Source organism: Saccopteryx bilineata, chromosome 2 (genome assembly GCF_036850765.1).
Source record: "Saccopteryx bilineata isolate mSacBil1 chromosome 2, mSacBil1_pri_phased_curated, whole genome shotgun sequence".
NCBI classification, from domain to species: Eukaryota; Metazoa; Chordata; class Mammalia; order Chiroptera; family Emballonuridae; genus Saccopteryx; species Saccopteryx bilineata.
In genome coordinates, this window is record NC_089491.1 from 288,601,403 (window position 1) to 288,836,458 (window position 235,056).

A 235,056-nucleotide genomic window follows, 5' to 3' on the forward strand; every position below is an offset into this window, starting at 1 on the left:
ATAAGCTGGGGGCAGAAACCAAGCGTATCAGTGTATGCCTGGTTATGTTATTTTGTTGTCTATGACTCTACATTTCAAAGAGATATTTTTCGAGTTAAGTTATACCAAACCTGCACCTGAGGGTACAGAGCGCATTCCAGAGGTCATATGAGGTACGCATGCCCGGCTGTGAGCAGGCCCTTGGGGATGCCTGCGAGGCCTGGGCTCTGATCCTTAACTCTGAGACGCCGGTTTGTCTGAGAGCGGCTGCCCGGGCATGTCACAAACCCTTAAGTGCGGCCACATTTGAACCCTTCCAGCTCTGAGGCCTGGACACAGCTGCTATGGGGCTCTCAGGGGATTCTCCACAGGTGAAGGGTCTTCTGGGATACAAATGTGAGCAGTTTTCTCCCCACAAGGCAGAAGACTAGAGGGAAAGACTGTGTCAGCCAACATGGGTTCATATTATATAAATGTAAAAAACAATTTTTTGTTGTTGTGCTAAAAAATATATAACATATGCATGACCCATGGTGGCAGTGGATTGAGTGTCGGCCCAGAACACTGAGGGCCCTGGTTTGAAACCCCAAGATCGCCAACTTGAGCATGGGCTTGCCAGCTTGAGTGCGGGGTCTCTGGCTTGAGCGCAGTATCATTGACTGGATCCCAAGGTTACTGACTTGAGCCCAAAGGTCACTGGCTTGAAGCCCACTCTCTCTGGCTTGAGCCCAAGGTCAGTGGCCTGAGCAAGGAGTCACTGGCTCAGCTGGAGCCCTCCCCCCGCCCCGTCAAGGCATGTATGAGAAAGGAATCAATGAACAACTAAGGTGCTGCAACTACGAGTTGATGCTTCTCATCTCCCCCCCCCAACATACATATATATATATATAAAACATAAAATTTACAATTTTAACCATTTTGAGTTGACATTAGTTTCAGTCACAATGTTGTGTAACCATCACCACTAGCTGTTTCCAAAGCTTTTCCATCACCCCAAACAAACTCTGTAACCATTTATGCTTGGATTATTTTTAACAGCTATGTTTTAATTTTGTATAAAAACATTTTGAGGGAGACTCACCCTGCCAGTGTGCCGTGAGCCAGCAGGAGGGGCTCATGTGCAGGGAGGCTGGGAGCTGGGACCTCTCCCCTTCTCCCATGACGAAATTTCTCAAGCCAAGACTGGCGTCAGGCAAACTCCACAGATAACAGGGTTGGAATGTAGCCTTGCAGCCTGTCCTGAGGGGGAGGGAGAGGGAGGCCTGGGCAGGCACATATTTGAAAACAAAAGGGAGAGGATTTGGACAATAGAATGAACCAACTGGGAGGTACCAGGCTCTCTGGGGCTGCTCCCAGTGGGGGTGAGAGTGGGGGTGGGCAGCATGGAGCCAGGGGTCCTACTTCCCTCGCTGTCAGCACGGTCAGGTCCTGGCTGTGCCAGTCAACAGGATGGATGGCCGAAGCCTGGGCAGACACTCAAGCTTCCCCAGGCAGAAGCCATCCTCTAGGGCAGCCCGGGAGCCGTCTCAGTGGCAGACCTCCCTGCACTGGGCCTGCTCCACTGAGCAGCCACTGTCCCCTCACCATCCCCAGCCTACCACAGTGGGGGAGCACTGGCCACAGAGAGGGAAGAGGGAGGGAGCGGAAGGAGAGCCAGCCAGCTGCACCCCAGAGTCTGCACGAGGACTTCAACCAAACTGATGTTGGAATGCGCACAGGTCTGTGAACCCACAGTGTAAATGCACGTGTATCAGATATCCAGAGTGGGCCCATGCCTCCTCCCTGTCAAAAAAGGAATAAAGTTTAAAAAAAAAATAGGAATTTTCCTGATCCTATTCATCCCACCTGGGATGACTTTTCAATTACAACTCTGACTCCCCCACACCAATCTTCACCAACCCAAACTTAGCATGCTCTTGAAACCTGCTCCCTGATTCACTGTGTAGGGCCTCAGTAGCCACGGCCAAAAGGACAGCCACCTGGCCTGTGCAGGTTTACACTTGATTCGGACAGACGGTAATGAAACAACAGAGCCAAGAACTGCTGGGCCATTACCTTTTTTTTTTTTTTTTTTCATTTTTCTGAAGCTGGAAACAGGGAGAGACAGCCAGACAGACTCCCGCATGCGCCCGACCGGGATCCACCCGGCACGCCCACCAGGGGCGATGCTCTGCCCACCAGGGGGCGATGCTCTGCCCATCCTGGGCGTCGCCATGTTGCGACCAGAGCCACTCTAGCGCCTGAGGCAGAGGCCACAGAGCCATCCCCAGCGCCCGGGCCATCTCTGCTCCAATGGAGCCTTGGCTGCGGGAGGGGAAGAGAGAGACAGAGAGGAAAGCGCGGCGGAGGGGTGGAGAAGCAAATGGGCGCTTCTCCTGTGTGCCCTGGCTGGGAATCGAACCTGGGTCCTCCGCACGCTAGGCCGACGCTCTACCGCTGAGCCAACCGGCCAGGGCTCCATTACCTTTTAATCCTAGCTTGCACCCAGCAGGCAAGAAATACACACAATGAGAAAACACTTCCCTTTCCATTCAGGGCTCCCAAAGCCACTGACTTACCTGAGTTTCCTAGAATCAAAGGTTTGTACCTCACCAGCCTTATTCACCTCTGTTCCCCATCCCCTTCTCTCTGCACAAACTCTGCACAAACTGGCTTCTACTTCAGCACTCCACCATCTTGGCTGCTTCTCCTCTCCTCCATGTGCTCTCCTCTAATGCTAATCTCAGGAACCAAGAGAGAGCAAGCTCCTGGTCTGCCCCACTTTATAGTATAGAAATCAAAACCTTTAATCCAATATACAAACAAGGAAGTCTCTGATACAAAGTCACTTAGGGTGGGAAAGGCTTAATCTTAAAACTAAGCCTTAGGCTATAATGACCCTGCCTGCTTACAGCCTGTCCCCCACACCCAATGCAAACTATAAGCGAGCAAACCTATATATCATATTTACAAACTTATTTGACCAACACACTGATTTGTTCCTTGGCCACCTCTAGAAGTGACCACTCCCCTTTCTGGATAACCAGAGCACCCTCTTCCCACCTGTCTGTGGAGTTCTGGCTTGGGTCCCTGGTGTTTGGCGAGTCCTCCATCCTCGTGGGTAGACAGGCTGTCCGTGGAGGGTGGCTCACCACTGCCCTGCCCAGCCCCAGCACAGGGCCCTGCGGTTTGCCGCCAGCTGACCTGCAAAGGAAGCAGCTGCTGTTGCAAACAAGGTGGCTGCTGGCCGTGAGCATCGGGAAAATCTTGGTTCCTCTTCCTCACGTTCATCTTATCCCTCGGATGTGAGCCTGTCTCACCGAAAGCTCATTCTTTTTAGACATGCAGACTCCCAAGAATTCCCATTTATCTAATCTGCAAAAGACAAATCAGACTTTCAACACTGCATTCAGATGTGGTAGAAAACTGTTCTATGAACTATGTCAGTAGGTGGTTGTTTTTAGCTGAGGATAGCATATAGGAGGCAGAAAGCCAGGAGAAGGGGCTAAGATGGGTGCTTGGGGGCTTCTGCTGCTGAGTCTCATTTGGCAACATTCTGAGGCAGAAATTAACACTGTCTGGACCCTCCCATTTTCACCCCACAACTGAACAATGTCCACACTTAAGAACACATTTCCTATCTGCACACCCCAGAGTAGGAGCAATCCCCAAGGCTCTACTTACAACCCCACTCTCTCCAACCCCAAAGGCCTCGTTAAGTAGGACCAGCACCAGAAGGAGGCTCAATGAGAACAGTAGGTTTATACCCAGAATCTGCACACGTGACTTCACTTACGGCCACCAAGCCACCTGACCCACACAGCGTCCTTTGGCTCTTGAATTTGCCAAGGGAGGGCCGTTTTCTTTCCCACCATTGATGACCACCTGCCCATCTCTATACATTTTTGGGAAATATAATCAAGAATCAGTCAACTGAGAAGAATTAAGGAGATTTATTTTTGGTAAACCCAGACAATGCATTACTATAAGGCACATTCTTCAACACCCATGAGGGACAGATGCAGTCACAGCGGGGAATGAAGGGGAATGCCAAGAACGTTGACACAGGTGCTGGCAGGGCCGTTCATTCTTGTTCAGTAGGAAAAAAAAGCAAAATGCAGTTGTTTGAAAGTCAGTGTGATGCCTCTCTCTCTGACAGGGGTGGCAAATAGATTTGCACATGTGTAATCTGAGGATCTGGGAGCAGCTGCCTGGAGCTGTGTGTCAATGACCATGACGTTGAGGTCCAGTTTGGGCCCAGGGGAAGGAAGGCCGTGATTGCTGGGGCCTGACACCTTGCCAACCCGACCCTACCGCGACGTTACTCAGTCTGCGGCTTCCCAAGTCCAAAATGTTCTTTTTAATTCAGGTAAGTGTTCTTAGCCAAGGGCAGAGTTAGTTTATGAGCCCCAATGCGGAAAAAGTGGGGGATCATTTCCCAGGACAGGAACCAATCTCTGGATTTTTAAAGACATCAGAACAAACTGAAATAGATATCACATGTATTACTGGAAGGGAAGGCATTGAAGACTAAATTATTTATCTTAACAGATTATTTTCAGATTAAGGGGTGCTGGTTACATTCTCAGGCCATTTGGCTAGTGCTCTTTCATAATATATATATATATATATATATATATATATATATATATATATATATATATATATTATTTAAAAAACAGAGAAGCAAGGCCACCGTTTGGGTAGAGCACTTTATTAGTTAGAAATAAGTTTCAACAGCCCAATCTCAGTCTCAGTGAGGCAAATTTAGACCACAACCTAACACCAAACTGTTAATAAGTTGGAATAGGCACATTTTAAAGTTATCTGGAGAAACTGTTTTACATGGAAATCAATATAGTTCTCTCTAGAATTGGTAACATCAATTTGCAAATATATTATTATTCACAAGCATGTGACTCTTAAGGCTCAGTATTTGATCATTTCCTAGAGACCTTTAGAAAAGTTTTAAAATAATCAGTTTGTATTTTCTTGGATTATGAAAGGATTTGTAATCACTAATATTCAAAATATATATAAACACAAATATCAACAGTGATACAGTGTTCAAGGTACTTTAATTTTGAAAAAACAAAACCACTATAACATCTCAACAAATTTTAAAATGAAATATATTATGCTCAGATTGTTAAAGTACTAAAATGAATACCAATATTTAACTACATATTCAATTTGAAAAACAGATTTAAAACAGTTTTTATAAAATGCTATGTTGAGCACTTTACAAAGAAGTACTGGTTTATTTTTCTAATTGTTTTATTTTCAAATGGTAAAATAGTTCTCATGTCGCTATTTGAAAGTACATCTTTACAAATAAGCTGCATGGATATAAATTCTATTCCCATTAGATGAATGATCACCCTAATCATATGATCATTGTATTTTCCATTTAATATTAGTTTTTGAAGTGCTAGAACCTATAGAAGCTGCATAAAAATTTTGGTCAGAGAGCAATCAATACGGTCCTGGTGAAGATCATGTTGCTGAATTATCACTTTCACATGCTGTAGTTGTCATTGTTTTAATGTCAGTGCTCCTTACGCTGCCTGTCTTTAACAGGTAAAAGTATAAACCAGACACGCAAACACTATGAAAGGGTCAAAGCCACCGCAGCAGCTGGCATTGTCACACAGGGCCCTCAGCTAGGGTATGGAGGGCCACTGGCATATGAGCCTTCGCCGTGAGCTTGGAGGCTTTCCAATGAAACATGTTTAAATTATTTTATTGATTGAAAAAATAGAAACAATAACATTACTATCTTTAGTGGTGATATAAATCCCCTGAAATTTCTCTGCCAAGCCTTAGAAACCAACAGGGAAAGCTAAAATTTATCCCACAGGGAAAAAGAAATCTCAAGTCTAGAGACAATTTCTGATTCCACCAGTTGCTTCTAGAACTCTGGTATCAATCAAAAACTGATTTATGTTAATAGATGTGATAAGAGTTGTTCTGTGATAATAATCAAATGGTGATGTTTGGGTATTATGTATGGTGTCACATGCCCACAAATGTCATTGTTCTAAGTCAAATAAGCAAAACATCTATTATAGTAATGGAAGATGAACTATTAGACACACAAAAGAAAGTTTGGAGACTTAAAAAATGTAAAAAATAGAAATAGTTGAGTACACATTAACCTAAGAGACTATTAGATAATAAATTGTTTAAAAACAGATATATTTTTTATGAGAACACCCAGAGCTAATAATCTATTGCTTTTCAAAGTGATTTCTGAGCAGCAGACAGAAAACTGACAATAGTTCCGGTTGATTGCACTTACACATGGAAGAAAAAGTGTTTTTCAACAAAGGCTAAACAGTAAAAAAAAAGAAAAAGTTACTTTTTGAAGTTTCCTTTTCTAAATTATGTCGAAAGAAAATGATGAAAAACTATTATTTTACTGAGGGAAAAACAAGAATCTTTGTTTTAACTGTGACCCGAGTCTCCGACATCAGACACACACTTCACACTGATCCTTTACAGATCTAGGTGTGCAGGTCCGCAGGCCAACTAAGTTCTACAAGGCACATCGGTTTGTGCAACGTAAAGCTAGCAGCTGAGATCTAGAAGTACAGAACAGAATTTGAATATGGTATTAAGATTTTTCTTCAGTTCCCTCTGAGTGTACACTGGATTGATACTACATTCACTATGCTTTAACATGTTACGTGGGTAGATCTCTCCTCAACTCTGTTGGAAGATTGCTTCAGAAAGTCCCAAATGAAAATAGTTTCTTTAGGTATACCTCAACTGAGCACAAATAAGGCCTTGGTTAGAACCTTTTTTTCCTATGACTGATGTTTCCAAATAGATTCTTCCTCCTCTATGATGATTTTTTAGGTATCAATAAAGATATCTGTATCTTCTTACTGGTTTTTTGTTTGTTTGTTTTTTGAGAGAGGAAGGGAAATAGTGAGGCAGACTCCCACATGCACCCGACTGGGTGGCAACCCCAACTAGGGCCAAGGCTCAAGTACCGAGCTATTTTTAGCACCTGAGGCTGTTGAGCTCTGACAAAGCCATCCTTAGTGACTGAGGCCACATTCGAACCAATCAAGCCATTGGCTGTGGGAAGGTAAGAGGAAGAGCAGAGGGAGAGGGAGGTGGAGATAAGCAGATGGTCACGTCTCTTGTGTGCCGACTGGGAATCAAACCTGGGACGTCTACATGCCAGGCTGACACTCTATCCCCTCAGCCACCAGCAGGGCCTTCTTACTATTTCTGAAACTCATTCCATACTTGAATCACGTGACTTCTCTGCTCTCATAGCAGCAGAGAGGCCACAACCTAGTTGATAGACTCGAAGAGTAGCTGAAGTAGTCCAGGAGCATGGTGACAGTTCTAGGACTGCCATGTAATGGGACAGATCCTTCAGGAGGTCAGGGTCATTTACCAGAGTTCTGCTTTCTGAGCTGGGATGCAAACACAAATCACAACTAGTCCCCATAACCACTGTTTCAATCTTTCTTACAAACACAGAACATGGTCCAACAATTAATACTGACCTCTAGAACCTCTTAGAAACTTCCATTTTTGCTTCCTCTCACTAAGTATACACCTCTTGCATTTCTCTAATTGATAACCTAATGGTACTTCTAACTAGCAGATAAAGAAACAAGGTACTTAACAAGTAGAGTATGGTAAAGTTATGCTAATGTACCTACATAAAATCAATTGGTTATTAAAATCTTTTCTTCTTAAGATACTCACACTCTCATCCTAATCAATTATAAAATTCCACTCCAGAGACAGAAATGAACAGAAATTAACAAAAGCATCAGAAATATACTAGTAAACACTACTTTAAGCATTCTGCCATTCACCTATAGATCTTCAACTTTCATAAAAAGCATATGTATACAATAAAATTTATATTTTGTCCTCTTCCTATTCATGAACTTTAATATTCATTTTTTTCTACCCATTTCTGTTTTCTAAGATGTTTTTTCATTTAGTGGTTTTTAAACTTTAGTATCAGCAGAACTCTTCCAATTAAATTTTATGAAAAATCCCAATGAAACAGTCAAAACAGGACTGCTCTAATATTAAGGCAGAGGGCACGCGGTAGACATGCTGTGAAATCACTGCTCTAAATAATTCCAAAAAGCTGAGGTAAAGATACAGCCAATTAGAATGTCTTTATTCCCAATGATTATAAACAATTTTTCCAATGTTCCCAATTTTTAGGAATTTTTTTAGTACAGCTGCTTTTTAAATTTTTAAACTTTATTGATTTGGGGGGGTATTTTTCTGAAGTTAGAATTGGGAAGTCAGACAGACTCCCACATGTGCCCAACCAGGATCCACCTGGCATGCCCAACAGGGGCCGATGTTCTGCCCATCTGGTGCATTGCTCTGCTGCAATCAGAGCCATTCTAGCACCTGAGGCAGAGGCCATGGAACTGTCCTCAACACCCGGGCCAACTTTGCTACAATGGAGTCTTGGCTGTGGGAGGGGAAGAGAGAGATACAGAGAAAGGAGAGGGGGAAGGGTGGAGAAGCAGATGGGCGCTTCTCCTATGTGCCCTGACCGGTAATCAAACCTGGGACTTCCACACACCAGGCCAACAACGCTCTACTGCTGAGCCAACTGGCCAGTGCATTATTTTTATTGATTTTTAAAGCGATAGAGAAACATCAACTTGTTCACTTATCTATGCATTCATTGGTTGATTCTTGTACATACCCTGACTGGGGATCAAACCTGCAACCTTGGCGTATCAGCTCAGTAAAACTGCTTTTACCTCGGCTCATTAACAAAACAAAACAAAAAAAGAGGACAGTGTCTTACATATAGTATTTAGGTATTTGAATACAAACTTCCTTTTTTCCTACTACTGTATTCAGAAGTGCAAGTCAGTATAAAATGTAATCCCATACCAAGGCTATTAAAATGTATTTTAAATATATAATATAGGATAGAAAAAATTTTTTTTAATTATCATTGTTTCATAATTGTAATTGCTTTAGTCCAAATACTTTTAGTGTCTCAAGAAAACAAAAGCCATTCTGTTGTTACTCTGAGAGGATTGTTTCTGTGCAATAATTCTGCTGCTATATACATTTTTTAGATTTTAAAAATATATATTCAGTTATAGACCATCCTCTATTTCAAACTTGATTTGATTGAAAGACAAGGAAAAATAAAGTCGGGTCAGCTTTTAGGTTTATCAAGCTTAGATTACAAAAATTTTACAAAAAGTAAAAAATAAAAGTTGTTTTTTCTTCCAAAAATAAGGTCACTTGTGGTTTTCGGGGACTTTCCTCACATTCATCGCCCTCCTGGCAGAGAAGCGGCGGCCCTGAAACCGACCCTGACAGCCCCACGACGCCTGCGGCCCTCACAGGCGGCAGCCCTGCTCCTCGATGTCCCCCACGGGCTGCACGGGCAGCACCAGGTGCGAGATCCGGCTCCACAGCCCGCTCAGCTTGTCCGAGTCCATGCGGTTGAAGGAGCGGGGCGTGTCCGAGTCGGTGAAGCGGGCCCAGAGCAGATCTCTCACTTTCTCCTCCGTCTCCCGTGGGCCGACACCGGCTTCCAGCGTCTCCTCCTCCAACAGCACGGTCAGGACCAGGGCCACGTCTTTGAAGGCCGCGTTCTCATGGTCACAGTACTTGTAGAAGATCAAGGTGGAGCCCGCGGGCAGCGACTCGAAGCGGTGCACCACGGCGGCCTTCTGGCCGTTCTCAAAGCCGGAGCTCAGGGCCATGTCCACCAACAGCTTGACCGTGTCGCTGTCTTGCAAGGCCCGGCCAGCCCCGTCAATCTGAATGGCGGAGACTTGCTGGTAGGAGGTGTACGCATCCGCCACGCGGAGGCTCAGGCACTTCAGGGTCTCCCTTCCCCGGCGAGCCGCCGTGAATATGATGGTGGCCGGCTCGGTGGGCTTGGAAGCATTGAGGTGCTTCTGGAGGAACTTCCGTCCCCTCTGCCACAGAAAGGGACTCTGCCCTGGAAATGCATCCTTCAACTGGCTGAACTGAGCCAAGAAGGCCTCCAAGGCTGGATTTGGGGACACTTTCTGTGCTGAAGAGGAATAGTACCTATGAGCACAGCCTAGACTAGCAACAGCCACAACCAGCAAGCCAAGGATGAAGCCTGTCAGAGAACGGGAAAGAATAACGACAAAAGGAGAGACGTGAGTCAGAAACACAGCCCGTGGTCACCTGACATGGGGCAGAGATGCTGTCAGACTTCACTGGTGGTGGTAAGTGTCTGTCCAAAATCCCTTCTACTTCCTGCTCTTAAAATCTACCAGAGAGATACCTCTTCTCTGACTTATTAGATTGAATTTTATGAAGGTGCAATTACTTTGTTAAAAGGGCAAAGCTAAGTGTATGTGCTTGTTGCTATAACATGTTGTTACATTATAATAGAAAGATGTGATGTAGGGGGCCCTGGCCGACTGGCTCAGTGGTAGAGCATCGGCCTGGTGTGTGGAAGTATCGGGTTCAATTCCTGGTCAGGGCACAGAGGAGAGGTGCCCTTCTGCTTCTCCACCCTCCCCCTCTTGCTTCTCTGTCTCTCTTCTCCTCCCCTCCTGAAGCCATGGTTTGATTAGAGCGAGTTGGCCCAGGTGCTGAGGATGGCTCCATGGCCTCCACCTCAGGTGCTAAAAAATGGCTCCAGTTGCAATGGAGCAAGGGCCCCAGATGGGCAGAGCATCGCCCCCTAGTGGGCTTTCTGGGTGGATTCCGGTTGGGGTGCATGCAGGAGTCGGTCTCTGCCTCCCATCCTCTCACTAAAAAATAAATAAATAAATAAAATTAAAAAAAAAAAAAAGATGTGATTTAGAAATGAACTATCCAGCTATTCCACTTTCTCCAAATACCTACAGTACAGGTTACAGGCTGGTTTTTTGTTTGTTTTTTTAAGGTCAAAGAGCAAAAACTCTGCCTGCGAGGTTAACACACTCTGACTGAAAAGGTTATTTTAGTGTCTTGATGATGAAATGTCTTTCCTCCTATAGGATTTCCCATTTCGTTAAGGATCACAAAATATCAGCCAGCACCTCTAAAGAAAAATCCCTAAAACTCCTTAAGCTCTATTTTACTGTTACCTGCTTTCAAACATTTTATACAAACATGGTTAAACTATTTAAATCTGAAGGTTTTCTAGGTATTTTCTCTGAGAATTCTGAATATGAATCAACTGTACCAGTTTTGTTCTCACCGTATCTCACAAAATCAATTTTATTGATCTTTCTTCTGGTATCTGGTGCATTCTCTTTGTTTTCTTTCAATGTTTGTGTTTCTTGTTGATGACTTTCAGCTTCTGGGGGAAAAAAAGAACATTCTTTTTTAGACTGGACACTAATGAGAGGATGTACATCTCTTACCAAACCAAAGACTTATTTGAGAGGATTTCTAACTTTGTAAAATTTTGTTTTATACAAGGCTTTTATCCTGTCTTTTCCTGAAGGTTCACTATTATTTTTATTCTACTTAGAAGAATAAAATGTAATGCTACGAAATCATTTAAGGATACTGTTGCTACATTCACAATTCCTCACTGACCTGTACATCAAGGACAAAGAAACAAGTAGCCAGATATTGTAGCCAAACCCAGGTATGTGACTCAACCAGAAATGTACAAAATTATGAAGTGATTTAAGAAATGTCAGCTGAACACATGACTCAACATCACAGGACAGTGATGCTCGAATTCCAGTGTTCAAGTCCCACATGGCTCCTCAGGGCCCCAGGTATATCAGTAACAGACACACTAAGTTTAGAGCCAGCAGAAATCACTGTACCAATCTTAAAACATGTGGGTAAGAAAGAGGGCAGTATTTTGTAGCACTCTAACAGTGAAAGCTGAGAATGCTTACTGGAAAAATAACTCAATCATTCTGTATTAACATAAAGAAGAATCATCTTCACCTGCAAAGGATAGTTTGTTTAGTCATATCACACCAAAAAGAAAAAACGCCTAAGTTTAAAAAATATATCACAGAATTTAAGAACTGAAAGGATCTGTAATGATTACTACGCTCCAGCCCCCAATCTTATGTATCGTGGCACAAGGTGGAAGGACGGTACGGGCTTTGCCCACGGCCACATAAAGAGATGTGGCTGAACTGAGATTAGAATAAGGTTTCTCATCTCCTAGATGAGCTCATTCCATTATATTAAGTTGCTTCCCACAAATGAACTATGTTTTAAAACAAATATTTTCTTCCTTGACTCAGTGAACCTGCATACCGGTGAAATTCTGATGGTACATAATGGTCCATCCAACTCCCATTCATTTCTTCAGTGAACAAATATTCATAAAGTGGCTCCTCTGGGCCAGGTGCCACAGAGACATAATGACTGAGCGAGACATAGTTCCCTGCCTTCACTGAAGTTACAAACTGCGCTAATGATTCATGAATGAAACGTGCATTTGAGATGCCATTGATCTACAGTGAAACCTGAATTTCTAGCCCTCAGTCAAGTCCCTGATGAACAGAGTGGCTTGTATTTTATATAACTTTGCACTGACAAACAGGCATTTCAGACTGAACTCTTCAGAGGGCTATCAAATACAAATGCACACACACAACCACAGAAGCTGAGAGTTGCAAGAGACCGGCTGGATGTCATCTTGACCGGCTTCTTCATTCTGCAAACAGGAAGTACTGGGAGTTAAGAGGCCTGCGCACCACCACCCAAGCGAAAGGGTCACAACTGGAACCCCGGCCCTTGAGTTCCAGTAAGGACTTAGCACACTGTCCCCATCACCTTCATAAGGGAAGACATGATGCTTGTTCTCCTTAATATACAAGCAGGGGGAAATCAGAAAGAGAAATGAACTAATTTGTTCAGACGCCTAGAAAACTGAAATGACTGCATTAATGGGCGCTGTACCTTGATGTTTGTTTTTTAGATTTCCCATTTCTTGATTTCTGTAGCATTCAGTTTCCCAAAAAAGAAAAGATTTTTAAAAGTGTGAGTGAAAATATGCCTGTGAGAAATAAAAAGCCAGAGGTGAATTTTTTAAAAGTCACACCCCCTTTATTTTTTTCATCACACTGCATTAAATACAAACAGTAAATTAATGAAAACACTGTATAAAAATGCAGTTTATTTAATGTAGTAGAATGAGCAAGTTTAAGAGATAAGAAACCTCATTCTAATCTCAGCTCGGCCGTATCTCTTTCTGTGACCTTGGGTAAGGCCCAAGGAGAGCTGTGTCCCTGATGAAGACTCTGACCTCTGCTGTGTTCTCAGTGACAGAGCAAAGCGGACAGGACAGGGGGCGGGGGGCTCTCTCACCTGGCTCCCCCCGCCGCTTCCTCAGCACGCCCTGGCTCTCCAGCCCCTCACCGGGACGACCACGGCTTGGGGCCCCCTCAGGCTCTGCAGCAGGTGGCTCCTGTGAAGCTCTGGGTCTGTCGCTCGCCCCCTCAGGGAGATCCGCGGGGCTGCCCGCTAACTGTGCACCTGCTCCTCCTGCCTGGTCACTGGGATCAGGGCCGGGTTCCGGGTGTGAGGGTTCCTCGCCCAGACTGGCTGAAGAGAGTTGGAGCCCTTGTTCGCCATCCTCAAAACTCTGGTTGGTCTCACGTTCCATCTTATCCTTCGGGTGTTTCCCAAAATTTGTTTCATCTGGACTTTCTAATGGGTCAGCTGTGTCTGCACTTCCTGAACCTACCGTTTCTACTTTTTGGTGGTCTTTGCTGAGACCAGAGGCGGGGCCTAGGGTCTGCGTGGCTTTGGAGATACTTGCTGTAACAGTGGTCTCCTCTGCCTGAGAATTTACTGATGGGTCACTTTCCAAATCCTTTTGAATGGAGATAAAAATGGTCTCACATTCCGTTTTATTCTTCAGGTGTTTCCCAAAATTTGTTTCATCTGGACTTTCTGATTGGTCAGCTATGTCTGCACTTCCTGAATCTACTGTTTCTACTTCTTGGTGGTCTTTGCTGAGACCAGAGGCGGGGCCTATGGTCTGCGTGGCTTCGGCGGTACTTGCTGTGACAGTGGTCTCCTCTGCCTGAGAATTTACTGATGGTTCACTTTCCAAATCCTTTTGAGAGTCTATGGAGATAAAAATTTATCAGTTTATTGAAAAAAAATTTCCCCTTTTTTATATTTTTAACAAGGTCTCTAATTAATAAGTACCTATATAGATTTTTATAGTTTACAAGGCATTCTTTCTAAACATTATTTCTCTTGACAGCCACTGAAGGAGATTAAGACAAAACAAATTTATCATCATGTTAATGAAGTTAATAAATAATATTAATGTAAAACTATTCTGAATGACAGGAGCAACTTTTGGTTGAATTAAACACATCCTCTTCCCTAATGAAATAATTAATGGACCTAGGCAAGCATCATCAATAGCAACTAAAACCACTAAGCAAAGAACTGATGAGGAATTTTCTAATGGATGACCAGACGGACAACTGCTGAACCAGCTGATCAATCACATAAAGACGGAACACCCAACATCCTAACTTCCTGATTCAATGCAATGGGAAGTGCACTGTACCACTGAGGAAGTCTGCCTGCAAAACAGCTAAACATGTATCTGATCATGCTTCTGGAGCTACCTACCAGGTTCCAAGAAATATAGGGACAGAGGAATGTAGTAAATTATGCCTCAGAAATGTAATCAATAAAACCCAGAATGTGGAGCATTCAAGGGACAAAAGACTCTGTTTCTTTAGTAACAGCAAGAAATAAAAATAAATAGCAAGAATAAAAAGAAAAGGAAGGGTGACCTACTGATAAAGGGAGACTTTAGAGACATATCAACCAAATGCACTGTGTGGACCACACTGTTTAGACCCAGTGTCAAAAAAAAATCAACTGTAATGAAGTGTTTATGATACAGTCAGGTAAATCTGAATGCCTGATATTTGATGATACGAAGAAATTTTTGTTCATCTTTTACAACAATAAAAGTATCATGATACTGATGTTTTTAAGAAAGAATCCTTACTTATCTTACAGAGATAAGTCTTCAAGTATTTATGGCTAAAATTATATGTCTAGAATTTGCTTCGATTCAGTGATATGGGGGAAAGGAAAGTGTAGAGGAAACAATATTAGTCATATGTTGACAGCAGATGAAGCTGTTTGATGGGTCCATGGGATTATTTCTTCCCTCTTTCTACTTTTAAATGTTTGAAATTTTCTATAATAAAACTTTAAAGCCTGGCCTGTGGTGGTACATTGGATGGAGTGTTGACCTGGAACGCTAAGGTCGCTGGTTCAAAACCCTGGGCTTGCCCAGACAAGGCACATACGACAAGCAAGCAGTGAACAACTGAAGTGAAGCAACTATGAGCTGATACTTCTTGCTCCCCCATCTGTAAAATCAATAAATAAAATCCTTAAAAAAAAAAAAAGCTTAAAAAAATTAAGCACTCTAAAAGACCTATCAATCAAATGCAGTATGTGACCCCCTGTAAAGAGGAGAAATAAAACCCAACAGGGCTTGAGACAACGGGGTGAATGTGAACACTCACTGGATATATGGTGATATTAAGAAATATCTATTAATTTATATTTTAGGTGTGATAAGGCTATTTGGGTTATTTTTTAATCTATTTTTAAGAGATAAAAGTGATTTATAAATAAAATGTGTAATGCCTTGGATTCACATTTAAATATCCCAACAGGCCACAAATTCAGCATTATGCAGCTAAGAGTTGAAGGTAGATGTTGAGTACATGGGGGTTCATTATACTGTTCTACTTGTATCTTTTTTTTACAAACATCCTTAGTAAAAGATTTAATAAATATGCCTTTCTTCTCTACTAGAAAATCTATTCATATTTTACCTATTTTGTCTTTCCTTTATATACACATAGGAAGGATGAATTTAAATTTCATCTTTCCCTATCACTGAAAGATCCCCTCTAAATATATAGCACAACCCTGCTTTCTTAATTTTTAAAAACATCTTGATCTTTTTAAATTAATAAAGATTTGTCTAGCATCTTTTTTTAAGTTTCATTGCATTTTCCCAATATGATTAGAGTCTCTAAAACATTAATCTTATTTATAATTAAGGTCTGGTATTATGGTAACATTCAGTAAATATGAAAGAATAAGAACCACAACAAACTAATCAATTAAGTTAATATGTTTTTTAACTTGCAAACTTCAGGTTTCAGCCACAAGAGACTTAAGAGATTTGCTCTCAGCACAGCCCCAGCCTCCTGCACGCCAAGCCCAGCGCCGTGCCAGCTTGTCTTACCCTGGGGAGGGTCCCCTAGTCCTCCGTCCGCCATGTTTGCGTCTCTGCAGACTTTGGGATACTTTTTGTTAGTGTCTGGTTTTCCTTGTGAAGATGTCTCGTTTTCTTTTTGTCCCAAGTCCCAGCAGACTCATGCTTCCCATGGACACAGGAAACAAGGCATTTATACGGTCACTAAAATAAAATGGAAGATAATTAAATGATTTTTTATTCATGCCTGGGAGAAATGCCCATTTCAGCTTTACAGATTAAATCTGAGTAATAGTTCCTCTCTGAAATTTTTTCTAGTGAAGAAAAAAATGTTTTCTGCTTTTCTTAAGAATCATATTTCCATATTCTGGACCACAAAGAGAAAAAAGCTTCAGATTATTAACTAAGAATGCCATAACCTCTTAATGCATTCTAGCGCGATTGAAAGGACATAAAAAGTAAGACCATGTGACCAAAATTTTAAAGAGAACATCTATGAAATTGAAATAAAAATTCTTAAATTCTAAGAGTAGAAATTTAAGTTACTGCTGAGCTACTCATTGTAGATTTTCTTTATGTCTCCAATTTCTGTCCCATGTAAACTCAGAATTCACCTGTCAGGAGCTTGCCTTTAACAAGGAACAATGCACAGTGGCTACCAACAAACTAAGATGGCTGCCTTATTTCGAGTAGGAAATATACTTTTGGAGTTTTGTTACTGCCTCCTTAGTGGTATTCTTTTGTAAGATATAGAGAAGTATCTTTAGACAATACCTTTGTAGGCAGTAGTCAAATAAGACTAATAAGTAAATTATTTATTATGAGCTGTAAATAAAAGTAATCAAAAGTAGAGGCAATTTATAAGCAATAAAAAGAATTGTATCATTTTATAAATAAATCTTAGTTTTTGTTAAAAATCAATACTATCCAAAGTTATTTAACCTTCATTATCTATAAAAATGATTAAAGATTACTATGAGGATTGAATACATAAAATGTATATGATCCTCAAAAAATTAATAGAACTACCATGTGATTCAACCATTCCACTTCTGGTTATAGGAAACACTAACTCAAAAGAATTTGGAAGAATAGAAAGAGAATAAGAAAAAACTAACTCAAAAAGATATATGCACCCCTATGTTCATTGTAGCATTATTTACAATAGCTAAGATATGGAAGCAATCTACATGTCCATCAATGGTTGAGTGGATAAAGATGTGATACATATATATAATGCAATACTGTCCAGCCTAAAAAAAAAAAAAAGAATGAAATCTTGCCATTTGTGACAACATGGATGGACCTAAGTGAAATAAGTCAGATGGAGAAAGACAAATACTGTATGATTTCACTTATATGTGGAATCTAAAAAACAAAAAGAAAACCAAAACAAATGAACAAAACAAAACTCACAGATACAGAGAACAAGTTGGTGGTTATCAGAGGGGCATGGGGTCAATTATACAGTGAAGGATGGTAATGAGACTTTTGGTGGTGATCACTTTGTAGTATATATAGATGTCGAATTATAATGTTGTACACCTGGAATTTATGTTTTTATACCAAGTTTAACTAAAAAAGATAACCTATAAATATATGTGAAAGAGCTTTGTAAAGTGTTCCATTTTGAGAGACTAGTGTTTTTGCATCTTTCTCATAGCACAATTTTGTAAAATTCTATTTTAAAAATTATAATTTTAATCCCAAATGCCTAGCATAGTGCCTGGTATAGAGTAAGACCTCCATATTTTAATTGAAAAAAAATATGAATGAATGAGTGAATGAAGAGTGGTGCCAATCATAAACTAGAAGAGAAGGGAGGTGTTAGGTTAGGGAAAGGCCCCCCTTTCTGCGGGTGCGGACCTACAGACTATGTGATAAGATCAGATCAGCGGTTCCTGCGGGAGGAAGCACTCACTGGAAGAGGGCATGAGAAAACATCTAGCGGGTCAAAACAGTGTTTCCTCTATTTAGGTGGTGGTTCCAATTGTCAGCAAATTTTAAATCTGTACGTTTTATTGTATATAGAATATCCTCAATAAACTTTATAATGGAATGCTTTCAAAATGTTATTACTTGGTAACAAAATGTATTACTAGGTTGCAGCCAATAAACAATCTGCAAAGGATTGATGACAAGTATTTCTATAATCTTACAAACGCTCAATAACCACCTTTCTTGTCTCAAGGCCCTCGCCACTCCGGTAGCCCACTGCATCCCGGCCTTTTGTAACGTATCATGTGTTTGTTCTTAACTGAAGTGGTATTCCCTCCTCAAGGCTACAAGCTAGAAGTGGTACAAACATGGAGGTTCCTGGTACATCCTCTCAAGAAGTCACGTGCTGGGGTATCTGGGAGATGTGGTGGCCACTAATCCAGAAGCAGGTCAATCTTTTCAACGTGTCCAATCCAAACCAGGAGGAGGGCGCATTAGGAACCTCTAGACTGCACAATGGAAGGGAGGCTGAGCCTTATCCTGATGGAAATGGGGATGGTGGCCAACCTTCTGCAGCTGCAGAAAAAACCGTTCTGTAATTATGTCCAAAAAAGATGCCTTTGAAGGGATCTTTTGCAAAAATGAACTGATGAAGACTCCATGTGCTTCATATGGCATAAAAACATTTACATTTACTGAAATCTTTTCAAGTTCAATCATGAAATGTTGGTTTTCAGTGCCCTGTGTGTGGAGGTGATGATTCATTCTCCCACTTAAGTAAACTTGGGCTCATCACTGGGAGATATCCCCACTTCCCTGAGACCCTGAAATCTACAGCAAAACTTTTATCATTTTGATTTGTTTCCAGAAGGGCCTGGACAGGTTAAAGCAGTAAGGTCTTATTCTCCATGTACAGAGAATGCACCAGGTGCTAGAATGAGGAATGCCTTCCTACATAGCAGTATCCTGGGACTTCTCTAAAGAGGTCCACAAATTTGCCTCACGGCTTCCTCTGCAGATGTGGCTAGCCTTCGTGTTCCATCTCCGGGTACCACTGGCAATGCTTCGACGACCTGGTAGGTGTTCACCGTCTGATACACCGACTGGCCTTTGCCTGCAGTAACACAAGCAAGTTTAGCAGACTCCAACATACAAAATGAAATGCTGTAAGGTCAACTCTACAAATTGATGCATGTTACATATTTGTATGTAAATGCTGTGAATAAAATTTTGAAAGTAACCAGTTCTTTTTACTGTTCTGTACATTGTTTAAATAGGTATAAAATAAAAAACACATGAATAGAGAGGACAGACATCAACTTCCATTTAGTGTTTGCTTCTATGGAAGGAAGGACAAGAATAGGCGGAGAATAAGCATGGGATTCAACTGTATTTGTAAAGTATCTTTTAAAAGAAAGAACAGAGATAAAAGTGGCAAAATGTTAATACAATCTGGGTACACAGGTGACTTATTTTCTGCACTTTTCTATTTGTTGGCTGTAAGTTAATAATTTTTTAAGTGAATGATAAAATAAATCAGCTTCTGTGGGGAAAAGAATTAAAAGAAAAGACCTGTAATGGTAAGTGAGCTATAAATATTTCTTTTAAAAAGGAGAGGGGGATTAGAAGTTTGCAATTAAGAAGAGTTAAGAGAATCAGTCAATCCAGAATGGCAGTTTAGATATAAACGCCATCATGACAAATGTATGGCAGTCAGGGCCCAATATGTATCTTTTTTTCTATTTTTAAGCGCTTATTTTAGTGAAGGCTGTTGTTTTAGGCTCTAGAGATAAAAAGCCCTCAAACAATTTACAATCCTGCTGTGAAGACAAATAACGTAAAACACACACACACAATAGCTAACATTTATTAAGCGTGTTCTTCGGGCCAGGCAGCCTTCAAAGCACATTGTGTATTAACTCATTTGGTCATCATAACACTCTTATGATGTATGGACTATGATGGTTCCTTCTATTTTCCAGATAAAGAAAGTGGATACAGAGGTTCAGCCGCCCAAGGTCATTCAGTAGCCAGTGTGGAGGCAAACCCAAGTCGGCTTGCCACAAGGACATCCTTTTCCTCTATAACAAGCTGTTTTCAAGTTGTATTCCCAAGATTCCACGGACACTCAAGGGTTGCCGGGGAAACTGAAGACCGGGAAGGGGTATGACTCATGCATTATCTATAACATGCTGATGGCCACATACTATTTGAATGCCACCAAGTTCTTTCTTTGCCTGGGCTTGCCGCTTGCCTGGGGTTACTTCTCCTGTGACTTAGAGATGAATCTTAACACAGTGCACCCAACCACCCGGGACAGCTCTCTCTTGAGGAGACATTCCTTCCTTGTCTACCTCAGTATGTTTCCATTAACCTTCAGTTCCCAGGTCTGCCATAAAATTAACATAACAGGAAGTAGTTAGAAAAGTCATTTTTTAAATGGCCACCATTTTGTGTAAATAATATTATCAAATCCTCTACAGTGTAAAAGCAGATACTGATATGGCTCACATAATCCAAAATAGTGTGGCTGACCTTCCAGATCATGTGTGATGAAAATTAATTTTAGGAATATACTTGCACTTTAAAATTCATTATTCACAAACCTGAAGTAGAGCAATCCAGAATAATTTACACTTCTTCAGGCCAAGTGTAGTCATACTGAAATGACCTAGGCAAAAAAAGCTACGAAGCTTTTTTCTAAATTTTCTCCCTTGCTCAATTTTATGACCTCTCCCACATGATGTCATTTATGAGAGTGACCCGTGTAACAGGTATGTAATAATCATGTCTGAGGGCAAAGTACCCTCTTAATGTAATATTAAAATGAATAGTTTTGATTCTCTTACCCATATTTTCACATGGCTTATAATAGACATCATACAGAACTGTTTGTGAGGAGGGCTACAATAGTGCAATCATTTTAATTAATGAGACAAATGTGACTGAGTTGTAACCTAAAATATCAAGTGACCTTCAGATGGGAAATCTCTATGTTACTAGCAAAACACAATCACTATTACTACCGTGCAGCATTCTGGGTACCCAGTTCTATCCTTTTAAGCCAGATAACTAAACACCATGGATATGGTACTATTTTATGTCTCCAAGTAGGGCCCCTAGAACAGTGGTCCCCAACCCCTGGGCAGCGGACCGGTACCAGTCTGTGGGCCATTTGGTACCAGTCCACAGAGAAAGAATAAATAACTTACATTATTTCCGATTTATTTATATTTGTCTGAACAATGTTTTATTTATTTATTTTTTTCTTTCAGGGACAGAGAGAGTGTCAGAGAGAGGGATAGATAGGGACAGACAGGAATGGAGAGAGATGAGAAGAATCAATCATCAGCCTTTTGTTGCAACACCCTAGTTGTTCATCGATTGCCCTCTCATATGTGCCTTGATCGCGGGCCTTCAGCGGACTGAGCAACCCCCTGCTCGAGCCAGCGACCTTGGGTCCAAGCTGGTGAGCTTTTTGCTTAAGCCAGATGAGCCCATGCTCAAGCTGGCGACCTCGGGGTCTCGAACCTGGGTCCTCTGCATCCCAGACCGATGCTCCATCCACTGTGCCACCGCCTGGTCAGGCGATGTTTTATTTTTTAAAAATGATCATATTCCCTCTTACATCCATTTAAGACTCACTCTTGATGTTTGTCTCGGTCACGTGATACATTTATCCATCCCACCCTAAAGGCAGGTCCGTGAAAATATTTTCTGACATTAAACCAGTCCATGGCCCAAAAAAGGTTGAGGACCACTGCCCTAGAGTACCTGCACAAGTCCTCAAAGCATTATTTATAAAATGCTGATTCCTGGGCCCCGTGAGCAACTTGAGTCAATATTTCTGTAAGCTCAAGAAATCTGCAAATTTTGATAGGTTCATCCAGGCACTGATTTGAAAATCAATGGTATAAATCCATTTAATTTGTCTTTACTACTGAAAGGAGAGATTGGTTAAAACAGAAACAAAAGACCTTTTCTCTATTTTGCTGATAATTAAAATTGCACATATGTAGAGTGTTTCTTAGCATGTACCTGAAAAAATTCAGGGGCCAATAATATTGATCAGAACAGCACTCAAAAGCAATGCCTCATGCTGGCTTCGGCAGCACAGCCCGGCCCCTGCACAAGGACAACATGCAAATTCATGAAGCATTCCATATTCTTAAAAAAGCAATACCTCACAGTAAATGCTCACTCTTTGGGGTGGGCTTTAGGACTGTGAAGGAGTTATTAACCAAGGGTTAATGATAAACTGCTAGTCTTCACTCAGTTTGAGAGTCCATATAGTTTATTCAGCAATATAACAGGAGAGAACTTCCACCATGACAGACATAAGGCAGATACAGGACAGATCTCTGGGGAACATTCTTTATACAGATGAACAAATAACTTGAGCTTTCACAACATGTGGCAGGCATGAGTCCTCACATAAAAACAGCTATTCATTCCTCACTTCTTCCTTCCCAAAAGAGCCCTGGTTGTATTAGGGGAGACAAGGTGCCCACTCAGGCACTGCCAGCCTTACCCCTCTGCCTGGCTTCCCAGGCGCCCTCGGGAACCAGTGCCTTCTAATGAGGTGTAAGAAGAAATTGGTCAGGGCCTTTAGAGAAAGATTTTCTTTCCAAATAAGACAGTTTTGAAAGGAGAAAGCTTTTTGCTCACTACTTCCAACCTTTGGGACGGAAATGTCTGGAGCAGCAACAGGTCACACTGTAATCACTGACACTGTGAGGACAAAGGCCAATGTGATAAGGATCCCAGAGGGGGGAAAACAGAAAGAACCTGGGACCTTGAGAAATTGTTGAGTTGCTACACAAGCACGAGATTATCTAGCATCTTAAGTGGAATTTCAAACTTGTTCAGTAGCCTTTGAGATGTTTTCAACAGTTTTTTCTGAGTTTCTTAACCTGGACTCTGGTTCCATGATTCTCACGAATACATGAAGACCAGAATGTGGCTCATGTCCAGCAAGACCTACAAAGATGCTTCCCTTTGACTGTTCAAAGACATAAGGAGTCAAGCTTGATAATTCCTTTTGTCACCTATTTCATACAGGCACTTTTCCGTCTCCTAGGTAGGACATTCTAAGTTCAGTCACCACACGGACAGGACAGTCTGTTTATGTAGCGCCACGTAAGTGTGGACAGTGGTATCTCTGCATGTTTTCGTGTAACCTAGGCAGGTGTTGCCTGATAGAATATGATTTCTCTGACAGTGACCAGTTACGGATAATGTCAAACCCACACTGAGGCCCAGTAGAGACAATGAGGAATAACTGATTATATACGAATAAATTATATACATATATAAATTCACAGATTAATGATTAAGAGGTGGAATTTAGAGCAATGTAGTGTCTTATTAAAATGTCTAGTTCTTTTACCAAAATAAACAAGATTCCAGCTCCAATGAAGATGCCATCTCACAAAAGTTATCACCAGAAATATCATTGTGGTATACACAGTGTGGGCATCTCCTCCAGGACTACCTTGTCATAGGTCAATTATTAGGCTGTGGAGCTTTTTAGGAGGGGTAACCTAATTCCAAAACACAGGGAACATGAAATAGTTTGGTTCTAGGTAAACAGTCTGGCTGGAATACTGATTAAATTAATACTGAACCTTACAGGTGTTGACCATGGTAGCAGATTCAACAACCTTAAGCAGTTTCCCAAAGTGATGACAATCTGGATCAGATTAAAAAGTGTCATTTTTCCATCTTCCTTGGGTTGCTAGTACAAAACCCCCTAGAGGCTCCATGATTCTGACTGTTTAAGAAGTTATTTGCTTTGGCCAAGTTTTTTGTTTAAGGTTATGTCTGTTCTGGTCAAGATTAACTGTAACGCAGGGTTAAAACCAGCTACTCGAGAGTCATGTATCCTTTTTCTAACCAGTGGAGGACCCAGCAGAAATGGGTGGCAAGCTTTTTCAAAGGTCCACCTGGTAAGATTTTGGGGAGCCCACTCAAGTGGGAAAGACCAAGGAAGAACAAGGCTTCTATTGGCAGGATTATCAGGATAGCACTCGGGACAGTAATCAGCTCTATTAATCCGGTCTAAGAATACTTGGTAACATTCGTTTTCAATAAGTTCAGTCTGGTACAACCAGTGGCCCAGTTCTAAACTAGGGAACCACTGCTGCCCACAGTCAGGGCAATGCGAATTATCTGAGAACATATCGGCCTCCAGGGAGAACTCCTCGGACTCCAGGGGGAACACAGAAAGAAACCTAACAGGAAGAGAAAACAGTGACAAAAGAGAGACAGCCAAATAACCAGTCCTATCACAGGTCTGGCTCAGCAATCTCTCAGTCCGACCAATACTACTTGGACAGAGTTAAATTTGGCTTGCACCTCCGTGCAATTCTTCAAGATTTCGTTGTCTATTTTTCACTCACTTGCAACTCAGTCTCAACTCAGTGACCGACCCAGTCTCTATTGTTATCAGTCACTTGCTAGGAGCACAGGTCTCAGAATAGTTCCTTCAAATCCCAGCTTCTCAAGAAAAGAGAGGGCTCTGGTCTAAATTAGTTATTTTTTTCTTGTGTGTTAATCAGATGATGTTCTCATGCAGAGGCGCTTGGCTTACTCTGCTTTGCTGGTTAGCTAGTATGTCTGCTTGGCCAAAGAGAGGAGCTGACAGGTCCAATGGCTCTTTGTGGGTGCTGGCACTCTTGCCGTTGTGATACACGTACCCAAGTCCTAAGGTCTTGGCACTTTACAGTGGTGTAGGGGGGTCAGGAAGACCTGGGGAGTCCTCTTGAGCGTGGATCCAATGAAGTCTTTCTTGGGAGGACCTTAACCAGGACCCCGTCAGAGAAGGAGCTGATGGTGAGTTGGTTGGAGGGTCTGGGAATGCTTCATATACCTGTAAATGATAATACTTCAGACGACTCATAATGGGTTTTGAGTGGCTCACAATATAATTAGAAACATGCATTAGGAAATCATGTGGATCAGTCAAGGCGATGGAGTATTCCCCATAATAATTTCATCTGGGTTCAAACCAATTTATCTGTTGGGAATTATACATCTGCTTATTTGGGTACTAGGAAGGGTTTTGGATCATTTAAGATTTGTACTACTTAATTTCTTTTAGGACTATGTTTCCTTTTTCTTCTCCTTTTGCTCTTTGGGAATAAGGTCGGTATAACCATGTTTAACCTGCTAGAACTTGGAGACTTCTTGTATTATCTCTTTTGTGAACTGGGTGCCATATATGGTATCCCCATAATGTGTGAGAACATTACCGATGGTGACAGCCTTTCTATAACAGATTTCATTCCACCCAGGAAAAAGTTTACCAAATTATTAAATAATATTCTTAATAACAAACAATAATAAGTTGGGTGAAATCCTTTGAAGGCTGAAAAAGAAACCAAGAGGGGCATGTATCAGTGCCCACCTCAGTGTTCACAGGGTTGTGTGCCCTGTAAATTTAAGAAGGTAAGTAAGGCATGGTCCTGAGCGAAGATCCTGAGCTATTCTTAGGAAATGTATAGTAAACCAGTTGGAATTTGCAGATGCTATCATCTTTGCAATCCTTCATGGCATGACTGTAACAAGTAAACTAGGCAGGGCAGGAGGGTGCATGGAACAACCAGAAAGCCACCGGGATCAGAGTACAATGTACACCCTGACTTTCTCTGGGGTTTTCATGCATTTTGAGGCTTGATGCAGTCAGAGCACTGAGGGACACAGCGAGGGATGAACACTCAAACCATATAAAGAGCTGGCCTATAAAGCAGGGGAGGTTACAGCCTGGGAAGTGGTAGCCAAAGCATCTTCTCTACAGCAGCTGTGATTCTCAGGTTTTAAAATGGCAAATTTAAAAGGCAACTGAAGCGCAGTCACACGGGCCAGTATTTTGACAGAAGCCCAGGTGAGGTACAGAAAGCATCAGTGTAGATACAGGGATGTGTTTTCTGAGGTTAGGTAACAATGTATGGGTGAGAGCTACCAATTCAACTCCTCGGGCAGAGTGAAGAGAGGGGTAGGGTTCCTGGCTCAAGGACCTCTGTGGGACAGCACAGAGCATAATGGATTTCCCTGAGGGTCTACTGACAAGAGCCACCGAGTAGAAAGCTCAGCTGTGTACTGGGAAACGTGGGGTGTAGAGTACCTGCAACACATACATGGTGCCAAACCCACAAATCACGGGGTCAACTTAGAAGTTAGCAGTAAAATTATACAACCACGCCTGACATTGAAAAGAGAGAATTTTGAATTTTTAGAGGGAAAAGGGGAAATGCAATGAATATCACAAGATCCTATTTTACATCCACCAGACTGGCAATAATTAACAAGTTTGACAATGGGGGCTCTACAGACTCTAGACAAAACCACACCCCTTCCCAGGGTATCTCCATTGGCAGGGTCAAGAGCAAGCCCTAAAGCTCCAAATGCTCAGAATAAATCTACCCTTACCCCAACCTGTATTTCCCCAACTTCACAGTCATGCAAGCACCAAGTATTCCTGAGTCAAGAGAACACTAGTGTTCCTGCCTGACCAGGTGGTGGCGCAGTGGATAGAGCATTGGCCTGGGATGCTGAGGACCCAGGTCTGAAACCCTGAGTTCGCTGGCCTGAAGCCCAAGGTAGCTTCCCTGAGCAAGGAATCACTCACTCTGCTGTAGCCCCTCAGTCAAGGCACACATGAGAAAGCAGTCAATAAACAACTAAGGTGCTGGAACGAAGAACTGATGCTTCTCATCTGTCTCCCTACCTGTCTGTCTGTCACTTATCTGTCCCTCTCTCTCTCTCTCACACACACACCAAAAAGAGAGAACACTAGTGTTCCATAAGGTCAGACAAGCCACCCTCCCCTTGTGCTTTAAACTATGAGCAAGAGTCAAAAGTGGGCCCCAAAGCACGTAGTGCTCAGAATCAGATCACCGATCACCAGATCACCAGCCTCCGGGCTCATTCCTTAGCCTTATCACTACTGGCTGAGTCAAGAGGGACTCAGAAAATGCTCCTGGCAAGATCTGCAAACTCCAGTGACCCCACACCCATGACTTCACCACCATTATCTGCTGGAAAGCATCAGGACCAAGCAATCCCATCATCCCTGTATCTTTTAATGTCATCTCTGCACAGAGCCCAGGGCTTCCTGGTCGCAGTTCATCTCCTTCGTCTCTGATCCCCACGATGCCAAGCGCAGCGAGGGAATCATCCTCTCCCCTTGCTTTGTCAATTGTTCCCCATAAAACATGGGCCATTTTGATATATCTTAAATATTTTGGCTATTTAGTCCCTGATAAAAAATATTACCTCCTTGAGATTAGGATTCTTTGTCTTTTTATTTGCTGCTGTACATGCCCAATTAACATTTCTTGAGTGAATAAATAGCAACTTGAATCCTTACACCCTAACACGGGAGCATAAATTAGTGTAACTACTTTTGGAATTAATTGAGCGTTATCTAATAAAGCTGAAGATGTGCATTTCTCACACACATTTCAGTAATTCCACTCATAGCTTTTATACCCTAGAGGGATTTGCACATGTGCACTGAAAAACATGAATAAAAATATTTATTCATGATAGTATTGTGAATAGTACCAAATAACAGCCAACTGTCCATGAACAGTAGAATGAATACGTAAACTGAAGCACTGCCATACCATGGAATACTGTGCATGCAGACAGAGATGAAACTCAAGAATGTGACATTGAGCTGAAAAATAAAACACACACACACAGTTTCCATTTACATAAGGTTGCAATTATATTGTTATTGTTTAGGAAAAGATATATAATGCAATAAAGTTAAAAAAAAAGAGATAAGTACAAGAATATTACTTTTAACGAGAGAGAAGGGGATGCAACGGAGGTTCACCATAAATCCTAACAGTTTACATAATCTCTATTCAAACTTTTTTAATTAAAAAAAAGAAGTGGAAATAGTCATGTGCTAAAAAATGAAATGAACAGACAAAGCCGAACTCTCACACTGTGGGCAGGGTCAGCAGCAGGGGCTCGGCTCGGAGAAGCGGCTGGGTGGTTGAGAGTTCTTAGGGAAAGAGGAGTCCTACAGGAGGGCTTGGATCTTTGCTTTTCTCACAGAATTGTAAGCAACTACGTTCATAGAAATAAGGTAAAACAGGCCTACCTATATAATACCAACAAGGAAAAGACAGTTTATTTTCGCATGCTCCATAAAGGCATGCATCTGTTGGCAGGGAGGATACCAGCACCCAGGGTGTTTTCGTGCAAATCAGAAAAAGGCATCCTCTATTCAGGTAAAAGACAGCCCAGAGAACCTCACCTGGCCAGATATTCAACAGTAATCCTGTCTGTGAGACAATGATACTTAGTAACAATAGCTAACATTTATTGAGTACCACTATCTGCTCTGAGTACTTCACATGTATTAACTCATGTAATCTTTACGATAATCCATTTGAAGAAACATAAAGGTTGAGCAACTTGCCCAAGGTCACACGGGTCAAAGAGTAACTAGTAGTTGAATCCAGGCAGACTGGCTCCAGAGCCTGTACACTCAGCCACTATGAAATATCATCTTTCTGAAGCAATGATAGTTGAGCTCAAAAAGCCTTCATAAACTATTTGCAGTTAAAAGGATACTCTTCAATTGTATGTATACAACTGATTGAGGTAGATGTGGGGGGAAATTATCTTTCATCATTTTCACTTCCACACAAAAAGACTGAGGATAGGTTTCAGGGAATCCTGAACCCTGTGAAATTACATATAAAATTTTATATGCATACATACACATTTTTTTTTCCGGGAAGGTAGAGTACTACATAATTTTAGATCCCAAAGGAATTGAAAGAGAACCATTAGGTGTTGCTTCCTTCATCAATTCTATTAGCTTAAGTCAAAAGAGGTTGACTTGAGGTAAATATATAATTACTATCAGGCTTGTAGAAATACCAACAACACCGAGAGGACCACCATTAGTCTTGTGATTATTAAACACAATGGTTTAAATTATTAAAAAAACCATCATGTACTAGGCCCAATGTCAAGTTCTATGGCTATAGAGAAAAATCTTATAGGACTTCAGGTGACAAGGGAACCCAGATTGGAAGCCATTTTAGGTAAAGGCTCAAGGCTTTTAGATGGATATAAAAAGACTGCCTACAAAGATCCTCAGAAATTCAGAAGGCCCATATGAGAACCTGGAATGCCTTATTTTCCAACAAATCTAACCAACAACAGTGGACAAAAACCAAAGTCTAAAGAACTTACCTACTGCAAAAATACTACACTACACACACAAAAAAAAAACCACCACAAGTCAGGTTTTTGTGTGTGTGAGAACTAAAGTCAATTTCCTGAAACTTTATAGATTAGAAAACAGTACTTTAACACCAAAATAGAAAATGCAGTTTTATTTAATCCACTGAAATTTACATATATACTAATGATGGCATTTTAATACAAATTAAATAATTACCTTCTCTAAATATTCTGGTATTTCACTCTTTGCTATTCCCTGAATGGATGTTAATAAGCAAACTCAAATCTGCCCTTGACAAATACTATTCCTTTGTTCTTTTTGGTGGTCAGTTAATAAAAGTTTCAGAATGAATCAGGATTAGGTGTCTTCGGACAAATATATCCCTTAGACTTTAATCTCAGCCAACTCCTTGCATGCTATATATAAAATCAAAAGACAGGCACATAAAAAGAATGTAAATGCTTCAAACCATCTTGAGTTCCCATTTAAAATATTTTCTTCCACATCAATAATCAAAACTACATTTCTTTTTGTACAAGACAGTTTCTCTAAGTTTCTAAAACTCTAAAGTGAAATCTTTAGTTTCATATTTCACAACCAGTTTGGAATTTAAATGATGGGAGATTAGGGAGTATTGAAAGAAAAGGGCTCAGTCTTCTTTTTACATTCACATAAACTAAATTATTTTTTAAAAATATATTATGAAAATAAATGCTCCTGAAAAAGTCTTCAGCCTAAGTTTTCTGAAGCATTACTTTTAATTTGGCCAAATCTTGAGGTCACCAAGAGAAGGTACACGGATGACAATCTTCAGCACTATTTAGTACGCACACTGTTCCCTCTTCTGAAGAACAGATAAGCCAAAGGAAAAATATGACCCTGACTCAGACAACAGCTGCAGAATGTTCTCCCCTCACCCCTCACCCCAGGAACTGACAAAACAGGTGTGTGTGTGTGTGTGTGTGTGTGTGTCACTGATACACTGCCATCTACCTTGCCCTGATGGGCTCAAAAGTCCAGGGTTCAAATTCTGTCCACAGTTTCGATTTAAAATACCTGCAGCTAAACCTTTTGTTAATATGTAGCTTTCCACAGTGAGCCGTAGTGCCGGGCTTAGACTTGTACCAGCTATTTGTCTGTGTCTACAACTAGTCCCTAAGTCTGGCCCTCTTCCTCTCACCATATCACTGTCATAAGATGCCAGTATTATTATTTTCACAATTTTCCAGATACTTTATATATTTTCTGAGTAAGGAAAGTCTTTCCTTCTTACCCTCTTACTCCCTCCCAACTCCCTTGACTTACATCTCAGGTTTAGGATGACCAGTAGAGGCACAAAGCAATGAACGAAGGATCAAAGAGTTTGCTAAGATTTTCAATAATGGGAGGCATAACTGATTTCCAGTTTTAGCTCAACTCCCCTAATCACCTTTATTATCTACATCACGCCAATACATTTTTATTAAACTTTTTATTTTGAACTACAGCCATGGGCTGCATAACGATATTTAGGTCAACTACGGAAGGCATACAGGACCACATACAGGCCTGTGGTTCCGTAAGGTTATAAACAAGAGTTGAAAAATTCCTTTCACCTAGTGACATCATAGTCCAACACAACGGTCATATGTCTATGGTGAGCTGGTGTAAACAAACCTACTGCACTGCCAACTGTGTAAAAGTACAACACATACACTTATGTACAGTACATAATACTATGTTACTGATTTATGTATTTACTATACTACGCTTTTCATCTTTATTTCATCTTTATTTCATCTTTAGAGTGTAATCTTTCTACTCATAAAAAATGTTTGCTGTAAAACATTCTCGTGTTTACCAAATCTCTTGATTGCATCATTTTCTTGTGCTTGATTTAATCTCAGATTGCTTTGGGTAAGTAACGTACTATCCGGGCTTGTAGCCTAGAAGCAATAGGCTAGACCGTGTAGCCTAGGTGTAGCAGGCTGTGCCATGTAGGTTTGTGTAAGTGCACTCTATGGTATTCGCACAACAAAACGCCTAATGACAAAGTTCTCAGAACATATCTCTGTCCTTAAGTGATGCATGACTGTAATTTGAAAAGTTGTAAAAATAGGGCAGAGTTCCCTTATACCTTTATCCAGTTTCTCCTAAAGTCAACATTTCATTAAATTAAAGTACAATTATAAAAACAAACAAACAAGAAATAAACATTGGTACAAGAGTACAATTAACTACAGACTGTTCAAATTTCACCTGTTTCTCCACTAATGTCCTTTTTTTGTTCCAGGGTCCAATGCGGGATCCCACATTCCAGTTAGCTGTTAATTCTCCTGAGTCTGCAATCTGAGTTTCTGGTTTTTTGGTCTTTTGTGGCTTCCCCTGGTGTCTGTCACCTTGCCATTTTTTAAAGTACTGGTCAATTATTTTGTAGAATATCCTTCAATTTGGGTTTGTATTATGTTTCCTGATTATTACAAAAAGAGGTTATACATTTTTGAAAAGAATAACACCACAGAAATTATGTGTCCTTCTAACTGCATTCTTTCACTGGGTTCCTGAAGTCCACTGGTGATGTTAATCTCCATCAGCTGGTTAACATGGCACCTCCACTGTTAAGTTACATTTTTCCTTTGTAGCTAATAATTAATTGTCTTGGGGGAGACATTTGAGACTAAGCAAATGTCCTGATTTTCCCCCTGGCACCAGAAATGGATTTGTCTGCAGTAATTACAGTATTGTTTGCCTAACGGTGAGTTTCTATTTCCTGCCTTCCACGGTTATTCATTGGAATTCTTTCCTAAGAAAGGGTTGGCTCTTCTCCCCTATTTGTTTAATTATCTATATCAGTATGGACTCATGGACACTTGCTTTACTCTATGCATTAAAATCCAATTACTATCGTTTTCATTTGTTGCTCAAATTGTTTCAACCTTGGCCTTGAGGAGCTCCTTTAGGTTGGCTCCAGAGTCTTTCCAACAAGCCCCCAAATGTTTTTTGAGCATATACTTCATTTCAAGCACCACAGGTGTGCCAGTCTGATTTTAATACTTTCCCTGCTCCAGCCCTGGAATCAACTACTCAAAAAAAAAAAAAAAAAGGAAAGAAAAGAAAAGAAAAAGAAAAAGAAAGAAATCCTGGTTCCCTGTTACTTTTATACAAAGAAGTTATAAGTTAGCCCCAGTCAACTCCTGCCTCTAGGTATGACCTAACAGTCACAGTGAATGTACAAACATAACTCTTGGCAGCACTGTCCTCTAAGGTCGGACTGCCTGGGACCGACTGACTTGCTCCAGCACGTGACCTGCTGACCTCTTCTCTATGCCTTGGTTTTCTTAACCACAAAATGGAATAATACTACCTAGATGAAAGAGGCATTGTGAAAGTTAAGCAGATAATGTACAGCATTTACCACAATGGGGCACAGAAGAAGTCCTCAAAAACTTATTATTATTTGAATTATTAAATAAGAATGCAATGGGAGGTTTTCTTTTTTGGAACAGGGAAAGCAAGGAAATTGTGCCATAAGGAAGTCCTGCTGTATCTTCACCAGTAGATCAGAATAAAGACAGGACCAGAGCTCTTATACCATTAAAACAAAACCCTCAGAAATTAACAAACCAATGTTTTAAATTTGATATTTTGTAAAGAGGTTATGACATTCACATTATGTATACTTATGGTCAAGGCTAAAGGAGAGTATAAAAAATTAAAACAATTTGATCTGTTAAGGTAATAGAATTATGGGTGAACTCTCCTCCTTTCTACTTTATCAGAATCATGTGGCAACAACTCCTTTCATATTAGTAAAGAGGAAAGTAGCCCAATTAGTAACTAAGTTTCCATTTACTGAGTCTAGCTCATTTAATACTAGAAATAACCTGCCACATCTCCACTTCACAGATGAGGAAAGGGACTCTGACTGCTAAAGCCGCCTGCCCAAGCCACACAGAGATAGAACAGGAATCCAACTCAGGTCTGACTCCAAAGTCTAAGCTCAAAATCAATGTTAGAATCATTCTTCTTTACTCAGGAAATGCTGGATTTGCCACGCAAAAGTGAGGATGAAGTATAGTCACTATATTGAATTCTCTCTTGTGGGACACAGTAGTAGTCATAAGATGTAGAATAGTGATAAAGTTTTAACACAACTGAAATTCAAAATGAAAAACCGCATAAAGCAGATGAGGCCCTCTCTGAGCCTACTTGTCTTCAGAAAACTCAGGTGGAAATGGGGATTTCCAAGGAATGCAGTTTAAAATGACCTCATAGGCAAAAATAAATTTTATATATGAGACACAATACATTATTAAAGTACCCTATAATCCTCAAATAATTAACCAAATTTTTAAGTAACTTTATTTGAGAGTTATAGAAGCTCTTAGCCTAGTATTAGCATCTCTACAGTAGAAAGGAAAATTAAGTGAAACGGGGCAAATGAGTCATTTACAGTTCCATGATAAACCAGCAGCAACGCTGGTTATCAAGTTATGGACTCTGTTTTCAGCACCATAAACGTTAGTGAGGAGAGAGGCTCTCAAGGTTTTCACAGCAAATTATCAGTTTTCAAACTGTTCTAACTCCCACAAAGACTGCCCAGAACGTTTTTAGTCCCTCCACCATAAAGTCTCTTTTTAAATTAAATGATTTTCCACTGTCCATTGATATTCATACCGATCATCATACTGCTTAACTGCCACACCCTAATTCTTAAAGAAGGGACAAGGGAAAGATCTCTCATAGATCCAATAAAATGCAAGTAAACTGATTCAGGTTAAGATAACTCATTTCTGTGTTTTTGTATGAAGTCGAGTAATTAAGTACTGCTGATAGAATAGAGGATACTATATACTTTCTCGAAGGATGGAAAAAGGGTAAACTTCCTCATCCGCTAGGGAATACAATTGGGAAAATAGGTATAATATGTAAGCAGAATGGTAACTGTCAGGTCTCACTAAAACTTCAAACTTTGCTCTTTTTTTAGCATCAGTAAGGTTACAAAAAAGAAGAGTGGGGGGTCACTATCTCATAAGGAGGAAGATGACAAATATCGGGACCCCGCCCGTGGAAGGAGAGGGAGTAATCGCCCACCACAGGTAATTTCCCATCTTCCTTTTGAGCCTTACAGAAATCCTGCTTCTCGTCTCCAAGTCCAAAGTAAACATTTATCCCTACCTTTTCCTAGTTAATATTTGTAAGGTTGCTTCTCTTTTTCACTCCAAAACAAAAATACCCCCTACTTGATTCATTTTAAGGTTTTTGTGGTAGGCAGGTGGGGGCGGGGAGGGATCGTTTCTGAAAGAGCTTTCAGAAAGACATCAGATCAAAATTAAAACATGAAAAAGTTGTATACACATTCTATTTACTTACAAATTCCAGAGGCGTTTTAAATCGTCTATGGTCAAGGTCGGGCCTTTTTGCTGTTCTGGTCTGCGAGAACGGGCTGCACCTCTCCAACACACACGGCCGAAGAGAATGTCGCCCGGTCCTGGTCCACGTGATGGTGACCTCGGCCGGGAGGGGAGGGCCCGCGGAATGCTGGGACTGGTAGTCGCCCTGCCCCTCCCCCGCAGTCTGCAGCCCTGCCCCTCCGCCCCCCCCACCCCCCAATCCCCACCTCCTCTCCACCGCCCAGCGAGCCGCCAGCGCCAGGCAGTGGTGACTGCGCGCAACAGAAGCGCAGACATTCCCCGTGTTCTCCCGCTGCTTAGGTGACCGAGAAGGCGGGCTTCTCCGCAAGACGACCCTAACACTCATAATGACCCCCAATTCATAGGCAAGAAGAACCCATTGAGCCAACACAGTGAGAGGCACTACCCCAATGATGAGGGCCAGCACCAGTAAGAGGTGACTTGGAGCCAGTCTTTGTCATTACAAGATGCATCTCTTCAAATTCAGTTTGCTCATGTCCAATGGGGTTGGTTGTGAGTAAAAGAGCGAAGGTAGTAATGGTGTCTGCTAGATGGTCAGAAAGTGATGAATAAAAATAGCTAACCTTGGACCTATTAATTTTATAAATATGAAAATTTTTTCATGGAAAGCAATTAATCCAAGACACACATAATTGGCTAGGGGCAAAGTCGAGCGAAGTTGACTAGAACAACACAAGTTTGAACTGTGCCTGTCCACTGATACCTGGGTTCTTTTCCCACCCCCAATAAATATACAGTCTGACTCTCCCTACAGGAGTTTGGCCTCTGCAGATTCAACCAACCACAAGTGGAAAACAGGACTTCCCATTTGCAGTTGGGAATCCACACACACAGAGGAATGAACTTGCCCATTCCATCCAACGTGTGGATTTTGACATTGGCAGTGGTCCTGCAAACAACTCCCCTTACATATGGAGGAAAGTCTGTAGTTAAATTTTTCCACTGGGCTAGGGTCAGGGTCCCTAATCCCAGTCTTGTTCAAGGGACAACTGTTCCTGACCTACACCACCAATTCAAGATAACAGAAGAAATCGACTCAGGTAAATATCACTTCTCCATGTCTCATTTTCCCCCAAAACTTCCTATTTTAGTTATTTTGATTTTTATCCGACTTCCAAAGAATATACACTCTAAGTAGGCAGGGAGGGTTGCCTTTTTGTCTATTCTTTCACTGTTACATCCCCTCCCACCACCTTGAACAGGATCCAGCTAGTACACAGAGGCTCAAATACTTACTGGCTCAATGATGCTTAGAGGAAGTGATTTTTGTGTCTTCATCTGTCAATCATCCTCTTTTGGCAGAAGTCACAGGATTTAAGAACAGTTTTAGCCCTGCCAGACCAGGTGGTGGCGCAGTGAATAGAGCGTCGGACTAAGATGTGGAGGACCCAGGTTGGAGACCCCGAGGTCACCAGCTTGAGTGTGGCCTCATCTGGTTTGGGCAGGCAAGGCTCACCAGCTTCAGCCCAAGGTTGCTGGCTCCAGTGGGGGTGGGGGGGGGTGTCACTCGGTCTGCTGTAGCCCCCGGTCAAGGCACATATGAGAAATCAATCAATGAACTGAGGAGCCTCAACGAAGAATTGATGTTTCTCATCTCTCTCCCTTCCTGCCTGTCTGTCCCAATCTGTCCCTCTCTCTGACTCTCTCCGTCTCTGCCACAAAAAATTAATGAATTTTTTAAAAAAAGAACTGTCTTAGCCCTGGCTAGATGATTTAGTTGGTTGGAACATTGTCCTGATATGCAGAGGTTGTGGGTTTAATCCCTGCTCAGGGCACATACAGGAAGAACAGGCCAATGTTTCTATCTCTCTCTAAAAAAATCAGTAAATAAAAGAAACACATGTAGATGCTGTTTAGTAATTGACTACAATTTCTAAATCAACAAAGAATAAATGAAAGAATATTCTATTCACTTCACTGGGTTTAAATTTTAATTTCAGTACAGTGGTACCTTGAGATATCAATTTAATTCGTTCTGTACCAGAGCTCATAAGTCAGTCAACTCATATATCAAACTGCTGATACTGGATTAGTGTGCCAACGCGCCAACTAGCAGCAGCTTCCCAAATCACAACTCATATCTCAGAATTTCCCTCGGATCTCAAACAAAAATACGAACCAAGTCACAGCTTATATCTTTAAAAATTCGTATGTTGGTCTGTTCATATCTCAAGGTACCACTGTATAACATTTCCAGCTAGACATTTTCATTTGTATTACAGTCTTTAAAATATTTTGTCTATTGGCCCTGGCCGGTTGGCTCAGCAGTAGAGCGTCGGCCTGGCGTGCGGGGGACCCGGGTTCGATTCCCGGCCAGGGCACATAGGAGAGGCGCCCATTTGCTTCTCCACCCCCCCCCTTCCTCTCTGTCTCTCTCTTCCCCTCCCGCAGCCGAGGCTCCATTGGAGCAAAGATGGCCCGGGAGCTGGGGATGGCTCCTTGGCCTCTGCCCCAGGCGCTAGAGTGGCTCTGGTCGTGACAGAGCGATGCCCTGGAGGGGCAGAGCATCGCCCCCTGGTGGGCAGAGCGTCGCCCCTGGTGGGCGAGCCGGGTGGATCCCGGTGGGGCGCATGCGGTGGGGCGCATGCGGGAGCCTGTCTGACTGTCTCTCCCTGTTTCCAGCTTCAGAAAAACACACACACACACAATATATATATATATATTTTGTCTATTACTTGTGAGAATGGGGAATAAATGGAACCAGCTACTATGTCTTTAATTCCCTTCCTCTTAATATTTTAATCACTATTTCCTTATTAAAAATAACAATGTTGTTTCTTTCTACCAAGATATAACCTTAAAGTTATTTGCCTGAGCACAAATGTGAACATCATGCACAAATGGATAGAGGCTTTCTCAGTACAAAACTAGATTTCTGCTTACCCTATAAAAAACTCATGTACAAAAATTCTAATTTTAAGATAAAATGTTTCATTTAAAACATTTTCTTGACATTGGATTTCTAGACCTAGAACTAACACCTAAGTACATATATTAATGCCAGATATTTTATCTGAATTATAATTTTTTTATATGTCTTCCCTAATACAAGGCAAATTCCCTAAGGATAAAGAATAGATACATTAATTTAATTCATGTATTTATTAAACATCATGTGCCAACATAGACATTTAATAAATATATGAATCAATGAGTAAGGGGTGAGCAAAAGTAGGTTTAGATACAACCACCACAGGAGGTAGTGAGGCTAACCCAAGCAGGTCTTAAAATTCAGGTTTGTTTACCGAATTTCAAAGACTACAAGAATGTGTAAATAATAAAAGCCAGCAATCTGAGCACCCACAAGAGTGTACCTAAGTGTACTGTACCAATGTGACATTCTTTTGGGTTGTTATATAATCATAACCTGAATCTTTTCTCCATATGAACAACTGGAAACTTTTCCCCCCACTTCTGTATGTTCTAATTTTCTATTACCTGTCTTCTCCTTTGGTCCACTGAGTTTCTCCACATATTTCAAATTTCCAAAGTAACTGTCTTAACATCCAGAGTTCACACCTCCTCTTGGTATTGGTGGCCCACCAATTCCCTTTGGACAACTGCAGTTTAGAAAACACCTACAGCAGAGTATCTGGTTTGTCTAGGGTTTAGCTTCACCTCACAGTCATGATCAAAGTTGGTATTTGTCAGGTTGCTAGGTGTAGAGGCAGGTATGGCAGAACTAGGATTATGTACGTATTCATATTACTTAGACAAAATAGGGAAAATCCTAAGCAAATATGTGCTCATGTTAAAGTTACCATGTCTCTAATTTTACTTTAAGAGTCTCATGATTTGTTTCTCTGGGAAGCCATTCCTAAGCCTTTACAAGCATTTTTAATTACAAAATAAAACAGGGACTAATTAGTTAATAATATGCAGAACCTCTTATCCTTTCTTTTTTAATGTTCCCCATACCTAAGTTTTACAAGTCTATATCCAAGTTTCTGTATAGCCACCTGTCCTGGTAAATGTTTCAAAGAGGTTTTTAATATATGCAGTAATTTTCATAATATGAACAATATTATAAAGTTTTATATCCTTTAAAAATTATATTACAGAACTTTATATCTTAGTGAGTAATGTAATAGGTACCTTATAGAAAAAGCATTACTTAAATAAAAGCCAAGTATTAATCAAGTGCCCATAATTTTCAGCATTTTGTTGTTAAAGAAGTCCCACAAATTTTCCAAACATACTATCTAACCCAGGCTGACAAGGGAGAACATGTTTTTAATTTTCCCTTAGAACATTTTTTTAAAAGCATTTCCCTGTGACTATCCCTGCAGTTTCATTGGCTATGTTGTATATAGTAAACAAAGCTAAACTAAAAGGCAAAAACCTACGTGACTAGCATGCGTGTCCTTGTGTCTGTGACCAAATATATATTTAGTGAAAACACAGTGCATGTTAAGATTACATTAAATTGAAATTTGTGCCCAGTTTGAATAAACGAATTGCTCAAAAGCATATTAAGGTGATTTAAAATACATGAAAGAATAAAACATACCTTCAAATTTTTCATTCATTATAAGTCATATTCCAATTCATTTGTTTACATCTATTCACTAAAATCAATTATAAAAAACCCTTCAGCCCTGGCCGGATAGCTCCATTGAGCATCCTGCCAAAGTGCAGAGGTTGCTGATTAGATCCCCGGTCAGGGCACATATGGAACAGATTGATATTCCTGTCTGTCTCTCCCTCCCTCCTGTCCTCGCTCCCTAAAATCAATAAATAATTATTTTTTAATTAAAAAACCCTCCAAGTGCACATTAATCTTTCTGTCAATAAGTAGTCATACTTTACACTAACTTAAAACTGTGCTTTTTATTCTTGCTTTTTATTAAGTAGACTAAACGCAGGAAACCCTAAATCAAATGCTTAATACCAAGTCATACTCTGTATCAAAGTAAAAATAACGGACCACAAATTAAAATTACAGCTATCTTTAATCCATGTATTTGCTCTTTTCTCTTTGTCCATAATACAGCACTAATGACCTTCCTGAACAGTGCTGCTGGAATAGAGCTTTTACACAAAAGCCAGGGGTGACTACGTTTGCTGTGCGTATATTTTGCAAGTGGAAGTCCACCCGACTATGCCTGTAGTTTCGTTGTCGTCCACTTCTCAACAGGTGACTTAAAATCTAAAACTGGTTAACTGCTCTCATAAGGAAAGATGACACCTGCGAAAGTATCTTTATCATCCTCACTCCTGCCGGGGACATTTCCAGGTATGGCTAAGGTAGCAGTCGATCATAAAGGTCCCAGAAAAACTGCGCAACAACCTGGGAATGGGAACCAAAACCTCTCCATCCCCGTCTCACTCCCCGTTTCCACACTCGATGCTGGGAGCCAGCAGTCTGTGTTCGCAAATGGTTGCCAGGAGCAGCTGGGTTTAGGACAGTTGTTTTTCAACTGCCGGTGGCGAAAGAGTTAAGCATCCTGATGTTGTATGAACATTATATAATCTATACTCATTGGGTCTGTAATCTTCATACATCAGGGTGAGTAACTCTTTGGCAGATGGGTGGTGTTTCCCCTGGTTTAGGACATGCAATTTGCCCAGCCAGTTGTCCCTTCTCCGTCGTCCCCTCCCTCCCTGTCCCCCAAGGCCAAGGGCAGCGACGTCCTCCTCCCTCTTCTCCTCCTCTTTGGTGCCTTCAGCCAGGAGGCGGGAGTGACCCGCAGCAGCTGACCCAGCACAGGCACTGCCTCTCTCAAAGCCCTCGGACACACCATGGGCCCAGAGGCGGGTTTGCAGCACAGCAGCGACGACGCAGGCGGCATCCCTGGCGACTCTCAACTGCCTCCCTGACCACCGCGACCACCGCCCAGCACCACCGAAAAGCCATCGCCACCAGCTGGCAAGTGAATCTTGGGTTTCCCAAATCATCTTCGCGATAGACTCAAGCTACGTCAACAACTATGGCGGGAGAGGGGCGAAGGGCGGAGCCGATGATGGAAGGATGGTGGTGGGTAAACGTCACACCCAGGCCCCCCCTGCGTGAAGGACGGCGTCAGCTCGCCCCTCAAAATGGCGGCGGCGGCAGCGACGGAAACCCCTCGCCGTCGCGCCACAACCGGCGGGAAGTGAGGTTTTCGGAAGAGCCGCCGGAAGTGTACGGCGACTTCGATCCCCAGGTGGCCAAAGAAAAGTCTCCGATGGGAAAACGCGTTCAGCTAGAAGAGTTCCGGCCCCATTCTGCGACAGAGGAAGTGAGAGAAAGCGCTTACTACCTTCGGTCTCGGCGGCGGAGGCAGCCGCGGCTCCGGGACGCTGGGGAGATGAAGACGCGAAGTGCTGCGCGAAGCCAGCCGCAGGATTCGCAGCAGCCTCTGCTACGGACGCCGTCACCGGTTCTGCCGCGGGACTCTCATGCGTCCGAGGTTAAGGCGGATGGAGGTAATAGTCCTGCAAGCCCGGGAGCGGGAGGGTGGACGTCCCCACCGGGGCTCAGGTGGCTCCTCCGCCCCTGCCGGGTTGCGTGCGCCCGTCGGGGCCCCCCTGACCGCGGCCGGGAAGACGCACGGTTGGGAGGACCGGGAAGGCAGTCGTGCGGGGCAGCGAGCAGCGCTGGGGAGCCCCGCGCATCACCGGGCGTCGCTTTAGCGGTGCACGCAGCGCCTCTTGCTGCAGGCCCTCGCGGGGGACCGCGAGCTAGGCGACAAGCGGGGCACCGCGTGGCGACAGGCTCGGTTTCATTTCGGCTTCCTCTGCCTTGAGGCTGTTTCTACTGAAGCCACTTCCATTTCCTCCTTTAATTCTTAGAGGCTGCAGTCCTCAGCTGCGAAGGATTGTTCTAATCCAACCTTCCCATTTTCCCATCACTCTCCACGTGGGGAGAGAGGCAGGAAATTTGTGAGTGGGTGTTTTGCGGGTTAGTGTAGTTGGTGAATGGTCTTGAGACCCCAACCAAGTACATACACCGAAATAGCATAAGTCAGTTATCCTGAACTTGAAGTCCCCTGTGTTTGATAGAATAGAGCCCATTGCTCTTTCTCGACTGTGGTGGTGGCCTGTGCAAGAAATTCGCCACGTTGGAAGCCCTCAGTGTAATAATCTCAGTGGTTGAGTAGTAGCCCGACAAAGCAGAACTCTTAGTTTTCATCTAAATGGGCCAAAAGGATGTGGACAAAGGGAGTTTTTATAGTTTTACGTGAGTCACAGGTGAATCAATTCCCTTAATCCATCCTCTCCCACAAGTGGTGTTTCACGTTAGCCCCATGTAAGGTACTTATGGAGGTAAGAACCAGGGGGTTTGAATCAGAGTGGGATTACATAGACCATTGATGGGTATGAAGAGGACGTGGATTTTCAGCTTAGAGCAGAGTAATAGCCTGCACGTTTACCTGTACATACATGAAGAACTGATATATTTGAAGATATATTGATTTTGGAAACTTTATGTTAAAGATATGTAAGTTAGTCCAGGGTGTAGTCACTCAAAACAGTTGTTCTTCTGTAAAATTAAGTACAATAGTTAATGAATAATAATACAAGAATAAACTCACATACTCACAAGTGTAAACCTACTTTTGCCTCACCCTGTATTGATGTTTATATACATAATCTCTACTCAGATCATAAGTTTTTATTTTTGACAATTGTCATATCCATTTAGAAGATGAACCATCTCTGCAAACTGTTTTAAGCCAGTCTCAAAAGAAGACTGTCAGAACACAAGAGACTCCAGGTCTGAAGAGTGATTTTGATTTTTCCTTACCTGCCACTTTTTTTTTTTATGTACAGATTATAGCCTGGTTCATCAAGGGTGCCAAACATTACCTCATTCAGAGTTTCAGTGAATTCTTAATAGGTTGTTATTGAATTAAGCAATGTTAAGAAAAGACAGGGTACATACTTGAGTGCCTACGAAGTACTGGCCACTTCATATATGGTAATTCAGTCAGATAACTATTCACTCACAAAGCCCTTTTATTTTTCCCAAGTATCTGTCACTCTCACATATAATAATTACTTACCCAGAAATTTAAATGGGTAAACTACCTTACTTACCTTTCACTTAAAATGGATTAAATGGTCTGCAGAGTACAATCATGACCCAATACAATCAATCTTAGTTTTAATACAACAGTGTGAGAGTAGGTTTACAGTTGTGAATATGTGAAACAATTTATTCTTGTATCATTATTTATTAACTGAAGGTTTATTAAAGAAGATTATGCTTTATAGTTTGAACTGCTCTAGTCTCAATTTAGAATAAAGTATAGCTGGTTCAAGTTTAGTTCCCTTCATGCTTAATTCCTTGAACAACCTCTGTTACTGTGTTAAGATTATAAACTATCTTAGAAAAATGCTTTGAGTAATCAGTGCTATAATCAGACTTCCCAGACCATTTGGAGAAAGTATATGTTTGAAATTTTACTCACAGTAGATTTAATTGCATGTCCCTTATATCAGAGAAGAAAAAATTTCTCATTTTTAAAATTTAGGGTAAGATTTCCTTTTTTATGGCTGAGTAATAGTCCAGCTTTTTTATCTACTCATCTATTGGTGGACACTTGGGCTGCTTCCAGTAAAATCCAATTTTTAAAAAAATCTCAAAAAAAAATAAAATTTGAGGTAAATTTATAAAAATTATGGAGTTAAGTCAATTGATGTACTGAAGACTGTTGAGTACCAGCCTGTAGACCATTATAAAACTACTATATAACAGAATGTCTTAAACAGACTTTCCAAGTTCACACTAGGCCTTTATTTAAGGATTGATGATGAGACACATGGCTGCATAATGTGGAAACAGCAGAGGATCTTGGTTGAGGTACTTCGCCACCTTGAGCATCAGGCTTTTATCTATATGATTTACCCTGCCTAACTCACAAGGCCACTTTAGGAATGATGTGGTACATGCAAAATCCCTTTGTACACAATAAAACCTATAGATACAAGATTTTTTTTCTCTCCTCATGACAGTTTACAAAAGATATGAAATTCACAAAATTTTACTTAAGCATTTCTTTTTTTAAGGAGCTTATGCTATAATTGGAAATGGAGAAAACGAAACATTTCTCAATATGTATGACAGATTGATGGAACCCATGCATAGATTCCCTGGAATATATTGATAGTACCCTTTGCATACAATGTAACTAGGAATAAGGTTATGTGCATCTTTGGGAGATTTGATATACTAAGCATTCTCTTACTGTAAAAGGTGTTTCTAGAAATCTTTTAATACCTAGTACATGACTTCGGACTTGTACCTCTAATGAAAGGAGAAAGAGTTTAGGGAATTATTAAATAAATGGATGTAAAGTCTGTCCAGCAGAGGCGTTATTAAATAAGAGTCACTCTTTAATGGAGGACTGCTTTAAGTACAAGTTTAAGGATAGGTCCTTTCCTTCCTTGTAGAAGAATAGACTTTCTGTTTAGCTTGGTATTTTGAATATTGTATAACCTATAATTATAAGTAGGGCCACTGATGTAGTCTGGGAGAAATTTATCCAAAGATGTCCTTAAGAATAAAGGCCTAAACCAAGAGGCCACTTTCTAAAACAACTACATCATTGGTCATCTAATATCTCTTCTTGCTACTCTGTCTCCTTCAAGTATCTTACATAGGGCTACATATGTAGTGGAGCACGCAGAAAATGCTTAAATGAAAACATGGAAACTGAAATGGTAATTGATGTCTATAGATTAAGTTGAGTTTTAGCTTTTGATTAAACCTGGAAAAGGTGGGACTACAGAGCAGAAAAAGAGGACAGCACTTGTATTAATAGGAGTATTAATTACTTTTAATGCTAATTATTTAAATTCTCAATACTTGATGTGGGAAATGCTTGCTACTGAGGTGTTTCAGGGAATCTTAGAGCTGAGAGATTTAGGGATGATTGTTAGTGCATATGTCCCTTTGTCAACATCCATTCGTGCATCAATTGATCATCTTCATGATATGGAAATCATTCCCTCACTGTCTGTTCTGTTTTGGAAATAACACTAATAGTTTTATTTTTTAATTTTTTTATTTTAATTTACTGATTTTAGTGAGAGAGGAAGAGACCAGAACATTGATCTGTTCCTGTATGTGCCCTGATCAGGGATCAAACCAGCATCCTCTGTGCTTCAGAATGATGCTCTAATCAACCAAGCTGTCTAATAATCAGGGCTAATAATTTTATTTATATTTATTTATTTTAAAAATTTTTTATTAAGTGAGAGGCAGGGAAGCAGAGAGACAGGCTCCCGCATGCTCCCTGACCAGGATCCATCTGGCAAACCCCTATAGGGCAATGCTCTATCTGGGGCCACTGCCCTGTTGCTCAGCAACTGAGCTATTTCAGCACCTGAGGCAAAGCCATGGAGCCATCCTCAGTGCCTGGGCCAACTTGCTCCAAACTATTCGAGCCATGGCTGTGGAAGTGGTGGAGAGAGAGAGATAAACAGAGGGGTGGAGTGGAGGGGTGGAGAAACAGATGGTTGTTTCTCCTATGTACTCTGACCAGGAATTGAACCCAGTACTTCTACACGCTGAGCTAATGCTCTACCACTAAGCCAACTGGCCAGGGCCTAATTTTATTTTTAGTATTGAACTACAATAAAAGCTACTTTGCTGTAACTTTCTCGTTGATACTCTTATCTTTTTGAGCTACACAAAAATTAATTTGTCTACATCTCTGACTTTAAGAAGTACAAAAACATGCTCAATAAGTATTTTTTTTAAACAAATGAATAACTTCTTTTAATATTTCTCTTCCAGATACTGTAAAAAGAATTTAGGGTTAAATCAGTTATGTAAAAGCAGGCAGTCAGTGTAATGGAGGCGGCCAGTGATAGCCAGTTCAATGTGGTTTTTGCAGTTTCATACAGATCCAAACATAATGTTTTTTTATAGAGACAAATGAAATTAAACATGATCCAAATTTAGAGGTATGTTTGGGTTTAGAGTGTTATACAAGGGTCTTTGACAAAACACAGCTTGGATTTCTAGGCTAACATTAAGATATTATTTAATGAGTGTAACTTCCCCATTAACTCTTTGTCTTTGAACTATCTGAAACACACCCTGGCTAACATCAACATTTTGTTTAAAATTAGAATTTGCATTCTTTTGAGGAAGTATGTATATTAACTTTCAGGAAGTTAACCTTGAAATTAAAGTATGCCATAAATAATCCACAGTGAGGGTATATTACAAATGGAATTTGGTTCTTTTTTTTAATTAAAAATATTTTTTTAGTTAGAGTTGACATTCAATGTTTATTCATTTGAGGAGTACAGTGTCTGATTTTGCTTCTTAATTGAGAAATTTAGGAGAGTGTTAATTAGTATTCCTTTCCTTTTATACAAATATGGTCAGCGGAGGAAAATTACCAATTTTTCCATCATACTTTTTTAAAAATTTTTTTATTCATTTTAGAGAGGAGAGGGAGAGACAGAGAAAGAGAGAGGAGAGACAGAGAGAGAGAGAAGGGGGGGAGGAGCTGGAAGCATCAACTCCCATATGTGCCTTGACCAGGCAAGCCCAGGGTTTCGAACCAGCGACCTCAGCATTTCCAGGTCGACGCTTTATCCACTGTGCCACCACAGGTCAGGCTATACTTTTTTTTTATTGAGTTTTAGAGGGAGAGAGACAGACAGACACTGACCTGCCATTCCACTCATTCATGCCGTCGCTGGTTGCCTCCCTCTATGTGCCCCAACTGGGGATTGAACCATCAACCTTGGCATGTCAGGACAATGCTCTAGTCCACTAAGCCATCGGACCAGGGTCAAGTCTTATATAAACTTTTTTTTATGGCAGGAAACTTGTCTCTAGTTCACTAGTATATCCTTATACTTAATATGGAAAACCTTTGTTGAATTAAAAGATGATTGTATAATAAATCTAGTATGTTGAATATATTTTATGTATTTTTAAATGTTTCTTTTTTCCCCACATTAGGGCTGAGTGATGATCTGTGTAGACCCCCTATACGAGGTTCAAGATCTGGTAAGAGATATTTGTGTTGGTTGGTTTAAAGTTTTTACAAATACAATTTTACTTTTAAATAGGGTAATGTGTGCCTTCATATGGTTCAAAATTCAAAAGTGACTGTACACATACAATGAAAAGTCTCTGTGCCTCCTCTGTCCTTGCCCTCCCAGTCTCCTCAGAGGCAACCAGTGTGGTCAGTTTCTCAGGTGTTCTTCTAGAGAAATTTTATGGAGATACAAGGAAATTCATATATAAATGATCTTTTCCTCCTTTTTATAACACAAATTTTAACCCAGTAAACACTTTTTTTTGCACCTCCATAATGTTTGCTTTTATTTTTAACGTGACACATTTTCATTTAAGTATATAAAGGGTTTGCTTCCCTGTGTTTTTGAGAAGTGTTTTTTATATGTTGCTATGATTCTTTCTGTTAGCACGATGATTTTAAACAAGGGTTGGGGACTTTTTATTCTTCCCAGTATAAGGCTAAATAAAATAGTCAAGACTGAGGCCTTGTGGCTCAGGACTATAAAATTTTCCTATCTCAGTTACATTTCTTTGTAACTAAAACCTTAAAAGTGTGTTAACCTTGAATTGATTTCATGACTATGAAGAAAAACTAGTTGTCATTTTAAGCAGTCTACTTCTGCTTCATTTTCAGAGTTTTTGGCTTACAAGGATGCTTATTATGGGACCTAAAAAGGAAACCTATTTATCTTCACATTTGGTTTCTGCCTATCAGTCATGTTCTGTAAGAAAATATTAGGTTGATTTTTTTTTTTTTAATGATGACTGTCAAGTATTATGAAGATAAAGATCTGTTACGGTTTTGATGATGAACTTGTGGTAAAGGATGCATTTCCTTTGAAACTCTAATCGTTCTCTCTCTCTCTTGCAGAATTGGCATACAGAATTAACGGAAACAATGAAATGAGTGAATTAGGTTTGTTCATTTCTAATTTTTTAGGTTCTCTTTGAGGATTCTGATTATCAGTAGAGTACAGACTGCACACTTTTTTTGGTCACTGGTTGAGAATATTACTTTGCTCATTACTATGCTCCATGGGGCACTGTCCCTATTACCAAGACCTTTCTTAATAGCCTTGGTATTTATTCTCTCTGAAATTATGTAGTTTGTTATATTATTGTTTAAATTCATGTAAGAACAAATATATTTTAGTTTTAATTAGCCTTGGTCAAATTTACACTATTGAAATAAAGATCAACTTACCAATTAAAGTTTTTTCTTGATTTAGAAAGTGAATTTGAGATTTTTAGATGTTTTACATTGTAAGTTGAGTGTCCTTTGCCATGTTGACCTGGTTTAAATTCTTTTCAGTGGTTTTTGTTTTTGTTGTTGTTGTATTTTTTGGGTATAGGACAGGAACATGAAGGTCTATGGCCTTAGGTACATCTGCATTGATTCTGATTGGACTTCGTTTTGTTTGTTTTGTGTTTTTTTTTAATTTATTCATTTTAGAGGGGAGAGGGAGAGACAGAGAGAGAAGGGGGAGGAGCTGGAGGCATCAACTCCCATATGTGCCTTGACCAAGCAAGCCCAGGGTTTCGAACTGGTGACCTCAGCATTTCCAGGTCGACGCTTTATCCACTGTGCCACCACAGGTCAGGCCCTGATTGGACTTAGTTTTAAGTTACAGTTCTTTTCTAATTTTGGAGATGAGTCAAAAGAAATGAAGCTTCATTTTTCTTTATAAATAGTTGCAGCTTCTTTTAAATTTATCTTTCTCTCAAGCTTAGGCTATTTTCTATAGAGACTTGAGGATTTATCATGTCTAGGTCCTGAAAATACTCCTTTCAATATATAGCTATCATGTGAACTTTTACCCACCAGAGTTTCTCAAGTGCTCTATTTTAAAACTTTTTAAAAATCTTTTTAAGTCAGACTCTTTTTTTAAGCTTTTTTTTTTTTTTTTACAAAAAAAATTTTTTTTAATTTTTAAAATTGGGATTTTTTTCCTTTATTGAATTTATTGGGGTGATTAAGTCAGACTCTTAATTGGAAGATGATTTAGAGATAAAATAATTCTGTACTTTCTGTGCTACAATTAGAAATCCTTTTTATAAGTATTTTATAATGAAACTAACTTTAAATCAAGTGCTTTCAAGTTTAAAGGAAATTTCTGTGACATCAATATAGAGTATATCAAACGGCTATTCGTAGAGCTTGACTGTTTGTAGTATTCCCAAACTATTCTTTAATCTCCTCTTCCTGCTGCCCCACTCTAACTGTTGTCAGAAACAAAGCTGGCATTGACTAGTTTTACAAGTACCATTTGTAAAGGGATCCATACCAGGGATCAGTACACGTTAGCTTCTGAGTAAAATCTGACCTGCAATCCTGGTTTTGTGCAGCCTGTGAACTAAAAAGAAATCTTTACATTTTTTTAAAAAATATCTACATATTTCATATATATGTCTATGAATATATGTGTATGTATATATGTATGTACATATGTGTATATATGAATGATCAAGAACTGACATGGCTCACAGAGCCTACAGTATTTGCTGTTTATATGGAAGAAGTTTATGCACCCCAATTTATACCAAGGGCAGGCATAAAGACATTTGTTTGTTCTAAGGGCAGATTCAGAAAGGTACATACTTGCCTGGACATGGATTTATTGTAACACCCCGTGCTAGGCTGTTCTCACAGCACAAGGAGATAAGCGACACAGAAGTCACTGTCACTCCTGTGTTCTATCTTGTTTTCTCTTTGAGAAAGCATGATAGTCTCATTTATGAAACCTTTCTGTCTTTGCCCGCAGATAAAACATGAGGTAAACAAAGTTGATATATGCTTGAGTAACCTCCCCTCTCCTCACACCAACACATTTCACAAAAATCAGGAATACGAAAGTTTATACAGCAGTAGAAATATACCTGGAACTTTGTATTTTCCTTAAAAATTTTGCTCACACAAAAGAAAGTGAACAAATGTTACAATTGGTGGTCTCCACCAAAGGAGGTGGTTGTAAGTGATCAATTCTTGCCACAAAGACCAGGATTTCTGAAAGTACCTTTTCCTAATTGGTTGAAGTTGTTGGAAAAGTGACAGCTTAACAGCACATTTAATTATTGCCATGAATCTGCATATTGGTCAACGCCATAGCTTTTATCATTTCTTAAAGTAATGTTTTAAAATTCAGGGTGGTGTTGCTCCAAATAGGATTTCTTTTTTTTTTTTTTTTTTTTTTTTTTTTTTTTTTTTTTTTTTTTTTTAAATTTTATTTTTTTTTTTAAATTTTATTTTTTTTTTTTAAGATTTTATTTATTCATTATAGAGAGGGGGGGGAGAGAGAGAGAGAGAAGGGGGGAGGAGCAGGAAGCATCAACTCCCATATGTGCCTTGACCAGGCAAGCCCAGGGTTTTGAACCGGCAACCTCAGCGTTTCCAGGTTGACGCTTTGTCTACTGCGCCACCACAGGTCAGGCCAAATAGGATTTCAATTTATCAAAGTTTCTGCATGAGCACACGGAAGAGTAAAACCTTATATTTATAGTGAGTGAGGCAAAAGTAAGTTTACAATTGTGAGTACGTGAAACACAGAATTTATTGCATTTTTATTTATTATTTTCCATACGAACAACTGTAACCACTTTTGTTCCAACCTATATATTTTTTTAATTTAATATTTTAAACTTGTACATGTAGCAGCCAAGAAGTTTAAAATAAAGGAAGTTGAGTAACAAAAGAGAAAAATGAAATTGAAACTTATGTAGTCATAGATGCTGCCAATTCATTATCAGATTATATTTAAATATTTATCTGTAAATATTTTGCAGTTTAGGTTAAAAAGGTGAAAACAAATGGAATGTTTAAAACCTTGCATGAAATCTAATTAGTAAGCATTAATTTCAGATGATTTTTCTTAAGTTGCCAAGTAATGTTTTTTATTATAGTATTAGAAATATAAGCAAAAGTCTTAACTTAAAAGCTTTTATTCTGTAATCCAAAAATCCATTTATTAAACAAACACTTATTTTTAACCACTTCCTATATCAGGGGTTCCCAAACTTTTTATACAGGGGGCCAGTTCACTGTCCCTCAGACTGTTGGAGGGCCGGACTATAAAAAAGACTATGAACAAATTCCTATGCACACTGCACATATCTTATTTTAAAGTAAAAAAACAAAACGGGAACAAATACAATATTTAAAATAAAGAACAAGTAAATTTAAATCAACAAACTGACCAATATTTCAGTGGGAACTATGCTCCTCTCACTGACCACCAATGAAAGAGGTGCCCTTCCAGAAGTGCGGTGGGGGCCGCATGTGGCCCACGGGCCGTAGTTTGGGGACCCCTGTCCTATATGTCAGTGATAGGCCTAAATGCTAGAAACAGAAATACCAAATTCCCAAAAAAGTAAAAAAAAATTATTAAAAATTAATTAATGTAATCTATTACATCAACAAATTAAAGAAAAATTACATGGTCATATCAGTAGATGCAGGAAAAGCGTTTGACAGAGTCTAACGCCCATTCATTATAAAAACTCTCAGTACACTGGAAATAGAGGGTAACTTTCCCAACTTGATTATAGAAAATAAAACTACAGCTAACATACTTAATAGAAACTGAAAGCTTTTGTAATATCAGATACAAAGCAAGAATGCCCTCACTCACCACTCCTTTCAGTATTATACCAGAAGTTCTAGCCAATTCAGTAAGACATGAGAGAATAAAAGGTCTACAAATTGGGAAGGAGAAATAAAACTGTCTTTGTTCACAAGTGACATGGTCATCTATAGAAAATCCAAAAGAATCAACAAAAAACTGCTGAAACTAATAAGCAGTTATAATGAGATTGTAGGATACAAGGTTAATGTGCAGAAGTCACTCGCTTTTCCTATATACCAGCAATGAACAAGAGAAATTTAAAATTATGAGTAGAATTACTATCAGCATTCCTTAACATGAAATACTTACCTGAATCTAATAAAATGTGTCAGAGTTTGAGGGAAACTACAAAACCAATTAATGAAATCAAAGAACTACTAAATGGAGGAGATACTCCATTTTCATGGATAGGAAGACTCAATAATGTCAAGATGTTATTTCTTCCCAGCTGAATCTAAGACTCAATGCAATTCCAGTCAAAATCCCAGCAAGTTATTTTGCGGATATCCACACTCTCATTCTAAAGTTTATATGGAGAGACAAAAGACCTAAACATAGTATTGAATGTGGTGAACAAAGTAGGAGGATAGTACTCAACCTCAAGAATTACTGTTAGCTACAGTAATCAAGATAGTGTGGAATTGGCAAAAGAATGGACAAATATATAGATCAATGGAACAGAATAAGGAATCCATAAATAGACCCACATATAGTCAACTGACTTGACAAAGGAGTAAAGTCAATACAATAGAGCAAAGAGTCCTTTCAACAAATGGTGCTGAAACAACAGGACATCCACATGCCAAAATATGCATCTAGACACTGACCTTATACCCTTCACAAAATTTAAAACAGATCACAGATCTAAATGTCAACATAAAACTATTAGAAGATAACATAGGAAAAATCCTGGAGGGCCTTGGATATGATGACTTTTTGGCTGTATACCAAAGCCACGAGCCATAAAAGAAATAATTGATAAGCTGAACATTGTTAAAAACATTTGGCCTGGCCTGACCAGGCAGTGGCGCAGTGGATAGAGTGTCGGACTGGGATGCGGAAGACCCAGGTTCGAGACCCCAAGGTCGCTAACTTGAGCGAAGGCTTATCTGGTTTGAGCAAAAGCTCACCAGCTTGAGCCCAGGGTCACTGGCTCAAGCAAGGGATTACTCAGTTTGCTGAAGGCCCGCAGTCAAGGCACATATGAGAGAGCAATCAATGAACAACCAAGGAGTTGCAATGCGCAACAAAAAACTAATGATTGATGCTTCTCATCTCTCTTCGTTCCTGTCTATCCTTCTCTCTGACTCTGTCTCTGTAAAAAAAATTAAAAAAAAAGCCCTGGCCGGTTGGCTCAGCGGTAGAGCATCGGCCTAGCGTGCGGAGGACCCGGGTTCGATTCCCGGCCAGGGCACATAGGAGAAGCGCTCATTTGCTTCTCCACCCCTCCACCGCGCCTTCCTCTCTGTCTCTCTCTTCCCCTCCCGCAGCCAAGGCTCCATTGGAGCGAAAATGGCCCGGGCGCTGGGGATGGCTCTGTGGCCTCTGCTTCAGGCGCTAGAGTGGCTCTGGTCGCAACATGGCGACGCCCAAGATGGGCAGAGCGTCGCCCCTGGTGGGCGTGCCGGGTGGATCCCGGTCGGGCGCATGCGGGAGTCTGTCTGTCTCTCCCTGTTTCCAACTTCAGAAAAATGCAAAAAAAAAAAAAATTGGCCTGTAAATGACATCTGATAAAGGGCTGTTATCCAAAATATACAAAGAACTCTTTAAACTCAACAGTAGAAAAACAATTTGATTTAAAAATGGGCCTATCATTATCAGATACCTCAGCAAAGAAGATATGTATACAGATGGCAAAAATCCATGTGAAAAGATGCTTCAGCTTTGGTCCGATAGCTCAGTTGGTTAGAGCATTGTCCTGATGATCATGGTATTATGACAGTTTTTAAATTCTCATAACCAATATATGTTTGAATGGTACAGAACAATTTAGTCCATTTTTAAGTCCACCATAATTTAATAAGTCATCTGCATACTGAAATGTTTGTGTATGGGCATGTATATATATATAACTTTTGCAAACACAAATACAGACATGTATGTGTGCATATACTAATCTTGTCTAAATTTACACATTATTGGAAAATCAATAAGTTAAAATTACTCCACCATTTAATGCTTTTTTTTTTTTTTTTTGCTCTATATTAAAGCCTCAGAATGTAATCTAGATATTACTCTGAATATTTGTATGGAGAATATAGTTATATGATTCAGAGAACATAAGATAAATGAGCTCAGTTTGAGCTTATTTAAAACTTTGTGACTGAAAATAGTAAATGCAATAAAGAGCAATTCTGTGTCTGATAATTAAAAACACTTTAATGTTGAATTGCTTGTTTTTATTTTTTAATCCAGGTCTTTAAAGCATTAGAATAAAGACTACCAGTGTGTCCTGTATTTTTTTTTTTTTTAGGGGACTCTGAAGAAGACTGTCAGGACAGCTCTGACAGTGCGGTTACTACTGCTAATGACAGGTCCGCGGATTCTGTTGACCCTGAAGGTAATACTGCCTTATACCTATATGATACTTAGGAGCTGTATTTTTAGTTAAAATATAGAGGTATTCTGTGAATTTGCTTTTCCATAAATATACTTTAAAATATTTTATTAAAACTTTTAAAGTTGTGTACTTTATAATATTTATTAAAACTTGATTCTGTGTGTATACCTAATTAATAATATAATATCATGTAATATCTAAACAAGTCACTTTTTAGCTTGATTTAATATTTATGGAATACAATATTTTGGGGCTCACAAGAGCTATCTGTAGTTTTTTTTAATTTGATAGGGAAACCAATCACTGTAGAATTAGTACTCACTACACTATCAAGCGTGTTAGTTTTTCAGAAGGTTTTTTTGTTTGTTTTGTTTTCATTCACACCAGATTTGTTGCTTTTAGAGAGAGGGTAAGGGGACAGAGAGAAAGAAAAAGGAACAATGATGTGTTCCTGTATGTGCCCTGACTGAGGATCGAACCAGCAACTTTTGTGCACAGGCCGGCACTCTGTAACAACTCAGTTATCCAGCCAGGGCAGGTGGAAGTTTTAATATACTTAAATAACTACTTTTATCTTTGGGTTGTTCAGATGCACAGCAAGTTAACAATAACAGTTTTTGATTATTCACATAAACTTGTATATAAGTTTATTCAAGGAAAAAATTGACCGATTTTGTGGGAAATGTGAATTTGTGGTTTAAGAGGGTGCTGATCAAATTTGTAAACTCTCAAAATGAGTGATTTTATATTTTAGTCCCTTGGAAGACTGTCTCCACTTTCCCCTCATCACCTTTGAGAACTTCTATAATTTCTAAGTTCTACTTAATCATTCCACTTTAAAAATAAGCTCATAACCTCGTCTATAGGCATTTGGTATTCTATATATTGCTCATCCTTCCTCATTTTTCCCCATTGTTTCTTGATACAGAAATCCCAAAAGACATACAGCACTGTAGTATAGTGGGTAAGAACAGAGTGCTCTGGGGCCAGAGCCTGTGGGTTTCACCCCTCTTCTACTGGATCTGTGCCCACAGGCAGCTGCTTAACTTCTCCTCAGTTTCCTCATCTGGGTTGTGAGGTTAAATTAATTCATGTGTGCAAAGCACTTAGAAAGTACCTGGCACACCGTAAACAGTTAAATTAAGTGCTGTTACCAGTTTTTATATGTATACATAAAGCTCTAAAAATTAGAAACTAATTAAGCATTTATGTAGCCAATAGTTTAATGCTATTGGTACCAACGTATGTAGCTCTTTGAAACTACATAAACCCCAGGCTCTGTGATCCCTTTGGAATTCTAATAAATTCTTACTGAAGCAACATACCCCAAGTGTAAAAGAAAACGAGCTAAAGAACAAAGACATTAAGCATATTAAGAAAATACTGATCTTGGGCCTGACCTGTGGTGGCGCAGTGGATAAAGCGTCGACCTGGAAATGCTGAGGTCGCCGGTTCGAAACCCTGGGCTTGCCTGGTCAAGGCACATATGGGAGTTGATGCTTCCAGCTCCTCCCCCCTTCTCTCTCTCTGTTTCTCCTCTCTCTCTCTCTCTCTCTCTCTTTCTCCGCTCTAAAATGAATAAATAAAAAAATAAATAAAAAAATTAAAAAAAAAAAGAAAATACTGATCTTTCTAGATTATCTTCAAGGTCAGTCATCACCGAAAAGGTACAAGAAAATACATTGGAGTGCAGGAAAAAAATACTAGAATTTCATGCATATATTTTTTTTATTTCATCCATTTAAAATTTATTTTGTTTTATAATATATATAACACATTAGTTAATGTATTATTTTAGTATATATATAATGTTAGGAAGAAATAAGGTTTGGAGATTGATGCTCAAAAATTTTTTAATACTAGAAATAATATCAAATATATTTAGCCTCCATACTTGAATGTGTCAAATGCTTCTGTTTCTAAAATAGCAATCTGATTGCTTTTCAACAGATTTACTTACAAATTCCACTAAAAATGAAAAAAAAATTATTTTTATTGAATTTCTTGGGGTGACATTGATTAATAAAATTATATAGGGTTTCAAGTATACAATTCCATATGAAAATGTCTTTAAGGAGAGTATACTAACATACATAATTATTGACTGCTTAGAAGAGATATTTAAGACAAAAATTGATATTAATGATTTTAAGAAGATTCATTATTATAAACTTTTCCAAATTTCTCCTTACCTATGCCATGTATATGTCTTATATTTTTTTCTTTAATAAGTGGTTAAGACTGGTTAAGAAATTTCAAAACCCTTAATAAAACTACTTGTCTTAACAAACATACAAAAAATAAGCAGTTATGGGAAAGACAGATAATCAATTAATTTTTTAGTTATAACTTGACTCTTTAGAAACTTAAAATTATGCACCCAAGTTCTCTATATGAGTTTGATTACAGAAACTAATAAAGTATTTTCTAAATAAAATTAAATAAATAAATAAATAAAATAAAATAATGCACATAAGTGTTGAATACTCTGGGGTTTATCTGGATAGTTTTGCTTTTTGTATTGTTCCGTTTTTTCTTGCAAAATGTGCATTTAAAAAGTTAAATATGCTCTGTATTGTACTATATTTCTCTTTTATTTTTTTAGGTCAAACCAGCAGATCATCAGTTCAACATCCAGAACCATCTTTGCTGTTACCAACAAGTAAGTAGAGCCATTTTTTCCACTCTTAAAACATCTCCCTGTGGGCTTGCTCAGTGCTCTTCTCATTTTTTTTTTTTTGTGTGTGTTTATTTTAATGATTTTAGAGAGAGAATGAGAGAGAGAGCGTGCAGGAGAGAGACAGAAACATCTGTTCCTATATGTGCCCTGACCAGGGATCGAACCAGAAATCTCTGTATTTTGGGATGATGCTTTAACCAACTGAGCTATCTGGCCAGGGCACTCTCTTCTCATTTTTTTTTTTTTTTAATCTTTTTTTTTTTTTTTTTACAGAGGCAGAGATAGACAGGGACAGACAGACAGGAACGGAGAGAGATGAGAAGCATCAATCATCAGTTTCTCGTTGCGAGTTGCAACTTCTTAGTTGTTCATTGATTGCTTTCTCACATGTGCCTTGACCGTGGGCCTTCAGCAGACGGAGTGACCGCCTGCTGGAGCCAGCAACCTTGGGTCCAAGCTGGTGAGCTCTTTGCTCAAGCCAGATGAGCCCACGCTCAAGCTGGCGACCTCGGGGTCTCAAACCTGGGTCCTCCGCATCCCAGTCTGACGCTCTATCCACTGCGCCACCACCTGGTCAGGCCTCTCTTCTCATTTTTAAAGATCCTCTTTTAAGCCCTGGCCGGTTGGCTCAGTGGTAGAGCATCGGCCTGGCGTGTAGAAGTCCCAGGTTCGATTCTCGGCCAGGGCACACAGGAGAAGCGCCCATCTGCTTCTCCACCCCTCCCCCTCTCCTTCCTCTCTGTCTCTCTCTTCCCTTCCCACAGCCGAGGCTCCATTGGAGCAAAGATGGCCCGGGCGCTGGGGATGGCTCCTTGGCCTCTGCCCCAGGCGCTAAAGTGGCTCTGGTCAGGGCAGAGCATCGCCCCTGGTGGGCGTGCCGGGTAGATCCCGGTCGGGCGCATGCGGGAGTCTGTCTGACTGTCTCTCCCCGTTTCTAGCTTCAGAAAAATACAAAAAAAAAAAATAATAATAATAAAAAAATAAAGATCCTCTTTGGCGCCTGACCTGTGGTGGCGCAGTGGATAAAGCGTTGACCTGGAAATGCTGAGGTTGCTGGTTGAAAACTCTGGGCTTGCCTGGTCAAGGCACATATGGGAGTTGATGCTTCCAGCTTCTCCCCCCTTCTCTCTCTCTGTCCTCTCTCTGTCTCTCTCCCCCTCTCTCTCTCCTCTCTAAAAATAAATAAATTAATTAATTAATTAAAAAAAGATCCTCTTTTGCAAATTTAATGTAAAACTTGAAATGCTTTAAAACCCTCATCCTGCATCTTTGTTTCTTGAGTTAATCATCTCTATTCAACCTTGAACTTGAATTTAAAAAAAACAGCTTTCACTGATTTGTTAAATGTTCTTGCTTGAAATATAAATTTGACTTGATTTGTGTTGGCACAGTGGATAAAACATATACCTGGAATGCTAAGGTCTCTTGTTTGAAACCCCAGACTTGCCCAGTCAGGGCATATATGAGAAGCAACTACTACAAGCTGATGCTTCCCGCTCCCCCTGTCCACCTCTCTCTCTCTCTCTCTCTCTCTCTCTCTCTCTCTCTTCCCCTCTTTCCCTTCTCTCTTTCTCTCTTTCCCTCCCGCAGCCATGGATCCATTGGCTCGAGCAAGTTGGCCTTAGGCTCTAAGGATGTCTCCAACGGCCTCTGCGTCAGGCGCTAAAAAATGGCTCTGGTTGCAATGGAGCAACAGCCCCAGATGGGCAGAGCGTCACCCCTAGTAGGCTTGCCGAGTGGATCCTGGTTAGGGCGCATGCAGCAGTCTTCCTGCCTCTCCTCCTCTCACAAAATTTAAAAAAGAATAAAAAAAAAAATTTACATTGATACTTGTATTAATGGGTAGAAGAAATTCATTTCTTTGAAGCAGAGTTGGAAATTTCTCTTGTTAGAATTGTAGTATCGCCCTGGCCGGTTGGCTCAGCAGTAGAGCGTCGGCCTAGCGTGCGGAGGACCCGGGTTCGATTCCCGGCCAGGGCACACAGGAGAAGCGCCCATTTGCTTCTCCACCCCTCCGCCGCGCTTTCCTCTCTGTCTCTCTCGTCCCCTCCTGCAGCCAAGGCTCCATTGGAGCAAAGATGGCCCGGGCGCTGGGGATGGCTCCTTGGCCTCTGCCCCAGGCGCTAGAGTGGCTCTGGTCGCAACATGGCGACGCCCAGGATGGGCAGAGCATCGCCCCCTGGTGGGCAGAGCGTCGCCCCTGGTGGGCGTGCCGGGTGGATCCCGGTCGGGCGCATGCGGGAGTCTGTCTGACTGTCTCTCCCTGTTTCCAGCTTCAGAAAAATGGGAAAAAAAAAAAAAAAAAAAAAAAGAATTGTAGTATCATTTTCGAGTTCCGTTGTATTATTTTACAGTTGTCCTGAAATACAGCCCCAACACATGCAGTAGCGTCTTTTATTTCATAACTACTCTGCAGTGTCCAGAGATTTGCTTACATAATACATAACATTGTAGATGGACAGTCTGGGTTTACATCTCAGCCCTACTACTTTGAGATACATAACTGGGCAAGTTGTCAATTTCAGTTTCCTTTTTTGTAAAATAGGAATAATATAGTATCCACCACAAAAAGTGTGGAAATTAAGTAAAATTACACTGACACCAGGTAAATATTTAATACAGTTTGTCATTATTTTGATGGTAATATCCAATTTCTGAACATTTTGAAGTTTAGAAAAGGGAAAACAGTTACATATTGTATATGTTTGGGATTGATGAAAGAAAGGTTTTGGTTTTGTTTCTTTGCTTTATAGTATCCATAGTAAACAAGCAAAACATTTATGCAGTATCTTCATTGTTTTATTTCCATGTATTCAGTGACTTTTTCTGTTTTCTGTTTCAGGTCCAGACTTCACGTATCTTAATAAGCAACATTCAGTGCCAAGTAAGTGGCTGGTGGTTGTTACCGGTCAGCCAGCTCTAGCCTGTCTGACTCTGCCAACAAAAAGGGCTTGTAGGATTTTGAGTCATTTTCTCCTCTTTGCCTTTTAGTTCAGCACACATTGGTACTACATGTGGTAGTTTTCTCCGTGAAATGGAAATATGTTTGGGACCATTTTACCAAAAGTAATTTATTTGCAAGAGTAAAGGATTAACTTTTCTTAAATAACATTGAAATCAAGTTCAGTGTTGCTAAACTCAGTCATTCTCAGAGACCAGAGCAAAGGACGTGTACAAAGTTTTGTTTCTTAGGTGATTACAGGAATGGGCAACAGTGTTGTAAGTATGGGAAACAGAGTTTATTGTGTTATTATTTACTTATTGTGTTATTTATTGTTGTTACCCTACTTTTGCCCACCCCTGTATATTTAGTTACTACCTATTTTCCTGGAAGATAGTTTATCTTCACTGATGTGGTCCTTTGACATTATCTCTAACACTGGGGTCTGGTATACATTTTCAGAGTATGTGAAATGATATTTTGATATATGTATTTGCTTCAGGCCCAAGAAGGCAAAAAAAACCTGTTGGGATTGAAACCCCAGGAATAAGGCCGAGGATACGAAGTAAGTTAATAAATCTCTACCTGTTATTGAAATAGTTTTATTTGCTCTTTTTCTTGGTTATTTAACATGCAAAAATATATAGTTATTCAGATAAGCATTTAGGTTGTTTGTGATTTCATTGGTAAAGGACAAAACTATGGTTACTAGTTTAGTTATTCCTGTCTGCTTGGCCTGACAGAGACGGACCAGATACGAAGTGTAGGTAGTGGTGTGAGCACACCAGTGAGTGGGTGATGGGTCTAGACTGGACCAGTTGTCGGTTCTGTCTACCAGCAGCACAGTCTCTATGATAATGAGAATCTGCTGTTTTAACAATACCTGTTTTTTATTTTTAGCAGATTTTGTTTATTTCTATGTAAGTAAACTTGGGACAGCTTTGCATACCCATTATTTTAAGTAATAAAGGCTGAAATCCACAAATTGTATTTTTATGTTTAGGTATAGAATGAATTGAATGTCACAGATTTTAAGAAATACCACAAATACATGTGATGAAACAATTATATTTTGGATTCAGTGTCCATCATAATTTCTCTGGCAATGTGTTTATATTAAATCTTGACTATAAAAAATAAAATTCTATGCCTTAAGTGACCCTTAATCTCTCTCCCTTCTTTACTCATCTAATTACAGTAGGTGTCAAAGTCATCAGGCATCCCCTTTTATTTAGATAATATAAACATTCCCATCATGTGTCTCTTGCTCATGAAATGACTGACTATAATTGGGCAAGGTAAGCTCTATGGTTTTGTTTCCCATGAGTAATAAATGGTCACAATTCATTTTTCCCAGCAATGAAGTTTCACTGCACATAAGAGCTCTTCAGTTGTCTAAACGGGATTAGCTTTTTTGCCCTTGTCTTATTGGCTGTCATTTCTTAACTGTTGTGTGTACCTACTTTTGGAAGACCCTTTCTTCTTACAGTTTGCTCTTCCTGTCCTACCAGAGTTAGGAAGCCAAATATTATTACTCAGTTTATTAGGATTATGTTTATAACCAGTATAAAAAGTTAAAATTTACTTTGAAGACCTGAGCGATGCATGAATTTGAATATATATTCTAAGAAAAGCTCAGAGACTTTATGTTATTTCTTAGTTCTTAACTATATATTCTGGGTAATTAATATCAGATTACTTTTAGATAAATGAAGTTTAGTATACAGTATTATAAAACTGTTTTAATAAAAAAGTAAAAATAAAGCTGGGAGATTTTATGTAATAAAGTGGACTTGTTTAAGACTGAAAGAAAAGTATAGTTTTTATTTTTTCCAATAAGACACTGCAAATGCAGTGTAGAAGGGAAATAATTATATTGAAGACCTGGTTGGAATATAGAAATACAGTAGATCTCTTAGTTGCTGAATTTGTAGCTAATTTTTTGTATTGTATGTGTTTGCCTTCCTACTTTGTCTTAAGTTAGTGTGTTTATTATGGTTTAAATAGTTGTATACTGATTGATAGCCCTATATAGTGTGTGTGTGTGTGTGTGTGTGTGTGTGTGGCTTTGAAGGTTGTATGGAAATTATATACCTTATAAGTTTGCACATTAAAGTTCAGGTAACATTATTTTATACTTTTTTTTTTCTTTTCCAAGTGAGAGGAGGGGAGACAGAGACAGACCCCCACGTGCCCCTGGCCAGGATCCACCCAGCAGCCCCTGTCTGGGGCCAATGCTCTGCTCACAACCGAGCTATTTTTAGTGCCTGAGGCGATAGGCCCCATGGAGCCATCCTCAGCATCTGGGCAGATGTGCTCAAACCAGTTGAGCCACTGGCTGTGGGAAGGGAAGAAAAAAGGGAGAGAAAGGGGTGGAGAAGCAGATGGTCATTTCTTCTGTGTGCCCTGACCAGAAGTCGAACCTGGGACTTCCACACACACTGACCCAACCAGCCAGGGCCAATATTTTAGACCTTTAACCACACAAGGACTTTAAGATAAGAACAGTGAGCAGGAGGAAAGTATTTTCAATGACAGTAGAAGACTGCTGTGATTTATAAACAGCCTTATAGATGTATTTTCCTAGGCTTAACTAGTAATTGTAAAACAATATGCCTTTATTGTTAAGGTTGATGTCATTTGTTTCGTTTGAGGTTTTTTTATCATATGACCAAAAAGACTGTCACTGCACCTTAGCAGTGCTAATCTTGCTTCTCCAGTTTAGTTCAGGATTTCTCAAATGAAAGCTGTTGATAAACACCAGGAAGATACACCAGAAAGATCATTTATATAGATATAACATTTGTAACTTCAGACAAGTGATAGAGGTCAATTTTGGTAAATGTAGATCATACAAATGAGTAACTTAGCTTATTCACCTTCTGAACCTGTCCTTCTCTAACCTCTCTCTTAGAGATTAAAACCTATGGGCAAGTAAAACAAGAAGAAGAGAGGGGAAAAGGGAAGAGTTGGGAAAGTTTTTAATTTGTTTTTTAAAGTAACAAAAGAGGTAGAGATTCAATGAAATTGTGAGAAAACTATTTTTGAAATCTATTGTTTAGCCACAACTCTAAAACAGATTTACTTGTCTATTAACAGAAATGATGTAGTTTTTTTAATGTAATTTTTACATTAAAATTTTTTTAAATTACAGTAGACATTTAGTATTTTATTTTCAGGTTAGATGTTTATATGTATAACTTACAAAGTGATTCCTCATAAGTCTGGTACCCACCTGGCCCCATACAGAGTTAAAAAAATATTATGGACTATATTTCCTATTATACTTTACATTCCTGTGACTCTTGTACTGCCAATTTGTACTTCTTAATCCCTTCACTTTTTTTACTCATTTTTCCAACCAAAATAATTTTTAAAAATCACTTATTTTTGAAGTCATCAGAAGCACCAGAGGAAATTTTTTAATCAGTTTGAGGTAGCAAATAAGGGTAAGATTCAGTGTTGCATTAAAATACCTTATCCAGCCTGACCTGTGGTGGCACATTGGATCAAGCGTTGACCTGGAATGCTGAGGTCACCATTTCAAAACCCTGGGCTTGCCCGGTCAAGGCACATATGGGACTTTTTGCTTCCTGCTCCTCCTCCTCTCTCTCTCTCTCTCTCTTTTCTCTAAAATGAATAAATAAATAAAAATAATTTTAAAAAGTCCTTATCCAGATAGTTCAATAATCCATAATCCATATTTCATTCTTTTTTTCCTCTTTGCAGCATCATCACTAGGCAATAGTTTTAATTTATGTCAATTTTTCAGCCAGCGTATGTTTCCTTTTATTATAGTTGTGCTTAGGTACTTGGTCCTCCTAACTTTGTCCCAGAAGTTTCACAACTCCCATCAAATACTTCCAGGCTTGCTCACACGGTGAATGAGTATGCTCTATCCTAGACCACCACACACCGGCGGTACTGTGGGAGGAGTGAGTTCCTGTCTCAAGGACCTGTCATTCTACTGGGCATTTCTACTTTTTTCTCCTGTTTCTGGCTGGTCTGCACTTCTTTTATCTGGATAGACTTCTTATTTTCTTTCTCTGTTGGTAATAAGTAAGTTATGAGATATAAATTGATAATTTTTATCACTCTTATCATTAGATGACAACATTCAGAAACCACAGTTTGGAAACCAGTCTTCATCAACGTTTAGCCAACGTAAGTTTGTTCAGTTTTTATTGAGTCTCTGAAAGTAATCCATAATTGTTTTTAACTTCTTTTTCTTATAGCAAAATAACTTAATACTATTTGAAGAATTATAGTGTAAGCACTTCAGAGGAAAATGTATGTGTTTTTTTAACAGTGAAATTCTTTGAGGGTAACTATATGAAATGACATCTGGTTTTCCTCTTCACTTTATTGTCCTTAAGACCAAAAGTAAAAATTAGTAACTAAAGCTACTATTAACCGAGTAAACCTTGCTAAGTCAAGAAAAGACTGCGCATAGCATAACATAATGAGATTGCCAGGGGTTTTAGAGTCCACGGGTTCGTATTTGAATACAGTTGGACCACTTATCTTTTCTGTACTCTTGGGGACAAGTTTAGTTTTCTAAGCCTGTCTATTATCCTGACTAAGTACTAAGAACAATAGTAATTCTCGCAGTTTTTTATCTCAATGCCACTTTCTTGAGTAAAATTAATAAGTACTCCAAAGACCTTTATTAAAATATATATACATATGGGTTATACCTGTTTATATTTACCTAGATATTAAAATTGAAAAAGTTTTTCTTATTTATTTTTAAATAATTTAGTAAGAAGAGTGACAAATTGCTTTATATTTTTTCTAATCTTTTTAATGCCTGGCTTAACATTATAGAGCTATATTCTCATATCTGCTTTCTGCATTCAGTGTGTTGCAGTATATTATTTTGGTTGAAGTATCTTCAGAAAATCCAGCTTTATACAGATATGTAGAATTTTAATAGTTTCAGGTAATTGTGGATATTCTTATTTTGATACTCTCCATAATTCAACAAGTGGTAATTTCTAAATGTTATTTGAAATGAGCAGTCTGACACCACAATCATGAACTTTTTGTATTCTATGAAATCTATTGGTCTTTGTTGTACTTTGAGTAGAATATCAAGCACTGGTCAGTTGGAAATACTGGTTCACTAAGTTACGTAGTTCTTCCAAATGTTGAGACATTTGTAATACAATATTTTAAAATTATATTTGTTAAAATCACACCAGCCTCAAGACAAAAAGATATTTAAGAACTGGGAGCTTTCAAACTGATAGTGGCAGATATAATATTTTCACAATCCTAATATTTACTTGAAACCTTGAATTTTATAATAGCAATAAATACTGTCAGTTGTCAGGTTATTTCATTTTCAAGAAAATGGCTATTGGTCCTGGCCAGGTAGCTCAGTTTGTTGGAGTGTTACTCCAATGTGTCAAGGTTTTAGGTTCGATCCCCGGGCAGGGCACATACAAGAATCAACTAATGAATGCATAAATAGGTGGAACAATAAATGGATGTTTCTCTCTCTCTCTCTCTCTCTCTCTCTTTCTCTCTCTCTCTTTCTCTTCTTCTCTGTCTCTCTCTTTCTTTCTCTTTCTCTTCTTCTCTCTCTCTCTCCCTCTCTTCATCCTCTCCCTCTCCCACTGCCTCCTTCTCCCATTCTCTCCCTCTTTCTCCCTTCTTCACTAAAGAAGTAAATAAATAAAATTATAAAATTACAAAAGAAAATTGCTATTAAATATGCAAGTCTGATATTTGTCACTGTTCTTTCAGTAAAAATTTTATTAGAAAATCTCTAGTTCAGCTCAACTCAGTGGCACAAAATCCTTCTCCTGAGAAACCTGTACTGTGCTGTGCATCAGAAGTGCTGTATGTGTGCTTCTCATTTCTTCACACAGAACATTAAGATTTATACACAAGACTTGAGTTTTAGTGAGATAAATAATTTTAACCACATAATGAAGGACAGTCAAGTGAAACTGATAACCTTGAACGCATGGCCATCAAGAATAAAAAGATTAGCCTGACGAGGCAGTGGCGCAGTGGATAGAGCGTCAGACTGGGATGCGGAGGACCCAGGTTTGAGATTCTGAGGTTGCCTGCTTGAGCATGGGCTCATCCGGCTTGAGTGTGGGTTCACTGGCTTGAGCCCAAAGGTCACTGGCTTGAGCAAGGGGTTGCTTGGTCTGCTAGCTCACCCCCCCCTTCAAGGCACATATGAGAAAGCAATCAATGAACAACTAAGAAGACTGAGGAGCCACATCTCTCTCCCTTTCTTACCTGTCTGTCCCTATTTGTCCCTTTCTCTGTCACTCTCTCTTTCTCTGTCACAAAAAAAAAGAATAAAAATAAAATCTTTAAAAAGAAACCTATGAGGCCCTGGCCAGTTAGCTCAGTTGGTTAGAACATCTTCCTGAAGCACAGAGGTTGCCGGTTCAATCCCTGATCAGGACACCTACAGGAACAGACCCATGTTCCTGTCTCTCTCTCTTTCTTCCTCTGTCTCTAAAATCAGTAAAATAAAACAAAAACAAACAAAAGAAACCCATGGGTGTGAGCTTTCATGAAAACAAGTAATTATTTCTCTAAGAAAGTAAATTATCAGCTCCCTCTTTGTATTTGTTCCTTTGTTTAGTGTTTATAATGATTAACATTGGTTTTATAAATGACTTGCCTTTGGGTCTAAGAAAATTATATTTGTATCTGTCATTTTTTTTTCCTGGGCAGACGTGACTGGACAACCCAAAAATGCATCTTTGGTCAAGATGAAGTGGTTGCCGATAGTTCTCCTAATACTTCTTGGGATTTGGGGGTGCTCTTTTTATTTTTCTGAGGTAAAAACCACCGCTGTGCAAGAGTTCCAGAACCAGATGAAACAACTTATGGATAAGTACCAAGGTCAAGACGAGAAGCTGTGGAAGAGGAGCCTGACACTCCTGGAGAAGCATCTCAATAGCTCCCAGCCGCGGCCCCAGCCCGCCATCTTGCTGCTGACCGCTGCCCGCGACGCCGAGGAAGCACTCAAGTGTCTGAGTGAACAGATCGCCGATGCCTACTCGTCCTTCCAGAGTGTCCCCGCCATCCGGATCGACGGGACGGGCAAGGCTGCTCAGGACAGTGATGCTGTGAAACTGGAGGTGGACCGCGAGCTGAGCAACGGGTTCCAAAACGGCCAGAAGGCCGCCGTGGTGCACCGCTTCGAGTCGCTGCCCGCGGGCTCCACCTTGATCTTCTACAAGTACTGTGACCATGAGAACGCGGCCTTCAAAGACGTGGCCCTGGTCCTAACTGTGCTGTTGGAGGAGGAGACACTTGGAACCAGTCTAGGCCTAAAGGAAATTGAAGAAAAAGTGAGGGATTTCCTCAAGGTCAAGTTCATCAGCTCTAACACACCCAGCTCCCACGCACACATGGACCCCGACAAGCTGAGTGGGCTCTGGAGCCGTATTTCCCACCTAGTCCTGCCTGTGCAGCCTGAAAATGCCCTGAAAAGGGGCATCTGCTTATAAAGGTTGACAGAAGAGAAATCATGCCTCAACTTCTGAGAATTTTCCAGACTTTCTAATCAGAGACAGAATTTAGAGCTCTTTTTGAAAGAACTGCTTTATTTTGAAAGGAAGTTTTTATGAAACATGGAACATCTAAATCATTTGTCCAGTCTGTTACCTGTTATTTGAGTGAAACATTTCCCTATTTCCATTGCGATCTGTGTTACTAGTATCTGAGGACTGTAAGTTATATGCAGTTCCATAGAGGGTCAATTCAGATTCTAGGTTGAATCATCACTGCTATGGTATGACCAATGGGAAGCACTAGAAAATCCTTCCTACGAATTCTCCCAGTTTTTAACTTAGACTTTTTACCGAGTTTGTTATTAGTAAGGCAGCTCCTGAAATGCAACTGGGTTTCCCCATTTTGTTTTCTTTTACTTCACTTAGGTTTGAGTTCCTTAGTCAGCTTCTGCGTGCGTGTAGGAACAGAAGTAATGGAAGATTATCCTAGTGTGTGTTTGGGTTTTGTTTTGTTTTTTTCTCTTTGTTTTAGAGAGTACGGAAGAAGGAGGCAAAGGAGAAGAGGGAAATTGGAGCATGGGGAAAATAAGTCTTTAGGATGAAATATTAAGCCCCTTGAGACTTAGACTAGTCAGACATAGTTATCTAAACTCCATTCTCAGTGAATTCTGTTGGGATTTGTTTTCCTGTGTCCTTTTTGTTTTTTTGGGTTGTTTTTTGTTTTTCACCTTTTAAGAAAGTTTTGGTCTCCCAAAGATTTTGAAGCATGTATATCATGAGGTTAAGATGTTTGTTCATCTGACTTTTAAGGGCAGGTAAATTCAGAGCAGTTTATTTTTGATAATATCCGTAAGGTGAGTGAACCATTTGTTAAACAGCTTTTCTGGGCTATTGAAGGATTTAATTTTCTGAGAGTCCACTTGTAGCAGTCTAAAATTTTTTAGTTACACTCTCAGAACAAATAAAAAGATTTACTATGCACATGATTAAGTTTATTGAGTGCCTCAAGCCAAAAAGAAAGTGAACTTTACCGCATATGAAGAATGTTCAAATGTACTACTGTGCATTACTGTACTATAGCATTTTAGTTGTAACTTTGCATCGATAACAGCCTTCTCATCTATCAACTGCTTTGGTTTGCTTAGAATCGTAAAATTCTAGAGCTATCTTTTTTTAATTATCAATAAACCTTTAAATGAAAATACTGTTTTTAGAATCCTAGAGCCAGTCATTGGCTTCACCATTTAACTTTTGAGGATCCCATGACTGGTAGTAGAGGGGTCTAATTTCTTCCCACTAGGACTACCAGTATTCATCAATTTATACCTCTTACTGTAATTTGTTCCTGTCAGAAGTCAGATTATCTGATTTATAGAGGATTCTAAGGCAAGTGTCTTTGAAAAGGCTTATTTTATACCTATATATTGTATGAAGAAACATGCTTTTATTAACATTTCACTGACCAAAATAAAGTAATTAATTTTACTTACCTTTCAGGGAAAATAATTATAGCAGTTGATCTATAAAGGACTTTAAAAGCTATTTTAGTAACTTAAATAAATGTACTTTTCTTGGTTTGTACTCTCTGTATGTGTTGTAAACTTAATGACTCATAAACTTTTTAAAAATTAATCCTAGAGTTTTCTTTACACTTCACAAATTTTAGTGACTTCTGCTAGGAGAAGCAAAGGCCACAGAATTGGATCCATTCACAGATACATTGGTTAGAAGTATAACCACCATGACTTTCTCTTTTATCCAGGGATCTTGAATTATCACTAAAATGGAATTGATTTTGGTATTCTTGACTTGATAAAATAGTCTATAGCTCTGGTTTTCAAATTTTTCATTCTCACCTCCCTAAAGAGCCTTATTAAATGTATTTTTTGTCATTGTCTTCCCCCATGAAATTATAATACCACACATATTCTGTGTACGTGTTTATGAACTATGTATTTTGGGGCTTGATACATATGAGTAAGACTTATGCCCCCATTGAGAATGTGTACTCAAGAACATCTGTGTTTTAGATCCTTGCTCCCTAAAAAATTCTATTTTCTATTTATGTTATTATAATCCTTTTGCAAGGAAAAATTTAATGTCTTTATCTTGAAAATAGGAACTAGGGTCTCTAGAAATTAGTCACATTGTGATTGGGTGACAACACTGGTCCAGGAAAAACCACAGTACAGTACTGGTCATACAGATGGCTAGAAACTTAACTTGCTTCCCTTTTAATGACTTTCTTATTTTTAAGGAAGTTTTCTAAACCTCCAGCCCTCAAAACAAAGGTTGGAAGTGAACTTGATTCCCATTCTGTGGGGAGAAGAACAGAAAGGGTTTGCATAGTTCATGCCTAAACTGAAGGCAGAACTGTTTCCCTGTGCGCTCACGTCTTTGGAAAGGGGCCTTTGTGTTGACAGTGTAAAGAAGCATTTCTCACTGAGTGTGTAAAGATAATGGACTATTCTGCCCTATTGTCCCTATTAAGGGCATAAAGCAAAATCTTATGGTATAACAGCTCGACTGACATTAGCCACCTTGGAATGAAGGTGTGAGTCCTGCATCTGGGAAGCCAAACCCAGCAAGCTGCCATTGACGCAAAAGGAAGCTTCTGTTGAGTTTGAATACATGTCTCTCTGGCCTAGATGCAGAACAGTCCTGGAGTGCCCGTGGGTGCTTCTGTGTGGAGGGAGAAGTATAGCCTGTCACCTGACCATAAACAAGGAGAAACCCCCTCCCAGTCTACACTTTGTACTCTTCCCTTCTGTGCATGCTTGGAACCTTCTGGAATGCAGCTTTTTCTGCCCCCTCCCTTTCCCCAGTCTCATGCTCTGCTCGTTCTTACTTGTTTCTTAAGACCTTACATATTTAGACGTCACTGAACCCTTCCCTAATTCCCTGCCCCCCAGTACTGGCCTAGCTGCCCTGTCTCTGCTCTCCTTCATCCGGGACCACCGCTGACAGCAGTGATAGTCCACTGCCTCACGCCCCTTGAGAGCAGAAGTGTCATCCACCCATACGTGATGATAATCACATCGCGTGCTCAAATATTTGTTGAATAAAATTTGCATGCCCTACCTAGTTAGCTAGATTAGGTAAATTGTATCTTTCACAGTGTTTTTTGTTTTTTTGGGGTTTTTTTGTTTTTTTTTTCATTTTTCTGAAGCTGGAAACAGGGAGAGACAGTCAGACAGACTCCCGCATGCGCCCGACCGGGATCCACCCGGCACGCCCACCAGGGGCGACGCTCTGCCCACCAGGGGGCGATGCTCTGCCCATCCTGGGCGTCGCCATGTTGCGACCAGAGCCACTCTAGCGCCTAAGGCAGAGGCCACAGAGCCATCCCCAGCGCCCGGGCCATCTCTGCTCCAATGGAGCCTTGGCTGCGGGAGGGGAAGAGAGAGACAGAGAGGAAAGCGCGGCGGAGGGGTGGAGAAGCAAATGGGCGCTTCTCCTGTGTGCCCTGGCCGGGAATCGAACCCGGGTCCTCCGCACGCTAGGCCGACGCTCTACCGCTGAGCCAACCGGCCAGGGCCACAGTGTTTTGTTAGCTATTCTTGAGCTTAAATTTTTTTTTTAGTCTGTACCTTTCTTTTTTTAAGATTTTATTTATTGATTTGAGAGAGAGAAGAGTAGGAGAGGAATAGGATGTGTCAACTCATAGTAGTTGCTTCTCGCAACTGGCTTGACCAGGCAAGCCCAGGGCTTTGAACCGGCGACCTCAGCATTCCATGTTGACACTCCATCCACTGTGCTGCCACAGGTCAAGGCTTCCTGAGCCTTCTTAAAAGGCTTTATTTTATATAACTATTTCACCCTGGATTCAGCGTTGCTGTGAGTAGTTTAAGACAAAAGGGACTGGCCCTGGCCGGTTGGCTCAGCGGTAGAGCGTCGGCCTGGCGTGCGGGGGACCCGGGTTCGATTCTCGATTCCCGGCCAGGGCACACAGGAGAAGCGCCCATTTGCTTCTCTACCCCCCTCCTTCCTCTCTCTCTCTTCCCCTCCCGCAGCGGAGGCTCCATTGGAGCAAAGATGGCCCGGGTGCTGGGGATGGCTCCTTGGCCTCTGCCCCAGGCGCTGGAGTGGCTCTGGTCGAGGCAGAGCGACGCCCCGGAGGGGCAGAGCATCGCCCCCTGGTGGGCAGAGCGTCGCCCCTGGTGGGCATGCCGGGTGGATCCCGGTCGGGTGCATGCAGGAGTCTGTCTGACTGTCTCTTCCCGTTTCCAGCTTCAGAAAAATACAAAAAAAAAAAAAAAAAAGACAAAAGGGACCAACCCCAGTGGTGCGAGGAAACTAGCCCTTTTGCAGGGAAGCAGGGATCATAAAAGGAGAGGTCCCCAAGGGGAAATGAATGTTCAAGAGGCAAAACTGAGAGGCCCTGAGGTCTTTACACAGTGAGATTTGGAATTTGAATTTACTTAAAAGCAACTTTTCTTACACTTTCCCATGTTGCTGGAAGAGACTACTATGGTTTAGATAAGAGAAGGTGTGGAAGGAAGACGGAGAAGTGGAATTCACAAGGTTGGTCACTGAACGTGGTGTTACAGAGCAACTGCTTCACAGGAGAGACTTCAAAGTGCTGTAGTACTAAAATAGTATTTTAGCTCGTGTCTCTTCTCTCCCCAAAAGACTAAGCACACGGTGTTGGACTGAATTCTCTCTGCATGTCTATGTTGACTTTAGCAGTTTAAAGTAGAGAGAGTCACATGTTTACTCAGGAATTGTTTGTTTATAAATAAAAACCCTGTCTAACCAGCAAAAGAGAGGAGGAGTGGGTGGCATCTCAGACCCCAAGGCAGGAAAATGTCAGGGCTGGGAAGGCTGTTCTGGACGGACACTCAGCAGCTGCTCTCCCTGCCTCTAGTTCCAGTCCACTGCGCCTTTGTCCACTGTGCCTCTAGTTCCCCTTTGTGCCTTAAACACGCCAACGGGCGAATCTGATTGGGTGATCCCTGAAAAAAAATACAACTGACCAGGCGGTGGCGCAGTGGATAGAGCGTCGGACTGGGATACAGAAGGACCCAGGTTTGAGACCCCGAGGTTGCCAGCTTGAGCTCGGGTTCATCTGGTTTGAGCAAAAGCTCACCAGCTTGGACCCAAGGCCGCTGGCTCGAGCAAGGGGTTACTCGGTTTGCTGAAGGCCAGTGGTCAAGGCACATATGAGAAAGCAATCAATGAACAACTAAGGTGTCGCCACGAAAAACTCATGATTGATGCTTTTCATCTCTCTCTGTTCCTGTCTGTCTGTCCCTATCTATCCCTCTCTCTGACTCTCTCTGTTTCCGTTAAAAAAAATAAAATAATAAAAAAAAATAAAAAATAAATAAAAACAAGAATTCCTTAAAATATTTGTATTTTTAAAAAAATTTGCCTAGGTCACCCCTTTTAACAGGGGTGGGGATGGCGGTCCGCTGAGGTCAGATCAAAGAATAAGCAGAGATGGTTAAGGGATGATTGAATACATTTCCAAATATATAAAGACATATATATATATATATATATATATATATATATATATATAATGCGATACTCAGCTGGTTAATTCATTTTATTTTTTAAAAAATCAATGAAAGGAAATTAAAGGTAATGGAAATAATATTAAAGTTTTAAAAACTGGGTCCTGGTCACAGCTCTGTCTAGATAAATTTGGCCTAAGCAAGTCCTTTTTGTAGCTCTGCTGCAAGTGTTCTGATTTCTTCCCATTGCTTCTGTGCTTTCTATGCTGACAAAGGGAAAGTTCATCAAAACTGATACTGTTTTAATATACAATGGCTACAGTTTTTGTTTCAGATCCCCAGAAGAACACTGAACTTTCTTTACTTTTCAGTCTGTTTCTTGGGCAAGTGAGTGTGGTAGGCACCCATGTACCGCTGATGCAAACCTAACGTCTTGGCGTTCTCCCACTTGAGAGAGCACTGTTCTCAGGCTCACTGGAGGACAGGACCTGCTCCATGCTCTACTGCCCTCTGTGGAGCGCATTCCCCCATACTAGTTAGTTATGTGCATTTCTTCGTGGGCAAAATGTTTTTAATCTCAATTGCTCCTAGTTTAAATGGACTTCCTCCTTTTCATACAACAAAAATGGAAAAGAGCTATACAAAGATCTTTATATTTGAATATGTACTAAGTTGCCTTCGCCCTTTTCTATATCTTGTTAGCTATTTAATGAGCACTTATCCAAGCTGTTCCAAGTGCTTTACATGTATTGATTTGAGTTCTCACAATAACCTTGTGATGGGACTGTTACTTCAATCTGATAGCCAGAAGGCTGAAGCACAGAAAGGTATAAAGTGATGGTCAGGAGTGCCCAAGGAGCAAGTGGTCAAGCAGAGACGTGAACCAGGCAATGTGACTTTAAAACATCTCTTCTGGGCACTGCTTGAATACTCTCTACAACCCCACATAAAGTATCCCCCCCCCCAGTCCCTTTAAGCTTTCTATACACTCTTCCAACCTGTAGATTCTCATTTCTGGCTCTCCTTTAAACCCTTTTTTTTCTTTCCTTCTTGCTCAGCTTTGTGGAATCCAATATTACAGTCTGACGAAGTTCAAGTGGAACAGTCATCACATGGTCGTACCTGTTGACTCATATTTGCTCTCGTTGGCATCATGCTTTTTTGAAAGCCTGCAGTGTTGGCTCCCAGTTCATTTTCAAAATACCTACCTGCAGCCTGAGTGTCTAGCTTTCCCTGCATACCACACAGCCTGTTTTCTGCCCTCTCTCAGCCTTCATGTAGAAGGACACCTCTTTGACTTGCTAAGATAGAGCCCGTTTGCATCAAGTCTAACTGCCTCCCCATTTCCAACTTCAGAAAAATACAAAAAAAAACCCACAAAAAACCACTGTTGACTTCACAGAAATGGAAGGGAGAGGAGGATGAAGAGCACAGGCCCTCCAGTCCTGGTTCTGCCTGCCCAAGCCCCAGTCCCAGACCCACACCTTTCTCACTGCATGACACTGGCAAATTTCTTACTTTCTCTCAGCCTTGGTTTCTGCATCTTTTTTTTTCTTTTTCTTTTCTTTTCCAAGTGAGAGGAGGGAAGAAAGACAGATAGACTTCCACATGTGCCCCAACCAGGATCCCCCTAGCAACTCATATCTGGGGCTGATGCTCTGTGCATCTGAGGCCATGCTCACAACCGAGCTAATTTTAGCACCTGAGGTGGAGGCTCCAAGGAGCCATCTTCAGCACCTGAGTCTGTGGGAGAAGAAAAGAAAGGGAGGGGAGCAGATGTTTGCTTCTGCTGTGTGCCCTGACTGGGAATCGAACCTGGAACATCCACACGCTGGGCTGACACTCTACCACTGAGCCAACTGGCCAGGGCCTATTTCTGCATCTCTAAAATGGAGGAAAATCATGGTAACTACTATCCTAGAGTGTTGTGAGGATTATGTCAGGTAGTACATGCAAAGCACTCAGAAAGGGCCAAGCATGTCAAAGTCTTAACTGTTTTTGTTTCCCCGGTATTCTTAGCAAGGAGTCTCCTCACCCCTTCTGAATAGCATCAGCTGGGGCTGAATTCTATTTTCACCCTCCTGGTGACCCTTATTATGCAGAATACATGGGGTTTCTTCCATGTTATACTGTCATTAGAAACCCTAACCCATCACAATGTTCATTAAACAAAGGGCTCACAGGTACTAGAATCCAACCTCTCCAAAAACCAGGGGGGGTGGGAGGTGCGTTAAAAAGAAGGAGAAAGTTTTCCATCTTATTCAGCTTCCTTGTCCTGCTCTTGTTCTTAAAGACCTCACTTTTAGTCAAGCATCTGTAATCTGTTGATAGTATTTTCCAAATGCTGCACAGACCACCCACAGAACAACAAAGGGACCCTTACAAGGTAGAATTTGTTGTGCCAGCTGCTGGGTAAGCCATCAGGGGACAGCTTTCACTGTCAGTCACTTCATGGATTGCCTCCGCTGCAGAGAGCCACTTTGCCTGGGGTCTTGCCCTGCGAGGGAGAGTGGTGCATGCGCAATGACTGATGGAGGGAGTATGGAGGCTCAGCCTTCTCAGCCCAACACAGTGCAACTTAGAGCTCCCCAAGGGGTCAACCGAGGCTATAGGACCTGTATTACAGCGTGATTTCTCCTCTCCCCTCCTGCCTCCTTTTCCTCCCTTTCACAGGTGTTCATACAAAGGCTACTTACTCCCTAGTAAAGATCCTGCACACTAAATTTTGTCTCATAGTCTGATTTTCAGAGACCTCGACCTGTCTCACACCAAGCTTAGTATAACCTAAGCTAATGTTTATTGAGCACATAATATGTGCCAGGCACGTCATAGGAACTGTACACGTATCTCATTTAATTTCCATAATCTTTTGAAGTAGATTATCTATCTCCCAGTTACAGATGAGGAAACACAGATACTAAGCTATACTGTTAGTAACTGAAGGAGGTAGGATTTGAATTAATGGTCTGACTTCAGAACCTACATTCTTAACCATCATGCTACATCATAATATCTACTTTTAAAGGAGTGACAATGATATTAAACCATACCTTATAAACCATAAACATAATAGACATGAGAAATATTGTAAAGCCCATGATATTTTGTTTGATGTTTCTGATAAAAGTTTATCTCCTATAGTGCATAATCTATCCATTGTTCAACGAGATGACTCAAGCTGTGTTTGTGTTGTATGGTACTTGCCACTTGAAATAGAATGTCTTTATGGGCAGACTCCAGTGAAATCTTCCTTTGATAATAGTCCCAAGAATTAAAGTTTCTGTTGTTATCTGGTAGATTCCAAAGAACAAGTTGGCTTCTCTGAAATATTTTTATTAGCCTTGGATAAGAAGGTTGACAGACATAGGGAATGTAGTGATTTCATGTTCAGGAAATGCAGCCAACTTCCTACCTCTGACTTCACCTCTAAGTTTTCATTGTTACTGAATCAGTAGCTCTACTTTTTGAGTCATTGATTGTTCCTGAAGTAGCCTTTTGACCTTAGCCATTTTTCTGGAGGAAAGCAATGTGTATTAGCTGGTTGCACTAGAGGTTAAGCTCCAGGTTAGTCCTCAGCAAATAATCCTTTGCTTCCTTATGTCATGTTATCTTGTTCCACAAGAAAAGGGGCACAAACACCAAAATTGAGAGCAGGTTCAACATCTACCTTAAATCTTTCACAAACTATACAGAGAGGAATATAAAGGGATATGTGCATGCTCAAAAGTACCTTTTCATATGAATACAAATATAAACAACTCAAACAAGAAGGCTAATAGAACTCTCATAGCTATAATTACAAAGTTGTTTAAGTGCTTATTTGTTTCAAATCTTGAATATAAGCATGTGAGTTTAAACAAAAAGAAAAGAGCAGAAAACATTCAAGCATGATTTTATAGTTTCTTCAAAGCATCAACTCTCCTCGAAATGATGCAAATGGTACAACAAAGTTAGAATGCATGAAGAATACAATCAGAGATGAAGAAAGAAAAGCAAGTCGAACAGGAAAAGTTTGGAACGTAGCTGCTAGGATAATCTGCAAGGCTGATGAAGCCCAACTTTCAGCCAGAATGAAGTCATGCCTCAGATAATAAAATCCTTCTGGCGCCTTTCATTCGAGGTTCTCCAAGGGCTTTGCTGACATTATCTAATAGCAAATATTATTTACCCCCATTTTATTGGTGGAGAAACTAAGATAATAAGAGATTAAATAACTTGGGTGGGTGATGGAACCAGAAAATTATTTCAGGAATCTAATCTGCTTTTCTGTTCATAGCTACTAGGTCAGCTTTCTAGAAACCAAAAGGTATTTATTGGTATAAACTCAAGTAAATGTCCTTTTAAAACTGATATCATCTGTAAACAATTTGATAAAAATGTTTTTGGTATAAATTCTGGTTGCTTTTGGTCGGAGAAATTTAAGAGGTGATTTTTTAAAAGAAATTCAGCCAGGGTCAAAACGGTATTCACATTTAGGTTTAGGTTATTTAATAAAATTCAGAGCCATAGTAAATGATATCAGTTAATACTCAATGTTCTAATGGTCATTTTATTTATGTGGGAGATATTATTTTTAGTAGGGATGGGCCATGAACAGGAGAGGCCAGGAATTATTCTATAATTTCTAGCCCCACTCAGCTCAGAACTGTCCCTGAAAATTCTGAAATCTCTGTGGGAACACATCATGAGACAAGAGGGTTGTTCGTTCATGGTGGTTGTCCTTCAAGAATGTTCCTCTCATTTAGGGGGAGGGGGAGGGGCACAGAGAAAACCAGATAGAGGGTGACAGAGGACAATCTGACTCTGGGCGAGGGGTATGCAACATAATTTAATGACAAGATAACCTAGACATGTTTTCTTTGAATATATGTACCCTGAATTATTAATGTCATCCCATTAACATTAATAAAAATTTATTAAAAAAAAAAAAAAAAAAAGAATGTTCCTCTCTCCCTTTAGCCTGACTCTCCAAGCTCCTATAAATGTTTTATGTTCTGCTTCATGAACACAAACGTTTTGGTGCAAAGTCGGTATCACCACTCCTGACGGAAATCACAAATAGGATTTCTTTATAACTACTAATATCAAATACTTGTGTGACAAGAAAACTAATAATCATGGGACAAAGTTTTATATGAACTGCATGTAAACTAACTACATTTCAAAATGAAGATTAATAAATCTCTCCTTCATTTTGGCCTGAGGTAGGATTAAAGTGACTGACAGAAAATCAGTTAATTTAGGGCAAAAAGCTGCATGTAAATACCCTTAGGTGTGTATATCTGCATATATGTACTACATTCTTCATCACCTGTGTGCTCTGGTCAAAAGGTGGCTAGAGAGTTGGAAGAATGAGAGGAATCAGAAACAGCAAACAGAACTATTTCCACTCAGTCACTCATAACTTTTTTTTTTTTTAAGATTTTATTTATTTATTATAGAGAAGGGAGGGGGGGAGGAGCAGGAAGCATCAACTCCCATATGTGCCTTGACCAGGCAAGCCCAGGGTTTTGAACCGGCAACCTCAGCATTTCCAGGTTGACGCTTTATCCACTGCACCACCACAGGTCAGGCCACTCATAACTTTTGTGTTTTGCCGAACCACAGAAATCTACCCTCCAGCGTTCTTTCTGAAGAACCTCTGATTGCTCTGAGCAGCCAGAAATGTTGTAGGTTCAGACGATGAGGTGCCAGTGTCAGCTCTGCCACACTCTAACCTGTGGCCAAGACCACGTCTCTTCACCCTCCTAAGCATCGGTTTCCTCATCTGTAAAAGAGGGGTGATGGTAGTACTGCACAGGTTTCAATGAGAATTAAAGCAGCGAGTGTGAATAACTAAATTCATTAGAAGTTATACAAGATTTACTTCAATATATGTTATATAATATATATATTAATGACATAAAATGCATATATATGAGTTACAATCACTTAGGTATATAAAATAATTATCAGCATATATTAGAACAGGATCAGCCCTGGCCAGTTGGCTCAGTGGTGGAGCATTGGCCTGGCATGTGGAAGTCCCGGGTTCAAGTCCTGGTCAGGGCACATAGGAGAAGTGACCATCTGCTTCTCCACCCCCCCCATCTCTCTCTTTCCTCTCCTGCAGCCATGGTTCAAATGACTTGAGCAAAGTTGGCCCTGGCCGCTGAAGATGACTCCATGGCCTCACCTCAGGTGCTAAAATAGCTTGGTTGCTAAGCAATGGAGCAGTGGCTCTGATTGCCTGTTAGGGGGCTTGCTGGGTGGATCCCAGTTGGGCGCATGTAGAAGTCTGTCTCTGCCTCCCCACCTCTCACTTAATGAAAAAAAAAAAAGAACAGTATCTGTATCTATGTTTGCTTTGTCAAAATTTTCAAGTCACACTTGAAATGAAATGAAATGCAATCATTTTCATTCCCAAATCACTCTTGTTTCTGCCTGTCAGTTTTTCTGTCACACAGTTCCAGCTGCTTTTACCCCCTTGTCATGTTTTCTGGGCCTTCTGCTAATGCAATAGGATTTGTAACCAAATGCTCACACGTTCTCATTTCTTGTTCAACAGGTGGGGAGCACCCAGTCACGGGATTCCAGGAGTGTTTTAGTGGCTGATAAGCTTCATTAAAACCTGTGTGTCTTCTTCCAGCCTGGGCACCCAGCTGCCTTTTTCTATTTTTGGAATGGCCACAGAAAATCTCCTGTCAAGAGTTTAAAACTTTCCACCGCCTATAAATAAGCCAGTTCACCCTCGGCAAAATATAACCTCATTCTGACTTGTAGTCTTCAGCTTTTTTTTTTTCTTTAATTGCAGCTGTCTTGCTATATTTTATTGCATGTTTCATTTTTATTACTAGTTCATAAATCATCGAAACAGAGAAATGCTCTAAAGAGAAATGCTCTTCTCTTCAAGAGTATCCTAAGAAAAAGAGGTTGCCTACGTATAGTAAGGATCGCCGTACCGTGTCTATCAAGCTAAGCAATTTAAAAGGAATGTCGATAGGGAAAATGCTAAGAAAGAAAGGCGCTCAGCATGAAAACAAACTAATCTTTGAAGGTTCATGGGGATTAAATACAGGAAAATACAATTTTTAAAGTTTAAAAATATTTCAAAATCACTCATTTAAGAAATATTTTTGTTGTTAACACACACAAAACTTAATTTGGGAAAAATAGGAAAGACTTAGTACAATACTTAGATTTAAATATATCGGCTGTCTCATTGACAAGTCTTGTTGGGAAAACCTAACTAGATAGGAAGCAAATCATAGCAACAAAATGATCAAAAGTCAGCCTCACCTTAATCTACGTCTGCTCCCTAATGCCAGTTTATGGTTTTTACATATTGTTATATACTTGTGTATATGCATGTATCCACAGAACATGTACAGAACTACTTTGGTTTTATGTACATAAATATCAGACTGTTTAAGCAAGTTGTTTTTTACACCCAACGATGCTTTTATTAAACAATGCTTTTGAGATGTACCAATTGTTTCCAATGTCTCACAATTGCTATAATGAACAAATCTATGATTCTAAGCCTCTGTTAAAAAATAAATAAAATTAAAATGTCAGCCTCAGGTTTGTGCTAAATCCTGGTTTGCTTTTGACCTTACCAGAAATAGAGGGAGGAAGAAATGTACTAACCCCATTGTTTGGCTTTATTCCAAGAGCACTTCAGTACTCATTTTAAGGGAGGGATTAGCCATCAAAAGTGAGATGGGGATTTGAAGCAATTTTCCAGATAATTCAATCTCCATAAAGCTACTTTGAACTGTACAACTAGCTGTTTGAGAAGTGGGATTTGTTCTGCCTTTAAATTTCCAGCTAGTTCTCTTGGTCTACTTGACTGATGGAATGAACTTCATTCATCCATCCATCCATCCATCCATCCATCCATCCATCCATCTGTTTAATGAGTTTTTATTAACTGTTAGAGCTAAATTCATGGTACTATTAAACAGTTTTACATCTTATATGTGGTTGTAAAGTGTTTTATTTGTTTGTTTGTTTTTGTTTGTTTTGAGAGAGAGGCAGGAAGAAAGAGAGACAGGAACATTAATCTGTTCCTGTATGTGCCCTAACTGGGAAATGAACTGTCAACCTTCATGCTTCCGAATGACACTCTAACCAACCGATCTATCCAGGAGGGCTGAATTTTTATTAATTTTGAGAGAGATAGAGCAAGGAAGGGAGAGAGGGAGGAGGGGGAAGAGAATCATTCATTCATTGTTCCACTCAGTCATGCATTTTTAGTTGCTTCCCATGTGTGCCCTGACTGGGGATCGAATCCGCAACCTCGTCATTTTGGGACAATGCTCTCAACCGATTGAGCTAACCGGCCAGGGTCAATAAGGTAAATTAATTAGAATAACAGCCTCTATTTCAATTTTACTAGACACTGTTTAAATAGAATTTCTTTTCTTCCAAGCTATGTTTTTTTGCAACTAACAGGTAACTTCACATTTAAGAAAGTGAGATTCTGAGCTACAGCTGAGTTCCAATCCCAAGTTCCTCTTTTCCGATGAGATAGACAAACACTGTTATCTTATTGGTGTGTTTTACCTGTGTCCATGGCTGAATTTTCAAAGAACTCTAAGGTACATTCCATGTTCCATATTTCTGACCAGCAATGGGCCTTAGCCTGTGCCCCTCACAGGCCATTCCTCTGCACTAAGTCATGGTCTCAGGACTGAGGGGTGGTGTCATCAGAAAAACTAGAAGAAAAAGAAGACTCCCATCATTTCATATCTTTGCCAATATGTAGTATTAGCAGACCTTTTAATTTTTTGCCAACCTGGTGGGTATGAGATGGTTTCTCATTATTGTATTATTGTTGTATTTTGTCTTTGCCTGATTGCTAGTGGTGTAAGCATTTGACATTTTTTTAAAGATTGGGTTATAGTTGTTTTTTTGTGTGTGTGTTTTTTTAATTACTGAATTTTTCTGGACTGTTGCTGCAAATCTTCAATTTTTTTATTTATTATTTATTCATTTCTTTCTTTTATTCAATGTTCCAAAGATAGACCATGTCTGTTTATTGCTTTTTAAATATTTTCCTCTTTCTCTCTGTTTCCTTATTTTTAACCATTCTGTTCTTGCCTGTGGAATGTTGTTGGTGCTATTATGACTGGCTTTCCGCCTTTTGACTCTGCTGATCTTCCTTGGGTTCCCTTAGGGCAGGGGTCCCCAAACTATGGCCCACGGGCCGCATGCGGCCCCCTGAGGCCATTTATCCGGCCTCCACCGCACTTCCGGAAGGGGCACCTCTTTCATTGGTGGTCAGTGAGAGGAGCACATTGACCATCTCATTAGCCAAAAGCAGGCCATAGTTCCCATTGAAATACTGGTCAGTTTGTTGATTTAAATTTACTTGTTCTTTATTTTAAATATTGTATTTGTTCCTGTTTTGTTTTTTTTACTTTAAAATAAAATATGTGCAGTGTGCATAGGGATTTGTTCATAGTTTTTTTTTTTTGGTTTTTTTTTTTTTTTGCATTTTTCTGAAGCTAGAAACAGGGAGAGACAGTCAGACAGACTCCCGCATGCGCCCGACCGGGATCCACCCGGCACGCCCACCAGGGGCGACGCTCTGTCCACCAGGGGGCGATGCTCTGCCCATCCTGGGCGTCGCCATGTTGCGACCCTCCTGGGTGTCGCCATGTTGCGACCAGAGACACTCTAGCGCCTGGGGCAGAGGCCACAGAGCCATCCCCAGTGCCCGGGCCATCTGTGCTCCAATGGAGCCCTGGCTGCGGGAGGGGAAGAGAGAGACAGAGAGGAAGGCGCGGCGGAGGGGTGGAGAAGCAAATGGGCGCTTCTCCTATGTGCCCTGGCCGGGAATCGAACCCGGGTCCTCCGCACGCTAGGCCGACGCTCTACCGCTGAGCCAACCGGCCAGGGCCCATAGTTTTTTTTTATAGTCTGGCCCTCCAACGGTCTGAGGGACAGTGAACTGGCCCCCTGTGTAAAAAGTTTGGGGACCCTTGCCTTAGGGTCTCCACTTTTGGTACAAGTCACCTAACAGCTTTCTGAATAGCAAGACTCAAGGGTGTAAGTAATATTAAAACCAACTTTATTTTGTTTTCCCACTGTCCTAACTCTGTCATGTAGAGGAAATTCTCTCTTACTCCTGGATATAACTCAGGCTGGTTCCATGACTTGTCTGATCAATTTTAGTTAACAGAAAGTCTTACATCACATGAGCTGACAAACACAGTGTTTCTTGTTGTTAATTTTTTTTTTTTAGCGAGAGAACCAGACAGACAGGGACATATAGGAGACAGATGAGAAGCATCAACTCATAGTTACAGCACCTTAGTTGTTCATTGATTGCTTTCTCATATATGCCTTGACCAGAGGATTCCAGCTGTGCTAGTGACCCCTTCCTCAAGCCATCAACCTTGGGCTTCAAGCCAGTGACCTTTGGGTTCAAGAGAGCAACCATAGTGTCATGTCTATGATCCCACGATCAAGCCAGCGATCCCATGATCAAGCCAGCGATCCCACACTCAAGCTGGTGAGCCTGCGCTCAAGTCGGCAACCTTGGGGTTTCAAACATGGATCCTTAGCATTCCAGACTGATGCTCTATCCTCTGCGCCACCGCCTGGCCAGGCAACCACAGTTTTAATTCAATAATTACAGTATAGAAATCAATATTCAAGTGCTTTCTTCCTGTATGTGTACTTCCTGTTTCTGGGGAGGGGACATGGTCCTCCTTTTCTCTTTTTCTGTCTGGATGGTCTCCCCTTACTCAGGTTTGCTAGTTTCAGCCACTGTCCTGCCCAGGGCAGGCAGGGATTGGGGAGGGAGGGTGGAGGTGGGAGAGATGCAAGAATATTCTCACCTAACTGGTCCTGTTGTAAGGTGGCTTTGCCTTCCCCAGATGTAGTAGATGTTTAAAGCCAATCTTTCTTTTGGAGTATTTCCCTGGGATCTTTAGAGGTTTTACTGCCCAGCCTCCACATCTGCAACTCCCTGATGTGTGTTATGTCCCTCCTTCTGCTGGCCACACCCAATGTCCCATCATCTACCCCCAACCAAATACTTTTCATTCTGGGCTCCATTAACCCTGGCACACTGCCCTCTAAGGAGAATTTCTTCAAGTCTTCAATTTTAATTAATTTTAAAAAGAAAAATTCCTATTTTTAAAAATATTTATTTTGGGGGCCCTGGCCGGTTGGCTCAGTGGTAGAGCGTCAGCCTGGCGTGCAGAAATCCTGGGTTCAACTCCCAGCCAGGACACACAGAAGCGCCCACCCGCTGCTCCACCCTTCCCCCTCTCCTTTCTCTCTGTCTCTCTCTTCCCCTCCCGCAGCCAAGGCTCCATTGGAGCAAAGTTGGCCCAGGCGCTAAGGATGGCTCTGTGGCCTCTGCCTCAGGTGCTAGAATGGCTCCAGTTGCAATGGCGCAACGCCCCAGATGGGCAGAGCATCGCCCCTTGGTGGGTATGCTGGGTGGATCCCGGTCCAGCGCATGTGGGAGTCTGACTGTCCCCCACTTCTTACTTCAGAAAAATACAAAAAATAATTATATTTTGAATATTAGTTCAAAAATTTTAAAGTACAAAAGAATGTGACAAATAAATCTCCCTCTCACTCCTGGTGCTCAGTTTCTTCCGGGTAGCAGCCAGTGTTAGCCTCCTCTTCTGCATCCCTGTAGAGATGTTTTGTGTATGTACAAACAAATGGTGTCTATCTCCCTGCCTTTTCTTAACTCAAATAGTAGAATACTATTTATGTGGCTTCCTACTTCAAGTCTTACCTCAGACCTCTGGGGCTGCCTAATTTCTGGTTCCCTTTTTTTTTTTAATTTTTAAATTATTTTATTTTATTTATTCATTTTTAGAGAGGAGAGAGAGAGGGAGAGAGACAGAGAGGGAGAAAGAAGAAAGAGAGAGACAGAGAGAGAGAAGGGGGAGGAGCTGGAAGCATCAACTCCCATATGTGCCTTGACCAGGCAAGCCCAGGGTTTAAAATCGGCGACCTCAGCATTTCCAGGTCGTGGCTTTATCCACTGCGCCACCACAGGTCAGGCCTGGCTCCCTTTTTGCAGCAGGAACACGAGCCGGAGCCCGAGGGCACCATCCTCTACTCAGACCCTTTTCAAACCGGAATCCAATCCAAACTCAGGCTACTTGAGCGTGGGGCACACACTGAGCTCTCCCTACTGTCTCCTCAAAGCCCCTCTCACTACCTTGATAAGGAAGAAGGTACCTCTGGACCCCACTGCCTGTTCCCTCCAAAAACACTTCCCCTTAAGATCTTTGGAATTATAGTTAACCCGGTTTTTTTTTTGTTTCTTTTTTCCATTTTTCCGAGGCTGGAACCGGGGAGGCAGTCATACAGATTCCTGCATGCGCCTGACTGGGATCCACCCGGCATGCCCACCAGGGGACGATACTCTGCCCCTCTGGGGCATTGCTCTGTTGCATCCAGAGCCATTCTAGTGCCTGAGGCAGAGGCCACAGAGCCATCCCCAGCGCCCGAGCCATCTCTGCTTCAATGGAGCCTCGGCTGCGGGAGGGGAAGAGAGAGATAGAGAGGAAGGAGAGGGGGAGGGGTGGAGAAGCAGATGGGCGCTTCTCCTGTGTGTCCTGGCCGGGAATCAAACCTGGGACTCCTGCACACCAGGCCGACGCTCTACCGCTGAGCCAACCAGCCAGGGCCTAGCCCGTTTTTTGTTTTTTCATATCATTGACCAAATTGAAGGGGCTTGGGTGAGGGGCCCGAGAATCACATAACTGGTCTCATGTTACTCCTTTGAAAAATGTAATTCTTGGAGGCTGTCCCATACCTTACTCTGCTTGGTTGTCATTATCATTTTGTCCTAGGACCTCACTCAAAAATTCCAATTTACTATCCCATTACAGTCAAATATGGCTAAGGGCTGCCTCACAGATATTTCTGTTCTGCTTCTGCTCTCTGGATTTGAAGCACAGGGACTTCTCTAACATTTCCTTGGCTTGTGTGCTCATACACACATACTCTCACACATACCTGATATTTACATATATGAAGATAAATGACTATTTCTATTTTCTTGTTGAAAATTCTTATGGGTAAATGGTAGGGTTTTTTTCTATAATTCTGCCTATCGGAACACCACATGCCCTAGAAAAGTTCAAAACTAAGCCAAAAGACTGAATCAAGGAAAAGAAAGTAACCAGAAAACTCATCCCTAGTTTGCTAGAGTTGCACAGTTTGTCATGTTTGCAATCTGAATGGTTAAATTTATTACCAAAAAGGTGGTGAACAGGATTACAGATCAGATTTGGCATTTAGGCTTGACATTTCCATAGCAATGTCTTTAACCAATCCTGACACGTAATTGCATTTCATTAACCTCAAATAGGAGTGACATCGTTACATCACCATAGCTGTATCTCTCCACTTCTCAATTTGTTATGTTTTGAGATCAATGTCAAATTTCACATTCTCAGGACAGCAAATATGTTGCTACTCACCAAAATTTAATTCAACAAACATTCAATTCGATTGAACAAATATTGAGAACCTAGCTTATGCAAGGTGCCTATTCCGTTTATTTTAAAAATACTACAAATAACCAACATTTTTGAGTACCTACTATGTGCTAAGTACCATGCTACTTCCTTTATACATATTATTTCTTTTATTTATTTTTTGACAGAGATAGAGAGGGAGTCAGACAGAGGGACAGATAGGGACAGAGAGACAGGAAGGGAGAGAGATGAGAATCATCAATTCTTTGTTGTGGCACCTTAGTTGTTCATTGATTGCTTTCTCATATGTGCCTTGACCAAGGGGCTAGAGCAGAGTGAGTGATCCTTTGCTCAAGCCAGCAACCATGGGGTCATGTCTAGTATCCCATGCTCAAGCTGGTGAGCTGGAGCTCAAGCCAGATGAGCCCGTGCTCAAGCTGGTGACCTCTGGTTTTGAACCTGGGTCCTCCGTGTCCTAGTCTGGCACTCTATCCACTGTGCCACTGCCTGGTCAGGCACACGTGTTGTTTCTTTTTCTTTTTTCTTTTCTTCTTTTTCCAAGTGAGAGGAGGAGGAGGAAGAGGAGGAGGAGGAGGAGAGAGAGAGAGAGAGAGAGAGAGAGAGAGACTCCTGCATGCATCCCAACTAGGATCCACCCAGTGACCCCCATCTGGGACCAATGCTTTGCCCATCTGAGGCCATACTTGCAACTGAGCTATTTTTAGTGCCTGAGGCAGTGTTCAAACCAATTGAGACATGGCTATGGGAGGGTAAGAGAGATAGAGAGAGAGAGGTAAAGAAGCAGATGGTCACTTCTTCTGTGTGCCTGGACCGGGAATACAACCTGGGACCTCCACACACAGGGCCAATGCTCTACCAGTGAGCCAACTGGTCAGGGCTATACATGTTCCAACTGGACAAAAGAGGAGTACAGTAGTCTCTCCCTTATCCTTGGTTTTGCTTTCTGTGGTTTCAGTTACCCGTGCTCAACTATATTTGGAAAGCATTAAATGGAAAAATTCCAGAATGAAATAATTCATAAGTTTCTTGAGAGTTTTTTTTTTTTTTTTTTTTTTTTTTTTTTTTTTTTAGAAAGAATCAGGAAGGGAGAAAGATAAGAAGCCTCAACTTGTAGTTGTTCATTGATTGCTTCTCATACATGCCTTGATCCGGGGACTCAAGCTGAGTCAATGACTCCTTTCTTAAGCTAGCGATCTTGGTATTTTGTTGAGGATCCCGTGCTCAAGCCAGCAACTCCGAGCTCAAGCTGGATGCTCAAGCTGGTAACCTTGGGGTTTGGAACCTAGGACCTCAGCACCACCAGTGGACAGGCTAAGTTTTATTATTATTATTTTTTTTTTTGTATTTCTCTGAAGCTAGAAACGGGGAGAGAGAGTCAGACAGACTCCTGCATGCGCCCCGCGGGGATCCACCCGGCACGCCCACCAGGGGGCGACGCTCTGCCCACCGGGGGGCGATGCTCTGTCCCTCCAGAGCGTCGCTCTGCCGCGACCAGAGCCACTCTAGCGCCTGGGGCAGAGGCCAAGGAGCCATCCCCAGCGCCCGGGCCATCTTTGCTCCAATGGAGCCTCGGCTGCGGGAGGGGAAGAGAGAGACAGAGAGGAAGGAGAGGGGGAGGGGTGGAGAAGCAGATGGGCGCTTCTCCTATGTGCCCTGGCGGGGAATCGAACCCGGGACCTCTGCACGCCAGGCCGATGCTCCACCACTGAGCCAACCGGCTAGGGCTAAAAAAATTTTTATTGGGGTAACATTGCTTAATAAGATTATACAGATTTCAGGTGTACAATTCTATAATACACCATCTGTATATGCATTGTGTGTTCACCACCCCAAGTCAAGCAATTCATAAGTTTTAAGTGAATGCCATTCTGAGTAGTGGGATGAAATCTTGCTCAGACCCAGTCCATCCTGCCTGGGACATGAAAGGTCCTTTTGTCCAGTGTATCCATGCTGTTAGTCACTTAGTAGCTGTCTTGGTTATCAGATCAACTGTCTTGGTATCACAGTGCCTGTGTTCAAGTAACCCTTTTTTGTATTGTTGTAATTGATATGTTTATTATTAGTTATTGTTGTTAATCTATTACTGTGCCTAATTTTCTTTTTTTTATATATATATTTTTTATTTATTAATTTTTAGAGAGAGAGGAGAGAGAGAGAGAGAAGGGGAGGGAGGAGCAGGAAGCATCAACTCCCATATGTGCCTTGACCGGGCAAGCCCAAGGTTTCGAACCGGCAACCTCAGTGTTCCAGGTCGACGCTTTATCCCACTGCGCCACCACAGGTCAGGCATGTGTGCCTAATTTTCAAACAGAACTTTACCTTAGGTATGTATGTATGTATATATATATGTATGTATAGGAAAAATCATAGTATATATAGAGTTTGATACCATTCATGGTTTCAGGCACCCACTTGGGGGTCTTGGAACATATTCCCTGCAGATAAAAGGGACTACTGTAGATTATCAGAAATATTTGTCAATGGTATTTAGAGACTTAATAATTGATTGGGTAGGAGCAAGGCATGGGAAAATATATAATATTTCCAAACTTTTGAGCCTCTCAATTCTCTGAAGGGTTTTCTGCAATCGCCATTAACAGAATAACAGGGCAGGAGGAGAAACTAGCTTTGTGGGTTAAGGAGAGGGAACGGATAGACCTACTTTGGGAGCTGGAGGTGCTGGTGACTTATGTATCTATATAAAGGTGGGTAACAGACAATTAGAGAGTTTAGTCTGGAGTTTGGGCCAACAACCTGTTATATAAAGGAAGTTGAGAGTGCACTATAAAGCATAGAGAAATCCAATTTTGGTGTCTACTAAGAAGTAGAAGAAAAAAGGGAACCTTGAATACCTATCATGTGCCTAGTACAGTGGAAAAGTGACAAAACTCTTTTTAATGAAGTTTCCAATCTTTTTTTTTTTTTAAAGAGAGAGAAGGGGTGGGAGGAGGAGCCGAGAGCATCAATTCATAGTAGTTGCTTCTTGTATGTGCCTTGACTGGGAAAACCCAGAGTTTTGAAACAGTGACCTCACCATCCAGGGTTGATGCTTTTATCCACTGAGCCACCACAGGCCAGGCGGAGCTTTCAATCTTGTTCCAGAGATGAATCACTTTCATGAAACTATGAGCAAGTATGACAAAACTTAATATATTCAAGAGCCAATCTGTAGGGTATAAATAATAAGACATATGGGATGTTGAAAAGGAGAGAGGTTGACATCTTTGAGGTATTTGGGAGGTGTGGGAGAGGGCAGGGATTGGTGCAAGGTGTAAGAGTTGGAAATTGTATATAGGCTGACATGAGTGTAGCATTGCTCCCCAGGTATGACAGGAACTTGTGGCGTTTTCTCTGTTGCCCAGGAGATATCATGGGGGTGGAAAATTATAAATGGGCTTTGGAGTAAGAGAAACCTCAATTTTTATATCTGCCTTTTACTGAGGGTATAATATTGGGCAATCTCGAGGTTTCCCTTTTTTTAAGTGAGTATAATACTTAACAAGGTGGTTGTATAAGTTCAGTAAAATAACACAGGAAAACCTAAATAACTTTTTTCTTACGTTGCTTTTGTTACTATCACTTGCACCATTGGGATACCCCATTTCTTGTTCTTCCCTCCAGCCCAGCTACCTGGAAACACAGTACATACAAGTGCAGCATTTTTGTGTGTCCACTTAGCTCTTATTCAGGTGTAGCTATAGGCTCTCCAAAAACGGGGGCAGTTAACCACCTCTCACTTTTATTGATATGATCTGCTCAACAAGCATTTATTGAGCACCTACAATGTCCTAGTTACTGTGCGAGGCCCTGTTGGGGTATATATATAGAGAAGGTACTTAAAAATCCTCAAAATACTTAAAAATGAGCAACAGTCTCTAGGTAAACAGATGTTGGACTTCCGAAGGTGGAGGAAAGTGATGGGTGGGGACCTTGTGTGCAGTGAACACCTAGCGGAAGGCGCAATGATTTGCAGCAGAGCTGTCATTTAAGCTAAATTTTGACAGATGATAGAATTCACCACGCGGAAACTGGGGACAGAGAATAAAGATATTAGAAGAGATGTTGATCGCAGAGTGTCTCAAAGTGGAGTTATATCAATGCCAACACCCCTCAGGAGGGATCTCTGTTCGACTTGCTCTGAAGTCTTAAGCCATTAGACAGAATGCTTGCTGAACAGAACTGTAGCCCTCGCGAATCAGACGGCCAGTGACAGCAGTGGGTAACCGCAGCAGCCGCCGAGCTGCGATTGCTCTGAAACTGGGGTGAAGAAGACTTATTTGGACAATTGGTGAGACATCGTAAACTCCTGAGAAGCTCAACCTTGTCAAACGTCCCAGCTTGTTTTTTCGGCCGAGGATGAAACAGGCAACCAGGAGGCCCAACTAGAGTCAGAGGAAAGAGGGTGGGGGGAGCTCTCCGCTGCGGATCTACTCCGGCTCCTCCCGAGTCCAGCAAGGCTCAAACTTCGCCACACCAAACATGGCGCCCTCAAGGTTCCTCTCCTCGCTTTCTGTCGTCTTAACCTTTTGGCCACATTCAACATGGCCCTAACCGAAGGTTGCATTCCTGCGGAGCCGTCTCGGGACAGTTCTCGCGAGGTTTGCCCGGGCCCCCTACTGCTCCCGCCCTGCCTCGCGCCGCTGCCGCCTCCGCCGCCGCCACTGCTGCCGGCGCCGCTCCTCCTCCGTGTCAGTTGTTGGGCTGTAATGGCGACTGGGCCCCCGCTGCCGAAGTGACTCCCGGGCGGGGGAGCGGGGCCAGACCTGCGCCAGAGGAAACTGCAGAGAGCTGCAGCTCAGGGGCTGGCTTGCTGTGGGGGAGGGGAGGCAGCCTTTCCGCCTCTCCTTCCTTCTCTGCAGACCCGCGGCTCCCCGGAGCCGGTGCGAGGCGGGCACCCGGTGCGTCCCTGGAGCGGGGAGGCCAGGCCGGGCAGCCCTGGGGCCGGTCGGGGCGGCGTCACTGCACCCTCCGCCAGGCCCCGCGGGATGCACCGTGGGAGCCGAGGGCGGAGGCGACACTCTCAGGTGAGCTGCGGGAGGACCTGGCTGGGACCGCGGACGCTCGCTCAGCCTCCGCTGCCTCTGTCCGCGGTCCCGGGTTCCTGGTGGCGGCGAGAGAAGCGGGGCGGGGCGCGGGGTCCCTAGCCCAGCCTGGCGGCCCCCTCGGTGAGCCTCCCTGGGTCCTGAGGCTTTGCCGGGAGAGCCATCTAGAGACCTGGGTTTCAAGTCCCACCGGTGCCTGCCGAAGGACGGGCTTCCCTGCCTTACCTGCCAGTGCGCGCCCCCCGCCCCTCCCCTCTGCCGCTGAAGCTGTAAGGTACCTCTCACCTTTGGGCTCCGAGGTGTCGTCTTCATTTAGAGATCAGGCGTATTTTGGGAAATTCCGGGGAACTGGCTCCAGTGGCAAGGATGACTAGTTTCTGTTCCTTTTTGGTAGGGATAAACATTTTCAAGTACGTATAGGGAAAACTTCGATCTTCTGCTCCAGGCTAGCAGCTGCTGAATGTCGTCTTCTGATTTATTAACAATTGATTTAAGAGAAATTTTAAAGATCTTGACGCTCTGAAAGTTGTCATTCCACCGACCCCCGTCCTCTTTTTAAATGTAGTCCAACATACTAAAAAATATGTAGCTAATGTTACAAATGTGGGTTGGAATTTGGCTGGATTTTTAGTTTTCAGATAGGAAGTTACACACAGGTATAGGTTTTAATGCGGCTTTAGGGTCGTAGCAAATCCTTCTTTTGGAGAAAATAGGTTGTTAGGAATAGTGTCAGTATCCCTGTACCTGATTGTTTTGTTTTGATGCTGATCCTTGTTTTGGATTTGGAAAAGTCGTTAATGGTCAGGTTGCCATGTTAATAGTACCTCCTCCTTCCCTGTACTTTAAGGGTTTCATAAAGGAAAGGCTATCGTGGGCAAATCTAGTAGCAAACTGAAAAAGGTTTGTAGAAGCAATGATAAAACACTGAAAGCTGCTCTTCACTTTAAAAATGTCTTAGTTTAAAATTTTGTTTTTAAATAAGGCAATGTTCTACTAAATAACATGAGATTGTGACTTTGGAGAATTGGTTGTAAGACCTGTGCTAGAAGTTGACTCAGACTCTTGGGTGTGTGTGTAATTGTTGCGGTGTGTCAAATCGACAAACTCCAGTGTAATAAAGTAAAGCAACCATTGAACCCTCATTGCCCTGGATTTAAGATACTTTAATCAGAAAACAAACATCAAGTTAGAATACATTGTATGTGTGGATGAATACATGTGTATCTTTCTTACCCTTTCATAGTCATTGCAGAACTTTATAATAATGGTGAGTTATATGTAAACAATTCTGTACATGTGTGAAAGAATTTCTCTGATTCTCTGAGACATAGTGCTGTGTAGTGTTATGTAAGAGCTTTAATGCTTGAACACCCAACCTCCTGTGGGATAATTTATGAAGTAGGAAGTTTAAAATTTTTTTTCTAATACCACTGATTGCCAATCTTTTGCCTGTATTATAATACACCTGCCATATCATGGACAGAAGAAAGGCAATGAAGTCCCTATCTAACCAATTTTGTTTACTAAATTGCTTTGTTATAGTGGGAACAAAAAAGAAGCTGCTGTCGCAAATAACTGACTTCATTTTTTGGTGTGGTTCTACATACATTATTTTATTTATTTATTTATTTATTTATTTATTTATTTATTTATTTACAGAGACAGAGAGTCACAGAGAGGGATAGATAGGGACAGACAGACAGGAACAGAGAAAGATGAGAGCATCAATCATTAGTTTTTTGTTGCGACATCTTAGTTGTTCATTGATTGCTTTCTCATATGTGCCTTGACTGTGGGGCTACAGCAGACCGAGTAACCCTTTGCTCAAGCCAGCGACCTTGGGTCCAAGCTGGTGAGCTTTGCTCAAACCAGATGAGCCCACGCTCAAGCTGGTGACCTCAGGGTCTCAAACCTGGGTCCTCCGCATCCCAGTCCGACACTGTATCCACTGCGCCACCGCCTGGTCAGGCTTTATTTAGTCTTCATAGCAATTTTGTGAAGTAGGTTTGTAAATATCATCCTTATTTTGTAGTTGTGGAAATTGACACACAGTGAGGTTCATTTATTTATGTGAATGCTGCTCTTATTTCTGCAGATGATCTAGATTTAGTTTTATTTTCATTTATTTTTTTATTGAGGTATAATTGATCTATATCATGTTTCAGGTATACATCATAGTGATCCAATACTTGTATATGTTGCAAAATAATCACAGTAAATCTAACATTATAGAATTAGTTTTATTTAAAATTGACTATTAATATAGATACTTCTAGTATTGGTTATTTTTAAATCTGAAAAAAAATTTTGTTTGTGTTTTTGTCATACCACTTGCTCCTGATGTTGAGGATTGTCAGGTCTTTAAAAACATTAGTATTACTATAGCATTTTGTTAACGTTAGCAAGTCATGAATTCTGATAATATATTGCTTTATTTCTAAATGTACTTTTTGCTTGAACAATGTTCCTAAGAGATTGTAGTTAATTTGTTGTCTCTCATTTTGTTTGGATACTCCTGTTATATTTGTCACTTCAGACATTAATATTCTTGGTTATGTAAAATAAATATTCGAGCTACATGGTCAGTAACATAACTGAAAACTAGTAACATCTTACTGATTGAAGAAAAGTGATGATTTAGAAAATCAACTGGCCATCTATACTTGGGATTGCTATTTTTGCAGGGTAGGGCAAGTTGTAAAATAATATATATATATATTTAAAGATCTAATTGACTTTGTTAAGCAATTCATGAATCGAGCAGCATCTTATCTAGGAACTAGAAGGGCACTCCCAAAATAATTACCATTATTGACTTTTTACACCATATCAAATAATTTCTAGTGTCACAAATAGTTTTCAAAAAACTAAATAATCAGCCTGACCTGTCAGTGGTGCAGTGGATAGAGCACTGGACCGGGATGTGGAGGACCCAAGTTTGAAACTGAGGACCCTGGCTTGAGCGTGGGCTCACTAGCTTGAGTGCGAGGTCACTGGCTTAAGCATGGGATCATAGACATGACCCCATGGTTGCTGGTTTGAGCCCAGAGGTTGCTGGCTTGAAGCCCAAGGGCACTGGCTTGAGCAAGGGGTCACTGGAGCCCTCCGGTCAAGGCACGTATGAGAAGCAATCAGTGAACCACTAATGTGCCACAAGGACAAGTTGATGCTTCCTTCCTGTCTATCTGCCCCTCTCTTTCTCTCTTTCAGTCTTTCTCTCTAAAAAAGAAAAAGAAAAAAGCCACTGAACATAAGCCACAGGTGGATCCTGAAAACTTTATTGACTATTTTAATGATTTGCCTAGATGTTCTGGCAATAGTTAGTGTAATTTAAATAAATTAGATGCTTTAAGACCCTGCCTGTTATACTAGTATTATAATTATAGGCTTGTGATAACTTTGTCACTTCTTAATTACAGTATTGGGAGGAGTTTTAAATCTTAATGTCCAGTTAGTCCAATTCCCATGTTTTATACATAAGTAAACATAGCATTATGTGAGAGAAATATCTCACCCATAGTTGGTTTCATAACAATGAAAAATTCACCATATAGCTACTAAGTCTGTATTTGTTTAATGTGTCAGATAATTATCAAATGAGAGGATAATTGTGAACAACCAGGCAATCTATTCTATATCAATATTAATTAAAAACTCGAAACAGGCCTCTCTTTTCAGGAATCAAAAATATTTCCTAACTTAGTGAGTTTCAACCCTCTCTTCTGTCATTGGACTATAGATTGGTACAACTGAAACAATGTTCTGGAAGGACATTTGGCATTACCTATTAAACTTACAACTAAAAATGTGCTCTTTTGATAAAGTCACTTCACATATAGTTTATCTTACAGAATTTTTTTTAATTTGTTTTTAATTGTCATTTTATTAAAAAAATTTTTTTAAGACTATTCATTTTAGAGAGGAGGGGGGGGTAGAGATAGAGAGTGAGAGAGAGAAGGGGAAGGAGCAGGAAGCATCAACTCCCATATGTGCCTTGACCAGACAAGCCCAGGGTTTTGAATGAGCGACCTCAGGGTTCCAGGTTGACACTTTATCCACTGCGCCACCACGGATCAGGCCAGAAATTTTAATACAAGAGCACAAGAACAAATCTATAAGGATGTTCATTTTAGCATTATTATTAATAAATGTCAGTAACATTTATAAATAACAAGAGAGTGTTCTAAATGTCTTCTGGTGGGGGACTAGTTAATATTATAGTATATTTATGGTGTGAGGTACTATGCACTTGTTAACATTGTGAGGGATATTTCCATTTCCAAGAAGTAGCTGAATGTACCCTTGAGCATAGTGACCATGTAGCAGACTTTCTGGGTTTAGATCCTAAACCCATCATTTATAAGCTGCGACCCTTAGGAAGTTACTTAAATTCATCTATAAAGCAAATATAATTATAGTTTTCTCCTGCAGGTCTGTTATGAAAAATAAGTTAATATTTAAACCTTAGGTAAGCATAGTAAGCAGCACACTACATGAGTGTTTACATCTACTATTATGTACTGACTCGGAAAAATGTTCAATATGTAATATTGAGGGGGGAAAAGTTGCACTACACTGTGGAATATGATTCAATTTTGTAAGAACACACACACACACACAGAGGCAAAGAAATGTAGTTTGTTCTTTTGGTTTGTATGTGCATAGGAAAAGGTCTGTAAGGATAGATGTTAAGCTATTAGCTGTGTTATCCCTGGAGGAATGGATGACTCCTTTTTATACTCTCAATACTTTTGTATTATTTTTCATATGTCTCACTTTTATATTTGAAAGCTTTTAACCTGACCTGTGGTGGCGCAGTGGTAAAGCGTTGACCTGGAACGGTGAGATCGCTGGTTCGAAACCCTGGGCTTGCTGGGTAAGGTGTATATGGGAGTTGATGCTTCCTGCTCCTCCCCTCTTCGAAGCTCTCTCTCTCTTCCTCTCTAAAAATGAATAAATAAATCAATTTTAAAAAACTTCTGAAAAAGAAAATATTGAAGTCGAATTTTTCTTTTTTTTTTATTTTTATTATTTTTATTTTTTTTTTCACTTTTCTGAAGCTGGAAACAGGGAGAGACAGTCAGACAGACTCCCGCATGCGCCCGACCGGGATCCACCCGGGATCCACCCGGCACGCCCACCAGGGGCGACGCTCTGCCCATCCTGGGCGTCGCCATGTTGCGACCAGAGCCACTCTAGCGCCTGAGGAAGAGGCCACAGAGCCATCCCCAGCGCCCGGGCCATCTTTGCTCCAATGGAGCCTTGGCTGCGGGAGGGGAAGAGAGAGACAGAGAGGAAAGCGTGGCGGAGGGGTGGAGAAGCAAATGGGCGCTTCTCCTGTGTGCCCTGGCCGGGAATCGAACCCGGGTCCTCCGCACGCTAGGCCGACGCTCTACCGCTGAGCCAACCGGCCAGGGCTAATTTTTCTTTTCTTATACAGTCATATAAATGTATTTTGAAGATTGTAGTTTTTGAGAGAGCGACAGATTTCATCAACTGAGAATAGCACATGATTAGATTCTGTTTCAAATCCCTAATGTAGTTATATTTCTACTAGCTTTATGACCTTAAACTTCATTTTGGAACTTACAAAGTAGCATGTAGGGTAGATCAGTATATATTTTTAATTTTAATTTTATTTAATTTATTTTTAAAATTTATTTATTTAAAGAGAAAAAGAGGAAGGGGGGAGGGAGAGAGAGAGAGAAACACTGTTTGTTTTCCACTTATTTATGCATTCATTGGTTGACTCTTGGATAGGCATTGAACTTACAACCTTGGTGTATGGGGTAATGCTCTAACCAACTGAGTTACCCAGCCAGGGTCAGATCAGTATATTTTTAAAAAATGTTTATTGTATTGATTTTGGAGAGAGAGAGAGACGGAAACATGGAGCTGCTCCTGCATGTGCCCTGACTGGGGATCAAACCAGCAACATCTGCACCTTGGGACGATGCTCCAACCAACTGAGCTATCCGGCCAGGACAGATCAGTATTTTTAAACTCAAGGTTCCCAAACTGTTTCCCAAGTTACCTAGGAGCAGCATAGTGAACTCACATGGGCACTGTGGGGTATTTTTAAATTTTTGAGGGAAATAGTAATATGTGATGGCTGTGGGATATCTGTGGAATATTTGACATCTGTGGGACACTGCTCAAAAGTTTAGTTGGAGATAGTGCTCATGAAATTGTGCTACATTGCTTTGGATGACAGAGTGTCTTCAAAAACCAAGGTTTTGCCCTGGCTGGGTAGCCCAGTTAGTTGGAGTGTCCTGATATGCCAAGGTTTGGGTTTGACCCCCACCCAGGGCACATATAAGAGGCAACCAATGAATGTACAACTGAGTGAAACAACAAACCGATGTTTCTCTCTCTTCTTCTCTCTATCTCTAAAATCAATAAAAAAAAGGGCTAGATTTTGGGGGATTTGCTGTGATAAAAAGCAAGTACTGTGCAAAAATCATGGTGAAATAGTCAGTGAAAGTGATAGTGTCCAAAGTGATTTCAAGGTTTGAGAAGTTGTGTAATGTCTGTTAGATGCACACATTACATTAGTAAATAATTGTTATTAGTAATAAAATGTTTCTTCCAACTTATATGTATTTTTCAAAGTTGTTAGGACATATATACTTAGTTGTGTGGACCTAACAACTACTTAATAAATGAAATTGTTAGATATTCCTTGGGCCTAGCGCCACCATGAAAAACTTACTGAGCCTGACCAGGCAGTGGCACAGTGGAAAGAGTGTCAAACTGGGATGTGGAGGACCCAGGTTCGAGTCCCCGAGGTTGTCAGCTTGAGCGCAGGCTCATCTGGTTTGAGCAAAAGCTCACCAGCTTGGACCCAAGGTCGCTGGCTTGAGCAAAGGGTTACTCGGTCTGCTGAAGGCCCAAGGTCAAGGCACATATGAGAAAGCAATCAGTGAACAACTAAGGTGTTGCAATGGAAAACTAATAATTGATGCTTCTCATCTCTCTCTGTTCCTGTCTGTCTGTCCCTATCTATCCCTCTCTCTGACTCTCTCTCTGTATCTGTAAAAAACAAACAAGCAAACAAAAAACAAAAACTTACTGAGTGCTAGGGTCCTGTGAGCTGAGAAAAGCTTGGGAACCTCTGGAACTCCTTTGGCAGGAGACCCACAGTAAGAAATACATTTTCCGTGGAGACATAATATTCATATATATCTATACATAAAATAGAACAAAAGTAGAATTTGAAAAACATGAATCTAGATGACCCTGACTTTAGCTTTTATATGCTTTGTTCTCTGATTTGTTATAAAGCTGGACTATACTTATACAATAGATGTATCTCTGAAAACTTGTGTAGATACACGTTTTTGTATGATGAATTGTTTTAGATGCTGTAGAGAAATAGTGATGTAAGGAGATCTTTTTACAAATAGAAGGATATTTTTTCTAACAGAAGAATCTGACTTAGCTATGATAAGTTTGGGTTTTGGTGATTTTTAAAAAGTTAACCACTTAAATTTTTCACTGTTGTTCTAAGTGGACTTGTAAAGCTGTTTATGGAATTGTGGTATCTTTTCCTTTATATTTTATTTATTTTTTAACCATTTTTAAACTGTGGGTTGCTTGTCATATGTGCCTTGACTGGGTAAGCCAAGGGTTTCAAACTGGCAACTTCAGTGTCCTAGATTGATGCTCTATTCACTGTGCCACCACAGGCCAGGCTTCTCTTCCTTTTAAAAACGACATTGAGCCTGACCTGTGGTGGTGCAGTGGATAAAGCATCAACCTGGAATGCTGAGGTTGCTGGTTTGAAACCCGAGTTTGCCTGGTCAGGGCACATAAGAGAAGCAGCTACTATGGGTTGATGCTTCTTGTTCCTCCACACCCTCTTCTCTCTCTCTTTCTCTCCTCTCTCCAAAAATCAATAATTAAAATCTTAAAAAAAAACTTACATTTAAAATCATTTATAAGTAATAGCACTTGCTGCAAGTTAATAGTAAAAATATTATATGAACAATTTCTTTTTAGTTTTGGGCTTGTTTTAAAATATAAAATGCATATGTACACATTTATTTATTTATTTTACATTACCATAAAAGAAAGAATTTTTCTGCTTAGGAGTGGTTAACATCTTCATATTATATGTAATACCCCTGTGTGTATGTGTGTGTGTGTGTGTGTGCGCGCGCGCGCGCCTGTTTGCATTTAAGAATTGGATTCTGGCCCTGGTGGGTCGGCCTGGCGTGCAGAAGTCCCGGGTTCCATTCCCAGCCAGGGCACACAGGAGAGGCGCCCATCTGCTTCTCCACCCCTCCCCCCTCCTTCCTCTCTGTCTCTCTCTTCCCCTCCTGCAGCCAAGGCTCCATAGGAGCAAAGATGGCCCTGGCGCTGGGGATGGCTCTGTGGCCTCTGCCTCAGGCGCTGGAATGGCTCTGGTTGCAACAGAGCAACGCCCCCTGGTGGGCGTGCCAGGTGAATCCCAGTTGGGCGCATGCTGGAGTCTGTCTGACTGCCTCCCCATTTCCAACTTCAGAAAAATACAAAAAAAAAAAAAAAAAAAAAAAAAAAAAAAAAAGAATTGGATTCTGAGACATATCGCTGAGCTCGTCATCATTCAGCAGATAGCTCTGGAGCCCCCAGTCTGTGCTGGGTACTGTGCATGGACTAGGGCTATGGAGAGGAATAAGACATCATCCCCATAGCCCCCCAGAAGAGACAGATATGTAAATAATAGTATGTGGGTGGGTAGCAGGAAAAACAAAAGAGCTGTGGATTCACAAGGTGGGAGCAATTGCACTGTGTCAAGTCAGGAAAGGTTTCCAGTGAAAGAAGGAGTAGGTGTCTTTGTTTCCTTAACAGCCTCTAAATTAGCTAAGTTATTGACTGGAAGGAAACTTTTCAAAATTATATATTTTTCCCTTTTTTTTCTTTTCCCTAAAAAAATGATAAGTGCACCTACTTTTAAAAAATTGGAAAACATATCCACTGGAAAGTTGGCTTCCTATCCTGGACCTTCACTCTCTCCCCTTGGAGTTACCCAGTGTTAACAGTTTCTTCTGTATCAGGGAAGTTTTGTAGTGAAGGTTTTACACTTTAGGGCAAAAAATAATCCTGACTTGCAAACTGTAAGACTCCTTTATGGGGATATATTCCTTGGAATTAATTTAGAAGAGTAAATACTCAGGATAACTAGATAGTGTTTAATTAAAACAAAATGAAAAATATAGGCTTCTATTTTTAGTGTGTTTGTGTTTGTTATTTTTTTTATTATTTTTTGGCCTTCTGTTCTCAAGTAAAAGACTCCTTTCACATCAGTGGGGAAGTTGTGTTCTTTGTGATCCTCACCATGGCTCCTCTACCCCAGCAGCCAAACTAATACCAAATATTACATAGTTTCTTCTGGATTCCTGAATTATGTAGTTCAATCAAGTATTTGTAAAAGTATATAGTTGTTGAGGTTTGTATTTTAAATATTTTTTAAACTTGATTTTAGAGGGGAGGGAAGAGAGAAAGAGACAGAGGGCTAGAGATAAAAGAGAGGTATATATAGAGAAACATCAATTTGTTTTTCTACTTGTTTATGCATTCACCGGTTGATTCTTGTGTGTTCCTTGACTGGAGATCAAACTCGTAACCTTGGTGTATCAGGATGACACTTACCAACTGAGCTATCCTGGCCAACGTTTGTATTTTATATGTAAAGAGAGATGAAGTTAAATCCTCAGGTCATTTGTATTTGTATATTATATTATGGGAGTGTAGGTTATTTATAGTTTACTTGGAACCATATAATAGATCTGGCTTAGAGCTGGAATGTTTTCCACTTTTCCTAGCCTGCTACCTACTAAATTTGTCCGTTCTGTAATGAGACTAGTTTGTACAACTATTGCAGGGTTGTCTTTTCTTAACCTTTCAGGCACAAATGGTTGTCACATAGGGACTGATAGAGAAGAGATAACTGAAAAAGTAGCAAAGGTAGGGGAAATTGTCTCTGTGAGGCAGAATGAAGTCATTTCTTTAATCTTTTATCCCTAGCACATAGTAGGAGCCCAATAAATAATTGCATTGAATGAGTCTATATGACTTGCATGTTCGTAAATGTGAAAGGAAAAATGGCTGTTAGAAGATAATTGTGAATTGAGTATGTCATCTTGTATCTTATTTGTGTATATGACATAGGTATAGGTCAGCATTTCTCAAACTTTTTGGTATCAGGACCACTTTATACCCTTGTGTTACTGAAAACTCAAAGAGATTTTGTTTATGTGGGCTATATGTATTGTTATTTACTGTATTAGGAATTTTAATCATTTATTAATTTACTTAAAATAACAGTAAACACATAACAGATTAACAAATAATCTTTTTTTTTTTTTTTTCCTGAGGCTGGAAATGGGGACAGTCAGACAGACTCCCGCATGCGCCTGACCAGGATCCACCCGGCACACCTACCAGGGGCGATGTTCTGCCCACCAGGGGGCGATGCTCTGCCGCGACCAGAGCCACTCTAGCGCCTGGGGTAGAGGCCAAGGAGCCATCCCCAGCACCCGGGCCATCTTTGCTTCGATGGAGCCTTGGCTGCGGGAGGGGAAGAGAGAGACAGAGAGGAAGGAGGGGGTCGGGGTGGAGAAGCAAATGAGCGCTTCTCTTATGTGCCCTGGCTGAGAATCGAACCCGGGGCCCCCGCACACCAGGCCGACGCTCTACCGCTGAGCCAACCGGCCAGGGCCACAAATAATCTTTTTTTTTTTTTTTTTCATTTTTCTGAAGCTGGAAACGGGGAGAGACAGTCAGACAGACTCCCGCATGTGCCCGACCGGAATCCACCCGGCACGCCCACCATGGGGCGATGCTCTGCCCATCCTGGGCGTCGCCATATTGCGACCAGAGCCACTCTAGCGCCTGAGGCAGAGGCCACAGAGCCATCCCCAGCGTCCGGGCCATCTTTGCTCCAATGGAGCCTTGGCTGCGGGAGGGGAAGAGAGAGACAGAGAGGAAAGCGCGGCGGAGGGGTGGAGAAGCAAATGGGCGCTTCTCCTGTGTGCCCTGGCCGGGAATCGAACCCGGGTCCTCCGCACGCTAGGCCGATGCTCTACCGCTGAGCCAACCAGCCAGGGCAATAATCATTTTTTAATGAAAACAAAAAATACTTAATGAAAAGAGAGACATTGACATTTCTCAAATATTTTTAATGTCTAGCTTAATAGAAGACATCTGGATCCTCATATCTGCTTCTGCATTCAGTCTGTTGGGGTATCAGATGTTGTGAAGCCTTAGGGAAATTGCACTGGACACACTCATAAAAGAATGAGTGAAAAAAGACAAATAATACCTTAATATTATTATGAAAATAGTTTTGACTTAAGAAACTTCCCTCTGAAAAGGTCTCATAGACCCTCAGAAATCTCATGACCACACTGAGAACTGGTGGTGTAGATCATAAAATCAGAATAGAAAAGGACCTTAGAGAGGTTATGTCACCACTTGTGGCTATTTCTGGCTTGTGCAACTGGAGTGAAATAGGGAATACCTCGTTTGCTTTTTGGGAATAATCATGAGTTGGCTTTTGGAAATATTGAGTTTGATGTGTCTTTGATATTTCTGAATAAACAGTTTGATATGTGGGTTAGGATATCAGAGACAAGATCTTGACTAGAATTTTGGCAATCATTGACGTATAGGTGGTACTTTGAAGCTTTGAGCAGCTAAGGAGAGAGTATAATGTTAGAAAAGAGACCAAAATCATACCCCCTTGAACTTTAAGATTTAAAGGAGAAGGACTAGCTGGCAAAGGAGAAGGAGAAAAAGAACTAGAGGGTGGGTGGGAAATCAGAGTGGAGTGTAATAGAAGCAAAGGGAAGAGTGTTCCAGAGAGTGGTAGGCTGTGATGAATGCTGCCAAGACGTCAGGCAGGTTGAGGACTTTTTATTTGAAAATGCCCATTAGATTTAGAGATGAAGAGGTCTTGGGTGATTTCGTGAGAGCTGTTGTGGCAGCTGATTCGGGGTTGCTTGAAAGGTAATTGAAAAAAGAAAAAGAAAAATATTCTAAATAGAGACTGAATATATTCAGCTTTTTAGAGATGTTTGTGAAGGTAAAAGAGAGCAGTGACAGAGGAGGGAGCTGGGTTGAGGGACTTTTTTGTTTTAAGTAAGGAGACTTGATTAAGTAGAAATGCTGCTAAGAATCTTGGTGAGGAGAGAAGACAAGCGATACACAAGAGAACAAGGTAGTTGATGGTTGAAGTTTCTTGAGAGAATGTGGAGTGGGGAGATCTTGAAGCAGGTGAAGTATTCTTATGGCTTCTTTCCTCTAAAGATTATTTTTTCTGTTTTTTTTTTTCCTATTCTCCCTATTTATGAATTCTAAGCTTGCCTAAAAGAGAAAGTTAAATGGTAAATATAATTATTTAAAGTAGTCAGACTTATTGGCTATTGGTTTTCTTTGAGCCGTTATACTTATGAGATGAATATTTTGGTGACATTTGAACTGTGGACTCCTTGTTGGCTTTAGATTATGTTTGATATGAGCAAATTGTTCTTTAAAGTTATATCCTTATTTGATTTATAGGCCCTTGTACTTCTTATTTATATCTTTTTTTTTTTTTTTGTATTTTTCTGAAGCTAGAAACAGGGAGGCAGTCAGACAGACTCCCGCATGTGCCCGACCGGGATCCACCTGGCACGCCCACCAGGGGGCGATGCTCTGCCCATCCGGGCGTCGCTCTGTCGCGACCAGAGCCACTCCAGCGCCTGGGGCAGAGGCCAAGGAGCCATCCCCAGCTCCCGGGCCATCTTTTGCTCCAATGGAGCCTCGGCTGCGGGAGGGGAAGAGAGAGACAGAGAGGAAGGAGAGGGGGAGGGGTGGAGAAGCAGATGGGTGCTTCTCCTGTGTGCCCTGGCCGGGACTCGAACCCGGGACTTCCCCACGCCAGGCCGACGCTCTACCACTGAGCCAACCGGCCAGGGCCTTTATATCATTTTAACTGATTCTTTTTATGTTATTTATTATTGCTTTAGTGAAATTGTCTTTCTATTTTCTTTTTTTTTTTTGCATTTTTTTTTTTTTTCTGAAGCTGGAAATGGGGAGAGACAGTCAGACAGACTCCCGCATGTGCCCGACTGGGATCCACCTGGCACACCCACCAGGGGGCGACGCTCTGCCCATCCTGGGCATCACCATGTTGCGACCAGAGCCACTCTAGCGCCTGAGGCAGAGGCCACAGAGCCATCCCCAGCGCCCGGGCCATCTTTGCTCCAATGGAGCCTTGGCTGCGGGAGGGGAAGAGAGAGACAGAGAGGAAGGTGCGTTGGAGGGGTGGAGAAGCAAATGGGCGCTTCTCCTTTGTGCCCTGGCCGGAAATCGAACCCGGGTCCTCCGCACGCTAGGCCGATGCTCTACCGCTGAGCCAACCGGCCAGGGCCTTGTCTTTCTATTTTCTTTTGGCAGGTTAGAGTCATCCTTAGTTAATTTGGGAAGTTGATTATTGCTTTCATTTATTTTTATTTTACATGATGTAAATAGAGTCATGTCAAATATAGTTTCTTTTTTAATTCTCATAATAGTTGACTTTAACCTGAACAAAGCAGTGTTGTTCATTTATATTTTAACTTTTACATGAAACAACTTGTTTCTCTACAAGATGCCAGTTAAATTCACTGTAGAGAGGACAGTAGAATAAAACTTTGAGTCTCTTAAATGAATAATAAAAATGTTTTTTAGTTTTCTGAAATTTAATAAGCTTTCAGTATAGGAAGAGACAAAGTGCAATAGAGTAACACAGTCTATGTTACTGGTTTTTCATCCCATTTGTAATATTTGTTGAGTATCAATGTCCCAAGCAAACTTTAGACTGAGTGTGGTGCCCATGTTTGTTTCCCTCCCCTCCCCTCCCCTCCCTCCCTTTTCCCTTCCCCTTCCCCTTCCCCTTCCCCTTCCCCTTCCCCTTCCCCTTCCCCTTCCCCTTCCCCTTCCCCTTCCCCTTCCCCTTGTGAGAGAAGAGACAGACAGGTAGGGAGAGAGATGAGAAGTATCAACTCTTAGTTGCAATGCTGTAGTTGTTCATTGATTGCTTCTCATATGTGCCTTGATGAGGGGTGAGTGCTTCAGCTGAGCCAGTGACCCCTTTCTCATGCCAGCTTCGTTGGACCTAAGCCAGTGGCTTTAAGCTTCAAGCCTGTGACCGTGGGGTCATATCTATGATCCCACACTCTAGCTGGTGACCTCAGGTTTCGAACCTGGGTCCTCAGCATCCCAGGTTGACACTCTGTCCACTGCGCCACCGCCTGGTCAGGCTGTTTGTTCTTTTCACAACTATATTCCCACTGTTAGGCACTATTCATTCCTACTGCATAGTCGACACTCATCAAATATTTGTTGAATGAATGGATGGCAAGAGTCAGATTGTGGAATAGGGTTTTCATGAGTGTGGAAGAACACAGCCTAATGCAGCTGGGTAGGGGTGGGTGGCAAGGAGTTTGCGAAAATATCTCACTTGTCCTGTTTAGGAGGAAGGGGAGAATAAAAAGCTTCATCTATAGATGTTTGTGAGGAAGCCTTATCTTTTGGGGTGAGTTTGATAATGGTCAAGGCACATTGGTTAAATGAGTATTCTCTAAAAAAAGTTAAAGTGCGTTGAAGTTCACGGAATAGAGGAGCTTCTAACGAGGATAGAATACAGGTGGGATAGCAGGGTGTCTTATGATGAAATTACAAGAGAGGATAGGGAGTTTTGTTATAGATGGTGGTTGAGCTTGAATGTTATGAGAGGCACATTGTGTGAATGACCCTTAGAGACTTTCAGAGGTCAGAGAGAGGTTTAATTTCTAGTTCTTTTTTTTTTTATTTGTTTTTTTGTTGTTGTTTTTTATTTTATTTTTTTACAGAGACAGAGAGTGAGTCAGAGAGAGGGATAGACAGGGACAGACAGACAGGAATGGAGAGAGATGAGAAGCATCAATTATTAGTTTTTCGTTGCACATTGTGACACCTTAGTTGTTCATTGATTGCTTTCTCATATGTGCCTTGACCGCGGACCTTCAGCAGACCGAGCAACCCCTTGCTGGAGCCAGCGACCTTGGGTTCAAGCTGGTGGGCTTTTTGCTCCAACCAGATGAGCGTGCGCTCAAGCTGGCGACCTCCAGGTCTTGAACCTGGGTCCTCTGCATCCCAGTCCGACGCTCTATCCACTGTGCCACTGCCTGGTCAGGCTAATTTCTAGTTCTGTCACTTATTAGCTGAATGACCTTGGAGTAGTTCTTTGGTCTGTTTGATACTGTTTCTTCATCAGTAAAACGGATATATGGATAGTTGCCTCATGGATTGTGACAGAGATTAGAAATAATATATGGAAAACAATACTGTCTTTGGCTTACAGAGAAGGAACACAGAAAATGATAGTTGTGAATATTAATTGCTTGCATGATCATCCCTGTAGTGTTAGAAGTCTGTAATTTTGGCTTCTAGTTTAAAGGGATTGTTGCTGTCAAATGTTCTGGAGCTTCAGGAGAGAGATTTTCTCAGATGATTTGGGGAATAGGATTAGTTCTCTCCACTGATATTTATCTTTATGGAATTAACTGTTTTCAGAGGCTTCAGACTTCCAAAAGTAGAATTGAAGTTAATCTCTTGGGATGTAGTTCTCAAAGCTGTTGTATTTGGGGATCTTTGTAGACCTTTAAACAAGCGAACTTGACTCAGAGGAACTGCTGAGCTAAAGCCAGCCCTGTAGACCTTTAAAAATTCTAGGTTTTTGCCTCTTCTGAGACCCACTGATTTAGAATCTCCTGTGGGTGGAGCCTCAGCATCACTGTTTAACATGTTCTCCAGGTGATTTTCCCAGAGCTGCTTGAGAAAGCAGACTCAGGAGATAAAAACTCTGCAGCTGCTTGGAGGAAGGCAGTGCGTGGCTACTGGGAAATTCCTTTGCAGTGGGAATGACTGGGAATGTATGTATGTATGGGTTATTTGGTAGAGAGTTTTCTTTATAGACTTAAAAACTAGCTACAGAAGTTAAGTGGGAGGGGGTGTTAACGGTTTCAAAGTATTGTTCTTTAAAAGATATTTAAATACAAAGGATGTTTTCTGTGTGGTCCTATTTGACATGGATTAAAACAATTAGATATAACTTAATGACTAAAGATGCATTTTGACAATACACTGGCATCAAAGACGTACTTTGTGCATTAACCTTAATATCAGTTCATGTCATGTACCCACATTTTAAAAAATAAGTGTGTTATATTATGTTTTAATAAATATATATTCAAATATATGTATATATGTGTGTGTATATATATATGTATGTATAGCATATCTCAGTGCGGTAAAGGTTTTTTTGAGTTATGAGAGAAATTTTATTATGTCATAGTTTTATTTATAAAGATTTCTAAACCTTTTTCAGATTTAGAAAAATCATAAACATTTATTATAAATATGAATAGTAGATATAAAATGGGGTAGTTAGAGGTGAGAAAGGGAGCAGAGGAAATCAGATAAGAGATTAATCAGGAAACAGGAAAACGTAAGAGGGAAAGTATTATAGAAGAACATAGGAGGTAAATGGGAAAAAGAAAAATAGACTGCTGATATTTGAAGAGACTATGCCAGATTTGTTTTTTAGGGGCTAGATATAAATGTTTCCCTCATTTTAAGCCCATTTTCTTCAGTGAGACTGGACTGAAGAGAGAGAGGACAGAAAGCATTAGGATCCCGCCGCCCCCTTTGGCTCACTTTTACCTGTAGGATTTTAAAGGTAATCGTGTGGTGTGGGGTTTTTTTTGTTTTTGTATTTTTCTGAAGTTGGAAATGGGGAGGCAGTCAGACAGACTCCCGCATGCGCCCGACCGGGATCCACCCGGCTCGCCCACCAGGGGGCGATGCTCTGCCCATCTGGGGCGGCGCTCTGTTGCAACCAGAGCCATTCTAGCAGCTGAGGCAGAGGCCACAGAGCCATCCTCAGCGCCTGGGCAGTCGCTGCTCCAATGGAGCCTTGGCTGCGGGAGAGGAAGAGAAAGAGAGGAAGGAGAGGGAGAGGGGTGGAGAAGCAGATGGGTGCCTCTCCTGTGTGCCCTGGCCGGGAGAACCCAGGATTCCTGCATGCCAGGCCGACGCTCTACCACTGAGCCAACCGGCCAGGGGAGGTGTGGGATTTAGGAGAAGGAAAACATGAGCTTTTTTGCTTGAATTAATCAAATATGATCTAGAACAGTGTGCCTACATTTCTATTTTCATTTATTTCAATTTCCATGTTAGGATTCTGGCTGCCTACTGTCCATGGGATACTGTGCACCTTGGAATCTTTGCTCCTGGATTTCAGTATAGATCAGGTAGAGATCAAGTCTGTTGAGGACAATCACTCTGGGACATCATCATACTTCCAGAATAAGGGAACCTGATTGCTAACAAATGCAGAATTCCTTTTTTTGTGTGTGTGGCAGAGACAGAGAGAGTCAGAGAGAGGGACAGACAGACAGGAAGGGAGAGAGATGAGAAACATCAATTCTTCGTTGCGGCTCCTTAGTTCATTGATTGCTTTCTCATATGTGCCTTGACTGGGGCTACAGCAGACTGAGTGACCCCTTGCTCAAGTTAACAACCTTGGGCTCAAGCTGGTGAACCTTGCTCAAACCAGATGATCCTGTGCTCAAGCTGGCAACCTCAGGGTCTCGAACCTGGGTCCTCCACATCCCAGTTGGACGCTCTATCCACTGCACCACCTCCTGGTCAGGCCAAACGCAGAATTCTTAACAAGGTCGATGTGTTTGCCAAGTTGTAGCCTGGTAGTTAGCAGTATTACCCTTTAGTAATTCCTGCACAGAAGCAGTTTAGCTAGGGCCACACCATTACCCTTGAAGAAGCACTCAGATTTTTTTGTGAGGTTGAAGCCATGGGTCTGGCAGTTAATCTTTGCTCTGGGTGAGTAGCTGGGAGAAATGTCTTCTCTTTTTCTCAGTAGTTTCTGCTGCTCAATGAATCTAGATTGCAGTGTTTTATTGTTCCAGTTTAACTGCTCATTACCTAGCTCATGTCTGGAGAGTGAATAAATGAATCTTCACTGTAGTCTATTCATAGTTCTTGTACTGTATTTTTGGCTTAATGTAGTAAGGCTTTTACTTGGTTATAGTTAGAGCACTGGCATTCTCTTTTTCTCTAGTCTTCTGATGCATTTCACATTGATGATGTGCTTTTATCAGGTGACTCCCATTGTTTCCATGGCATCATACATTAGCTTATTGTATGGCCACCTGTAGCCCTCTTTTTTCCTCTGTTATTGCCAGCAAGGGCAATTACGCTTTTTGTTTGTTTTGTAATTTTATCATAAATTCTTACAGGCTGCTTGCAGATTAATATAGGATTCCATTTCCCTGTTTCCCCCCCTGGTTTATGGACCTAGTGGTGTATGTTGTGTTCCTCTTCCTTTTTCTATGAGTAGTTTTCCAGCCTGGCTTTTTTTTTTTTTTTCCAGCCTGGCTTTTTAACCACCTCTTCTGTTTCTTTGATCATGTGTTTTGTCACTTTTATTGATTGACCCCACTCCCATTCCTATTCTTCCTTTCATGAGCCACCCTGCCTTTGATTCTTCTTTATTCTTTTCTGTTTAAGTTGAGATCCCAGCAACTTCCAACACCACCATTTGTTTATCTGTTCATTGAAGGACTCTGTTGATATGAAGATGAATGAGAAGACATAGTCCTTAAGGACAACCTTGTGAGGACACTGAAACATTACATGGTGTTTGTAACTTTATTATATAATCATCACATTATATATTAACTATTTGTTTATCTGTGTCTCTTCCATTAGATTGTGAAGGTTAAGTGTTCAACTAATGTTTATTGAATAAAGGAATGAATGAATGATGGTGTATGTGTGTGATGATGATAAAGGCTATAAAAAGTTAATAGAATGCTATGGGAAACAGATGAAGTAGTAATTCTGTTAAAGTGGTTAGAAAAGGTATTTTATGAATTAAAATTTATACTTTAAAGAATTAGCTTGACAGATTAGATTCTCTTCTTTCTGTGAAGAGACTTCTTTCATTGTACTTTTTCCACAATAATTTTTTTCTATTTTATAGAAAGTGATTTTTATACATTATATTATTCTTACATAAAAAACAGACCTACTTAGATATTAGAATATCAGGAATGCTTAAGATGGTATAAAGATAACAAAATTCTTTTCTGACTTTAGTGAAAGGCTGGGTAAGTCAGGGCATTTTCTTGACTCATATGTAATGTGATGCTCAGTGGATGCTCTGGTGTGATTGCAGGTAAATTGGCAGGATGAGGAGCAGCAAAGCAAAAGAGGTGCCTTTACCAAACCCAAGGAGCTCTCAAAGCAGGGACCCTGTTCAAGGTAGGATTCGTTGTTTGTAAACTGAACTTAATCCCTTGTTTAGGTCGTTTGTATAAAATTCTGGGCTAATCAGTAGATGAAAATTATACATATGCTTTGATTATAAAAGGGAATATATAATTTTAAAAATTCAATTTTGTTTTAAAAAATACAATGTCCTTCACCTTCAAAGACATCCTAAAGTAAAAGAAAAAAAAATCCTTTTTGAAAAAGAATCAGTATATGTAAAATTAGTTTTATTTTCTGAGAAATTCTAACTTAATGTCAATAAATAGTATTATATAGCTCTTAATATAGTTATAGATCTATAGTGCACAGATAATGAAAATAATAGTCTCATTGAACTCTTTAATGATGCTTTGGGATAACCTTAATTTAGAGCGTAATGTTTTTTTGAGGGACATTGACAAACTGGAGTATATGTGGAGGAAGATAATTGGGTTTGTGAGGGATTTGGAAATTATGTCACATAAGAAGCGTTTGGAGGAAATGAAAATATCCTAGAGATGGATGAACTTGGGAAATATGCGGCCTTATGCCATTCGAAGGGCTGTTATATGAAAGACTAAATATAAATAGATTTTACCTTTGTTTCTGCTGGTAGATTGATGTCTAGAGTAGTTTCCTAATCTTTACACATTATAATGTGAAATACCATACAGTGTAGGTGTAGGTTAGTCCAGCTGTCCTAAGGAGTAATGGGACCAGTGTCAAATACCACTTTGAACCACATGGTGGGAAGCTCAACTTTATTGGATGAGAGAAGAACCATGCTTGGCTCAGCATAATAACAGCACTTGCTGAGGAATATTTCTGCCTAAAAAAGGAGTTCTCAAACTTTTGTGTGCGTTTGGGAGCTTATGAAAATTCAGAGTCCGTGGTTAACTGCAGAGATTCTGAGTAAATATCAAATGTTCCCCAGCAGATTTAACCACATCGTGGCATGCACTTTCTCAGACCAAGGCTGCTGTAAGTATTTCCATTTATTTCTTTCTGGTTTAAAATTGATTACTTGTTATGATTGAAGGAATTTAAATTTTTTTCTATAGTGGTTTTTGGTAGAAAAATAAAGTTAATATTTTGGTAAGAAGTTATATACCATATCATATATTAACAAAATGAACATTAATGACAACTATTAAATAACAAAAGAATAGTCAAGATACTTTAGGTATAAGGAACATTAACACTATGACATGAAATATTTTTCTGAAGCTGGAAACGGAGAGACAGTCAGACAGACTCCCGCATGCGCCCGACTGGGATCCACCCGGCACGCCCACCAGGGGCCACGCTCTGCCCACCAGGGGGCGATGCTCTGCCCCTCCGGGGCGTCGCTCTGCCGCAACCAGAGCCACTCTAGTGCCTGGGGCAAAGGCCAAGGAGCCATCCCCAGCACCGGGGTCATCTTTGCTCCAATGGAGCCTTGGCTGCGGGAGGGGAAGAGAGAGACAGAGAGGAAGGAGGTGGGGGGGAGAAGCAAATGGGCGCTTCTCCTATGACCGGGTGGATCCCGGTCAGGCGCATGCGGGAGTCTGACTGTCTCTCCCCGTTTCCAGCTTCAGAAAAAATACAAAAAAAAAAAAAAATTTGTGCTGTTTATTATCTTTTATTAAATTTGCCAATTTGGTATGAAGATTTAAAACAAGAAATGCATTTGGGAAGGTGAGGCAATATATCTGTGTAGAAGGCTCAGACTCAGGAAGGGGAAGGAACAGCTACTTCTTGAATGGACTGTGAGTTCCCTCTTCTTTTTGGTGGCAGTAATAGACAGTTTCAGCACTCCTAGAGAGTGACTGTGGACCCTCATTGTCCTGTGTGTTCTGTTTAGTCTTGTCAGGAGTTTCAGAATCCAGATGTGGCAGGTGATGCAGACTGCCTTTGAAGAGAGACTCTTTCCCTTTTCTCTTCTTTTTCATTTGCTCTCTGAGCACATTACTCTTCTAATAAATCCATTTTGTTTTCTTTTGTATCCTACTTGGATTTGAATCACCTATTTCTTTGTTGTTTGAACATGGTATTTTCTGTCTCCTAATCTTTTGAACTGGTTTGCAAATCACTCTAGAAAAGTACTGTAACCTAGATTTGGTCATAATGCAGAGTTAACTTTTGACCCCATAAACAGCAGTATATCTTCTCTCTCCTCTACATATGTAATTAAGAATAGTTTCTATACCCCAATTTAATTTAGAGCTAAACTAATTTAGAGCTGAACTTTTAGTTTGTCAAAATGATTGGGTGTTTTTAAAGAATTTTTAAGGATGATAAGGGGCTCATAATACATATACATAGGGGAAGGAGAGCCTGATTCAGAACTATTACAGGATTAATTCAATTTTGTGAGCACATTGTACTGCAGAAATGCAAAAAGAGGTAAGTCAGAATTTTATACAAAGTTTTTTATATCTCTGCTGGGATTTTGATGATTTTAACTTTGTATTTTATACCTCTTGTGTTTTCTTTTTCAGGAAGAGAGAGAGAGTGTGTGTCTGTGTGTGTGTGTGAGAGAGAGAGAGAGATAGAGAGAGAGAGAGAGAGAGAGAAGGTGAGGGGAGAGGTGGAGAAGCAGATGGTTGCTTCTCCTGTGTGCCCTGACTGGGAATCAAACCAGGGACAGCCACACACTGGGCCAATTCTTTATCACTGAGCTAATTGGCCAGGGCCTATATTTTTTATTTTTTATTGAGAGACAGAGGACTGGAGAGAGAGGGAAAGAGAGCAAGAGAGAAGCATTTACTTCTGGCCAGGGCAGAAAATGCTTTTTAAAATCATTGAGAATATTGGTGGTTATACAAAAAGTATAACCATACAAAGATTTGTATGATGAATTATATGGAAACCTGAATTCTGTCTTTATTGTGAAACTTACTGTACAGACATAAGACTATAAAAAGTTGTGACTATTTGAATAATCCTAAATGTTAGTCTAGCTAAATTGTTCTTTCCTCATTTTTGCTTATAAAATGTACAAGATATATACATAATGATAGGCAGCATATAATGTCAGAAAATTTTTACTACTTTAAAAATACTCAGTTAAGCCTGGCTTGTGGTGATGCAGTGGATAAAGTGGCTACCTGTAACGGTAAGGTCACCGGTTCAAAACCCCAGGGTTGCCTAGTCAAGGGACATATGGGAGTTGATGCTTCCTCCTCCTCTTCCCCTTTCTCTCTCTCCTTTCTCTCCCTTCTCTCTCTCTCTCTCTCTCTCTCTTCTCTAAATGAATAAATAAAACCTTTAAAAAATACTCAATTAAAATATAGGTCAAGGCCCTGGCGGGTTGGCTCAGCGGTAGAGCGTCGGCCTGGCGTGCAGGAGTCCCGGGTTCAATTCCCGGCTAGGGCACACAGGAGAAGCGCCCATCTGCTTCTCCGCCCCTCCCCCTCTCCTTCCTCTGTCTCTCTCTTCTCCTCCCGCAGCCAAGGCTCCATTGGAGCAAAGATGGCCCGGGCGCTGAGGATGGCTCTGTGGCCTCTGCCTCAGGCGCTAGAATGGCCCTGGATGCAACAGAGCGACGCCCCAGAGGGGCAGAACATCGCCCCCTGGTGAGCATGCCGGGTGGATCCCAGTCGAGCGCATGCGGGAGTCTGTCTGACTGCCTCCCTGTTTCCAGCTTCGGAAAAATGAAAAAAAAAAAAAAAAAAAAAATATATATATATATATATATATATATATATATATGTCAAGACAAAAGGAAACACTTTGACATTCTTCAGACTTTTGATTTTCTCTAAATTTTGGCAGCATTGTTCCAGTTATTAGTACTGCTGAAATAGTAAATAATGAAAAAAAGCCTGTTTTTTTTTCTTCATTAAATAAAATATTTCTGAGTTTTTTTCCTGCTTTGGATAAAGGTATTGGACAATATACTTTTAAATGGTAATGTGAATCATTAATAGCTGTTTATTTACAGAATTAACCTATTTGTTTGATGGTGTTTAACTTCAGCTGAGACACATTGAAAACAAATTAGAAGTCACCCCTACAAGTACAGCTGTGTTTGATTCTGTCATGGATACCAAGAAATGTTCTGCAGGTTCTACCCGAAAAATAAGTAGAAAAGGTATGTCTGGTGTTACTTTCAAAGATCTGAATATATTCAATGTAAATTTTTTATGTTGGTTTGTTTCTGTTTAATTTCCCTTACAGTCCATGTGTTTGCTTGCTCTTGTCAGATGACACCTCATCAGCCTCTAGGTTTTTTCCTTTGGTACTGAGTAGTATAGTACGTGGCAGCCCCAGATTCAGTGGCCATGGGGAATGTTTTCTTCATTTTTTAATTTGGGGCTTTAGTGCCACTGAACCACCGGTGACAGTGAATTTTCATTTGTTTTTAGTGGAGAGAATTTGATATTGAGCCTTTGGGGTTACATACTGCATACAAAAATTAGGGAATTTTTTTTTTGTTTGTTTTTTTGTTTTTGTTTTTACAGAGACAGAGAGTGAGTCAGAGAGAAGGATAGACAGGGACAGACAGACAGGAACGGAGAGAGATGAGAAGCATCAATCATTAGTTTTTCATTGCGCATTGCAACACCTTAGTTGTTCATTGATTGCTTTCTCATATGTGCCTTGACTGCGGGCCTTCAGCAGACCGAGTAACCCCTTGCTGGAGCCAGCGACCTTGGGTTCAAGCTGGTGGGCTTTTGCTCAAACCAGATGAGCCCGCACTCAAGCTGGTGACCTCGGGGTCTTGAGCCTGGGTCTTCCACATCCCGGTCCGATGCTCTATCCACTGCGCCACTGCCTGGTCAGGCAAAAATTAGGGAATATTTTATTGTTTCATATTTATTTTGAAATATTCCCTAATTTTTGTGAGCAGTATATATGTCTTTTTTTACTTTTTTAATTTATAGGTTTTTATATCACTTTGAAATTTAGTTGGCTTAATAAGATTTCTATTTTTTGGTAGCATTTAAAATTATAAATGGAATATCTATCTTCTAGATCCTATCATAAATTAATACAATGCCAGTATTTTCTTTGTTTACCTTTGATTTATTTAATTCTGTGATTTCTTAATTAGTGGGTTAAAACCTGCAGGCTAGCTAGTACTTTCCACAGAAACTTAGATTTTTTTTTTAAACTTGTGATTCTCTTGGGTTTTATCTGATATATTTTTTTAAGTGAAAGCTATTGACAAAAAAGAGTTTTCTGTGTTGAATTTTATTTTGCATTGTTTGCACAGAATATACAGTGGTACCTTGAGATACAAGTTTAATTCATTCTGTAACCAAGCTCGTAAGTCAGTCAACTTGTATATCAAACAAATTTCTCCCATTTAAAATAACTGAAATAGATTTAATCCATTCCAGCCCTGTGAAACATCCCCAAACCATCCTAAATTATGAAAAAAGACGTTTTTAATTAAGAAACGCACATGTATACTTTACCAATGCATAACAAACTATATGAAATAAAAGAAAAAACTTATTTAGTACTGTATTCTTACCTTGGAGACAGACTAGTACGGCTAACGGAGGTGAATGGCGGAGGAGGAGGGAGGAAGGAAGGGATGCAGGCACTGTAGTCACGTAAACTAAAACTGCACTTTCTTAACACTAAATGTAAACTAAAACTGCATTTTCTTTACTTTAAACAAAACTAAAACTGCACTTTCTTTACTTAAAATAAAACCACAAAACTTAATTATAAAAATTGCACTTTCTTAACTTTATAACCTAAGCTTAACATTACGTGTTTTTCATTTAATCATCACCTGTTTTTGCCTTTTTGGACTTTCACTTGCAGGACTTTTGAATAAAAATCTCTCCAGCCTGACCAGGTGGTGGCGCAGTGGTTAGAGTGTCGGACTGGGATACTGAGGACCCAGGTTCGAGACCTCGAGGTCGCCAGCTTGAGTGCGGGCTATCTGGCTTGAGCAAGGCTCACCAGCTTGGACCCAAGGTCGCTGGCTCAAGCAAGGGGTTACTTGGTCTGCTGAAGGCCCACGGTCAAGGCATATATGAGAAAGCAACCAATGAACAACTAAGGTGTTGCAATAAAAAACTAATGATTGATGCTTCTCATCTCTCTCTGTTCCTGTCTGTCTGTCCCTATCTATTCCTCTCTCTGACTCTGTTTCTGTAAAAAAAAAAGAAAAATCCAAAGAGGTTTACTTTTGCCTGCCTTTTAAAATGTTACGGAAATGTGACAAACAAGTGTCATTAAATGTGCTGAAGCAGGACCAGTTGAAACTTTTTTCTGGGTGTTTCTTTTCAATGAAACTTGAAAGCTTCTCCCACATTGCCAGCATCTCTTTTAATTTCACTTGTAGAAATCACTTCCTCCGACTCTACCTCCTCCTCACTACTAATCTCTTGCAGAAGCTCTGTATGCTGCATCATCTGTAGCTCCTTCAACTCCTCAGTTGAGAGTTCCTCCTCATGCTCCTCGACAGGCTTGGTTACGTCACCCTCATCTACCTCCAGACCCATTGACTTTCTGAGGGACACAATCTCTAATGCTTCTATGTCAGTCTCAGTCTCAGTCTTTGGTTCAAATCCTTCGAAGTCCCTGTCTGCAACAACATCAGGCCATAACTTTTTCCATGCCGAGTTCAAGGTTCTTCTTATAACCTCTTGCCGTGCCAAGTCAATAATGCATAAACATATCACAATGTTGTAGTGATCTTTCCAAAACTCTCGAAGTGTTAGAATTATATTCTCAGTCAGTTACCTCAAAGCAGTGGTGGAACAAGTGCTTTGTGTAAAGCTTTTTAAAGTTGGGAATGACCTGCTGATCCATAGGTTGCAAGATTGAAGTTGTGTTGGGTGGGAGGTAGAGGACTTTCATGAATTTGAACTCATTGAGAATGTCATCTTCAGGACCAGGCGGGTGGGCTGGAGCATTTTCAAGGATTAGTGATGCTTTCATCAGGAGTTCATTTTCTTGAAGATATTTCTTCACTGCAGGACCAAAGACGAGATTTACTCATTCAATAAAAAACTGCCGCGTAACCCATGCCCTAGCATTGTTGCGCCACATAACCTGCAGTTTTTCTTTAAGAATCTTGTGAGTCTTAAGGGGTTGAGGATTTTTGGAATGATACACTAGCAGTGGCTTTACTTTACAGTCACTGCTAGTATTTGCACACAATGCAAGGGTCCCACAGTCCTTCATGGGTTTGTGGCCTGGCAGCTTCTTCTCCTCTGCAATGAAAGTCCTCCAGGGCATTTTTTCCCAAAACAATCCTGTTTCGTCACAGTTGAACACTTGTTGGGGGATGTAGCCTTCCTTTGCAATAAGCGCAGTAAAATGTGTGATGTACTCCTCAGCTGCCTTAACATCAGCACTCGCAGCTTCACCATGCCTCACCACCAAGTGGATGCCAGATCTCTTGAAATTTTCAAACCAGCCGTGACTTGCCTTAAATGTATTTTCTGATGCCTCTTTTGAGGTTGATGGTTCTTTCTTCTTCAAGTCGCCATAAATAATACGTGCCTTTTTACATATTACAGTCTCTATCACTGTATCTCCTGCCAGCTCTTTCTCTTTCACCCACACAAGCAGAAGCTGCTCCATTTCTTCATGGATATTTATCCTTCATAGGGACAGAATTGTAGTTCCTTTCACTGGGTTTGCGTTTGATGGCATCCTTTTGTTTAAGGATGGTACAAATTGTAGATGTATTGCGGTTGTACAGCCTTGCCAGTTCCATCACTTGTACACCATGCTCATGTTTTTCTATTACTTTTTTTTTTTTTTGTATTTTTCTGAAGTTGGAAACGGGGAAGCAGTCAGACAGACTCCCGCATGCGCCCGACCTGGATCCACCCGGCATGCCCACCAGGGGGTGATGCTCTGCCCATCTGGGGCGTTGCTCTGTTGCAACCAGAGCCATTCTAGCGCCTGAGGCAGAGGCCATGGAGCTATCCTCAGTGCCTGGGCCAACTTTGCTCCAGTGGAGCCTTGGCTGCAGGATGGGAAGAGAGAGACAGAGAGGAAGGAGAGGGGGAGGGGTAGAGAAGCAGATGGGCGCTTCTCCTGTGTGCCCTGGCTGGAATCGAACCGGGACTCCTGCACACCAGGCCACTGAGCCAACTGGCCAGGGCCTTTCTATTACTTCTTGCTTTCTTCTATCGACATCATTCTCTTCTTCTTCTCACCACGGTCCTTTATACTCACTTTCTTCGGCCCCATGATAGCACACAAAAAAAATTAGTAAAAAATGCAAAAATGATGCAAGAATGAGTACAGCACACAAGATTCGACTTGATTCTGCAGGTAACACATGAGAAAGAATGAGATGCTGATGTTGTGCTGCAGATACTGGACCCGTGTGCCAACATGCCAACTACCGGCAGCTTCCTGAATCACAACATGTATCTTGGAATTTTGCTCGGATCTTGAACAAAAGTACAGACCGAGTCACAGCTCGTATCTTAAAAAATTTGTATGTTGGTCTGCTTGTATCCCAAGGTACCACTGTAATCTATAGTTATGTAATAATTTAAATAATCTGAATATTTTTCATCTACTTATATAATATCCTACTATAGATGCCAGAAATAGTAGATACCTAAGTATTTTCTTAGATCCTTACCAAATTTGAGAGTCATATTTTATATCATATGTTCTCACAGATTTTTTTCCTTTTCTTTAAGATGGTAGATACCTGGATGATTCTTGGCTTAATGCTCCAGCCTCCAAATCTTCTAAATCACGGAAAGAGAAATCTCGCAGTCCTCTCAGAGTTACCACCTTGGAGAGTAATGTAAAGAAAAGTAATCGTGTTGAGTTCCGTGAACCTTTGGCTTCTTACAGGTTAGTGGATTTTTTGTTTCTGTTTTTTAAGTTATCAAATAGGACTAGTCTGTAATGTTTATAGTAAGATTATAGTTTATTTTCTGAGTTTTTCATAGCACTCTGGCTCTGGTATTATTATTTTCATTTTTCAAAAAAAATTAAGCAAACATCTTTTATATTACAAAATACTGACTTTCTACTTTTACTGAGTAAATACTGGGAAGGGAAGAAGTAATAATATTTGCTCCAGGTCACTATCACCATTGCAATAAGTATATTTCCTACAGACAAATTACTCAGGAAATGTGGCTCCCCACCCCTCTACTATCTCAGATTGGATGTTCTATCTAATGGACTTTGTATAGTTTAGTTTTCTTCTTCTCCTTTTTTTTTTTTAAATAGCATTAATCAGTTACCTAAAATTTCTTCTTGAGAACATGGGATGGTTTATTGTTTTACCTTTTGCCAGTGACTCCTTTCAGCAACTTATTTAGTCAGATGGTCAAGTTTGATATATGAATTTTGATAGTATGGATAATACAAAATGCTTTGTGGTTTTGGTTAGCTGATTATTAAGGATATTGAACAGATAAAATAATCAAATTTTGTATTTAAGGGTTCTTTTGTTAGCTATATGTGTGTGTGCTCTTAATATAGCAAGTAATAATTAATAAATACTGTTTAATACAACCATTTAAAAAGTTTCAAAGTGTCAATAAACCATGGAGTTTCATGATGGTGCTTGATAGTACTGGGTATATATTTGAACTCTTAAATTTGAGAGAAAGAATTTGGGAGATGGAAGGGAATTATGAGTTCAATTTTCAGTATCTTTAATTTGATGTAGTTTTGAAATATGTGTTCAGTAGACATTTGAAAATTTTGGTAGGAATGTGTGTGAAAAGATCGGACTGGGATTTAAATTTGGGCATTGTCACTATGTTGTAGTGATCAAAATGGTGAAAAAAACCTTAATTTGGGTAAAACTTAATAGTTTAGAAAAAAGAGAGGTTGAAAAAAGAGTTCAGAATCTTATTTTCTTTTTTTTTAAAGAATGGGGGGGAAGCAGGAGAGAGAGAGAGAGAGAGAGAGAAAGAGAAAGAGAAGCATTAACTCAGTTCCACTTAGGTGTGTGCCCATTGATTGCTTCTCATAGGTGCCCTGATTAGGGCTTGAACTAGCAACTTTGGACAATGCTCTATCCACTGTGACACTGGCTAGGGCCCTACTCTTTATATATATTCTAATGTTTTTCCTGCTAAGAATACTACCTAGTATTTAAAATTGTGTAAATTATTCATCTAAATTAAATAAAATTAAACTAAAATAAAATACCACCTGACCTGTGGTGGCTCAATGGGATAAAGTATCGACCTGGAACACTGAGGTTGCCGGTTCGAAACCTTGGGCTTGCCTGGTCAAGGCATATATGGGAGTTGATGCTTCCTGCTCCTCCCCCTTCTCTCTCTCTCTCTCCCCTCTCTCTAAAAATCAATAAATAAAAAATATTTTTTAAAAAATTAAAAATTTAAAAAAAATTAAAATACCTATATAAGTATGAATAAAATGCTCTTTACCTGGCAACTCCGTTCATCACTTCAGACTCATCTTTTATCACCTTCCGTATGAAGCATTGCAAGATCTGATTCTACCCAACTCCATAACCCTTCTTCTCTGCTACTATAATACTATATAACTTCTTTTATTTTTTATTTTATTTTATTTTATTTTAATTTAGTGACAGAAAGAGAGATAGGGACAGACAGGAAGGGAGAGAGAAGAGAAGCATCTTTGTTGCGGTACCTTAATTGTTCATTGATTGCTTTCTCATATGTGCCTTGACCAGGGGGCTACAGCAGACTGAGTGACCCCTTGCTTGAGCCAGCGACCTTGGGCTCAAGCCAGCAACCTTGGGCTCAAGCTGGTGAGTCTTGCTCAAACCAGATGAACCCTCACTTAAGCTGGTGACCTCAGGGGTTCTCTGCATCCCAGTCCAGTGCTCTATCCACTGTGCCACTGCCTGGTCAGGCTATTTAAATTTAATTTTATTATTATTTATTTTATTTTATTTTATTTTTTGAACAGAGACAGAGTCAGAGAGAGGAACAGATAAGGATAGACAGGCAGGAAGGGAGATGAGAAGCATTAATTCTTTATTGTGGCACCCTAGTTGTTCATTGACTACTTTCTTGTATGTGCCTTGAGTGGGGTGCTACAGCAGAGCGAGGGACCCCTTGATCAAGACAGCGACCTTGGGCTCAAGCCAGTGACCTTGGGCTTCAAGCCAGTGACCATGGGGTCATGTCTATGATCCCATGCTCAAGCCAGCGACCCTGTGCTCAAGCAGGATGAGCCCGCACTCAAGCTGGGTGACCTTGAGGTTTCGAACCTGGGCCCTCTGCATCCCAGTCCAATGCTTTATCCACTGTGCCACTGCCTGGTCAGGCTTATTATTACTTTTTTTGGGAGGGGAGAGGAGGGAAGATAGAGAGACAGACTCCCACACGTGCCCCAACAGTGATCCACTTGGCAACCCCATCTGAGGCTGATGCTCAAGACCAAGCTATTTTTAATGCCTGAGACTGATGCGCTCCAGCTAAGCTATCCTCAGTGCCCAGGGCTGATGCTCAAACCATTTGAGCCACTGATTGCAGGAGGAGAAAAGAGAGAGAAGGGGAGGGAAGCCAATGGTTGCTTCTCCTGTTTGCCCTGGCCTAGAACATCCATACCTGGGCCAGTGCTCTATCCACTGAGCCACTGGCCAGGGCCTGAATAACTTCCTTTATTAGAGCATTTTTATATTGCATTATGTTTTGATTTCATATCTACCTATTGCATTAGTTTATATAAGGCTGTAAGTCTATCTTATCCTCAAAGCACCATTGTAATGCCTGTCATTTACTAACTATTACATAAATATTTTGCCCAACACTTGATTATGAAAACTTTCTGCCTTTTTTGCCTTTTTTTTTTTTTTTTTTTTTACAGAGACAGAGAAAGAGTCAGAGAGAGGTATAGACAGGGATAGACAGACAGGAATGGAGAGATGAGAAGCATCAATCATTAGTTTTTCGTTGCGCGTTGCAACACCTTAGTTGTTCAATGATTGCTTTCTCATATGTGCCTTGACCGTGGGTCTTCAGCAGACTGAGTAACCCCTTGCTCGAGCCAGTGACCTTGGGTCCAAGCTGGTGAGCTTTGCTCAAACCAGATGAGCCCGCGCTCAAGCTGGTGACCTTGGGGTCTCAAACCTGGGTCCTCTGCATCCCAGTCCAACGCTCTATTTACTGCGCCACTGCCTGGCCAGGCGAAAACTTTCATATTTACAGAAATGTTGAAAGAATTATCCAGTGAACACCCTTATATGTATTTAGCAAATATTTAGTGAGTGAATGAATTCTTTTTTATCTCCCTCCTTTTTTCCTTTCAATGTCCTTCCCTTTTCTAAGATAGAGGCATGATATGTAATATGTCTTGTTATGCTTTATTTTATTATCTACATGCACTAATTTTGTATCTTTTGAATTCATATGTAATTAGCATTCTAGCATATCACAATTTGGACTAGCCACATTTCAAGTGCTCAGCAGCCACATGAGGCTAAATCTACTCATTCAGACATTGCAGGCCCAGGTTGTTGTTATGCTTTTATAATTTTGTTGAGTGTTTTTTCATGACTCATGTACTCTTCTTACTGCTGAGGCCTTTTTGTCTTCATTTACCTCCCTTGTAATAAACTGCTTCTGTTCCTAAAATATAACTTATTGTAATGATGTATAAAATAGAAATAGTCTCTGAAGGAAGACTTTTGCTAGTGTTTTTATTAATAGAGAATATGGACTTTGTCTTTTTGTTTTGTTTTTTAGATTTTATTTACTGAGTTTAGAATTGGGGAGAGAGATAGAGAGAGGGGGAGAAAAAGAGGGAGGGAGAAAAGGGGGAGAGAAAGGGGGAGGAGCAGGAAGCATCAATTTCCATATGTGTCTTGATCAGGCAAGCCCAGGGTTTCAAACCAGCGACCTCAGCATTCCAGGTTGTCACTTTATCCATTGCGCCACCACAGGTCAGGCCAGAATATGGAATTTGTGATGTGTACTTTGGCTATGTCTAGGCTTTTTGCTTACACTAGAGTTTCTAGATATGCTTTACATAGTTTGAAGCTGCCAAAAAAGTGGTCAGTGGTGTAGAGGTTTGACTTTACTAACCACAATTATTTGAAGGAAAATATTTATTGTACTTTTATTTCTGCTCCCAATCTATTTGTTAATTAGGTACATTATTTGGATGTTATACGTATGAAATGCCAGTATTTGAGAACTTTTTTTTCCTAGTACTTAAGATTTCATAAAGGAGTAAAATACACATTTTGTTAAAAGGTGTCAAGTGAATGTTCAAAATCAGATTGTAATCCTGTTTTCTGGAATTCTTAAGGAAATCTCTGTATACATTTTTTAAAATTTTTCTTATTTTATAATATGCAGATTCTGATTTAGAACTTTATAGAGGGGTCGTTGAATCTTAATATTATTAATGGTTATTTATTAGTTTTAACTTTCTGGAATTTGTGGGGGTTTTTTTGGTCTCCAAATTTTAACTTAGACTTCTCGATTTGTAAGACTGGTTTCAGTTTTTGTACTTTTTATTTAAAACTTATTATTTTTTAATAATAGGGAAATTCGTGGCACATCTTCCAACATAAGTCCCAGCCCTTTAGAGTCAAAGCATGTATATTGTGTGGATGTAAATGAAGAAAAGTCTGAGAATGGGAACCGGATGGTAAGCAATCGAGAAGAGCGGAATATACATTGCTGTGATTTTGAGACTTCCCAATCATCTGTCATCAATGATACTGTTGTTAGGTTTTTAAATGATCGACCAGCAATTGATGCATTGCAGAATTCTGAGAGTTTGATTAAGATGGCAGCTCCTGTGAGAACTGAGGAAGAAAAGTCAAATAGAACAAAAGGAAATGAGAACAATTTGAAAGCTCCAGTCAGTAACGTGGCCCATGATATTGACCCAAAAGTGTTACGGCTAACTGACTCTTCTCCCTCTTCTACTAGTACTTCTAATTCCCAAAGATTAGATATTTTAAAGCGGCGACAACATGATGTCAGACTGGAAAAACTCAAAGAGCGAATTAGGAAACAGTGGGAACACTCAGAAGAAATAAATGCCCGGAGCCAGAACCTGGGTCATACTGACCACCCAGTAATGGTTGTTAATGTTGATAGCTCAGTGACAGCAAAAGTCAGGAAAGTGGCCACAGCACCACCTGCTCCAGCATACAGAGGTTTGTAATCAGTCTTTGTTCCTTTCTCTTTCTGCCTTCCTATCCCCATCACCCCATGATGTATTTGAGTAGAGATGATCTTTAGAACAGAGTCTGATTCTTAGATCAAACACAGAAGACATTAATCCAGGGCCCTGCAGGTGAAAAATGCAGTTCTCTGGACCTAACTCAGAATTTCTGAGGGTAGAGTCTAGAGTTAGAATATTTAATAAGTCCATCAGGACCACTATATGAACATTTAATAAGCTGAACCAAAGAGAGAATAAGGACTAGTACATTTTCAGAGATCTGAAAGAATATCTTTCTTATACTAACATTATATTTGGATTGTTATTCCGAGTTCTTTCAAAAGTATTAAAAGTTAATTCAGTCATTTTGAGTTCATATTTGGTTATAGAATATTTTGGCACTGACATTTGGTTCCTGCTTTTTAACTTTAAGTTTTAGTATTAGTGTTTTTTCCTCTGTTTAAGAAAACAAATATTTAAATCACATTTATACCAACATTGATAGATTTTTATTGAGAAAATGCTTTTCAGAGAGAATTCTTATTTTTAGCCAGCTCAAGTTTTTATATATTTATGGTTTTAAGGTGTTTGTATTTTTATGTACCTGAAATTATTTCCATAGGGTCATCATGTAATGTTTATAACAAAGAGTTAATTCATTGATCAGGTGAGTCTATGTTAGACTTTTGTCATGGAAACTTCTGCCATTATAACCTTTGTTTTGTAGGTATTTTTCCAAGTTCAGTTTTTCTAGATGTATGAAGATCAAAATATATATTGTCAAGATTTGTTTCTGTTAATTTTAAGTTATTAACAAATTGGGAATGATTTTTGCTGCAATTTATTTTGAATTTTCCTACTAAGTCTAATTTTTCTCTGACAGCTTTTGTAATTTTTTTTTTTTTAGAGACAGAGAGAGAGTCAGAGAGAGGGATAGACAGGGACGGACAGACAGGAATGGAGAGATGAGAAGCATCAATCATTAATTTTTCGTTGCGCATTGCAACACCTTAATTGTTCATTGATTGCCTTTTCATACGTGCCTTGACTGCGGGCCTTCAGCAGACCGAGTAACCCCTTTGCTCGAGCCAGCGACCTTGGGCTCAAGCTGGTGAGCTTTTACTCAAACCAGATGAGCCTTCGCTCAAGCTGGCAACCTTGGGATCTCAAACTTGGGTCTTCCGCATCCCAGTCCGATGCTCTATCCACTGCGCTACGGCACGGTCAGGCGCTTTTGTAATTTTTTCTAATTCTAAAGTATCTTTAGGCATTTTTATCTGCAAAACAAATTTTACTGTGTACACTTAGAGCAATGACCAGCTTTATTTTTTTGCTCGTTGTTTTGTTGATGATATTCATTGTGAATCAGATTTTTTTAAAAGGGGTAATTTAAGAAAAAAGGGGGGTAATTTATATTTTATTCTAGCTAATTTGTGATGAAATTGTGAGCAGTTCCTTTTAGAATGCTGAAAAAGAAAATATTCTGTTTGCCATGATTGGTGTAATGCATTATTAATAAAAATTCTTTTATATCCTTTTATTTAATTATTTACAGAAATCCAAAGTGACAGTTTCATTTGTTCAAATACATAATAAATTTAGTTGGTTCAAAAGTCAGAAGATAAAAAGGGTGGACTTTGAAAACCTCTCTGCTCTATCCACTTGGTCCCCTTTCTGGAGGTTACTGGGTTAACATTTGTGTATCCTTCCAGAGATATTTTTGCATACACAAAATATAAGAAAAAAAGAGAGTTAATTTCTTTTCTAATAAAGTTAGTATACAAGACCCATTCTAATCTTGGTATTTTATTATGTTTTTGTGGGCTTTATTTTTTTAAGGAAACATTGGAACTGTTTTGTGATTCTGCTTTAAAATTTGAAGTACTAAACACAAACAGTGTTTATATGATTATTTAAAAAAACTTTTTTTGAGAGGGAGACAGAGCGACAGATAGAGACAGACAGGAAGGAAGAGAGATGAGAAACATCAGTTTTTCATTGTAGCACTTTAGTTATTCATTGATTGCTTTCTCATATATGCCTTGATGGGGGTAGAGGGACTACAGCCAAGCCAGTGACCTTTTGTTCAAGCCAGCAACCTCAGGCTTCAAGCCAGTGACCTTTGGGTTCAAGCCAGCGACCATGGGGTCATGTCTATGATCCCATACTCAAGTGCGTCCCTGCGCTCAAGCTGGAGAGCCCGGGCTTAAGCCAGCGACCTCAGGGTTTCGAACCTAGGTCCTTTGTGTCCTAGGCTGATGCTCTATTCACTATGCCACTGCCCAGTCAGGTATATGGGATTCTTGTCTTATACTTAGTTGTTTGAATATCCTTTTCTTTGCTATGTAAATGCCCATGAAGGTTAGAGCCTACATAAGCCATCCTTATTTTATTTCAGGGCCTAGTATAGTTTGTTAAATATTAATAAGTGCACAGTACATTTTTTATTTAATAAATACAACTAGAAAGAGAAAAAATGGACAAAGAATGGAAATAAAGACTGGGGGACAGAAAGATAAACTGATGTAGATATTGAAAGCTTCTTGAAGTTAACTTCTAAGTAAAGACACAAACGTAAAGAAAAGCTCCCATGGAGCTAAGTAGTTCTTAAAGAGGAAAGGAGAAGCAATGACAGAGTTGATGCAGAGACGTGAGATGGTGGTGATGGTGAAGAGTTGTGGAGAGATAGAACCTTGCATGAAATTGCCTTATTTTCTTATTATAAGCTATAGTTTATAATAGGCAGAACACCATGTTTATAAAATTTTTCCTGATATATCGGCATAATTGTGTGCCCCTTGCCACAAATAAATGTCAGATGAAATTAAGTTTATGCTATTATACCCAAGAGCTGAATAGATTATTTGTTATCAGACATGTAATTAACCTACCAGTTCGTTTTTATGTAACATCTTTAAAGTGCTTTTACCAATTTTGACTCCAACTCATTCTTTATTTTGATATAATTTTACAAATATTTATTGGCTGCCAAGTTTTTGATAGGTTGAACCGTCTGAAAATATAAATCTTTGTCCTACTGTGGTTACCGTCCATATTTATCATTTTAGGTTTTTTTGTTTGTTTGTTTTGTGGCAGAGACAGAGAGTCAGAGAGAGGGACAGACAGACAGGAAGGGAGAGAGATGAGAAACATCAATTCCTCTTTGCGGGTCCTTAGTTGCTCATCGACCAATCTCCCACATGTGCCCTGACCTGGGGGCTACAGCAGACCGAGTAACTCCCCAATCGAGCCAGCGACCCTGGGCCCAAGCTGGTGAGCTTTTACTCAAACCAGATGAGCCCACGCTCAAGCTGGTGACCTCGGGGTCTCGAACCTGGGTCCTCCACATCCCAGTCTGACACTCTATCTACTGCGCCACCGCCTGGTCAGGCTCATTTTAGTATATATTTTGTAAAGTAACATTCTAGGTTCAGTGCATTTCTTAAAGGGTAATGATCAGTTTGAAATAAGAAGTCAGAACAGCAATTTCTAGGAAAAAGCATGTGTGTTAGGTTTTTTGAGAAATTGAATAGTATGTTTTAAAAGACCCATTTTTCACACTTTAGGTGCATTCTGCCTGTGTAGGCAGTTTGTTCATTAGTTCAGCCATGGGCAGAATCAGACAGATGTTAGCAATTAATGCCTGTCTACAAAGAAAGATTAAGTAGTGTAGTCTCTCTCTTAGTCTTGAGAAAAATAGTTTATATCTTTGAAATTTATAAAATGTGATTAGCATTTTTTACAATTTAGTGTTTTCCATTTTTATTCTTTTTGAACAAATGTATATTGCTCTATCTCATTAAGTCTACTCTTTCCAAATAATATTAGTGAACACATTGTGTGGTAGCCAGTTATGCATTTCTCTCTTAAAAGCTTATAAAGCTGCTCAGCATTATTAGTTATTAGGAAAATGCAAGTCAAAACCACAATTGAGGTACCATTTCACACCTACTAGGGTGACTAATAAAAAAGACAGACAATAGCAAGTGTTGGTGAGGGTGTGGAGAAATTGGAACCCTCATATGTTGATGGTGAGAGTGTAAAATGATACAACTATTTTAGAAAACTGTTTGGCAATCCCTCAAAAAGTTAAACATAGAATCATCGTATGACCCGACTATTCCACTACTAGTAACTAAGGGAATTGGAAACATATGTCCGCACAAAAACTTGTACACGAATGTTCAGAGCAACATTATTAATAATAGCCAAAAAACAGAAGCACCCCAAATGTCCATCAGCTGATGAATAGATAATAAATGTCAGTATGGCCACATAATGGAATATCATCCAATAATAAAAAGGACTAAAACTTTGATATATGTTGTACAGTGGATGAATATTGAAAACATTATGCTAAATGAAGAAGCCAGACACAAAAGGCCACATACTGTATGATTCTATTGATAGAAAATGTCCAGAATGAGCAAATCCATAAAGAAAGTAGATTAGCAGTTCCCAGGGAAAAACAGTACTGTGGGGCATGACTGCTAATGTGTACAGGGTTTTTTTCTGGGAGATGAAATGCTCTAGAATTAGATGGTAATAGTTGTATAACTTTGGAAATATACTACAGATCACTGAGTTGTACACTTTAAAAGAGTGAATTTTATAGTATGTTAATTATCTCATTAAAATAAAGAGTATAGCAAACAAAACATATAAAGCAAGTTTGACGAATGTTCTGTACTGTTGATATGTATTAGGCTTCAATCCTTCAGAGACCAAGATTCGGACACCTGATGGCAGAGTGTGGCAAGAGGCTGACTTCCAAAACATGAGCAGAGAACTCTACCAAGACTTAGCAATTCACTTTGCAGGTAAGAGTGGAGCTTTCTAGGATTTTGAGTGTTTTATCATGCATGCTGTCAACTTAGAATGCTTTTACATAAAATGATCACCAAGCTAACAATATTTCCCTTTCCTAACTACATGGTGTGCTAACGTAATGGTGGTTTTAGTCATAAGGCTCTCTTAGTCTCTAGGCTCTGTTCCAGGGTTAAAATTAGCAGACATGGCTGATGAGACAGAAACAAGGCTATTTTTAAACTGAGGGACTTCCAGAGTAGAGCTTGTCTGATTTGAAGAAAATACAGCAGTCTAGTAAAGTTTAGTTGAGATCTCTGAGATCTAAGAACTCTGAGATCTTTGAAAGATTCAGCAATTTGGCAGGCAGCAGATTAGAAGATACTAACATGAAGGCAAAATGCAGAAAGAAAGGGAAGGGAATAATGCTGGAGAATTGGAAATATGAGGAACTTCTGGAAGATCAGAAGAGAGAAGAGGGAAATAGGAAGGCTGTACTCGTAATGTTACTATGTATTGAACAGCTAGTATGATTTTGGATAAGATGCTGGGTACTTAGTATTCTGTATTGTTTACAGCTGTGGAAATAGAGGCTCAAAGGGTAATTCTCCCAAGGTTGCATAGAGCAGTTAAGAATTGAAGCCAATAGAAGGTGACAGAGGACAATCTGACTATGGGCGAGGGGTATGCAACATAATTTAATGACAAGATAACCTAGACATGTTTTCTTTGAATATATGTACCCTGATTTATTAATGTCATCCCATTAACATTAATAAAAATTTATTAAAAAAAAAAAAAAGAATTGAAGCCAAAGTGCAAAGCTGACTCTGACTGTAAAGCCTGAGATTTTTCTAGTAAGCTCCCAAAGAGATTCTTCTAATAAATTGTGTAGCATTAAGTGTTCTGTCTAGTTTCCCTACTATTGGAGCATGTATTCAGAAACTTTTTTTCTCCTGTGAAGACGCAGAATGTAATAAATAGGAGCAAAGACTTCGGAATCAGCTTAGAAGGGTTCAAGTTTGGGCTCTGCCACTTAGTAGTTGTGTATGTTCTCTGTGTTACAGAACCTTTCTTTCTTCCTTGGTTTTCTCATCTGTAAAGTAGGGGTAATAGCAGTATATCTCATAGGACAGTATCATTATGGACAGGTAGAATGCTGTGTGTCAGAGAACTCTTAAACAAGCTTGTCTGTACACTCTTATTAAGGCAGATGAACTCTGTGCTTCTGGCTAAGACCAACCCATACACAAATTTGCTCTTGTGTATTTAAGGACATAACTTAAGCCCTGTGTCCATCCTTCTTTCCTTCCTACCTTCCTTTCCTTTTTTAAAAAAAATTCTTCATTCATTTGAGAAAGAAGGTGGGAAGGAAAGGGGGAGAAAGAGAGAGAAAGAGAGAGAAGCGTGAACTCAATGTTCCACTTAGTTATTCCATTTAGTTGTGCACTCACTGGTTGCTTTTCATATGGGCCCTGACCAAGGATCAAACCCACAGTCTCAGCACACTGGGATGACATTCTATCCACTGAGCAACCTAGTCAGGGCCTCCTTTCTTTTACATCGTCAAGTTTTCTCTCTCTACAAGGTCATGCCTGTCAACATATTTACTATTTGATAACATGCTACTATCTCAGCCATCATGAAAGCACCCCTCGCCTGATCAGGTGGTGGTGCAGTGGATAGAGCATTGGACTGGGATGCAGAGGACCCAGGTTTGAGACCCCAAGGTCGCTAGCTTGAGCGCAGGCTCTTCTGGCTTGAGCAAAGCTCACCAGCTTTGACCCAAGGTCGCTGGCTCGAGCAAGGGGTTATTCGGTCTGTTGAAGGCCCACGGTCAAGGCACATATGAGAAAGCATTCAATGAACAACAAAGGTGTTGCAACGAAAAACTGATAATTGATGCTTCTCATCTCTCTCCGTTCCTGTCTGTCTGTCCCTATCTATCCCTCTCTCTGACTCTTTCTCTGTCTCTGTGTAAAAATAAATAAATAAAAGCACCCCTCTTTGGGCCCTACTCTCTTTAACTACTGCCCTGTTTATCTCTCTTTATAACAGAACTTCAAAAAGTTGCCTTATACTCATTTTGTCCAATTTGTCTCCTTTTTATTCTTGGATCCTTTCTGTTAGGTTTTTGCTCCTATTTCTCTGTGAACTGCTGTCACCAAGGTCATCAGTGACTTCCATGTTGGTAAATTCAGTGTTTATAATTCCGGTTTGTCATCTTGATCTCTCAGCAATGTTGGACATGATTAAAACTCTTTGAAACTCTTCACTTGACGTTTAGAAAACCATAAGTGGTTGGTTCTCCTAAGTCTAGTTGCTCCTTTTCAGTGTTTTTCCTAATCAACTCCCTGATCTCTGAACATTGGCATATCCATTCTCGGTACTTGGTTTGTCTTCCTTCCTTTCCCACCCTTTCCTTTTTAAAAAAACCTCTTTCTTTATCTGCATATACACAAGACAAGTTCATCTAGTCACAGAGCTTTAAATATTTATTGTTGATGATGATCCCCAAATTTATGCCTTTGGTTCAAACTTCTCTTCTGAACTCAGACTGTTTCAAAGTTAGAATATCAGCTGCTAATTCCACATCTCCCTTTGGATGCATAATAGATTTCTTAAGCTTAATATGTCCAAAATGGAGTTAACTAACTAAATGGGGTTACTGAACACCCCTTAAACCTACTCCTCTCTGGTAGTCTCTCCATCTTAGGTAATACTATTCTTCTAAATGTTCAGGCCCCTTGACCCCCATATTTCCCTCATACCTTATATCTAGTATTGTCTGAACTATATCTAAAATAAAACCACTTGACCTGCCTCTGTCACTACCATCTAGGTTCAAGCCACCGTCAGTCTCTTGCCTGGATTACTGCAGTAGCCTTCTAACTGGTCTCCCTGCTTCTGCCTTTCATCTGAGTCTATTCTCATCACAGCTGTTAGAGTAAGCTTGTTCAAATTTAATTGAGATTATATCACTTCTTTGCTCACAATCTTCCAAAAACTTCTATCGTTCTTGAGTAAATCCTGAAGTTCTTGCAGTGAGCTTTTAAGCCCTACATGATCTGGCCCTCAGTTATGTCTGTGATCCTAGTTATTACAGCTTTTTCTCTTTGTTTCATGCACACTGGCCTCCTGCTGTTTCTTAGACACTAGGTATGCTCCTGCCTTAGGGCCTTTGACTCATATGTATTTCCACTTTTCCCAGAATGCAAAGTTCTATATGTATTTTAAAGTATATTTATTTAGATCTGTAATGGAGGTTAATTTTTATATGCACATATACACACGAATACACACAAGAATAGGTAAAAATGGGTTTATAGTTATAAGTACACAAAATAGTTTATTTCTATATTATTTATTAATTGTATTATTTGTATTATTTAAACCTACTTTTGTCCACCCCTGTATATATTCCCAGATTAGAACTGAAAAAATTAATAAGTAGTAAATTATATGTGATGTATCTTGATATGTTTCACTAGCATAACCATAAAAGAGTTATTATATTGAGTATTTTATGAAGTTTTATTCTAGAAGTTCGTGAATATCTCAGTTAAGTAGGAAGTTTTAAATGAGATTGGAATCTGAGAAAGTGCTTACTTCTGAGACTGTATAAATGCTATATGGACCCTGGGTTGGAAACCATTACTGTTGCAGTTTCTTGCAGTTTGTGAAAACAAGTTAAATTTCTCAAGTGTTTCTGGAAAAAACACAAAGAATAGGAAGCTAACAGTGGAGTAGTGGTGGTAAACTTGAGACCTGTCTATAAGAGGAGTTGGCATTGGTAGCTTGTGGGTCACAGAAATAGCCACAGTGAAGGTTTCTTTTTCCCTACCTGAATTGTACATTTTATAATGATTTTTCCAGCTGTGGGGAGGATGAATGGATGGGCAAGAATCATTGTAGTATTTCCTGTAAATGTTTCTGCTTTTCAGATGATATCTCTGTGAAAGAAAAACCTGCTGAAAAAAGTAAGGAGAAGAAAGTGGTCAAGCCAGTACGAAAAGTCCAAAAGGTAGCACAGTTTTCAAGTCCAGAATGCAAAACAGGTTAGTTTTCTCAGTATCATGTACCTCTTCAAGTTAGGTATTACTGAAATGGCATCTGTGTGGAAATAAATGTTTGTAAGCCAGATGTTCTCATTGTTTCGCACATGTAAAAATGGAAGACAGGCCCTGTCCGGTTGGCTCAGTGGTAGAGTGTCGGCCTGGCGTGCAGGAGTCCCGGGTTTGATTCCCGGCCAGGGTACACAGGAGAAGCACCCATCTGATTCTCCACCGCTCCCCCTCTCCTTCCTCTCTGTCTCTCTCTTCCCCTCCTGCAGCCAAGGCTCCACTGGAGCAGAGTTTGCCCGGGCGCTGAGGATGGCTCTGTGGCCTCTACCTCAGGTGTTAGAATGGCTCTGATTGCGGCAAAGCGACGCCCCAAGATGGGCAGAGCATCGCCCCCTGGTGGGCATGCCGGGTAGATCCCAGTCCGGTGCATGGGGGAGTCTGTCTGACTGCCTCCCGTTTCCAGCTTCCGGGGGGGGGGGGAATAATAATAAATAAAAATGGAATACAGTTTACATATCATTTTGTGTAGGTATGTTTAATTGATATAGCATAAGCTATATGTTTAGAATGTATAGTTTGATAAGTTTTCATAAATATATGTACCCATGAAGTCACATGTTCACCATAATACTAAATACATCTATCATCCCCCCCCAATTTTTTCCTATCCTTTTTAATGGAAATAAGTCAGATTAAAGATAGTGATTTTTATGTAGTGAACTTTTTTTTTTTTTTTTGGAGAGAGAGAGTCAGGGGGACAGAGACAGAAACATTGAACTGCTCCTATATGTACCCTGATTGAGGAATCAAACCAGCAACCTTCACACTCCAGAACAATGCTCTAACCAACCAAGCTATCCGGCCAGGGCTTAATTTTTTTTTTTTTTTTTTTTTTTTTTTTAACAGAGGCAGAGAGAGAGTCAGAGAGAGGGATAGACAGACAGGAACGGAGAGATGAGAAGCATCAATCATTAGTTTTTCATTGCGCGTTGCAACACTTTAATTGTTCATTGATTGCTTTCTCATATGTGCCTTGACTGTGGGCCTTCAGCAGACCAAGTAACCCCTTGCTCGAGCCAGCGACCTTGGGTCCAAGCTGGTGAGCCTTGCTCAAAGCAGATGAGCCCGCGCTCAAGCTGGAGACCTCAGGGTCTCGAACCTGGGTCTTCCGCATCCCAGTCCGACGCTCTATCCACTGCGCCACCGCCCAGTCAGGCTTTATTGATTTTTAGAGAGACAGAGGAAGGGAGAGAGAGGGGAGGGGTAAGGGAAGCATTCATTTGTTGTTCCACTTATTTGTGCATACTTTGGTTGCTTTCCATGTGTGCCCTGAGCGGGGGTCAAATCCACAAGCTTGTTGTTTCAGAATGACGCTCTTAACTGACGGAGCTAACCAGCCAGAGCCAGTGATCTTTTGTATACAAAGGGATTGCTTGTGACAGTCACTAGGATAGTATGGGTGTCTGTGCATCTAGTGATCAGGCTGAACTATGAATAGAACAAGACTGGAGAAAAAGAGAATCCCCTAGTTCCATAGTGATCAACAGTTCCGGCTCGATCCACATTGCTCCGATTTATAACTTGGCTCTGTTCCTTTGGTAAATGAATTGATTTTAGTGCCTTTCGTTTTCCCCATACATAAAATGGGAAGGCAGTAGTACTTCTCACAGGGTTGTTGTGAGAACTAAAATAATATCTAAAAGCACTCAATATCATACCTGGCACATGATTAGGAATGATTCTATTAGGAATATTAGGAATGATTCTATTAAATATTAGGAATGATTCTATTAATAATAGTAATTATTATTTCTGGCTCTACTGAAAATCGCTATTTAGTGTGTCATATTCATGTCAGTGAGTAATTTGAGCCAAGAGAGTGGAGAAAGTTGGGAACTTGTCACTTTCAGTTTGGAGACATTTTTAATCAATTATTCATACATTCATTCATTATGCAGTATTTTTGAGCACTGGCCATATGTGAGGCATTGCGCTGTCCTTAGCTTTGGCAGTACAGTGGTAAGCAAGAGTGCACATGGCCCCTGCTCTCCTGGAGCGTATATTCTTGTCAGGAAGACAGCAGATACCTACATAGTTAGAATACAGTAAAATGAATGTTCAGGAGGGGATGTACAAGGTCTAGGGGAACGAAGAGCAAGAGTGATGGGCACTGGTTTTGACTAGGCACTTGTTTTTCTGGTTATAGACTAATCAATAGAGTGGCAAATAACATATTCTGTGACACACATTGTTAATTCTGTCTGTCAGAAGAGAATGACCCTCACTGGATACAAGTAGAAGATAAAATATTATAGAAGCATGAATTATCTGGTCACTAAACTAATTCTTACATTAAAAGGACAAGACATTATTTTTCATGAGCTACTGTGTAATACTGTTTGGGAGCATGATTAGAAATGAATGGGATCACTATAAATTTTGAACACTGATCTTGGATTGTACTTGTCCAGTTTTGTGGTAGGCTAATTTCCATGTGTGCACTGGGGCAGTGACCGAGACAGAGTCATTAAATGTGCAGAAGCTGTATTCATAGTTTATCTATAGTGAAAGTTCTCTTTTTCTGCCAATGACAACATGAGACTATTCCAGAAAGGCAGAAGTTAGAATTAACCACCCACCATATTCAAAAGCCAACATTTATAAATAACTGCCCAGTATATTCATGGTTGCTTGCTTTTGATTCAGAAAATTAAGCTGAAATTGAAGAGAAGCCTGTTCTCATTTTGCTTAAGAACATAAAGCATTTTATAAATAGATTGAGCAATAGACTTCAAACCTTTTAAATATTTTAGATAGACTGTTTACAGTTAAAAACCAGATACAAAAATATTTCTTTTCTAAAATAAACAGCACACATTTATAATTTGTTTTTTATAATGCATTGAAACTATACTTGAATTTAAACTTTTAAATTAAAATCACTTTTTAAAGGCACTCTAATGGTAATGTCTTTTATTACAAATACAATTAAAAAACATCACAAGAAGCTTGAAAAATAGAACACACAAAAAACCACTACTTACTTAAATAAAGTACTATATTTGTGTACTTTCTTAGAGTAGTTTTAAAATCATAATAGCACATGATTATAATCATTGTATATTTTATCTTTTTCTCTTAGAAACTTTCCACAGAACATTTCTGTTACTTCTTATGGAAATTTTGGCTTAAAATAGTCACACAGTGCTCTATCTGGTAGAAACAGTTTAGTTAACCATTTACCATTCTTCATTATTTATGTTACTTCTAACATAAACCAATGATACAGTAAATGTTTTCATTTATTTTTTTTTCTTTTGTATTCTGTTAGATACAATGCTATTACTTGGATTATTTGAGCTAGGTGAATGAGCACATTTAGGGTCCCTGACACATAATGCTATGTTTTTATTTTTATATATATTTCCAAAAACACTGCATAAGTAGAATGACGTATTATAACTTTACCAGTATTGGCTAGGGGTGGGTGTAAAAATCTATTTTTCTAGTTTAATTAGCTTTAAAGTACTACTTTATTATTTTTATTCCATTTCTTATATTGCTTTGCATTTAAATACATATTTCATGTTTATTTTTATGGTTTCTTTTTTATAAACAGTCTTCTATGTCATTTGTTTTTTTTTTAAGTTACTGTCTATTTTGAGATGATGGTCTAATTTTTTTAGAATCTGAAAATAGTTTCTCCTGGCAAACAGCTATATTTAATGGAACACATTCTTTTATTTTTATGAACTTTTATAATTAGGGCAATTAAAATGTTGATGGCATTTGTTTTTTGAATGTCATTATTTTATGCATAAAAAAGTGTGTAGTTTTGGCATATATCTATAAATCTTAACATGAAATTCCTTGTAATACCACTTCCTCAAAGGTAATCCCCGGTAACTGTCATATATTATGTATTTACTAAATTTTTTTTCCCTGTGCTTAGAGTAAATCATTTGTTTCTTCAAAAGATAACTATGCTGGGGTTGAGAAACCAGACACTAATTATAGTTAAGGCATACTTTTGTTCTGTGCCAAAATTGTTGGATTCAGTGGCCTAGTTTTTGAGGTATTAGTTATTAATATTTGATACTGAACTTACAAAGCATTTTACACTTATTTGAGGTGTTTGGGTAGATCAGGATTTAAACAAACTGTTTATTGATTTTGGAGACTTGAGTTAAAAATATAAGTAGATTGTAAATCTCTTGACTTTGGCATAAGTATAAGATTATTAGAAAATCTGTATGAGTAGATATACATATTAGAGCTCAAATTCAAATTTTAAATTTTTTTTTTTTTTGGTTTTTTTTTTTTTTTTTAAATTTTTTATTTATTCATTTTAGAGAGGAAAGGGAAAGACAGAGAGAGAGAGAGGAGAGAGACAGAGAGAGAGAGAAGGGGGGAGGAGCTGGAAGCATCAACTCCCATATGTGCCTAGACCAGGCAAGCCCAGGGTTTCGAACTGGCAACCTCAGCATTTCCAGGTCGACGCTTTATCCACTGCGCCACCACAGGTCAGGCTCAAATTTTAAATTTAATGCAGTACATGTATATGTATTGTAGGTAGCAGTCATCTGATAAGTACGTCTGCTTGGCGAGACGGACAAAAATTAGTAAAGAAGATTCTGGGGCCTGCGCCCAAAGTGGAGCAGAGAGAGCGAAGAGCAGCATCAAGTGACAGAGGTGGGAGAGAAAGAACTATTAAATCAGGTAAAAAATCAAATTATTAAAGTATCTCAATAATCAAAATTGAGAAAAACAAGTACAAGTTGCTCGTGTAAGTGCTTAGCATGAAAATATTCTTTTAGGAAGGAAGTCTTTATGACTTTGGTTTATATGTATAATTGTGAAAGTAGCTAAAAACAAAAGACATGTTCTGTTGGGCTTGTCTATGGATAATGACTGCACAGAGGTGTTTTGATGAACTTTATTAACAGTTCTGTTTATATTATGTTAATTGCATTTAGCTGTCATCATGAATAGCACAGCATCACTTAATCAAATATTCGACTTTTAGGAACCTTAAGGAATCAAATTCAGTCTCTCATCCCTATACACACATACATCAACACACAGACACACATCCACAAAGTTGAATTTGTTATTTAGCAGCTGAGGGAATTGGGTACATGTATGGGTGGCAGAGTTTGATCTGGGATCCACAACTCTCAATCCATAACTCTCCATTACGTTTCTCTTTTTGAAATGTCTTGAATGCTACTTGCAATAACTAGTTTTTCATGAACATGAAAAATTTTGGGGCATGAAATATAAATACCTACAGGCCAGGTATCCTTTTCAGCAGCAAAATTTGTCTTAATTTAAATTTTTGGAATGGAATCAGTGAGGAATGCAATTGCAACTAAAATTTAGTAGATAAAAGTCAATGTATAATTAGTATTTGCTTCTTCCTCTTCACTTTCATTTAGCTTCTACGTGAACTCACGTGCATTCGCAGTATAAAATTAAGCTACACCAACAAATGTCCAGATGATAAAATGATTGTTTTTGTATGAAAAAATGATTAATTTTTTCTGTCAATCATTGGAGAGTTGTGGCAGCTTACCATTTTTTAAAAAAATCAAACTTTAGGGGGTTTGGGAGGGAGAGTAATATTAAATAAACAGATGAGAGAGGAATAGTAACTCTCTGTTAGTAGTTAAATATTGACATCAACAATAATATCCTTATTTCAGAAATATAAAGATGCATTTTTTTCCAAATGTCAAGTAAGTAGAGTATTTCAGAATATAGAAATTCTCCTATTGCTACATGTTTTTGTCTCCTTCTATAATATCTTTAGAAAATTTTATACAATATTTGAATTAGAATTTAAGATAAAGTGAAATTTTGTAATTTTCTCCTAAATACAGTAAATTATAGGGAGGAGTACAGAATTTTAATGCATGATTAACAGTTCATTTTTTTCAGGGGGTCATATTGGAAGAGCAGAATCTGATCCCAGGTTGGATGTTTCACATAGACATCTCCCAAGAAACTCAGATCATTCGAGAAGTAGAGCTTGGTCTGAAAACAATATAAAGAAATTAGCTCCATCTCTTCCAGATGATAAACAGGAGGAAAAGACTGCCTTGAACAAGGACTTTTTACCTGTTGAGATCCGTGGAATTCTGGATGATCTCCAGCTGGATTCCGCAGGGCAGGCCACAAGGCAAGAGGCAGGAGAATTACAGACTCAGAAGTCGTCGGCACCAGGACCAGCTCCAAGGAGCCATAGCCCGGTGAAGAGAAAACCTGACAAAGTAACAGCTAACGAAGACCCCCCTGTTATTTCTAAAAAGCGCCACTACGACACAGATGAGGTACGACAGTACATCGTTAGGCAGCAGGAGGAGAGGAAGAGGAAGCAAAATGAAGAGAAGAAGGCTCAAAAGGAGGCCACTGAGCAGAAGAACAAACGATTACAGGAGCTGTACCGGAAACAGAAAGAAGCCTTCACTAAAGTAAAAAATGCTCCTCCTCCAGAGCCATCAGCCACCAGGCGACTGCAGGAAACTTACACCAAATTGCTACAAAAGACCTTGCTTGAAGAGCCGACTCCTCAACATGTTATGCAGGAAACACAGGTAATAGTGGCAGAAATACAAAGGAAAGTAATTTATGGTTAGGAAAAGTTTATTTATTGTTTAAAAATTATGAACCATTTCAAAGATTCAGATCAGTGAAATCCTCAGACAGTATTTGTAATAATGATGGAAATTTATTGTGTATGAAGTTATTTGATAAATATTGAACACAAGACTCAGTTTTACTGTTTCTCTTCTGCTAAACTCTTTTCATCTCATCATTGCTGTTACATCCCTGCCTCGTTTTCATTGTGTTCCTGAGCAAATGAAGTTGGATTATGATAATGAAAAGCCTAGTTTTTGTGATCTGTGCTGAAATTAGAGAATATCCTTGTACACTATGATAATTTTATGAGTATTGCAATGTTTTTTTAAAATAATAAGAGTAACATTAAGTGCATACCATGAGCTACATACTGTTCTAAGGTTTTACACACTTAAACTTTGGTAAATTTTCACAACCCTGAGAAGATGTAGGTATACTACTAGTATTTATACATACCCAGTGAAAAACTCAGGTTTAGAAGGACTTACATCCTCCAAGTTACACAGTTGATAGTAAGTGCTCTTGTTGAATTTCAGGTGTAATTTCATTGTTAATTGTAATGGCTGTTTTTAGGACAAAATAAGTTTGAATTAATTTCATTTCTCAGAAAAAAGGCTATATATTTCATGATCTTTGTAATGGTGAAATGACTTACTATTTGTCTCATGTATTCTCTGAAAATATCTTTGTGATGGGAATCAGATAAACCAGATGTCCTTTTCTCCTAGACCAAACCAGGGTATCAGCCATCGGGAGAATCTGACAAAGAAAACAAAGTGCAGGAACGTCCCCCAAGTGCATCTTCCAGCAGTGACATGTCTCTGTCAGAACCTCCACAGCCTCTTGCAAGGTAAAAAGGGGAGAAGAAAAGATGATTAAGGGTCTTTCTTTCCATGAAATTTCATATACTGGTCTATACTCAGTTTATTTTGTTGATTGACCTATGTGAGCAAGAGGTTTATTTATAAATTGGTTCCTATCTCCTGATGGATACTTAAGAACACTGGCCCCCAACCCCTGGGCTGCAGACCGGTACTGGTACCGGTCCGTGGGCCATTTGGTACCGGTCCGCAGAGAAAGAATAAATAACTTACATTATTTCCGTTTTATTTATATTTAAGTCTGAACGATGTTTTTTTTTTGTTGTTGTTTTTTGTATTTTTTTGAAGTTGGAAACGGGGAAGCAGTCAGACTCCCGCATGTGCCTAACCGAGATCCACCCAGCATGCCCACCAGGGGGCGATGCTCTGCCCATCTGGGGCGTTGCTCTGTTGCAACCAGGGCCATTGTAGTGCCTGAGGCAGAGGCCATGGAGCCATCCTCAGCGCCCAGGCCAACTTTGCTCCAATGGAGCCTTAGCTGCGGAAGGGGAAGAGAGAGACAGAGAGGAAGGAGAAGGGGAGGGGAGGAGAAGCAGATGGGCACTTCTCCTGTGTGCCCTGGCCAGGAATCGAACCCAGGACTCCTGCATGCCAGGCCGACGCTCTATACCACTGAGCTAACTGGCCAGGGCCACGATGTTTTATTTTTAAAAAATGACCAGATTCCCTCTGTTACATCCATCTAAGACTCAACTCTTTTTTTTTTTTTTTTTTTAATGATAGCAGTGAACATTTATTGAGTGCTTACTATATAACAAGTACTTATCACATTCCATTTTTTAGAACCACAGTAAGTGTGTACTTAAATTTATTTTACAAATGAGAAATGTGAAAGAAAGTCACTGGAGGATTTCAGTAGGAGCTTGACCTGATCTGATTTACATCTGAAGATCTCTCTGACTGCTATGAAGAGATTGGCAGCCAGTTAGAAGGCTACTGTAATAGTGCATGCTCAATATGGTGCTTAGGACCAGAGAAGTAATAATGGAGGTGCTGAGAGGTGTTAGGTTCAGAGTAGACTTTAATTAGAGTGTGTATGTGTGTGATCACTTTTCTTTCTTTTTTTTTTTTTTATTTTTTTATTTTTTTTTATTTTATAATTTTATTTTTTTAATGGGGTGACATCAATAAATCAGGATACATATATTCAAAGATAACAAGTCCAGGTTATCTTGTCGTTCAATTATGTTGCATACCCACCACCCAAAGTCAGATTGTCCTCTGTCACCTTCTATCTTGTTTTCTTTGTGCCCCTCCCACCCCCTATCCCTCTCCCATTCCCCCCTCCCCCCTGTAACCACCACACTCTTATCAATGTCTCTTAGTTTCAGTACTATGTCCCACCTACGTATGGAATAATACAGTTCCTGTTTTTTTCTGATTTACTTATTTTGCTTCGTATCATGTTATCAAGATCCCACCATTTTGCTGTAAATGTTCCGATGTCATCATTTCTTATGGCTGAGTAGTATTCCATAGTGTATATGTGCCACATCTTCTTTATCCAGTCATCTATTGATGGGCTTTTTGGTTGTTTCCATGTCCTGGCCACTGTGAACAATGCTGCAATAAACATGGGGCTGCATGTGTCTTTACGTATCAATGTTTCTGAGTTTTGGGGATATATACCCAGTAGAGGGATTGCTGGGTCATAAGGTAGTTCTATTTTCAGTTTTTTGAGGAACCACCATACTTTCTTCCATAATGGTTGTACTACTTTACATTCCCACCAACAGTGTATGAGGGTTCCTTTTTCTCCACAGCCTCTCCAACATTTGCTATTACCTGACTTGCTAATAACAGCTAATCGAACAGGTGTGAGGTGGTATCTCATTGCCGTTTTGATTTGCATTTCTCTAATAGCTAAAGAAGATGAGCATCTTTTCATATATCTGTTGGCCATTTGTATTTCTTCCTGGGAGAAGTGTCTATTCATATCCTCTTCCCATTTTTTTATTGGATTGTTTGTTTGTTTGTTGTTGAGTTTTATGAGTTCTTTGTATATTTTGGATATTAGGCCCTTATCTGAGCTGTTGTTTGAAAATATCATTTCCCATTTAGTTGGCTTTCTGTTTATTTTGTTATCAGTTTCCTTCGCTGAGCAAAAACTTCTTAGTCTGATGTAGTCCCATTCATTAATTTTTGCCTTCACTTCTCTTGCCATTGGAGTCAAATTCATAAAATGCTCTTTAAAACCCAGGTCCATGAGAAGACTCAACTCTTGATGCTTGTCTCGGTCACACGATACATTTATCCATCCCACCCTAAAGGCCGATCCCTGAAAATATTTTCTGACATTAAACCGGTCTGTGGCCCCAAAAAGGTTGGGGACCACTGCTTAAGAATGATTGCACCTATGGCCCTGGCCGGTTGGCTCAGCGGTAGAGCGTCGGCCTGGCGTGCGGGGGACCCGGGTTTGATTCCCGGCCAGGGCACATAGGAGAAGCGCCCATTTGCTTCTCCACCCCCCCCCCTCCTTCCTCTCTGTCTCTCTCTTCCCCTCCCGCAGCCGAGGCTCCATTGGAGCAAAGATGGCCCGGGCGCTGGGGATGGCTCCTTGGCCTCTGCCCCAGGCGCTAGAGTGGCTCTGGTCGCGGCAGAGCGGTCCCTGGAGGGGCAGAGCGTCGCCCCTAGTGGGCGTGCCGGGTGGATCCCGGTCAGGCGCATGCGGGAGTCTGTCTGACTGTCTCTCCCTGTTTCCAGCTTCAGAAAAATACAAAAAAAACCCAAAACAAAAAAAAACAAACAAAACAAAACAAAAAAGAATGATTGCACCTATACATACTGAATCTCCTATGCCATTGCTCAGCTTTTACCTGTCTTAATACCCAGGGTAAATGTCAGTTTTTCCTGGGATTCACCACAGTTGGAAGCATTCTTGCTTTGAACTAAACACACAGTAAAAGTTGGTTAGATGAATGAATCACAGTGAAATTAGTATTTTAAAGTATTTCTAGTGAATAATTTTCAAAAGGCACTTCTGTATCTACTACTATTTAAAATTTTTCATGTGACTCCATACCGGTATATTTATTTTCTCAAAAGTTGTATTTGGAGATGCATGTGAACCCATGAATAAGGATTAGGAAGGTTTTGATTTAATATTAGACTGGTGGTTGAGTACAATTTTACCTTAAATTTTTGTAAAAAAAAAAAAAAAGTTTTTGCTGTAATATATTGTTTGAAATAAATAAAAAACTATTTGTGCAGGCAAGGTAAAATGATTTTGAGATTATATGGTTATGAACAATACTTGAACCATTTTAGAAAGATTTTGACAGTCGTCTTTGAATGCAGAATTTGGCTTAATTCCGCATTCCAAATTTGGGTAATGCAGATGGTTCTCCCCCTCTAGTAAAACTGATAAAATAGTTAATGGTTACTGAGTACTTGTTAGGTGCTAAGTACTGATCTAAGTGTTACACTTGCACGTGTTATCTTATTTAATCCTTATAAAATTTTTTGATTTAGGCACTATTATTTCTGTTTTATGGAAAACGTAATTAAGACCTAGAATTTAATTAACTCTCAAAAATCAAAATGTTAGTGGTAGAGATGGATTTGAACTTAGGCAGTCTGATTCCAGAGGCCTATACTTTTACCCACTCTATACACTATCTCTCAGTAAGTGAAATGTTTCATAGGATTTGTTTAAGGTTGTCAATACATTTCAGATTTTAAACATAAATTGACCCTGGTTGGTTGGCTCAGTGGCTAGAGTGTCAGCCGGCGTATAGATGTTCTGGGTTCCATTCTCCATCAGAGCACACAAGAGAAATGACCATCTGCTCCTCTTCCTTCCCTCTTCCCCTCCTTCTCTCTCCCCTTTTTCTCTCCCCCTTCCCTCTCCCCTTCTCTCTCCCCCTTCTTTCTCCCTCTTCTCTTTCCCTCTTCTCTCTCTCTTCCCCTCCCACAGCCAGGGGCTCTATTAGTTCGAGCATGGCCCCTGGCTCTAAGGGTAGCTCTCTTGGTCCCAGCGTCAGCCTCAGAAGCTGAGGATAGCTTGGTTAATTGGAACATGGAACAGGTTGCCGGGTGGATGCGGGAGTTGCAGGGCGCATGCAGGAGTCTGTCTCACTATCTCCCCTCCTCTCACTTAAAACAAAATTTAAAAAGATAAAAAATGAAAACAAAGAATTTTGTCCAAAAAGTTTTAAAGATAATAATACCTTCTCTTTAATTAATAGCATAAATGTCTTAGTTGAAGAAAGCAGTTTGCAAAGCAATTCGTTTGCTAAGATATCATTTTTGCGAAAATAGCCCTAAACACACCATCTACATAGAAGAACATTTGGGAAGATATAATTCTAAATGAAATATTAATAGTACCTCTGTTATTGTGTAGCTATGAATAATCTTTATTTTATTTATTCTTTTACCTGTCCTTTCTATTTTTACAGTGAGTGTGCATTACTTTAATAATCAGAAAAAAACAAAACTTAAAAAAATGGTGGCTCAGTTATGAGTTGCTGTGTTAACTAACGTTGTGACTTTCATTTGCAGAAAGGACTTGACAGAACCTACGTGGATGCAGCCTGACAGACTGAGCCCACGAGGTCACCAAGGTCACCATTCGCAGCCACAGCCTCTTGTTGGAACAGCTGGAAATTTACTTTCCCATCTCTTGAGTCTAGAGCACGCAGGATTTTTGCATAAGGATTTTGAATCTATTTTACCAACCAGGAAAAACCATAATATGGCTTCAGGGCCATTAACTTTTACACCTCAACCATATCTGACCTCACCAGCTGCTCATCCAGATGCCTTGTTAAAACCCAGTGCCAGCCAATATAAGAGTAAACTGGATCGCATTGAGGCCTTGAAAGCAACAGCTGCTTCTTTGTCCAGCAGGATTGAAAGTGAAGCCAAGAAATTAGCTGGGGTTCACATTAATTATGGGTCAGTATGGAACCCTGAGTATGATGTGCAGCAGACACCCCAAGAAGATGGACCTTGGATTAAGGCTATAAGTCCACCTGTGAAAGAGGATACTGAAGATGTTTTCTCTGCCCGAATTCAAAAGATGCTGGGAACCTGTGTGTCTCATGCAACTTTTGATGATGAGCTTCCTGGTGTAGGCAATCTTAGTGAGTTTAAAAAGCTTCCTGAGATGATAAGACCTCATAATGCCATATCAAGCTTCAGAATGAGATCCCCTGGTCCCAAACCAGAAGGGCTGCTGGCACAATTATGTAAGAGGCAGACTGACTCTTCTAGCTCTGATTTGCAGGCTTGTTCTCAAAACAAAGCCAAACGATCTCTTGGTTCTAGCATAGACTCAGTCAGTGAAGGACTTCTTCTCAGCGAGGGCAGTTTCTCTGAAGAAGAGGGAGGCCGAGATGGACGACCCCCTCTGAAGATAGCAGAAATGTTAAAAGAAAAGGAATTTTGTGCTGGTGACAGAAATGCTTATGAACCCATCAAAGAGTTTCAGAAGGAAGCTGAAAAATTCTTGCCACTTTTGGGGCACATAGGTGGTACACAAAGCAAAGGACCATGGGAAGAATTGGCAAAGGGAAGTCCACATAGTGTTATTAATATTTTTACAAAATCATATCAGTTATATGGAAAAGGTGAGAAATATAAGTAAGCCTTGTAATAAATGTAATCTTAAGATACATTATTTCAAACTCTATAAAGATAATAAAGTAAAAATTTTATTGTTATTATGAGGGTAATAGAAACATTGTCTAAATTGAAATTACCATATCTGCAAGCTTCAATTAGAGGATGGTAATTTAATCTTTAAATTTTTATTATTTTGTTTTTATTGTCATAAAATGATAGTTGATTGATAGTTACAGAAATTTTGGTCTAATTTAGAGAAATTGATAGGTGGTGTTCAGGATTTGTATGTGTCAAGTATATACTAGGCTTTCTGACCTTAGAGAGAGATTTAAATAGTATGTGACTTAATATAGTGACTTATTAAGAATATATAGTGAAAAAAAAAAGAATATATAGTGAATTATTAAGAATTTGGTGATCAAGAATTAAGAAGGGCAACTATAGTATCATTTCTAATATGAAAACAAATCTATTACTGTTTGCCAAACTAATGTTAAAAACAGACCTTGATTAGTAATGTAGCTTCACATTTGGTTCCTGAAACAATAACTTCTAAAGTTCCCCTCCTATCCCTGAGATTCTGCAACACAGCTTTTCTTTTCTTTGATGGACTCAGTTTCTTCAAATCCCTTTGTTTTTCCTGCCGTAGGTGGATTCTACCCATCTTTTGCTAACATACCTTAGAATTTCAGGTTATAGTATGAGGCTGACTGAGACTTAACTGAGACTTACTGTGTTTTTTTTATTTACTATTTTACATGGTGAGCAACTTATTTGACAAATAAACTGAGTTCATCTATTCATTTTGAGCTTAATTGGGTCACACATTGTGTTTTCCCAGAATTCCTATTTAGCTTCTGATCTTATGTAGACTTATATATGCTTTGGTATAACACATTTCTATAGCTGGTACTTTTAAAATTTTTCAGATTTTAAAGTTCATTTGATGAAAGCACAGTGCCTTTAAATCAACACCCTTATTTTTTTTCATAAGAAGTTTAGGTGTGGCCCTGGCCGGTGACTCAGTGGATAGAGAGCATTGGCCCCGTGTATGAATGTCCTGAGTTTGATTCTTGGTCAGGGCACACAGAGAAGTGACCATCTACTTCTCCTTCCCTCCTTTTCCCTCTTTTTTCCCCTCTTCCCCTCCTGCAGCCAGTGGATCATTTGGTTTGAGCATGACCCTGGGTGCTAAGGATAGCTCCTTTTGAATGCACCAGCCTTAAGCACTAAAAATAGCTCAGTACTTGAGCATTGGACCCAGATAGGGTTGCCAGGTGGATCCCAGTTGAGGTACATGCGGGAGTCTGCCTCACTATCTCCCCTCCTCTTACCTAAAAAAACCCCAGTTTGGGTTGGTTCTTAAATCCTTCTGTTAAATTTTCATTAAGATTTTATAATTATACTGAAATATTTACAGTTGAAATGATATGTTATCTGCAATTTGGTTCAAAGTTATCTGTAAGGGGAATGAAAGATGGGGAGAATAGGAAGTTTAATTGAAACTAGGTTGATCTTGTATTTATAATTGTTGAAGTTGGGTGGTGGATACATTGGTTTTAATATGCTAGTCTTTACTTTCATGTATGCTTGGAAATTAATTAAAAATTAAAAATAAATTGTTAGATAGAAAGATAAATAGAAAGGAAGCACTATTAAAAGCAAACTAAAATGTCCTTAAATCTGTGTTGTTAATCCCCATGTTGTGGACTGCTTTGCTTGTGGTACTTTTATTTGTGTTTTAAAACACTTTTCTTTTGAATTACCACTTTTGACAGAGATCGAAGACAAGTTGGAAAGAGGAACATCAGCATCACGGCCTTTGAATGCCAACACAACCCCTCTGAGCAGTGTTTCCTATGAAGATGATTTTGTCTCCTCTCCAGGGAGTGGGACTTTGAAAGAAAAAAAATCATCTCTTGAACCTAGGTGAGGATATGTTGACAATGTGGAATAAAATTTGAAGAGTGAGAAAAATGTACAAATGAGAACTGTGGCATGAATATTAGTCAAATTTTGCTTGTTTAAAGATATATGATGAGATTGTATAACAAAGTAGTTATTAAGAACTCAAGCTGTGGATTCAGCCTGCCTGGATTTAAGTCCTGGCTCTCCTAATTAGTAGTTGTTTGTCTTTAGGTTTATTGCTTGACTTCCTTGTGCCTCAGTTTTCTTCTCTGTGAAATGGAAAAGAATAATGGTACCTATCTCATAGAGTGTTATTAAGATTCAATTAAATACAAAGTACATAGAACAAGGGCTGGCACTCAGTAAGCAGAATATAAATTGTTAAATTAATCTGAGTTCCCAGTAGACAATCGTGTTAGGAAACTATCCCATGGTACACTAATGTAAGAAGATTAAGAAATGGTTTTCTGGCCCTGGCCGCTGGCTCAGTGGTAGAGCGTTGGCCTGGTGTGTGGAAGTCCCAGGTTCGATTCCTGGTCAGGGTACACAGGAGAGGCTACCATCTGCTTCTCCACACCTTCTCCCCTCCCCTTCTCTCTCTCTCTCTTTCTCTTCTGCAGCCATGGCTCAAATGGTTCAAGCAAGTTGGGCCCAGGTGCTAAAGATGGCTCCATGGTCTCACCTCAGGTGCTAAAATAGCTCGGTTGTTGAGCAACAGAGCAGTGATGGGCAGAGCATTGCCCACTAGGGCTTTGCCAGGTGGATCCCATTTAGGGCACATGTGGGAGCCTGTCTCTCTGCCTCCGTGCCTCTCACTTAATAAAAAGAAAAGAAATAGTTTTCTGTATTTTCCTTTCAAGTCAAGGATGATGAGATAGATCCTTGACTTCATGATCCCAAGTAATCAGTAAATTTTTTCTTAATAATTTGGATAACATCTACAATTTTGCAAAATTTGGAGGAATAACTATTATAATATTAATATTCATGGAACACTTATGTGCAAGTTACTGAGAGGACTGAGGGGCCTTTACCTGTATTATAGCCTGATGTGATTAGTTTTATTGTTACCATTCCAACTTCAGGAACTGAAGCACTGATTGAGATTAAGTTATTTGTACAAAAGCATACAGTAACTGAATCAGGCTTTGCCAGAGAGCATTTCTTCCCTAAATTTTGTTACTATATAAAGTAATTTGTAATTATGTACATTCCATGTAATTTTCTTCAAAAATTACAAATTGTAATCCACATAAAATTATTAGATGATCCTTTAAAGATAGTTATATTTAGTTGGACTAATGAAAATAAGTATTATTAATATTATATCTGGAAAAGTATAGTTTTAAATTTTGAGTTATAAAAAATTAAATTTTAAAATAAAAACTTGTAAGGATTTAATTGTGACATTTAATATCACCAGTCAATATGATTTATTATATTTTATTTCTAGGTTGAAGTGGAATTATTAAATTACTCCCTGTAAGATTATCAGAAGGAAAATAATGATTATATATTAAATTATAGATGTGAATGAGTGGAAATTGAGGCCACATTTTCTAGTATCCAATCTAGTATATTTTTCTCTCACGTTTGGATTGGTTTTTTTGTGTGTGTTTTTTTTTTATGTGACAGAGATAGAGAGAGGGACAGATAAGGACAGACACACAGGAAGGGAGAGAGATGAGAGGCATCAATTCTTCGTTGTGGCATCTTAGTTGTTCATTGATTGTTTTCTCATATGTGCCTTGACGGGGTGAGGGGGCCTCTAGCAGATCAGCTGACCCCTTGCTCAAGCCAGTGACCTTGGGCTCTAGCTGGTGAGCCTTGCTCAAACCAGATGAGCCTGCACTCAAGCCAGCGACCTTGGGGTTTCGAACCTTGGTCCTCCACATCCCAGTTGGACGCTCTATCCATTGCACCACCACCTGGTCAGGTGAATTATTCATTTTTTATTGATTTCACTTCAGGAAACAACTCCCTCATTTTCTCAGTAATAAATTGAGTTAGAGGAAAGAATCCAGGCTTATGGTAGTAGGAAAACAAAAAAGAAAGCTGGAAGGCATCTTTGAGTAGAGAGTAAAGTTACATTCTCCTTGTGATTAAATAGATTTAAAATATCTATACTTTTAGCTGCGTTTTAAGACTTGTTATTGCTTTCTTTGGCCACTGTTATTCTTTGACAGTATTGGTGGTGGCAGTTTGGGCATGAAGGAGGACCATTCTAGTAGGAAGTCTGCCTATGATCTTTCCTCTGTGGACGTTACCTCCCAGCATTCATCAGGGGCCCATTCTGCTGCATCATCTCATTCATCTACTTCTTCTAAAGGAAGGAAAGGAAAAACGAACAAGACAGAATGTAAGTGGAATTCTATCTGGTGACTTTTTTTCTTACCAGTGATTTTGTGGTAGTGATCTAAAGTTATGATTTTATTCCATAAGCAATTAGGTAAATTTCTTGATGCAATGTAATTAGCTTTCACATTTATTGTTATAGTATTACCTTTTGAGGTAATCTTTTTGTGTATTAAGCATAATCTTTTGCTTTATATACAAAAGGAGTACATTTGCAGTCATTAAGGCTTGTCAATAAACAAGCATATAAGAAACATAGGTCCCCATTGAACCCTCTGCTCAGAGATAATTACTGTTAGCACTTGGTATCTTTTTTTCCCAATATGTACCTAAAAACACACACACATATATTTTATTTTTAAAAGAAATAAAATCATATTGTTTACAGCTTTTTTTATATATGTACATTTCTGAGTCATTATATATAATACTCAAATTTTCTTTACAGTAAAGATGATAGCAGATGTTTCATATTGTAATTTTGAAGCTTTCATGAAATTAACAGATAGTATGTGTACTTAGCACAGTCGCTGGCCCTTTGGGCACTCTTAAGTATTTTTTTTAGTGATTGAGCGGATTGAGTATCCCTCAGACCCTGCCATTCCGCTCTTGGCTGTGTTGCATTGGAGGTGGAAAGATACAGAAATGAGGCAAAGGCCTCTTAAACTCACAGGATGGTTTTTATTCTGCTTCTTTTTATTTTTTATTTATTTTTATTTTTTAGTGACAGAGACAGAGAGAGGGACAGATAGGAACAGACAGGAAGGGAGAGAGATGAGAAGCATCAGTTCTTTGTTGCGGCACTTTAGTTGTTCATTGATTGCTTCCTTGACGGGGGGGGGCTACAGCAGAGCGAGTGACCCTTTGCTCAAGCCAGCAACCTTGGGCTCAAGCTGGTGAACCTTGCTCAAACCAGATGAGTCTGCATTCAAGCCTGTGACCTCCGTGTCCCAGTCCAACTCTCTATTCACTGTGCCACCGCCTGGTCAGGCTGTGCTTCTTTTAACATAAATATTTCTCGATGCTGCTGTTGAAACATATCATCAAAGTGAGTGATGCACTAGATGTAGAGTCATGAGGCCTGGGTTTATGTCCTATTTCTTATGTTGACCATGTATCCTTAATCAAGTAGCCTCTTAGATCTCTAGTTACTTCACCATTAAATGAACATATGCTACCTACTTCATAAGATGTTTAAGGGCAATAAGGTAATATACAGTGTGTCCGTAAAGTCATGGTGCACTTTTGACTGGTCACAGCAAAGCAACAAAAGACGATTGAAATGTGAAATCTGCACCAAATAAAAGGAAAACCCTCCCAGTTTCTATAGGATGATGTGGCAGCATGTGCGCATGTGCAGATGATGACATAACATTGTGTATACAGCGGAGCAGTCCATGGCCATGCCAGTCGAGATGTGGACAGTACAGAGGAAAGTTCAGTGTGTTTTGTGGCTTGCTAAATTTGAATCTGTGACCAAAGTGCAACGTGCATATCGGCGCGTTTATAATGAAGCAACACCACATAGGAATAACATTACTCGGTGGGATAAGTAGTTGAAGGAAACCTTCAGTTTGGTGGAGAAACCCCATTCTGGTAGGCCATCAGTCAGTGGTAGGCCATCAGAGGCTGTAGAGACTATACGGGATAGCTAACTAAGGAGCCCTAAAAAATCTGTGCGTGAGCCCACATCGAACTACACTGAATAGGTATGAAACTGGGAGAGTTTTCCTTTTATTTGGTGCAGATTTCACATTTCTGTCGTCTTTTGTTGTTTTCCTGTGACTGGTCAAATGTGCACCATGACTTTACGGACACACTGTACATATGGGGTATATTTTTAATCCCAAAGTGCTATTTAAATGTTTAAGTTACTGTTATATATGTAATTTAGAGTTAGAACTAACTCTTCCATTGCAAATGCAGGTTGGACTTTTAAAAATTCTATAAAGTTAATTGAATAGCATGCAGTAATTTTTGTTTGTTGGTGTCAATAATCTCTTTATGATTCTCCTGTAGGTGAGATTGTTCTGAGTCAGAGAATATGAACATATTTATAAATGTGGCTGTGTAAGTTCTTGCCATATAGTTTTCCAAAAGGATTGTATAGTCCAGTTGGCAGTGGATGCCATTTTTTCCAGCCTTAGGTTTTATCCTTGAAAAACTTCTCCTTTCTGTTTACTTTCTCATAAGCATAAACTAATACTCTATACTTGTCAGGTTTAATCATTTAATTTAAGAACCATCTTTTTTTGTGACAGAGATGGAGAGAGACAGAGAGAGGGACAGATAGGGACAGACAGACAGGAAGGGAGAGGTGAGAAGCATTTATTCTTTGTTGCGGCACCTTAGTTATTCATTGATTGCTTCTTTATATGTGCCTTGACCAGGGGACTACAGCAAACCGAGTGACCCCTTGCTCAGCCAGTGACCTTGGGCTCAAGGTGGTGAGTCTTGCTCAAACCATATGAGCCCACGCTCAAGCTGGCGACCTTGGGGTTTCGAACCTGGGTCCTCTGCGTCCCAGTCCGAGGCTCTATCCACTGTGCCACCACCTGGTCAGGCAAGAACCATCTATTTTTTAATAGCAAATAAGGGATGTTAATGGAAGATACTCATTTTCCTGAAATGTAACCAAAAGGGTGAACTTTATTTTACATTTGAAAAACAAATTTTAAAGATAAGTCAATTTTTAAATAATCTGTTCTGGGCTTATTTTTTTACTGAAATCTAGGTATCAGTTACCTTTCAATAGCTTCTGTTGGGAGTCAGCTTTATAAGAAATTTACTTTTTACAGGGCTAGATTCACTCTCTGGAAATGCTCAGAGTTCACTTCTTGATGGGGAAAAAGTGCACTCTGACTCAGAACGTGGCTCTCACCCAGGGAAGAAATCTGAGACCAGTATCAAACTTTCTGTCAAAGATTATGAGCACACTCTTGACACTGATAGCACTTTGGAAGATCTTTCTGGGCATTCTATGAGGTTAGTAATGCTTATTTTATACTGCAGTTTATTTGAATTAAAATTACAATATCATTGATGTTCAGAGAAACTAATAAATTTCTGTATTTCATGAATAGAGATTGTTGTTTTGTTCATAACTCCAGTCTCTATCTATATTTTAGAGTATGGCCATCTCTCTAAACTATTAACAACATCTCTTTCAGGAATTCTCTGCCTCTAGCATAACCCACATTTCTATTCTGAAAGCCATTGCCACAGTTTTCTTGATTCAACCTTTCGACCAAGCAGTGACTTTCCTTGGGGAACATTGGCAGCTCACAGTTACCCCACAGATCCACTTTAAGAGCTTAACTTTATTTGAAGTGTTTTCACTAGGTTATCACAAGGCTCTCCCATTTCCTTTGTATATTTTGTTTCTCAAGTGTGTTCTTTTACTCTTTCAACAGAACTACTTAGCATTCTTTTGGACTCATTGTTTATTTCTTCCTTTGAACTTTTTTCTCCTGCTCAACTTATTGGATGACTCCAGCACACGGGTCGGGAACCCTTTTGGCTGACAGAGCCATGAACGCCACATATTTTAAAATGTAATTCCGTGAGAGCCATACAACGACCCCTGTACATTACACACTATCCAATAAAAATTTGGTGTTGTCCCAGAGGACAGCTGTGATTGGCTCCAGCCACCTGCAACCATGAACATGAGCAGTAGGAAATGAATGGATTGTAATACATGAGAATGTTTTATATTTTTAACATTATTTTTTTTATTAAAGATTTGTCTGCAAACCAGATACAGCCATCAAAAGAGCCACATCTGGCTCGTGAGCCATAGGTTCCCAACCCCTGCTCCAGCAGATTTTTGAAATCTCACTCTTACATTATGGAGCTTGCTTAAACTCTTTCTTTTTTCCTTTTGAGTTAAAAGGACTAGCAGAGTAGTTTTTGTCATTTTTTAATTTTTAATACAAAATTATATTTTTTCTCGTTCAGAGACATATTAAGGGATTTTTAAAATAACAGACTGATCTTACCTTTTATATATGGCTGCAATTTCATTGCTATGTAATATTTTAGAGGATTTTGCCTCATACTGCAATGATAATTTGTGGTGCATTTACATTGTAGAAGAGGAAAGAGTTGACGGCAGTTTCATCCAGAGATTCCTTTTCCATCTTATTTTAGGCAGGGTTTGCCCTGAGCTTGTTTACCACTGTATCTGTGACAATAAGGGGAGCACTTAGAGTAGTTCATTCAGCACAGCGACTAGGTTGAATGAATAAATGCCTGAATCACAGCTATTCAAAGCTGATGTCAATAAAGAAAGTAGTGCATGATCTTATGAATCATTGAGCTGGTTCCTGAAGTAGTTTTCCCTTCTCTAATGTTTATTTGAAACAAATCTTCTAGTGTTTCATCAGACAAGGGAAGATCTCAGAAAACTCCAACTTCTCCCCTGTCTCCAAGTTCCCAGAAATTGTTGCCGTTTGACCTTCCAGGAACGTCATTAGAAAGATCTAAGTCCTCGGTTATAATGCCTCCACCCATCACGGGATATAGGCCCAACGCCCCTCTTCCTGAAGAGAGCCCGGCTGCCGGCAGAGCGGCCACAGAGATGACTTCAACACCAGGCAAGTTGCCCGTGCACTTGTCATTTTAAATATAAAGTCAATTCTTTAAAAAATTTTCTTCAATTTAATCATAAAGAGATGTTTTTTCAAATGGATGTGATTACTCTTTGAAGTATTAAACAAACTGTGCAAGAAAATAGATACTGAGAAGCATGACAGATTGAGTAGTGGTGATTTTTCCCATCTTGCCAGCTTTAGCAAAAACACACTGAAAAGTGTACCGTGTATGTACTCCTAAGTGGTATAGGCGCATGCATATATATATAATATATATATATATTATATATATATGTTCACACCCACACATGTGTATACACACACCCCCAAACACACACACAAAAGCAGTAACTATTAAAGTACATTGTACTCGTAAGTCACTGTCTTTGTTTCTGGCTTTGACAACTGTTACGCTCTCCAGGTTCTAAGCGCTTTTCTCCTGCCGGCCTCCAGCATCGCATGGCAGCTGAACTCAGCTACCTGAGTGCCATTGAGGAGTCTGTGCGCCAACTGACAGACATAGAAAGAGTCAGAGGCATTTCGCTTGCTCAGCAAGAGAGCGTATCTCTGGCCCAGATCATAAAGGTATTTGTGGAGTTTTCTTCTTTAGCTTTCTCGGCTTTTTGTTTGTCTGTTTTCTCTTTTCTTTGCTATTTAAAATAGTCTTTTGAGCCTGACCAGGCGGTGGCGCAGTGGATGGAGCGTCGGACTGGGATGCGGAAGGACCCAGGTTCGAGACCCCGAGGTCGCCGGCTTGAGCGCGGGCTCATCTGGCTTGAGCAAAGAGCTCACCAGCTTGGACCCAAGGTCGCTGGCTCCAGCAGGGGGTTACTCGGTCTGCTGAAGGCCCGCGGTCAAGGCACATGTGAGAACGCAATCAATGAACAACTAAGAAGTCACAACGCGCAACGAGAAACTGATGATTGATGCTTCTCATCTCTCTCCGTTCCTGTCTGTCCCTGTCTATCTCTGCCTCTGTAAAAAAATAAAAAATAAAAAAAAAATAACTTTAAAATAGTCTTTTGATGAATTAAAATACATCATAGATGGTCACTAAATATTTTGAGAAATGATAAATGGTTGATGTCTATCCTGTTTACCGTCTTTCTGTTAGGCTTTTGTTGGTTGCTTCAAAAGATTTGTGCTGAGAAAATAGCATTGTGTTTAATACAGTCACTGTGTTTTAATAGTTTAGTGTCTTAGAATTAATAGTCGGTGGCTTCTCTATCCTGAAGGCACAGCAGCAGCGCCATGAAAGGGACTTGGCCCTTCTGAAACTGAAGGCTGAACAAGAGGCTCTGGAGTGTCAGAGGCAGTTGGAAGAAACCAGAAACAAAGCAGCTCAGGTAACTTGCAGCAAGTACTCTTTATTGAACTTACATTTTTATGTTTTAAATCACTTTAGTATTTTTTTTATTGTATAGGGATAAAAAAAAAAGTGTAAAAAATGCCATGGTTGTTAATTTTATGTCATTTGATTCTTGTAACAGCCCTGTGAAAGTAAGTAGTCAGGATTTGACCCCAATTTAATTTTATTTTCAATTTTATTTTATTTTTTCAGAGACAGAGAGTCAGAGAGAGGGATATATAGGGACAGACAGACAGGAACGGAGAGAGATGAGAAGCATCAATCATTAGTTTTTCCTTGCGACACCTTAATTGTTCATTGATTGCTTTCTCATATGTGCCTTTGACAGTGGGGCTACAGCACCAAGTAACCGCTTGCTGGAGCCAGCAACCTTGGGTCCAGGCTGGTGAGCTTTGCTCAAACCAGATGAGCCCGCACTCAAGCTGGCGACCTCAGGGTCTTGAACCTGGGTCCTCCACATCCCAGTCCGATGCTCTATCCACTGCGCCACCACCTGGTCAGGCTTGACCCCCATTTAATAAGTGGAAACTGAGGTACATAGTAGTTACTTGTCTACAGACACATCAGCTCATGAACAGTGAAGTTAAGACTTAATCTCCAGCAGTGATTATAAGACTCCAGATTTTAAACTCTAGATTTTGAGACATGAAATCCAGGTAGTAGTCCAGTGGGTTGTTTTTTGTTTTTTTTTCTTTTTCATTTTTCTGAAGCTGGAAACAGGGAGAGACAGTCAGACAGACTCCCGCATGCGCCCGACCGGGATCCACCCGGCACGCCCACCAGGGGCGACGCTCTGCCCACCAGGGGGCGATGCTCTGCCCATCCTGGGCGTCGCCATGTTGCGACCAGAGCCACTCTAGCGCCTGGGGCAGAGGCCACAGAGCCATCCCCAGCGCCCGGGCCATCTTTGCTCCAATGGAGCCTTGGCTGCGGGAGGGGAAGAGAGAGACAGAGAGGAAAGCGCGGCGGAGGGGTGGAGAAGCAAATGTGCGCTTCTCCTGTGTGCCCTGGCCGGGAATCGAACCCGGGTCCTCCGCACGCTAGGCCGACGCTCTACCGCTGAGCCAACCGGCCAGGGCGGGTTGTTTTTTTAAAATCAGGCATGTGATCCATGAAACAGATTTGCAGATTCTGTGACATGACAGAAGTTCTTTTGCCCTCTTCTATTTACAGGTCCATGCAGAATCATTACAGCAGGTGGTTAAGTCACAACGGGATGTAACTGAAGTCCTGCAGGAAGCCACTTGCAAAATAGCTGCTCAGCAAACAGAGACTGCTCGCCTCACGACTGACGCAGCACGCCAGATCTGTGAGGTGAGAACCTCTGAGAGCCCTTTCCTCTTGAGTTCCTTTCGGTTGGTCAGAGTAACTATGGCCTTTTACTGCAGTGTTGTGTACATTTGGATATATAGAGGCCGAGAAAAAGATTAACTCTTAAGTTTCTGCCCTTGAGTAAGCTTTTCTAAAAAGTACTGATTTTACTGATGAATTATTTATAAATAATAACATGAATCCTTTTTCGGGATATAGTTTGATGACTTTTGATAAATATATAGATTATTCTGTTTGTATATTCCTGTGTCTTATCTATCCATCTATATAAACATTGTTATAATCAGTATTTCCAACACTCTAAAAAGTTCCCTCATGCCCCTTTGCGGTCAATCCACAACCTCAGTCCTAAGGAGTCACCGATCTGCCCTGTGTGAAGATGTTTCATTTTTACCTGGAGTGGTGTTGGTGTCATACTAAAGGATAAAGCTAGAAATAGTTTTACTGCTGTCTCTATATAGGATATCATAACTTATAGGTATAGTTTTAGTTTATTTTAGCAGTTATTATTTTGGATTGCTTGTGAAATGATTGTTATTAAAAAAACCATGAACCTACTATATGTTGGAGACTGTGGGATTGTGCAAATAAGTATAAAGTAGTCTCTTTCCTCAGGAAAACTTGTAAAAAACATTAACAAAGATTTCAAAACACTTTGTCATCAAGGCAGTTACTAAAAAGTGCAGAATGAATAATCCATGCAGCAGTGGTACTGGTGGCTAAGAATAGGGAAAATGCACCTCACATCCTTGCTCAGAAAAGACTCAGGAACTAATCACTCAATTGATTCTCGAAGGAAGATTTAACTTTTAGTTTACTATGGCTCATCATATAATTTGAAGGTTTTCTAATTTGTAGATTATTATAGTTGGGTGACCTTAATAATCATGTTGTGTATATCTCTTTATTTTTATAAGGAAGCTGTTGAAACTTAAAGAGTCTAAATAAGTTGCCTGCGATATTTCACTTATTGTAAAATTTGCTCATTCTCAATCCAGTGCTCTTTCCAGGACACTCTGCTCCCTCCAAGTTCTTCATACTTTTGCCTTGTGTGTGTTCACATTTAGATGGCAGAGTTGACTCGAACTCATATCTCAGATGCCATCACTGCTTCAGGAGCTCCCTTAGCAGCGCTGTATGACCAGCACCGGCAACATGCCCCCGACTTTGTGAAACAGCTGAGGACCAGAGCTGAGACAGACAGGTTAATAGTCATTTGCAAATATATGATGAGTATCTACTGTGTTTCAGGCACTATTTTTGGTTATGGGCATACAGTCTAGAGAGCAAGGTAGGCGTTGATCAAATAGTCACTTAAGAAAATGAATGCTGTAACTGAGGTAAGTGTTGTGAGTGAAAGGAATGTTGTGGCTAAGATACATAACAAAGGAATTTGAATAGCTGGGTACAAGGAGGGCAGAGAAGGTTTTCCTGAGGAAGTAAAGCTTATGGTGAGATGTAGTGGATGAAAAGGAGTCTGATGTAAAGGAGTCAAGGAGTAGACAGGTCGATACATGCAAAGGTAGGAAGGGGAAAGGAAGGAAAACCAACGGGACTGGAGGCAGAGAGCAAAGGGAGGAGGATGGGAGGAGATGATGAAGGATTAGACAGGCCTTGCAGACCTTAAGGATTTTGCTTATTCTACAGTAATGAAAAGTCATTAGAGTTTTTTAGGCGGGGCTGAGTGATGTGATCATGTTTGCGTGTCTTCTTTTATATCACATTTTGACTGTCTCTAATTCATAGATTTTAAGTCTATTCACAGTCATTGATACTTGGGATATTTTGTGCTTATTTCTCATAATAAAGAAGGTATTCTTAAATGTGTTATACATTCTTTCTATGAATGAATGCCTTCAAATATTTTGTAAAATTTTTCATAATTCCTATTCATTCAAGGTTTTATCTCATGTTAATGTTGAGCAGTATTTAAAATCTTACTCTTATTAAAGACTTTAAATGTTTAATCAGTTTTTATTTTCTTTGTAGGAAGAGTCAGCCTGTTTCACTGTCTCACAGTAAGGAAGGGACCCCTGACTCAAAGCATCAGAAATATTCTCCTTCATATGATAGTTATTCTGAGTCTTCAAGATACAGGCATCGTGATAGAAGGTGAAAAGTTTGATGTAGTAAAGCAGGGGTCCCCAAACTTTTTACACAGGGGGCCAGTTCACTGTCCCTCAGACCGTTGGAGGGCTGGACTATAAAAAAACTATGAACAAATCCCTATGCACACTGCACATATCTTATTTTAAAGTAAAAAAACAAAACGGGAACAAATACAATATTTAAAATAAAAAACAAATAAATTTAAATCAAGAACTGATCAGTATTTCAATGGGAACTATGGGCCTGCTTTTGGCTAATGAGATGGTCAATGTGCTCCTTTCATTGACCACCAATGAAAGAGGTGCCCCTTCCGGAAGTGCAGCAGGGGCCGGATAAATGGCCTCAGGGGGCTGCATGTGGCCCGCGGGCCGTAGTTTGGGGACCCCTGTAGTAAAGTCTGATAGATGGCTGAGATACTGCTTTTATTTAACTTCTTAATCTCATTTCTTTAAATGAAATAATGTCTTTCTTTCAAAGTAATTAGCTAATTTACAAAACCATTGTTTCATGTAATAATATGAGAACTTATATTGTATAAGCACTATTTTAAGTTTTTTTTTATACTACTTAATCATTCATCTAGATTACCCTAATGTTAATGTTTTACTACATTTTGCTTTAGCAAGTAGAGCTTTTAAAAGAGGAAGTAGAGGTCAGCATCATCTAATGTTGCAGATTTTCTATTGAATTTGGCAATGGGAGTTTAGGTAGAGTTTATAAGAATAGTTTCTATAGAGTAGGGTTGAAGCACACTGTGGTAGGTTGTGATGTTGGTGAGCAGTAAAGGAAGTGGAAATACCAACTAGAAGCCCCTTTCCCAGTGGTTTTAAAATGAAAGGTAAAATGGACCTGATAGCCTGAGAATGGTGGTTGCCCCATATGACTTAAAATGTGAAACCTTTCTCTCTTCTTCTTATCTTTTCTAAAAGTTTCTTCTTAGACTTATGTCTACTTACTATTTTTATGTTTTATGTTACATCTTTTATCATTTTATATCTTGATCACAAGCCCCATTTCTTTAGCCAGATAACTTTATTTTGAAGTTATTATCCTTAAATCATTGCCTTTTTTTTCTTTTTCGGTTTGTTTCTGTGATATTCATAAACAGAAGTAGTAGTGGTAGCAGCCATCAGGAAAGTCCTTCAGTTCCATCTTCTAAGGAAAATGAGAAGAAACTTCACAGTGGAAAGATGGAGAGTTCTATTGATGAACAGGTTCAGACTGCTGTTGATGATTCTCTCCGAAGTGACAGCGTTCCGTCTCTTCCTGATGAGAAAGGTAACTTCTTTGCACATATGTATGTAATTATTTACTTGTAATTTTTTGCTTCCAACCCTTTAAGATATTTATGACCGAGCTAGTTAATACAATTAGAACATGGTGATAATGAAGACAAGATTGTATGTATGATATATGATACTAAATTTATCCAGGTAAAACTGTTTTTTGTTGGTTTTTGGGTTTTTTTTTTACAGGGACAGAGAGAGAGTTAGAGAGAGGGATAGATAGGGACAGACAGGCAGGAACGGAGAGAGATGAGAAGCATCAATCATTAGTTTTTTGTTGCGACACCTTAGTTGTTCATTGATTGCTTTCTTATATGTGCCTTGACCACGGGCCCTCAGCAGACCGAGTAACCCCTTGCTCAAGCCAGCGACCTTGGGTCCAAGCTGGTGAGCTTTTTGCTGAAACCAGATGAGTCCGTGCTCAAGCTGGCGACCTTGGGGTCTTGAACCTGGGTCCTCCGCATCCCAGTCCAACGCTCTATCCACTGTACTATGGCCTGGTCAGGCCAGGTGAAACTGTTTTAAGGCCACATATTATGCCAGCAATCACATACGATTGTGTGTCGTGATCCTAAGAGAAGGCAAAAATAAATCTAGGAGAATGTTCTTGTGAATGAAAACGTATGCAGGCTGTCTCTGAGTTATGAACAAGATTGGTTCTGTAGGTTTTTAAGTTGAATTTGTATGTGAATTGTAACAGGTACGTTTACCTATTAAATGCAACTTAGGTGTTTGTCTTAACATAGTGTTTATTTTTACCTTTCTGTGCATGTAAACACTTAAACATTCTCAAATACAACCTTAAACAGTCTTGGATGATGCAGGAGATGAGGGACTTTTTGGAGAGGGTGGATGGTGTTAGAGTCAGGGTTGATCCTGCTGCTGGAGTCAGTGTCCTGAAGGAGGCGTCCAGGGAGGTTGGGACAGAGCCTTTCTTTTTCTCATCATCAGGCCCTGTAGCATCTCAGGCCTTCAGTAACTGTACAGTAAACTGTGGTGAACCTTTCTGTGTCGGGATCTTGCTTCTCTAACTTTGCCATTCCTGCTTTAATAAGATGAAAAGCATTAGCTAAATCTTTTGTAGAAACCTTTTTTGGTTCTGGGGATTCTACGTCCCATTTTTCTTTTCTAAATGCTGTCCTCTGCTGCTCCAGTTCCAAAAGGTCGTCATTGGTTAGTTTTTTACCATGGGAGTCGAGTAACTCTATGATATCATGTTCACTGATGTCCAACTGCAGGGATTACCAATAGCCCTAGGGTGCTCCGTTCATAAGTACAAGTAGTACATAAGATTGAAGTTTGTAACTCGGGGACTTACTGCATGCAGCCCTGAAAAAAACTACTTTTATCCTATTACATATAGCTACGTAACAAGCATAAAAAATGCATTATTAGAAGTTTACATGTTAAACAATATAAATTCTTATAAATAATAACCTTAGATATAATAACTTTATTAAAATGGATTACCCAATTTCTTTTTAGATCATAAACAAAAGCTGTATTCCTGTCAAATCATGGGGAGTAAATAACACAAAGAAAACAATCTGGCAGCCCTGGCTGGTTGGCTCAGTGGTAGAGTGTCGGCCTGGCGTGCAGAGGTCCTGGGTTCAATTCCCGGCCAGGGCACACAGGAGAGGCGCCCATCTGCTTCTCCACCCCTCCCCCTCTCCTTCCTCTCTGTATCTCTCTTCCCCTCCCGCAGCGAGGCTCCATGGGAGCAGGGATGGCCCGGGCGCTGGAGATGGCTCCTTGGCCTCTGCCCCAGGTGCTAGAGTGGCTCTGGTCGTGACAGAGCATCGCCCCCTGATGGACAGAGCGTCGCCCCCTGGTGGGCGTGCCAAGTGGATCCCGGTCGGGCTCATGCGGGAGTCTGTCTGGCTGTCTATCCCCGTTTCCAGCTTCAGAAAAATACAGAAAAAACAAAAAACAAAAAAACAATCTGGCAACGAAGGACACCTTTAAGATGTTAAGTCAGAATAGTAGCAGCCTCCATTCTCGAATTTATTTTTTAGATATCTGGCTCTTAAGCAGTGCTTTTGATTGAGTCTAGAACTGTAGTCTTCAGAGAAGGATGAAAATATTTAATTTTTTGTATATTATAATTTATAATGAAAATAATATCTGGTATAGCAATCTATATTTATGGCAGCTCTAGCTGGTTAATGCAGACCTTGGTACCTAGAAATGGGGTGCTGCCATGGCAGATACTAAAGCTGTGGAAGTGGCTTCAGAACTGGCTAGTGAGTAGAGGCTAGAAGTTTTGAAGTGCATGCTGGGAAAAGCCTACATTGCTTCATTGGTAGAAATACGAATGTTAAAGCTGATTCTGATGAAGTCTGATGAAGATGGAAATAAGGAACATGCTGAAAGCTGGAGGAAAGATGGTCCTTCTTATAAAGTGGCAGAGAACTTGACTGAACTGTGTTCTAGAGTTTTGGAGAAAATGGAAGTTAAAAGCTAAAGGAAAGAGACTTTGTTTAGGGTGGAGGGCACATGATGTAGAGTGCAGATGATATTCTATTGAGAGGTACATTTGAAACCTGTGTGCCTTTTTACAGACCAGTGTCATCCCAATTAATTCAAATTAAAAAGAGAGAGAAAGCGCCCTGGCTGAATGGCTCGCTTGGCTGGAGCATTGTCCTACAGTGCAGAGGTGTCTGGTTCGGTCCTTGGCCGGGGCACATACAGAAACAGATTGATGCTTCTTTCTTCCTCTTAACCCCCTTCCTCTCTCTGGATTCAATAAAAATAAAAGATTAAAAAAATAGAAAAAAAATAAAGACAAAAAAAGAGAGAGAAGTAAAAAGTAATGGGTCCTGGCTGGTTAGCTCAGTTGTGCCAAACACCAACGTTACGACTTTGATCCCCAGTCAGAGCACATATGGGAAGCAACCGAAGGACATACAACTAGTGGAACAACAAATGAACACTTCTCTCTTTCTCTCTTTCTCTCTCTCTCCCCCTCCCTCCCTCCCTCTCTCAAATCTATTAATTTTTAGTAAAGTGATGAACTTAGATATTTAGCTGAGGAAATGTCTAAGCCAAGCGTTGAAGTCATGGCCTTGTCTCTCCTTACTGCTTAGAGTAAAATGTGAGAGGAGAGACAAATTGAAGAAATTATTAAACAAAAAGGAGCCAGAACTTGAAGATCTGGAAAACCCTCAGCCTATCTGTGTTATAAAAAATATGAAAACATGTTCTGGAGAGAACAGCAAGGGTGTGGCTGGACAGTCACTCCATAAAGAGATCACCCGTGAATTGACTCTTTCATCTCAGCAGAAGCCAGGAATAGAGAGGGGGCTGTACCAGTGGAGACACTGCTGATTAGAATTGAAGGGCAAGAGATGGGATGAAATTTTGGAAGGGTTTCAGACTTCTGGGATTCTCTGGAATGAGACAGTAGAGCTCTCCAGCTGTGAACGTGCTTTATCCTTCAAGAAAGGGGAATGGTCCTGAGCGTGATTCACGTATCTGCAGGGCAGCCACTGCTACCATAGGCTCCCAGCTCCCAGGTGACAAGGCTGTCTACTTGTTGGTTTCAGAGGGTGGGGCCACCTCCTTGGTTTCTGTGGTCTAGGCTGCCTCTGGCCTCAGGAGTGAAGCCAGTGGCCAAGGGGGTGTAGCTGCCACTCAGGTAAGGGGCCAAGACCCCCCTGGTGGGCATGGGAAAGATGGCTGCCACCTCAGTGGGCTTGAAGAGCAGAGCATCGAGCCAAAGAGGATTGTTTTTGAGTCTTAAAATCTGATGGAATTTGCCCTGCTAGGGGACTTCCTTGAGAGCTGTTAACACCTTTCTTCTTTCCGATTTTTCCCCTTTGGAATAGAATGGTCTATTCTGTGCTTGTCTCATCGTGGTATTTTGGAAGCACATAGCTTGTCATGTTTCACAGATTTATAGTTAGAAAGGAATTTTGCCTTAAGATGAATGATACCTTGAGTCTCACCCACATGTAATTAGATGATGCTCAGATGAGACTTTGGATGTATAGTTGATGCTGGAATGGGTTCAGACTCTAGGGCTCTTGAGATAGGGTGAATGTATTTTGCATGCAAGAAGGAGTGAATTTGGGGGAGCCAGAAGATGGAATATTATAAACTAAATTGTGTCTCCTCAAAATTCCTATGTTGTAGCTCTAACTTTCAGTGTTTTAAAGGACTTTTAAAACCCAACAAGAAAACCAACAGCCCAATTTAAAAATGTGCAAAACTCTGAATAGTCACTTCATTGAAGAAAATATACAAATGTCAAATAGACATAGGGATGGTCTTCAGTGTCATGGATCATTTGGAAAATGAAAACTAAATCACAACATGATTAGAATAGCAAAAATCCAAAAAACAGCAAATTGGTGCAGGCATGCAGAGCAAGAGCAGCTTGTACTCATTGCTGATGAAGAGTGCAAAATGCTACTTTGGAGACATTTTCACAGTATTTTGTAAGGACCCAGCAATCACATGCCTAGGTATTTTTCCAAATGATTTGAAATCGTGTCTGTACAAAAGTCAGTAACGTACACAGCACTATTTTTCTTACCATATTTCCCCATATAAAAGATGCACCCTTTTTCGAAAAATTTGGGGTCTAAAAACTGTGTCTTATACCGTGGTTGTGGCATTTCAAATGGCTTAGATGGAACTGAGGACGAGGCAATATATGAAGACAGTGATTTGTCATCAGACACAGATGAGGACAAGCTAATAAATAGGAGTTTTGACAGTGATGAGTTCTATGAATATTATGATGAATAAAAAGTTCAGTAACTTCATGTAATACATTACTTTTTCAAATTTCAGGCCCCAAAATTAAGGTGTGTCTTATACATGGGGAAATACGGTAATTGCTAAAAAACTGCAAGCAACAAGATATCTTATGAGGGGAATGGATATACAAACAGGTAAACCTATACAATGGAATACTAGTCAGTGATTAAAGGAAAGAAGATATTGATTCATGCAGCAACATGAATGAATTTTAAGTGAATTTTACTAAGTGAAAGTTAAGCCCCAAAAGGCTATATATTGTATATTCCATTTATATAAAATTCTGGAAAAGGCAGAAGTATGGGGATGGAAAACAGATTAATGGTTCCCAGGTGTTAGATGGAAGAAAAATGGTTGACCACAAAGTAAATGCACAGAGCTTTTAGTGTGAAACAACTATGATGTAAGGCATTGTATGTTCTGTATGCACTGTCTGATGCTGTGCATTTGTCAAAACCATAGAAACGTAGATCACAAAAAGCAAACTTTAACATATGCGAACTAAACACATACACATCAAACAGATTGTGGGGCGTGGAGATGTCTCAGGATGGAATGCAGCCTAAGGCCAATGAATCTAACTCTATTACAGACATATGGCATAGCTGCACTGTAGGGCTGGCGAGAAAAGGAGCTGACCTAAGTAACTTTGGAGAATGGTATTTTTGAATGGAACCTGTAAGTGTAACTACAAAAGAAACAGTACACACACACTCTGCCCCCCACAGGGAGACAGGCTAACAATTTTTTTTTTTTTTCATTTTTCTGAAGCTGGAAACAGGGAGAGACAGTCAGACAGACTCCCGCATGCGCCCGACCGGGATCCACCTGGCACGCCCACCAGGGGTGACGCTCTGCCCACCAGGGGGCGATGCTCTGCCCATCCTGGGCGTCGCCATGTTGCGACCAGAGCCACTCTAGCGCCTGGGGCAGAGGCCACAGAGCCATCCCCAGCGCCCGGGCCATCCCTGCTCCAGTGGAGCCTCGGCTGCGGGAGGGGAAGAGAGAGACAGAGAGGGAAAGCGCGGCGGAGGGGTGGAGAAGCAAATGGGCGCTTCTCCTGTGTGCCCTGGCCGGGAATCGAACCCGGGTCCTCCGCACGCTAGGCCGACGCTCTACCGCTGAGCCAACCGGCCAGGGCCACAATTTTTTACATATACATTTAGAACAGATAACAATGTAAATAGTTGTTGGATTGTGGGAGCAAGGTTTCTCAGTGTCAAGGAGGGAACTTATAGATACACGAGAAGGGAAGCTAGAATGAACTCTGTGGTACTGGATTAGTTGGAACCATCAGTGTGAATCCATGTTTGGGAGGATGGAAACAGGAAAGAGTGCGTGTACATGTTTGTTTTTTTGTTTTTGTTTTTTTTTTAACAGAGACAGAGTCAGAGAGAGGGATAAATAGGGACAGACAAATAGGAACGGAGAGAGATGAGAAGCATCAATCATCAGTTTTTCGTTGTGGCACTTTAGTTGTTCATTGATTGCTTTCTCATATGTGCCTTGACCGTGGGCCTTCAGCAGACCGAGTAACCCCTTGCTCAAGCCAGTGACCTTGGGTCCAAGCTGGTGAGCTTTGCTCAAACCAGATGAGCTCATGCTCAAGCTGGTGACCTCAGAGTCTCGAAACTGGGTCCTCCACATCCCAGTCTGACGCTCTATCCACTGTGCCACTGCCTGGTCAGGCTGGATTATTATACATGCATATGGTACGTAGCTCTGTCATCTGATAGAGTGAAGAAACAACAAAACCCCAGTGGTGACAAGGACAACCAGAGCTCAGATTGTGGTTCCTAAATATTCTCCAATAAAAGAAACTAGAGCTCTTTAGTGAAATGACTATAGGACTGGGCAGGGAAAAGACAAAGTGAGCTTGGAGCATTTTGTAGTATCAGAAACTAAGGCTGTTCAGTGAATAGGACTGTTGGGGAGTGGCGTGTTAAAGGCACACAGGACCCAACTTAAAAGAGCTGTTGTGCTTTTAATTAACATGGAATCAGTGAGTTCTGAAATTTTTAAATTTGCATTTTTATTGCTAGTAATTTAAAGCTTATTTTATCTTTATTTTGGCCATTTCTGTTTGCTTTGTGAAACATCTGATCATGACCATTTCTCATTTTTTCTATAGAGGTAACAGATTTCTAATTGCTTTGTAAGAGCTCTTTGTATGTGAAATACATTATACTTTTTACCGTATTTCTTATACTAATATTTAAATATTTTAGAGTTTTTTCTTGTTTGTAAGATAAGTGCATTTTGCTTGTTTCATGTTTACTGCTAATGATTACTTACATGAATTTGTTATATTGTCCCATAAAGAGGCAGCAGGCACTATTAATTGAATGCCTACTGAAAATTGTCATATTGATAAAATCTACGTGCTCCATAATCTTTTAGATTCAGCTTCTATTGTAACAGAATATTCCTTGAAATTTGATGAATCCATGACAGAAGATGAAATAGAAGAAAAATCATTTCGGTCTTTACTACCTTCTGAGAGTCATCGCAGATTTAACATGGAAAAGAAGAGAGGCCATCATGATGATTCTGATGATGAAACATCCCCGGAAAAGACTGCACTGTCTTCTGCAAAGGTGGGCTTTGGTTTACCTGGAGGTGCTGTGGGAGCAGTTGTAAAGGTGTTCTCAAGGGTGGGAGGGTCCATTTTGTACCTATTCTCAGCTGTCAGCTACCAAAATGATTTTTCTGAGATTCCAGTTTTGTTATATTTTTGCTATAAAATCTGGTTTTGCCTTTCTTACAAAATAGAATACACACTGTTTTCTTAACGCCTTTGAGGATCTGGATAAAAGTTATCTGTTTAGCTTTTTTACTTGCTTTACTCTTTATTTAAAACTTTATTTAAAAATTTATATCATTCTTACTAAATTGGAAGCCTTTTTTGGATAATAGGGACAAATTCTTACTCTGGTTTATATCCCTGGGACAGTACCAATCTTATAGTAGTTTTTTTGTTGAAATTATAATGGCTGAATAAATTAGCAGATGACTGTTACTCCCTCTTATGGGCCTTTTTTGAAAAATATTTTCTACATGGTTGGCAACATTTTTAATTTCTATAATTTTTTTGTACGTGCATCCTCTTTTAATGAAACTAATTATGTTCCAAAGTTTGAGATGGTGATAAATTCAAAATAAACTCTCTACTTTAGGAGCTGAGCATGCCATTCTCAGGAGGACAAGATAGCTTTTCTAAGTTTACTATGGAGATGGTGCGACAGTATATGAAGGAAGAGGAAATGAGGGCAGCCCACCAGTCCTCCCTCCTGCGTCTGCGCGAGAAAGCCCTGAAGGAAAAAACCAAGGCTGAGCTAGCCTGGCTGGAGCATCAGAAAAAGTATGCTGCTCAGTCAACACTGCTTCCACTGTTTAATTTCTCCTTTCATTGAAAGGGAATGCTTTGTTTTTAAAGATGTTTTTGTTTCCTCGTTTAATTTAAATTGATTTGATCAGCCCACTTTCACAAGTTAGAAATGGGGCTGCCATCCTTGAACATACTGTTTTCAAGACCCACTCATACATTTTCTTTACATTTCTCTTTTATCACTTAACAGGTTTTTTTTTTTCTTTTTTTGGTATTTTTCCAAAGTGAGAAGGGGGGATGAGGGGGCGGCAGACAGACTCTCGCATGAGTTCAACCAGGATCCACCCAGCATACCCACCAGGGGGCGGTGCTCAGCTCCTCTGGGGCATTGCTCTGCTGCAACCGGAGCCAAGGAGGCCATGGAGCCATTCTCAGCACCTGGGCCAACTTTGCTCCAGTGGAGCCTTGGCTGCAGGAGGGGAAGAGAGAGATAAAAAGGAAGGAGAGGCCTGACCTGTAGTGGCGCAGTGGCTAAAGCGTCGACCTGGAAATGCTGAGGTCGCCGGATCGAAACCCTGGGCTTGCCTGATCAAGGCACATGTGGGAGTTGATGCTTCCAGCTTCTCCCCCCCGTCTCTCTCTCTGTCTCTCTCTCCTCTCTCTCCCTCTCTGTCTCTGTCTCCTCTCTAAAAATGAATTAAAAAAAAAAAAAGGGAAGGAGAGGGGGAAGGGCGGAGAAGCAGATGGGTGCTTCTCCTGTGTGCCCCGGCTGGGAATCGAACCCAGGACTTCCACATGCTGGGCCGACGCTCTACCACTGAGCCAACCGGCCAGGGCCTTAACAGATTATTAAATGTTGTTATTTTATACTTAATTCCTTTATTATATTTTAAATTTCTCAAAGCTGTTATCTCTTTAGAGGACACAGTCTAGGGTTTGCATATATTACATATGCAGTAAAATAATTGTTGGGATAGGAATTGCTGCGTACTGCAACTGTTTTCACCATTTGAAAAGGTTTAATTGGTGTTTAATTGGTAAAAGACTTTAGTGGTTGTAATTATTGACATTAGGATAGAAATGGAAGCTAATCTTTGTCTTGGTGGGAAATATTTGCAGACATCTACGAGACAAAGGAGAAGATGATAAAATGCCCCCACTTCGGAAGAAGCAGCGTGGTTTGCTCTTAAGGTTGCAGCAAGAAAAGGTATGTTAGGAAAAATATTCCTTTAAGAGAACTTATCATAAATCACGTTAGATTGTGAAATCTGTTTTACCTAATCTCTTTTTCTTATTATTACCTTAAATGAGACTTAATTGATATCTACCACAGTTTATGCCTATACTATAATAGTTAAAGGAGTTACTTGGTAGTCTACCATATTTTTCCTAAATTTTCAGTAGCATTGTTTCTAATGTAGACAACCATCTTATCTAACCATAGGGCAACAGGTAAATGAAATATACAGTGCTTGCAAAAATTAGGGGATATTTTATCACTTTATATGAATAAGAATAATGGTTATGTTAATGAGTTTACTTGATATGCTAATATTAAATAAGTATAAAGACCAGGTAGCACTATGGAAAAATGTGAAGAATATATTAAGTTTAAAAGCGGCACATGAAAACATTAGTCTGTGTAATTATAATTATATAAATTAAGGGATTATGTTAAATTATTTTAGATGGAATTATGTGACTTGTTTTTTTTAATATTTGAAAGTTTCAATGTCATTTTATCCTGAAATACTGTATACATTTATTTTTGTTATATGCAATGATTGAATTTTTTTTAAACATTACTTTGGACTATTTCTTCTAAATCTCAGTACCCCCCCTAACTCTTTAAACTGTAGGCAGAAATTAAACGTCTTCAAGAAGCCAATAAGGCAGCTCGGAAGGAAAGACAGCTGATTCTTAAACAGCAGGAGGAGATAGAAAGGATCCGACAGACCACTCTAAAGCTTCAGGAGAAGTTAAAGTCTGCAGGGGAGAATCAATTGGTAAAATCTTACTCAGTGTTTCAACCTGTTACTGTCATTAGTTTTGATGCTCACTTTGTCCCAAATTGGGCCATTAGGAGCCTCTCTTTAAGCAAGTTTTTGTGTTCTTTTGACACGTCCCCATCAATCTTTGAGCACTTTCATGTTTTCTGAAACAGGGATCATCTTGTACTTTGCCTGCCTGGCCTTAGAATCAGCCATTTTCCAAGGAGGAAAGTTATTTAGAAACTAAGATCTGGAACATGGCGTGCTCATTGCTGTTCAGGTGTTGCTCCTCTGAAGCAACAGTCTAGTGAATATATAAGTGTCGCTGCTGTAGATAAATGCACATACTTTACCTGTATATTTATTTCTGTATGCATATATACACATGCTGTATATGTATTGTGATTTCATACTGATAAGTCAGGAGTTCAATACTGATCCTTTCTGTTTCAACCCAGCACCCTATTCTAGTTTTCTCTCTTTTGGAACATCCTTCTCTGACAGATAATTGGTTAACATTTTCCTTAATGTAGTTAATGATTTGATTATTTCTGCTATGTAACCCATCTCCCATAACCACTGCCACCTTTTCCTCACGTGATTGCCCTTCTCACCTCACCTAGGCTCTGACTCCCTAAGTCAGGCTATTTCCCACCCCCTTGCCTCTTCTGTATACCTTTCTTATCTTCTTTGGACTCTGTTCTTTGGGAATCCCACCTCACTCTGGGCTCACAACTCACCGTGTAGGACCTCTCCCACGTGGACATCCTCTCTGCTGCCTGTGGGTTCTGACTCCCCCCTTAGGTCACTGTCCAGCATTACATGTCCTCCTCATCCCACTTGGGCTGGGACACCTCACTCTTAGCCCCTTTGTCTTTCTCCACCTTGTTCTTTTCCATCCAGTGATTTTAACCCTTTGAGTAGTACAAACGTTTATGTACGTCCTCGTGCCTCCTCACCATCCAGAGTGCAATTGATATATTTTAAAAATGTGTAAGGCAACATTTAAAAATGGCAAATGTAGGCCCTGGCTGGTTGGCTCAGTGGTAGAGCGTCGGCCTGGCGTGCAGAAGTCCCGGGTTTGATTCCTGGCCAGGGCACACAGGAGAAACACCCATCTGCTTCTCCTCCCCTCCCCCTCTCCTTCTTTTCTCTCTCTCTCTCTTCCCTTCCTGCAGCCAAGGCTCCATTGGAGCAAGGATGGCCCGGGTGCTGAGGATGGCTCCATGGCCTCTGCCTCAGGCACTAGAGTGGCTCTGGTTGCAACAGAGCAATGCCCCAGATGGGCAGAGCATCGCCCCCTGGTGGGCGTGCCAGGTGGACCCCGGTCGGGCACATGCGGGAGTCTGACTGCCTCCTCGTTTCCAGCTTCAGGGAAAAAAAAAAAAAAAGAAGAAATAAAAAATGGCAAATGTATGTTCTTCTTGTTTCCATCAGTTATCAAACTCACAACTCAAAAGGGTTAAAAGGACTGCATTGGTCAGGAAGGGTAATGGGAAGGAGAAGAGCTCTGCTTTGTTTGTGTTGTTCACAAAATAGAAAGTCATGATTGTTTCTACTCTTCCTGAGAAGTTGAGAGAATAAATGACTATTTTTAGGAAAGTCTTCCTAAGCAATGAAAGTTTTACTTTTGTTCACCAGAAATAATATATTGCTTAAACCAGTAGTTCCTAAATTTATTTTATTTATTTTATTTTTTTAGCGACAGAGACAGAGACAGGCAGGCGGGAACAGAGAGAGATGAGAAGCATCAATTCTTCATTGCAGCTCCTTAGTTGTTGTTTTATTGCTTTGTCATATGTGCCTTGACCAGGGGGCTACAGCAGACTGAGTGACCCCTTGTTTAAGCCAGCAACCTTTGCGCTCAAGCCAGTGACCTTGGGATCATGTCTATGATCCCACATTCAAGCCAGTGACCTTGTGCTGAAGCTGGTGAGCCCATGCTCAAGCCGGATGAGCCTGCACTCAAGCTGGCGACCTCGAGGTTTCTAACCTGGGTCCCCTGCATCCCAGTTTGATGCTCTATCCACTGTGCCATGGCCTGGTCAGGTCTTAAATGTTTTTATTACAAACTATTTAATTTGTAAAAATGCTGTTTTCTATAAGAAATATTTAACGAAAAAAGATTCATCCATCAGTGTGATTAAAATTAGTTAGGTATACCCTTCACTCTTTGTGTCTGTACGTATGTTTTATATAGTTATAATGTCTGTAATATTATATTCTTTAGAGTGGTTTTATTTTTTAAAATTAGTGAGGGTATGTAAATACCAGATTACTAACAGAAGTTTAAAAAATATTTTACATCTTGGCCCTGGCCGGTTGACACAGTGGTAGAGCGTTGGCCCGGGGTGTGGAAGTCCTGGGTTCGATTACCAGTCAGAGCACACAGGAGAAGCGCCCATCTGCTTCTCTACCCTTCCCCCTCTCCTTCCTCTCTCTCTCTCTCTCTTCCCCTCCCATAGCCAAGGCTCCATTGGAGCAAAGTTGGCCTGGGCGTTGAGAACAGCTCTGATTGTAGTGGAGCAATGCCGCAGAGGGGCCAAGCTTTGCTTCCTGGTGGGCATGCCAGGTGGATCCTGGTCAGGTGTGTGCAGGAGTCTGTTTGACTGCCTCCCTGCTTCTAACTTTGGAAAAATACAAAAAACTATATGTATATATATTTTACATCTTAAAAAAATATTACACTTTGTGATTTTATATAAACATATGTAAAGTATACTTAACATAAAGTTTATATTTTGCCCTGTTTTAAATACTATTTTGAAAGTAAATTTAATTTTGAAATGACAATGTTCACGATCACTTTGAAATCTTAAATTCCAGTGAAACTGTAATACTGTCCCCCCCCTTTGTTGTAGGACTCCCATAGTGATGATGATGCAAAGGACAATAAGGCAGGCAGTCCTGGTCCCACTGACATGGAGACCCGCAGTCCTTCCCCCATTTCCATCTCCAGCAGCGAAACCAGCAGTATTATGCAGAAACTGAAGAAAATGAGAAGCCGCATGGATGAAAAGTAATTCATTTTTATAAATATCTCTTTACATTGAAAGTAATAACAAATAATATTCTTAATGTATTTTATTAAATTAGATTGATATAACATAGTTTTTTATGAATTCAGTAGCATTTTAGCAGAATTAACTCAGCCTAGAAGTCAGTTAACTATAAATCTGATTTGTAAAACAAACATTTTTGTTTTTAATACAGCCAAGTTTCTTATTTTAAAATTCAAACTAGTATTTGCACATAAATCCATGACATTGCTTTCTCATTTCTTTTACTAAACGTTATAAGTAACTGTGACATTTGTACCTGCTTAGAAATCTGAGGACAGGTTTACTGATGAGGGAGCAATTAATGGTATATGTCCTGAGGTCCCATCCTGTGGCTCTCTGACAGCTCTCAGGCTTATTCAAATAGAAGACTGAAATTTAACCTTGTGAAATTTAACCACATCAGTTTCACAAGATGTGGATTGCTCAGTTGAAACCACAAAGACGGAAATTCTGGGATGTTGAATGATTTGGCACTGTACCATTTTTTAGAAACATTTCTAAGTATTAGTTTTTAAAGGTTCTTTTAAAGAAAGATACTCGTACTTAAATGTAGCACAGTTGTATGTCAGCTTTGATCCTTTATTATAAAAGGACATTTATGTAAGAATTTACTCCTTTGGGTGTACATTTAATTACATATGCCTGTAAATTAGTTGCTTGTGGACCCTATCGTTTGACTGAATAACCTCTGCCTTAAGTATAAAAGAGACCCATTACAACTTTTTGTTGATTAATATTTTATTTTAAGTTAGCAGTTTCAACCACAGGTTGAACTTAAGTTGTATCTTGATATTCTTTGGCAGCATACCATAATCACAAAATTTAATAATGATTTATATTTATAAATATACTCTATATTCAAAATAATGCTCTGTATTAATTAAATCAACCTATGATTTAATTAGTTTCTGGCCCTGTCCGGTTTGCTCAGTTAGAGCGTCATCCCTGAAACACCAAGATTGTGGGTTCAATCCCGTCAGGGCACATACAGGAAGCAACCAATGAATGCATGACTAAGTGGAACAACAAATGAGTGCTTCTCTCTCTCTCTTCTCTCTTTCCTTTCTCCCTCCCTCCCTCTCTGTGTCTCTCTATAAGCAATCAATAAGAAAAAAATGATTTTCTGAACAGCCAAGCAGTGGTCAGTCAAATCTTATTTACTGTAGATGCAGTGCTATACATTAGCACTTTATTGTTTATTTGAAATTGCATTTCATTAACTTGATATTGGCATTTCATAACTTAATTAAACCTAGATTAATTTTAAAAATAAGTTTTAAAAAGTAAATATAAATTTAAAAAAATTTGAGTGGTTGAAACAATATTCACAAATGTGCAAATATTCCTTTTGGATGATTTCCATGGGTTAGATTAATTAAGGCTTTTTCAAATAGAAATTTATTGAAATGTAGACTAAAGATATTTTCTTCTGTTATGATAAAATTTTTTAGTAGCCTGTGTAGGCATGCTGTATTGCTCTGAGGATCTTTGAATTTAGAATAATCCCTTTCATAAATTTTCATAACTGATTTGACATTTTATATCTGTCTCCAAATGTCTTTGAATGGTAAATGTTGAAGGAAAGATAACTAAAGGGGTAATATCTTCATTGATCTTTTGCTTGTCTGTGTAAGATTTTCATTGCTGGACTCTATGAAGAATAATTTAGCCCTGGCCGGTTGGCTCAGTGGTAGAGCGTCGGCCTGGCGTGCGGGGGACCCGGGTTCAATTCCCGGCCAGGGCACATAGGAGAAGCGCCCATTTGCTTCTCCACCCTCCTCCCCTCCTTCCTCTCTGTCTCTCTCTTCCCCTCCCGCAGCCAAGGCTCCATTGGAGCAAAGATGGCCCGGGCGCTGGGGATGGCTCCTTGGCCTCAGCCCCAGGCGCTAGAGTGGCTCTGGTCGTGGCAGAGCGATGCCCCGGAGGGGCAGAGCATCGCCCCCTGGTGGGCAGAGCATCGCCCCTGGTGGGCGTGCTGGGTGGATCGTGGTCGGGCGCATGCGGGAGTCTGTCTGACTGTCTCTCCCCGTTTCCAGTTTCAGAAAAATACAAAAAAAAAAAAAAAAAAAAGAATAATTTAATAATTCTAATCACATCTGAAGAAACTGTTAATCCTTGTTAATCTGTGAAATTAGTCCATTTTATATGGTGCTTATTTCAGATTTGGTTAAACCTTGACAAATTTAAGGTTAAATTTATTTTTGTTTTATTACTTTCTCAGAATCCAAAGTATTAAACACCTGGAATTTTTGTAGTATTGTTCTCCTTTCCTTTGTCAGTTATCAATTACTACAGTAAACGTCTGAGAAGTTTGTCAAGGAGAATAGGTCTGAGGCATTAGTGACTTTTGTTTTTTTAATGACACCTTGATTTGTTGTTTGAAGTGATACAGTTGTGTTTGTGGGTAGGGATGAGGTGGAATGGAGTAAGGACAGTAGTGGCAAAGAAATTTGTTTTAAGGTTTGGGTGATGGTGCTGAAATTTGAGGATAAACAGGTGTTCTCCAAAATTATGCATTAAAAGCAACATTATTGTTATGCAATTTTTTATCTCCAGAACAAAGTAATGTGAAAACTAGTTTTTAAATACCATTCAGATCATTAAAAGCTGTAGAATTAGATCTCCTTCAACAGCTCAATAAATAGTGAATTAATTTTACTATGGTAGATATTTATAATAACAGAATCGTTTGAGCCTTTGTTAGTAGGCAGTGCTGTTTGTTCTGAGGGATATGGAGAGGAATCAGGTATGAATCCTGCCCTCACAAACATGTTATTTTTTGGTCTGATCATTGCAGATCAAGGTAGCATGGAAAAATGAAGCCTATATTCACAAAACTTGTTACATTCTTTTTAAGTATTTAAAAATGTTTCTAGTTAGGAGTATTAATAAACTCATTTGGTTTTGATTTTAAAAAATTAAACAATAAATATTTTATGACCTAGCTCTTTCTCTGTGTAAAAATATTTATGGCGCCAGAGGGGAGGTAGGTGGGGGGACTGGGTGAAAAAGGTGAAGGGACTGAGAAATATAGCTTGCTAGTCACGGAATAGTCGCAGGGATGTCAAATCCAGCACAGGGCACATGGTCAGTAATATCCTAACAACTGTGTATGGGGCCGGTGGATATAGGACATACTGGGGGGATCACTTTATAAAGTATGTGATTGACCACTATGCTGTACACCTGAAACCAATACAAAATAATGTAACTGTAAACTGTAATGGAAAAATAAAAATTTTAAATTATTTAGTGAAGGCAAAAAACAAAATCAAATTTATGGTATTGCCTGACCAATATAGAAATCTTCACATACCTGCTGAATTTAAAAAATTAAGGATTTGCAAGGGAAGGTTTTTGATACTTCATTAAAGAAGACATTTTAATTAGAATTTTAAAGGATGTGTTACATAATCTTAAATTAAGCCTATCTAGTCTTCATAAATCATCATAAGTTGGAGTTCAAGGTAGATGTCCATTTATAATATTTTAATGAATTAAAATTTTCATAGAACCAAAAGACTTTTGTAATAAAAATAGAGAAACTGATAATAACATTACTGAACAGTAAAAAAAATGAAAACATAGTGCCTTAAATTAGAAATACAATTTTTTTTTTTTTAAATTCCCCACCTGACCAGGTGGTGTCGCAGTGGGTTTAGCATCGGACTGGGACTCAGAGGACCCAGGTTCAAAACCCTGAGGTTGCTGGATTGAATGCGGGCTCACTAGCTTGCTTGAGCATGGGGTTGCTGGCTTGAGCAAGGGTCACTCAGTCTGCTGTAGCCTCCTGGTCAAGGCAAGTAAGAGAAAGCAATCAATGAACAACTAAAGTGCTGCAATGAAGAATTGATACTTCTTATCTCTTTCCCTCCCTGTCTGTCCCTATCTGTTTCTCTCTCTGTCTTTCTGTCTCTGTCACAAAACAAAACAAAAAACGTTTCCCATTGATTTGAGAGGGGGGAACTGGAAGACCGGAGAGAGATGAGGAAAGAAGCATCAACTCCTTGTTTCACTTAGTTGTTCCATTTAGTTGTGCACTCATTGATTGTTTCTTGTACGTGCCCTAACTAGGGGGTCAAACGCGTGACCTCGAGTGCACCAGGCTAGTCAATGCTTTATTTATTAAGCCACCTGGCCAGAGCCAGAAATACAGTTTTCTTAGAGAAGGTTCTAGACTAAGTTTAGTAGCTGAAGAAATCCTGATAGTCTGTTAAAGTATTTTTATTTACTTTCTAGATTAGGAATCACATACCTGTATTATTTTGTTTATTTAAATATGTGCAAATTATAATTTTAATAGAGTAGATTTTGTGTAGGAAAAAATACTAGGCTATATTTTCTTTTAAGTCTGTACTATCCATATCCTTATTTATCTTTCTTTTTGAATATCAATTTTAAAATTTAAAACAAATTTTGTTTTTACTTACAACAACATAGAATTAAAGAATCACGGATGCAGAATCTTAAAATGATTTAGGGTATTAGATTTTTGTTTACTATCTTTCAGAACCAGATGACTTTAGAATTGGAAGTTTCATTTAAAATTTAGATTCAGCCTGACCTGTGGTGGCGCAGTGGATAAAGCATAGACTTGGAACACTGAGGTCACAAGTTCAAAACCCTGTGCTTGCCCAGTCAAGGCACATATGAGAGTTGATGCTTTCTGCTCTTCCCCTTCTCTCTCTCTCTTTCCCTCTCTAAAATGAATAAAGTCTTTAAAATAAACAAAGAAATAAATAAATAATGGTTAAAATGGCATATTAAAAAAATTAGATCCAAATGTTTCCCTTTCAAATTAAAGCATGATACATAATCTGTTGGAACAATCTACAGTTATATTAGCTGAGTGGGGGATAAAAAGGTTCTCATTTATGTCACATGGTCTAACATTTTGTTGTGGTATTTAATAAAAGTGTGAGGAGTACTTGGATGGAGAAGGAAAGAATCCTAAAATGCTGGAACTAGAAGAGCTCTTAGGGAAGCCGTCTAGTGTGGTCCCTTAGTTTCACAGGAAGGAATCAATGCCCACAGAGATTAAGTAACTAGTCCCAGATCATACATGTGGCATAATGACAGAGCTAGAGCTAGGACCCTGCTCTCTAGGCTTCAGACAGCTGAAGGTAAAGTAGAGTTAAGTTAGCCTATCTGCTTTCAACCTCAGATTTTTCAAAAACCTACAGTATGTCTGTAAAGTCATGGTGCACTTTTGACCGGTCACAGGAAAGCAACAAAGACGATAGAAATGTGAAATCTGCACCAAATATAAAGAACTCTCCCAGTTTCATACCTATTCAGTGCAGTTCGATGTGGGCTCACGCATAGATTTTTTAGGGCTCCTTAGATAGCTATCCCGTATAGCCTCTACAGACTCGTCACTGACTGATGGCCTACCAGAACGGGGTTTCTCCACCAAACTGCTGTTTCCTTCAACTGCTTATCCCACTGAGTAATGTTATTCCTATGTGGTGGCGCTTCGTTATAAATGCGCCGATATTCACATTGCACTTTGGTCAAGGCTTCGAATTTAGCGAGCCACAGAACACATTGAACTTTCCTCTGTACCATCCACATCTCGACTGGCATGGCCGTGGGCTGCTCCGCTATATACACGGTGTTATGTCATCATCTGCACATGTGCACATGCTGCCACATCATCCTACAGAAACTGGGAGGGTTTTCCTTTTATTTGGTGCAGATTTCACATTTCTATCGTCTTTTGTTGCTTTCCTGTGACCGGTCAAAAGTGCACCATGACTTTACGGACACACTGTACATTGATGACTTAAAGTTATCTAAGTAGAAACTGACCCTTCTAAATAGTATTTATTGAAACTGGAAAAGTGCCTATTGGCTGATGGCTAGAGTTGAATAGCTGCATAGCTCAAGCAAGTTTAGAGTGTGAAAGTGTGACTTTTTTTTTTTTTTTTTTTTTTACAGAGGTAGAGATAGACAGGGACAGACAGACAGGAACGGAGAGAGATGAGAAGCATCAATCATTAGTTTTTCGTTGCGTGTTGCGACTTCTTAGTTGTTCATTGATTGCTTTCTCATATGTGCCTTGACCGCGGGCCTTCAGCAGACCGAGTAACCCCTTGCTGGAGCCAGCGACCTTGGGTCCAAGCTGGTGGGCTTTTTGCTCAAACCAGATGAGCCCGCGCTCAAGCTGGCGACCCCGGGGTCTCGAACCTGGGTCCTTCCGCATCCCAGTCCGACGCTCTATCCACTGCGCCACCACCTGGTCAGGCTGAAAGTGTGACTTTTAAAATGAATCAATTACTCATGAATTTCTTAAATGAAGCATTATGGGAACATAATCTCCATACTATAATTAAATCTATGTATTATGCATCTAATCCTAATCTACAGTTCTATTACCATCAAAGGCTTGTTGTAGTGATGTGTTAACACCAACTATAAAGTGTATTAGTAGTATTTTCTATTAGTAGGCATTTATGTCTCTATGATTTCAAATTTTATTTCTTGTGCAGCATCTTGAAGGATTGTCAACTCTAGTGTGAAGCACTGCTTCTTTTATCTCAACTTTATTAAGCTTTTAAAGGATATTCTTTATTTCTACATTGTACATTATTAAATAAGGAGTAAAGGAAGAACTAACTTTAAGTTAAACCTTTTTTTTAAAGTTAAACTTTTTTAATACTACTTCTTAAACTAGTTTCTTTTCTTTTTCTGTTAACCATTTCTTCTGTTGTTCATTTCTAACCTAGAGCTTTTGAATATGCTTAATTTTTACAAATAAAAAAAATCAGTATTTGTTTTAATAGAGAAAATTATCCTTTATTGGTCTGGACAAAAAAATTGAATTGTATCTTTTTGGAGTTTATTTCACATGTTTCTGTATTCTACTTTTCGTACTAGGTCATGCATGCATTTAGCAGTTATACACTTAAGAGGGTGGGTGAAATTTGATTGTTAAAGTTTTTTGGACCTTTTGCCAAGTACATGTGTTTTTGCATAATATTTTGATAATTGGCATCAAAATAAGTTTATTATACATTCGTGAAGAATGGCAAGGAAGACTGCAGTGTCTTACTGAAATTTGGCAAATTTTTTCTTTAATTTTGGTGCAGAAAATCAAGGCAATCCAGGGGTGTGTGTGTGCGTGTGCGTGTGTGAATGAAAGGAGGTGAAATACTAAGTTGTATGTAGGAAACAGACATTGCAGTAGTCTGTTTTCGAAAATACAAATGTGGGCAAGATTCTACATACTTTTTAAAATTTAAATGAGTGGCTGGATTTATACCTAGATTTTCTCACTTCTGTGACGTACTTACTGATATCATTCCTTGCCCTTCGAAGGCAATAAATGTTGCCTTGATCTACAAGTTATTGTTGTGTGCATGTGAACAGGAGCATGCTCTGTCAAAGAGAATTAACCTTTCTGAACTATTACTAGACTTATTTATCCTTTCATGTATATAATCTATTTACTATTTAAAAAGAAGGGAAACTAATGGATTTTACTACTTTTATAACTTTAAGGTATGTAATTTTCTAACCTTTAACCTTATTATAGAGCTGTCCACAGCATGATTTTTTTAATAGCAGTATTTATTGAAATTAGCTTAGTTTATTCATAATTATGTGTCCTGATACTTTATATAGAGAGTGGGTATTGTATTTCAATATTATTATTAAAGTGGGCCTCTATTAAATATAAAGCAAGATACCTCCACTAGATCCTTGTTAGTAGCAATCAGCTTTATGTTACAGAGGTAAACAATGTATTTTTACTATAAATTGGTTTTCTAAATTTATTGTTATTTTCAAGTTGATCATGATGGTAAGGTTAAGTAAGGCAAATGTAGTGCTTCTGATTTAATTTCAAGCTTAAAATATATGACAAAATGCAGATACAAAAATCACTTGCTCAGGATTATATACGTATGTAGAATTGCTGATATATAGGCTCATAGCCATAATTGTTGTGCTTTGTGTTAAAGCTTACGGGAAAACTTATTTAGCTCCCCGATGTACTTCTCATTACTTTCCTCATAAACAGTAAAATTACCTGAAAGTATAGTTGATGGTTAAGCAGGATGTGAGAAGAAAGGCACGTTTGTTCAGAAATCATTGGTAAGATCTATAAAAAGTACATGTTTTATATGTCACAGAGTATAACACTTGCTTAACCGAGTAGCTTAGAATGTTTTTCAGGAAACATAATAAAAGTCTCTCGCTCGGCTCTTATGGTTTCCCTTTCTCATTCTTTCTGCCTCTTGATCTCTTGGTTTTAAAATCTTCCTCCTTATTTTGTAGACACTGCTCTCCTGTTCACTACTTCTTCTCTGTCTTTACGTCTCATCACTGGGCCTCTCTCAGTGTCTGTTTTCCCAACCTCCATCCCAAATTCCAGCTGTATATCTACAACCAGTTGGTCAGGTAACTTTGCACCTTTTTCAGTGCACTCTTTGATAGAGCATGCTCTGTTCTTTTTGTTTGTTTTGTTTGCTTCCTTTTTTTTTTTTTTAACGGCCTAGAGGCCTCTTGTCAAATGTCCCATAGAAATTACCTTTTTGTTTCTACATTAATTTGACATGCTGACTGTTCTAGCAATGGAACAACAGTTCTTAAGCTTTTTTCTCTGTTTGTTGGGTGTGTGGGTGCATTTTTGTTGATTAACTACCGCAACAGATCTAATACCAGTAATATGAGCAACCCACCTTTATGTAGCAGTGGTGTCAACATTTGAAGGGAGTTAATAATAGCTTTTTAACTACTCAAAAAAACTTCTTGTAAGTCAGTAATTTCTCTCAACATTTTGGAGCTAAGATATATATACCAGGATGTTTAGTCCAAAGATCAGGTTAAATAGAAAAGTTTGAGGCATTTGGTGACTCCTTTTACTCTAGTAAATAAAGTTATGCTTATGTGCATAAGGCATCTGACTGGGGTGCTCAGTGCTCTCTCCATGAAGAACAGAATAAGACCTGGCATTGTGTCTCTTAGGTAATGGGTACCAAACTCACTCTACCTGAAGCAAAACCAGCCTGAATTTGAAAATAAAAATCAAAAAGGGACATGAACGTGTTTTTTGTTTGCTTGCTTGTTTGGGGGCTTTGGAGTTTGTTTTTTGTTGTTGTTTTGGTCTTTCTTGTTTTGCATTTGTGTGTTTTCTGGCCTGAGCCTTCAGAAAAAAATTCTTATGTCTTACCTCTTATGAAAAGAATCACCTATGAAAAATGAGTATATGTTATCAGTCATGGTTGTGCAGATGTTCTGAAGATTTTTTTCCCTGAATTTGCCACTCTTTTTCCTTTGCTACTTTTATAAACATTACAAGTAAAACATAAATTCTCTTATATTCTGAATATGTTGACTCATCAAAGCTTCTGTTATCTCAAACGTTTTTCAGAGGAGTAGTGTGAATGGTCTTTTTTACACAGCTTGTTGCAAGGTAATGAGTGATAGACTCTCAAAGTGATTCTGCCTATAGATCTGTCCTCTCACTGTCCTTCATGGTGTGATCATAGATTTCTGACAAAGCGGGAGCAAAAACTAATGCAGCGGCGACAGCATGCAGAGGAGCTGCTGGAGTGGAAGCGACGTTTAGATGCAGAGGAAGCAGAAATTCGTCAAATGGAAAAGCAAGCATTGGCTGCCTGGGACAAAGAATTAATAAAACCTAAAACCCCTAAGAAAGAACTGGAGGACCAGAGAACAGAACAGAAAGGTAATGAATCCTGACTCTACTCAGGCTACAAAGTAAAGCCTAATATAACGAAAAGTTTACTTCATTATTTTTAAAAATGTGAATGATTAAAGGTGATGAAGGTGATACATGTACAAATGCTACAGAAATTGGAAAGTTGAGAGAATATTGTGAATAATTTTATGCTAGTATACCTGAAAACTTAAGAGGAAGTGGGTGAATTCCATGAAACAGAAATGGGGTATTCCATGACCAAATGGAATTTAACACATATTAAGAGTTGATAATATGGTGAATTACTAGACAAATTAAAGGAGAAAAAAATACATGAAATCTCAGTGGATTCAAAAAAGGCACTTGGAAAAACTCTTAAGTGGTCAATAAACATGAAAAGGTGTTCAAACTTCATTAGTATCAGGACATAAAATCGTAAAGAAATATCGTTACATACCTGTATACATTTCCCAAAATTTGGTGGCTTAAATGTTTTTTTCCTCACTTTTGGAGGCCTGAAGTACAAATTCAAGGTGTTGGCAGGACTTTTGGTTCCAGAAGACAGTTCTTTCATCTCTTCTCCCAGGTTCTGGTGGCTAAGCTATGGAGCTTCCTGCTATCTGCATAACTCCATTCTCACATATTCATCTTCTTATCTGTCTCCTTTTTTGTCTCATAAAGAAACTTGTCATTGCATTTAGGGCCTAACCACATAATCTAGGACCGCAATTTCAACCAGAGTGCTGCAAGAATCTTTAAAACATGCAATGCTTACTACTTATTCAGGGGCGCCAACCTCTTTACCCTTAGATTGTCAAATTAAAAAATGACAACAGCCAACACAATGGCCATCTGGCATGAATGAATCAAAATTATACCTATTTTTTTTTTACATATTTTTTGGTGTGCTGCAGAGTTTTTGTAACTGGTTTATGTGTGCCATGAAATGAAAAGTTTGAAAAATCACTGATCTAGGATGATTTCATCACATGATCCTTAATTACATCTGCAAAGACCATTTTTTCCAAATTAAGATTACATTTACAGGTTCTGGGGGTTAAGACCTGGATATATCTTTAGGGAACTTATTTTTCAAGCCATTTACAATACTGCCTGACCTGTGATGGCACAGTGAATCAAGTGTCGACCTGGAATGCAGAGGTCGCTGGTTCAAAACTCTGGGCTTGCCCAGTCAAGCACATATGGGAGTTGATGTTTCCTGCTCCTCCTCCATTCTCTCTCTCTCTCTCTCTCTCTCTCTTCTCTAAAATGAATAAATAAATAAAAATAATTCACGCCATTTACAATGCTAATCAAACCTGTTGGTGTTTAAGTGGCACAAAGAATGCTATTCTGCTTCTGGGTATATACCGAAGAGAACTGAAAGCAAGTTTTCTAAGGGATATTTGTACACCCATGTTTATATCAGTGTTATTCACAATAGCCAAAAGATGAAAGCAACCCAAGTGTCTGTCGGCAGATGAAAAGATAAATAAATTGGTACACACATGCAGTGGAGTATTAGCCTTAAGAAAGAAGGAAATTCCGACACACATTATAATGTGGATGAATCCTGAAGACATTATACCAAGTGAAATAAACCAGTCTCAAAAGAAGAAATATTTTATGATTCCATTTAAATGAGGTACCTTGAGTAGTCAAATTCATAGAGACAGCGGAATGGTTGTTGCTAGGGGCTTGGGGAAGGGGAGGAGAGAATACAGAGTTACTTAATAGCACTGAGTTTCTGTTTGGGAAGATGAAAAAGTTCTGGTGGTGATGGTTGTACAACAGTGGGAATTTACTTAATTTCACTAAACTGTACACTTAAAAGTAGTTAAGACTGTAAATTTTATATTATGTGTATTTTACCACAACTCAAAAATAAAAATTTAAGAACAGTCAGATTGTATGGTATAAAGGTCCAGAAAGACACACACAGAAGCAACCTGACCTGACTGCCATTGGTTTACATGAGGTACGGAAATTGAGCAGATGAGAATGGTCAAGGATAGTGTATGAACTAACACTTTGCATCCTTCTGCATGATTTGAATGTTGTTTGTTTTGTATTATGTTCTTGTACTACTGTTACAATTTTAAATACAAGGGAAAAGGCAAAAAACATGAAGACGTCCAAAATGAAGTCGTCCACAGACAGCAGATTGGAGAAGTTTTGGTAGTTATCTCTCAGGAGGCCATAGTTCAAGTGACTTATTTTTTCTTTATACAATTTTTATACTGTTTGAACTTTTTTTTTTTTAATTTATTTATTTATTCATTTTTATTAGAGAGAGAGGGGAGAGAGAGAGAGGGAGAGATAGAGAGAGAACAGGGGGAGGAGCAGGAAGCATCAACTCCCATATGTGCCTTGACCAGGCAAGCCCAGGGTTTTGAACCGGCGACCTCAGCGTTCCAGGTCGACACTTTATCCACTGCGCCACCACAGGTCAGGCAGTTTGAACTTTTAAAATGAGTATATGTTACTGTTATTGAACAAAAACTATGTTGAAGGACAGAAAGCTAAAATGTAGAGGATTCTTCTATTGCTTACTACCTAAAAATTAAATCATTTTCTAAACCATTTAAAATTTTATCCACAATCTACCTTAGAATAGGATGAATATCCCTGAGGATTTTTAGGATTCCTTCCTTTATTGTAAAACACTCTTTGTGGTAAAGGTATTTCTTATGTTATATAAACGTATTTTTTAGTTTTTAGGCCCAAAATCTTAAGTGAGATTTAGAATTAAGTGTATCAAATGTAAGCAGTGCTGACTCCAAAGTGTAATATAACCTAATTTTGGGGGGCGTTTTACCTGTAGCGACAAAGGAGGAAAGCAGTGTACATTCTTGAGATAATACAAGTGTAATGTCAAGAATTTTCTGTTTAGTGTCAAACATATTTCTGTTTTCTTAGAGCAGAGGCCACATGGACAGGAAGCTCCAGAGGCAAGACAGTACTACTCATTTTATTGCTATGCAGTGTTTCATTGTATAAATAAACCACAATGTATTCATTTTACTGTCAGTAGGCATTTGTATTTCTTCTAGTTTTTAACCATTAAAACAATTCTGCTAATGACCACGTACCTGTCTCCTGCTGTTTATAAGGAAGATGTCTCTAGGGTGTATACCACGGAGTGGAGTTGCTAGATCACAAAGTGTTTTCCTCTTTTTCAAATTCTACCAAATCATCTTCCAAAGTGGTTGGACCAATTTTTACTTCTAAACAAATATATGAGCTGCAATTGCTTTGCATCTTCATAAACTTGTAGGATGCTAGTAACTACCATTGCTGATTGTATGTTATAGAGAATATTTCAATGTGTGTCAGTCAAAATTCTTAATTAAACCAACAGACTTTATATTATAGTCAGTGTGGTTCATTAAGTGATGGGATAAAAAGATTTATATAAATTCAGCTAATGAAAAAATGCTAAAAACAAATTAAGCTAAAAAGTATAACAATGGAACATTTTACTTGACTCAGATTATATACTTTCTCTTGTGTTCATCCTCTCTCAGTAGAAATAGTGAGCGAGGCAGAGTCTCCAGTCCCTTCCTACTCCCACCTGCACAGTGAAAGCTCTGTCCCGGAGGAACTGGTCAGCCCCGCTGCTGACTACGTGCCGTCTGAGTCCATGGTGCAGGAGCAGCCAGGTAGCCCGGATCACAGTGTGCTTACTGAAGACATGCTGTTTTCGCAAGAACTGGAATCTTCTACTTCTGGTAAACGTGTAAGTTAATGTATATTTATATCTTAAAGCTTTAGAAAAACCGATCTAAAAGGTATGTTATTAACAGTTATATTCTTGCTATTAATGACACATAATGCTGTATAAATTTAAGGTGTACAGGATAGAATGACTTGACACATATATTGTGAAATGATTGCCACACTAAGTTTAGTAAATATCCATCACCTCATATAGTTACAAAAATTATTTTTCTTTTAACTATATGAGAACTTTTAGTACCTTAGTTCTGTCTTAGCACTTTCAAGTATACCACAAGCAGTGTTAACGATAATCATATGGTACATTACATCTCCAGTATTCATTTATTTTATAATTGGACGTTTGTGCCTTTGCCCACCTTCACACAATTTGCCCATTCCCCATCCTCCACCTCTGGTAACCACAAATCTGATTATTTTTTCTAGAGTTTGGTTTTTTTTTAGATTCCAACTATCAGTGAGATCATACAGTGTTTGTCTTTGACTCCCTCCGACTTGACTTCATTTAGCATGGTGCCCTCAAGATCTGTCCATGTTGTCACAAATGATATACTACATTTTCTCTATTTATTTGTCTGTTGATGAAGAACTTTCATATGATCCAGCATTTTCACTTCTGGATATATATCCAAAGGAGACAAAATCACTTGTTGAAGAGAGATCTGTACCCCCTGCCCCAATGTACTCTTTTTTAAATTTAAAAGAATAAGAAGATAAATATCACTTTTTCAATAGCTACTTCTAGTTTATTATAAACATCTTTTAAAGCATACTTTTATAACTTTTTACTGTATCTAAAAAAATTGAGGTCTTATCCTTTATAAACTTTTTTCACTTTTTATTTCATAGAGTTATTTAAAATTCTTTGTAAATAATATCTTTAACTAGTTAGTTATCTCAAGTTGTAAGTAGAATTTACAGCTATGCCATAGAACAGTTCTCATTTGGTTTTCTGTTTGAACAGTCACCTCCCAAAAGCTGCACGTCTGTGTTAAAGCAGGAGTCTAGCAAAGGAAGTCATAGGACTGGAGGACAATGTCGTCTACCTGTCAGGTCCCATCAATCCTGTTACAGTTGGTCAGATGAGTCATTATCTATGACACAGTCAGGTAAGACAAATAATGAAGAGTTTTTTGCTTTGTACTATATTTGAATTCCTCTTAATAAATTTTGTTTAACCATTTGCTGGTACGATGTTACCTTTTGTTGTATTTGCTAAGCCTTTTTACTTGCCAAGATTAAAATGCATAATTCTTTGCTTTTCATTGATAATTAATTATATCCCTGATTACACTAAATATGTAACTCTTATATTCTCTGGTGTTTGTTAATGGACATCATTTATTCATTAGACATCTTTAGAAATTGTTTCTATGTGTCAAGCATGCTTATGTGTTTCCACAATGCTCTGTGCTTTCACTTGTCATACCAGACAAGTGTCTGTTGCAACCAAGCATTACCAAGCAGGTCTCCCCTCCTAGTATACAGACTCCTGGGATAATTGTAGCACCAGAACCCAGGTTTTTATGGTCAATTAGTATTTGACCAAAAAAGGAGGCAAAAATATACAATGCAAAAAAATGAAACTAGACCATCTTCTTACACCATATACAAAAAATAAACTCAAAATGGATAAAAGACTTAAATGTTAGATTTGAAACTATAAATATTCTTGGACATCCCTTGTAGCAATATTTTTTTCTGATATATCTCGTTGTGCTAGGGAAACAAAAGAAAAAGTAAACAAACAGGACTACATCAAGCTAAAAGGTTCTTGTATAGCAAAGGAACCGTCAACAGAATGAAATGACAATCCACTGAATGGAAGAACATCTTTGCCATTCATATATCTGATAAGGAGTTAATATCCAAAACATATAAAAAACATATAACTCAATACCCCCAAAAAAACAAAAACAATTAAAAAATGGACAAAGGATCTAAATAGTTTCTTCTTCAAAGTGGACATACAGATGGCCAATAGACATATGAAAAGATATTCAACATCACTAATCATCAGGGAAATGCAAATTAAAACCACAGTAAGATATAACTCACACCTGTCAGAATGGCTATCATCAATAAATCAATAAACGAGTGTTGGCGAGGCTGTGGAGAGAAGGGAACCCTCTGTACTGTTGATGGGAATGCAGACTAGTGCAGCCACGGTGGAAAGCACTACGACAGGGGTCCCCAAACTTTTTACACAGGGGGCCAGTTCACTGTCCCTCAGACCATTGGAGGGCCGGACTATAAAAAAAAACTATGAACAAATCCCTATGCACACTGCACATATCTTATTTTAAAGTAAAAAAAAAAAAAAAAAAAAAAGGGAACAAATATAACATTTAAAATAAAGAACAAGTAAATTTAAATCAACAAACTGACCAGTATTTCAATGGGAACTATGCTCCTCTCACTGACCACCAATGAAAGAGGTGCCCCTTCCGGAAGTGCGGTGGGGGCCAGATAAATGGCCTCAGGGGGCCGCATGTGGCCTGCGGGGCCGTAGTTTAGGGACCCCTGCACTACGAGGTTCAGAAAATTTAAAATGGAATTAACTGCCTTATGACCCAGCAATTCCACTTTTGGAATGTATCAGAAGAAACCCAAAACACTGATTTGAGAGAATATATGCACGCCTATGTTCATTGCAGCGTTATTTACAATGGCCAAGATTTGGAAGCAGCCCAACTGTCCATCAGTAGATGAACAGATCAAAAATTTGTAGTACATTTACACAGTAGACTACTACTTGCTCGTAAAAAAAAGGAAATTTTACCCTTTGATTTACTTTTGAGAATAGACATTTAGTAAAGGAAAAGCAAAAACTAATCTATTTTTGGTCTTTCATTCTTTTCTCTTTTTTTTGTGACAGAGAGAGGGACAGATAGAGACAGACAGGAAAGGAGAGAGATGAGAAGTATCAATTCTTCATTGCGGCACCTTAGTTGTTCATTGACTGCTTTCTCATATGTGCCTTGATGGGGGGAGGGAGGGAGCTACAGCAGAGTGATGAAACCCTTGCTCAAGCCAGCGACCTTTTGGCTCAAGCCAGTGACCATGAGTTCATGTCCATGATCCCATGCTCAAGCCAGTGACCCCACACATGCAAGCTGGTGAGCCTGCAACCGAGTTGGATGAGCCCACACTCAAGCCGGAGAGACCTTGGAATTTCAAAACTAGCTCCTCCGCATCCAAGTTCAATGCTGTATCCACTGCGCCACTGCCTGGTCAGGCTTACATTCTATTCTATACCTTCTTTGTTTTCAATGTTTCAGACAATAGTATATCATGAGATTTTTCTCACACCCATATTTATAAATTTCCCTTATTCTTTTAATAACTGAATTATACATATTTCAAAGAATATAGATATACCATAATTTTTTATCCTGTCTCTAATGATGGTTATTTAGATTTTTCTCAAAATTATTTAAATCAAAAATAATGTAATAAACATATGTATATATATTCTTGTTGAATATTTCAGTAGGAATAAATTCTTAGTAATGGAATTAATCAGTTGAAGAAAGTTATCTATCATATTTATCTGTTGAAAGTTATTAATACTATTATATGTTTGCTTTCATGTGCTCTGGTGAAAAGTTACTGCCAGTAGAATAACATGTCAGTAGACACACACTTGATACTTGGAAACATACATTTTTGGTTCTATTTCTTGCTGGTGACTTTCTGCAAGTTTCTTTCCCACATTGGATAATCTTTTCCATCTGTAGCAATAGAATAATATCTTAACTATCCTCGGGTTAGTTACACACCAAGATTAATGATAATATTCATAAGATACAGTTTGATCAGTAAAGCATTCAAATACGAATAGTTTAGAAAAACAGCTAAGATTTCTAAATTATAGATGCCATTCATATATTCATGACATCATTATGTATAGTATTTACGGAAGTGATAAAATATAATATAGTGGGATTATATAATACTTTTCTCACTTAAGTGATAGTTTGTTAACCAAATTAAGCATCAGCATGTGTCAAATAATCAGAAACTTAATCTTTAATTAAGCAATTCAGTCTTGACATGTTTTAACACTGAAGTGTCATTTATCTGCCACCTCCCTTTCTCCCCATCTCCCAAAGATCCCTATAGGAGAGAATGTCATAAAGACAATATATTCATCTAGAGAGTTGCTTGGGTAAAACAAACAATTTCTCGCCTAACCTGTGCTAACGTGAAATGCTGAGGTTGCTGGTTCGAAACCCCAGGCTTGCCCAGTCAAGGCACATACATACAGGAAGCAACTACTATGAGTTGATGCTTCCCACTTCTTCCCCCCTTCTCTCTTCTCTCTCTAAAATCAGTAAATACAGTCTTAAAAATTTTTTTTTCTAGAAAGTCCCTTACATGTTGCTGATGATAAATATTATACAGTAATAACTTGTCTCCAGGAAATAATTTCTAACAGAATGTCCAGATTTCACTGACCTAAAACTTTTAAAACTTCCAGCTGCTTATCTTTCCAAGACTGGGTACCTTGAGGTTTATTTACAATGACAAATAGTATTGATTAGAAAGTGAAAATAGATAGAAAAACCACCATCACCAAAAAAATAGAGACTTAGGGAAAAGGAAGAATGCAAATCACTAATAAATATTTTTCAGAAGCTCAAATTTCTTGTTTTTAAATATATGATTGGCTTTACTTTTTCTTATATATTACTTCTCAATTATAGTTTACTCAAAATTTTATTAGTTTCTAGATTGACTGACTTTAAATGGAATAATAGTACATTGCCCCTTTTAATTAGCAGTTATTGAGTTCACTTTTTTCTTAAATTAAAATTAAAGACCTTGGTATCTCTTTCAGAAACGACATCTGACCAGAGCGACATTGAAGGCCGGATCCGAGCTCTGAAGGATGAGCTGCGGAAGAGAAAGTCAGTTGTGGATCAGCTGAAAAAGGAACAGAAAAAGCGGCAGAAGGAAAAGTTGAAAGCCCAGGAAGCCAGCCTGATCAAACAGTTAGAGGTCAGACATGGGAGGGGCGCTTTCACGTCGAGGCTAGGTGTGAAGCCTAGGATGGTTTTAGTATTGTTAATAAAGCAGTGAATTAGGGTTTTTCGGTATTAGTTTGGGGCCACATTTTATCCTAACTCTTAAAAAAAGTCTGAAGCTGTCTAAACAAACTCTTGCTTACAACACTAAATTAAATATTAAATTAATCTATTAATATCATATTAAGTATTAATGTAAATATTAAAATGAATTAAAGTATTAAAATAAGGGTTTTTTTTTCCTGAATAGAGAGATTATACCTGTGAAATATAGATTGGTAGCTATACTCTCTTAAGCTAAGAACCGTTAGATAAATGATTCTAGCTATTGATATTATTATTGCCTTTAAAAAATTGCTTTTTATTGTTAAAAGAATTATGTTTCCTGCCACACAACTTACTAATACAACTCTGTGCTATTTGGATGGCTCCTAAATAACTAAACTTGGCCTGACCTGTGGTGGCACAGTGGATAAAGCGTCAACCTGGAAATGCTGAGGTCGCCGGTTCAAAAAAACCCTGGGCTTGCCTGGTCAAGGCACATATGGGAGTTGATGCTTCCAGCTCCTTCTCTCCTCTCTCTCTCTCTCTCTCTCTCTCTCTCTGTCTCTCCCTCTCCTCTCTAAAATAAATAAATAAATAAATAAAATAACTAAACTTGACCTTTCTCCCAGGATCTAGCAGCCTTCCCTGATCCTATGGGCTAGAAACCCTTGTGTGTTTGTGTGTGTGTGTGTGTGTGTGTGTGTGTGTGTGTGTGTCTTTTTCCGAAGTTAGAAGCAGGGAGGCAGACAAACTCCCGCATGTGCCTGACCGGGATCCACCCAACATGCCCACCAGGGGGCGATGCTCAGCCCATCTGGGGTGTTGCTTCACTGTAATCGGAGCCATTCTAGTACCTGAGGTGGACACCATGGTCCATCCTCAGCCTCCGGGCCAACTTTGCTCCAATGGAGCCTTGGCTGTGGGAGGGGAAGAGAGAGAGAAAGAGAGAGAGAGAAAAGAGAAGGAGAAGGGTAAAGAAGCAGATGGGTGCTTCTCCTGTGTGCCCTGACCGGGAATTGAACCTGGGACTTCCACACGCCGGGCCAACGCTCTACCACTGAGCCAACTGGCCAGGGTCTAGAAACCCATTATTGAAGCTTCCTCATTATGTTTTCTTCTGTCCATTCAGTCACCAGATGTCAATGATTCCTTTTTTTTTTTTTTTAATTGAGAGCAGGGGAGGCAGAGAGACAGATTCCCACATGCAGCCTGCGAGGATCCACACAGCAAGCCCTCTACAGAGTGATGCTCTGCCCATCTGGGACCGCTGCTCTGTTGCTCAGCAGCTGAGCTATTTTGGCACCTGAGGCAAGGCCTTGGAGCCATGCTCAGCACCTGGGGCCAATTGCTGGAACCATTCGAGTCATGTCTGTAGGAGGGGAGGAGAGAGAAAGAAGGAGAAAGGGAAGGGGTGGAGAAGTAGATGGTTACTTCTCCTGTGTGCCTTGACCAGGAATTGAACCCAGGACTTCCACACACCGGGCCTACACTCTACCACTGAGCCAATCAGGCAGAGTTCATTGATTCCTACTTATAAAGTCTCATATCCCTTTCCATTCCTACTGTCATCAAACTGAGGCCTTTATGACCTCTTGCTTCTTCTGTCTGCTTAGTCTCTGGTTGTTTTCCTATTGCTTACATAAATTCTGTCAGTCTAGTGTTCATTATAGAGTTAGTCAGAACTTCCTGCTCATCACAAGAATCCTTTCTCAAGGCATCACCAGAGAAGCTCATTCAGCTTCTACTCAAATACCTCCAATAAAAGGAAGTTTCACATTTTCAAGGCACTTGATTTCATTGTTGACTCTCTGCATTCTAAGTTTCAGAGAGCTCTTTGTTATATTTAGCCAAAATTTGTTCTTTTTTATTTTTTTTTCTGAAGTGAGAAGGGGGGAGGCAGACAGACAGACTCCCGCATGCGCCCAACTGGGATCCACCCGGCATGCCCACCAGGGGGCGATGCTCTGCCCATCTGGGGCATTGCTCCATTGCAACCAAAGCCATTCTAGCGCCTGAGGCAGAGGCCATGGAGACATCATCAGCACCCAGGCCAACTCTGCTTCAAAGGAGCCTTGGTTGCCGGAGGGGAAGAAAGAGACAGAGAGAAAGGATAGGAAGAAGGGTGGAGAAGCAGAGGCGCTTCTCCTGTGTGCCCTGGCTGAGAATCAAACCTGGGACTTCCACATGCCAGGCTGACACTCTACTGCTGAGCCAACTGGCCAGGGCCAAAATTTCTGTTCTTTTAATTGTACTTGTTATGGTAACACCAAACATGTGTTCCTCCTACATTTATTAATTCGATCATCAAATATTCAAGTGCCTATTTATGTGCCCAAAAGTTGGCTAGTTACTTTAAATACACACCCACACACACACACTTTATATATATATATATATTTTTTTTTTTATTCTCAAACCAACAAGGCATGAATATTACCTTCCCTGTTTTACAGATGAGAAAACTGAGTTTCAGTGAGATGGATAATATCCAGGGACCCATAGTCCAAATGTGGTAAAGCTAGGGTTTTATTCTAGCTCTAATTCAAAATCCTGTGCCCTTACTGTCATACTGCTCTGTCTTCCACCTGGAATATAGACCTGCTAACAGATCTGTGCAGAAAATAGTCATTTACACAGTAGGATTGGGAACTGGGACTGAATCTCACATAGATGTTTAGAATTAGGAAAAAGTGGTTAAGATACAGTGTCCATACTGCAAAGTTCATGTTGGAAAGTAGTAGGAAACAAATTTAAGAAGAATCCTGTTCAGGATTTTAGAAATCAGACTGATGGGTTTGGACTTCATCCTAGGTTACTAGTCTTCAGTCTGACTATACATTGGAATTAACTGAGGAGGTTTTTGAAAAATACCAATATCCAGGCTTGCTTCCAGAGATTTTGATTTAATTGGTTTAGGTGGCGCCCAGGATTTAAACATGCTACTATAGGTGATGAGCCATTGAAAGCTAATTGAAATACTACATATTAGGTTGAATAGCATTGATCAAAAACGTTCATTAAGGAATATGTTAGAAAGATCTCTAGAGAAGTGCCATTATTTAAATTTTTTTTACTTAGTGGGAGGAGGGAAGACAGAGACAGACTCCCACATGCGCCCAACTGGGATCCACCCAGCAAACGCACTAGGGGGCGATGCTCTGCCCATCTGGGGCCCTTGCTTCATTGCAACCAGAGCCATATTTTAGTGCCTGAGGTGGAGGCCATGGCGTCATTCTCAGTGCCTGGGACCGACCAATTTGCTCCATTTAAGCCATGGCTACAGGAGGGGGAGAGAGAGAGAGAAAGAGAAAAGTGAGAGGAGGAGGGATGGAGAAGTAGATGGGCGCTTCTCATGTGTGCCCTGACCAGGAATCAGACCCAGGACATCCACATGTCAGGCCAACGCTCTACCACTGAGCCAACCAGCCAGGGCCTTAGCAATTTTTTTTTTTTTTTAGATTTTATTTAGATTTTTAGAGAGAGAAAGAGAGAATGAAAGAGAGGGGGAGAGATAAAGTGGGGGGAGAAGTGGGAAGCATCAAATCATAGTAGTTGCTTCCTGTATGTGCCTTGACCAGGCAAGCCCAGGGTTCCAAACCGGTGACCACAGCATTCCAGGCCCATGCTTTATCCACTGCGCCATCACAGGTCAGGCTTTACTCAGCATTTTATTAAATGGTTTAACTAAAGATAAAAGGAAGTTCTGTGTTGAGGTTTTAAAAGTATAGTATATGATAGAGAAATATTTAGTCATAGTTCATATTAAAAAAACCTTTTGTGTTATATTTGATCACAGATTTAATAAATCATCTACACTTATATGATGTCTCAGATCTGAGCCCTCTTACATACCTAGTGAACTAGATTATCTTGGTGTAGAATATGTTTACTACCAGAAGTTGTTTTATTAAAACATTGAGAATTCAGAGGAAGGTAATGGATGGTGGGAGTTGTAAAAATAGGGGTTTTAGGGATCTTTACCAACATAAAAGCATCCATCTGCCCACTGATTCATTCTGTAATATTTATTGACAGCTTCTTTGAGCCACATACATTGGACATAGTTTTGAACAAAACAGCTGTAGTCTCTAATAGTGAGAAATGTAAAAGTAGGGACTTTAGCTCAGAAAACTAAGGAGAGATTTAATAGATGGAAAACTTCCCTTAGATTTCATACAAATTAGAATTATAAATTAGTGAAGTTTTGTTTACAGAATGGCTAATTATTAGGAAACATTTTCTGCAATTCTGAACTATCACACTCCCAGCCAACCCTTTCCTCTCTTCAGGATTTGTATACCTAAATGCTTACTCCTTTCAAAGCTTTCTGCCAGTGAAACTCAGCATAATGGCGGATGTCTTTAAAATACCATGAAAGTATTAGGCCATCCTTTAGTTTAAAGAATAATTATATCATCAGCTAAAGAAGTTTTTTAATGTGGCAGGGGATAAATTATTGCTTCTGCAGATTGAAGCTATTATTTTCTAATTGATATTAGAATTACAATTCTAATTCTTGCTTCTACGTAGACTGTTAGACATTGGCTGTTTCAAGAAGGTTATATAAGTAATTGCTGATAGAGCTCTCAGGAATGACACTGATGCTGGGAGAAAGATTTCTACATTACATCTTCTTTACTGTTTGAATATTTTATAAAATATATGATTTTATAATTTAAAGTAGTTTTTAAAATTCTGTATAGTGACTCCTCTGATTTTCCTAAACTTAGTCGTATGATGAATTCATTAAGAAAACTGAAGCCGAGCTTAGCCGAGATTTGGAAACATCACCAACAGCCAAGCCTCAGATTAAAACACTCTCCTCAGCTTCCGAAAAACCCAAGATCAAGCCCCTTCCACTACACAGGTAGAAATTTTTGATAACTTATCTATAATTCTGCCTTGTTTGAGGAAAGAATAAGGAAAGAATTTTAGTAAAAGCTATCTTAAGTAACTGTGAAATTGTAATAGTAAAAATATTGGTTTATATTTTTAGTTTCACTAAAGTAAAATCATTATATGTGATATAACTACAAATCAAATTTATAATAAGGGACAGACTTTAAAATACATTTTGTACCCTGAAATCTGGTTGGTGCAGTGAAAGTAGTACTTTCTGGTATTAATAATTGTAGCATTGTAAGTTTGAATAGGCTTTTTGAAAAACAATTTGGCAATGTTTCAGAAGTCAAAAACAATTTGTAACTTTTATTAAAAATTTTTTAAATTTACTGATTTTTGCAGAGAGAGGAAGGGAGAGAGAGAGAAATAATCAATTTATTCTACTTATTTATGCATTCGTTGGTTGGTTCTTGTATGTGCCTTGACCTGGGATCAAAATCACAACCTTTGGGTATTGGGATGATTCTCTGACCAACTGAGCTCCCTGGCCAGGGCCAGTAGCTTTTGACTCAGTAATTCCACATCTGGAAATCTAGCTTGAAAAATATGGCCTACCAGAAATCTCTAGTTGCAAGAATATTTTTATTACAATATCCTTTATATTAATAAAACATTGAAATCAATCTTTATGTTTAAAAATAGGTGAATAGCCTGGTAAATTATGGTTCTTTCCTAGATAGAATACTATGCAGCCTACTAGTAAACGTGAATACAGAAGACACTACATAGCAACATAAGAATATATAATATGGTATATAAAAAAGTTAGGTTGTAATCTTTAAAATAAATTTTGAACAATGAGTAGGGATTAGGCAGGTCAGTGGGACTGAGAAATAGGGACTTTTCAGAGAGAAGAGTGTTCATGAATGACCAAAAGCATATCATAGAAGCTGATCATAATAGGATTCTAATCATAATAGGATTTTGAGGAAGAAACTAGAAAAATAAATGAAAACCAAATTGTGAAAACTTTATATTCATTCTTAGTAGTTTTTATTTTAAAATAGTTTTTATTTAATTTTTTAGGGAATGTACCTATTTTGGAATTTTTTTGTTTGTTACAGAAGTAATACAGGCTCATTACAATTAATTTAGCATGACCTGAGTTTCGATCTTGGCTCCAATATCAGCTAGCTATTCAACTTTGGTCATGTTAGTTAATCTCTCTGTGCTTCAGTTTTTTAATAGTGATGTATATTCCTATAATAACACCCGACTAAAGAACTTGTTATGAGGGTTAAAATAATGAACTTAGAACAAGGCCTAGCACATAATTAGCATTATGTATTAGTTACTGTTATTATTATTGAATGTTCAGGAAAGCAATTCATATCATACCTAACTATCCCCAAAAAACTAAGTGTCAACAATTAGATATATTTCTTTCTAGGATTTTTATACTTAGATTTTGTGTGTATTTTTGTCAGATATACATTTTTCTATTATAAACTGTAAATTTTATTTTAATTCTACATAATATTCTACTGAATAGTCTTAGAGTTTTATTAACCAAAAGACTGAAGGATTTTAATCAGAGAATGATACAGTTATATTTGTTTTTAGACAGATCTTTCTGACTACAATATGAAGGGAAGATAGGAGTAAGCCTAGAAGTAGGGAGAAAATAGTCTAAGCTAGGCCTCAAATAATCAGCAATAATAAGAATAGAGAATAGGAGATAGATTTTAGGAATATTTAACAAGTAGACTTGACTAATTAAAGGGTTTGATAGGGAAGCAGAGGGAATCTATGATTCCCAGGTTTCTCTTAAGTAGTTGGTTGGGTCAAGGTTTCATTAACCTAAAAGCTATAATCCTCAGGTGGCCTTTTGTAGGAAGCTAATGATTTTGGTTTTAAAATGTTAAATTCAAGGTGCCTAAGTGGAATTAGATGTCAAGGTTAGATATATAGGGATAATCAGCAGTAGACAATGGCTGAAGCCATAAATATAGCAACATCACCCAAAGAAGATATGCATTCAGACAGCATAAAAGGAAGCCAAGTGCTATATGATAAAGTAGCAACATTTAAGGGCATTATAAAAGGCAGGAGTAGAAGCCAAATAAGACAGTTGTATGAGCCGGAGGAATGAAGAGTGGAAGGGGAAAATGTTTTTGAGGCTTGAGGTATACTTATAAGCTGAGGGGGGAAATCCTCCAGAATGAAGGACTAAAGATATAGGAAAGAGAAAGGCTATGGGAATGTGTGGGATTTGGGGCGAATGAGGTTCAAACAAGTAGCTTTGAACAAGTGTGAGAGACACACCTTTTTCTTCCCTGCAGACAGGAGGAGAGGCAAGTGGAATGGCTGTGAATATAGATAAATTTGTAGGTTAAAGGTGGAAGGCAAGAAAGATCATGATGATGGCCTCTTTTTTTCTCATTAAGAGGCAAGATCATCTATTGAGCGTGATGAGGGTCAGAAATAGACTTGATGAAAGTAGCAAAGGTTGGAATACCCCACGTGGAGAAGAAAGAAGTAGTTTTCTAAGAATTGACAGCTTTTTGATAGTAGTTATTATAGTATCAGGCATACATTTATTTCTGTTCATTAATTTCTACTTCAGATCTGAAACAGCAAAGAATTGGAAATCCCTAACAGACTCAGAGCGTTCCAAGGCATCCCTGGAGTCTATTACTGAGCATATTGGTATGTAACTAGAAAAAATAATGACTCTGTATCTACGTAGACTGAGGATTTATGCTAATGCCTACACAAATTCTCTCTGTACAGCTTTTTTATTACAAAATGAATTTCTTAAAGATAATAGATTATTTAATATTTTAAGTTACTTTTATACATTTAAAATTATTTATTGATTATGCATAAGTTATATGAGTCAGTCTGTATTGTCCCAAATTTATGATTAAAAACCTGAGGCGTAAAGACATTAATCTAAAATGGCTGAGTATATCATCATCCTCTCTAACTTTTCCTTTAATCAGATTTTGTTTCTGATGATATATATTATTAGCCTATACTACTTCTCAGGGTAAGTGGTTATATATATTTTTTTTCAATTTAATCCAAAGAATTGTTGAGGATAAATTATAAATCAGTGAGGAAATAAAACAAAGCCAAGGCATAAGCCTTTGTAAAACAATGGTGCAATAGCAATTTGAATTTAAAATGTTTATTCCTTTGTTTGTTAGCTCATTAGATCTTCTTATTTTGCAGTTTTAGTTCTTAAAGTGCTATGTTTGCAGAAATAGTTTATCTTTTTTCTTTCTATTTTTTATATTCAAGAGCTTAGTTAAAATCCCCAAGAAATTTCATTCTTTTAGAAGTATATATAGAATTATATTTGTCCTTCCTTTATTGCTTTTCTGTTTAAAGGATGTATATAATATTTGTCACAATTCTGCTTTTGCATGATTTGAGAATGATCATGCAAGTCAGCACCTCCATAAAACAATCTATTTATATTTTTCTTTACTTTATAAGTTAGGATAACACTTAAGAAATTATTCCAACTTTAAATTTTTAGTCATTTTAAATGTTTGTTTATTGTTGGTACAGTGTATTCTCTTAAAGGAAAAACTTACCTTATGTAGTAACCAAAACAGGTCATATTTTAAAAAAAACAAACAGGTCATATTTATTGACCAAAAGTGTTTCCTCACTAAAAGCTGGATTTTATTTAAACTTTGATTCTAGAAGTTGAGAGATTGCAATTAAATAATTTTTATGTGATTTTTTTTTTCCCTTTAAGATGCTGCGTTGTCAGGTTCTGATAGATCATTATCAGAAAGGTCTTTATCTGCATATGCAAAGAGAGCCATTGACTTGGACAATCGAACAGAAGAGCAATTTCAGACTTCATCTCCAATTCTTAGATCATCAAGGAAAACCAGAGCGGAATGTGGAGATTCTCTAGAAAATATACCCTCATTACCTCTTCTCAAAGAATTAAATGCCCCCAATAGAATTCTGGATGTGTCGGGTGCCAAGGTTGAAGAAGCTTGTCAAAAATCAGAAATACAAGAAGTAAAATACACAAAATTGGAAGAGAGTGCAATTGAAGAGGCCTATTTTAAACCATCTAGGAAGTCTGGTGTCTTACTGAAACTAGACCTGGAACAGGGAGATTCGTCTGAAATTCTTCTAAAGAAAGATCTTCCTTTAGATGCTATAAATGTTCAGAAAGACTTAGTTAGATTAGCCATTGAAAATCTTAATGAAAAAGAGTTGAAAGAGAGACAATCAGATCAAGATATGGATCATAATCAAAACATCAAATCAGAAAAAGATACTCATCAACAAAAGAGTATAAAGGAAAGGGATTTGTCTTTGTCAGAACATCTTTTTGCTCCTAAAGCAATAGCATGCTCTGAAGATTTTGATGTGTCTTCTTTTAAGAAAGACACATCCGCTGAATTATGCAAAGGTGACTTTGAGGTATCATCTTTGTTGTCACTCAGGAAAGACTGTCAGTCTTGCAGAGATAAGTCACAGCCAACAAGAAGCTCTAAAAGCAGAGCCAGTAGCTTTGGTACTGATGATGAAATCAGTGAGTGCCTCAGTGAGAAAAGCCTTTCTCTTCATAGCAATATCCACTCCGAAAGGCTGTTAGAACTCAAGTCTCCTACTGAGCTTATGAAAAGTAAGGAGCGCAGTGATGTAGAGCATGAACTGGGGGCTACTGAATCCTCTTCTTTGGTTTCAGTTCCTGTTGCAGATGAGTTACTTGACTTCCACATTGGTGATAGGGTGTTGATTGGCAATGTTCAGCCAGGAACTCTTCGATTCAAAGGTGTGACTAGTTTTGCTAAAGGATTTTGGGCTGGAGTGGAGTTGGATAAACCTGAAGGAAATAACAATGGAACATATGATGGCATTGTATACTTTGTGTGCAAAGAGAAGCATGGTATTTTTGCTCCTCCTCAAAAAATATCTCACATTCCAGAAAACTTTGTGGACATAAATGAAGATGAAGACTGTTACTCAGATGAACAGTATCAGTATGATAACCAAGAACAAAAAGATACAGAGGGTCCCGAATTTGATAGAGAAAAGGATGCAATTGAATACTTGTATGAGAAATCTTTACCTAGTATGCACAATGTAGAAGCCTCGGTTGATAGAAGCCTTAAAATAGAAACAGACAATATACAGGACATTTCTGGGGTACATGAAGCCCATGTTTACCAGCAATCTCCAGTAGATTTACTGATTTCTTCAAAGGAAAACAAAGACTTTGTTTCTGGTGCCACAGAAGAGCTTTCCATTGCTATAGAAGACGATACGTTGGACAATACCTTTTCTGAAGAATTAGAGAATCAACAGCAATTTACAGAAAAGGAAGAGAACTTGTCTCCCGAGATTTCAGAAAAGCTTTCTACCCCACTTCTGGATCTTTTAACAAGAGAAAAGGACCAGTTAGAAGCCCAGCTGAAGTCATCACTAAGTGAAGAAAAAAAGTCAAAGCAACAACTAGAAACAGTCAGCTTACTAACAGACAGCTTGCTGAAAATCTTTGTGACTGACACAGTCAGTCAACTACAACAAATCAAAAAAGCTAGAAATGAGAAAATCCAGCTTAGCAATCAAGAACTTCATGATGATCAGAAAAAAGTGCCACCCCAAGGCCTTTCCCCAAATCTTGAGGAACAATCACCAAGTGTTCCTGGTTGCTTCTTAAGGTCTGATTTGGATGATGACAAAGAAGAGATTTCCTCACCAGATATGTGTCCCAGACCTGTAAGTATTCTGCCTAGAAGAAATATTTAACCTCACTTTTGTAGTGCATTTTAATTCAGATGGGTTTTTTGTGACCTGTTGTTTGTTAGATGAAGATTACTATACTAGCTTTTAAAGGCCTTGTAACTATTTTTCTGTCTAAAGTGTAATTGTCCTCTAATTATGCCATGAGTGGTCACTATAGGGTTAACAAGCACCTGCATGTTTATGCTGGATTGACAACTCCTGAATGCTGCTCACGGATGAGATTCCCTTTCAGCTTCATTGAACAGATTTATCCCATGGAACTTTCCAATGGTTCCCAGCCCAGTTCTTTGCCTATGAAATTGTGTCCCCATATCTACGCAGTCATAGGTGCCCTGCAAAGATCACCAGTTGTGATAAACTGGTAAAACGAAATTAGATCCACTATAACATATACTCAGACCACCAGCTTGTTTAGGTTGTCCATGGACAATTGAACAAAAGTCATGATTTTGAGTAAATTGAATCAGCTAATCACTAAAGGTGAGAAATTTCATATCCCATTTCCATATCCCAGAGACAAGATAGTTCTGCAGAAACTGAATAATGATAATACACAAAGGAAAGAAAAGCTAATCAATAAATATTGTATAAAGATTTAGCTTATATGTAAGCAGAATTCTGGGAAACATGATAGTTTTTTCTTAAATTGTTCATTAGCAGCCACCGTATTGTTTTTGTTTTGCTTATATATTAGAGATATAATACATATACAAATAATATATTTGCTTTGTCTTTAACAACAAACACTTAAGTGGTCTGCGGTCACTAACTGGTGCTCTATTTGAATGGTTTTGTTTCTGCAGGAGAGCCCAGTGTTTGGCGCCAGCGGGCAGGAAGAGCTCGCTAAGAGACTGGCTGAGCTCGAGAGCAGCCGCGACTTCCTGAGCGTGTTAGGAGATGATCAAGACTGGTTTGATGAAGATTTTGGTTTGAGCTCCTCTCACAAGATCCCAAAAAATAAGGCAGAAGAAACAATTGTACCTCTAATGGCAGAACCTAAGAGAGCTCCCCCAAAGCCCTGTGAAACTCTCTTGGCAGTCCCACATACGGCGGAGGAAGTGGAAACCCTTGTACGTAGTGCAGCGGAAGAGCTTTGGAAATGGAGAGAATTAGGTCATGATCTTCATAGTGTCAGTGTTTCTGCAGAGCTGCTTGGCTCTGCCAGCAAGGGTCTGGACATAGAAAGCACTAGTAAAAGGGTCTACAAACAGGTATGTGATATGGAAGGGGAATTCTAACTTTTAACCTTCTCATCTGAAATTTGGGTTCTTAGCCATTTATTTTGTTTACTTTTTCTCTATAAAGGCGGTTTTTGATTTAACAAAAGAGATTTTTGAAGAAATATTTGCTGAGGATCCCAACTTGAATCAACCTGTCTGGATGAAGCCATGCAAAATCAACTCGAGTTATTTCCGACGAGTAAAAAATCCAAATGACCTGGATGAGATCAAGGTAAACTGCAAACTATAGAGTATCTCCTTTTTGACTTTCAGCTCAGTTACACAGGTATTTACATTCTGTAAAAGCACGTTCTCCTCCATATTATTCACCTTCTGTCCTCAGGGCCTGTCTTTTTGTGGGTATTCAGTAAATACGTGTTGATTCATTGAATCATGAGCAGTGGAGAGTGGGCTGAGAGGGAGTCCTGAATCCTCAAGATTTGAACACTTGAAACTGTTTGAATCGAGGGACATGAAGCAAGACTGTGTTCAGTTTGAACACACACCCTTCCCAGCTGTGGCAGCACAACCCAAATGCTACTTTTTAATTATACTTTTATTTATCATTATAATTATTGTTATTGTCATTATTAACTGGGGGTAAGAACACCTGAGAGACGGGTTTAAGGGTGTTCACACCATTCCCTGCTGTGTTGATTCAGACTTCCTATTGTCTTTATCCAAGTTTTTTCCCACAGTATTCTAAAGTAAGCCAAGCTGAGGGGGCCCAGAGTGCCACCTGCTCCGGCTGGGTCTCTGTTGGCCATGTTGCCCACCTCACCCACGCACTGGCAGTGTGGAGGCCCAGCAGCCTGTAGATGAGCCAGCTGTGTCTCACCGAGTGCAGGGTGTGGATCAGGCAGGCGGCTGTAGCTCTGCTGTACTCAGGGTCCCTTGGAGAGAGAACAAACCATCAGGTGCGGTTTTGCCTGAATCACAACACCAAGACCTTCCAGCCTGTGGGAGGAGTGAGGGGAGCAGGTCAAGGGCATGCTTTGTAGCCTCGATCACCACCTTTTAGCTGGGGAGAAGGTCAGCATTTTGTATTTGTTCCACTGATGCAGCTTAGAACCACACCCCAGAAAATTGTGGTCAACTTTTCACAAACTTGAACATGTTGAAAACAGCTTTTTGTATTTTTGTTTGTGTTTTCTTAAATCATGCCCCCAAAAATGGATTTGCAAAACAAAACATAACATTTAATAGTCATTTCCTATATATACAATTTATGGTGTCTCAGAACAAACTAGGAAATACTCAGGGAGATAAATTATTGTGCCTCATAGTCATTTTAAGTGAGTTTTAGGTCATTTTAGAAATAAATATATCCTAGGAGTACACCTGAAAACGTGTCATGTGTCAAACATGCCCAGCCTAGAAACACAGAGGTGTTACCTTTCCATATTCGATTTTGGAGTTTCCAAATTGGTTATGTGGTTTTGAAATATGTGAGACAGTAATTTGATATATAAAAAGTACCATTTGTTATCTAAGAAGCCCCTGAAAAAATAGAGTGCCCCGAAGCTACAAAGACTGCCAACAAACCAACTTTAAAGTTACATTGTAGAAATTCTCTGACCACCCACATGTTTCTTCAGTTATATTTTCAGTGGAGTGCCTCTCAGACTTCAACATGGGTGTAACTCACCGGGCACGCTGGTAAAGTAGAGATTCTTACTCAGTAGGTCGGGACTAGGGCCTGAAGTCTGCATTTCTGTCACGCTCCCAAGGGATGCTAATGCTATTGATTCTGGGACCACTCTGAATGGCAGGGCTCCAGAGCTGTGCTTTCCAAACTTAGCTGATCATAGAAAGCTTTTGATTTCCCAGAGAGCATTCCACTGACTACTCATCTTATTGATGTATTTTCTTATATCATGCAGGACTGTACTTGGACTATCAAACTACATTAAGAGAACATACACATTATTCTGATATATAATGTGATGGCATTGCCTAAACAAAGTCCTTTTTTGTTTTGTTTTGGGTTTTTTGGGGGGTTTTTTTTGTTTTTTTGCATTTTTCCGAAGCTGGAAATGGGGAGGCAGTCAGACAGACCCCTGCATGCGCCCGACCGGGATCCACCCAGCATGCCCACCAGGGGGCGACGCTCTGCCCCTCTGGGGCGTCGCTCTGTTGAATCTAGAGCCATCCTAGCGCCTGAGGCAGAGGCCACAGAGCCAACCCCAGCACCCGGGCCATCTTTGCTCCAGTGGAGCCTTGGCTGCGAGAGGGGAAGAGAGAGACAGAGAGGAAGGAGAGGGGGAGGGGTGGAGAAGCAGATGGGTGCTTTTCCTGTGTGCCCTGGCCGGGAATCGAACCTGGGACTCCTGCACGCCAGGCCAACGCTCTACCACTGAGCCAACCGGCCAAGGCCACAAAGTCCTTTTTTTAATTGAGAGATACCTGACTGTTTCAGATGTATAACAACATAATGATTTGATATTTGTATACATTACAAAAAGATCACAATAAGTCTAATTATAACCACATGTAGTTACAGATATTTTCCTTGTGATGAGACTTATAAGATCTATTATTATCCACTTTAAATTTTATAGTACAATATTATTAACTATAGAAAGCTTTTGAAACTATTTTTTACTGACAGGACACCAACAGGTATTTATGAGGTATAATGAATGCTTACATCAGGGTAGGCAAACTATGGCCAAATCCAACCCACCACCTGTGTTTATAAATAAAGCTTTATTGGACCACAGCTACACCCATTTCTTTACACCATTGTCTATGGCTACTTTCCTGCTAAAATATTTATAACCTGGCTCTTTACAGAAAAGGTTTTCTCTCTCCTGCATAGACTTAAAAAAAGTTTTTAATGATTAATTTCATTATTTAAAAATAAGCCTTTTTTTTTTTTTTTTTTTGAGACAGAGAGGAAGGGAGAGAAACAAGAAGCATCAACTCAGTTTTAGCACTTTAGTTGTTCATTGACTGCTTCTCATACGTGCCTTGACTGGGGGCTCAAATGAGCGACCTTGGGCTTTAAGCCATTGACCTTTGGGCTCAAGCCAGTGACCATGGAATCATGTCTATGACCCCAAGCTGGTGAGCCTGCGCTCTCGCCGGCAATCTCAGGGTTTTGAACCTGGGACCTCAGCACCCCAGGTCAATGCCCCTGACCACTGCGCTGCCACCACTGGTCAGGCTAAAAACAAACTTTTAAAATAGTTTTCGACTTTGAGTGTTAGAGTATCAGAACAACCTGGGGAGCTCTCTCAAAGCACTGGTGTGCTTCGTTTCTCTCAGCCCTCCCCATCGTTGAGGTCGTGTGTATGTGTGGTGGAGCTTGGGAGTACACTGGTCATTTGAGAATCTTCTCAAATGATTCTGATTCATAAATGTGCCCTTTCCTTCATTAAGAATATTGTTTTTAAACAAGTAATAATATTAGACTTAAGTATATAGTTAATGCTTTAAATTACTTAAAAGTCACAAAAAATCCAAGTTATTTTATTAATAACATAGAACAAATAAGTTGAGAGTAAGATAAGGCACATAATATATGCCAGTGATATTAGGGTGTATATATATCAATGTAATACACCGTGATTCTCCCCACTAATTTTAATATTGAAATAACATTTTCTAAAGGTGCAGATTCATCAGTGGGTTTTACTTTTGTATGTAGTATTATAAAAAATAGGAATTCTTTTAAGTGAATAAAATCTGAATTTTCAGAAAGTTTTTCTTTTTAAATTACTAAGTGGAACTGTAAATGGAAGAAATTTGTATACTCTTTTATTATAAACATGATATTCTTAGCATAAATCTGTTTGCTGCATTATAAGCACAAAATTTCAGGAATTTTGTTGTTTGTATCTTATTCATTCTTCTTATTTTTACAGACCTTCATAGCAGCTGAAGTACTCAAGTTGTTCAGTCTTAAAAAGGAGCCAAACCACAAAACAGATTGGCAGAAAATGATGAAATTTGGAAGAAAGAAAAGAGACCGAGTAGATCATATCCTGGTCAGTATGTATGACTGAGCTATATTTATTTTAATACCTCTTCTGAAATCAGAATGTGGTTAGATTCTGGAAGGAAAGGGTGTAGAACTGATCCTAAGTCTGTGATAGTAAAGCCATAAAACTTTCTTTTAAACTCAATAGGTGAATATTCAACTTAATGGTATTTTGTGGATATGGGGAAATAAAAAGCTGAAAGGAAGCAAAGTTTATTAACCAGTGTCACCCCAATGGAAAGAAAGAAATGGGAAAAAGAAAAGCATCAAACAGATGAAAAGAAAAGGGAAAAAATGGTCTTTCATCCTTTTTTCCTTGAAAGAATGTGATAAGTAGTAGCAAACCTTAGGAAACTAAAGTGTTACTTAGTTCAGGCTAATCTCTAAACATTTTCATTCTGCACGTTCTATCTTGTCTATATTTAAATTCATATAATGAAAAAAAGTATAATGCTTAAATGTATTCATTCTCCCCAAGTACGTTCCTCTGTAATGATTCATTTACTCAGCAGTAACTATGCTAGATAAATACTTATTTAGTGTTTTACAGTTCGTCCTTCTCATGTCTTATTTGAGCCTCACAGTAATTAACTCAACAGTGGTTTTGTAAAGAGAAATGGAGGGGAAGCGGCGACAGGAGAGGGTTTTTCCGGCTGGAAATAAGCAGATAGGAGGACTTTAAAGGAGGAAATGTGGTGCAGAGGACGCAGGGCACTGTTAGAGTGCTGTCACAGAACAGGCAGTGATGGGGGCCACACAGGGAGGGTGGGCCCCGAACAAATGGACTATTGCCTTTTTAAAGCCCTTGTAACATGGTAAACTATTATAGTAAACGTTTTATAATAAACAGTTGCTTCTTCTGGGTTAAAGAAATGTATATATTATTTAGCTCTTGTTGCTTGGACTAGGAAGGTCCCTAACCAGTCTAACTAACTATACGTGTGTCTTTAGGCATTATTTGAAATAAGTAAAATACAAAGAATGTTTTTTAGACATAAAGGCCTCTGTTAGCCAAAAGAGAAGAGAACTCTTTCAACTCTAGTTCTCATTCACTGTCCCTCTACCACCTCACAAAGACTTTGGTTCATTTACATGTTAGGTTAGCTGAGAATATTAGCTATTTTTAGCAGTGCATTCTCAAATTACACATGATGTGGAATGAGTAGCAATTGTAGTGGCCCCCCTTAGCTGAGGGCGTATGTTTCAAGATGCCCTCAGGAGAAGCCTGAAACCCTATATACACCGTTTTTTCCTATGCAGACCTACCAAGATAAAGTTTAATTTATAAATTAGGCAAATTAAGAGATTAACAACAATAATAAAATAGGACAATTACAACAAGATACTGGAATAAAAAATATGTGAATGTGGTCTCTATCTGTCTGAAAACCAGTTTGACAACCAAGATGGCTTCTTAGTGACTAAAAGGTGGGCAGCTTACGCTGTGTGAATATGCTGGACAAAGGAACAGTTCATGTCCCAAGTGGGATGGAGTGGGACAGCTGGAAGTTTCATCATTTTCAGAACAACCCACAACTTAAAATGTATGAATTATTTCTAAAAGTTTTCACTTATTATTTTCAGACCACAATTAATAGTGGATGACTGAAACCTCAGAAAGCAAAACCGTGAATAAAGGGGTGCTGCTATCTTAGACTCACTTGTGTGTGTCCTTTATATACAGTAGCCTTGAAAAATATTCCTCCCTAAGTAGAATTGCACTTAAAATGCAAATCCAGCAGCAAAGCCACCAAACTAATGATTGAATCCTCTTAATGATCTGATAAGGTGTTAGTTCCTGACTTTCTACTCACTGTTGATAAGTTAGTTCTCTCTCATGGTAAGCCTAAATTAGCTTTGATGTAATTAATTTTACTTTGCTTTGGGGCTTTATATAACAATTCAAATTTTTCCTGCATGTCTTTGAAACAGCATCCTGTTTCACCTGAGTCCTCTCTTCCAATTAAACTTTGGTGTTCTTTCCTGTTGTCTGACAGGGTTTTTGAGTCTCTTCTACTTTTCCATCAGCTTTAGCTCTTTGTCAGTGTCCCTCTTTAAACACAGTGCTCAAAATCAACCCTATAATATTTTGTGTATTGTTTAAATTAGCAGTCATACACCCTCCTCCCTTTTTCTGTAAACTGTATAGTGGTCCCGCACCACCATAGCATTTCAGGCAACAGTGGACCAATATAAAGTGGTGGTCCTGTAAGATTGTAATGGGGCTGAAAAATTCTTGCCACTAGAGACATCATAGCTGTCGTATATTACTCATGTGTTGTGATGTCAGAGTAAATAAAGCTGTGCCTGGCAGTTGTGTAAAAGTATAGCACATAAAAGTATGGACAGTAGTACATAATACTGTATTACTGGATTATGTATTTGCCATACTACAACTTTTTATCGTTATTTTAGAGTGTACTCTCTCTACTCATTTAAAATGTTTACTGTGCCGGGTGGATCCCAGTCGGGCGCATGCAGGAGTCTGTCTGACTGTCTCTCCCCGTTTCCAGCTTCAGAAAAATATAAATAAATAAATAAATAAATAAATGTTTACTGTAAGACAGGATGCTTCATACAGCTCCAGTTTACTGAGTTTCTTGTTACCTCATTTTCCCTGTGTTTGTTTAGTTTAATCTCGGGTTGTTTTGTGTGGTGACAGGCAGTGCAGGCTCAGAGCCTAGCAGCAATAGGCTGGCCATGCCACCTCCGTGTGCAGTGGATTGTGCCATCCTGGTTTGTGGAAATGCCCTCTGGGAGGACTGTGCAATGATGAAATCAGCTAGTGGCATGTTCTTTTTTTAATTATTTATTTATTTATTTATTTATGACAGAGACAGAGTCAGAGAGAGGGATAGACAGGGACGGAGAGAGATGAGAAGCATCAATCATTAGTTTTTCATTGCGCGTTGTAACACCTTAGTTGTGCATTGATTGCTTTCTCATATGTGCCTTGACCATGGGCCCTCAGCAGACTGAGAGTAACCCCTTGCTGGAGCCAGCGACCTTGGGCTCAAGCTGGTGGGCTTTTACTCAAACCAGATGACCCCGTGCTCAAGCTGGCAACCTCGGGGTCTCGAACGTGGGTCCTCCGCATCCCAGTCCGACGCTCTATCCACTGCGCCATTGCCTGGTCAGGCGGCACGTTCTTTTCAGAACATACTTCTCTTGTTCAGTGGCACGGGACCGTACTCTGATTAATGCAGTTTATAATCACAGTTGTTCTGTTTATTTTTATCTATATTATTCTCCAGGGAGTTACAAAGCTTAGGAAAACCCCAAGGCCAAAATCTCAACCTGTACTTTTGGGCACAAGTACAGGACCTTATTTTATTACTTTGTCTTGTTAAATTTGGCCCATTATTCTAAGATACCAGTCCACTTTGAGGTTCTTTCTTCCAACATAGATATTGTATTTCCCAGCTTTGAGTCCTTCTAAAATTGATGCACCTGCCTTCATCTAGGTCATTGCTGAAATGATGAACTGGACAGAGCCAGAGACGGACACTTTTAGCACTCACTAAAAATCCATGTGCCAGATACGTAACACCTATTTGTACTGTCTTGGTGACTAGGGAATTATAAAGAAAAAGAAAAACCTTGAGGAGCTAACAGTACAGCTCCATAGGATGACTACTATGGCAGGGTGTGAACAGGGCGACTGGGAGTCCCCAGGGAGCTCCTGAGTCTTACAGGCAGACCCTTCCTTCCAGGTCGATAGTTGTCGTATTCTTTTTTTTTTTTTTTTAATAAATTTTAATTTTCTTTTTTTTATTGATCTTAATTTATTGTGTTTACATAGATTCAAGTGTCCCACTGAATACACCCCCCCCGTGTTCCCCTCAACATCCCCCTTGTCCCTCTCCCCCAACGCCCTCCCCCCTTCCCTCCAGGATTTGCTTTTCTACTTTCTCTAATGCTGTGTTATGTGTATATAATTTCACCAATCTCTTTCCCTTCTCTGATCCCTGGAATCATAAAAAATAACCAAACAGAAATGTCAAGCACAGTATCAGAAATGAAGACTACACTAGAAGGAATTAAAAGCAGACTGAAGCAGAGGATCGAATCAGCGATTTAGAGGACAAGATAAGTGATAGCATGGAAGCAGAACAGCAAAAAGAAAAGAGGCCCAAAAAGTCTGAGGAAACTCTAAGAGAGCTCTGTGACAACATGAAGAGAAACAACATCTGCATCATAGGGTTCCTGAAGAAGAAGAGAATGAGAGGACTTGTGTTCTTTTATCAGTCACTGCTGAGTGTGGGCCTAGACTAGGGTTTACAGTCTGCTCTCTGCACCTAGTTTCCACCCACTGACATCCTCACATGTAATAAGTCTAGCATGTTTCTTTTATAAGTAGTTTAAAATTTTTTTATTGCGAACAAGCAAAAAATCTTGGACATTTAGTTCTAATTCGATTAGTTATGGTCTATCTTAGGAATCCCAAAATCCAAAAATACAAAAGAACAAATATTGTGTAACAGTGATTTTTAAAATAAGCTTAAGCAATAGTACATTTTAAAAATACTCTAATGAATACTAAATTTTATTCATTTATTTATAGCATTCCAGAATCATATTCAATATTGTCTTTAGACATGCACATTTTATAATTGTAAAACCATATAACTAGTAATTTGCTTTCTTTTTCCTTACCTTTTTTTTTTCTTTTTTTAGCGAGAGAGGGACAGACAGGGACCAACAGGAAGGGAGAGAGATGAGAAGCATCAGTTCTTCATTGCGGCTCCCTAGTTGTTCATTCATTGCTTTCTCACGTGTGCCTTGACCAGGGGCTCTAGCCGAGCCAGTGATCCCTTGCTCAAGCCAACAACCTTGGGCTCAAGCCAGTGACCTTTGGGCTCAAGCCAGTGACCATGGGGTCATGTCTATGATCCCACGCTTCAAGCCTGTGACCCAGAGCTCAAGTTGGATGAGCCCATGCTCAAGCCGGCAACCTCGGGGTTTCGAACCTAGGTCCTCTGCATCCCAGGCTGATGCTTTATCTGCTGCACCACCACCTGGTCAGGCTTCCCTTACATTCTTATACTTATCTTCTTATGTTGACATATACAACATGCTTGCAATCCTTAATAAGTATAAAATACTGAGATATCATTAAATTTCATTTTGACATGTTTGAGGCTACTTTTATCTGGCCATTGAGCTTTTTCTGTTTTTGCTACTTTGACAGGGTTGTTGATATCATCATATAACTTACCATTTTTCTCTGGCTTATTTCCTCAGCCTATATTCCTTTGGATGGGCCTGGAAAGGCAGCAGGTATAATACATTTCCTAGCTCTTATAGGACTGTCTAACCTCTGTGTCTTCTCACTTCTAGGTCCAGGAGCTTCACGAAGAGGAGGCACAGTGGGTGAACTATAATGAGGACGAGTTGTGTGTGAAGATGCAGCTAGCTGATGGGATCTTTGAGACCTTGATCAGAGATACTATAGATGTTCTGAATCAAATCAGTGAAAAACAGGGGAGAGTGCTACTTGTGTGACATCTTGCAAATAAATTGAACACTGAGTGCTAATATGAGTCCTGGGCTTTTCTGCCTCCTGATACATACCCCATCTCCATCATAGCAAGATTGCTTCTGGACCTGGTACCTGTTCTCAAAGACGACTGGTTTGGAGTCCACGGGACATTGTGGTATATCTGGTATTACAGCCTCTGCTGTCCACTGGATGAATTGTTGCTTTTCAGTGGGCACGGTTGCACACCTGATGTTGACACACAATATAATTCTACACCTCTTGTTAGCACCCCAACTGGGTCTCAGATGAGGGCTGAAAACACCAGACTTACCTCGTAGCTTAGACTAGGGTATCACTTCTTGAGTCTGACGTCAGGCAGGAGGGTATGCAGATAAATGCATCATACTGTTTTTGACAAGTAATCCTGGTCTATGGTAGTCTCTAAACAGTATTAAACCCTTAACCACTTCTAAATAGGCAAGTTTAATAATGAGTGCCTATTTCATATTATGGAGCTCATTTTATTTCTTTTTGAAGACCATTCTCTTCCATTGTTGTAGTTAAGTGGACTATCAAGTTAACAGAAATCAGTGGTGGCCTTGCCTTCTGAGCACCATCTAAGGAGTTGTAAACCTTTGCATTATTTTTAGTTTTTTCTCTATGGGCATGGAAACAAAGAACTGCCCCCACTGAAGACTGGGCTCAAGGACTGAGGCAGGGCTGGCTGGCTGACCCTCGGCGTCTCTTCCTCTTCTGAACCTCTGCCACCTGCTCCCAGAGTCACAGACCCTCAGGACCATCTCAGGCATCCAGGCATGGCAACAGTGGAAACAATTCATTCTGGCCTTCAAACCTTCAACTCCCATCTCTTCCCCAAGAAATCAGAGATGCTGTTACTTGAATGGCTTAGGAAATGAGTGTGTGCACCAAAGACAAAAGATACTGGCTGTTGTTTGTGTGCTTGTATTGTGCTATGGAACATTTTTAATTTATTTTAAGATATATTATTAAGATGAAAATGCGTGTCCCTATTCAGAAGCAAAAGATTCTCCTTATAATAGTTCCACTTCCATCTTGAAGCTTCTCTGGTTCCCAGTCTTTACACAGGAAACCGGTTTTAACAAACCCGTACACACACCGAAGAAGGCAATCTAACTCAGTGAAAAGAATATGGGCTTTTTCTCAGCTCACCTGCAGCAGCAGGAATGGGACAGAACTATTGCAAGACACTGTACAACTCGGCTCTGCCTCTCACAGCATTGCTTCTCGCAACTATTACCTGTATCTGAAACATCACCTGGACTCCAGCTGCTACATCAGAGCACGTGAGATGCTCTCCTGGGACCTCAGTGCCCTGCCTTCCTGGCTGGTTCCTCTTGATCAGTCCTCTCCTTCGAGTATCTAGAAGAATGTGGATAATCCTAGGCGTAAATGTAAATGCCTTAATATGGAAGGTCCTGATTAGAAGCATGACAGGAGACATCCACTGGATTCCCATTTCCAAATATCCTGGAATGTTGTAACTTCAAAATACATTAGAAAAACCCCAAAGATGGTCTGATCTTTGTGTGCACATCGTTCATTTCTGCATCTTTCTTCCAAACTTGCCTTTGCGCCTCCAACGTTTCGCTATGCACGCTTCCATTCCTCTTTGGTCTCATCTTGTCTTTATGAGGAACCTACTGAGATAACATTGGAATATTTGCATTTTGCACAATGACTGGTATGATAGCTCTTGACAAATAAGGAAAGCACTGAAATGATTGGGTCACGGGAAGTGCTCGGATTGATGTGTTGCCGGCATTTCTTCTGGGCTTTGATGTTAAGCTCTAGTCTCGTAGCCATAATGAGCAAATTGACTAAGAGAAGCTAATGTTTCTTGGGGTTATTAACCAGTAGTGTGGAAATATTATGTTCATGTAGCCAAGGAAAAGCAAAGCCTTTTCAGTTTATGTTATTTGGAAGACAGCAAAACATCTTGTCTACATCCTTTGTAGGATAGCATCCTTATGATACTGAAACTTTACAGCTGCTGTAAATTTTTTATAAAGGAATATAAAAATAGGATAGGAATATAAGTTGTTTTTCTACATCTTTATTATTTGGACCTGAATCGATTTTTAATGAGAAAGTTTATCTATTCTTTATGACATTATGATTCCAGACACGAAAGAAGTGCTGTAAGTCTGTGGAATCAGCAATCTGGGCATAGGGTCCCCGGTAAGATGCTGCCCAGAGTGAAGGCAGCCATCCTGACACACTCCAGCTGTCTTCACCACCTGGAGCCCTGGGTTCCAGGTGAGAGGCAGGAATTGATCCATCTTACTCCTTGCCACAAATGATTATCCATAGTTTTGTAGCAGAAAACAAAGGAATTTATAATTAGCATATTTCTTATCACTTTAACTATTTGGATCTAATTGAAATTAGTGTATTGTTAGGATTGGGATGATAAATATGGATACCCAGCCACTTGTTCCATATTGGGATCTTTTTAATCAAGTTCTGCCTCTTATCCACAGATCTAAATATTCCCTCTTTGTAATCTTTGTTTCTTCTCCCCACATTCCCATCCTCGTCCGCCCTTTCTTCATAACTCCTCTAAGAAAAAGATCTTTGCATCAGCAGTAATCTTTTAGAATAGCACTCAGACTTTAGTAGTAAACCAACATACAGGCTTCAGATTTACTTCTGAGTCCAAAACAATTTGTGCTCTCCAGGGTGCTTAACTCTGGGTTCAATAAGTACAGGGTATAGATTCCCTCTTCAGGTCTAAACAGGCATTTTTACTCTAGGGAAAGTGGGAAGAACTCAAAGTAGTTCATTAGGAAGGTAATTTGTTTTTCTTTTACATAAGAGAAAAGAAAATTCCTTCTGTGACTACAAGTCTCTGAGAAATTATCTTTCAGAAGAGATTTCATTGCTCATAAGAGTGTTGTGGCCTATTGATAAAAACAATTTTGTTCACTTTCTTGTCTTGAAAAAAAGTGGCCTTAGCTTTTTGCAATACTTGAATCAAGTGTGTTCTCGCACAGCATTAGAGACTCATAACTTTTCTGCAAGAAGTTCGAACTTACATCTTCTTTTACTACCTTAAGAATACTAGTGAATAAAATATTAACTCAACGAGCAAATGATAGAAACTACAATGATGTTTAATGCAAATTGTAGGAATTTACATGTTTACAAATCATCTTAAACTGGTTGTGCAGCAATTCAATAAAATATCTTTGTATTATAAAAATGTGAAGAAAAAAATATATAAACTGATGTAAAGGAGGTACTGTCATTTTAATTAACCGATGTTTAATAGCTTTTCCTTCCGGACTTTGCACAGCCTTCTCGGGAAACACATTGCAAGCGTTCTCTGGGAGGCCTGGCCTCCATGTGTGTACTGTATCGTGCAGACATGAAAAACAAACCCGTTTACTGTGTGTGTAAATAGCCTGGTCACAGGCCATTTTCAGCCAATAGTCACATCCAGTGCAGCTTCGCACAGAAGACTTGGGGTGTGGTTTGTAAGTATGATGTAACATAACTGGGATGAACTCCCATGTACACCTGTGTAAATAGATTTGTTAATGGAAATGTACTTTAAGAAAAGATAAAAATCTGTAAATAAACTGATTTATAAATTAATTTTATGTCAGGTGTTCATTTTTTCCCACGTTGTAAGCCAAGTGTAGAAAGTGAGGCCCTGAAAGCCTTCTTGATCCCTGATGTCTCGTGGGCAGCCAGGGCGCCGTACCGACAGTCCACTGAGGTGCGTGGTGTCGGGACATCTGCTCTGCACAGAAACACCTGGGCACTCACCAGAGCACTCCCACGGTCATCTCTCACACGTGACCACACCTTCCTGGTCTGAGCGCAGTGCTGAGTGCTGGGACAGCAAAGATGACAGACATGGACCCTGACCTCACAGAGCTTAAAGTGTAATGCAAGAATAATCAAGAAATAAATTTAGCCTGACCAGGCGGTGGCGCAGTGGATAGAGCGTCAGACTGGGACGCGGAGGACCCAGGTTCGAAACCCCGAGGTTGCTGGCTTGAGCGTGGGCTCATCTGGTTTGAGCAAGGCTCACCAGCTTGGACCCAAGGTCACTGGCTTGAGCAAGGGGTCATTCAGTCTGCTATAGCCCCCTGGTCAAGGCACATATGAGAAAGCAATCAATGAACAACTAAGGTGCTGCAACAAAGAATTGATGATTCTCATCTCTCTCCCTTCCTGTCTGTCCTTATCTGTCCTTCTGTCTCTGTCACTAAATAAATTCAAAGACTAGGCATGACAAATTGTAGTAAGCACTGCAGAGGAGTGGAGACAGGTTTGAGACAATTTAACAAAAGGGCCCAAAAAGTGGGGGTGGCCAGAGAAGAGCTCCAGGTCAGTTAGAACTTTGTGCCCTCCAGTGATGGGCATCTTCCCTGTAATTCATGACAGGTGACTTGAGTTTTGGGTGATCCCTTTTGCAAAGTGACATAGAAGGGTAGCCTTCTGATGACCAGGTATGGAGGCTCTAATTCATTTCTAGAAGTATGAGCTTTTAGAAGACAAGCTAGAGCTAGAGAAGAAGAAAATTTCAAAGACAGCGCCCTGATGTGTAGGGTGTTCAGGATAGTGAGGCGTCTCTGCTCTAACAGTTAGTAGTAACCACCATAGTCTTCCCCCATGTTCCTCAGTAGCCTCCTGATGGCTGTCTCTGCCACACCTTTCACCCCTCCACAACCACAGACATTAAAGAAATTCTCGGAAATGACCCCAAAGTGCACAGATTCTAAGAATACTTTGACTCATAAAACAGATATTTGGGCCCTGGCTGGTTGGCTCAGTGGTAGAGCATCGGCCTGGCGTGCAGGGGTCCTGGGTTCAATTCCTAGCCAGGGCACACAGGAGAAGCGCCCATCTGCTTCTCTACCCCTCCCCCTCTCCTTCCTCTCTGTCTCTCTCTTCCTCTCCTGCAGCCAAGGCTCCATTGGAGCAAAGTTGGCCCAGGCGCTGAGGGCGGCTCTATGGCCTCTGCCTCAGGCGCTAGAATGGCTCTGGTTGCAACAGAGCAACACCCCAGATGGGCAGAGCATTGCCCCCCTGGTGGGCATGCTGGGTGGATCCCGGTAAAGCACATGCGGGAGTCTGTCTGACTGCCTCCCCGTTTCCAACATCAGAAAAATACAAAAAGAAAAAAAAAAAACCCAAACAGATATTTGAGTACCCACTATGTGCCATAAACTGTGTTTGGTGCTAAGGACATGATGACAGGCCGAATCTTGGGAAAGACCAAATGCCTGTGTCCCTTGACTCAAAATAGATGAACATGGTAGATAGGAGGGTGGCAGTTGACATAGCAGAGCTAAGAACGGTGAGTACCTACAGGAAGTATTGTATACACTGTTGAAACCAGCAGTTGCCCTACAAACCCCAGAGAAGCTGAGAGATGGGAGGCTGTGACTGCCGCAGATAAAGCTGTGAAGCATGGGCTGATGCATTGGTCTCTGGGTGGCCAGGCTGTAGCACCAAGGTTAAAAGGCAGGTAAGTGCCAACCAGGGAAAAGACCCCGTGAGACACAAAATCATTGAGCACACACAGCAGCAGCCCAGGCTCATGTGGTACAGGGTTTCCTTAAGCAAGGGAGGAGAATGCACAGGATCCAGCCCCTTGCAAAGCATCGCTCCCCCATGGCCAGCAGGTTCCCCCTGAAGCCAGAGGGGGTGATGTGACTGCATGCACCCACTTCTTGCTGCCATGGGAGGAAATACGGAAAGCCGTGGGCGTGCCAGAGCGCTGCTGCCACCTGTGCTTACACAGAGCAGAGTCCGCATTGAGTCTGAATCAGGAAGGGCATTCCCACGTAAGGTAACAAGCAGGCCCAGCCTGGGAGGACTTGATCTCTTGGCAAGTAAGGAAGTGTTCCAGGCCCACGGCCCATTCAGATGTGACCGAAGTGGAGGCCCGAAGCGATGTGTGACTGCCTTCCCCGCAGGCCACCTACCCACCCACCCTGCACAGGCGCTGAGTTAGCAGGAAAAGCACCTCCGCGGGGACCACGGCCTTGAATGTGTAGGCGGAGCTGGGTCTGTGGGTGCCTGAGCAACTGGATGGATTTGAGTGCTTACGGAGCCTCCTTGTCATTTAGTCGGCACTTTACCAGGGTCACTAGGAGGACCAGACTCAAGACGGTGATCAGGCTTCCAGTGTCTGGACTAAGCCAACTATAATGGTCAGAAAATGAGTCTGAGGGGACTGTGGGTGCACAGGTGATAACCACCCTGCCCAAGCTGGGGCTTCTCCTCCCCCCACACACACACACACTGTTGATAGATTCACAGCAAGAAGTGTTGGCATGACAAAAATGCCACCCTCTTCTGCCAGCAGATAACTGAGGGCTGTTCAGGTGTCCATCACTCCATTGGCTAGTGACCTCACTGATTCTTATTGGTCTAGAGCAGTGACTTTTTCTTTTTTTTTTCTTTCTTTTTTTTTTTTTTTTTTTTACAGAGACAGAGAGAGAGAGAGAGAGATAGGGACAGGCAGGCAGGAACAGAGAGAGATGAGAAGCATCAATCATTAGTTTTTTGTTGCAACACCTTAGTTCAAGGGTAGGCAACCTTTTTATACCTACCGCCCACTTCTGTATCTCTGTTGGTAGTAAAAATTTCTAACTTTCCAACAGTTCCACAATAATAGTGATTTATAAAGTAGGGAAGTAACTTTATTTTATAAAATTTATAAAGCAGAGTTACAGCAAGTTAAAGCACATAATTACTTACCAAGTACTTTATGTCAGATTTTCGCTAAGTTTGGCAGAGTAAATCTTTATAAAACAACTTACTATAGTTAAGTCTTTTTATTTATACTTTGGTTGCTCCGCTACCACCCACCATGAAAGCTGGAATGCCCACTAATGGGCGGCAGGGACCAGGTTGACTACCACTGCCTTAGTTGTTCATTGATTGCTTTCTCATATATGCCTTGACCATGGGGCTACAGCAGACCGAGTAACCCTTGCTTGAGCCAGCGACCTTGGGTCCAAGCTGGTGAGCTTTTGCTCAAACCAGATGAGCCCGTGCTCAAGCTGGGGAGCTTGGAGTCTCGAACCTGGGTCCTCCACATCCCAGTCTGATGCTCTATCCACTGCGCCACTGCCTGGTCAGGCTAGAGCAGCAATTTTCAACCAAGGTGCTGTGGCACGGTGGTGTGCCACAAGAAATTTTAAAACATGCAATACCTGACTATTCAGTCAGGGGCACTGACCTCTTTTCCCTTAGATAGTCAAGTTAAACAGCAAACACAACAATAATGGTCTGGTATGAATAAATCAAAATTACACCTATTTTTTTTTTGTCAGATTGGCAAAAAATACAATGTTTTTTGGTGTGCAAAAGAATTGTAGTGATTAGTTTATGCATGCCATGAGATAAGAAAGGTTGAAAACTGCTGGTCTAGAGGGAAATCCAAGTCCTTGAGGCCTGGCCAAGCCATTAAAATGGAAGCGAGAGATGCCTGACCTGTGGTGGTGCAGTGGATAAAGCATCAACCTGGAACGCTGAGGCCACCGGTTTGAAACCCTGGGCTTGCCTGGTCAAGGCACATACGAGAAACAACTACTACGAGTTAATGCTTCCCGCTCTCTACCTCCCGCTTCCCTCTCTCTCTCTCCTTTCTCTAAAATCAATAATTAAAATCTTAAAAAAAAATGGGAGTGTGAGACAAGAAGGACTTTATTCTGGGATGACAATGCTGTATTGTTTGAGTTTGCCTCCTCTCCCTGGGAGTGCTGATCCCTATCAGGGTTGTGGTGCCGGCCCAGCAGGCCAGCAGCGCTTCTGTAGGAGTGAGAAGAAGATAGGTTCACATTCCCGCGACTTCCCAAGGCCTGAGATGCTCCTCTTCTACTTCCTCGGGATCCACTGCCCCTGTTGCTTGACCCAAACCTTTTGGTCCAATCACCCAACCTGGGAAGGGAGATCACACCCTGAATGAGGTCACACCTGGACATATCCTATAATATCACCAGTTAAGTCAGAGGTCCCAGCACCACCGGAACCCTAGTGCCCTGAGGTTCTGTCATCCTCTCCCTTATTTACATGGGGTCTTCCAGGAGAGAGGCCCCAAAAGGTAGCACTGCCTCTTATTTAAATTGGGAGGGCCTACTGGTGATGCCACTTGGCCCTGAGCACAGGTCACCCCCAGGGAGTGCTCTGCAACAGGAGAAAAGGAAAAGAATGATCGGGTAAACTGAGGATGGGATTCCACCGTCACAGCCTAATCCGGTGACTGCCTGGTCCTCCGCCCGCTACAGGTTCGGTATCACCCACCGTGCGTTGGAGAGCAGCGTTTCATGTTCCAGTGACTTTTCACAGGTGGAGGCGCCATCCACTGAGTTGTTTTGCCGATGGCCTTTGTATAGCTGTTACCTGAACCACTGATTTCAGTGTTGTCTTGCCCCATCTGGGGGTGAGCAGGGGCATGAGAGCTCCACCGATGTCATAGGAGAATGTCCATCCTCGTGTTGTTTGGGCTGTGAATAGGATGTTGTGATCAGATGAGAATTTTGTTGGATATCTGAACATATTGTAAAGGTCTTTCTTTAAAGCCACGACAGTGGCCTCTGTTGATGTGGCACACTGGGATATGTGTCCCTGTGGTGAGCTGCTGGAGTCGTGACTGGGGACTGGCAGTCCAGTGTGGTCCATTTGCCATAATGTGTGGGCCTAAGTCTGCTCGATGAGCCCGGTTCCCCACGGTGCACCACCTGCACGTGCTGGCAGGATCACACGATTGTGTTGTATCTTTGGCTTTCACCTTTTGGAGGTGGGTCCTTGTGATTTTGTCCGTCTTTGTTTCTGAGGTGGACTTTTATGTTCCATTTCATGGTGGACCCAGCGGGCAATTGTGATGATTTGCTGACTCATGTTAGTTGACCTTATGAGTTCTGCTTGCATTTTTTTTCCCATAGCTCTTTATTATTGGGAATTACTGTGAGTGAGGAATAGAGTACTTGAGGCCTAAAAGCAACCCAGCCTTGGAGCTCCCTGCACGAGGTCCCCAGATTTCCCCGGGACACTGTGGGAGTCGGCCTGTGGCGTGGGCCTGTGAAGGCAGAGGAGAGTGGGGTGGAGTTTTCCTGCTCCTTCCAGGGCCCCCTCCTGTACTTCCATACTCATCCCTTCAGTTGACTCATCAAGGTCTATAGAGAGATTCTTGGTAGCCCATTTGTCCCTTTTGGCGGGCCAAAGTGTACCTTAGCCCTCCACAAGAGCCGTACCCGCCCCAGTAAGCCGACAGCACTCTGGGATGGGGTCTCGGGGGACAAGTTCTTACACTTTCAGAGGTAAAGATGCTAAAGTGAAATGATTAACAGTGGGGATCTCTGGGTGCCAGAGAGGAGAGGAATAGAGCTGAAGATTACTCTGTGTGTATGTTTAATTAAAAGCCTTTTTTTTGCTATGTAGAAGCATTATGTTAATAATGAAAACTAATATTGCATATTTAGATAGAACTATACTCTCCTTCCTCATATAATTTCAAAGCTATTCCAGTACTACTATCTGCAAAAGTTAAATTTGGGTCCCAGCTTTTCAACCTGAATGTTTTTTATTTCAAGTAAGAATTCGACTCAGACTAATGAAAATGTCATGTCGTCATGCCTGATTTAAGTGGTGCATTTAACATAATAAAAAATATTTTAGCCCTTTTGCAGGTTAAAAAAAAAAAGATTAAAGATGTGCTTGTGATGGTAGGTGGATAGTGTGGGGAAAGGAATCATTAGGTATCACTAACTGCAGCCTCATTGTGTCAACTTGCATAGCCCTGCACTCTAAAGGCACTGGTTTCTCTTGGCTCTGTAACTCTCTTACCCATTAAAATGTATTCTGGTATCATGATACTGGCATCTTTTGTAAGTAGATATCAAATTTTCTTGTGCTTTTGTTTTGAACAAGAATATCGTTTTAAAAAAAACATTTTATGCACTTGTCTCCCCAACTGAAGAATGCATGTCAGGAAACTCAAAACCATACTTTAGTTCCAAACACATTCCGGGATTCTGAGTTTCTACAACACAAAGAAGCATGTGTGATGACCCACTTGAAGTACAGTCAAAATATTTAAAAAAATAATAATCATCTAAACAACTTCCCCAACTGCTCTGTCTGTGTTATTTCTACCATTTTTGAGAAAATTAATTCAAGTGATTAGCAGAGCGAAATGGAATTAGAACTCCAAATTCCTACTGTGAGTCTCAAAGTTGAGTTTCCTTATTTTAAGAAAAGGGATAAACAAATCCTCTACTCAAGAATTCCTAGGGAGCTACAATATTAATCATTCCTGCTTGTGGCCTTTGAGATCATTATCTTGTTAATTTGCCACAAATATGCTTCATGTGATGTCTGTGCTACATTTTTAGCATATTTGGGAGACCCAGATTAGAAGACAGGAGAATCTCCTGGTTTCTGATGAAGACGTGGAATGATTTAAGACTGTAATGTGGTAGCACCATTTCCCAAGCCTCTGGCCTGGTTCCCTTGAAGGTTAATAATAACGATAAGCAACATGACCAAGGATTTACTCTTGTTGGTTGTCATTCTAAGTGTTTACATGTATTCATGTACATTATTTCACTAAATTTGAAAATTACCCTATGAAACAGATATTCTTAGGGGACCCATTTAATTAACAGATAAGACAACAGGCTCCTGGTTCCTTGTCAGGAGGCATAGGGAAGGTAATTAACATGCCCAGTATCATTCAGCTAGCAAGCGGTGGAGCTGGATTGGAATTGAGATAATGGATCAGAGCTCTATATTGCACCTGTCCACAGGTGCACACCAGCATTAGGTCTCAGATCCTAAATTTGGCGCTGAAGCCCAATGTCAGGGTATCTGTGCAGGAGAGAGAGAAAATCCTCTGGGTCTGCAGCTCGCGCTTTGACCTTCAGAGTCCCTGGGAGCCCATGAGGACCACATAAGTTCAATTCCTGTCTAGGACTTCAGACACACATCTGCCCTCCTAGGGCCAAGGAAGGAATGGCAGTTTCGACATCCTATTGTTTAAAATTCCTAGTGCTTTCCTCCTCCTCAACCCTTCCCGGTAACATCTTGCCAGAGATGGGTTTCATAACGAGTTGAAAGGCAGCCTTTGTTTCTCAATAAGAACATCAAACTCTTGTCAAATGATGGTCTATATTAAGCCATTAAAAACTGCCTACCTAAAGTAATTTACATATGTATGGATTTGTGTGTGTGGTGCAATTATTATTAGCAAAGGGGATGGTCCAAGACCAACACAGCTCACAGGAAGAAGAATTTTAAAGGGAAGGGGAGAATTCTGAAGGCGGAGGCGTGACCCACCACATTCCAGGAGCCAGGACGCACTGGCTGTCCGCAGCCCCCCAGAGTCCCACAGCAGGGACAAACCGGACCCCATCCCTCCAGCTCAGCTGTGCCCGGCCCCAGGACTTACTATTAGGAGTCTCTGTTGTTCTTTACTTTGGCTCCTGCTAGCTCTGTGCTTTGGGGTGGCCTTGGGCAGCTTCCCAGAGGCAGCTGAGCCACAGGGCATTGTGGCAACATCACTGAGTGAGTAGACTTCCCCACTTAATCCTTGGAGGTGGAACTCAGAAGAGTCTCAGAGGTTGCATTATTTGCCTAGGGTCATACAGCGAGTAAGTGGTGGAGCTGGGATTTGAATCCAAGGCACCTGCAGCACCAGGACACCAGCCAGAGCAGGCCTCCCTCAGTCCTTAGCCTCGGGGGGCAGCAGTGAGAGAGCCTCACGGGGTTTCCTGGGTACAGTGGGAATGAGCAATATTTGAAGAGCAGCAGGAGGACTGGACTGGCAGCCACTGTGCAGGGCCTCCCTGCGAGCTCAGCGTCAGGACCTCTGGACAGTGCACCACTCAGCCCAGAGGCTGCCCACTGCCCACATGGAAGGAAGCCCCAAGCCAGCGCCCGGGGCCACAGACCCACCCCCAGTTCTGCCGAGCCAGGGCATGAAGACAAATGGAGGCCACAGATCATATGTCTAAATATTCTAAATATTTTAAAGTTTTCAAGTCAACGAACTGTTCAGTAAAACATGTTTTCTCCTCCCACCTTCACACAAAAACCTTCATGATGACCTGGGAAGCCAGGCTGGGAGTTAGATTCCTGATCTCAGCAGAGCTCTGGGTCTGAACGTGGAGGCACCGGGAAAGCGGCCGCCCCTTTTCGGGGCCGGCACTCTGTCCCTGTGAGAGGCTTTCCCATACGTGTATGAACACTGGGCCACCATTGGGGCCACGCAGGGGTGCTCTGCTGCCCGCCTTCATGAAAATGACCTCAGGGAAGAGGTCCTGGAAGCAGACTCATGACCATTGGTCTGGGAATTCCACAGTCCCAGGTCCCCGAGTGTGGTCTAGAAGGGGGATGTGAGCTTCTGCTTGGCCCCGTGGGTCTGCGCCTCGTGGGGAAGGACACCCCCAGAACAGAGCCTTCTAAAGCACGAGGACCTGGGCAGACACCCCTGCAATCTGGGTCTGAAGAGGTTGCTGCCTCTATACCTTTTCTGTGACATGTTGAGCACATTAATCCTCTGTGCCTTGTTTTCCACATTTGTAAAGTGGAGGCAATTACAGTAAGGAACAATGGAGTTATTCAGAATGGCTAAAGTGCTTAGAACAGTGCTTGGCAAGTAATAGTGTTTCGTAAGTGCTGTCAATTAAATGCTATTACTATTTAGACTTAGGCATTCTCAAAGTTGTTACAGATTGAGTCCTGAAAAAAAAACCACTACTCATTTTTTGACTGGTTATGGGCAAGAGCTATTCCGGGAGACCTGGAGGGTTCCAAGGACCAGGCGCCCTGGCAGCCTGACCATTGCTCGGGTCAGAGCTGTGATAGGAGAGATGGCAAAAGAGGGGCGGGTCAGAGGGGGTGGAAGGGAGGGACGGGTGGAACCTTTCCTGCTAACTCATTCCAAAAGTATTTCTTGGGCAGGTGCTTTTCTGGCCCTGGGTTACAGTTCTCAGGACAGACAAGGGTCCCAGCCTTCATTTATGTACCTTCTCGGGTACATGGGGTGGGGGAGAGAAGGAAGATATTTGACAAGAAAGCAAAGAAACAGATGTGATCATTACAGATAGAAGGAGAGTGAAAGGAATTAAATGAATGCCTGGGGAGGAGGGGAATTGGAGCACACCTTTCATTAGGACAGTCACAGAAGGCCTGTCGGAGGAGGCCACATTGAGGTCTGCACAATGAGAAGGAACTGGGTGAGTCAAGGGTCAGGAAGAAGGTGTTCCAAGAATAGAAATTAGCCAGTGCAAAGGCCCTGAGGTGGCAGTGTCCTGGGTGTAGCCTGAGCAACAGAGAGGTAATAAATTTGCGTTGTTTTAAGACAGAGTTTGTGGGAGTTTGTTACTATAACAACAGAAAACACATTCACGTGGTTTAAACTAAAAGCCAAAAGAAGAAAAGTGTTTCAAGAAGGGAGCCATCAGCCTGACCAGGCGGTGGCGCAGTGGATAAAGCGTTGGACTGGGATGCTGAGGACCCAGGTTCGAGACCCTGAGGTCGCCAGCTTGAACACGGGCTCATCTGGTTTGAGCAAAAGCCCACCAGCTTGAACCCAAGGTCCCTGGCTCCAGCAAGGGGTTATTCGGTCTGCTGAAGGCCCGCGGTCAAGGCACATATGAGAAAGCAATCAATGAACAACTAAGGTGTTGCAACGCGCAATGAAAAACTAATGATTGATGCTTCTCATCTCTCTCTGTTCCTGTCTGTCCCTGTCTATTCCTCTCTCTGACTCACTCTCTGTCTCTGTAAAAAATAATAAATAAATAAATAAATAAATAAATAAATTTTTTTTAATTTATTCATTTTAGAGAGGAGAGGGAGAGGCAGAGAGAGAGAGAGAGAGAGAGAGAGAGAGGAGAGACAGAGAGAGAAGAGGGGAGGTGCTAGAAGCATCAACTCCCATATGTGTCTTGACCAGGCAAGCCCAGGGTTTCGAACCGGCAACCTCAGCATTTCCAGGTCAATGCTTTATCCACTGCGCCACCACAGGTCAGACGAATAAATAATTTTTAAAAAAAGAAAAAGAAGAAGGGAGCGATCAGCTGTAGGAAGGGCAGTGTGGGGCTGAGCAAGAGGAAGCCAGGTGAAGCCAGGTGCGGTGTGAGCGCTGGGAGAGGTGACCCAGAGCGGGTTGTTCGCCCTGGCGGCAGCTTCAGCAGGGAGGTGAGGGCCAAAGCCAGGCTGGAGTGGGCTGAGGAGTCAAGGGCAGGGTGAGGAAGGGGCGGCAGTGAGCACAGACAACTGTTGTACAGCCAGTTGTGAAGAGAAGGAAGGGCATGGGGCCCAGCCGTACCTGGAAAGAGCACATTCATCTAGGAGGTCCGTTTTGTAGGTTTTAGTTGGAGCCAGAGAGGGATGGATCTAGCAAAGAGGAAGAGTTAGCTTTGCAAGGGCGGTGGTGAGGAGTCAGGAGCAAAGCCCTGGAGCTATGAGAGGGACCTGACCCAGAGCACAAGTGGCGGGGGTGAGGGGTGGCGTTGATGGGTGGACAAAGCTGGAAGCCCAGATGGCAAAGGTGCAAGTTTAATAGTGGGAGAAACCACTCTTATTTAATGTGGTACTAGAGGTTCTAGCCAGAGCAATCGGACAAGACAAAGAAATAAAAGGTATCCATATCGGAAAAGAAGAAGTAAAGGTATCACTTTTTGCAGATGATATGGTCCTATACATCGAAAACCCCAAAGAATCCACAAAAAGACTACTAGAAACAATAAGCCAATACAGTAAGGTCGCAGGATACAAAATGAACATACAGAAGTCAATAGCCTTTCTATATGCCAACAATGAAACAACTGAGAACGAACTCAAAAGAATAATCCCCTTCACGATTGCAACAAAAAAAATAAAATACTTAGGAATAAACATAACAAAGAATGTAAAGGACTTATATAATGAAAACTATAAACCATTGTTAAGGGAAATCGAAAAAGATATAATGAGATGGAAGAATATACCTTGTTCTTGGTTAGGAAGAATAAATATAATCAAGATGGCTATATTACCCAAAGCTATATACAAATTTAATGCAATTCCCATCAAACTTCCAATGACATTTTTTAAAGAAATAGAGCAAAAAATCATCAGATTTATATGGAACTATAAAAAACCCCAAATAGCCAAAGCAATCCTAAAGAAAAAGAATGAAGCTGGGGGCATTACAATACCTGACTTCAAACTATATTATAGGGCCACGACAATCAAAACAGCATGGTATTGGCAGAAAAATAGACACTCAGACCAATGGAACAGAATAGAAAGTCCAGAAATAAAACCACATATATATAGTCAAATAATTTTTGATAAAGGGGCCAACAACACACAATGGAGAAAAGAAAGCCTCTTCAATAAATGGTGCTGGGAAAATTGGAAAGCCACATGCAAAAGAATGAAACTGGACTACAGTTTGTCTCCCTGTACTAAAATTAACTCAAAATGGATCAAAGATCTAAACATAAGACCTGAAACAATTAAGTACATAGAAGAAGACATAGGTACTCAACTCATGGACCTGGGTTTTAAAGAGCATTTTATGAATTTGACTCCAATGGCAAGAGAAGTGAAGGCAAAAATTAATGAATGGGACTACATCAGACTAAGAAGTTTTGCTCAGCAAGAGAAACTGATAACAAAATAAACAGAAAGCCAACTAAATGGGAAATGATTTTTTCAAACAACAGCTCAGATAAGGGCCTAATATCCAAAATATACAAAGAACTCATAAAACTCAACAACAAACAAACAAACAATCCAATAAAAAAAATGGGAAGAGGATATGAACAGACACTTCTCCCAGGAAGAAATACAAATGGCCAACAGATATATGAAAAGATGCTCATCTTCTTTAGCTATTAGAGAAATGCAAATCAAAACTGCAATGAGATACCACCTCACACCTGTTCAATTAGCTATTATTAGCAAGACAGGTAATAATAGCAAATGTTGGAGAGGCTGTGGAGAAAAAGGAACCCTCATCCACTGTTGGTGGGAATGTAAAGTAGTACAACCATTATGGAAGAAAGTATGGTGGTTCCTCAAAAAACTGAAAATAGAACTACCTTATGACCCAGCAATCCCTCTACTGGGTATATACCCCAAAAACTCAGAAACATTGATACGTAAAGACACATGCAGCCCCATGTTTATTGCAGCATTGTTCACAGTGGCCAGGACATGGAAACAACCAAAAAGCCCGTCAATAGATGACTGGATAAAGAAGATGTGGCACATATACACTATGGAATACTACTCAGCCATAAGAAATGATGACATCGGATCATTTACAGCAAAATGGTGGGATCTTGATAACATGATACGAAGCGAAATAAGTAAATCAGAAAAAACCAGGAACTGCATTATTCCATACATAGGTGGAACATAAAAGTGAAACTAAGAGACATTGATAAGAGTGTGGTGGTTACGGGGGGTTGGGCGGGGAGGGGGAAAAGGGAGAGGGAAAGGGGGAGGGGGAGGGGCACAAAGAAAACTAGATAGAAGGTGACAGAGGACAATCTGACTTTGGGTGATGGGTATGCAACATAATTGAACGACAAGATAACCTGGACTTATTATCTTTGAATATATGTATCCTGATTTATTGATGTCGCCCCATTAAAAAAATAAAATTATTTAAAAAAATAAAAAAAATAGTGGGAGAAAAAGGAGCTCTCACGTGGTGCCTTCTATTTTGTTATCAAAATTACTAAAGTTAGCCCTGGCCGGTTGGCTTAGCGGTAGAGCGTCGGCCTAGCGTGCGGAGGACCCAGGTTCGATTCCCGGCCAGGGCACACAGGAGAAGCGCCCATTTGCTTCTCCACCCCTCCGCCGCGCCTTCCTCTCTGTCTCTCTCTTCCCCTCCCGCAGCTAAGGCTCCATTGGAGCAAAGATGGCCCGGGCGCTGGGGATGGCTCTGTGGCTTCTGCCCCAGGTGCTAGAGTGGCTCTGGTCGCAACATGGCGACGCCCAGGATGGGCAGAGCATCACCCCCTGGTGGGCAGAGCGTTGCCCCTGGTGGGCGTGCCGGGTGGATCCTGGTCGGGCGCATGCGGGAGTCTGTCTGACTGTCTCTCCCTGTTTCCAGCTTCAGAAAAATGAAGAAGAAAAAAATTACTAAAGTGAGATCTCTTGTGAGGACAGGAGGGTGTTGGTTCAAGGAGACAGAAAAAGATATAAAATGGTTTATCTTGGAACGTGGGGAGCTGGCGGATCGCAGCGATGGAATAGCGTTGCTCCGGGCAGTGGTGGCCTCTGCCGTCACAGTGGGAAAGTGGTCAGAGCTCCTACCTCACTCTCATCTGTAAAAATGGGTTCACAATGCCACCAACCTCACAGAGGTGGTGCGCTGACCTAATGAGTGATATCTTCAAAGTGCTTAGAACAGCAGGTGCAAAGTACTAGCTAATACTGTTATTCTCATTGGATTCATGTTGGCTTACTTTCCTTCAGCTTATATGTAGGACGAGGATCAGGGCACCTGGGTAGGTATTGCTAAGTGCCTCCATTTTCAGTGTTTTCCTCAGCACTCCTTCCCTCTCCTGAGATTTCCTACTCTGTCACCTTTTCATCCCAGGAAGCTTCTAGAAGGGCAAGCTGTGATTCTCATATTTTCTTCTCTCAGTTCTAGACCAGTGTTTTTTCAAATGGTGGCCTGGGGAGCCCTGGGGTTCCCAAGAAGCTCCAAAAAGGCCACAGAGAGTGGGTATCACTTTAGGTCACACCCTTCAGCTTGCTTTTGTCTGTTTAAGCTTCTTTTCAAGATTCTATTTACACAAAGGCTTCCAAGACTTTAAAAAGTTCAAAATCCCTATTCTGAGATTGGAACCTCAAATTTTATAACTCTCAGCCTCAATTTCTGTGGCTCCATTGCCAAGAAATTTTCTCTAATCTATTCAAATAGTTTGTATTCTTTTCCATCTCTGACACTCAGAAACAGATATGTGAACAGGCACATCTTTGTGCCTTTCCCAGGTCGGCATGTTCAGCAGACATTGTCTCCTTCATCAGCAGGCCCCTGGGGAAGGTAACTACAAGGCTGTTTAAGAATAGAGACATTTGAAGGCACTTGACTTTTACTGGCACCCGATCCGGCGGCTGGAATACTTCCATCCCCTGGAATTCAAGGTTATACTAAGGGACCATCTATCCTGATGACTCCAAGCCTGGCCTGGTCCCAGTGGCTGCTAGGAGTGAGGGAAGTGGTTACTGAGTGTCTGGAGTTGGCTGGGGGAGTTGGGGAGGTACTAATGCTCCAACCGGTCATCATGGAACATCTCTGTGGAGTTCAAGACTGCACACTGGGAATATGAACATGAAGGCAGCAAACGCCATATCCTCCAGCTCTCTCCCTGGAATGCCCGTATCCCAGATTGCCACAAGGCTTCCTCCCAGACTTCATTTGGGTCTTTGGCTCAAATGTTAACTCATTAGATCTGGGGCAAGAGGAGCAGCTAGCTACCTTAGGTTCTGGGCTCTCTCTGTCCCTCTTCTAGCCATGCCCCTTTTCACAGATCAAGAAACCTATGGGCCCAGAGGATGTGCCCACCCAAAGCTCCTGCTCCTCTCTCCTTAGAAATCATACTATGGTACTGAGGAGCCACTGAGCCACTTCACCCGCAGGTGTTATAAAGTACCAAAAGCTACAGAATATTAATATTTTGGGAGGCTTGAAGAACATTTTATTAATTTGGGTTAAGGTGTGCAGAGAAATTGTGAGAATAGTCTCTGTACTGTGTGATTGGCATTGTATTGTAAATGCAAAGGGGAGGAAAACATGGATCCCCAGACATTCCACCACACTTGTGGGGAAAGGGGTGAATGGCTAGCCAGGTGCAGGGAGAGAAAAGCCAAAATAAACCTTTTCTTATAACTATGAGCCATTTGCGGGCATTTGTCCCCACGGAAACTATTTCTCCTATGTAAATGCATGTAGTTAACACGTGTGACTCTGGACAGAGAGATAGCAGATGAACACTAGATAATATGGGAATGCCTTTTAATATGTAAAAGATATCTTTCTGCCATTGTGTTGACTTGTAAATTTTGTTTTCTCCAAAAGGATGTATAGCTTGCAAATTGAACATGGTCCTATCATGTTAAAGGACATATGACTATAACCAATAGTGGTAAAGAGCTCCTAATTACAATTTTTGCTTCTGTACTTCCCACTTACAAAACTATAAAAACCAAGTAGAACAAAGGGCCGGCGTGCTCTCCCTCAGATTCCTGTTGGAGTTCCCGCCGCTTGGCCAAGCTAGACAATAAAGCTTTGGTGTGTAATCGACGGACCTTGTTCGTGTCTTCAATGTTTTGGGTCCCTCCAGATTAGGATTAACAGTACCAGAGACCCCCCACAGCACTGGGCCAGCTTCTAGAGACTGTACAGGCTTTCCCCTAAGGTCTGTCTACCCTCTTGAGGAGCCAAGGGGTGGCTATTTGCAGGAGGTGTGGACTGATCTCAGATGTACAGACTGGGATGTTACTGGTGCAGGCACAAGGCCCCTTGAATCATGGGATACAGCTAGAGTGCAAAGAGGAGTAGGAAGGCCAAGGGCCAGGGACCCAGTTACTGCTTAAGCAGCTCCATTTCAGGGCACATCTGGGGGGAATCCAAGAACTCTAAACTTAAACTTGGTCTTCCAGATCATTATAAAAGCATCCTTGTCAAGATAAAAAATAGGAATTTTACATAAAGATTTAACTTGAGGCCCTGGCCGGTTGGCTCAGTGGTAGAGCGTTGGCCTGGCGTGCAGAAGTCCCGGGTTCGATTCCAGGCCAGGGCACACAGGAGAAGCGCCCATCTGCTTCTCCACCCCTCCCCCTCTCCTTCCTCTCTGTCTCTCTCTTCCCCAATGCAGCGAGGCTCCATTGGAGCAAAGATGGCCCGGCCGCTGGGGATGGCTCCTTGGCCTCTGCCCCAGGCGCTAGAGTGGCTCTGGTCGCAACAGAGCGACGCCCCAGAGGGGCAGAGCGTCGCCCCCTGGTGAGCGTGCCGGGTGGATCCTGGTGGGGCGCATGCGGGAGTCTGTCTGACTGTCTCTCCTCGTTTCCAGCTTCAGAAAAATACAAAAAAAAAAAAAAAAAGATTTAACTTGATATATGGGCCTCCATTTGTACTATTGAGCCTGGCTCTGCAAATATTAGGGGTGGCCAATCTAAAACAAACAAACAAAAAAATAGCACTTGCCCTGTCACTCTATTCTTACATTTCCTTGTAACATCTGTCACTATCGGATCTACATTTACTTGTCTTATCTCTCTATCCTTAACCCCACTGGAAGATGAGTTCCATGACTGTAGAGTCTTGGTTTTGTTTACTGCCTTATTCTTGGTACCTGCAGCAGTGTCTGGCATAAAGCAACCACACAGTACATGCTCATTGAATAATGACTCATCTCAGGTGGCTTCCAGGCAAGGTGGGCTAACCCAGCAAAGAAAAAGGAAAACGATCATTTATGACAAACAACCCTCTGAGGAGTGCCTTCTCCTCTCAAAATAACTCAGCATTAGAACTACAAAATGTAACCAGGGGAAATTAATCATTAAGACCTTAGTATACATGAACACAAGATCAGGTTACTTGGGAGAGCTGACCTTTAAAGTGAATATGGAGAGCTGCGAGTAGACTGCAAGTTAGATGCGGGGGGCCCAGGGTGCCGGGAGCCCCAGTCGGAGTTCTCACCCTAACAAACTTATGAGGGTGGCCAGACTTCTGTGCTGAGGAACCCCGATTCCACTCCAGTGGCCATGCAGATCCAGACCAGCATAAGGTGGGGAGGGGATTTCTCGTCCAAGATTAGGAAGCCCTCAAATAATGTTTCCCATAGTTGGTCACAG

General features: G+C 40.2%; 5 protein-coding genes across 18 annotated transcripts; 2 read left to right on the plus strand and 3 right to left on the minus strand.

The window, feature by feature from the left end:
• Positions 1–3,896: 3,896 nt before the first annotated feature.
• On the minus strand, positions 3,897–34,791 carry LOC136325987 (torsin-1A-interacting protein 2-like). 3 transcript variants are annotated; one of them, XM_066261255.1, is made up of 6 exons: positions 24,784–24,920; positions 22,124–22,210; positions 16,178–16,351; positions 13,240–14,004; positions 11,153–11,254; positions 3,897–10,078 (listed from the first exon to the last, which is right to left on the minus strand). In XM_066261255.1, the coding sequence occupies exons 3-6, from the start codon at positions 16,209–16,211 to the stop codon at positions 9,321–9,323; spliced, it is 1,659 nt and encodes a 552-aa protein (XP_066117352.1). In that variant the 5' UTR covers positions 16,212–16,351; positions 22,124–22,210; positions 24,784–24,920; the 3' UTR covers positions 3,897–9,320. The 3 variants fall into 3 exon arrangements, with proteins under 3 accessions (XP_066117352.1, XP_066117353.1, XP_066117351.1); XM_066261256.1 differs by lacking the exons at positions 22,124–22,210; positions 24,784–24,920 and adding an exon at positions 34,653–34,791; XM_066261254.1 differs by lacking the exon at positions 22,124–22,210.
• On the minus strand, positions 22,358–24,787 carry LOC136325988 (torsin-1A-interacting protein 2). Its single transcript, XM_066261258.1, has one exon. The coding sequence runs from the start codon at positions 24,264–24,266 to the stop codon at positions 23,871–23,873; it is 396 nt and encodes a 131-aa protein (XP_066117355.1). The 5' UTR covers positions 24,267–24,787; the 3' UTR covers positions 22,358–23,870.
• Positions 34,792–39,705: 4,914 nt separating the features above from the next.
• Positions 39,706–68,556, plus strand: TOR1AIP1 (torsin 1A interacting protein 1). Its single transcript, XM_066261259.1, has 9 exons — positions 39,706–41,122; positions 46,626–46,673; positions 47,557–47,601; positions 53,778–53,864; positions 56,470–56,526; positions 59,387–59,428; positions 59,988–60,050; positions 63,593–63,649; positions 66,191–68,556. The coding sequence occupies exons 1-9, from the start codon at positions 40,645–40,647 to the stop codon at positions 66,970–66,972; spliced, it is 1,659 nt and encodes a 552-aa protein (XP_066117356.1). The 5' UTR covers positions 39,706–40,644; the 3' UTR covers positions 66,973–68,556.
• Positions 68,557–89,917: 21,361 nt separating this feature from the next.
• On the plus strand, positions 89,918–217,818 carry CEP350 (centrosomal protein 350). Of its 12 annotated transcripts, none has more exons than XM_066261261.1 (40): positions 89,918–90,924; positions 108,169–108,242; positions 110,189–110,274; positions 111,197–111,243; positions 114,223–114,337; positions 118,881–119,040; positions 123,693–124,315; positions 129,030–129,143; positions 133,074–133,187; positions 137,766–137,912; positions 139,134–139,789; positions 140,564–140,685; positions 145,220–146,289; positions 148,063–148,213; positions 150,379–150,551; positions 153,346–153,532; positions 154,925–155,145; positions 155,564–155,727; positions 156,378–156,488; positions 157,685–157,825; positions 158,911–159,047; positions 159,833–159,955; positions 161,061–161,230; positions 168,403–168,599; positions 169,179–169,363; positions 170,450–170,537; positions 171,190–171,336; positions 174,183–174,340; positions 182,664–182,786; positions 183,878–184,077; positions 187,578–187,789; positions 188,753–188,897; positions 192,632–192,792; positions 197,594–197,730; positions 200,332–200,414; positions 201,478–203,465; positions 204,296–204,703; positions 204,798–204,944; positions 208,582–208,704; positions 214,038–217,818. In XM_066261261.1, the coding sequence occupies exons 3-40, from the start codon at positions 110,202–110,204 to the stop codon at positions 214,200–214,202; spliced, it is 9,486 nt and encodes a 3,161-aa protein (XP_066117358.1). In that variant the 5' UTR covers positions 89,918–90,924; positions 108,169–108,242; positions 110,189–110,201; the 3' UTR covers positions 214,203–217,818. The 12 variants fall into 12 exon arrangements, with proteins under 12 accessions (XP_066117358.1, XP_066117361.1, XP_066117357.1 ...); XM_066261264.1 differs by having other exon boundaries at positions 111,200–111,243; XM_066261260.1 differs by lacking the exon at positions 108,169–108,242.
• LOC136322531 (putative uncharacterized protein FLJ46214) lies at positions 90,514–91,254 on the minus strand. Its single transcript, XM_066254490.1, has one exon. It carries the CDS (start codon positions 91,252–91,254, stop codon positions 90,514–90,516), a length of 741 nt encoding a protein of 246 aa, XP_066110587.1.
• Positions 217,819–235,056: the final 17,238 nt, after the last annotated feature.

Excerpts from the sequence above, each read along its gene's own strand:
- CEP350 (XM_066261261.1), top strand. The coding sequence starts at position 110,202 with ATGAGGAGCAGCAAAGCAAAAGAGGTGCCTTTACCAAACCCAAGGAGC. Across the intron at positions 139,790-140,563 it reads ATGTTATGCAGGAAACACAG|ACCAAACCAGGGTATCAGCC; the intron begins GTAATAGTGGCA and ends CTTTTCTCCTAG. Across the intron at positions 192,793-197,593 it reads GCCTGATCAAACAGTTAGAG|TCGTATGATGAATTCATTAA; the intron begins GTCAGACATGGG and ends TCCTAAACTTAG.
- LOC136325987 (XM_066261256.1), bottom strand. The coding sequence starts at position 16,211 with ATGGCGGACGGAGGACTAGGGGACCCTCCCCAGG. Across the intron at positions 14,005-16,177 it reads ACTAGGGGACCCTCCCCAGG|ACTCTCAAAAGGATTTGGAA; the intron begins GTAAGACAAGCT and ends TTATCTCCATAG. Across the intron at positions 10,079-11,152 it reads AATTGATTTTGTGAGATACG|GCTTCATCCTTGGCTTGCTG; the intron begins GTGAGAACAAAA and ends GTTCTCTGACAG.
- LOC136325988 (XM_066261258.1), bottom strand. The coding sequence starts at position 24,266 with ATGTTCTCAGATAATTCGCATTGCCCTGACTGTGGGCAGCAGTGGTTC.
- LOC136322531 (XM_066254490.1), bottom strand. The coding sequence starts at position 91,254 with ATGAAGACGACACCTCGGAGCCCAAAGGTGAGAGGTACCTTACAGCTT.
- TOR1AIP1 (XM_066261259.1), top strand. The coding sequence starts at position 40,645 with ATGGCGGGAGAGGGGCGAAGGGCGGAGCCGATGATGGAAGGATGGTGG. Across the intron at positions 46,674-47,556 it reads TATACGAGGTTCAAGATCTG|AATTGGCATACAGAATTAAC; the intron begins GTAAGAGATATT and ends TCTCTCTTGCAG. Across the intron at positions 59,429-59,987 it reads TAAGCAACATTCAGTGCCAA|GCCCAAGAAGGCAAAAAAAA; the intron begins GTAAGTGGCTGG and ends TATTTGCTTCAG.